At 43.6% G+C, this 288,358-nt stretch overlaps 1 protein-coding gene across 2 annotated transcripts; it reads right to left on the bottom strand.

The window, feature by feature from the left end:
- Positions 1 to 128,311: 128,311 nt before the first annotated feature.
- On the bottom strand, positions 128,312 to 280,400 carry sugt1 (SGT1 homolog, MIS12 kinetochore complex assembly cochaperone). 2 transcript variants are annotated; one of them, XM_078221689.1, is made up of 13 exons: positions 280,268 to 280,400; positions 280,110 to 280,158; positions 254,097 to 254,187; positions 242,393 to 242,462; positions 234,965 to 235,035; positions 228,150 to 228,203; positions 226,941 to 226,966; positions 222,298 to 222,317; positions 201,377 to 201,473; positions 174,324 to 174,431; positions 143,279 to 143,363; positions 131,081 to 131,262; positions 128,312 to 128,652 (listed from the first exon to the last, which is right to left on the bottom strand). In XM_078221689.1, exons 1-13 carry the CDS (start codon positions 280,279 to 280,281, stop codon positions 128,551 to 128,553), a joined length of 969 nt encoding a protein of 322 aa, XP_078077815.1. In that variant the 5' UTR covers positions 280,282 to 280,400; the 3' UTR covers positions 128,312 to 128,550. The 2 variants fall into 2 exon arrangements, with proteins under 2 accessions (XP_078077815.1, XP_078077814.1); XM_078221688.1 differs by having other exon boundaries at positions 222,298 to 222,332; positions 280,268 to 280,398.
- Between the last annotated feature and the right edge of the window lie 7,958 nt (positions 280,401 to 288,358).

Raw genomic sequence — 288,358 nt, 5'->3', positions numbered from 1 at the left:
AACAAGCAAAAAACATTGATTGCTAGGGCTGCTTGCACTTCTCCAGAAGTATCTACTTGACGTTGTTGCCATGGTTTTGTTGGTCATGCGGTTGGGTGTATAGATTCAGATGGTGTTTAATAGATTTTTCACTGAGTGGACAAATTCTACATTTTCTAATGATCTCTTCTATGCAGATATATTTCTGGCCACCAGCCTGCTTCACAGGATAATTGCTTCATCATAACAATACCCTGATGTCCTTCATGAGCAAGATGCAATACACATTGCTGTAGTGCGTTTGGTGTAACCCTTTGAGTTCTGCATGCAATACAGTTCATTGAATCATCGGAAGTTTATGGCACAGAAAGAGGCCACTTTATCCATTGTATCTGTGCCAATTGAAAAATGAGCTATCCAGCTTACACTTTCCAGCATTTTGTTTGTAGCTCTGTAGGTTACAGCATTGAAGTGCATATCCAGGCATCTTTTAAATGAGTCAAGGGTTTCTGCCTTTACTACCTTTTCACCGTGAGTTCCAAACAATTCTCTGGGTAAAAAAAAAAAATTCCTTGCCCAGAATTCGTCAACCTCACCCACGGCTGGGGTTCTCCTGTCCCGCTGTAGTGAATGGAGATTTGGCTGAGCACCAGTTTCTCCATTCTCACTGGCAGCAGTGGCAGGACAGCCGACATAAGAAAATTTTGGCACTTATCTCCCCTCTAATCTTTCTACCAATTACTTTAAATCTATGCTCCCTAGTCAATGACCTTTCTGCTAAGGTAAATAGCCCCATCCTATCCATTCTATCCAGGCCCCTCACAATTTTGTAGATCTCAATCAAATCTCCCCTCAACCTTCTCTGTTCCAAAGAGAACAACCCCAGTCTATCTAAACTCTCCTCATAGCTGCAATTTTCTTGTCTTGGCAACATTCTCGTAATTCCCCTCTGTACTCTCCCGAAAGCAATTATATCCTTTCTGTAATGAGGGGTGGAATTCTACAGCCCTGTCATGGTGGGTAGGACTGTTAAATGCGACGAGCAGTTCAGAAGTCCATTGACCTCGGCAGGACCAGAAAATCCAGCCCATAGAAGGAACCATAAGATTCTACCTGAGGTGACCAGGGCTCAAGCTGTGGCCTAACCAATGACTCTGCACCTCATCTAGTAAATGAAATAATTCCGTATGCCTGTCTAACCACCTTATCAACCTGACCTGCCACCGTCAGGAATCTGTGGACATTCATTCCAAGGTTTATCATTTCCTCTACATTTCTCAGAGTTCTCCCATTAATTGCGTAATCCTTTGCCTTGTTTGGCCTCTCCAAATGTATCACCTCACACTTCTTTGGATTGAAATCCATTTGCCACCTTTCTACCCAACCAATTAGTCCACTGATATCTTCTTGCAATCTACAACCATCCTCGCACTATAAACCACATGACCAATTTTGTGTCATCTACAAACTTCTTGATTATGCCGCCTACACTTACATCCAAATTGTAAATATATGCCACAAAAAAGGGGATCTAGGCTGAGCCTTGCAGAACCCCCTGGAAACAAACTTACAGTTGCAAAAACATCCGTCAACAATTACCCTTTGTTTCCTGCCACTGAGGCAATTTTGTATCCAGCTTCCTACATTCCCCTGGATCTCATGGATGTCAGTTATCAAACAATACATGCTCCTTGCTTATTCTACAGTCAGCACCAGTTCTTCCTCTATTTCATGTGTTCATGGTTTTTAGCACTGACTTATTCTCTGCAGTACACTGCCTGTTATTAATTCCGCCTTCAACTCCTGTCAGGTAACAAGATTCGCAGTCACGTGTGAAATCACCATGATCATGTAGTCTTGAATGTCACAAATCACTTTGCTAATACTGTCTGCAATAATAGTATGCTTAAACAGGTCAGCTACATTGTCGCAGGAACTTGCTAGATACTTGACCTCAAAGTTTTACTAAAGAAGACAATTTGATCATCTGACAATGGATGGTCATCAATGACCACATCCTGACATGCTTAATTATAGGCCAATTCTTCCAATTAGCGTCAGAACTTCTTTGTCCAATGCTGACCAGATTGAAAACCACCCACTTACCTGGATACATATTTTCTGGTCAAACTTCCAGTCCTTGAAGCAGAAGAATTCTGTCAGCTCAGGAATCCATTGAAAGCTACGATCCCTTTTTATGGCCCTCACTGCCATATTCTAATAAGTGTATTGTAAGGGGAAAAATCTAAGGAAAGCACACTTTAAAATAGCTGCCTGGCACATAAAGAGTTAACTGGGAAAGGAACCATAAAACAGACACTGGCTTCCACTTATACAAAGATCACTTCAAATCAAACCCAACAGACAAGCCATTTAAAAATCACAGACAGTGATTTAAAGTAAACAAACACCTCAGGAAGCCAAGCCAAGGATCGAGACATCTTTTAGATAAGGAAAAAACCCGAGACAAAGGGAATAGATTAGTCATAGGAAGAGCGGGAAAATATGAATGCAGGGAAACCGATTAGCACCTGAATGAGCCAAAACCAACCATTGATAGCCACAGACATAGGAAATGTACCCATTCATAAGAACAATACTATGTTAAATGTCTGTATCTGTTTGTATCTGCCTATAACGATGTGATAATGTTCAAATCACCGGTCCATCTATTGTGTAAAAAGTATAAAGATGGACTGTTCCCAACATTTTACTGAGATAAGGTTTGCTACTTACATGTGCCTTGTCTCCCGGAGCTCCGTGGAATAAACTGTGTTTTGGAATCTCGAGATCTGACTACTAGTGGATTTTTCCCACAACAGTATGAAGCTCCCATGCTTTTCAGTGTGTAAGTGAATGAGCGTATGAGTGAATGGGTGAGTGAATGGTGAGTGTGTAAGTGGATATGTAACTGAAGTGAGTAAATGGCTCGTGGGTAAGGTGGAAGGGGCGCAAATGGGTAGGGTGACAGTGAGCAGGTGGGTAAGGTGGCAGGTGGGTGAGTCAGTAGGGTGGCATGAAGTAGTAGTTGGGTGAGTGGGTAAATCGGTAAGTGGGTAGGTGGGTCAGGGAGTAGTTGGTCAAGTCAGGTGAGGGGACTGGTTGGGTGATGGGGACTAGTCATGTCAGGTCAGGGGAGAGTCGGGGAGGTTAGGAGGAATAGTCAGGGATCAGGAGGTCGTCATGGGGTCAGGGTGTCAATTGAGGAGGTGGTGGAAGATCAGCGAGTGATTGGGGGTCAGTTACTGAGGAATTAGACTAAGATTTTTCTCTAACATTTCCTGGGTAACTAGTTAGGTAAATACAACAGAACTGTCTGAAGTCTCTGACACTAATTCAATCAAAAATTTATTCAGAGGGTTCAGGGGAGCAATGAAATTGCTCAACGGAAGTTTAAACTTCCCAGACAAATCTGTGTGTTGGGACTCCTGCAGGGACCCGACATACATCTTGAGTCGTACATCCGGTCTCCAATGATCCAGAGACCAGAAGGTCCAGGAAATGTCTGGATGCTTGGTAATCAGTTCAGAGAGTGAACTTTCTGCCATAGAGATAAATGTATCAATGCTCACAAGTGAGGGTAAAGGCTAGTGTTTCCCATTCTCCAATAGAGTATTTGCATTCAGTTTCCAACAACAGGTGCAACATGCAAATGACTGGTTATTCGCTTCCTTCAATGTACAATGAAAGTACAGCTTCAATCGTATTTCCTGATATGTCTGCTGTAACATACACATATGGTTGAAATGTATAAGGACTGGTAGAGTTGTCACCTTTGCCTTTAATGTATAAAACACTGTTTGCTGTGTAATTGTCCATTCCCATTGAGCATCTTTGTTGTTGCAGGCTTTGATGTCAGTCTTTTAATTGATCACAGCTTTACCCTTTGAGTAACCAGACAAGTAACAGAGTTTTCTTAAAAGGATGTTTTAATACAAGCTATAGCAAAGACCCTGAGAAACAACAGTTCACATCCCTGTAGCTAGCCAGAGTGGCGTTTGCCAAATAAAAAGGCAATTAAAGTTTTCAAAATCAATTACAAGTAATTAACATAAACCAATCACAATCTCTTTACACTTGCTTCGTTATAATAGCCAATCAGCGAGAAAACTTCATAGTACAGCTCGTTTCTGTCTCTGTGGATCACTCCCATTTTCCAGTTACAAATGTCTGATTTATGCCAGATGAAGGGCCTTGGTGTCTGTGAAGGCTCTTATTAGAAGACCTTTGTTTTTCAGCCTGTGTGATTTTTAAACTTGTGTGACTATTAACACTTTCATTTGTGTAACAGCTTTTGGAGAGACTCCATAATCTCTGCATATTTAAGAACAAATTTGTAATAAAAGTTGGTCGCACCAAGAAACGATGGGCCTGATTTTACCAAAACTTCGCGCCTGTTTTCGGGTGCGAAATCGTGGTAAAGTTGGGTGTCGGGCCTATATCGCGATCTGCACCCGATTCCGAGCAGATCGCGGCTTTACCGACAACGGATTCGGGCGCAGGTCTGGTGCGTGCCCGAATCGGGCGGCCCGACGATTTAAATGCATTTGCATGCATCTAAATCAACTTAATGAACCGCGCGCCCAATTCTACCGCCAAATCCCACCTTACCGTCTTCTGGCCCAATCTGCATCCGCGCTGTTACCGACCTGCAAAATAAAAGTCTGAAGTAGCCGCTGCAGCCTCCAAAGAGCGGGGTCAGAGACTGCAACAGCTCTCTGACCCAGGTCATCCTCTGGTCGGGGCGGGAGGGGGGTGGAAGAGGAGAGGAGGTGTGACATCTCATCCCCTGGGGGGGGGGGGGGGGGGGGGGGGGGGGGTGGGAGGGGAGGGGATGTGACCGATCATCCCCTGAGGGTGGGAGGGGGGTGGAGAGGGGGTGTGACATCTCATCCTCTGGTCGGGGGGGGTTCCGCTGCTGGTCTGCGGCCGATCCCTCCTGGCACCATCACTGGTACACTACCAGCTACAGATTACTCTTCCCTGCAGGTGCGAGAGAGCGGGAGAGATGGCTGTGGCTGGTAGTGTGCCAGTGATGGTGCCAGGAGGGATCGGCCGCAGACAGGCTGCGGAACCCCCCCCCGACCAGAGGATGAGATGTCACACCCCCTCCCCTCCCACCAGGGGATGATACGTCACACCCCCTCTCCAACCCCCCCCCCCCCCCCCCCCCACGAGGGCATGATCGGTCCCACACCCTCCCCTCCCACCCCCCCTCCTCGACCAGAGGATGATCGTCAGAGAGCCACTCTCTCCGCTTTCTGCTTTTTTTTTTCGTGCCCGGGCGCGCTGTCAGATTTTTTTCGAACTGCGCATGCGCAGTTCAGAGCTGCGATCGATCTGCCGGTGCTGAGCCCCGCCCACAGTGCGGATCGGGCCGGAGCCGGCAAAACGCGTATGGGCGCGCTGGAAAGAGGATTCCAGGCACGAATCTATTTGACGCCCAGATCCGGCACTTAGACTCAAAATGGTAAAATTCCCCCCGATATCAACTTTTTCATGTTTGACAGGCCAGAATTGTAGAAAAGACTTTGACATTGTCTTGTGTACGTTTTACTCCAGTTGCTGTCACTCTCTTTCCTAAAACGTCAATCTTGGATCCCGAATATGCATTTGCCCTTGTTGATCATCAAGTTATCTTGTGCGAGTCAATTGAGCATCGTTAATAATCACTAATCATGATCCGCTTTGTCCGTTCCATGGACAACAATGTTGTAGAGTAGGTTATGGCATCTCCTCAATGCCTGACAAGACTCAAGAAATTATCTTTTGAATATGCTAGATATTGAACTTAGTCCATTGGGCATTCTGTGGTACTGAAATACACTTTCAAGAGGAACAGAAACTATAAAATGTCAACTTTTCATTGCTGGTGTTATCTGAAGATCGTTCCTTCACGTATCAAGCTTCATGAAGACTGAGGAATCATTAAATTATGTCAATAGTTTGTGGGTCTTAGGAAGTGGATACTTGTCTGGAATTATAACTTTGTTGGCTGCACAAATTCTAAGTTCAGCGTTTTGAATTGTGCAATGACTAGGTTCAAGGTTCATGGAGATTAATCGATTCGCTCGATGATACTATCAGCTTCAAGTCCTTTCATATTCTGTGACATTTCAACACAGGTAGTAAACTACAACCATCTCAAATTTTGTGAAACTGTCTGAATTGATGTTTCGATGTTAGGAACATGATAGTCCTTTTTGATCTCCCCAAATCTGATAAATAAATAAAGATACTGTTGTACATGGACTGTGTTACCAATCACGTTGATGCTTGCTCCACCAGGGCCTTCAAGTTAGAAGCCAAGCTTATCAAACAGGTTGACCCCATGAGGCTGTTGCCTTTGGCTGCGTAGAACATGAACTTGTCTACGTTAATGTTTTTGTAGAGCACTGGAATTGTGATCATTCCCAAACTTGAAAAAAATAATTAATCATAAGCTTGCAGAGTATCTATCGTAGGAGTGAGGGAAAGTTTTGAAAAATAACAATGGTAATTTGTCATTTAATATAGATACTTTCATCCCAACATCGATGAGGAGTGACAGTAAAATGTTCTTAATCTCTATTGTACAATCCCTAAAGTGACCTGGTACTTTACTGTTCATGAATACATTCCTGTCCCTGTCGAACTGTTGAAGTCTTCTTTGTGAAGTGATTCACCTTTGATCATGAGTTGCACTTGTTCCCTTAAGCTGGACATGGGTGTTGTGAATTGATGGCTATCTTACCAATTTGGACACATTGTTGAGGGCATCTGACCATGATGGGAAGAAGAGGATGAGAGAACTTGAGCTGGATGGGCAAACTGTGCCTGTAATCCTATGCCTGAGTGCATTTTTTAAAGACATATTTGAATCTAACGTGAGAGATTCAATTTGACTGCAATGTCATGGCTTGCTTTTATTGTCCATCCCAAATCCCTGAGTGGCTTGTGGTTTGAAGCAGTCTAGCCCTCACTTCCCTAAAAGAGCATTCTGCTGCTGTTTCTAAGCTGGTTAGCCCCCCCAGCTTCAGGGTCCCACCCATCATCCTGAATTTGAATGGCGATCCCATCTCCTGGCCACCTATTGGCTAAGTCAGGGAAAATCACAAGTAAATGAGTAGGGGGCTTCTGACCTGATTTCAATGTGATGACAGGTCCTGATGCCCACTGGAAAATTCAACCCTATATTGTGGCATTAAAATTGATTTGATTTGTTTTGATTTGATTGATTTGACTTGATTCATTATTGTCACATGTATTGGTATACAGTGAAGAGTATTGTTTCCTGCACACTATACGGACAAATCATACCGTACATAGAGAAGGAAACACGAGTGTGCAGAATGTAGTGTTACAGTCATAGCTAGGGCGTAGAGAAAGATCAACCTAATGTGAGGTCGGTACATTCAAAAGTCTGACAGCAGCAGGGCAGAAGCTGTTCTTGAGTCAGTTGGCACGTGTCCTCAGAAGTTTGTATCTTTTTTCCGATGGAAGAAGGTGGAAGAGAATATGTCCGAGGTGCCTGGGGTCCTTGATTATGCTGGTTGCTTTTCTAAGGCAGTGGGAAGTGTAGACAGAGTTAATGGATGGTAGGCTAGTTTGCGTGATTGACTGGGCTTCGTTCATGACCCTTTGTAGTTTATTGCAGTCTTAGGCAGAGCAGGAGCCATACCAAGCTGTGATACAACCAGAAAAGACACTTTCTATGGTGCATCTGTAAAAGTTTGTGAGCGTCGTAGCAGACATGCCAAATTTCCTTAGCCTCTGAGAAAGTAGAGGCATTGGTGGACTTTCTTAACTATAGCATCAGCATGGAGGGACCAGAACATGTTGTTGGGGATCTGGACATGTAAAAACTTGAAGCTCTCGATCATTTTTACTTCATCCTCATTGATGTAGACAGGGACATGTCCTCCACTAGACTTCCTGAAGTCAATGATTATCTCCTTCACTTTGTTGACATCAAGGGAGAGATTATTGTTGCCGCACCAGTTCAGCAGATTCTCTATCTCTTTCCTGTACTCTGTCTCATCATTGTTTGAAACCTGACCCATTACGGTGATGTCATCAGCAAACTTGAAAATCGAGTTGGAGGGGAATTTGGCCACACAGTCATAGGTGGATAAGGAGTATAGTAGGGGGCTGAGGACACAGCTTTGTGGGGCACCGGTGTTGAGGATGATCATGGAGGAGATGTTGTTGCCTACTGATTGTGGCGTTTGGGTTAGGAAGTCTAGGATCAAGTCGCAGAGGGAGGAGCTGAGCCCCAGACCATGGAGTTTGGAGATGCGTTTTGTTGGAATAATGGTGTTGAAGGCTGAGCTGTAATCAATAAATAGGCATCTGACATAGGTGTCCTTGTTATCTAGGTGTTCCAGGGTTGAGTGTAGGGCCACGGAGATGGCATCAGCTGTGGACCTGTTGCGGCAATAGGCAAATTGTAGTGGATCCAGGCAATCTGGGAGGCTGGAATTGATTAATGACATGACTGACCTTTTAAAGCGCTTCATAATGATCAATGTCACTGCCACCGGAAAATAGTCATTGAGGCATGCTGCCTGGCATTTCTTTGGTATTAGGATGATTGTCATCTTCTTGAAGCAGATAGGGATATCAGATTGGTGTAAGGAGAGGTTGAAAATATCTGTGTATACCCCGACCAGTTGGTTCGTGCAGGCTCTGAGTGCTCGTCCGTGTACCTTATCTGGGCCAGTCGTTTTCTGTGGACTGACTTTCAAGAAAGCTCTGATGTCTGCAATGGTGACCTCGGATACAGGTTCGTCCAAGGCTTCTGGGGTGGAGGGCATGCTCTCACTGACCTCTTGCTCAAAGTGTGCATAGAATGTGTTGAACTCATAGAGGAGGTGCGCATTGGTACCAGCGATTTTACATGCCTTCATCTTGTAGCCTGTTATCATAGAATCATAGAAACCCTACAGTGCAGAAAGGGGCCATTTGGCCCATCGAGTCTGCACCGAACACAATCCCACCCAGGCCCTACCCCCATATCCACCCGCTAATCCTTCTAACCTACACATCTCAGGACAATAAGGGGCAATTTTAGCATGGCCAATCAACTTAACCCGCACATCTTTGGACTGTGGGAGGAAACCGGAGCACCCGGAGGAAACCCACGCAGACACGAGGAGAATGTGCAAACTCCACACAGACAGTGACCCAAGCCGGGAATCGAACCCAGGCCCCTGGAGCTGTGAAGCAGCAGTGCTAACCACTGTGCTACTGTGCCGCCCAGACATACCGTTATGTCTGGCGAATGTTGTTCCTCTGTTTAAGAAAGGGAATAGAAATATGACCCTGGTAATTATAGACCGGTTAGTCTTACTTCGGTGGTTGGTAAATTGATGGAAAAGGTCCTTAGGGATGGGATTTACGACCATTTAGAAAGATGCGGATAAATCCGGGATAGTCAGCACGGATTCGTGAAGGGCAAGTCGTGCCTCACAAATTTGATTGAATTTTTTGAGGAGGTAACTAAGTGTGTTGATGAAGGTAAGGCAGTTGATGTCATATACATGGATTTTAGTCAGGCGTTTGATAAGGTCCCCCATGGTCGCCTTATGATGAAAGTGAGGAGGTGTGGGATAGAGGGAAAGTTGGCCGATTGGATAGGTAACTGGCTATCTGATCGAAGACAGAGGGTGGTGGTGGATGGAAAATTTTCGGATTGGAGGCAGGTTGCTAGCGGAGTGCCACAGGGATCAGTGCTTGGTCCTCTGCTCTTTGTGATTTTTATTAATGACTTAGAGGAGGGAGCTGAAGGGTGGATCAGTAAATTTGCTGATGACACCAAGATTGGTGGAGTAGTGGATGAGGTGGAGGGCTGTTGTAGGCTGCAGAGACATAGATAGGATGCAAAGCTGGGCTGAAAAATGGCAAATGGAGTTTAACCCTGATAAATGTGAGGTGATTCATTTTGGTAGGATTAATTTAAATGTGGATTACAGGGTCAAAGGTAGGGTTCTGAAGACTGTGGAGGAACAGAGAGATCTTGGGGTCCATATCCACAGATCTCTAAAGGTTGCCACTCAAGTGGATAGAGCTGTGAAGAAGGCCTATAGTGTGTTAGCTTTTATTTACAGGGGGTTGGAGTTTAAGAGCCGTGGGGTTATGCTGCAACTGTACAGGACCTTGGTGAGACCACATTTGGATTTTTGTGTGCAGTTCTGGTCACCTCACTATAAGAAGGATGTGGAAGCGCTGGAAAGAGTGCAGAGGAGATTTACCAGGATGCTGCCTGGTTTGGAAGGTAGGTCTTATGAGGAAAGGTTGAGGGAGCTAGGGCTGTTCTCTCTGGAGCGGAGGAGGCTGAGGGGAGACTTAATAGAGGTTTATAAAATGATGAAGGGGATAGATAGAGTGAACATTCAAAGACTATTTCCTCGGGTGGATGGAGCTATTACAAGGGGGCATAACTATAGGGTTCGTGGTGGGAGATATAGGAAGGATATCAGAGGTAGGTTCTTTACGCAGAGAGTGGTTGGGGTGTGGAATGGACTGCCTGCAGTGATAGTGGAGTCAGACACTTTAGGAACATTTAAGCGGTTATTGGATAGGCACATGGAGCACACCAGGATGATAGGGAGTGGGATATCTGGATCTTGGTTTCAGATAAAGCTCGGCACAACATCATGGGCCGAAGGGCCTGTTCTGTGCTGTACTGTTCTATGTAAACCTTTCCTTAGTCAGTGGGAGTCCGTGTGCCTAGCCTCGGACTCTAGCTTGTTCCGGTAAAAAGAAGTTCAAGTAAAGTGTTCTGCTTTATTGAGCTCACAAAATTTGATAAGATGAAATTTTACGACTAAACTCATAAAATATAAGAGTATTATTGAATTAACGAGTTGGTCTCCATGCATGGATCTGCAGACAGCTTGCAGCAATTCTTTTTGAAATGAATCCAAAGACTAACAAGAGCAAATAAGTGATGCCTGGTGAAAAACCTATCAAGCGTTTGTTACTGATTTCAGTGACAAGAGCATTCATGGATGCATGAACAGATGGGAAGTGTTGAACTGCAAATCACATTACTTCTGGTGAAATGTGCAGCGCATTAGACGTGATTAACTGTGAAGTTAAGATGAATAAGGTACAGAGTTTGTATTTTCTCGATCCTTTTGCTAAGATGGAATGAGACAGTTGCATGGTTGGGAATAGGGTCTGGCACACACTCATCACAAAGTAACAAATCTGATTTATTTTCTTAGTTACATCCCTTAAATGAACAGCAACAGGGCACAGTATGTTTTGGGGGCACTGTGAAAATGGAACTCTGCACAGACAGAACACCACTTCTTGCGTCTCGACGGCCCATGACTTTTAAGGGGCATTTGGACAAATACATGAGTAGGATGGGAATAGAAGGATCTGGTCTCTGGAAGAGTAAAGGGTTTTAGCTCAGGTGGGTAGCATGGTTGGTGCAGGCTTGGAGGGTCGAAGGGCCTGTTCCTGTGCTGTAATTTTCTTTGTTCTTTGTGCCTCAGTGCTTCCAATTGGTTCAAAGCTGGCAAACATTCCTGTTTGTCTATCTTAACACAAGTAACTCCACCTTTAGCTCATCCCAGGGTCATGTTGTTTGTGCAGTTTTTGTATGAGCACAGAAAGAAGAAACAAATGGTTTTACAAAATGGTTGCTCAACAGAATCTCCTTAATAGCTTTCACTGACCTAAAGTAATCTAAACTGGGTCAAAGCCAAGCTTTGAAACTTTTGGATCTAATTGACACTTCATTATTCCAATTCCAGATGTTTTAGTACAGCGGGGAAAACGGAGTTCTTAAACAAATCGCCACCAACTTTATTTTAAATTCAAAACTCCAAGAGGGATCCATTCTCTGAACAGAGAGGTGCATTGGTGGCACAGGGGAAATGGAACTCCACGCAGATAATTGCTGCACCTCCTGCTCTTCAGTGTCGCAATAGTCTCAGAACTCACTGCCCAAACTAGCAAACATGTCAGCAGCTCAAAGGAGAATAAAACTATCACCACAGAAACGTTGACAAAACAGTAATACTGGAACTGAATCAATGATGGTGAGGTCACAGTGTATGACCCTCGTGCTGGGAGCACACCTCACTGAATCAATGATGTGTGTGTGTATATAGAGCCTTGCTTTCAGCAAGCTCTGGCCTTTCAGAAACCTAATTTTAGCTTCTTCAGTGCTGCACAATGTTTTTGCTCTACCCTTCAGGAAACAGATTATGATTTTGTATGCAGTTTAATATTATGTTTAAAAGCTATGTCTTCTTTTATTTTCACATAGCTGTATCTGCATTATCTCTGCTGTATTACTTGCCACTCTTGTGCACAGCTGCATTTTTGCACAGCTATGCAAATTGATTGTTACTGATAAAATCAGCCCCACACATTTCTAACACCCACTGCGAGTTACTTTAATTGGTTTTTCATGGGTCCATTCTGAAAATTAATCTCCATACTACAGGGTAGATTTTAAACACCCTCATCTAGCATGAACAGTGAGTATATTTAAGGAGGAGTTAGACAGATTTTTAATTGGTAATGGGTTGAAAGGTTATGGGGAGGAGGCAGGAAAATGGGAATGAGGAGCATATCAGCCATGATCGAATAGCAGAGCGGACTCAATGGGCCAAATGACCTCATTTTGCTCCTATATCTTATGAACTTATGAACTTATGAGTTAAGTCATGCTGAGTACACTCAGCAGCTTGAGGCCACACAGTTCCTAACTAAAGCCTTTAAGGTTGAATTTTTCTGGTAAATTGTCAACCGGCTGGAAGACGGGAAGCTGGCAATATGACGGGGAGGGCGTTGGGAGGGGAACTCAACATCTTTCTACCACCATGGCAGATTGGCAGTGGCAGGAACCTTGGCAGTGCATTTTGGCCATGGTGGGAGAGCCTGCCACTGCCTGTGAAGATCTGCTGGGAAAATACCTGGGGAGGCTGCTCAGTAAACACCTGGCACCCTCTCTGTGGGCTGTGGGAGGGGTCTTTTTTATTCAGGCATGCTGTGCCTCACTGAAGAACCATCCCCAGCAGCATAAACCTCCCCCGCAGGAAATATCCTGCCTACCCTCATGTCTAACTCAGGCCTTGGCTGATTGCTCCTGGGGATCCCCAGTCCCACTCACCTCTTCCACACTTGCTCCAGTGTCACTATTCCAAGACCTGCTGCTTTCCCAGCAGTGGCTACTCCTCTCAGTGGCATTGCATTGCAGAGCTGTTGGCCCTTCTGATTGGCTGGCAGCTCTTGGAAGTGAGACATAAGCCACAACTGCTTACGACTAAAGGACCAAGTCACATAAGATAGTGCTGTGGTTTCTAGGGCATGTGGAGTTAGGCCTGTCCCAACTTTCTGGTCAGTGGGGGTGCCACCACCTCTGCATCAAATCCAGGCTAATAACTTTGTTTCTGTCTCCTCAGATGCTGCCTGACCTGTTGGGTATTTCCACCACTTCCTGTTTTAAATCATGGTTGGCCTGTGCCAACACTAATTACCCTTTCCAATCACCTGTACTTGCCAGCGGAGGCCAGTGAGTGGCATTTAGGATTCTGAATCTTGACTTTTTATTATTCTAAAATTGCCTTACAGTGTCAGTGGTATAGTGGTATTGTCACCGGCCTAGTAAACTATAGACCCAGGGCAATGCTCTAAGGAGCTGGGCTCAAATCCCACCATGGCAGATGGCGAAATTTCAATTTAATAAAATCAGGAATTAAAAGTCTAATGATGACCATGAAATCATTGTCAATTGTCATAAAAACCCATCTGTTTCACTAATGTCCTTGAGGGAAGTAAATCTGTTTGCCTGGCCTGGACTACATGTGACTGCAGATGCAGTGCAATGTGGTTGACTCTTAATTGACGATGGGAATGAGCAATAAATGCTGGCCCAGCCTAAGATGCCCACATCCCATTAATGAATTTAAAAAATTGTACACTACTCACTTTTCATTTACGATTACTCGGGGATTCTTACTTTCTCTAACTATTTTATGAAGTATCCATATGTTTGTCTGAGATCATAGAATCAGAGTAGAATCATAGAACCCCTATAGTACAGACGGATTCAGCCCATCAAGTTTGTACCGACCACAATCCCACCCAAGCCCTATTCCCGTAACCCCACACATTTACTCTGATAATCCCCCTGATACTAGGATCAATTTTACTATGGCCAATCCACCTAACCCACACATCTTTGGACTGTGGGAGGAAACCAGAGCACGCAGACGAAGCACATGCAGACATGGGGAGAAAGTGCAAACTCTGCACAGACAGTGACCCGAGGCCAGAATTGAGCCTGGGTATCTGGCACCGTGAGGCAGCAGTGCTAACCACTGTGCCACCGTGCCACCCCCAATAAATAAATAAATAGAAAAAAGGGACTGAAGCAGGGAAGAAGCGAGAAGAACAAAGAACTAAGAAAAGTACAGCACAGGAACAGGCCCTTCAGCCCTCCAAGCCCATGCCGATGATGATGCTCTAACTAAACTGAAAACAAAACCTTTTGCCCTTACTTGGACCCTATTCCCTCTCTATTCATCCAGATGCCTCATAAATGTTTCTGAAGTGCCTGCTTCCACCACCTCCTCTCGCAGCATATTTCAGGCACCCACAACTCCCTGCGTGAAAATCTTCCCCTGCGCATCTCCCTTAAATGTTTCCCCTCTCACTTTGAACCTGTGCTCCCTTGTAATTGATGCTTCCACCCTGGGAAGAAGACTTTGACTTTCCACCCTGTCCATGCCTCCCATAATTTTGTGGACCTCTATCAGATCTCCCCTCAGCCTCCATCTTTCCAGTGAAAACAATTCTAGTTTATTCAACCTCTCCTCATAGCCAGCACCCTCGAGACCAGGCAATATCCTGGTGAACCTGCTTTGCACTCTTTCCAAAGTTTCCACATCCTTCTGGTAGTGTGGCGACCAGGAATAAAAATTCCAGCCTCTGCAACTGATGATTTCCACGTAATTTATTTATTCTATGGGGAATTTTTAACCCGCAGGACATGTGGAAAAAGAGTGGCGGGATTGGAAGGCTAAAACCACCCCAACCCACCTATTTTAAATTATATTGGTGATAATTTGAGGTTGGTGTTGTGTGCCATATTTCCTGGGTCTGGTAATCCCTGTAACAGGAGAGAGTGGAGGTTAGCTGGATTCATTAGTAAAGTTCTTTTCCAGCACTGTATATTTAGCCCACACACACTCCAACCCGCAAGCTAATCTGCATGCCCCCCCGTGATCAAATTCCTCCTGCCTCAATCGAACCCCCCTCTCCCCCTTGTGTTTGACATCCTGTTACCCCCAGCATTTGATCCCCTGATATCAGGGCCGGAATTTTACTGTCCCGCCCGTCACGGCAATCAGAGCGGGTGAGGGGCAGACCATGGAAAGGACCATTGACCTCGGGCGGGATTTTATGGTTTTGGGACAACCAAGGCCATAAAATCCCACCCCAGATCTCCACCAAACTTTTGATCTCCCAATCTACCCTCAGCCTTTGGCCTCTTCCCTCTTTCCAATCACCTGCCAGGATACTATCTCCACTCCCTTAGCCTATGATTTCCCAGCAACATTTACAATCTCTCCCTTCTTCCTCGATGCCCCTCAGGTGTGACCTGGTGCTGCAGGACTTCTTACAGTTAGCTAACCAATCTTTCAACCTGGCTGGCTGGTGGCCAGGGAAAGGAGAAAGGTAATATCAATGACAGCAGGACATGCAGGTTACCAACACTTCCAAGAGTTATGTATGTACCAATCGACTATGGTGCCCAAAGAACCACAAGATAGGCTTGGTAACTTGAACATTGGGAGCTCTTTATTGTAGGTGTGCACTGTTTCACAGTCAGATCTCAGACCACGCAATTGGGTTCCACAGTGGGAGGAACTAATCCCCAGGGGTCACCTGACCCGCTCTCTTAAAGGGGCAGATACGCAACCCAAACCCCAACATACATAATATACATATATTACTCCAGGTTACCCATCCACTACAATGCCAAACCTCTTCTTCCACCATCCCTTTACTCCATCCTTGTGTCCCATTGATATTGGGATCATTGAAAAGTATACACACACACTTTACAATGTACTGCAAATCAGAACATAGTGTAATGTGTTCAAAAACCCAGTCCTCACCATCTCCCATCTCCTTCTTAAACCACTGCTGTTTCCTACTCCAGCTACTCCAAAATTCCCAGGACTTCCTAAAGCATTTTACAGATAATTAAGTATTTTTGAAGTGTTGTTATGTAGGAAACATGGCAGCCAATTGCACAGGGTGAGGCCTCACCCACAGCAGCAAAATGACCAGATAATTTTTTCTTGTGATCTTAGTTAAGAGATAAATATTGACTGAGGCACTGCCCAGAAGCTGCTGATCCGATTTGAATAGGGCCATACAATCTTTTACCACCATCTGAGAGGATAGATAGGCCCTCAGTTTAACATCTCACCCAAAATATGGCATTTCTGACTGTGCAGCACCCTCTCTGTGCTACATCAGATTAACACAGAAGCAGAGAGATAATATTGAAGTGTACAAGACCTTAGTTTGGGAACATTTGAAACATTGGCCCATAACCTCTGGGAAGCCATGGATGCCAATATTGAGTTTTGTGGTGAACCATTGTTGGTTCCCACTAGGTAGTGCTGAGCCATGGTCTGGCCAGTACTATGAGTCTGTATATATGTTACTGTTGGGGTTAGGGTTGGGCTGTTCTACCTGTTAATATAGTTGTTATGGTACACCCCAGTCGGCTCCGCCTCCTGGGAGAGGTATAAAGGTCACTGCTCTGCCTGGTGACCCTTTAGTCTGGGATCGTGTACTGTATATGGTAGCTCTGTTATTGTTGGCAATAAAAGCCTTTATTTCCCGAGTACATCACGCCTCTCGTGTGTTATATCGCGCATCAATTTTATTGCCAACAAATTAATTCTTTTTTTGTAAAAAAAAACGACAAAGAAAACATGGAGCAAATGCTTAAACCCGAACGGCTTACGTTGGACCCACGTGTTTCCAAGATTACCTCTACGCCTCCACAGCGGTCAACAACGACGCCGACAGACTCCGGGTCCTCCACGCGAGGGTAAGCGACGCTGTATACCTAGCGATCCGTGCGGCCACCGACTACACAGGGGCCCTCGAGCTTCTCAAGAAGCGATACAACAAACCGCCGAATGAGATGCATGCTCGATATTTTCTAGCCACTCGACGGCGGCAGCCCGGCGAAACGACGGAACAGTACGCGTGCGAGCTTCAACAGCTAGCCAGAGCCTGCAACTGCAAGGCAGTCTCAGCAGATCAGTACATGAACGACCTCGCTCGAGATGCGTTCGTGGTGGGAATCGGCTCGTCGTACATCCGCCTTCGGCTGTTGGAGCAAGGTAACCTCGATCTCACTAAATCCATAGAGTTAGCTGACGCTCTAGAAACGGCCTCCAAAAGTCTGGCGATGTACCCCGACGACCACGTGGAGACAGCATGGCAGGGGCAGTCACAGACCCCACTTCATTCAGCGGGACCGAAAAACTGCGCGATTGCGTTCCCAGCCTCGGACCTGACGACGGCAGCAGCTCCAGGCGGCCCGCGGTGTTACTTCTGTGGGGGTTGAAACACCCTCGGCAGCGATGTCCAGCTAAAGCGGTGTTGTGCTCCGCCTGCGGCAAGAAGGGGCACTATCCCAAGGTGTGCCGGTCCAAACTTTCATCCAAGACCAGCAGTGCGGCGTGTGACTCCCCGGAGCCGGCCTCCTTGTCTTCTGCATCTTCAAGGTCTTCTGCCACGTGCGATTCCAGGACGTCGCCATTCTGAACGACGGAGTCGCAAGACACGTGCGACCTGCAGGGGCCGCAGGTTTTGGCGCCATCGGCCATGTGCGACCTATGGGGGCAGCCATGTTGGTCGGCACCGTCCGCGAATGACCAGCAGAGGTCCTCATCAACCATCTCAGCTGCCTGCAGTTGCGCCCATGAACCAACGGTGGCGTCGATCGTCCTGGACCAGGCCAAGCCTCACAGACTCGACAAGTCCATGATGGACATACAGGTAAACAAACGCCCGATTTATTGTCTGTTTGACAGCAGGAGCACAGATAGCTTCATTCATCCAGACACCGTGAAGCAGTGTGGTCTCCAGATTCGGACTGTCAAGCAGACAATTTCGATGGCGTCAAGGTCCCGGTCTGTCACCGTGCTAGGGAGTTGCGTGGTCAATCTGACGGTGCAAAACACGGTCTACGAGAACTTCAAGCTCCTTGTGTTACCGCATCTTTGCGCGCCAATACTCCTAGGACTAGATTTTATGGTCCACTTGAAGAGTGTAACCCTGCAGTACGGTGGGCCACTCCCTCCGCTTTCAGTGGGAGACCCGCAGCCTCTAAATTGCCCAACGCGCTCCACATGTAGCCTCTCAACGTTTAGGATTACCACACCCTCCCTATTCCAGAATCTCGTGCCAGGCTGCAAGCCCATCGCAACAAAGAGCAGGCGTTACAGCGCTGAAGATCGGATCTTCATTCGATCTGACGTTCAGCGGCTCCTCAAGGAAGGGATCATCCAACCTAGCGCTAGTCCCTGGAGAGCGTAAGTCGTGGTGGTTAAGAATGGGAACAAACCCCGGATGGTCATAGACTATAGTCAGACCATCAACAGATACACGCAGCTGGATGCGTAACCCCTCCCGCGCATATCTGACATGGTCAACCAGATTGCGCAGTACCGGGTGTTCTCCACCATCGACTTAAAATCTGCTTACCACCAAATCCCCATTCGCCCAGAGGACCGACAATACACGGCCTTTGAGGCGGATGGTCGCCTGCACCATTTTTTAAGGGTTCCTTTTGGTGTCACGAATGGGGTCTCGGTCTTCCAGCGTGCTATGGACCGAATGGTGGACCAGAACGGGCTGCGGGCTACCTTCCCGTACCTGGGTAACATCACCATCTGCGGCCATGACCAGCAGGACCACGATGCCAACCTTTTTAGATTCCTACGCACTGCATCTCACCTGAATCTGACCTGGGAGAAGTGTGTATTTCGCACGCGCCGCCCAGCTATCCTTGGATACGTGGTGGAAAACGGGGTCCTTGGCCCTGAACCAGACCGTATGCGTCCTCTCCTCGAACTTCCCCTGCCCACTAGCGTCAAAGCACTGAGAAGATGCTTAGGCTTCTTCTCATACTACGCACAGTGGGTTCCCAATTACGCGGACAAAGCCCGCCCGCTCATCAAGTCTACCTCTTTTCCCCTAGCAACAGAGGCTCGCTTAGCCTTTGCAAGAATAAAAGCCAACATCGTGAAAGCCACGATGCACGCTATCGACGAGTCCATCCCCTTCCAGGTGGAGAGTGATGCATCTGATTTCGCCCTGGCCGCCACACCTAACCAGGCGGGCAGGACCGTCGCCTTTTTCTCTCGCACCCTCCAAGGCCCTGAAATTCGACACTCGGCGGTGGAAAAGGAGGCCCAGGCCATTGTGGAGGCCGTTCGGCATTGGCGCCATTACTTGGCGGGCAAACGGTTCACTCTGCTCACGGACCAGCGGTCCGTGGCGTTCATGTTCAACAACACGTTACGGGGCAAGATCAAGAATGATAAGATCTTGAGGTGGAGAATCGAACTCTCCACCTACAATTATGATATCATGTATCGTCCAGGGAAGCTCAACGAGCCCTCGGATGCTCTGTCGCGTGGAACATGCGCTAGTATGCAGGAGAATCGATGGCAGGCTCTCCACAATGACTTCTGCCATCCGGGGGTCACTCGGCTCTACCACTTCATAAAAGCCCGGAATCTACCCTACTCGGTGGAGGATGTCAGGTCCATAACTAGAAGCTGCCGGGTATGCGCGGAATGCAAACCACACTTTTACCGACCTGACAGGGCACAACTCGTTAAGGCCACTCGTCCCTTCGAAAGACTGAGTGTGGACTTTAAGGGCCCCCTTCCCTCGACTGATCGGAACGTGTACTTCCTCAATGTGGTTGATGAGTACTCACGATTCCCTTTTGTCATTCCCTGTTCTGATATGACCGCTGCCACGGTTATCAAGGCATTTCATGATCTTTTCACCCTGTTCGGTTACCCCTGTTACATCCACAGCGATAGGGGCTCGTCGTTCATGAGCGATGACTTGAGGCAATACCTGCTCTCATATGGGATTGCCTCTAGTAGAACCACGAGCTACAACCCAAGGGGTAACGGACAGGTCGAACGAGAGAATGCTACAGTCTGGAAGGCTGTCTTACTGGCGTTGAAGTCTAAAGGTCTTAAGAACATAAGAACATAAGAAATAGGAGCAGGCGTAGGCCATCTAGCCCCTCGAGCCTGCCCCGCCATTCAATAAGATCATGGCTGATCTGACGTGGATCAGTACCACTTACCCGCCTGATCCCCATAACCCTTAATTCCCTTACCGCTCAGGAATCCATCCATCCGCGCTTTAAACATATTCAGCGAGGTAGCCTCCACCACCTCAGTGGGCAGAGAATTCCAGAGATTCACCACCCTCTGGGAGAAGAAGTTCCTCCTCAACTCTGTCTTAAACCGACCCCCCCTTTATTTTGAGGCTGTGTCCTCTAGTTTTAACTTCCTTACTAAGTGGAAAGAATCTCTCCGCCTCCACCCTATCCAGCCCCCGCATTATCTTATAAGTCTCCATAAGATCCCCCCTCATCCTTCTAAACTCCAACGAGTACAAACCCAATCTCCTCAGCCTCTCCTCATAATCCAAACCCCTCATCTCCGGTATCAACCTGGTGAATCTTCTCTGCACTCCCTCCAATGCCAATATATCCTTCCTCATATAAGGGGACCAATACTGCACACAGTATTCCAGCTGCGGCCTCACCAATGCCCTGTACAGGTGCATCAAGACATCCCTGCTTTTATATTCTATCCCCCTCGCAATATAGGCCAACATCCCATTTGCCTTCTTGATCACCTGTTGTACCTGCAGACTGGGCTTTTGCGTCTCATGCACAAGGACCCCCAGGTCCCTTTGCACGGTAGCATGTTTTAATTTGTTTCCATTGAGATAGTAATCCCATTTGTTATTATTTCCTCCAAAGTGTATAACCTCGCATTTCTCAACGTTATACTCCATTTGCCATATCCTCGCCCACTCACTCAGCCTGTCCAAATCTCTCTGCAGATCTTCTCCGTCCTCCACACGATTCACTTTTCCACTTATCTTTGTGTCGTCTGCAAACTTCGTTACCCTACACTCCGTCCCCTCCTCCAGATCATCTATATAAATGGTAAACAGTTGCGGCCCGAGTACCGATCCCTGCGGCACGCCACTAGTTACCTTCCTCCAACCGGAAAAACACCCATTTATTCCGACTCTTTGCTTCCTGTCGGATAGCCAGTCCCCAATCCACTTTAACACACTACCCCCAACTCCGTGTGCCCTAATCTTCTTCAGCAGCCTTTTATGGGGCACCTTATCAAACGCCTTTTGGAAATCCAAAAACACCGCATCCACCGGTTCTCCTCCATCAACCGCCCTAGTCACATCTTCATAAAAATCCAACATGTTCGTCAAGCACGACTTTCCCCTCATGAATCCATGCTGCGTCTGATTGATCGAACCATTTCTATCCAGATGCCCTGCTATCTCCTCTTTAATAATGGATTCCAGCATTTTCCCTACTACAGACGTTAAGCTGACCGGCCTATAGTTACCCGCCTTTTGTCTCCTTCCTTTTTTAAACAGCGGCGTAACATTAGCCGTTTTCCAATCAACCGGCACTACCCCAGAATGCAACGAGTTTTGATAAATAATCACTAACGCATCCACTATTACCTCTGACATTTCTTTCAATACCCTGGGATGCATTCCATCCGGACCCGGGGACTTGTCCACCTTCAGTCTTCCAGTCTCCCGTTGGCAAGAGGTACTCCCTGATGCGCTCCACTCCATACGCTCACTCCTGTGTATGGCAACCAACGCTACTCCTCATGAGAGAATGTTTTCATTCCCTAGGAAGTCTTCCTCTGGGACCTCATTACCATCTTGGTTGACGTACTCAGGACCTGTCCTCCTGCGGCGCCATGTTAGGACCCGCAACTCCGACCCTCTGGTTAAACAGGTCCATCTCCTCCACGCCAACCCTCAGTATGCCTACGTGGCATATCCTGACGGGCGAGAGGACACGGCCTCGATTCGAGATCTGGCACCAACAGGGGACTTGGAAACCCCTGTCGCTCCCACACCTACTGTTAGGGACCCCCCAACCATTTTTTCCCCTCCTGACACGGCACGGGCAGTATCGGGACCATCACTTAACCCTCTTACTCCCGTGTACAGCTTGCCTGAGTCCAGGAGATGGTCGCCACTTCAAGGCGTGCCCGAGTTCAGCGGATTGTCACCACCTCGGGGTCTACCGGCCCGTGAGGCACTGGAGGAGTCGCTGGACACCGCCTTGGAGAGAACGTCACCGCGATTGCCTGAACCGGTGTCATCGCCGGTGTTGAGGAGGTCACAACGACGGTGCGGTCCCCCAGACCGTTTGAACTTATAGTCAAACGAACAATTATTCTGTGTTTTGTACCCCGCCAGCCTTTGTTTTCAAAGGAGGGGTGAATGTGGTGAACCATTGTTGGTTCCCACTAGGTAGTGCTGAGCCATGGTCTGGCCAGTACTATGAGTCTGTATATATGTTACTGTTGGGGTTAGGGTTGGGCTGTTCTACCTGTTAATATAGTTGTTATGGTACACCCCAGTCGCCTCCGCCTCCTGGGAGAGGTATAAAGGTCACTGCTCTGCCTGGTGACCCTTTAGTCTGGGATCGTGTACTGTATATGGTAGCTCTGTTATTGTTGGCAATAAAAGCCTTTATTTCCCGAGTACATCACGCCTCTCGTGTGTTATATCGCGCATCAAGTTTAAAAAGTGGTCATTTACCAGCAATCAAAAACTGCGAAAAACTTTCCCATTCCAGCAGCAGGCTTGACCTGCATCAGAACAATCTGCGCAGGCTCGAATGGGGTGCAGTTTGAATGAAGCAATGTCCCCTTGTGTCAAGGGAACTAAGGGAACAGCCATTGAGGTCAGGGATTCAAACGGCAGGTTTTATGGAAGGGAGAGCAAGCAACAGGTTTCACTGCTGTTAGAAAGGGAAGTTGAAGTTTTGTTTACCTTTCTTTATTCTTTCCTTTAAACAAGCAATGCTATTGTTATTGGTTCTTTTCAAGTTAAGTTTAAATTTTATTTTTTATGATTGTAAATGATGGTTATTTAAATATTTATAAGTGAACAAAGGTTTTGTTATTTGTTTTAAATTTATGTAACCACATTTAATCACACTGTATTATTATATAGCTTTACTTGTGTGATATGCTTAAAAGTGTTCAATTTAGAATATGGCAACTGAAAATGCAGTTGGGAAGAAGAGGAGTCAGAACTCCTCGGACCATGATTTGGATACTTTAATACATGATGTTGAGCAAAGCAGAGCCCAAACTTTGGGCCATGGAAAATCGAATCCATCAAGAAAGGTCGAATCCATGGCTAGGAAGCAAGTTTCAGGCATCCTGGGGTGGCACGGTGGCACAGTGCTTAGCATTGCTGCCTCGCAGCCGCCAGGGACCCAGGCTTGATTCCTGGCTTGGGTCACTGTCTGTGTGGAGTTTGCACATTCTCCCCGTGTCTGCGTGGGTTTCTTCCGGGTGCTCCGGTTTCCTCGCACAGCCTCAAAGATGTGCGGGTTAGGTTGATTGGCCATGCTAAATTGCCCCTTAATATCAGGGAAACTAGCTCGAGTAAATGCATGGGGTTATGGGGAAAGGGCCTGGGTGGGATTGTGGTCAGTGCAGACTCGGTGGGCCAAATGGCCTCCTTCTGCACTGTAGGATTCTAAGATTCTATCCTCTCAGCAAATAGTGAAGTGCCTAGGAAGCAGATCAGTGCTGAAAGAAACTTAATGATTTAATGTGTTCAGCCAGGATATGTATATATTTTGATGACAAATTGATGAAACTCAAAAAACTTCCTGCAGCAGTTAAGAAAGGATTTTCATTTGCCTCATCAACGTGCAGTAACATTGGGTATGCTATGAAATAAAATGTACTAACAATGGAAGTTCTTGAAACAGAACAAAAAGTAAGTAACACCATCTCCTCACAAACCTGCAGAAGGGGGTCATAAAATTGACTAGCAATGGAGATTCTTGAAGCAGAACATCCAATGTAAATAACACCATCTCCTTATAGACCTGCAAAAGGGGTCATAAAACCTTGGAGATGGCTCTGACCTGGTCATAAGATTGGACAAGTGCCCACCAGGGCTTTTTGCTTTTAGCTGTCACTGTCCTTCAGGATATGATAGCAAGATTTTTAAAAGACATTTCCATTTTTTTCTGTGGGCAAAACAGGCCCATAATATGCAGGAGCATTCACTGACTGGAGGAGAGCAGGCATACATGAAAGATCTCACTCCACAGGAGGAACATGCTTGGGAACTGCAGACACGTAGTCCGATTCTTCTCTCATGACCTCTGTGCCAATGTTGAAGTCTCAAAAGAACTTCAGTGATCTTAAGAAGCCAAGCTAAAATTGTGATGTACCAACGGTGATGGAAAATGAGTCTGCTTTGGATTCTGCAATACCTGCCAAAGAAACAATTCACATCAGTTTACAGGAGGCTTGCATATGTCAACTAAGGTATTAAACTTTCTGAAAATATTTGAAGTAGCCAAGTTGCATATTTCTCACAGTAATAAATCAGAATCACTGAAGCTTGTAAGGTTCAACATTGCATCAAGGAGATTCTTAAACAACACAGCTAAAAATACATTGCACAATCCAAATGTACATCAGCTGAAGCTTATTACATACACTCCAAACCCACTTTATCCGCTTTATAGTTTCTTAAAGTAACACCCTCATGGCAAACCAAATATTTCTTTCACTTTTTGTGACTCCAAACCCACTTTATATATTAAAGTTCCTTTCATAGAATTAACAGCCTCAAGGCATACCAAAGTTAAACAAAATATTTCTTTCACTTAATGGGCATTTTAAACATTTTCTAAACAGTATTACAAAAGATTAACCCGTCTAAAAAAAATCCTCTCCTATGTCTCCTACCTCTGCTCGCTGATTCTGGAAGAAGAGAAAAATGTGCAAATAATCAGGCGTGAAGATTTACCAAACATCGGGCAAGCAGGGCAAGTTAGCGCTGTCTCATTCATTTGCATTCAGCTGCTTCAGCGCAGCGCTTGCAGGAAAAGACATCAAAAAAACAGGATAGGAGATTTGAACTTGGCGCACCTTCAGTGCACGTATCCGTGCGTTGGGACTTCCGCATAGTCCCGATGTGCATGTGCGGTGTGTGATCTCCGTACGCCAGCATTTCTACCAGAAGTTATCGGCCAATATTATAATATAATTTGGGGAAATATTACATGAAGGATTTTAGGCAGTGAGAAATATGCAATCTAGATTCACAAGGACATTTCCAGGGATTCTTGGTTCACATGTTGAGAAGTTACTGTTCATAACTGGCACTGAGCAAGTTAAGAGGTGACCTGATAGAGATTTTCTAGGTTATCAGGGTCATGAAAGGATAATCATTGATTGATTGTTTCCATTGATCAGCGAGACAGTAACAAAAGGAAACAAATTGAAGGCAATCACAAAAAACTCTCAAAGAGATAAGAGAAATTCTTCACACTGCCACCAGTCATTGTTGAAGCAGAATGTATAAGTTACTCAGTAGGAATGAAATGGTTTCTGGATAAAGTGGAATATTAAAGGGCGTGGGGGCAAGCAGGAGAATGACACTAGGTGAGATGATTCATTGTGGTGAATCAGTCAGGAAGCAGGGTGGGGTATCAGCCTGGTAAGCGGGGGCTTATGTACTCAGAGTTACCTCGGGAGCTGTTTGCAGCCTCAAGGGTGGAAGCCTTTGTATTGTTTAAACCTGTAAATAAACAAGTTGCATTTCCCCTAAACTGGTAAATGACGGGGGCGATTCTCCCATCCCACTGTGTTGATTTTTTAAAGCAGTGGGCCAAGAGACTCTAGTGCTGGCCGATTTACACAATTCTCACTGGGCGTCCAGACCTGAACGCGTCTCCCAGCACCGGATTTCCGGCATCATCAGCTCCACGTCGGAATTCGGTGCAGAGCTGCATTATACATCCAGCCAGTGATTTAACTGTAATTTAAATATAATTAGCAGGCCCAGGTCTGAAGTCTCCGGGCCCACAAGCATCTCCCCCCCCGCCAGGAGTATTTCACTCCAATAGGGTTTGCATCAGCTCCCCACTAACAGGGATCTGGCGGCCCAACCCCACTGGAGTGAAAGGGGGAAATGATGCACCCCAGAGGATTGAACGCCAGGGGTGGGGTGCCCCCTGGACATTGCCACCTTGGCAGTGCCAGCCTGGACCTCCTGGCATTGCCCAAGAGGCAAAGTGCCAATGCCCGGGGGCACCTTGGCACTGCCCACTTGGTATAGGGCAGTGCCAAGGGGTGTGGCCTAATGGGGATGCGGGGCCTGATGGGGACAGGGCCTCTGGGTGCAATTGGTGGGGGTGGGGAGGCCAGCTGCCGCTCTGCAGTCAGGGTTGTGGGGGAGGGAGGGAGGCCAGCGATCAGTGCTGGCCAACAGGGTGGAAGGGGGCAGCCTGCTGGGGGGGAGTGGGGTGGGGTTGGGGCTGCAGGGAGTTGTTGACACTGCTGCGAGTTGCGGTTTGGGACTGCTGGTGGGGGGGTGGGTTGGGATCGGGGTGGGGGTTGAGGGTGGCCCAAACATGTCAGGAAGATCAGTGATCAGGCCACAGGAGGGGGAGTGGTGAGAGGGACGGTGTTGCAGGGGTCATGGGGCTGGCCAGCAATCGGGAGGCCAGCAGACAGGGGCCACCGCACGTACACCAATCTCGGAGCTGATAGATCGGTGCATGCACAGTGACCCACTCAGCGCTATGCTGCCGACCTCTCCAGCGGGGCTAGGCCCCACACACTGATTTTTGGACTGCTTTACGCCAGTGCACTTTGCAGTGCACAGAGTATGGGAGATTCATTTTGAAACTCTTGCTGAAAAAAGATGTGCGGGTTAGGTTGATTGGCCATGCTAAAATTGCCCCTTAGTGTCCTAGGATGCGTGGATTAGCGGGTAAAATATGTCGGGATATGGGGGTAGGGCCTGGGTGGCATTGTGGCCGGTGCAGACTCGATGGGCCGAATGGCCTCTTTCTGTACTGTAGGGTTTCTATGATGATTCTATGATGATTCACCTTGGGTATTATTTCCAAGCGAACAAAATAGGGGAGGAGACCAAGTACAAGACAAATCCCTGAGTGCATGTGGAACCCAAATTTATAATCTGATTTGCAGTCTGACAACCCCAAGCATGCCTGGCTCCAAATCATTCAATGAGCTTGTGGAATTGGTTAAGTCATATTTCCAGCCTAAACCATCAATCATACTTCAGAGATTCAAGTTTAATTCAAAGGGGAGAACCTCAAGCAAAACAATTGTGACTGAAATCACTAAATTGAAACAGATATTAGAGTATTGCAATTTTGGAGCCACCTTGAATGATATGTTAAGGGACAGATTAGTCTGCAGGGTGAATAATGAGGCAAGTCAACCAAGAGACACAAAATACTTATAGATTGGACCAATGATCCAATTTCTGGAGAATGGAAACTATTTGTTACCCGTAAGGATGAATTAAGTTTTCAGGATGGCATCATACCCTGGGGAGCAAGAATAGTCATTCCTGTACCAGGCAGAGAGCCACCTCTGATGGAATTATGTGTTCATCTGGGCATCTCAAAGGTGAAGATGCTTGCCTCAAGTTATGTGTGGTGGCCCAACATCAGGAGCCTAGTCAAGCCCTGCATACAGCACCAATTACAACAAAGGTTGTCTTCTGCAACCCCACTGCACCCTTGTGAATGGCCTGGCTGGCCATGGGTACAAGTCCATATTGATTATGTTGGTCTATTCATGAGCACAGTGTTTCATTATTGATGGTCATTATTGATGCACACTCTAAGTGAATAAATATGTTTGAGGTGCAGTCTCCTACATCGCACGCTGCCATTGAAAGATTATACCAATGGTTTTTTACCCACAGAATACCTAAAGTAATCATGTCTGAAAATGGAACAGTATTCACAAGTGCTGAGTTTCAAAATTTTACCACACTCAATGGTATAAAGCATATTAGAACATCCAGCATCCAATGGACTAGCTGAGCGAGCCATCCAAACTTTTAAGCCTGGCCTAAAGAAGCAGTCAGGAGGAACCCGGGAGATTTGAATCTCATGTTTCCTTCTTGGCTTCTGGACCACTCCACATGCAACAATGCGAGTCCCACCAGCTGAGTTGTTAATGGACCATAGTTTCAGAACAAGACTGAGCCTTGTGTTTCCAAATTTGCCAGGGAGGGTAAAGGCCAGCCAAAGCGGTCAGAAAGCATTCAGGATTCATGTCAGTCAACATGGTCATTTATGTGGATGATGCCAGAGTGTGGTGACTAGGGGATTTTCACAGTTACTTAATTGCAGTGCTAATGTAAGCCTATTTGTGACACTGATAAGTAAATGATCTTTAAAATAAATAAAACAAGCAAGCTTCTGTATAGTTTTAACCTGTATATAAACAAGTTGTTTTTTTCTCTAACTGGTGAATGAGCATCTTCGCACTCATGTAAGCTTAATCACTGATGAAGACTGAATAATCTGATTCTCCACTGCACTGCCCCAAAAGCACCATTATCAAAACAACTAGAAAAAGATTTGAACAAATACAGGGAGCTGGTGGTGTAGTGTTATTATCGCGCGAATAATCCTGAGACCCAGGGTAATGCTCTGTGAACCTGGATTTGAATTTCACCAAGGCAGATGGTGAAATCTGAATTCAATAAAAAAATCCAGAATTAAAAAGTCTAATGATGACAATAAAAGCCCATCTGGTTCACTAATCTTCTTTAAGGAAGGGAATCTGTCATCCTCACCTGGTCTGGTCTACATGAGACTCCTGACCCTCAGCAATGTGGTTGACTCTTAAATGGCCTAGTGAAACAAAGCAAATAGGGACCAAAGCAATAAATGCTCATCCAACCAGCCAATGACACCAATATCCCTCGTATGAATAAGAAAAACAGAAAAAACTTGCATATATTTACATATATAGTGCTTTTCAAGGCCTATAGATGTCGCAAAACATTTTACAGCCAATGAAATATTTTTGAAGTGTAGTCATTGTCGTAATCTGGGAAATCTAGCAGCCAATTTGTGCATAGTAAACACCACAAACAGCAATGCGATAATAACTATTTTGGTGATGTTGATTGAGTGAGAAATATTGCTCAGGGTACGAGAGATAAGTCCCCTGCTCTGCTTCCAAAGGTCCATCTAAGAGGACAGATGTGCCCCTGATTTAACATTTCATCCAAAAGACAACACTCCCTTACTAATTCACTGGAATGTAAGCTTTGATTTATGTCCTTAAGCAGGATTTGAACCCACACCATTCTGCTGTCGAGGCAAGAGTGCGACCAATGGGATCACAGCTGGCACACAACAGAAAATGTAAATCAATTAAATAAAACAAGGAGGTCATTGCTCAACTCCTTTTTTGTCATCTTAATTTTCTGAAATTAATTAGGATTGGTACAGTGTATATACACCATAGAAATATTACCGTGAGTAGACATTAAAAAAACACAGATCAAAAAAATGAAAAGTTCATATTAATTTAGTTAATATTCTGCCTGAAGGTAGTGAATATAAATGTGTGAATAAATTACAAATCATAAAATATTGCTAAATCACATTAAAGTTGCAATGAAACACTGATGATGCCATGCATACAAAGCAATGTGAAGTCACTCTAGCCACTTGCCTGGATGGGTGCAGCTCCATCAACACTCAAGAAGCTTGACACCATCCAAGACAAAGCAGCCCAGTTGATTGGCACCACATCCACAAACATCCACTCCCTCCACCACCGAAGATCAGTAGCAGCAGTGTGTAATATCTACAAGATGCACTGCAGAAATGTACCAAAGATCCTTTGACAGCACCTTCCAAATCCATCTGGAAGGACAAAAGCAGCAGGTACATGGGAACACCACCAGCTGCAAGTTCCCCTCCAAGCTATTCATTATCCTGACTTGGGGAAATATATCACCATTCCTTCGCAGTCGTTATCTGGAATTCCCTCACTAATGGTTTTGTGGGTCAACCCACAGCACCTGGACTGCAGCTTTTTAAGAAGGCAGCTCACCACCATGTTCTCAAGGGCAAGTAGGGATGGGCAATAAATGCTGGACAGCCAGCAATGTGTTTTGTCCCATGAATGAATAAATTAAACCTCCTTAGAGTTCAAGTAGACATAGAGTCATCGAGTCATAGAGGTTTACAGCATGGAAACAGGCCCTTTGGCCCAACTTGTCCATGGCACCCTTTTTTTAAAACCCCTAAGCTAATCCCAATTGCCCGCATTTGGCCCATATCCCTCTATACCCATCGTACCCATGTAACTATCTAAATGCTTTTTAAAAGACAACATTGTACTCGCCTCTACTACTACCTCTGGCAGCTTGTTCCAGACACTCACCACCCTCTGTGTGAAAAAATTGCCCCTCTGGACACTTTTGTATCTCTCCCCTCTCACCTTAAACCTATGCCCTCTAGTTTTAGACTCCCCTACCTTTGGGAAAAGATATTGACTATCAAGCTGATCTAAGCCCCTCATTATTTTATAGACCTCTATAAGATCACCCCTCAGCCTCCTACGCTCCAGAGAAAAAAGTCCCAGTCTATCCAGCCTCTCCTTATAACTCAATCCATCAAGTCCCAGTAGCATCCTAGTAAATCTTTTCTGCACTCTTTCTAGTTTAATAATATCCTTTCTATAATAGGGTGACCAGAATTGCACACAGTATTCCAAGTGTCGCCTTACCAATGTCTTGTACAACTTCAACAAGACGTCCCAACTCCTGCATTCGATGTTTTGACTGATGAAACAAAGCATACCAAATGCCTTCTTCACCACTCTGTCCACCTGTGACTCCACTTTCAAGGAGCTATGAACATGTACCCCTCTTTGTTCTGTAACTCTCCCCAATGCCCTACCATTAACTGAGTAAGTCCTGCCCTGGTTCAATCTACCAAAATGCATCATCTCGCATTCGTTTAAATTAAACTCCATCTGCCATTCGTCAGCCCACTGGCCCAATTGATCAAGATCCCGTTGCAATTGGAGATAACTTTCTTCACTGTCCACTATGCCACCAATCTTATTGTCATCTGCACACTTACTAACCATGCCTCCCATATTCTCATCCAAATCATTAATATAAATGACAAATAACAGTGGACCCAGACTGACCCCTGAGGCACACCGCTGGTCACAGGCTTCCAGTTTGAAAAGCAACTCTCTACAACCACCCTTTAGCTTCTATCAAGAAGCCAATTTTGTGTCCATTTGGATACCTCACCCTGGATCCCGTGAGATTTAACCTTATGGGGCTGGATTTTCTGGACATAGAGGCCTGTACTTTCACTCCCGGCTCAGGTGCGCAGTGTCAGTAAGTTTCCCAACTCTGTAACCCTGGCCCAGAAGAAAGTGATGTGGAGATGCCGGCGTTGGACTGGGGTAAACACAGTAAGAAGTCTAACAACACCAGGTTAAAGTCCAACAGGTTTATTTGGTAGCAAATGCCAGTAGTTTTCGGAGCGCTGCCCCTTCATCAGGTGGAGTGGCATGCAGAGACACAAACTCAATTTACAGAATAATGATTGGAATGCTAATCAAGCTAATCAATGCTAATACAGCTAATCAAGTCTTAAAGGTACAAACAATGTGAGTGGAGAGAGCATTAAGCACAGGTTAAAGAGATGTGTATTGTCTCCAGACAGGACAGCTAGTGAGATTTTGCAAGTCCAGGCAAGTTGTGAGGGTTACAGATAGTGTGACATAAACCCAAGATCCCGATTGAGGCCGTCCTCATGTGTACGGAACTTTAAGACTTGATTAGCTGTATTAGCATTGATTAGTTTGATTAGCTTTCCAATCATTATTCTGTAAATTGAGTTTGTGTCTCTGTCTGCCCTGTTTGTGAGCACATCTCCCGCTCCACCTGATGAAGGGGCAGCGCTCCGAAAGCTAGTGGCATTTGCTACCAAATAAACCTGTTGGACTTTAACCAGAAGAAAGTGGCCAGGAAGATTGGATTTTCAATCTGGAGCAGCAGATACCACTGGGAGCCAGATCAAGTAACCCAGAAACAAATGTGGAGGGTGCTGGGTGAGGAGATGGACTGGGTGGAAGGCCTGCCTCGGCATAACAACACTGTGTACTGTATTGAAGTTTAAAAAACAGAGAAACATAAAACAGCACTCTAGCCCTCATCCGTCAAAACCCCTCACCCACATACTTTCCAAGCCCCACCCATGCCAATCCATACCACCTCATGACTCCTATCCACACCCATGGCCCCTCATATCCTTCATGCTAACCTATGCCCCTCTGCCAACACCATGGACCTTTATATCCCCTTTGCCAACTTAGAGCCAACTCATGTCAATCCATGACCGCAACCACCCCCCCCCCCCCTCCACCCCAGCCCCACCCGACTGCCTACCACCCTTTGTCCTTACACTTACTATGTCAACTCACCCTGTATCCAGCAGATGACAGGACTCAGGCTCAGATTAAATAAGATAAAGTTCCATGTCTCTATTGCAGACATTTATTTTTAAAATACATTTACTGCACTTATATTCCTTCAACTATATTATCCCATGCAATAATAAACATTTCATTCAGTTGCATAATCCCTTATTTCAAAAAATGCATTGGAATTCATTGTCCCACTTTGAAGAGTCCATTAACACTTTGAACCTTCAATCAAACTGTGAAATGGCTGACACCCTAATGTGATAATGGACTGTTGTGAATTCAGCCTGTAGCTCCCATCCAGCAATGCCAATCATAAGGCTTATGTCAACAGATTTTTACTATTTCACTTTATCGTTTTTTTTAACACTCCAGCTGATTTCTTTGCAAAGAGTTATAGAGCAGGAGTTTTAGTGCCTTGATAGCTCGACATTTCCCTTTGACAGTTCACCTTGACACTTTTGACAGTTCCAATGAACTTCATGGTTCCAATATGCACTTATGCACTTTTTACACACATTCATGGCTACTGTTAGTGATCCTCAAAGGTATCTGACCTCTCCCAAAGGGCACCTGACCTCTCCCAAAGGGCACCTGACCTCTCCCAAAGGGCACCTGACCTCTCCCAAAGGGCACCTGACCTCTCCCAAAGGGCACCTGACCTCCCGTAAAAGGTGACCCAGGACCATATCCAAAGGGGTACGTTTCCTGTCCACAAGGCTATCCTGGCTATCCAAAAGAATTCATGAAGTTCAGGCCTGTTTCTATCAGGCCGAACCAACAGGTGGTTTTTTTTGCCACCTTTCACATCTCAACCACACTTGAGTGGAGGCAGCTTTTGATTTCAATGTGCAACTACACTCATGAAATGAGTATACATGAATCCCAAACTGGGTCAATTCCTGTGCTGCAAAAAGAGTAGGTATCTGCTTCAAGGGCGCGACTTCTAGATGTGGGCTCTTCCACCATTTTTGCAATAATGGAGAACGTCTCCATCATTGCAAGAACCAGAGCATTTTTGGCCATCAAAGTCATTTATGAATCCATAACCTAGCTTTCAGAGCAGCATTCCGGTCAATTTTCTAGAAGGTGACCAAGTAGTTGTCTGTCTCCAGGTTATCCATCCAATTGAGAGTGGTGGGCAGATTGAGGAGGATGGAGTGTGTCAGTGCACTGGCATCTTTCCCAGTAAGACAGTGTGCTGCTGCTGAGGTGAAAGCATCAAAAGAGGGCAAAGTGGAATGACTGTGAGGAAAGACTGAGTAACCATCTCTGTACCCTGAGCAATGTCTGTCAGAACAGTCTGCGGGAGCTGCTTTCGTCGTTTCCAGCCTCTGCCTGCAAATACCGCAGGCTTGCTGTTTACACCATTAAACAATCAGATTGCATTTTATTTCTATGTTGCTCCAAACTCCTAACAAGCAGCCACCTTCTCCGAGCAACTGATCTCCTGACACAGCACAGGGCCCATTCAGTCATATCAAAATTGCATTGTCCTTGGAAATGTGTTGCTACTTATCCATTGAACAAGTTGATTTGGGGAGGGTGGGGTGTGACGGGGAACTGACACAATGGACAGAATTATCCATTTCAGAGACTGTGGGCCCTATTTTACCAGTTTGTTTCTAAGTGCTGGGCAGACTTCAAACCTGGAATGTTTCAGATCCGACTTTTAGACCCGTTCACAGACGCCCTCATATGCACTGTGTCTGTAAGAATATCAGCGATTCCGAATTGCGCTGCAGAAGCCTGTGGGCGGAGTTTAATGCACCCAAAACGCTGCTGCTCCAGTTGGCGACTCCAACTGCGCATGCACAACAAAGATTCATAGAGTGCGGCTCCCCTGCCGCATCCCTCCCGGGCCGGATAATGCCTCCCCCTGGCCCCCACAGACATTGCCCCACCCCACAATATTACCAATCCCCTTATTCCCCCACACACCCACCACCTAAACTGACCGTGGCCCCCCTCTCCCCCTTGCCCCACTCATCACAGGCAAAGTGGCAGCAGACCCCCCCCCCCTTCCTCCTCACTGATCACAGGCAGAGTGGCAGCGAAACCCCCTCTCCCCCACCGATCTCAAGCAGAGAGCAGTCGGACCCACCTTCCCCCCCCCACGCCCCCGCCCACCCCCGCCACACCGATCTCAAGCAAAGAGCGTTGGATGCTCGGCACTTACCTCCTCACCAGCTGGCGCGCCTGAATCAGACTTTTGTACAACATGTCTGTCACGCGCCAAATCTGGATGGACGAACGCGGTGTTAAAGGGGGAAGTGCCGGTAAAGTTGGGCGTGAAGCCCATTAAGTCAATTTAATGGGTTGCAAATGCATTTAAATGGCCGTTGCGCCTGTTTCGGGCGCGATCCCAATCGCGGCCATTTCTGGGCTGTGGTAAAGGGAGAACCGGCGCAGAGGTGGGCACGGATCATGTTACTCGCCTCACGCCCGACTTTACCAAGTTTTTGTGCCCGAATACGGTCGCAATGCAATGGTAAAATCAGGCCCTAAGTCTAGTGGCGGGCGGGTTTTGCAGCACATTTCCCACTGGTCGGTGTGACGGGAACTCACACTCGATGTCATGCTCGGGAACTAATTAATAAAGCCTGGGTGAGTAGCTCTCCAAATCCCATGGCAGGGCAGAAACTGATTAGTACCCCCCCCCACTTTATCTAATGGTATGGACGCCATATTCAAATACCTCCTGAACACACACATTTACTCTCTCCACACCAGCTGTCTCGACATGGCTTCGCAAAACAAAAAAGCTGCACCAATGTTCACCAATGACTGCCTTGAGGCTGTGGATCCTGCACATCAAGCCTGTGGAGCCTCTACTCATGGGATGGCTCTCAGAGGCCCACCAGCTTCACCTCACTGGCCTGGTAGGCAATTGTAAGGGAGGTCAGCTTGCAGGCAACTGCCCGAGAAACACCATCCAGTTCCACAAGTGGGTTAATGATCACATCCACTTCATCAAGGTAAGTCAACTTTCAGTTCACTCCAAACTCACACTCTCATAATGGCACCATGCACTGAGAGAGTTACACAGCTCAGGGATCTCACACAATATTAATTGGGGAGACATCACCACTGATGATCTCACGGACATTTCACCAGCATCTCATTTATCATGCTGCACAAACTCCATCCTCAGCCCTGATTGGGGAGGACTCAGCACACACAGCAGGCATTGCATGTTTCCCAAACCCATCTGTTCTCATCAGGTTCCATCTATTCACCTTCATGCTGGTGAAGTTTGTCTACAAAAAGAAGTCCCAGAAAGGGGGAGGAATCACTGATATACAGGAACTCTCGAAATTGGAGAGGAGGAATGCAGGCGAGGAGGGAGATTGCTGTTGTGGGGAAGGTGAGATCAGCCTCTGCAGTAAGCCAGTATGGATGAGAGCTCAATGAGTTGATCACATCCTGACATTCTCAATGAGAGACATTCAATGTTGTATTTAGCCTGTTCATGAACTAAATCTACCTTCGCTCTCCTGCTGGCACCAGCAGGTCCAGGCAGACCAGCAGAGCCAAGCCCACCTCAGAAGAGGATGATGAGGATTCATTTGAAGAATACCCATCACTACATTCACCTGCACCCTCCACCAGCATGGAAACAAACACCCTGGTGGGTCATAGTTCTAGATTATGTTCAGGGTCACACTCCGGGGATATCTCACTGACATGTCTCTACAGCAGTTGGAGGTGGTGTCAGCATTTGGAGAACCTCTGGAGATCAATTACTTGCTGAGTGCGATGATAGGCCTCTAATAATGGCCGCCTCACATACGGGAGATGCATCAACAGATGGCAGAAGATCATGTAGAGTTGCAAGAGGCAGTCAATCGGCTAGAGTGAAAGATGGATGAGTCCATTTGCATGCTGTCTGATGTTGTGTCTCCGACATATGAGCCCTGAGGTCTCCGTGGGAAGGGTGGCAGCTGCCTTGAAGATCTTGGTTGAGCAGATTTTTAGGATTTGTTCTCGCTACAGGCATTGGTGGGATCTATCAATGGCTAGGCAAGAAGGAGTGGCAGGGCACTCGACATCCCTCCAGAAGCTCCTGATATGAGAATAGGTGAAAGAGCAGGTTGTGATGAGGATATTGTGATTCTGCAATGGGTTATAAATGGATTGGGTGACTGGGCGAAAACCTGGCGAATGGAGTTCGATGTGGGGACCTGTGAGGTTATGAACTTTGGTCGGAGGAACCTAAAGACAACACTAATCGACTTTCTTGGCAGCAAATGGGAGACGTGGTTATCCACTGGGACTTGGTTCTGTGGTATGGGGTCATTCAAGGCTGAGGATGATACCGTCTATGGACCCCTGAAGTTGCTGGGACCAGTGAGGACTTCCATGATGGGAGAAGGCAAGTAGAGACGAATTAGTCTTGAAGACACAAACACAGGAGTTCCAATTTTCCAGTCACATCCAGTACAGATGAGGCAGTTTATCTGAACAGAAGTTTTTCTGCTGCTATCTGCCCAATTGTAAAATGTAGACTGCTTGGGTTCAGTTCCACAAGGCAATATTAATCTAGCAGCTTGGGGACATCATGTGACATAATTCCCACTTCTTCTCCTGAGTGTTGGGAAAAGAGTGTATTTTCCCAGGTCTGGAGTCCTGAGGTATTTAATGGAGGAATCAGGGTCCCTTTTGTCCCTTGCAGACATACCGGTCGCGATTCTCCCAAAAGTGCTGAATTGGCAGGAAAATTGTTCTGGATTGCGCCGGTTCTGACAGGTCAGCTTCTCACCCGAATCTCCGCACTTTGTGCAATGCAAAGAGCCCAGTCGTGAATCTCATTAAACACCCGAGGGGGGTGGGAGCAAAGAGCCTGAAATCGGCAGGATGAGCGGGAACCCACGCATGCGCACATCGCTGGGACATCGCGGAAAAGACCTCCCAGCATCCAAATCAGTGCCATCAAAACCCCACACACATCGCTGGCCGCATCGCTGGCTCCCACGACCCCCCCCACACACATCGCTGGCCTCATCGTTGGCCCACACAACCCCACCCCCCATCGCAGGCTCCCACAACCCCCGCACAGAGACATCGCTGGCCTCATCGCTGGCCTCATCACAGACCCGCACAACGCCCCCCCTCATCACTGGCCTCATTGCTGACCCGCTCAATTCCCCCCCCATCACTGGCACGCAAACGCCCCACCCCCCCTCATCGCTGGCCTCATCGCTGATCCGCTCAATCCCCCCCCATCGCTGGCCCCACAACCCCCCCCCCCAACGTTGCTGGCCTCATCACTGGCCTGCCAACCGCCTCCCCCCCCCCCCCAACATTGCAGGCTGCCAGAACCCCTCTCTGCAAATTGCTGGCTCCCACAACTTCCTCCCCAGAGACATTGCTGGCATCAGCGCTGCCTTCCCCCCATCCCCCGTCTCCCGCCACACACAGACATGGCTACCCGCTCACCTCATGCCCCCATGGATCTGGATAATGCAGGTACGCAATCCCTCCATCCCCTGAGCATACTGTTCTCACTGCTGCCCTGCAGAGAACTAGCGTTGTGCTGACATGCACAACCCCAGCTTGTGGTCATTCCCTCTCTTGAATGGGAACCTTGAGTATTGCACCCCCCCCCCCCCCCCCCCCCCCCGCGCCCCCCTGGACACAGCAGCCTATTGAATGGCAGCCAATCAGCACCCCGAGGGATGAATGACACTCAACTGAATGCAACCTTGACCCTTGACTGGCCGCACTCACTGCACCCGCACCCCCCTAATAATGATGAGTATATATAAGCTGCAGGAATGGACACACAGCCAGTCACACTACAAAGATGTCAGCACGAAAACCAGCACCCAGATTTCCAGAGGCCGACCAGGAGCACCTGCTAGATGCTGTGGAGGAGGGGTGTGATCGTCTGTTCCCCGGCCAGGGCCCTAGCCCAAGGGGTGCATCTGCCACGGCATTGTGGGAGGAGGTGGCAGAACTGGTGAATGCCAGGAGCCTGACACCATGCTCTGGCAGGCAGCGCCACAACAAAATGTACGACCTTCTGTAAGCAGCAAGGGTGAGTGAGCATCCCACTTGGAACCGTGCACATGCTTGGCACAGATCTCCAACCCTGCTCAGACACCTGAAGGGCATGCAACAAGTGACCCTTCCCCCAGGAACAGAATCTAACCCCTTCCCCTCACCACTCAACGAGCACCCTTCAGTGGTGACCGCTTTCCCCGAAACTGTCAGCACAACGCCCGAGACACAGGCGTGCATTGCGCACCATGCACTGCCATATATTAATGCTTGCTATCTACCTTATGTTCCCACAGGGAAAGAAAATCCACAACGCACAGGAAACGACACAGACTGGTGGTGGTGTGCCTGACCTGCGGCAGCTGACTAGCATGGAGGAGCGTGCCATGGAGCTGGCAGGGGGTGATGGGCATCCCGAATGGTCGCCTACAGCCAGTTTGGCGTACAGCATGTAAGTGAGCAGAAGCGCACCCTCAACCTTGGTCCTCCTCTAAGTAAGTGTGATGCTGCATGGAATGTTTTGCCTCCCTCCCCCTAATGTCTGTTCTTTTTTCCAGCTCTGGACCCAGAGGAGCCCGACCCTTCGGGTGTTGCCGCCACCCCTGTTGTTCTGGAGCAAACTGCCCACGACCCCCTGGATGACACCTCGGAGGGAGGCAGTGAGGAATCCTCTGAGGGCAGCACCACTAAAGCATCACCAGCATGTACCACACAACCCACCAACACAGAGACGAGCACCACGGTGGATACCTTTAGTGTTGAGGCTTGTGGGTCACGATCTGGTGAGTACATCACAGCTGCTGATGCACGTCGGGTGGAGGTGGGCACATCCGAGGGTTCGGGCACACGGAGGTCTACTGGGGATCAGGATTCAGCTGTTCCCAAGCCAGCTGCTGGGCCTCTGGGTTTGTTCCTCCCAAGGCTGGTGGAGATGCATCAGGAAATCCGGAGAGTTGTGGAAGGGCTGTCAGCAACCATGCTGCGACTGCAAGGCTGTTTAGGGGAGTCCAACAGAGTGCTGTTGCAGGAGGTGGCGACCGCAGTGGAAAGTCTGGCTTAGGGGTCTGTCCTCATGGGTGACAGGGTCCAGGAGACATTACGGGCCACGGGCGAGTGTGTTTCTGGCATCCAGGAGGCACAGCGTTCGATGGCCATGGGTATTGGGGGCTTGTGGGAGACACTGCTCGCCATGGCTGGGACTCTCGCTGGCATTCCAGAGACACAGCAGGCAGTGGCTGTGAGCCATGACTCAGAGGACTACTGCTGAGGGGCTCCAGAGCCTGGCTTGCTCACAAAATGCTGTAGCAGTGGGGCTTTAGAGCTTGGCTGAGCCTCAGAGGGCCAGGGCTGAGGGATCACACATCATGGACAGACGCAGCTAGGCTTCCAGGACTGGCAGAGCTTCTGGAGTTCAGTCCAGCGAGCCTGGCATCCCGTGGAGTGCCCCCGGGGCCTCTGGGCACCCCAAGCGAGAAGGAAGGGCTTGAGCCCATGCCAGGTCCTTCCACCCAGTAGATCCCGGACGTCCCAAAACCTACCGATTTCACCCCCCCCTCCCCTTCCTCACACTGGGGCAACACAGGGCCAGCAAAATGAACAGGGTGGCATTGAAATACTGCCATCGGCAAGTCAGCCAGGGCCCTCCAGGTCCCGACCACCCAGAGGATGTCCGCCAAGGACATCACAGGCCATGGGATGTGCATCACAGCTGGACACCTCCACCTCCGATGTGTATCCTGGGGTAGCACATAGAAGAAGCAGTAGACAGCCCAAAGTTAGAACGTTGTAGTTCACTCGAGGACACAGGTGAAGGTCAGCATTAGTCGGGGTTTGGTAATCATTTATGTTAAGAGCACAATAGACTGTTAATTGTACATCACGACTAATGTGTCGCTGATTCTCTTCCCCACCCTCCCCACTCAACCCCACACAGCTCAGTGTCCCGACTCCCAAACATAGAGGTGCTGTCTGTTGAGCCTTGCAGACTCAGCACATGTTTCAGAATGCCTGCCCTACCTCCCCCAACATCCACCTGACCCTTGGTGCCTCCCCCCCACGCCCACAACCATCCCCCCCCCCCGCCCCACCCCCCACCCTTCTTAGCCAAAAAACATGTGTCCCCAACCCTTACAGCTACGTGGGCCAGGGTGGAAGCGTGCATTCGGAGTACAGATAGGAGTCAGACTTGAATTGCACCAGCGGTAAGATCCCAGTGTGCACAACAGCAAGTCGTCATCATACGCCAGCCTTCAACCAAGACTCGCAACCATTGCCAGCCCAGGAACATTGATAGGGTCGGTTGTTTCTGAGGCAAAGGGTGGTGGGATGACAGGAGCAGGGGAAGGGTGATGTGGTGGTTTGAGGGCCCAGGTTTGTTTGGAGGGGGAATAGCGGCTGCACTTGCTCCTGGGGTGTGGTGGATGTGTTGGTTGCAGCCCCCTCACTGCACAGCACCAGCTGGGTGAAACAGGCTGCAATCAAGGCGTCCCTCGCTGCCCTTCCTTGCCGTCTGCTGTCTCTCCTCCGGCTCTTCATGTGGTAGGGCTCCCTCGCTGTTCCTTCTCCTCCTCCTCCTCCTCCTCCTCCTCCTGCTCCAGCTGGTCTCCCCGCTGCTGGGTGATGTTGTGCAGAGCGCAGCAAACAATCACGATTCGTGAAGCACGCACAGGGTCATACTGGAGGGCCCCTCCAGAGCGGTCCAAGCAGCAGAACCGCATCTTCAACAGGCCGATGCACCGTCCAACGACGGACCGGGTGGCTGCATGAGCCTCGTTGTAGCGGGTCTCCACCTCAGTCTGGGGCCTCCACACAGGCATCATCAGCCATGACCTTAGCGAGTAGCCCTTGTCACTCAGTAGCCATCCTGGAAGCCTGGGTTGGTCTTCAAAGAGCCTAGAGATGTCCGACTGCTTGATCACAAAGCTGTCATGGGCACTCCCCGGGTGGCGTGCAGCGACCTGCATGATTTTGAGCCAATGGTCGCAGACGATTTGAATGTTTAGGGAGTGGAACCCGTTCCGGTTCAAAAAGTGCTGCGGCCCTGCATGGGGGGGCCCACAAGGCGATGTGTGTCCTGTCCACTGCACCCTGCACATTCGGGATCCCGGCGACGGAGGCAAAGCCGAGAGCCCAGGCCTCCTGCTGTGCAAGGCCCACATCGAAATTCATGAACTGCCCTGGCCGGGCATACAGTGCATCTGTGACCTGCTGCACTCATCTGTGCACGGAGGCCTGGGAAATACCAACTAAGTCGCCACTGGGAGCCTGGAATGATCCGGAGGCACAGAAATTGAGGGCTGCCGTCACCTTCACGTCCACAGAGAGCAGGTGGCCACCACTCCCCCGAGGTGCCAAGTGTGAGAGCACCTCACAAATGTGACGCACCGTGGTCTTGGACAGGCACAGCCGGCGACAGCACATCTCCTCCAAGAGGGCCTTGAAGGAATTGTGGGGCCTGTACCTCCTCGGCTTCGGCACCCTCCACCTTCTGTGCACCCTCTCGGGAGCCTGCTCACCCACCTCCTGGCCCTCAGCGGCAGCCCCCTGCCCTCCTTCCTGAGAGTCTGGTGGTGGCTGCTCTTGCGGTGGTCTCTCCATGCCCACCACCTCCTCTGCCGCCTCCTCCTCCTCCGCCCCTGCTGCCACCAGCATGGCCAGCTCCAGATCGAGCAAACCGAGATTCGTCTGCACGGTGAGGTTTGGAAAAAACATAGAATGATGGATTATTCTCATTGGCTGCATAGACCCAGCACCATCCCAATCCCTCACTTGGGACAGCATCCTCACTTGTGGGAGTTGGCAACCCCACACAATCCATGGTGCCGTGCGTGGCCCGATTAGGGCTGTGTGAGATTCCCATCCTGACAAATGCTGGCACAGATTATGCAGGTCGGTGTGCAGCCGTGGGCAATGTGTGCAACTGCAGCATCCGTTACGGGCATGTGTTTCTGGTCCGTGTCACAGGACAGGGACAGACTGCAAAGCAGCACCAGGTGTGTCCCCAGTGACAGCAGATTCCATGCAGTCCATGTCTGAATCTCTGCACCCCGGTCTGGAGCAGCAGCTGCTTCATCTGGTTAGGCCTCAGTCAGCACATGGTACACTCTTCCCCCATCCCGGAACACCAGCACTTAGTAGAATCCCTGACCACACCCCGCGGCAAGACAATGCAACTGCAAAGTGCTGTGGGGGTGAGGGGGAGCCCCTGAGGCTGCTTCCAACAATCAGCCTCAGTGCTGCATGGAGGGGGTGGGAGGTGGGGGGGAGCGGGAGCCCTCAAGGCTGCTTCCCACAGTCAGCCTCAGCGCTGCTTAGAAGGGGCGGGGGGGGAGGCGGGACTCCCTGACGGAACTTCACCCAGGGAGCTGTGAGGAAATGGAAGCTGACGCCCCCCCACCCCCCACCCCACCCTCTCCAGATGTCACTGTCAATGGGCCAAAAAGTGAAGGCAGCAGGAGGAAGGCCACCAGGCATCTCCAGGGCCTGCCTGCAACATCCCCCGTGCTCCACGAGCAGCACTTACCTCCTCACACCAGTTCAAGGCTGCCGCGCCAGGTTGTGACTCTTAAATACCTGTTCTGATTCGCGCCAAAATTACATCACGTCAAAGAGGTGGGAGACGCAGACGTGGGTGGAGATTGCCGTTTGGATCCCGATAATGGCGTGTAAAGATATGTAAACCTACGTTAAACAGCAGCCCACCAATTTTCAGCGGGTTCTCGACACGGCCATTTTTCTCCGGCTGGGAGATGCATGTGAGCCGAAGAAACTGGTGGGGGCCCCGCAAAATGGCCGACATCCGCATCTCCCGGCCGGGCCCTCCAGAAAAGTGGCGGGCGCGGATGGGAGAATCGCGGTCACCATCTCTGGTGGCCAGAGCTCTGCCTTAGAAATGTAACAAGGTGTTCATGCATTTCTTTCGAATTTGATTGTCGACAGTCACAAGGGACGTTAGCAGCTTTTTAAAGATAATGAGGTCCCTGCTGGTTTTCTGAAGGTTAGAAATTCCTCTGATTTGAGTCATGAGTAGTCAGGGTGAAGCCTTGTCCATTTTAAAAATAAAAATAATAATTTTATGGAGTAGCTGGGTATTTTTTCTTCCCTGTCCTCTGGCCAGTTGCCATAACCTAATAAAATAGACAAGATAAAGTCTGCATTGTATTCCTCAAACTTCAGTTGATAGTAATTTTTCTAAAGCTGGAAAAGAGTTGACAGGATGGTCTACGAATAGGAATTTAGTTTAAACCTTTGAGTTCAGTCTTTTACAGTACTTATTTGCCCCAGGATAACAAAGCTCAGATAAACTATTTTTAAGTAAGGACATGTTGTCAGATGATGTCAGCAGTGTGTTAACCTGTATGTTCTAAATTAAGATTCTGTCCCATTCATTAAATATCGTGTTTGTTTTCATATCCAACCTGTTAAATTATTGACAGGTTAGACTGGGAAAGCATATCACGAATGTTGCAGCTTTTGACAAGATTTCACACCTGTGGCTGACTGATGAATAGGATGAGAAATCAAGGGACAGGTGAGAATGTGTGGCACTGGATAGAAAGTTGCCTTCAAAACATAACTAAGGATATGTTTGTGGTGAACCATAGTTGGTTACCACTATGAGTACTGAACCATAGGCACTATGGGTACTTGTAGATATGTTACTGTTGTCACTGTTGGGGTTAGGGTTGGGGTGTTCTACCTGTTGATATTGTTCTGTGGTACACTCCAGTTGGCTCCGCCTACCTGGAGGAGTATAAAGGTCACTGCACTGCCTGGTGACCCTTTAGTCTGGGATTGTATTGTATATAGTATGCTCCATTCTTGTTAGTAATAAAAGTCTTTATTTCCCGGGTACGATCTAGCCTCCCGAGTGATTTAATCGTGCATCAATTTTATTACTAACAATTTTGGTAAAAAAAAACCATGGAGCAAATGTTGAAACCCGATCGGCTTACCTTAGATCCACGTGCAGCGGGAGCGTCGAACACTTTCGACCATTGGTTAAAGTGTTTTCAAGACTACATCGAATCCTCAACAGCCATTCAAAACGACGCCGATAGACTGCGGGTCCTCCACGCAAGGGTAAGCGACACTGTATACTCATCAATCCGCGATGCCCAAGACTACAAAGGGGCCATCGAACTACTTAGGAAACTGTACAACAAACCGCCAAACGAGATCCATGCTCGACACCTTCTAGCCACTCGACGGCGGCAGCCCGGCGAAACGACAGGACAGTACCTGTGCGAACTTCAGCAGCTAGCCAGAACCTGCAACTGCAAGCCAGTGTCGGCGGCCCAGTATACGAACGACTTGATCCGAGATGCGTTCGTGGCGGGAATCGGCTCATCGTATATTCGCCTGTGGCTGCTAGAGCAAGGTAACTTAGACCTAGCTAAGACGGTGGAATTGGCTGACACGATGGAAACGGCCTCCAGAAGTCTAGAAACTTACCCCACCGACCACGTGGGAACATCGTGGCAAGTACAGCCACCGACTCAACTCTACCTAGCGGCTCTGAAAAACTGCGCAATTGTGCTTTCAACCTCGGACCTGACGACGGCGGCAGCTCCAGGAGGCCCGCGGTGCTATTTCTGTGGATTGGCGAAACACCCTCGGCAGCGATGTCCTGCCAGAACAGTATTTTGCTCCGCGTGTGGGAAGAAAGGGCATTATGCCAAAGTCTGCAGGGCTAAACCACCCTCCAAGCATAGCAGCGCGGCGTGTGATTCTCCAGAGCCTGTCTCCTTGTCTCCAGCTTCTTCGCGAACTTCCACCACGTGCGATTCCAGAGCGCCGCTATTCCTGACGATGAAGACGCAAGACACGTGCAACCTGCAGGGGCCGCCACTTTTGGCGCCACCGACCACGTGTGATCCATGGGTGCAGCCATTTTGGTCGGCACCGACCGCAGATGACCAACAGGGGTCATCATCATCATCAACCATCTCAGCTGCCTGCAGTTGCACTCAAGACCCAACGGTGGCGTCAATCAACCTGGACCAGGCCAAGCCTCACAGACTTGACAAGTCCATGATGGGCATACAGGTAAATGGATGCCAAATTCATTGTTTGTTTGACAGCGGGAGCACGGAGAGTTTCATTCACCCTGACACCGTAAAGCGGTGTTGTCTCCGAGTACGGACTGTCAGACAGACAATTTCGATGGCGTCGAGGTCCCGATCTGTTACCGTGCTTGGGAGCTGTGTGGTCAACCTAACGGTGCGGGGCACAGTTTATGAGAACTTCAGGTGCCTCGTGTTACCGCACCTTTGCGCTCCGATACTCCTGGGACTAGACTTTATGGTCCACCTGAGGAGTGTAACCCTGCAGTACGATGGGCCACTCCCTCCACTTTCAGTGGGAGAACAGCAGCCTCCAAATTGCCCAGCGCGCTCCACGTGTAGCCTCTCGACACTCAGAATCACCCCACCATCTTTATTCGAGAATCTCGTGCCAGGCTGCAAGCCCATCGCAACTAAGAGCAGGCGTTACAGCGCTGAGGATCGGATCTTTATTCGATCTGAAGTTCAGCGGCTCCTCAGGGAAGGGATCATTCAACCTAGCACTAGTCCATGGAGAGCACAAGTCGTGGTGGTTAAAACTGGAGACAAACCCTGGATGGTCATAGACTATAGTCAGACCATTAATAGATACACGCAGCTGGACGCGTATCCTCTCCCGCGCATATCTGACATGGTCAACCAGATTGCGCAGTACCGGATGTTCTCCACCATTGACTTGAAGTCAGCTTACCACCAGCTCCCCATTCGCCCAGAGGACCGAAAATATACGGCCTTTGAGGCGGACGTTCGTCTTTACCACTTTTTAAGGGTTCCCTTTGGCGTCACGAATGGGGTCTCGGTCTTCCAGCATGCAATGGACCGAATGGTGGACCAAAACGGGCTGCAGGCTACCTTCCCGTACCTGGACAACGTCACTATCTGCGGCCATGACCAGCAGGACCACGATGCCAATCTCCTTAGATTTTTACGCACTGCGTCTCGCCTGAATCTGACCTACAACAGGGAGAAGTGTGTATTTAGCAAGCGCCGCCTAGCAATTCTCGGATACGTGGTGGAAAACGGGGTCCTTGGCCCTGATCCAGACCGTATGCGCCCCCTCCTTGAACTCCCCCTACCCACTAGTATAAAAGCACTGAGAAGATGCTTAGGTTTCTTTTCATACTATGCACAGTGGGTTCCCAATTATGCGGACAAAGCCCGTCCGCTCATAAAGTCTACCTCTTTTCCCCTAGCAGCAGAGGCGCGCTTAGCCTTTGAAGGGATAAAAGCTGACATCGCGAAAGCCACGATGCACGCTGTCGATGAGTCCATCCCTTTTCAGGTGGAGAGTGATGCATCTGATTTCGCCCTGGCCGCCACACTTAACCAGGCGGGCAGGCCCGTCACCTTTTTCTCTCGCGCCCTCCAAGGCCGTGAAATTCGGCACTCCGCGGTGGAAAAAGAGGCTCAGGCCATTGTGGAAGCCGTCCGGCATTGGCGCCATTACTTGGCGGGAAAACGATTCATCCTGCTCACGGACCAGCGGTCCGTGGCGTTCATGTTCAACAACACGTTACGGGGTAAGATCAAAAATGATAAAATCTTGAGGTGGAGAATCGAACTCTCCACCTACAACTATGATATCATGTACCGTCCGGGGAAGCTCAATGAGCCCTCAGACGCCCTGTCGCGTGGAACATGTGCAAGTGTGTAGGAGGATCGATTACAGGCCCTCCACAATGATCTCTGCCATCCGGGGATCACTCGGCTTTTCCATTTCGTAAAGGCCCGGAATCTACACTACTCGGTGGATGATGTCAGGTCAATAACCCGAAGCTGCCAGGTATGTGCTGAATGCAAACCGCACTTCTACCGACCTGACAGGGCACACCTCATTAAGGCCACTCGCCCTTTTGAAAGACTGAGTGTGGACTTCAAGGGGCCCCTTCCTTCGACAGATCCTCAACGTGATTGACGAGTACTCACGATTCCCTTTTGCCATTCCCTGTTCAGACATGACCGCTGCCACGGTTATCAAAGCATTACGGGATCTTTTCACCCTGTTCGGTTACCCCAGCTATATCCACAGTGATAGGGGCTCGTCATTTATGAGTGACGACTTGAGGCAATACCTGCTCTCAAAAGGGATTGCCTCAAGTAGAACTACGAGTTACAACCCCAGGGGTAACGGGCAGGTTGAAAGAGAAAATGCTACAGTCTGGAAGGCTGTCTTACTGGCGTTGAGGTCTAAGGGTCTTCCAGTCTCCCGTTGGCAAGAGGTACTTTCTGATGCGCTCCATTCCATCCGGTCCCTCCTGTGTACGGCAACCAACGCTACCCCACATGAGAGGATGTTTTCCTTCTCTAGGAAGTCTTCCTCTGGGACCTCATTGCCGTCTTGGTTGATGTACTCAGGACCTGTCCTCCTGCGGCGGCATGTTAGAACCCGCAAGTCCGAACCTTTGGTTGAACAGGTCCATCTCCTCCACGCCAACCCTCAATATGCCTATGTGGCATATCCTGACGGGCGAGAGGACACAGTCTCTATTAGAGATCTGGCACCTGCAGGGGACTTGGAAACCCCAGTCGCTCCCACACCCCTAATTAAGGCCCCCTTGACCTTTATCTCCCTCCTGACATGGCGCGGGCAGCATCGGGACCACCGCTTAATCCTCTTACGCCCGTGTACAGCTTGCCTGAGTCCAGGAGATTGTCGCCACCTCGTGGTCCACCTGTCCATGAGGAACTGGAGGAGTCACTGGACACCGCCTTGGAGAGAGGGTCATCACGGTCACCAGAACCGGCGTTACCGCCAGTGTTGAGGAGGTCGCAGAGACGGTGCGGTCCTCCAATACGACTGAACTTGTGAATCTATGGACAGTTCGTTCTGTTTTTTTGCCCCACCGGCCTTTGTTTTAAAGGAGGGGTGAATGTGGTGAACCATAGTTGGTTACCACTATGAGTACTGAACCATAGATGGTCAGCACTATGGGTACTTGTAGATATGTTACTGTTGTCACTGTTGGGGTTAGGGTTGGGGTGTTCTACCTGTTGATATTGTTCTGTGGTACACTCCAGTTGGCTCCGCCTACCTGGAGGATTTTAAAGGTCACTGCACTGCCTGGTGACCCTTTAGTCTGGCATTGTATTGTATATAGTATGCTCCATTCTTGTTAGTAATAAAAGCCTTTATTTCCCGGGTACGATCCAGCCTCCCGAGTGATTTAATCCCGCATCAATGTTGTCTGGGGTATTTCTAATATCCTGCAGACTCACTCAATCAGCACTGTGTATCATGGATTTTACTCAAACACGTCTGCATATATCCGGCAAAAGGACTACACACACAAATCAATAGTAAATAACCAATTCGCAGCTTTATTACAAACAGTAAAAGACTTAAGTTTTACAACTTCAACAATTCTCTCTCTCTAGCTAATTAATCATTTAGAAATTTGTATACTACCCCGGATCCTCATGATTTTGTCAGTATGTTGGACTCTCAAGTCTGTCTCTCTCTCTCTGGTCTGGAGGCGAGCTACTCTTGTTGCTGTCATATCCTGACATGCTTCTGCGAGAAGCTGGAGAGGTGGGTTCTCTCGAACGCTACTACCATAGGTTTATTATACCTGCCTGGCTACCTTCCAGAATCTTCCAAGGATTTGACCTATTAGTGCTTAGGTGTGATTAGTTTCACATCATTGTTGATGGGTTTCAACGAGTTTCAATGGCGAATCCTTGGTGTTTGTGTGCTACATACCTAGATGTCTAATTTCAGCTTCGAAGATGCATCAAATCTTTTGTTTCACTAATGCATGTCTGTCCCATGTATACAGTGATGATATGTTTCTCAGGAAATGTATAACTGTCCTTTTATGCATGCTAATGTGTCCTGGTGCATCTTTGGTTTTCAATTGTCTAAACTCGAATCTTGCAAAGGGCCTGTCTCCAGGCAGACTGTTTTGGACTGAGGTAATCCCAGCATACCTTGCTTTTAGGCCAATTTCTATGTCAGTTTTTATGTCATCTTGCTGTGCTTGTATTTCTGGCCTGATGTTTGTCTGCAGTCGGTTTCTTTTCAATGATTCTATTTTACTCAAGCAGTCACAGGCTGCTACAGGTAGTCATCAATGTGACAGTCAGGTATATTCTCACAAAGGGGAAAGGTCAGGCAAACAATTCTAGAGCACTCTGGATGTCAAAAGAGATAGAGAATAAGATGAAGAAGATAAAGTGTGCTTTTGACTGATGTCAGTTTGATAACATAATGGAGAGCCATGCTGAATATAGAAAGTTCAGAGGTGAAGTGGAAAAACATGAGAAATGCAAAATGGGAGTATGAAAAGAGATTGGCTGCAAACATAAAAGGGAATCCCAAAGTTTTCAATAGACACATAAATGTAAAAAAGGCAATAATGCAAGGATAGCTGAGGTATTAAATAAATGTTTTGCCACCCAGGCCATGGTGAAAATGGAAGTCATTAAACACTAAGATTTAAAATTTATAAGAAGGAGGTCAAGGATAGACTGTCCATACCTAAAGTTGATAAAATACCAGGTCCAGATGAGATGCATCTAAGGATCTTGAAGGAAGTGAGAGTGGTTATTGTAGAGGAACTTGTCATAATTTTTCAGCCTTCCTTCAACTCAGGGGTGGTGTCAGAGGACTGGAGAATTGCAAATGTTACACCTTTGTTCATGAAAGGATGTAAAGATAAGCCTAGCAGCTACAGGCCAATTAGTTTAACTTTGGTGGAATGGAAACTCCCAGACACAATAATTCGGGACAAAATTAATAGCTACATAGACAAATATGAGCTAATCAAGGGAAGCCAGCAAAAATTTGCTAAGGCAAAGTTGTGTATAACTAACTTGCTGGAGCTTTTTGAAAAGGTAACAAAGGGTTATATGGATGTTTATGTAGATTACATGAACTTTTGAAAGGCGTTTAATGCATTCCTACACAACAGACTTACCAGCAACGTTATTGCTCATGAAATAACAGATCAGTAGTAACATTGATATGAAATTGGTGAGTGACAGGAAACAGTGGTGATGTAATGGATATTTTTCAGCCTGGAGGAAGGTTTGTAGTGAAGTTCCCCAAGGGGGAAAAACTTGCACAGCAAACTCGAGGTAAAATAAAGTAAAAATGATTAGTTTATCTTTACAAACACACACACACCATGCTGCCTGACTGAACTAAAGCCCCCTACCCTTCCAGGGACCATATCCCCTCTATTCCCATCCAATTCATGTATTTGTCAAGATGACCCTTAAAAGTCACTATTGCATCTGCTTCCACTATCTCCCCCGGCAGCAAGTTCCAGGCACCCACCATCCTCTGTGTAAAAAAAAAACTTGCTTCGTGCATCCCCTTTAAACCTTGCTTCTGGCTATCCACTCTGTCCATGCCCCTCATAATCAGGACACCCCTCAACCTAGTGAGAACAAACCAAGTTTCTCCAACCTCTTGGCTAATGCCCTCCATATCAGGGAACATCCTGGTAAATCATTTCTGTACCCTCTCCAAAGCCTCCACATCCTTCTGGTAGTGTGGCGACCAGAATTGAACACTATATTCCAAGTGTGGCCTAAGGTTCTATAAAGCTGCAACATGACTTGCCAATTTTTAAACTCAATGCCCTGGCCGATGAAGGCAAGCATGCCTTTTGCCTTCTTAACTACCTTAGTTAGCTAGTTACTTTATTTATTAGTCACAAGTAAGGCTTACATTCACACTGCAATGAAGTTACTATGAAATTCCCCTAGTGGCCACACTCTGGTGCCTGTTTGGATCAATGCACCTAACCAGCACGTCTTTCAGACTGTGGGAGGAAACCGGAGCACCCGGAGGAAACCCACACAGACACGGGGAGAACTCCACACAGACAGTGACCCAAGCTGGGATTCGAACTCGGGTCCTTGGCGCTGTAAAGCAGCAGTGCTAACCACTGTGCCACCATGCCGCCCTTCTCCACTTTCTCCTTCTCCACCTGCGTTGCCATTTTCAGTGACCTGTGTATTTGTACACCCAGATCCCTCTGCCTTTCAATATACTTAAGGGTTCTGCCATTTACTGTATATTTCCTATCTGTATTTGACCTTCCAAAATGCATTACCTCACATTTGTCCAGATTAAACTCTATCTGCCATCTCTCCGCCCAAGTCTCCAACCGATCCATATCCTGCTGTACATTCTGATGGTCCTCATCGCTATCCGCAATTCCTCCAACCTTTGTGTCATCCACAAACTTACTAATCAAACCAGTTACATTTTCCTCCAAATCATTTATATATATATATATATATTATAAACAGCAAGGGTTCCAGCACTGATCCCTGAGGAACACCACTAGTAAGAAGTTTAACAACACCAGGTTAAAGTCCAACAGGTTTATTTGGTAGCAAAAGCCACACAAGCTTTCGAAGCTCTAAGCCCCTTCTTCAGGTGAGTGGGAATTCTGTTCACAAACAGAGCTTATAAAGACACAGACTCAATTTACATGAATAATGGTTGGAATGCGAATACTTACAACTAATCAAGTCTTTAAGAAACAAAACAATGGGAGTGGAGAGAGCATCAAGACAGGCTAAAAAGATGTGTATTGTCTCCAGACAAGACAGCCAGTGAAACTCTGCAGGTCCACGCAACTGTGGGAGTTACAAATAGTGTGACATTAACCCAATATCCCGGTTGAGGCCGTCCTCGTGTGTGCGGAACTTGGCTATCAGTTTCTGCTCAGCGACTCTGCGCTGTCGTGTGTCGCGAAGGCCGCCTTGGAGAACGCTTACCCGAATATCAGAGGCCGAATGCCCGTGACCGCTGAAGTGCTCCCCAACAGGAAGAGAACAGTCTTGCCTGGTGATTGTCGAGCGGTGCTCATTCATCCGTTGTCGCAGCGTCTGCATAGTTTCCCCAATGTACCATGCCTCGGGACATCCTTTCTTGCACATCTTTTTAGCCTGTCTTGATGCTCTCTCCACTCCCATTGTTTTGTTTCTTAAAGACTTGATTAGTTGTAAGTATTCGCATTCCAACCATTATTCATGTAAATTGAGTCTGTGTCTTTATAAGCTCTGTTTGTGAACAGAATTCTCACTCACCTGAAGAAGGGGCTTAGAGCTTCGAAAGCTTGTGTGGCTTTTGCTACCAAATAAACCTGTTGGACTTTAACCTGGTGTTGTTAAACTTCTTACTGTGTTTACTCCAGTCCAACGCCGGCATCTCCACATCATGAACACCACTAGTCACAGCCCTCCATTCAGAAACGCACCCTTCCACTGCTACCCTCTGTCTTCTATGACCGAGTAAGAAGTCTCACAACACCAGGTTAAAGTCCAACAGGTTTATTTGGTAGCACAAGCCACTAACTTTCGGAGCGCTGCCCCTTCATCAGGTAAGCGGGAGTTCTGTTCACAAACAGGGCATATATAGACACAAACTCAATTTACAAAATAATGGTTGGAATGCGAGTCTTTACAGGTAATCAAGTCTTAAAGGTACAGACAGTGTGAGTGGAGAGAGGGTTAAGCACAGGTTAAAGAGATGTGTATTGTCTCCGGCCAGGACAGTTAGTGAGATTTTGCAAGCCCAGGCAAGTCGTGGGGGTTACAGATAGTGTGACATGAACCCAAGATCCCAGTTGAGGCCGTCCTCATGTGTGCAGAACTTGGCTATCAACATGGCTGACAACTCGCATTCCAACCATTATTTTGTCTTTATATGCCCTGTTTGTGAACAGAACTCCCACTTACCTGATGAAGGGGCAGCGCTCCGAAAGCTAATGGCTTGTGCTACCAAATAAACCTGTTGGACTTTAACCTGGTGCTGTGAGACTCCTTACTGTGTTTACCCCAGTCAAACGCCGGCATCTCCACTTCTATGACCGAGCCAGTTCTGTATCCACCTTGCCAACTCACCTCTGATTCCATGCGACTTCACCTTCTGTACCAGTCTGCCATGAGGGACCTTCTCAAAGACCTTATTGAAGTTCATGTTGACAACATCCACTGCCTTACCCTCATCAATCATCTTCCTCACTTCCTCAAAAAACTCGATCAAATTAGTGAGACACGACCTCCCCTCCAGAAAATCATGTTGCCTCTCACTAAAACGTCCATATATTTCCAATTGGGAGTAAATCCTGTCTCGAAGAATCCTGTCCAATAATTTCCCTACCATTGATGTAAGGCTCACCGGCCTGTAATTACATGAAAGGGGTTTCACAACATTCAGCTTTTTTACTCTCACACAATAAATGGAGAATAAGGAAGAGGGTTCAGGGTACGACCCAATAAAATAAAAAGTAGGGTTTTACATGTGTCCAGAATCATAAATCAATAGATGAATGTTCCTTTAGAGGGGAAGTTGATTGATTGTAAAGTGATCAGTCTTTCCAGAGTGAGACTTCCATGACAGGGAAAGACACATAGGCTGGAATTTTACTGCCCCGTCCAACCCGAGAATCATTGATATGAAATTGTTTTCCTTGGAGAAGAGAAGGCTGAGAGGAGATTTGATAGAGATATTCAAGATCATGAAGTGTCTGGACAGATTAGATGAGGAAAAGTTGCTCCCTTTGTTGAAAGGATTGAGAACAAGAGGACACAGATTTAAAGTAATTGACAAAATAGGAAAAAGTGACATGAAGAAAAAATTCTTTATGTACCAAGTGGTTAAAGTCTGGAATGCACTACCTGAGATCATGATGGATGTAGATTTAATCAAGGTATTCAAAAGGGAATTAGATTGTTACCTGAAAAGGGAGAATCAGAAAGCTTATGTGGAAAAGCTCGGAGAATGGCATTAGATAATTGCTCCTTTGGAGAACAAGTGAAGACACAATGAGCCAAATGGCTTCCTCCTGCACTGCAACAATTCTGGGACTCTTAACGTCTCCAATCGAGAAGCGGCTCTGAGTGAAATGATCCACATGAGACATAGAGCAGAATGTTATGTTCCCTTATGGGTGGGTTTGTAGGCAGGATGTGGGGGGGGAAGAACCATAATATTCCTCGGAAAACCTATCTACTAGCCCCTGTCTCCCCTGAGCGCACCAGAATTTTACAGTAGGATTGGCAATGCCTAGGCCCATGCTTCATTTGAGGCTTTGCGTGGCCAATTGATGATTACTTAAGGACCATCTGCTATGCAGCCTCAATTTTCAGGCTGGTGGGAAGCGTTCAAGCGCAAAGTGAAAGCCTGGAAAGTTAACCTGCTCGCGTTTCAAGCAGGAAGTGGGCAGCGCTGCCACTAACAACCTCATTTCAACTTCGGATAATCCCCTTCCTCCCCACCCAACACCCCAGCGGGTGCTCCCTCCCCCCTCAGCCTCTCCATCAAAATCCTCAACCGCTCCAATAATCCCCTCCTCCCCGACCTCACCTTTTCTTTCTGCCCTGAGACCCCCACTCTTACCTGGTCCTGGACTTTGGGATTTAGCAACTGGGGACTGCTTCTAATTCCAGCCCTGCCCACTGCAGTTTCTGTCACTGCTGGGACTAGAGGGTTGCCAGTCAATTAGATTGGGCAACAAGGTCTCTGAGGCAGGACTTGCTCCCAAGTAAAGGACGGAGGAACAAGTAATGCTTGTTGGAGCGTTAAATGGCTGCCGGGAAGCCAGTATCAGCAGTGATACATTCTCCACCAACTCTTCCCTTGAGTGGCATCCGAAAAATCCTGGCCATAAACCCATTTTCACTAATACCCCAATAACTACTGCAAATCGGTGAAAACCAAACTTGAGGGAAAAGTTGTACACAAGAACATAACAAAAAAGAGCTGAAAACATTCAAAAGCTTACAAAAAATGTGAACTGAATTTAACTTCTTAACCAACGTTTACAAAAAGTGAGATAACACTCTTACAATCAATATTGCGAATAAAATTTGAGCTTATTCCTTTCAGTGACAGGCCGAGGAGAGAGAGAGAGAAAAATGAAGCTAATGATGCCTTTCAAAATATATTTTCAACGTTGTAAGGTAGCCGATGTTCATCTAAGATGGTACTGAAGATATTTTAATCTGTGCAATTATCCACAATGCATGCAATTTACATGAGAATTACAGTTGTGAAAAGTATAACTGCTGTGCACGGCATGTGGTCATGATGCTGTCTGAAATAAATGGATTTTCAAGAGCTTTTCCATTTCAAAAAGTGTTTATCTCCAGAATTTTCCCTTCCCTATATAAAAGGGCAATTCCCTTCAAGATTGTGGGTCTCACAGTATAATACGGCCATCATCTGTAATAGTATGTTCTGTTTCGTTTTCTCCTTCAACACAAACTCACCAAGCATTCAGTAAGGATTGGTAAATCATGTTGTGAGTTCTTTTCTTTGACGATTTTAGTGGTATTTACTCATTCCTGGGGGGTTCTTACTAGTGTGTCTCGTTTGGGCAATTAACACATTCCAACTCTGTCACATAGTCATTGAGGTTTACAGCATGGAAACAGGCCCTTCTGCCCAACTTGTCTATGCTGCCCAGTTTTTGCCACTAAGCTATTCCTATTACTACCCTTGAGGTCCTGCACTTCAGCCTTCTGCCTAACTCTCTGTATTCACACTTCAGGACCTCATCCCTTTTCCTACCTATATCATTGGTACCAATGTGTACAACGATCACCCTCCCCCTTAAAAATGTCCTGCGACTGTGCAGAGACGTCCTTTACTCTGGCACCAGGGAGGCAATACACCATCTTGGAGTTTTGATTGCGGCCACAGAAACATCTGTCTATTTTTGCCTCTAACTAGTGAGTCTCCTATTACTACTGCTCGCTTGCCCTTTGCCCGACCCTGCACTACAGCAGAACTAGGTGTGGTGCCATAGGCCTGGCTGCTGCTGGTATTTTTTCCTGAAAGACTATCCCCCTCAACAGTATCCAAAACAGTATTCCTGTTTGAAAGAGGAATATCCGCAGGAGACTCCTGCACTAACTGCCTGCCTCTCTTGATAGTCACCCATCTACCTGACTGAACCTGTGATGTGACAACCTCCCTGTAACTAGTGTCTATCACAGTCTCTGCCCCCTGTATGCTCCACAGTACGTCCAGCTGCCACTCCAGCCGAACAATACGGTCTGTGAGGAGCTGCAACTGGACGCACCTCTTGCAAGACAAAGTTGTCAGGGAGACTAGATTGCTCCCTGATTTCCCACATCTAGCAGGAGGAGCATACCACAGCCCTAACTGCCATACTGCTCTTTTACAGTTAAAAGGATAAAAGAATCTCAACTCACCTTTCCCTTGCTTGAGGTCCACACAGTGCCTTTCTTTGGTTAGAGGAGGAAGTAGGGAGGGAAACTCTGAAGTAAGGTTTGGGATGTAACTGTCCCATGACAACAGCTCCTCCACAAACCACTATCTGGAAGCAGTGACTGCGTCGATGCAAATCTTCCCCATGACAACCAATCAGTGTCACCGCTCTGCTGCCCTCTGCTGGACATATGACATTATAATCTTGTCTGATATATATGGATTATGGGTACACCCACTTAAAGACATACTGCAACATAGCACACGGCAGAGATTTAGTTCTGCAGCTGATAACTAAAATATCGACCCAGAGAGATGATAGCTGTAACTAATGAAACCAGAGGTAAGCCACAGAGGTAAGCCAATTTTGGATGAAGAATTCTTGCCTGTCAGCTGGAGAATAAAATGGACCACTGAATTATATTATTTCACACTAACTTCATTGCAGTGTTAATGTAAGCCTTACTTGTGACTAATGAATAAACTTTAACTTTACTATTAGAAATGCAGTAAAAAGAAGAAACAACACAGCAGTTCAGTGTAAATGTGATACTGCATTGAAATCAATTCAAATCAATTAAAATCAGTCAAAGAAAAGATAGTTAAGAAGATCCTGTTGACAGAAAATAGAGAGAAAGGAAGAAAGTAAAGGAATTGTAGTTCAGTATCTCCTATGACATTGCTCAAGGTTAACTTGAGGCATGAAACATAATATTCAACATCTTTTACCTGTTGTGCGTTATGCTGCCACTTTGCTTCTGATCAAAGTGCTGATGCTGTTTGAGGGCTTTGTTTGTCCATCAAGATGGGCGTGAGGCCTGGCAGTGCCTAAGGGACAACTTTTAGTGTAAGAACTGAACTGGTTCCGATGCTGCTGCTGCTGAAAAAATATTTCACGTTTCCTGATGCATCTCCTATGTCCAATTCAGAAGTGCCTGTGAGGCATAGATACATCAATTGGTTTTGGGGAAACCCTTGGAAGATATACATGTTCAATTCCTCATGTATATGGTATTCTGCTTTTTCTTTCTCTCCTTGTTCTTTTGCCATTTGCTCTTTTTTTGTCACGTTCTCATTGCTTGTGACACACCTTTCTCCTTTTCTCTCTATTAGCCTTTTCTTGTGTCTCACGCTCCCCCCATTTTCTCTTTTACTCTGTCCCTGTGGCTTTTTATTCTGTTTGTTACTTTCCCTTTTTCTCTTTCTTTGCTTTATCTTTTTCACTGTCTTTTTTTCTCTCTGTGATACCTCTCCAATACTCTCAATCCACCTTTACTTAATGCAACAACCTTTGTCAACCGTACTTTTCTCATGAAGCAACCAACCGCTTCTGGAACAGAAGCAGAGGTGACATGAGAGATAAAACTTTACACAGCAAATAATGATTTGAAATGCGATGCCTGAAGGGCTGATGGAAGGAGAAAGAAACATTCCAGAGGGGATTGGATAAATAGGCAAAGATCTGCGAGAAACACAGAGACAGAATAAAGGGAAGAGTGGGAAGATAGTCTAATTGAATATTTCCCTCAAAAAGCATGATAGATTAAATGGCCTCCTTCTGTATTATATCAATCTATGATCTAGGGTCTCCCATAACTAGTTCTAAAGTAGTGACCAACACCACAGAAGCTGGGCACAGAGTCATAGCACAATGAAAGTTGCAGAGAATAGCAAGCAAGTGGTCAGGTAACAGTTGGCGCCGGCACTATGCACAAAGCTATATTGGGTGGATGGAAGTAATGCCAAAATGTGAAGGTGAACAGTCAAAATCATGTAAGTACAATTGGTTTGGACATACCCATTTTGATTTCACATCAATCCTTTGGACTTTGCCTCCAAGTTGGGTTGACCTTAGTATAGAGGAAGAATAAGGATCAAAAAGGTCATCTATGTGCAGATCCACAAGAGATGGGTGAGATCCTAAATGAATATTTCTCATCAGTATTTACTGTTGAGAAAAGCATGGATGTTAGGGAACTTGGGGAAATAAATAGTGTGTCTTGAGGACTGTACATATTACAGAGAAGGAGGTGCTGGAAGTCTTAAAGCGCATCAAGGTAAATAAATCCCCGGGACCTGGTGAAGTGTATCCCAGGACATTGTGGGAGGCTAAGGATGAAATTGCGGGTCTCCTAGCAGAGATATTTGAATCCTCGATAGTCACAGGTGAGGTGCCTGAAGATTGGAGGGTGGCAAATGTTGTGCCTTTGTTTAAAAAGGGCTACAGGGAAAAGCTTGGGAACTACAAGCCAGTTAGCCTCACAACTGTGGTGGGTAAGTTGTTAGAAGGTATTTTGAGAGACGCAAGGACTGATTAGGGACAGTCAGCATGGCTTTGTGAGACAAAAATCATGTCTCACAAATTTGATTGAGTTTTTTGGAGGGGTAACCAAGAAGGTAGATGAGGGCAATGCAGTTGTTGTTGTCTACATGGATTTTAGCAAGGCCTTTGACAAGGTACTGCATGGCAGGTTGTTGCATAAGGTTAAATCTCACGGGATCCAGGGTGAAGTAGCTAAATGGATGCAAAATTGGCTTGATGACAAAAGACAGAGGATGGTTATAGTGGGTTGTTTTTCAAACTGGAGACCTGTGACCAGCAGTGTGCCTCAGGGATCGGTGCTGGGTCCACTGTTGTTTGTTGTTTATATTAATTATTTGGATGAAAATATAGGAGGCATGGTTAGTAAGTTTGCAGACAACATCAAGATTGGTGGCATAGTAGATAGTGAAGAAGGTTATCTCTGATTGCAATGGGATCTTGATCAATTGGGCCAGTGGGCTGACGAATGGCAGTTGGAGTTTAATTTGGATAAATGCGAGGTGATGCATTTTGGTAGATTGAACTAGGGCAGGACTTACTCAGTTAATGGTAGGGCGTTGGGGAGAGTTACAGAGCAAAGAGACCGAGGGGTACAGGTTCATAGCTCCTTGAAAGTGGAGTCACAGGTGGACAGAGTGGTGAAGAAGGCATTCAGCATGCTTGGTTTCATTGGTCAGAACATTGAATACAGGAGTTGGGACGACTTGTAAAGTTGTACAAGACATTGGTAAGGCCAGACTTGGAATACTGTGTACAGTTCTGGTCTCCTGATTATAGAAAGGATATTATTAAACTAGAAAGAGTGCAGAAGACATTTACTAGGATGCTACCGGGACTTGATGGTTTGAGTTATAAGGAGAGGCTGGATAGACTGGGAGTTTTTTCTCTGGAGCATAGAAGGCTGAGGGGTGATCTTATAGAGGTCTATAAAATAAAGAGGGGCACAGATCAGCTAGATAGTCAATACCCTTTCCCAAAGTTAGGGGAGTCTAAAACTAGAGGGCATAGGTTTAAGGTGAGAGGGGAGAGATACAAAAGGGTTCAGAGGGGCAATTTTTTCATACAGAGGGTGGTGAGTGTCTGGAACAAGGTGCCAAAGATAGTAATAGAGGCGGGTACAATTTTGTCTTTAGACAGTTACATTGGTAAGATGGGTATAGAGGGATATGGGCCAAATGAGAGCAATTGGGACTAGCTTAGGCGTTTAAAAAAAAGGGCGGCATGGACAAGTTGGGCCGAAGGGCCTGTTTCCATGCTGTAAACCTCTATGATGCCATGTATGACTCTAATAGCCCCTGTTACCTGGAGGTTGTACCCAGGGTTGAGGCAATTTAGTTAGGTATAGAAGGAGGGGAAAGATCAAAGGTTACAAGGTGAAATGGATATATTAAGGTTTGTTTATGAATGCTCAAATTGCTCATGTTTGACTGTGTTGATTTTTATGTAAGAGTAAGACATGAAATTAGGTTGTTTGCCACCGATTATTTTGGTAGAAAGTGATTAAAGTCAGAGAGTCATAGATGGGAATTTTACTGTCACCGGAATCGGAGCGAGTGAGGGGCAGACCATGGGAAGGTCTTTTGACCTCAGGCTGCATTTTACGGTTTTGGGATGAGTGATGCCATAAAATCCCACCCATAGAGCCATACAGTGCAGCAAAGGCCCTTCATCCTACCAAGTCTGCACTGATTAAACTACACTACATCTACACTAATCCCAGTTTCCAGCGCATGGCCCATTGCCTTGAGTATTATGATATTACAAGTGCTCATCCATGTATTTTTTAAAGGATGTGAGGTTTCCCGCCTCTACTACACTCCCAGGCTGTGCATTCCAGACTCTCACCACCCTTTGAGTGAAAGACCTTTTCCTCAAATGCCCTCTAAATCTCCTGCCCCTCATTTTCAAATTATGCCCCCTTGTTATTCACACATTATTACAGCTGTAGCCTAACCATCCTGCCAATCTTTGTGTTGTCTGCAAACTTACTTATCATCCCCCCACATTCTCATCTATACCATTTATATATATCACGAACAGTAAGGGACCTAGCACTGACTCCTGTGGACACCACTGGACACCGGCCGCCAGTCACACAAACTGTTAGGACCAAATCATAATATTAGGATCTGATTGGTTTTGGTGACTTGTCTCTGATCTGAGTGATTAGGGTTCATAGAATCATAGAATCCCTACAATGCAGAAAGAGACCATTCAGTACATCGAGTCTGCACCGACTCTCCGACAGAGCATCTTATCCACCCTCTGCCCTATTCCCGTAATCCCACACATCTATTTCACTAATCCCCCCTAACCTGTACATCTTGGGATACTAAGGGGCAATATATCACGGCTAATCCACCTAACCTGTCCATCTTTTGACTGTGGGAGGAAATCGGAGCACCCAGAGGAAAACCACACAGACATGTGGATAACATGCAAACTCTACGCAGACACACACCCAAGGCTGGAATCGAACCCGGGTCTCTGATGCTGTGAGGTAGCAGTGCGAACCACTGTGCCACCATGCTGCCCCTTTTTGGGTATAATGGGCTGATAGGTAAGAATGACATTCAGCTCAGACCGGAAATTCCCGCCTGATGTCAACAGACATTTCTGTTGTCCGCCCCTCACCCACTCCGATTCCATGGCGGGCGGGGCGGTAGAATTTCAGTGTATAACAAACAATGCAAAACTATACTTGTGCAGGTATAATTATTTTTATTTGTAGAATATTTATGAATAATCGAATCAAGTAAATCTGTGATATTAGTATATGAACATTTTAATGCAGGGTAATGATGATGCATGTTTGCACTTATGATTCCCCACCTGACATTTCCCAGTCGTGGCTGCTTTCTGTAGGGAGATGGCATTATAATTGGAGGTCAAGCTCTTTTTCAGAAATTGGAGATGTAAATCAGGCTGTGAATAATGGAGTCATATCATGTGTCACAAACGCTGTGCGGTCTTTTCCTGAAAGTGACTATGTAAGAAAGTTCATTACAGCTCCCTAACAGAATTCTTTTTGTCCTTCTCTTCCACAGACAGCAGATTTCCCAATCAGTTCTCTTGTGTGTTAGTCTAGCTGTGCATTATGACCATCAGTTCAATATCTTGTGCACTGATCACCTGGTTCTGCGGAATTAGTCTCATTTACATAATGTCAACAAGGTGTTAGAAACTTGTCAGAAGAGAGATGGGAAATTGCAGAGAAGCGGCCCTCAAAGGGCTCTTTACAATGGTTAATGGTTAAACTAGAGGTCTGGCCAACATAAGGTGCATAAACATATAATAGAAGCTATTTAATGGATATTTCACCTTTTGAAAGGATATTTAGAAAACCAATACAGCTGACAAAATCCATTGGCTGACACAGTAAACATTAGGAAGGGCACCAAAACTTTGGCCACGCAATGGAGGAGTACAGAGGTACAGAATGAGCCAATCACGAAAAGGGTGACCCTGTTTACCATTGCAGTAAACCTGGAACGAAGGAGCAACAGGGAACTTGAGATTATAGTTGGCACCGTCACAAGAAGTACTAGTTTATTTTTTATTCTTTCATGGGATGTGGGTGTCACTGGCAAGGCCAACATTTGTTGCCCATCCCTAATTTGCCTTCAACTGAGTCATTTCAGGAGACAGTTAAGAATCAACCACTTTGCTGTGGGTCTACAGTCACATGTAGTCCATACTTCAGGTATGGATGGCAGGTCTCCTTCCCTAAAGGGCATTGGTGAGCCATATGGGTTTTTTTGAACGATAGATGATAATTTTAAGTCACCATTACTGTGGCGAGCTTTATATTCCAGATTTCTATTCATTTGAATTTAAATTCCATCAACTGCTGTGGTGGGATTTGAACCCTTGTCCCTGAGCATTGGCCTGGACCTCTGAGTTATGAATCCAGTACCACGACACCATCCCTATTAGATGCTGATGTCCTTGCAGCAACTTGTGCGACTTCATCACTGCCTTGCTAGTGATTCAAAGCACGCGAAAGCACAGCCCTTATGATAGTTCCTACCAGTAAATATGAAGCTATGGATAGGTATCAGTCTGTGGTGTAATCATGACCTGGCTGATGCACCATCAATTTACAAGGAGTCCAGCGAGTGAGTGAAAACAACAGGCCTTTAATCGCAAAGAACTGGAACACACCCTTGTAGCTAGCCTGGCCCAGACTGAGGCAGAGGGGAGGAACCATTACCTTTATACCTCGATCAGGTGGAAAGGGAGGAGTCTCGGGTCAGGCGCAGCAGGGGTGTGTCCAGGCATATAACATGTAATTACAGTGGGTCACCACATTCACCCCCTGTTTAAAAAAAGAGTCCGGCGGGGTTGAGATGGGTGGAACAATATATACAGAGGCACGAAAATATATACAAAAGTCACGGCAGGAGTAAGATGTCGACACCTCACAGGTTCAGCCTGTCGGGCGGTTTGATCCGTTGCTGCGACTGCCGTAGTACTGGTTGAGGTGTTGTTTCAGGTGGCAGGGTGAATCCGCTCGAGTCCGCCGTCGTCCCTTCTGGTCGGGTACTGTGCGGTGACTCCGGGGGCTCAGGCGAGCTGCATACAGGGGACAAAGAAGTAAGCGGACCTGGTGCTACCTGAACAACAGAGGGGTCTAGGGATGGGGGATGGGAGGTCATAGTGGGCTCCGGGGCACCCGCAGGCGCCAGGTCCCGGATAGCGACCGTGTCCTCCCGCCCATCGGGGTACGCCACATAGGCATATTGGGGGTTGGCGTGGAGGAGCTGGACCCTCTCGACCAGGGGGTCCGACTTATGGGGCCGCACATGCCTCCGGAGCAGAACGGGGCCTGGGTACGTCAGCCACAACGGTAGTGAGATCCCCAAGGAGGACTTCCTAGGGAAAGCAAACATCCGTTCATGAGGGGTGGCATTGGTAGCCGTACACAGGAGTGACCTAATTGAGTGCAGTGCATCAGGGAGGACTTCTTGCCAGCGGGTGACTGGAAGACCTTTAGACCGTAGCGCGAGTAAAACGGCCTTCCAGACTGTCGCATTCTCCCTCTCTACCTGTCCATTTCCCCTGGGGTTGTAACTGGTAGTCCTACTCGAGGCTATGCCCTTAGAGAGCAGGTACTGACGCAGCTCATCTCTCGTGAAGGAGGATCCCCGGTCGCTATGGATGTAGCTAGGGAAACCGAACAGGGTGAAGAGGCCGTGCAGGGCCCTGACGACCGTGGCTGAAGTCATAACCGAGCAGGGAATGGTGAAAGGGAATCGGGAGTACTCATCTATAACGTTGAGGAAATAGATGTTGCGGTCAGAAGAAGGAAGGGGCCCTTTGAAATCAATGCTGAGGCGTTCAAAGGGGCGGGTGGCTTTGATGAGGTGTGCCCTGTCCGGCCGATAGAAGTGCGGCTTACACTCCGCGCAGACCGGGCAGTGTCTGGTTATAGACCGGACATCCTCAACAGAATAGGGCAGGTTACGGGCCTTAATAAAATGGTAGAGTCTGGTGACTCCTGGGTGACAGAGGTCATCGTGGAGAGTCTGTAGCTGGTTCACTTGTGCGCTGGCACATGTTCCGCGAGACAGAGCGTCCGGAGGCTCATTGAGCTTCCCAGGCCGGTATAAGATATCATAATTGTAGGTGGTGAGCTCAATCCTCCACCTCAGTATCTTATTGTTCTTAATCTTGCCCCTCTGCGCGTTGTTGAACATAAAAGCCACCGAATGTTGGTCCGTGCGCAAAGTGAACCATCGGCCAGCTAAGTAGTGGCGCCAGTGTCGCACCGCTTCGACGATGGCCTGAGCCTCCTTCTCAACAGAGTGTCGAATTTCCGAGCCTTGGAGGGTTCGTGAAAAGAAGGCACGGGTCTGCCCGCCTGGTTAAGGGTGGCGGCCAGGGCGAAGTCAGACGCATCGCTCTCCACCTGGAAGGGGATTGACTCATCCACAGCGTGCATCGTGGCCTTCGCGATGTCCGCTTTGATGCGGTCGAAGGCCAAGCGGGCCTCTCCCGACAGGGGAAAAAGGGTGGATTTGATAAGCGGACGGGCCTTATCCGCATAATTAGGGACCCGCTGGGCGTAGTATGAGAAGAAGCCCAGGCATCTCCTCAGTGCTTTGAGATTGGTGGGAAGGGGAAGTTCCAGGAGCGGGCGCATGCGGTCAGGATTGGGGCCGATGACCCCGTTCTCCACTACATACCCCAGGATGGCGAGGCGGTGAGTGCGGAAGACACACTCCTCCTTATTGCAGGTTAGGTTAAGGAGAGCGGCCGTGTGAAGGAATTTATTGAGGTTTGCGTCGTGGTTCTGCCGATCATGGCCGCAGATGGTGACGTTAGCCAGGTACGGGAAGGTGGCCTGCAGCCCGTTCTGGTCCACCATTCGGTCCATCTCACGCTGGAAAACCGAGACCCCATTGGTGACACCAAAAGGGACCCTAAGGAAGTGATAGAGGCAGCCATCCGCCTCAAAAGCAGTATATTTGCGGTCCTCCGGGCGGATGAGGAGCTGGTGGTAAGCCGATTTAAGGTCAATAGTGGAGAACACCCGGTATTGCGCAATCTGATTGACCATGTCAGATATGCGCAGAAGGGGATACGCGTCCAGCTACGTGTACCGATTGATGGTCTGACTGTAATCGATGACCATACGGTGTTTCTCCCCAGTTTTGACCACCACAACTTGTGCTCTCCAGGGGCTAGTATGAGCCTCAATGATCCCTTCCTTCAGGAGCCACTGGACCTTGGACCTAATGAAGGTCCTGTCCCCCGCACTGTACCGTCTGCTCTTGGTGGCAATAGGCTTACATTCAGGGGTGAGGTGTTCGAATAGTGAGGGAGGGGTGACTTGAAGGGTCGAGAGGCTGCAAGTGGTGCGCGGTGGGCAGTCTAAGAACTGTGGGTTGCAGACGGAGAGCGGGGGAAGAGGCCCGTTGTACTGTAACGTGACACTCCTGAGATGGGTCAGGAAATCGAGCCCCAGGAGTACAGCAGCGCAGAGGTGTGGCAGCACCAGGAGCTTGAAATTTTCGTACTCGGTCCCCCGAACCGTAAGGATCACCACACAGTGCCCGAGGACATCCACCGAGCGGGACTTTGAGGCCAAGGAAATGGTTTGTTTAACTGGCTGCACAGAAAGGGCATAGCGGCTCACCGTATCGGGGTGGATGAAACTCTCCGTACTCCCGCAGTCGAACAAACAATTTCCCACGTGGCCGTTTACCTGGATGTCCATCATGGATCTGGCGAGTTGATGCGGACGGGATTGATCTAGTTGGACAACTGCCACCGTAGATCCTGGAGGATGGTCGACCGCAGTTGCCGGCGTCCAAAATGGCAGCTCCCTTGTCTCACACGCGGCTGATGGTGTCCAAAATGGCGGCTCCCTCGGGTCGCACGCGGCACTGTTTGGCTTCGAGGACGACTTTGCCCTGCAGACTTTAGCATAGTGGCCCTTCTTCCCGCACCCAGAGCAGAACACTTCCCTAGCCGGGCAGCGTTGTCGGGGGTGCTTCCCCAGGCCGCAAAAATAACACTTCGGACCTGCAACAGCCGCAGCAGTCGAGTCGTTGGTGGGACGCGGTGTGGCGTAAGTCTGCGGCCCTCCTAGATACTGGAGTGGCAGCGGCCGTGGTGCCCACGATGCAACCGTGTGGTCGGGTGCGTATGTCTCGAGGTTACGGGAGGCCACCTCGAAAGATTCAGCGAGCGTCACTGTTTTTGGTAGGTCCAGCCCACCCTGCTCCAGCAGTCGCTGCCGAATGTAGTTGGACGCGATGCCTGTAACATAGGCATGGCAGATTAAGTCCTCCGTGTACTGCACGGCGGATACAGCCTTGAAATTACAGGCCCTGCCGAGTCCTCGTAGTTCGCGGAGAAACTGTGCACTCGATTCTCCCGGCTGTTGTCTTCGAGTAGCCAGAAGGTGTCTGGCGTAGACTTCGTTCGTCCGTTTACTATACTGGCTCTTTAGGAGTTCTAGCGCGTCCCTGTACGTCTCAGCGTCGCGGATGGTGGAATATACCACGTCGCTTACCCGGGCGTGGAGCACATGCAGCTTGTCTGATTTGGACTGGACGATAGTGGAGGCTTCAAGGAAGGCTTCAAAGCACTTCAGCCAGTGTTCGAAGCTGTTGGCAGCTCCCACAGCTTGAGGATCCAGGTCTAATTTATCAGGCTTGCTCCATCCTATGAGTTTCGTTTTTTTTTCTTTGCGATTAAAATTGATGCACCATCAATTTACAAGGACTCCAGCGAGTGAGTGAAAAGAACAGGCTTCTAATCGCAAAGAACTGGAACACACCCTTGTAGCTAGCCTGGCCCAGACTGAGGCAGAGGGGAGGAACCGTTACCATTATACCTCGATCAGGTGGAAAGGGAGGAATCTCGGGTCAGGCGCAGCACGGGTGTGTCCAGGCATATAACAGGTAATTACAGTGGGTCACCATACTGGCTAGCATCCCTCCTCTCTGCCTTCCTTCAAACATGTAGGTAAAGAAGATTCATATGGAGCAGTGTCTTGTGCCAATATTGTGAGTATTCCAAAAAAACAATTTGAATTCCAAAATGCTTGGCTCAAATCCTCCTCAATATTGACATTCTAATAGGGACAAATCAACAAAAGACATTATATTAAAGTGCAAATATGAGTCTTTTCTGGAGACTCTTACGCAAGCCAGTTCTATCATCACAATATAGGAGATCCATTTTATATTGACTGTATTCACTGTTATCTGCTGCAAATTTCAGGAAATTGCCAGGAATTTAGATCTGCATTCGTATTTTTAAACTGTCATGACCCATTTTACTGGAGTCAATAATGGAGAATAAGTTCATTGCCCCGCAGTCATTCTGTTCAAAGCATTATTATATTTGTCAATCGTCGTTATCTCTGAGATCTATTACATTCTTAAATTGTCAGATATTATATAATGCCCAACTCATGCAATAGGCATCAAGCCTATTTCTGAAATTTGTTTTTGCAGACATAAGTTCCTGAATACTTAGTGATGACTAATTACATTTTAGAAATTTAGAGACCTCTGGCATAACCAGCATTTGTTGTCCATTACTAGCTCCCTTTATCGACTGAATAGCCTGCTAGATATCTGTAGAGAGCAGTTCAAAGGTGGCCATCTTGAACCGGGGTCATTTATAACAGGACTGGGCATGGCCAGGACAATAGGATTCCTTCCTTAAGGAGCATTAATTAACCATTTCAGTTTTTGTTGAAGCTGCGTGGTCACTTTTTATTTCCAGATTTGTCTTCCACGGAATTGAAATTCTCAAACTGTTCTATTAGATCTCTGGATTATTAATTCAGGTCTCTGGGTGATGATGCAAATAACATTAGTCTTGTTATTAGTCAAATCAGATAACATAATTTGATTGTTTCTACATATTCTGTTGATTTAGCTTTGATATTTTATAAAATGTATCACTGTTCTTCATACAACCACTAGATGCAATTATACTGCCTTTGATTGTTGGTTCATCAAGTTTTCTGTTCCTGTGTTTTCCATCCAGTTCTTTTATTTGTCTTCACTTTTTCTCCAACCACATCTTCCTTGCTTCAATGCACTGAATGTAACAAAAGAAGACATCAAAGTTAAGCGGATGGAACATAGAGAATGCTTAACCGAATTTTCAAGCAAAAGATAAATATTACAGATGAGTTAACAAGATCAGAAAATCACTACATCAGAAGTTATGCATATTAGAATGCGTAGGCTAAGTAAAAGTTGTGGAGATTATGTCATGAGAGAGATGCTCTGGAATAGTGATGTACGGGAAGTGACTCTCACTCTGCAACACTGATCAATACCTCAGGAACCCTATCCACAGATGTTGGCAGATCTTCATTTACAAAAAAAAATCAAAGGCCAGAGAAGGTGGAGAATGGAGAAGCATCAGTCCCTTGAGCCATGTGTGAAATCCTTGTAAAGAATTTAAAAATAATAAAAAGCAGCTAGAATGGGAACTAGGCACAGAGCACATTGGTCTTTGAAGTGTGAAAATAACATGCAAAGGAATATTTGATTTGAGAAACAGTTTTAGTAAGCAATAAAAATAAAAAGAGAAATATATCTGTGCTTTATTACAAAATGCTTGTACGTTGAAATACAAAAATATCAATAGATGTTCTGGGAAAGCTTGATTGATGAGATATATTAAAAATCATAGGAACAACAAAAGTAATATATATATATATAAAAGTTAGATATATACCTTCAGAAGTAGTACAGCTCATGTCTTTTCAATATAATCAGTAATGGAAATATGCTTCTTCGCTGTATCTCCCTAACAGCACTGGGGATGCACCAACACCACATGGCCTGCTGTGGTTCAAGAAGGCGGCTCACCACCACCTTCTTCAGGGAAATTAGGGAGGACAATGAATGCTGCCTAGCCAGTGATACCCACACTCCACAAAAGAATAAATTTAAAAAACCTTGGGGAATCAGAAAAAGAAGTGGAGGGTTGGGAAATCATGGGAGCGATTCTCCCAGGCTGGAGGTGGGGAGGGGGGGGGGGGGGGGGGCATCCCTCTGTCATCCTGCACTTTGGCATGAGTGATAGAGGGAGGGAAGCCAGCGATTGGGAGCTGGCCATCTTGGTTGAGGGGTGGGGGTGAAGCCTGCTGGGGGGGTTGGTGCTGCAGGGTGGGGTGGGGGGAGGTGTAGGGGGGGGGGGGCACTGATCAGGAGATTGGGGCTGCTGAGGTGGGAGATCGAGGTGGGCCGGGAGGAGGGGGCGGGGCTGGGCCCAGCCATGTCCAGGGGACCAGCGATCGGGCCATGGGTGGGGGGGGGGGTCGCATGGCGGGCATTGTGGGATCATGGGGTTGGCCAGCGATCGAGCTGGCCAGTGATCGGGAGGCTGGCAGACTGCACATGACAGATCGGCGCATGCGCAGTGACCCGCTCAGCACTATGCTGCCAGCCTCTCTAGTGGGAATAGAGTCCGCCCACTGAATTTCAGTGTGATTCACGCTGAGGCACACTGCAGTGCACAGAGTGTGAGAGATTCATTTGCAACTCCTGCTGGAAAAAAAAGCAGGATTTACTTCTGTGAAACCCCACCATCAGCATCTTTGAAATATCTATTGATCAGAAATGTAATTGGATTAATCATATAAATGCTATGGTTACAAAGGCAGATAAGAGGTTAATAATGTTGTGGCAGTAACACACTGCCTGACTTCCCAAAGCCTGTTCACCATAAATAAGGCACAAGTCAGTAGTTTGATGGAATTCACTCCACATGACCAAATGAGTTCAGCTCCAACAACAGTCAAGAAGTTTGGCACATTCCAGGACTAAGCAGTCCACTTGATTGACACCCCTTCACCTTAAGTATTCATTCCCTCCATCACCAACACACTGTGGCAGCAGTGTGCACCATGTACAAAATACACTGCAGCAACCCATCAAGGCTCCTTTGACAGCACTTACTACAGCCTTCAGTTCTCCTCCAAGCCACACACCATCCTGACTTGGAACGATATAATTTTTCCTTCATTGTCACCTACACTTTTGAAACTCCCTCTGTACCAGCAGTGTGGGTATCTGTACCACAACTACTGCAGCAAATTAAGACGACAGCTCACCACCACCTTCTATAACAATTAGGAATGGACAATGGGTGTGTGCCCACTCAGCAACCATGCAATTCTACTGTTGGTTTCCTGAACTCAGGCCATCCCTCTCTATTGTGCTAATACCATCCTTAACTCACCGAGTCACCGTTCACTTTTTCCTCGATTCCTGTTCTTCCTAAATGTCCTGTATCCTTTAATTTTCAGGTCCCATCTATGTTGCCCTGCAGCCATGTCACTGTAACGGCTATCAAATCATACTTATTTATTTTTATGTGCACTCCCAGTTCATCTGTTTTGTTTTGAATGCTTCATGCATTCAGATTCAGAGTCTTTTGTTTTATCCTTTGATTCTTTTTCTAACCTCTAGTCTCCTCTTGGTGATTTACTACTAGATTTGTACTCTCTATCCCTTCTTTCACGGTCTCTTTCTCATTTTCTGCAATAATACCTTTCTCTTTTTTGTCTTGTCTCTGCTTTTTGATGAACAACAGCTTCTCAAATTTGACCCTTTGCCCCCACTACTGAGTTTAAAATTCTCTCTACATCCCTAGTTATGTGGCTCACAGGAACACTGGTCCTAACAACGTTCAGGCGTAGACTGTCCCATTTTTCCCAGAATTTTTGCCAGTGACCCACAAATCAGATCTGGGTGCCCTGGTACATGAATTACAAAATATTAGTGTGCAGGTACAGTTGGTGATCAAGAAGGCCAATGGAATGTTGTTTTTCCTTCCAAAAGGAATGGAATATAAAAGTAGGAAAGGTTTTCTGTTATTGTACAGGGCGTTGATGAGACCATATCTGGAGTACTGTATACACTTTTGGTCTCCTTACTGCAGAAAGAATGTAAGTGCATTTGAAGCAGTCCAGAAAAAATCCACTTGACTTTTATCTGGGATGGAGGGGTTATGAGGAAAGGTTGGACATGTTTGGATGTCTGAAAGGATTGAGTGTGTGGACTTTAAGAAAGAGGTTGTGCTGTAATCTTTGAATGGCATCAAGATAGATAAGTTGCCGGGTCCGGATGGGATGTACCCCAGGTTACTGTGGGAGGCGAGGGAAGAGATTGCAGAGCCTCTGGCGATGATCCTTGCGTCGTCGATGGAGACGGGAGAGGTGCCGGAGGATTGGAGGATTGCGGATGTGGTTCCTATTTTCAAGAAGGGGAATAGGGATAGCCCAGGTAATTACCGACCGGTGAGTCTAACCTCAGTGGTTGGTAAACTGATGGAGAAGATCCTGAGGGACAGGATATATGAGCATTTAGAGAGGTTTAGTATGCTCAAGAATACTCAGCATGGCTTTGTCAAGGGCAGATCGTGCCTTACGAGTCTGGTGGAGTTCTTCGAAAATGTGACTAAACACATTGGCGAAGGGAAGGCGGTAGATGTGGTTTATATGGATTTTAGCAAGGCGTTCGATAAGGTCCCCCATGCAAGGCTTCTAGAAAAAGTGAGAGGGCATGGGATCCAAGGGGCTGCTGCCCGATGGATCCAGAACTGGCTTGCCCAAAGGAAGAAGTTTAACAACACCAGGTTAAAGTCCAACAGGTTTATTTGGTAGCAAAAGCCACAAGCTTTCGGAGCTTGCCCAAAGGAGGCAGAGAGTGGGTATAGATGGGTCTTTTTCTAAATGGAGGTCGGTCACCAGTGGTGTGCCCCAGGGATCTGTTCTGGGACCCTTGCTGTTTGTCATTTTCATAAATGACCTGGATGAGGAAGCGGAGGGATGGGTTGGTAAGTTTGCCGATGACACCAAGGTTGGTGGGGTTGTGGATAGTCTGGAGGGATGTCAGAAGTTACAGAGGGACATAGATAGGATGCAAGACTGGGCGGAGAAGTGGCAGATGGACTTCAACCCAGATAAATGCATAGTGGTCCATTTTGGTAGGTCAAATGGGATGAAGGAGTACAATATAAAGGGAAAGACTCTTAGTACTGTAGAGGATCAGAAGGACCTTGAGGTCCGGGTCCATAGGACTCTGAAATCGGCCCCGCAGGTGGAGGAGGTGGTTAAGAAGGCGTATGGTGTGCTGGCCTTTATCAATCGAGGGATTGAGTTTAGGAGTCCGGGGATAATGATGCAGCTATATAAGACCCTTGTCAGACCCCACTTGGAGTACTGTGCTCAGTTCTGGTCGCCTCACTATAGGAAGGATGTGGAAAAGATTGAAAGGGTGCAGAGGAGATTTACAAGGATGTTGCCTGGATTGAGTGGCATGCCTTATGAGGATAGGCTGAGGGAGCTCGGTCTTTTCTCCTTGGAGAGACGAAGGATGAGAGGAGACCTAATAGAGGGGTATAAGATGTTGAGAGGCATAGATCGGGTGGACTCTCGGAGGCTTTTTCCCAGGGTGGAAATGTCTGCTACGAGAGGACACAGGTTTAAGGTGCTGGGGGGTAGGTACAGGGGAGATGTTAGGGGGAAGTTTTTCACACAGAGGGTGGTGGGCGAGTGGAATCGGCTGCCGTCAGTGGTGGTGGAGGCGAACTCAAGAGGGTCTTTTAAGAGACTCCTGGATTAGTACATGGAGCTTAATAGGATGGAGGGTTATAGGTAGGTCTAGAAGGTAGGGATGTGTTCGGCACAACTTGTGGGCCGAAGGGCCTGTTTGTGCTGTAGTTTTTCTATGTTTCTCCTGTATCTACTGATTTATTGAAAGGCAAGATCCTGAGGGGTCTTGACAAGATGGATGCTGAGAGGATGTTTCCACTTATGGGAGAACCAGGGGACACAGTTTAAAAATAAGGAGCTTCCCATTTTAGATGGAGATGAGGAGAATTCTTTTCCCTCAGCGGGTCATTAGTTTGTGGCATTCTCTTCCTCAGAGTGGAGTGAAGGCTGGATCATTGAGTATTTTTAAGGCTGTGTTAGATATGTTTTTGATTGACAAGACAGTCAAAGGTATAATGGTAAACAGGAAAGTAGAATTGAGGCCACAATCAGCTATGATCTTATCAAATGCAGAGCAGTCTAGAGAGGCCAAATAGCCTACTCATGCTCTAATTCGGGCAGCACAGTGGCACAGTGGTTAGCACTGCTGCCTCACAGTGCCAGGGACCCAGGTTCAATTCTACGATTCTAATTCATATTTTTGTAATTATGTTCGTATATTGAACATATAAAGACATGGTCGAGTTTATAGGGAGTCTTCCCAAAAATAAAATACAATAAACAGGGAAATAAGAATACTGGTCCAAACTGTTGTTTTCCTTTTGGATTATTTATCGGTGCTGATGACATGGAAAACATCAAAAAAGAAAATTAAAAATGGAGCATAGCCTGAAAGGTAAGTTGACCATCAGGTATGGTTATCTTTGGCTAACTGTATATAAGTGACACCATGAATGCACTGTCACATTTGGGAGGAACTTGCAAAGAAAATCAGGCATTAGGATGGTTATTCATGTGTTTAATGGTATCAAGGTTCACTGCACATGCTCACAAACATGAACATATTATACAGCTTCCTCCTTTTTTATAGTAGGTTTTTTGATAACTTCAACAGTGAAATGTAAAGAAACAAATTGTTATGAACATGCACAATTGACAGGATTACAACCAGCTTTATAAGCTGGATTTTCACTCCATCGTGGAGGCAGGAATCGGGTTGAGAATGGCACAGATTTTGTTTTGCCTGCTGCAATATTGAGTTTCCTGTCTTGCCAACTCCATTCCATTTTTGTATGGCCATTTTGTGTGTCAGAAACAGCTTGGATCTCAAATCTGCATCCACATCCGATGACATTAGCATTTCCTTCTCCTCCCACCCCACTCTGCAATTTTCCTCTCTTCATTTGCAGTTTGGAAACTTCCGAAAACATGTCTCCTCCATCAGCTCTGCCAGATTGAAAGGAGTTTGAGAAATATTTTATAAGCCTTTTCTTCCATGTTGGGAAGTCAGCAAAGTAATTCTCTGCCAGTGAGAGGGAAAGAGACAGAGGTAAAAGCAAAATACTGCAGGTGCTGGAATTTGAAACAAAACCAAAATCTCAGAAGGTCTGACAGCCTCTGTGGAGAGAAAATAGAGCCAATGTTAAAAGTCTGGATGACCCTTCATCAAAGCTCTGCAGGGATAAGGGGTATCTCTTCGTGAGCTGGCTGCTCACATCCCCACACTGACAGACAATGAAAGTCGCCTTCATACAGAGACTCTGAGTAAATAGGCCTTTGGGCTGTGCAAGATGCAATTCAGATGTCTGAACCATTCAAGTGGGTTTCTACAGTATGTACATGCCCAGATATCCATTTAATACCACTTGCTGCATGCTCCATGACTTGGCCTCAAGTTGGGTCTGGCACTGGAATTGCACGAGGGTGAGGAAGGCATCTCCTTGGAGGGGGAGCAGCCAGAGAAGGAAGAAGAGGAGGAAGAATTTCAGGAGGAGGAGAAGAGTAAAGAGGAAAGCCCATGAGAGACACCCTGGAGATGAGGTGTATGATCAGGGTGTTGAAGGGATGAGGAACCCAAGCAGGGATTCATTACAGCCCAAGACATGCTCATGGTACGTTGCTTTACATGACACAATCCATTGCAAGAGCTTGACCCAATGAAAGGGAAGGCATTGCGACAGCAGTTGTGTGTGTGAGGAGGGTTTGAGTTGCAGGTAGGAATGGAGCAGCTCAGCTATGCTGTTACGGTGACTTACAGAGTCATGTGAGCTGCTGCATGATGTTTTCTTAAAAGAATCACAGAATTGTTACAGCACAGAAGGAGGCCATTCGGCCCATTCTCCAAGTGAGCAACTCCACCTAGTGCCATTCCCCTGCCTTTTTCCCTGTAACCCTGCACACTCTTTCTTTCCAGACAATACTCCAATTTCCTCTTAAATGCCTTGATCGAACCTGCCCCCACCATACTCCCAGGCAGTACATTCTGGATCTTAACCACTCATTGTGTGAAAAGGTTTTTCCTCATGTCCCATGCTGATAGATGGCGGCATGTTGACACTCTAGACATCTTCGACCATGACATTTGTCTTCCTGGTGTTGGTGGTCAAACCAAATCTTTACAGGCAAGGCAGAGTCTGTCCATTTGCCATTGCAGGTGCTCCTCAGTATGAAATGTTGGTGCAACAGGTTTATTTAGAATCACGGGTTTTCGGAGCGCTGTCCCTTCATCAGGTGAGTCACTGTTGGACTTTAACCTGGTGTTGTAAAAGCAATCCTACACAATCGTTAAAATGCAAGATTTAGTGTGTTCAGTAACTTTTACTGGATTCTTTTGTTTACCAATCCACACACAAAGCTGTCTCGGTCTAACAATGAGCCAAAGTTGCAATGTAATCATTAGCACAATGTATTCACCAACTGTTTCAAACTTAATTGGTAATTTGTAGCTTTCTGCTTTCTCTAGTGGTTTAGGCAGGAATGTTCCTCAACTTGGTGATGATTGTTTTGAAAAGCATCCCTTTTTCCTTGTTGGCAGCAAGAAAGTTTTTAGCATGCCATACTCTGCTGGGCCAATCGCCATTAGCAGAATTAATTTCTTGCACTCCAAGAATTTCCTTATTCTGAGTCTGAGCCTTTTCATTGTTACCTTTGAGTTAAAAAATATGCTTACCTCTGAAAAACATGTCCATTCTTTCAATGTGTAAACTGAATTGTTCTCAAGTTCTCTGATATGTTCCTCGCCTTCTGATATATCCTGTGAGTGCAGCTATATTTTCCCATTTTCAAATTCCACCGTGACTTGCTAAACACATTACTGCGAAGTCTGTAACAGTGATACAGAGTGTAGGTCAGCCTAGGTAGAACAAACTCATCCAAAGCCAGTCTAATCAGTAGTTGAATCAGATGGGTCTCTGCCAGAGTCCATTCGATGACGCATAACCATGGAATGTCAGCAACAGTGAGGCTCTGCACAATCCAGTTGGAATCTCTGCCATCTGAAGGGATAAGTCATTGAAAGCCACCTGATCTTGTTCATCACAGTTCCTACTGCCATTTGCTGCCAATATGTTTATCCTTTGATTCCACCTCATCACCAAGATCTGGGTAAGATGCACTTGCGTAGAAAGACAGATCTTGGAATCATAGAATTATAGAATTTCGACAATGCAGAAGGAGGCCATTCAGCCCATCGAGCCTGCACTGACAACAATGCCACCCAGATCTTATCCCCTTAACCCCACGATTATTCTCCTAATCCCCCTGTCACTAAGGGACAATTTAGCATGGCCAATGTGGTGAACCATAGATGGTTACCACTATGGGTACTGAACCATAGATGGTCAGCACTATGGGTACTTGTACGTATGTTACTGTTGTTACTGTTGGGGTTAGGGTTGGGGTGTTCTACCTGTTGGTATTGTTCTGTGGTACACTCCGGTTGGCTCCGCCTACTTGTAGGAGTATAAAGGTCACTGCACTGCCTGGTGACCCTTTAGTCTGGGATTGTATTGTTATATAGTATGCTCCATTCTTGTTACTAATAAAAGCCTTTATTTCCCGGGTACGATCTAGCCCCCCGAGTGATTTAATCGCACATCAGCCAATCAACCTGACCCACACATCTTCGGATACTAAGAAGCAATTCACATGTTTAATGACATTGTTGCATACTGAACATGTTCACAACGTATGAATATGTCAGAGCAGCATTCTCAAAGGTCAACCCATGGAAAGCAACTGGCCCGGATGGGGTACCTGGATGAGCATTCAGGTCCTGCATGGATCAGCTGGCGGGGGTATTCGCAGACATCTTCCACCTCTCTTTACAACAATCTGAGGTTCCTATCTGCTTCAAGAAGATGACCATCATCCCAGTATCAAAAGAAAGCCAAGCAGTGTGCCTTAATGACTATCATCTGGTGGCTCTGACATCCATCATTATGAAGTGCTTCGAAAGGAACACCTAGATAACAAGGACACCTATGTCAAACTCCTATTTATTGACTGCAACTCAGCCTTCAACACCATTATTCCGATGAAACTCATCTTCAAACTCCACGGCCTGGGCCTGGGCTCCTCCCTCTGCAACTGGATCCTGAACTTCCTAACCCACAGGCCACAATCAGTAAGGATAGGCAACAACACCTCCTCCACAATCATCCTCAACACCAGTGCCCCACAAGGCTGTGTCCTCAGCTCCCTACTATACCCCTTATACACCTATAGGGTGTAGGCGGCACGGTAGCACAGTGGTTAGCACTGCTGCTTCACAGCTCCAGGGCCCCGGGTTTGATTCCCGGCTCGGGTCACTGTCTGTGTGGAGTTTGCACATTCTCCTCGTGTTTGCGTGGGTTTCCTCCGGGTGCTCCGGTTTCCTCCCACAGTCCAAAGATGTGCGGGTTAGGTTGATTGGCCAGGTTAAAATTGCCCCTGAGATGTGTAGGTTAAAGGGATTAGCGGGTAAATATGTGGGGGTAGGGCCTGGGTGGGATTGTGGTCGGTGCAGACTCGATGGGCCGAATGGCCTCCTTCTGCACTGTAGGGTTTCTATGATTTCTATGATATGACTGTGTGGCCAAATTCCCCTAAAAACTTAACTATCAAGTTTGCTGATGACATCACCACAGTGGGTCAGATCTCAAACAATGACGAGACAGAGTATAGGAATGAGATAGAGAATCTGATGAACTGGTGCGATGACAATAATCTCTCCCTCAATGTCAACAAAATGAAGGAGATAGTCATCGACATCCGAAATTCTTCCAGAAAAGTTCTGGCCCTGGACATTAAACCTTTTGAATTATTGAGATTGATCTTTATTATATATTTTACTTATTTATTAGTCACAAGTAGGCTTAAATTCACACTGCAATGTAAATCCCCTACTCGCCACACTCCGGCGCCTGTTCGGGTACACTGAGGGAGAATTTAGCATGGCCAATGCACCTAACCAGCACGTCTTTGGACTGTGGGAGGAAACTAGAGCACCCGGAGGAAATCTACGCAGACACGGGGAGAACATGCAAATTCAACGTAGACTGTGACCCAAACCAGGAATCAAACCTGGGTCCCTGGTGCTGTGAGGCAACAGTGCTAACCACTGCAGTTCTGGAGAGAGAGGACTGGCTCTCTAGTTCCAGTGCATCTCCCTTCATATGGCAGTTTTCAGTCTTCCTCTTGAAGATCCTTCAGGCATTCTTTCTTCTGCTCAGTGCTTTCGAAGAGGCTTGCAATCAAATTGTGAGTTTTTCAATTGTTCCTCTATCCACTAGTCATTGTTGCTTTTACCAGTTGTGCCTGTGGTAGACATTCTTGAAAAGTGGTGAATCCTCACATGCTCCAGCTGAATGACAATGAGCACACTGACACTTTCCTACTATCTTGTTTCCTCAGTCTGTAGCTGCAATTTTAACCAGAGTTGGAAGTAAGGATGCTCCTGATAAAAGCCAAGGATTTTCAGCAAAACTCTCCTTCTTTCCATAAGATTTGCACTCATAATCCACCAATGACTCTGGAGGATTCAGCTTTTCAGCAACAGATACAACTGCAGGGGTGGCACAGTGGCACAGTGTTTAGCACTGCTGCCTCACAGCGCCAGGAACCCGGGTTCATTTCCGGCCTTGGGTCACTGTTTGTGTGGAGTTTGTACATTTTCCCCGTGTCTGTGTGGGTTTCCTCTGGGTACTCCAGTTTCCTCCCATAGTCCAAGGATGTGCGGGTTATGTTGCTTGGCCATAGTAAATTGACCCTAGTGTTAGAGGGATTGGCAGGGTAAATATATGGGGTTAAGGATGGGATTGTGGTCGGTGCAGACTGGATGGGCCAAATGACCTCCTTCTGCAGGGGTTCTATGGATTCATTGAAACTTATCCAGCACAAGTATCATTGTTATAATCCAGGTCAGAAACTCCAAAGTGTTTTATGAAGTCAGCCTAGACCATAGGTTTTGCACTTTGAATTTGGCTAGGGTAAGCATGAGATGTTTCGCTTCAGGTATGATTTAAATGACCCCCTAGGCAACTTTTATAAACAATGTTCATTTAAGAACACAGTCAACACATCGAAAGAAAATTAGCAATTACTTTTACTAATTACAAACAAGAAAAAAACAACCATGATATTGTATAAACCTTAACAACTAAATGCACTCTTCCAATACAACAAACCTCCTTGTAAACATACACCTGCCCAGGTTTAGCACAGAAAATAAGAAGGCTCAAGTGGTTTTGCAGCTCAGCAATATCTGCTGTGAATTAGTCCTTTGGATAGTATTGAAACTCTGACTTCCCAGCCTTGTAACTTCCAGCAAATCTTGAGGTGGAGATAAAGCCACTGCTGGCCTCTAACTTTTATCCAGAAAATCACTTACAGCAAAGTTTTCATTCTATGAAGGCAAGAAAAAACTGCTTCCAACGTAGTAGAATGTCTAATAACAGGGAGAGAGAGAGAGAGACACACACTGTCTTCAGCCAGGAGTCCACACATCTTCTAACTAAACAGCAGCCAAAAACTGAAAATAAAAGAACACTTGTCACCTGACCTGTCAGTCATTCTTCCCCCGAACAATTCAAAAAGGGTGGTAAACTCATAAAACACCAGGACATCACATTAGGCCTAGATTAAAAATAAACAAAACCCCATTTAAGCAGCAATAAAAGGACATCTAAGCAGACAGGTCAGCAACAACGAAAAAGAACAAAGCTGCTTACAAACTGCAGAGAACATGATTTAGAAAATACATTTCTTAAAGGCACAGTAGTGTCATACCATGTGTAATTACAAAGCCTTGTAGGGTTAAATAGAATAACCCTAAAAATGGGCAAATGTGGTGCCCAATTAATTCATGCCCTTTAGTTATTTTGGAGGCAGCCTGTAACTTCATGCTGCCTGTTGTTTTGCATTATTCTGCACGTAGCCAATGCTCCTCACCCTTTTAATTGGCTGCATGCACCAGCAAAGAGCCTGATTTTCTATTTAATACCCTACACCTCTCAAGTGGGAGGTGCATTGTGGCTGCAAGAATTAATGGAAGTCATCCGAAAACGGAATCTATGCTTTGAAACTATGATGCTTTGAGCAGCGCTGAACATGTGAAAGTGCGTACACCAAACATTTCTGATAAGGTTATTGAAGATATAAAAGTTATCCTGTCTTGGTGCAGGAGTTAGAGAAAAAAAGGTTTCTGGTCCCTTCAGAGGGATCAGGGGTGCAAGATAGCTGCCTCCAGATGTATGTTCATAAAGGAATGGGAAGAGGTAGCGGTGGAAGTCAATGGCGGGAATGTTGCTCCTAATACATGGGTACAGTGCAGGAAGAAATTTAATGTTCTGCTGTGAGTTGTCATGGTCAGTGAGATCATCTTCAAATAACATATCCTATCAACTGCGGCTCTAGCCTCATTCACTGACACATTCTCTCTTACAGGAGAAGATGATGCTTAACAGGAGGCAGACACAAAAAACAGGAGTGGACAAGCACACTTGCATGTTTTAAACATCATGGAGGAGACCATGGTGTTGATCACGGGAAGGATTATTGCTGAAACCATGACCATTTATGACACTGGAGGAATCAATGACAAGGATCTTTCCAGTTCTGATCCTAATTGTTTTACCACTTATCCCTCAACTCACAAACTATTGTGTCTCATTAGTTGTTGATGGTGTAAGAACATTCCCAGCACTTTGATCAAATTCTTGTCTCTTCTTTTAGTTTTACACACTCAAAGACGAGAGGTCTCATGGTCAGTGGAGGAGGACGAAGAAAATACTGAAGGAAAAGAGACACCATTTCTTCATTGTACAGGTGCAGCCAGCATCTCAGTGACATTGCGCATATTTTAGAGGCTGGGTTGAGGAGGTCCTTCAAGTGGTGGGACACGAGGCAAGTGTGTGTAGGAGCCAGAGCAACAAGAAAGTATAGTGAGCCACTAACTCACCTCTACAATACATGCAACTGGTTGTGACTGTCAGGTCAAGTGATGGTGTCTCTTCATATGTGCTGTTTTCTCCTCTAATTCTGCTGCAGAGAACTTTGGTGTGTCAGGCTTCAGAAAGAGGCTGAACATCAAATGTTCAACATACTGGAAAGCCTCAGAAAACGTGCATGAAGGAGAATGGAAAGACCCAGCCCCAACTTGACAATCTTATCAAAAGAATTCTAAGTGCCAAATGAGCGTGAAAACAGGAGAGAATTGCACCATTTCCTTGGACGAGTTAAAAATCGAATCTTACCTCACTCTGAGGAAAGAAATGAGGCAAGATCTGTTTCCCACCAGCAGGGGGTGTGGGCAGGACCTAAGCTTACCAAAAGTTGGCAGCTTGCAACCATTGTGCATGTGCAGATCTCTTAGATCTGTCAGGCACCTTCCCCCAGCTACCGCTGGCGTCTGTAGCCGTTTGATCCCCCACCCACCATTGCTGCCCTCCACGGCTGATCCCCCACCCCTGCGCAGACTGATCGCCCCCTCCCTTACTGCAAGGACTGGCCGATCGCCCATTCCGCCCCCCCCCCCCCCCACATGGGCCAAACTATCCCCTTACCCCAACAAGGGCTGATCACCGCCCTCTTTCATAGACCGATACCCCTCCCCCCATGGGCCAGCCGATCACCGGTTGAAGAGTGCCCAATGTTTCAGCTTTCTCACGGTCTTACCAGCTTGCCCCACCCACCCACCAGTGGAGCAAGATGGTAAGATTAGCTCCTTGTCAGCTGCCAAACAAGCGTGTTCTCATTGAGAAATCTTACTCTGTCTTTGGTGAGAATTTGCCGACCAGGACAGTGCAATTGATTGAAGCGTTACATAACAGGGATTCCCAGTGTGGGGCTGCAGTAATGTGATAAAGCTATTCAATCAGCCAATCACATTAAAAGATTCTAATAGACACACAAAGAGAAAACAAAATGCAATAAAGCTAAATTACTTAATTTTTGTTTACATAGGTCAAATTAAAGATTGAGCTATATACAGGGTGAGAGTACGAGCTAAAATACCCTTAAAAATTGAAAAATCCTTTAAAAGTTTTCAAAACCTACTAATTAATCAATTCACAAAGTTCATGGATATAAAATTACTTTTTCAGGGCCAGCTCTGTTGTTTGTCAAATTTGATGAATCATATCACTGTTAAAACCCCAGTTGCATCTGATTGAGTAAGGTGGAACTTTTTATGGGGCTTCTAACAGCAATGTGGGAGTGAGAATTTTGACACTCTCCTTGATTGCAGTGACTGCTGGCTCTGGGGTGGGGTCTGCAGCTCAGCCTGTGTCAGAGCGCAGAATGCAACTTCAGGATTCCCTCACTAATCTGTGGGTGTCTGACATCCTGAGATTACCATCAGTTTCGAAGGGGCAATGACAGCGAACACTAACTTTCCACCATCAACACCCCACCCTCACCACCAACTCTGGCCCTTTGCTACTTTCCTCAAAGCTGGGTTGTCTTCACCTGAAGCCTCAAGCCTGTTGAAGCAACTGCATTACTTAAATACATTGCTCCAAACAAAAGTTTGAAACTGCGTGGCACAGATTTAAGGTAATTGCCAAAGTCATTAGGGGTGAAATGAGAATCTTTATATGTCATTTTATATTCTGGAGTGCACTGCCTAAAAGGGTATTGGGAGCAGATTCAATATCAAATGTCAAAGGGGAATTAGGATAGTACTTGAAGGATAGAGATTTGTAGGGCTTTGGGAAAAAAGTCAGACAAAAAAGATGGTAGTCAGACAAATTGGATAGCTTTGTCAAAGAAGTGACGTAGGCACAATGGGCTGAATGATTGCCTTTGTACTGATTCTGTAAGAAAGACTCATACTCAGTGACTGTGCTGAACATCTAATGCCAGATCTTCAAAGATGTCAAGGATGAGGGAAATCATGCAGTGGCATGTGGCACATTCCAGTAAGTGGGAGTACACTGGGAAGTCTGTCTGTTTGACTGCAGTGCTTTGCCATCACTTATCTAGTAATTAGGGAGGAGACATAGTAGATGATGTGAGTGAGCTACTTTTATGGGAGTGTCAAGAGTGCCTATTAGTATAGATAGTGTGCCAGTGGCTTGTTTAGGGCAAACGATGACTTTAATAATACCAACCATTTCAAACCAACTGTCATTATCTTCCACTGCTCCTATTTGGAACAGAGAATTAAGATATGATTCCTTTGAACATCCCTCCTCCACGTCATAATCATTTTCTGTCTTTTCTCTTCAGTGTCATTCACAACTAATTAATTCTTTATTCAATTTAGTGAGTGATCTCTTACAGGATTTATTTTTCTTGTCTATGTGCATAATCCTGTCTCCCAGGGCTCTCCCATTGGGAAAATTATCTTCCATGAGCAATAATAGCTGTGGCTACAAAACTTCTTCTGAAATATGTATGGCATTGATACCTGGGGCCTGATTTAAATCCTCCTGGATGAAGAATCCTGCTTCGGCCAACATTAAGTAGGTATGGTCATCTTAAGTATATTAACGGCAGGTCTTTTATTAACAATTCATAATTATATAGATATATAGAATAGAGTACAGATATGGAGCTGATTCCAGCTCAGGTCTTTACACATCTCTGTCCATTCTAGACTGACCCTGGCTCTGGGTCATGTCCTTCTTACACCAGTGTGTGGGTGATACTGTACTCAGTGCCACATTAACCCTGTACGTAACAGACCCGACTACTACACAGGGGACAGAATCAGAAGTGCGCTAGGTGTTAAAAATAACACCACCAGTTCCCATGCCCCGATTAGCTATTGATGAACTATTCAGACCTGTTAATAGAGGCCAGCTGGGATTTTTCAGCCTCCAGATTCCCGCAGACACTGGCTGACCCAATGGGAAAACAGGGATGGGGAGCTTTGGAGCAGCACTCTAGACAAGTCTAGAATTCCTCCATGCCTGCCTTGAGTACTGCAGCACCCACAGGCAATCCTGTCAAATTCACCCGCCCTCACCCCACACAGTTGTGGCCTGGCTACAAAAAGTATTTCTAATCTATCAAATTGCCTATGTTTATTCTCCACTCCAGCTTCCTTGGTTCCTCATCTGAATCTTTCATCATAACCATCTATTTCCTTTCTCCCTCAAATACTTATTTTGTTTCTCCCTATACCATTTGCTTCAACCACTCCCTGTTCATTGCTCTCTGGGAAAGTAAGTTTCTTCTGAATTCTCTGTTGGATTTCTTGGTGCCTATCTTATATTGATAACCTCTAGTCAGGGCTCAGGAGAGTGGGTGCAGACGATGCCAGACACCAGGGGCCGGGAGTTGGGGAGGGAACCCAGTTTCAGTATTGTAAATAGAGTTTCCCATTGTTCAGACGGAGCAGCCAGAGCTCAGGCCTGACAAACCAGCTTCATAAAGGGATCTGTTAGGCTGTGAGTTCTGATTTGAAAAAATCCAGCCTGTCAGTGCGAGTGTCAATGTCTCTGAGTTACAGCTGCTTCTGACCTGCGAGCAGATTCACGCTTCTAATTTTATTTTTCAAAAGCCCGCAACAGCAACTGTCAGGAGAGTGTTATTGCCGGAAAAATGGGAGGTTGGAAAGGGGGTTGCAAAAGGATGTTTGGGGAGAGGGTTTGGGGGGACATCGGATGGGGTTTGGGGGGATGTTGTAGGGGGTTTGGAGGGATGGTTAGAGGGAGTTTGGGGGAGACGTCGGAGGAGGATGGATGAGATGAACTGGGCTAGATGGCTTTGTCATCCATAATTATCTTGCGAAGGGAGGGTGGAATCATGGTTAGCATGATGCTTATTTTGTTGCAAATGAAAGTTTACTGTGAGCGGGATTTATGGAGTGAAATGAATGCCAGGACAGGAGTGTGTAATGTGCTCATAGTGAACACGGCACATGATTGTCAAGGGTCTTTCCCATTGGTTTCAAGCTTGTCCTTTTGTCTACTTAGCTTGTTTACCGACATCTTGGTGCTTTTTATGAATTTTTTTGAATTATTGAAACATTGCGATAAAGTTGTGTTTCACAGTAGATATTGAAAAGATATTGTACTGAGAAGCAGCACTCAGCAGAGTCTTCAGATTTACTGATGAAGAAAACACAGCTACAATTGTGAACCGTTCAGTATTTGTCCTCTGGCCTCTTAAAATCTGTCTTGCATGGAGACCTCTCAGCGCTTCAATCAACTGACAGTGGAAATCTATTTTGTTCAATCATTCCACTTTATTTCTTAGGAGACATTGGATCTTTCTACCCTGTGAGATTACTGATAAAATTGAATTCAATTATACCTCCTATATGAAATAACCATATTGAATAATAACTTGCACCCAGGCAGAATAAAGTCTTCCTCTATTTCCAAAATGGAAAAGATCTTATGCAGTTTATCTGGATTGCAAGTATTGAATCTATCCCTTAAATAAAACTTTACTCTCATGGTGTCCATATAAGGCAATGTGCAGAACATGTTACTGAGAGCTGAGACAATCATTGAAATCCGTGTTAGTATCTGCACAGTGTTATAAATAACTAATAGGATAGTTTCCTGTCAAAATAACATATTGCATAGTGCTGTTAAAATTAAATTTGTATTTCCTAGTTTGTTTAATAGTCACAGTGGGATCACCTATTGACTGCACTCAAACTGACACTGCATTATAGCGTTGCTGCTCTGAATGTTGATGATACATGCTGCATAGATAACAGTCAATATTTGTACCCAACAATGGGCATTATCATTTTACTGGGATCTTTCTATGATTGTTTGCTGAATTGATTGGTGAATCTTGAAAGGGAAAAGTACTTGAATAATCAGGGGAATGGTTAAAAATGATTTCCAAGATGGCGTCGGACTGTGGCGACTTCTTGCAAGCTGTGCCCAGCATACCCTCTCAAATTTTTCTCTTACTCTTGTTCTACACTTCTAAAACTTTATTCTAACTCTTTTCATTTAGTTGATCTTTCTCTACATCCTAGCTATGACTGTAACACTACATTCTGCACTCTCTTCTTTTCTCGATATGGTATGCTTTGTCTGCATAGCGCACAAGAAACAACATTCTTCACTGTATACTAATGCATGTGACAATAATAAATCAAATCAAATCAAATAAAGTTGGGGACAAGAATTAGGAGCCCAGAAACAGCAGAAGCACCAGGATTTCCCACCCTGGCCCTGCCTCTCGTTATGTCCTCACTCACAAGAGGAAACATTCTCCCTGTATCCATTCTGTCAAAACTTATCATAATTGAATATGATTATTCAATAGAGCTTCCCTTTTTTGTTAAAAGCACGATCCCATTGTTATCTCATTACTCAATGTCACGTCTACCTATTCCAACTCCCTGGTAAATAATGAAGCAAAATAATTATTTAATATATCTGCCATCATATCGTTACCTGTGGTATTATTATGCTTATCCCTTAATGGTTCTACTCCCATCTTGTTTTATTGATGTGTCTGTAAAATATGTCGTTATTTTATTTCTCATTCCTCTCTGCCTTCCTAATTGTATTTTCCTATCTCTCTTCTAAAATCTGTGTATTCTCTCTTACCCTGTGCTCTATGGACCTAATATTTGCTTTTTTCTTCAAGAACATAAGAACATAAGAAATAGGAGCAGGAGTAGGCCATCTAGCCCCTCGAGCCTGCCCCTCCATTCAATAAGATCATGGCTGATCTGATAGTGGTTTAGTTCCACTTACCCGCCTGCTCCCCATAACTCTTAATTCCCTTATTGATCAGAAATCTATCTACCTGTGACTTAAACATATTTAACGAGGTAGCCTCCACTGCTTCAATGGGCAGAGAATTCCAGAGATTCACTACCCTCTGAGAGAAGAAGTTCCTCCTCAACTCTGTTCTAAACTGACTCCCCCGTATTTTGAGGCTGTGTCCTCTAGTTCTTGTTTCCTTTCTAAGTGTAAAGAATCTCTCTGCCTCTACCCTGTCTAGCCCCTTCATTATCTTATATGTCTCTATAAGATCTCCCCTCAGCCTCATAAACTCCAACGAGTACAGGCCCAATCTACTCAATCTCTCCTCATAAGCTAACCCCCTCATCTCTGGTATCAACCTGGTGAACCTTCTCTGTACTCCCTCCAAGGCCAATATATCCTTCCGCAAATAAGGGGGCCAAAATTGCACACAGTACTCTAGTTGCGGCCTCACCAGTACCTTGTACAATTGCAGCAAGACATCCCTGCTTTTATACTCCATCCCCTTCGCGATAAAGGCCAACATTCCATTCGCCTTCTTGATCACCTGCTGCACCTGCAAACTGAGTTTTTGCGATTCATGCACAAACTCAGTTACCCTCAATTGTTCCATTATATCTTTATCCATCCACAGTGTCCCACTAGTGTTGAGTTGATTCTTTGCATTTAGCAGAATATATTTTCCTGCACTCTGTTAAACGCCATTTTAAATGATTCCCATAGTTGTTCTACATTATTGTTTTAAGTGCTCACTTTAGCACTGGATGCAGCAGTTGACAATAACAATTTTCCATCAGATAATCCATTGGGCAAGTCCAAAACATTCTGGTTGCTTTTCAAGGAAGGTTGACAAGGCCACAGCATGATCATGGTGCTGCTCCTGGTCAGTGAAGATGGAGGCACAATCTGTGGCATAGGAATTCACCATACTGGGGAATCTTGGAACAAGCTGGTGTGATAGGCATCTAAAGAAATCCAGATAGCTCAAGCTGGACTCCTCCAGGTATCTTTCAATCAAGGAACAAGCCTTGGCAGATGCACTTTCTGAGAATTGAACTACAAGATCAGGTGGCCTTACTCTTTCCACTCAAATGCAACAAGTGCACCAGGTTGGAATCGATCTGCTGCTGGTGAAAAGAACTGGAACCTCCACTCCAACAACCTCCCTCCCTCCTCCCCCACCCCCACTGCTGCATATCATCTACTTCCCCATCACTTTGAATCTTCCGCCTGGACTTTTTCAGTTGCCATCCCAAAGAGTGGCTGAGTTCTGGTGAGGATTGATTTCATAATGGGTTGGATTTTTTCTTATTCATTCGTGGGTCATAATCTCATAAAGGTGAACACAATATTAGATAACCAGAAGGACCCACATCTGTGTTATTTAAAGGGATCACAATGCTTTAGGCTTTTTATATATTAGTCTTTTTTTCCAATTCATTCATAGGATATGGTCGTTGCTGGCTGGTCAGCATTTATTGCCCATCCCGAGTTGCCCTTGGTCAGAGAGCTTGTTGAGAGACAACCACATTGCTGTGGCTCTAGAGTCACATGTACACCAGACCAGGTAAGGACGGCAGATTTCCTTCCCTAAAGGACATTAGCAAACCTTATGGGTTTTCCCGACAATCGACAATGGTTTCATGGTCATCAGGAGATATTTTTATATCCCAGATATTTTTTACTGAAGTCAAATTCCACCATCTGCCATGGCGGGATTCAAACCCGAGTCCCCCAAAACATTTGCTGAGTTTCTGGATTAATAGTCAAGCGATAATACCAATAGGCTATCACCTACTCCTGTGTTTGCTGATGACTGAATGGGGATGAGTGACCATAATATGGTAGAATTCTTTGTCAAGCTGGATAGTGAAGTATTTGATTCTGAGACCAGGTCCTGAATCTCAATACAGGTAACTATGGTGGTATGAGGCATAAGTTGGCTATGATGCACTGAGAAACATTACCGAAAGGAAAGACAGTGGACAGGCAATGGTAGGCATTCAAGGAACAAATAGATGAACTCCAAGAGTTGTTTATTTCTATTTGGCATTAGAGTGGTAACGGAATTGTGGCCAAGGTATGGCTTACAAGGGAAATTAGAGATAGTATTAGATTCAAAGAAGAAGCATACAAGTTGGCAAGAAACAATAATAGACCTGAGGATTGGGAGCAGTTCAAAATTCAGCAAAAGCAGACCAAGGGATTGATTAAGAAGGGGAAAATAATGTTTTCTATTAAGCTCATGGGGAACATAAAAACTGACAGTAAAAGTTTCTATAGATATGGAAAGGGAAAAGGATTGACAAAAATTAACATAGGCCCCTTACAGTCAGAAACAGGGGAATTCATAAAGGGGGAACAAGGCTGAGGAACTAAATTCATACTTTGCCTCTGTCACGGCAAACGAAGACATGGATAATGTGTCAGAAGTTCTGAGAAACATAAGTTTTCGTGAGGAGCTGAAGGAAATCAGTATTAGCAGAGAAATCGTTTTGGGGAAATTAATTGGATTGAAGGTGGATAAATCTCCAGGACCTAATGATCTTCATCTCAGAGTACTTAAGGAAGTGGTCTTTGAAATAATACATTGATTAGTGGTCATTCTTTGGATTCTGCATTGGTTCCTGCAGATGGAGGGTACTTAATGTAAGCCTGCTTTTCAAAAAGAGAAGTAGAGAGAAAACAGGGAACTATAGACTAACGAGCCTAACATTGGTAGTAGGGAAGTTGCAAGAGTCCATGAGGCTAAAGAAGGGTCACACCATCGCTCCTGAGGAGAGATTAAGTTGGTTAGGATTATATTCATTGGAGTTTAGAAGAATGAGAGGGGATATCTTGGAAACTTCTAAAATTCTAACAGGATTAGACAGGGTAGATTCAGAAAGAATATTGCCAATGGTGGGAAAGCCCAGAACTAGACGTCATAGTTTGAGGATAAGGAGTAAACCTTTTAGGACTGAGGTCAGGAGAAATTTCTCCACCCAGAGGGTGGTGAATGTATGGAATTCACTACCACAGAAAGTAGTAGAGGCCAAAACGTTGTGTGATTTCAAGAAGGAATTAGATATAGCTCTTGGGGCTAAAATGATCAAGGGATATGGGGGAAGGTGGGATCAGGGTATTGAATTTGATGATTAGCCATGATCATGATGAATGGTGGAGCAGGCTCAAAAGGGCCAAATGACCTACTCCTGCTTCTAGTTTCTATGTATGTTTCTATGATGTTCTTATGCAGACAAGACAGCATAGAATCATAGAATCATAGAATCCCTACAGTACAGAAAGAGGCCATTTGACCCATCGAGTCTGCACCGACCATAATCTCACCCAGGCCCTACCCCCATATCCCTACATATTTACCCACTAATCCCTCTAACCTACGCATCTCAGGACACTAATTTCCTGCCCACCTGGGAGTGGGCAACTTTAGCATGGCCAATCAACCTAACCCGCACATCTTTGGACTGTGGGAGGAAACCGGAGCACCCGGAGGAAACCCACGCAGACACAAGGAGAACGTGCAAACTCCACACAGACAGTGACCCAAGCTGGGAATCGAACCCAGGTCCCTGGAGCTGTGAAGCAGCAGTGCTAACCACTGTGCTACCGCACCGCAAGTGTTAGTTCCTCTGCATCCTCCTCATTCCCCAACAGGCTAATCAATGTGTCCATCATGCTCCAAGACTATAATTTACTTCCTGAGCTCTGACACACAGCAACTGGGCAACAGGAGAAGCATACAACAAATATCACGCTAAGCTGATCACCACAGTGTCTAGCAGCTGCAGAATTGAAACCTATGTAGCTTTTATCCGTCACCAAAGAAGGTGATCATGGTAACTGCCTGACAGTCTTGAGCCATAACGATGTGATAAGCCAGTTGGTGAACAATATCACACAGATGGTAGCCAGCATGTTCTGTCATTGCTCTGCCCTTTAGAACAACCCCCTTGTCAAATTTATCAGCTCTCACCATCTGGTGCCATTCTTCATTTCTCGCTGTCTCTTTAACGAGATCTCCTATGTCCTGGCTGCTCTAGCAGTGCTTTTAATGTTCTTATACAGTGACCTACTTGTATCTGTTTCAAACTCAGCTGTGAATCCTGTCTGCTGTGATTCAATATGAGAGCAGAATCATTCAGCAGAGCAAGATTAATACAACTGGTTAGAGAAACAAGTAGCTAACTGAATATCATGGAAATATGTGTACAATGCCACTTCCAACCAGACTAGGTAATAAACTCATGGATATCATAGATGGCATCCAGGAATATATGGGTTGAATACCTACCCCACTGATGGGACAATTTTTCTCCGATGTGAGTACACCAGCTGTATTAATGGTACTTGCAGCGCAGTCTGTGACTTGGGCCGTTACTCTCCAGATGTTCCTGATGAACTTGTCCCAAGAGATGGCATATGTGAGGAGGTGGTTCACAACTGCTGTAAGTTATCTGAGGCCAAAATGGTTATACCCTTCAGAATCTGATGAAGTAAGGAACTGACTCTAAATGAACACTCAGTATATCAATTATCTCTGAGAGCTGGTCCCATAATTCTCTGCTTTGTCTTTTCAAGATGGTTTCTCTGAGCAAAGCAGCACGATACAGCTTATAATCAGCAGTGTAGTTGAGGGACACTGTTTAAGGCTGGGATAGACAGGTGTTTGGTCTCTCAGGGAAGCATGGGGTATCAGGAGTGGGCAGGAAAGTGGAAGACCAAGACCTACTATAATTTTGTTAAATGGCAGTGTAGGCTCAAAGGGCTTTATGATTAACTGCTGCTATTTCTTATGCTTTGATGTTATAAAAATAAATGACAAGAAACCATGAATACGATCAGCCAATGAGGAGTCAATCCCCTGCCAAATATTCTTTAACCTGTGTTGTGACTTTAACCAGGTGTTGTGAGACTTCTTACTGTGTTTATCCCAGTCCAATGCCGGCATCTCCACATCAAATATTCTTTTAGCAGCTGACTTTGTCCAAGGATTGATTCACTTTTTGCAATAATCTTTATATCCTTCTTCCCAAGATGGGCAGGATGTTTCATTCACAAGATCGTACTGTCCTATCAAAACAAGTATAAGCTACAACTGAGGTGACCAATTTTTTATTCAAAACAGAATATTAGACACTCCCTGAACAATGAGTTTATGTTTAAAATCTCCTTTAGTAACTTTCCATTCCTTGTGGTTGCTGCAAGGTCTTTATTAGTTAATCGTCCCATAATTAATGACCACAGACAATAATAAAAAAGTCTCTTCAGTTTCTGACCCCTTACAAATGGTTGTTTGGAGAATTGAAGAGAGAATCCATCTGCCATTTTGGCTAAAGATGTCTGTCCATTTTCTGCATTTCAAAAGGAGATAACATCAATCAACGTCAGTTTGTGTTCTGTCTCACAGCCTTCAAATACTTAAGACCAGTTAGAGAAAATGAATTAGTAATTTTAAAAAACATTTCAATCTTTGTAACCCAGACATGATGGGCAGAACGTAATGCTGGCTTAAAGAGCAGGGAAAGAGGCTGAATAGGATGTGAAGCAAACTTCCGAGTCACTGATATCGAGAGAGACGCATAGGATTATTTCAATGACAGGTTGGAAGTGGGATGGCAGTGCCAATGGAACATGGGAAGCTAACTGTAATGCATCTGTATGCAGTGAATACTCATTGACTCACAGATTTTTACTTTTAAATGCTACCTTTGCAATTCATTTGGAGGCACATGGGAAACATGGGCCTTAACTTTCACGATCAACTAAAGCTGTTGTGGAGCAGGCGTGACAATTTTTGAGGTGAAGTTGAGTGAGTTAGGACTATCTATCATCACTGGGAGAGTTTGCTGGAAGACAGGAAAGGAGCTTGAGAAGCATCCAGGACAGGGCGAGGATGATCGAGGGAGGGTTGGGAGTGATCAAGGGAAGTAAAGTGTGACCGAGGGAGAGTAAATGGTGATCAAGGAAAGGTCAAGGCTTACTGATGGAAAGTTGAGACTGATTGAGGGAGGGACAACAGTGACTGAAGGATGGTCGAGGGTGATCAGGGGAGAGTCAAGGTTGATAGACGGAAAGTTGAGGGTGGTCGAGGGAAGGCTGAAGGTCATTGATAGTATCACAGACAATGTTAATGCCTGTGAGATGTGTTTCTTACTCTTGAAGTGAGCCAATTTTTCAAAACCCAGCAGCAAGCTTAATGTCTTTAAAATGGAAGAGGTTAATTTATTTTTCACACCCTTGTCCTGGAAATTACTAAAGAAACTATGAATCACTCACTCTGTCAATCACACTATCATAATCGCACACATCAAAACTTGGTACAAACAATACTTTAAAAATGGAATGGATCTCAGGCTCTCTTTCGATGCAGTCCTGTTATTTTATAGCTGCGTTGTCATGTTGTAAAAAGTAAAGACTTTGAAATTGCAGAGCTGTCTCTGCAGTTGCAAGGGCTCCTACAGTCAATCAGCTGAAGATTGGTTTTACAGGTAAGCTTTAAGATAGAAGTAAGTACGGGGAAAAGAGGTTATTGATTTCCCTTTCAAGGAACTGTGGTGTGGCCTTTCTTTAGCCTCATTTATCACAGCAATTCATTGGCTGAGCTTGTTGGTTCCTCTCTCTCTGTGTGGTGAAGTTGTGAGTTGAAGTTTTCTTTGAGTTCTGACCTGGTTTGTATAGGAGAAAAGATGGTCACAGCATCATATGACCCTCTAGAAAAGGCCAAAACATCTTCCAAATAAGACATTGAGATAATTTAAGTTAGCAACAAAGTCTTTCCTCAAATGTGGCTTTATCTTTTGTTCTGGCCAAGATGAAATTTACTTTCTTACAACAAGGCATTGAGAAATGTTGGTATCTGTTGGGTGAACGCACAGTGAGCTGTAATTATATTAACGCTTGTCTCTGGAAAGATAAACACAGTCTGTTCCACAAATCCGTCTGCTAGCTTTGGAGCAATTGAGTTTTTTTTAAATTGTAACTTCCTTGTCTGCATTTGGATGATATTCCTCCCCTCTTGGTGAAAAGTGTGCAATTCCATTTTCATTTTTTATATGTTTTTCCGTGTGAAGCAGAAGATAAAATGAAACATGTATGTTCTGGATTTTTCACACATACAGATGGCTAATCCAATTACAGTTTCCTGTTGCATCCTTTTTTAATATTTCCTAGTCATTTGTTATCCGTGGATATCTTTGAGAGTTCATCAGCCATAGGACTCTTAAGGCAATTAGCATTTGAGCAAAGATTAGAATCAAGGCTGGCTGTTAAAGCAGAATCAGGTGTGACTATGTTGTCTTGGATATGAAGGCCTTTTACAAATTTTGAGTGCTTGGAAAGGTGTTGTGAAGATATTGCTCCTCAGAAATTCCTCTTCTATTGTACTGTGACTAATCTGACTCTCCCAATCTATATGCAGATTAAAGTCTCCCATAATCACAGATGTTCCTTTAACACATGCATCTCTGATTTCCTGTCTAATGCTTTTCCCAACATTGCCATTACAGTTTGGTGGTCTGTATACCACCCCCACCAATGTTCTTTGCCTCTTGTTGTTTCTTAACTTGACCCATACAGATTCCACATCACCTATGCTAACATCTTGCCTCAAAATCGTATCTGGCCATAGTCCAAAAGTTAGAGCCAGACTTATCAGGAGTGAAATTAGGAAGCACTTCTAAACACAGAGGGCGGTGTAAATTTGGAACTCTTTTCCATAAATGGTAATGGTTGCGGGGACATTTGTTAATTTTAAATTAGATTTATAGATGTCATGAACTTCAAGATTGCTTATATCTCAAGCTGCAGCCTGAAAGCAGACAAATGTATAAAAATTAGGAGGATAATCGGCAGCCGGAAGCAATGGGGTTCTTGCTCTGCTTTGAGAATGAAGTTGTGGCTGCAGCAGTTGGTAGATTTTGTTCTCTTTAGTGAATTGAAGACACCTCAAACATTGATCTTGAGATAAGAGAATTGATCCTGAAAATTCCTGGTGGATTTGGCCTCCTGCTGAAAGATCTTTTCCTCTTCCTCCTCCCTCTCTTAATAGGCTGTTCTGCTCTCCGTGGCCTCTTATCATTCTTCTTCATGTTCAATGTATAGAGTTTGCCCTACCAGTTTACCTGTACTGGAAACAACGTCTTTCAACACAATATTTTAAATGACAGCAAAAGACTACAAAGGCATTCCTCTCTATCTAGAGTACTGAAACTTTACCCAAGTACAGAAAAACTCCAAAAAATATGTATAGCTGTATCAGCAGCCAGAATAAATAATCCAGTGTCAGGGGAGGCGATGGCCTAGTAGTTTATCTCTAGACTAGTAAACAAGAAGCTCAGCTTCTTGGGGTCCCATTTCGAATTCCACCTCGGCAGTTGGTGGAATTTTAATTCAATAATAAAAAATAAAAAATCTGGAATTAAGAATTTATTTATGACCATGAAGCTATTGTCGATTGTCACAGAAACCCATCTGATTCACTAATGTCCTTTAGGGAAGGAAGTCTGCCGTCCTTACCTGGCCTGGCCTGGCCTACATGTGACTCCAGAGCCACAGCAATATTGTTGACTCTCAATTGTCCTTTGAACAAGGGCAACAAGGAATGGACAATAAATGCTGACCAGCCAATGACAACCATGTCCCAAGAATGAATGTTTAAAAAATTAATGTATAAAGAGACTAAAGTATTGTGATCCCTTTAAATAACACACCTGTGGGTCCTTCTGGCGATTCAATATTGTGTTCACCTTTATGAGATTATAACAGAGCATTATCTGCAGTGTGGAAGTGCAAAATGGCTCCTAATCCTAATCTGATTCACACATTTGTTGCTGTCAGTTTTTAGGTGTATGCACAAACCCCTTTACCAATATGGTGTCCTGCACATTTTCTTCAGAAGTGTACATGCACATCTTCAACTCCATTTTAAAACCTTAGCTGCTCATGTGGTGTCTTGAAAATAGGCGCCAAGTGGGCCAATTTAATCCTCATCTTGTTTAAGATGCTTTTGGCCAACAGAGAAGGTCAGTGCTGCACAGAATAAGAGAGCTACAACTTTAAAGACCATGCAGCGAGAGAAAATAAATGGCTGTTTTATTATTTCATGATCAAGAAAACTGAATATTGTCTAAATAAATAAATCATTGATTGGTTTAAAGTCTGAGTTTCAGTCTGAGAGGACAAAGCTTATTGATGAGATATGATCCATTCCAGTTGCTTGTGTGCAGAGTAAAGTTTTTTGCTGAGATCCCAGTGGATCAGTATTGTTTACTTGGATAGTGGGCTGAAAAAGATACACTGGGTCATAGGGATGTGAGGTTCATGCACAGGAGCGGCTGGTGAAAATGAATTCAAGACAATATTTAGGGTAAAAATCCAAAAAGGTTACAACCATTTATAAATATATCAGAAGTGATACAGATCAAAACTCCTGCCTTTGCACAGTTTTGCTGCCTGAAGGGAGGGATGGGTTCAACTTTGCTTCATAAAACATTGTATAGCTAGAAGGTAATCAAGCAGAACCAGAAAAACACACTTTCCAAAATATTGTCCAAAATAATATCAGAAATTGCCTCTTGTAACAGAATATCCTTATGTCTCCAAGGCCATCTGGAAACTATAATGAGATCTGGGAAACATTGTGTAGACCACAACATATTTTCTTCCTTGCTGATTAGTTTTTGTACAAAACCAGCTGAAGTATATAGAATTTGACAGTTGTAGACTCTCTCGTATCTTTTCTATTTTGTAACTGTCAGTATCTCCAAACACCTTGTAAATAGAGATGCAGTATTGTCAGAGATCTATTTTATTTGTGTTATATTATTCAAATGTATTCCACTTGTCCTTAAATCTGCATTAAGATCTATAACTTAGGTAGGAGCGAAGGAAGAGTTTTCGCTAACAAGGCATTTTACAAACAGTCATGCAGTTATTAAAGATTTAATTGTGCGGATCAATATCATAAAGGCCCAATTTGTGTAGTCATGTTGTTTAACACAATTCCTTGCATCAGACTTCCTTCTAATTACAGAAATAAAAATATGGGGTGAAGACCAACAGTCAGAGTGAATGATGGCTTTGTTGTAATATTGGCTTACAATCATTATACTGAAACTGTGAGCCTACCAACATTTTGATCTGATTTTTATGGTTCTCTCTGCCTTATGCACCCAATGCAAGATGATGTAACTCTACCATTTTGACTGTCAGGATATCTGAACTGATCTTTAATTTTGTATCGATAACTCCTTTCATTTTATGAGATAACATTACACAAAAATACATGCTTATTTAATCTTATACTTTTTCCTGTCAGAACAATAACATTTTTTACAAGTTCAAACCCTACAGTGCAGAAGGAGGCCACTTGGCCCATTGAGTCTGCACCAACTCTCCAACAGAGCATCTTACCCAGGACCAGCCCCTGCCCTATCTCTGTAACCCTATGCATTTACCCCATTAATTCCCCGTAACCTACACATCTTGGGAACTAAGGGGCAATTTTAGTATGGCAAATGCACATCTTTGGAGTGTGAAAGAAAACAGCACCATCCGAAGGAAACCCACAAAGACATGAGGAGAATGTGCAAACACCACACAGACTGTCATCCAAGGCTGGAATTGGACCTGGCGCTGTGAAGCAACAGTGCTAACCACTGTGCCATCATGCTGCCTTAAAGGACAACTGCCTGGTGGGAATGTCTATGAGGGATTCATAGAATCATAGAAATCTTACAATGCAGAAAGAGGCCATTGGGCCCATCGAGCCTGCACCGACCACAATCCCACCCAGGCCCTGCCCCATATCCCTACATATTTACCCACTAATCCCTCTAACTTACGCATCTCTGGACACCAAGGGGCAATTTTAGCATGGCCAATCAACCTAAGTCACACATCTTTGGACTGTGGGAGGAAACCGGAGCACCCGGAGGAAACCCACGCAGACATGAGGAGAATGTGCAAACACCACACAGACAGTGACCCAAGCAGGGAATCGAACCCAGGTCCCTGGAGCTGTGAAACAGCAGTGCTAACCACTGTGCTACCATGCCGCCCCATGCGCATTCCCCTGCGCATCATTGAGGTAACCTTCCAAATACAGCACTAGGGAGCCAGGAAGCTACGGATTATATTATTTCTTCATAGAATTCCTCCAGTACCTATGATATGTATTTTTATATATATAGTATATACATATATATATTCATTCTTAATACTACATTCCAATTTTTCCAATATGTTTAACCATTATGGCTTCACATTATTTAAACAGCATTATAAAAATTTATTTCCCATTCTACCTGCATAGCAACTCTTAAAAATTCAAGAAAAATTCAGTTTCATACGGTTGAAAGTATTTTGATGGAACCAACCCTCAAATGGTTAGAACAGCATAATCTTTTATATATTTCACACCCAAAAGTAACTGTTCTAAGGCAGTTAACCAAATAGTTAGTAGTGGGGATTTACAAGAGGCTAGATTTGGAAAGTTGCAATTCTCACGGAGGTTTTACAGCTGGAGGTTATGGCACTGTGGATCTGAGCATGAAAATGAGAATTTCAATATGAAGGCTGTGGTGGAGTAAGAACCAATGTAGTGTAAGCATGGATGGGCAAACAGGAGCTGGTGCAAGTTAGGACAAAGATAGCAAAGTTTCAGGTGAGCTCAAATTTATAGATAGCGTAAGATGGGAGACTGGAAAGCATTAGAGTAGTCAAGCCCAGAGGTAACAAAAGAATGGACGAGGGCTTCACCAGCAGATAAACTGAGGCAAGGGCAGAGATGGACAAGGTTACATAGAAGTAGACAGATTTTGAAATGCTAAGGAAATGGGGGGGTGGAATTTTGTCATAACGGTGAGAAAACTGGAGTAATCCATACCAGTCCGTCAGGCATGGTCTGGACCACAATCATCACACTAGTCATTTTTTGGGAGAATGGTGAGTTTTGCGCCGGCCCTGGAGGGGGCAGGGCCTAAACACGCCATTGAGCCCAGCTGCAAAGCAATCAAGTGCCGCTTTGAAAGTGTGTCCCAATCTCACAGTGCACTGAGAGACCCCGCCCCCCCTCCTCCCTGCTCTCCCATGGACATCAGGACCACCCCCTCCCCACTTCATCGGTGACATGCTTCCCCACTCGCCAACATGGATCACCAGCATATCAGGGCCCTCTCAATGGGTCCCCCATCGTAACCTCTGGCATGTCCCCCTTCGTACTTCAGCCCTGTACCACCAGCCCCCCCCCCCCCCACCCCATCACACGATTCCCCTGCATAGCCAGCACTCAGACCCCACTGCCTTGACACTGCCCTGGCACACTGGCACTGCCTAACTGGCACTATCAGGATGCCTGGTTGGCATTGCCTGCTGGACACTGCCCTGTCCCCAGCCACCCAGGGGCTTCATGGCCTCCAATCCTCCTGGCCAACCTGGCATCTGGTCAACCTCCCATTTGCAAAATGCCAACAAAACAGCTGAAAAATGGCCCTTAACAGAGCATTCAAATTTCTCCTTGCCTTCTTACTGTGGGAAGCCTGTCTGAAACTGGTCCCACCACCATTTCCATTCCCCGATGGCAGGACATAGTCTGAGACAACTCTCCACCTGATTCCTGCATCAGGCAGACAGGAAAAATTCCTGTTCTGCCTAAGTTATAGCAGAGAATGGGAGACAACGTCCACGTCAAGACCCCCTAGACATCTATCATCTGCAGGGCTCATAAGTGGGGAATGAAGACTTGGGGTGGAATTTTATGATTGCGTCACGCCCACTTTTATAAAGTGGGTGTGAAGCGATACGCACAATTTTATGCCAGTAGGATTTCCGGCGTTGTCAGCCTGTCACCGGAGATAGGCGAGAGGCTGGTTAATTTATTTAAATCCATTGTGTGTTTAGCAAGCCCGGCGCTCAGTCGTCCGGCTCGCTTGCCTTTATGGTCTCGCCGGGACATGTTCTCCCCAGTGAGGAACATACCTGCTCCCCATCAACGGGGAACAGTCGTGTTGGCCTCGCCAGTGGAACCAGAGGCCATTAAGGCCCCTTGAGGAGGCCGAGGGCAGGGCGGGGTTCCCCCTGGGTAGTGCCAGACTGGCAGTACCACCCTGGCACCTTGGCACTGCCAGCCTTGCACCTGAGCAATGCGCACTGCGCACCTGGGCAATGCCCACCAGGCAGTGCTAGGAGCGGGGCCAGTGGGGGCAGGGCCAATGGAGACGGGGCCAGTGGAGGCAGTGCCAGGGGACAGGAATATTGGGGGCGTGGCCAATAGGAAGGGGCCAGTGGAAGGTGGGGCTAATGGGGGAGGGGACCCGCTGCCACTCTGCATGGATCGATGGGGTAGGGTTGGGTACCCGCTGCCACTCTGCAACGATCGGTGGTGGAAGGGCAGCGGAACCCCGATTGCAGGGGGAGGACAGCGGGGCCACGATCAGTGGGGGAGGGCGGGTCCATGATTGGTCTGGGTGGCATGGGGGGGGGGGGGCGGCGAGGGATGTACCTTGGGCAAAGGGCCCATGCAACTGCAAGGGGGGTACTTGAGGCAGCCTGCATTAGCATGGGCCTGCCTGCTACTGTTAAAGCGCATGTGCAGCATCAGACATCTGCACATGCGCAATACCTCCCTCTACAGGCTGCCGGGGGCATTAAGCCCCGCCCACAGGCTTCCGCAGTGAGCAACGGACTTGCTCAAAGTTTTGCAGCCAGAGCGCGTATGAGGGGGGCCTAATAACGCAACCTAACAACAGATCTGGAACTCGCCCTGTTCCATGCCCGCAGGCACTTAGACAAAAATCGTAAAATCCCACCCATGGTTTAAGTAATAGAGGGTGAAACTGTGTCCAGGAAGAAAGAAAAAATGTGAATGAGGGAAATGTGGAAGATAAGAAAAGAAGCATTGATCATGTTCCTTTCATGCTGTGTTTTTGAACTAATTGCATTGAGCAGAGAAGATTGACTTTATTTAAATTATTGATCCCATCTGAGAAAGTGGATGCCTATTTTTATGTCCCTGACATAAATCTAAAGAAGGCTTTTAGAGTAAGTCTTCATGCTTTCAAAACATTTCTCAAAATATATTGAGAGACCTATATCACTTTTGCACCAAAATAAAGATCTGTTAACTACATTCATAGATTCATAGAACCCTACAGTACAGAAAGAGGCCATTCGGCCCATCGAGTCTGCACCGACCACAATCCCACCCAGGCCCTACTCCCATATACCTACGTATTTTACTCGCTAATCCCTCTAACCTACTCATCTCAGGACACTAAGGGGCAATTTTATCATGGCCAATCAACCTAACCTGCACATCTTTGGACTGTGGGAGGAAACCGGAGCACCCGGAGGAAACCCACGCAGACACGAGGAGAATGTGATATAGCAGAAACATTTATGAATTTGGCACAAATTTTGCAACTGTATCTTATATGACAACAAAAACTGTAGGAAGGGGAATGTTAGAAAGTGTATAGACAAAAATTCTAATTAATAAAAGTTATCAACATTTAATGGAACTGCATGGTTAAAGTTAGTTTAATTCTTAAACTTCGAATTAATTATAAGAATGAATTTTCAAAACACAAAGTTTTTACAAATCCATGTTAAATTATAAAATCATAGAATCCCTACAGTGCAGAAAGAGGCCACTCGACCCATCGAGCCTGTACTGACAACAACACCCAAGCGCTATCCCCTTAACCCCACGTATTTACTCTGCTAGTCTCTCTGACACTAAGGGGCAATTTTAGTATGGTCAATCCACCTACCCTGCACATCTCTATCAAACACAAAATTGAATGCTCATGAAATAAATATGATCAGCTCATTAGATTTTGCCAGGGCTTCGAGAAATCTCATTTTGTAAACTCAGGCTCTTGTTTTATAGCTGACTCTTTGGTTTGCAATGTGAAACAACATATTTGGCATTATTTTTCAATCAATTCCCAATGGCGGCACATTGGTTAGCACTGCTGCTTCGCAGCTCCAGGACCCAAGTTCAATGTGGGCCTTGGGTGACTGTCTGTGTGGTGTTAGCATGTTCTCCCCGTGTCTGAGTGGGTTTCCTCCATCTGCTCTGGTTTCCTCCTGCAGTCCAAAGATGTGCAGGTTAGGTGGAGTCGCCATGGTAAATGCACAGGGTTATGGGGATAGGGTGGAGGGGACTCAGTTCCCAAGTGTAACCCTGAGCTCCCAGTCACCTGTCATCATAATTCTCCATCTTGCTCCCAACATACATCTGATTTGTTCATTCCTTGCCATGAACTCACTGCTTCCTCACTCCAGGCACCATATTTAAACAGTAGCCACACGCAGGATTTGCAATGCATGCATTGTAGACATGGTCCCAAACGTCAAAACGACACAGCCCCCAAACTTTGTGGTGCCTCACTGGAACACTCGCTGGGCACCATGGAGACCCACCACGATGTCTACCAACCTCACCACTCCGGTTTGCAGACAATAGCAGTGAAGGTTAGTACGAATGTAAAGAAGGTCAGCCATCCAGAGCAAAAGGAGGATGAAAGAGCGACTTTGTTCAACTAGACTAAGTCAACCACCTCATGACTCTCAACTCACACAATCACAAGCCCATCAGACATGCATAAGGATCTCACACTGTCAGCTCGAGGGACATCACCAAACACTCTCACACACCTTCACACCTCAGTCTGGGTTCATCACTTCTGAAGCTTGTGTCCTTATCCCTTCCATGGCTCTACTCACCAGCCACACATGCCAGGCATTCTTATCATCTGCCTTGGCAATTATCTTGATCATATCTGCCTTTATGAAAGGGCAAGCTCGCAACAAGTTGCAGGGATAGGTTCAAGGCAGGGATGGAATGCTAAACACAAATTCCTCACTGCCTTCAAGCTGGCCGGAGAGGATGTGGACCGTGCCTGTGGTGATGGTGAAGTCAGCTGTTTGAGGATCTTGCACCAGCTCATCCCTGAGACAACCAGACTATGAGTGCATTGTGCTGTTTTACACTTGTCTGCCATGGACTAATTATCTCCGCTTTCTTTCATAGGCACCTCTGCCAAGTGCTCGAGGCCTCCAATCAGCCAGGTCCTTAGCTCATGCCACAATGACATTTCAGATGAAGCACCTGAGGACAGCATTGTTGGAGACAGCACAGTGCTCACTCACACCATCCAGCACCAGAGAGTCACATGCCTCAAGAGGGACCTAGTTCGACAGCAGCCTCAGGGGTCACAATCTGATCCACAGCAGCCAAGCTGAATGGTTTTCAAAGAACAGTTGGAGACCAGGAATCTGTGAAGCACAAGTCAATTATTGAGGTCCGGACTCGGTCCTAAATCAGTTGTTGGACCTGCAGTGACAATCAGGGAACATCAGGAAGGGATGACAGCTGCTTCCTCTGATTGCAACAGATGACAGAGGAGTCACTCGGTGATAGCGTGGCACCAAGGTCAACATGCATAAGATGGCAGCTGCCATAGAGACCCCAGTCCAGGACATCGGTCCTGCACTACTGCAGGAATAACTCCCCATCGCTGTAGCTATTGGTGGCATCCAATAGTGGCAACACGAGGCGGGTTAGGGGCAGGGCAGCTTGATCTCACTCCAGCTGCCTCTTCTCCTCAATGAGTTAGCCATCAGCTAGACATCCCAGGGCCATTGACTCAGGTGACTCCAGGACTGTCCAGCTGATCCAAATCCCCACTTCCCATAACCCCATCACTTCCAGCTCCACAGACTGAGGGGGTACACCTTCCCCCACAGGAGAGCACACAAAGCAGGACAGGTCTCAGCCCTCCAGTGTACACTGGCTAAAGTCATGACAGACAACAGGGTATAGCAGTCAGCAGGCTTTCTTCACTGTGGATATTGGGGAAGCACCAGATATAGTGGTAGGATTAAGATGTTAAAAAATTAGGAGCATAAGGGTGGTACAGGTGACCACAGGTATATAATGTGCAAATAGGATCACACCCTTTTCACATCTCCTCAGTTGACCACTTCCTTTTTATGATGAATTGTGTTGCTGTCAAACAGATGTGAAACCATGATCCCTCCCCCCACTTATTGGAGATGTTTCTACCTCTTGTCTATACAGTATGCTTCCACATCACCACATTATGTGCTCATTTTTCAAAACATTCTTGATATCAGTGATACCTGGAAACGAATGTTAAGTGTACTTGTAGAATAAACCTTATTCACATGCTTTGCAGGGTTATATCATGCTTATTCTTGGCAGTGTAAGATTGAGGTAGCGCTGTTCTCCAATCTTGTCTGCATTCTTGAAAGGTGAAGGTGCAGTGTATAAGGAGTGATATATTCACACGTACAGAAGGATTATATATTGAGCAACTCCATACGCCCTTTGTCAACGGCAGGGTTCTTATGTTATGATCCCATACTCAGAACTCGTGTGCGATTCTGTTTGCCAACCATGTTTCTGACTTTCCAAGTGTAGATCTGCTAAGATCACCAATAAGTGGGATCACCTCAAGGTGCTGAAGCTCTGTCCCACTGAGCCACATTATTGCCCTGGCGCTCAAACCGACAACCTTGAGCTTTTCTCAAGATGCAGTTGTCCATATTGTGACCACTCGACCCTAATCACAATATTGGGATACAGCGCTGTGCATTGCAGCACCAAACACTCACTGAGGCCAATTGCAAATAGTGATTTTTGGTGATCAATTGAGCCTTTGAACATGCTCTGGAAGGGAACATCGTGCTTGAGACAATGTTGAGGGGAGCAAGTGGATAGGAGCGAGGATGGAATGAAGCTGAGGTTTGCTCTTTTGTTTGGGCCTCATGTTGTCTGAGCCTCATGTTGTCTGAGCATTTTGGAGTTCACCAGAGCCAGAACAGCCATGAGGGCACAATATGTGTGTTAAAGAGGAGGCATTTTAATGTCTGGCACGCAAATGATTGAAAGTCATCATCCTCAGGTGGTCTACATGTGTAGAAAGATGAGGATAAAAGCAGGTCAGCATTCTTAACTGAGTGAGCCGGACGTTAATGTGATGGAGAAGAAGATGACACAAATGACTGAGTCATCTCTGATTAGATGGATACCTGCAGAACATCCTTGGCAGCCTTGGCCCAAGAGTCGCTCTCAGGTTCATTATCCAGGTGACACAGAATCCTGTCCTGTTGCTGGAGTTGGATCTCCTTGAGGAGCTTCGTCAGATTGAAGGCAAAGAGCGACCAGCTTACTGAGGATAGTGGAACAGCTTCTGGCTCTTGGAGGCTGCTGTAGAGACCCTTGAAAAGGCAGCACCTTCTGACATCTGATGCTGGGACTCCTCGTGGTGTTCATGCTGACCCATGATGGAGGGCATTTGGCAAAGAGTGTACTCGCTGCAAATCATCCCCCTCCTCAAGGTTTCTAGTGTCAATGAAGGCCTCATTGGCACACTTGCCTTGTCTGGTCTGTGCTATGGCCTCTTCCCCTGCAGCCTTGAACTCAACATCCGCAACCCCTTCGAGGGCCTCCTCATTGGAGGAGACACGCAGCTCTCAGATTTAAGATAACTGGCTTCAGAATTAAATTTATTTTAATGCAGCATGTTATTATGATCTGGAATGACTGGAAAGGTCGGCAGAAGCAGATTTAATGTTAACTTTCAAAAGGAAATTGGATGAATATTTGAAAAGGAAAATATTGCAGGGAAAGGGACTAATTGGATATTTCTTTGAAAGGCCCAGCACAGGTTCCAAGGGCCAGATGACTTCCTCCTTTGGTGTGCCATTCTACGATTCTAATAGCATCTCAGTTACGATGGGTAGTAGCAGCCCACACAACAATTCTGTCCCCATCCAAACCCACTCAATGCAATTCAATCAAAAATGCTCAGAGAAATATAGCAGTGTCATTTTCAAGGCTATACATGTATGATAAAGGCTTGCTTTTATATAATTCTCTTCACAAACACAAAGCCTCTCATAATGCTTTACAGCCAATGAAGAACTTTTGAAGTGTAATCATTGTTGTGAGGTTGGAAATGCGGCAGCCAGGTTGAGCATAACAAACTTCCACAAACGGCAATGCGATACTGGGCAAATAATCTGCTTTTGTAATATAATTTGAGGGAAAAGCATTGAATTGAGTTGAATTATTGTGAAAGGTATTGGGATACAGTGAAAAGTATTGCTTCTTGCGCGCTATACAGACAGAACACACCGTTCATAGAGTACACATGGGAGAAGGAAAGGAGCGGGTGCAGAATATAGTGGTACAGTTACTGATAGGGTGAAGAGAAAGATCAGCTTAGTATGTGATTAAACCATTCAAAAGTCTGATGGCAGCAGGGAAGAAGCTGTTCTTGAGTCAGGACACCTGGGATAATTCTCTAGCTCCTCTTTGAAATAGTGTCACAGGGTATTTTACATCCAACTGAATAGGCAGGCAGACCCTCAGATTAACATTTCATTTGAAAGACAGCACACCTCTGACAGTGCAATGCTCCTTCAGTACTGCATTGTCCATAAGACATAGGAGCAGAATTAGGCCACTCAGCCCATCGTGTCTGCTCCGCCATTCAATCATGGCTGATTTTTTTCTCATCCCCATTCTCCTGCCTTTTCCCCATAACCTCTGATCTCCTTATCAATCAAGAACCTATCTATCTCTGTCTTAAAGACACTCAATGGCCTGGCCTCCACAGACTTCTGCAGCAAAGAGTTCCACAGATTCACCACTCTCTGGCTGAAGAAATTCCTCCTCACCTCTGTTGTAAAGGATCGTCCCTTTAGCCTGAAGTTGTGCCCTCTGGTTCTAGTTTTTCCTACTAGTGGAAACATCCTCTCCACGTCCACTCTATCCAGGCCTCGCAATATCCTAAAAGTTTCAATAAGATCCCCCCTCATCCTTCTAAACTCCAACAAGTACAGAGTCCTCAATCGTTCCTCATACGACAAGCACTTCATTCCAGGGATCATTCTTGTGAACCTCCTCTGGACCCTTTCCAAGGCCAGCACATCCTTCCTTAGGTATGGGGTCCAAAACTGCTCAAATGGAGTCTGACCAGAGCCTTATACAGCCTCAGAAGTACATCCCTGCTCTTGGATTCTAGCCCTCGTGACATGAATGCTAACATTGCATTTGCCTTCCTAACTGCCGACTGAACCTGCACATTAACCTTAAGAGAATCTTGAACAATGACTCCCAAGTCCCTTTGTGTTTCTGATTTCCTAAGCATTTTCCCATTTAGAAAATAGTCTATGCCTCCATTCCTCCTTCCAAAGTGCATAATCTCACACTTTTCCACATTGTATTGCATCTGCCACTCCTTTGCCCACTCTACTAACCTGACCAAGTCCTTCTGCAGCCCCCCTGCTTCCTCAATACTACCTGCCCCTCTACATATCTTTGTATCATCTGCAAACTTAACAACAGTGCCTTCAGTTCCTTCCTCCAAATCGTTAATGTCGACCTAGTATTGTGCTCAGGTCCTCGGATGCGACTTGAAACTGAAACATTGTGGCTCCTGAATTATCAGCCTTACAGGTACATTGAACATGACATGGCATCTCAAGAGTACTTAAGGAGGTGGCCTAGAAATAGTGGATGCATTGATTTTCATCTTCCAATACTCTATAGATTCTGGAATAGTTCCTACAGATTGGAGGGTATTTATTGTAACCCCATTATTTAAAAAGGGAGGTAAAAAAACCCCCAGCAAATTATAGACCAGTCAGCCTGACATCAGTAGTGGGGACAATTCCATTATCAAAGATTTTTTAGCGAAACACTTGATAATCAGTGGTAGAGTCGGACAGAGTCAGCATAGGTTTATGAAAGGGAAATCATGTTTGGCAAATCTATTGGAATTTTTCGAGGGTATAACGAGTGGACTTGATGAGGGGGAGCCAGTGTACATGATTTATTTGGACTTTCAGAAGGCTTTCAACAAAGTCCTAGATAAGAGATAAGCGTGTAAATTTAAAGTGCATAGGATCAGGGGTAGTGTATTGAGATGAATAGAAAACTGGTTGGCAGACAGGGAATGAAGAGTAGGAATAAACTGGTAGTTTTCCGAATGGCAGGCAGTGAATTGTGGGATATCGTAGGGATCAATGCTGGGACCGCAGCTATTCACTATATGAATGATTTAGATGAGGGAAGTAAATGTAATATCTCCAAATTTACAGGTGACACAAAGCTGGGTGGGAGAGTGAGTTGGGAGGAGGATGCAGAGAGGCTTCAGTGTAATTTGGACAAGCTGAGCAAGTGGGAAAATGCATAGCAGATGTGGTCTAATGTGGATAAATGTGAGGTTATTCACTTTGATGGCAAAAACAGGAAGATAAGATTATTGTCTGAATAGCTAGAAATTGAAAGGGGAAGGTGCAACAAGACCTGGGTGTCCTCCTATACCAGTCGCTGAAGGTAAGGTGTACATGCAGCAGGTGTTAAAGAATGCAAATAGTAGTTTTTTAAGTTTTGAAATTTATTTATTTGTGTTGCAAGTAAGCTTACATGAACACTGCAATGAAGCTACTGTGAAAATCCCCTGGTCGCCACACTCCGGCACCTGTTTGCATATACTGAGGGAGAATTTAGCATGGCCAATGCACCTAACCAGTGCGTCTTTGGACTGTGGGAGGAAACCGGAGTATCCGGAGGAAATCCATGCAGACATGGGGAGAACGTCCAAACTCCATACAGTGACCCAAGCCGGAAATTGAACCTAGGTCCCTGGCGCTGTGAAGCAGCAGTACCAACCACTGTGTCACCATTGTGCCACCATGCCGCCCTTTGTTAGCCTCCATAGCAAGAGGATTGAAGTACAGGAGCAGGGATGTCCTGATTCAATTATACAGGGCCTTGTGAGGCTCCACCTGGAATATTATGTGCAGTTTTGATCTCCTTATCTGAGGAAACATGTTCTTGCTATAGAGGGAGTGAAGAGAAGGTTTACCAGACTGATTCCTGGGATGGTGGAACTGATGTATGAGGAGAGATTGAGTCGGTTAGGATGAGTGAGATCTCATAGAAACCTATAAAATCTTAACAGGACCAGAGTGGATGCAAGATATTCCCGAAGGCGGGGGTCATAGATTCATAGAAGTTTACAACATGGAAACAGGCCCTTCGGCCCAACTTGTCCAAGCCGCCCTTTTTCTTTTAACCACTGAGCTAGTCCCAATTGCCCGCATTTGGCCCATACCCATCTTACCCATGTAACTGCCTAAATGCTTTTTAAAAGATAAGATTGTACCCACCTCTACTACTACCTCTGGCAGCTTGTTCCAGACACTCACCATCCTCTGAGGGAAAAAATTGCTCCTCTGGACTCTTGTATCTCTCTCCTCTCACCTTAAAACTATGCCCTCTAGTTTTAGACGCCCCTACATTTGGGAAAAGATGTTGACTATTGAGTTGATCTATGCCCCTCAATCTTTTGTAGACCTCGATAAGATCATCCCTAAGTCTCCTATGCTCCTGGGAAAAGAGTCCCACTCTATCCAGCCTCTCCTTATAACTCAAACCATCAAGTCCCGGTAGCATCCTAGTAAATCTTTTCTGCACTCTTTCTAGTTTAATAATATCCTTTCTATAATAGGGTGACCAGAACTGTACACCGTATTCCAAGTGTGGCCTAGCCAATGTCTTGTACAACTTCAACAAGTCGTCCCAACTCCTGTATTCAATGTTCTGACCAATGAAACCAGGCATGCCGAATGCCTTCTTCACCACTCTGTCCACCTGTGACTCTACTTTCAAGGAGCTATGAACCTGTACTCCTAGATCTCTTTGCTCTATAACTTTCCCCAACATCCTATCATTAACTGAATAAGTCCTGCCCTGGTTCGACCTACCAAAATGCATCACCTCACATTTATCTAATTTAAACTCCATCTGCCATTCATCAGCCCACTGATCCCGTTGCAATCCTAGATAACATTCTTTACTGTCCACTATACCACCAATCTCGGTGTCATCTGCAAACTTACTAACCGTGCCTCCTATATTCTCATCCAAATCATTAATATAAATGACAAATAACAGTGGACCCAGCACTGACCCCTGAGGCACACGGTTGATCACAGGTCTTCAGTTTGATAAACAACCCTCTACAACCACCTTCTGTCATCAAGCCAATTTTGTATCCATTTGATTACCTCATCCTGGATTCCGTGAGATTTAACCTTATGCAACAACATGGTATGCGGTACCTTATCAAAGGCCTTGCTAAAGTCCATGTAGACAACATCAACTGCACTGCCCTCATCTACCTTCTTGGTTACCCCTCCAAAAAACTCAGTCAAATTTGTGAGACATGATTTTCCACTCACAAAGCCATGCTGTCCCTAAACAGTTCTTGCCTCTCTAAATGCCTGTAGATCCTGTCTAACAATTTACCCACTATAGATGTTAGGCTCTCTGGCCTGTAGTTCCCAGGCTTTTCCCTGCAGCCCTACTTAAACAAAGGCACAACATTTGCCACCCTCCAATCTTCAGACACCTCACCTGTGGCTGTTGATGATTCAAATATCTCTGCTAGAGGATCCACAATTTCCTCCCTAGCCTCCCACAACATCCTAGGATACACTTCGTCAGGTCCCGGGGATTTATCTATCTTGATGCGCTTTAAAACTTCCAGCACCTCCTTCTCTGTAATATGTACATTCCTCAAGACATCACTATTTATTTCCCCAAGTTCCCTCGCATCCATGCTTTTCTCAACAGTAAATACTAATGAGAAATATTCATTTAGGATCGCATCCATCTCTTGTGGATTCACACATAGATGACCTAGTTGATCTTTAAGAAGCCCTACTCTCTCCCTTGTTGCTCTTTTTCCCTTTATGTATTTGTAGAATTTCTTTGGATTTTCCTTTGTCTTATCTGCCAGAGCAATCTCATGTCCCCTTTTTGCCATCCTGATTTCTCTCTTAACTCTACTCCTACACCCTCTATACTCTTCAAGGGATCCACTTGATCCGAGCTGCCTATGCATGTCATGTGCCTCCTTCTTCTTGATCAGGGCCTCAATATCCCGAGTCATCCAGGGTTCCATACTTCTACCAGCCTTGCCCTTCACTCTAAAAGGAATGTCTTACCCTGAACCCTGGTTAACACACTTTTGAAAGTCTTCCACTTACCAGCCGTTCCTATGCTTGCCAACAGACTCCCCCAATCAACTTTTGAAAGTTCATATCTAATGCCATCAAAATTGGCCTTGCCCCAGTTTAGAATTTTAACTTTTGGGCCAGACCTATCGTTCTCCATAGCTATCTTAAAACCAATGTAATTATGGTCACTGGTCCCAAAGTGATCCCTCACTAACACTTCTGTCACCTGCCCTTCCTGATTTCCCAATAGTAGGTAAAGTTTTGCCCCCTCTCCAGTCAGGCTATCCACATACTGAATGAGAAATTCCTCCTGAATACACTCAACAAATTTCTCTCTATCCAAGCCCCTAATACTATGACTGCCCAGTCAATGTTGGGAAAGTTAAAGCCCCCTACTATTACCACCCTATTTTTCTTGGAGCTATCGGTATTCTCCTTACGTATTTGCTCCACAATTTCCTGCTGAGTATTTGGGGGCCTATGGTACATTCCTATCAAAGTGATTTCCCCCTTCTTATTTCTCAGTTCTACCCATATAGACTTAGTGAGCGAACCCTCAGAAATATCCCCTATCAGTACAGGGGGTGTCCAGAACAAGGGGCCATCGTCTATACGAGGTAAACCTTTTAGGACTGAGATGAGGAGAAAATTCTTCACCACAGAGTGGTAAAAGCCTGTGGAATTTGCTACCACAGAAAACAGTTGAGGCCAAAACATTGTATGTTTTTAAGAAGGGGTTAGGTATAACTCTTGGGGCAAAGGGGATCAAAGGATATTGGGGGGAGGGGGAGAAAAGGCAGGATAATTGAGTTGGATGATCAACCATGATCATAATGAATAGCCCAAAGGACCAAATGGTCTACCCTGCTCTTATTTTCTATGTATGTTCACCAACTAGGCTCAAGTGTTCCAGGAACGGGCAGACTGACTTTCTACTTTGGAGTATGATATTCCAGTTCAGGACACTCCTCCTCAAAAGGGTATATTGACCATGGATGGGATGCATGAAGATAAATGGAGTTACAGTACAAATCAACCATTATCTAATTCAATGACGGAACAGGCTAGAGAGGCGGTAAGTCTTGTAGCTATGCCAGTATATGGCAATATATTTGAAACTAGATTATAAAAACAAAATGATCGATCATCTTCTTGGTGTTGGTTCGGATGTATCGGGAGACAGGTAGGAGAATGTATCTGAGATCACTGCACAATTGTTGCTATAATTGCTGACAAAGTAAATTATGAACTATATGATAAAATGCTATCTAAATGCCAGAATTCTTCAGTAAATTATAACTGTTTTCCACAGAGCAGTTAGAGGTCTAAATCATGAGAAGAATTTTTAAATGATGATCTCACATTTAGAGTTTCAGAATAAATTTGCATTGTCGGTATTTAAATTCTATTTATTCCATTCAATACCTGTTGAATCTTGTAAACTTTGTAAAAAATCTATTGCTTTTAAATAAAATTCTCCTCGAATATTCTTAAGCGATTCAATCAAATGACATTACAAATTTCAAGGTAAAAATTAAACAAGAATGCAAATGCTCAAAATTCAGTGGTTTCAGAACGCTCAGTAAAGCTCTCTACTCAAAACGTGAAGCGCAATTCTTTAGCTTTTGACCTATGCATTTGTAACGTTTTCTTCAAAGTTACATTTCCTCAAAATGCAGACAAGCAACCTTTCGAAATAATCTTCTCACCTATTCACTTGATGTAATGAAATCTTATTACTTCCTACCCCAAATTAACTTCATGTGAGATAGTACCTTACCAGAATGGAAAAAATGAAACCGGATTGTTCAATGCAGGCACTTGAACTCATTTTTTTAAAGAAACTTTTGACCTCTAGAATTTTGAAGAAGACAGCAGTCATTACTTGGAAATTATTCCTCAAAATGGTTTGAGATTCTGCCAGGAGTTTCATCTTAATTCATTTCTCACACTTTTTTCAAAGTTCAAAAAGTTAGGGCTAGAATTGAATAATATTAAAGGCAGGCAATCCTTCTGAACAGGTGGTTCCAATAGGATTTTGTATCTAGCAAAATTAAGTACTAGAACAGGTTTTGATTCTCAGAAAGGTTCTATTGAATATTCATAGGCAAGCTGGAATATAAGTAGGTATTTAAGAATTGAGAATAATGATTTAGATAGAATATCACTACATAGAGTTCTAGTGCCTGGTGTCCTCCAGAACCTTAACTTCTCAACTTGCAAAACATTAGGGTTGAGTGAGTCTGATACAGCCAAACATGATAGAATTAGCTAGCCATCAGTAAAAAAAGATTCTTTACATTATTACTGTTATCAACACATTTTATTTTTGAACCAAAGACAAACTGATTCTTCACTTTCTAATAGAAAAGCAGAGATTGAAGTTTATGGAGCCAATTCCTCTTTTGCTCAACTCCTGAAATATTAAGTTAGCTAAGTCAGCTACTCTCTTAACATCCAGATAACCAGGCTTCTTGTTCACCACTACTTCCACCCACCTCCACCCACATCCCAAATCCAATCTCTAATCTATGCATAAATAAAGGTAAATTAATATCTAGATCAACCAGTTGGAAAGAATCCACTCATGTTCAGCTGGATCCATCATCAATCTTGGCAAACTACTTTCGATGTTTACCCACAGTACTAATCAATTGAGCTTATCGTGGCTGGAGCCTCCTCCAAGGCAATGTTAGTCAAAGGCAGCAAGCAAGGTTATCCATCTCATTGCTCACCATCAACCATTGTACATCTACTTTCAGATTTTAAGAAGTAGTTATCTAAAATAGACATCTAACAGTGAAAAAATGTTATGAAATTCTTCATATGCAGAGCAGAAGATTGATGTGAGTAAACTGTCAGGAAATATTGCTTAAATACTGTGATATAGTCAGCCATGATCTTTAAAATAAGAGGATCTTGTTAAATGGTCTGAGCTTTTAATTTAATTAGCACTCGTTGAATGAGAACTTAATCTTTTGACGGCAAATGTCTTGCAATATATTTTAGGTAACAAGTATCTGTGTAATCATACTTTTTGAGTGCCCATTTGCCTCCCGTCTTGTTGCAATTTATATTGATTTCAAAGGATACATGTTGCAAATGCATTTCATACTTTGTGTGGAGTTAATAACATGCTGGCACATTACACTCAATTCTGTTCCTTGTTAACACTTTCTCCTGACACCAACTTGAAGGCATCTTTGCTCATACACTTAGTTGCATCCATCAGCGCATCCGCAGTTCATGGGCTACTAAATTCATGGTCACTAAATGCAGCCTGTTGTGGGAAAAATCCACTTGTAGTCAGACTTCGAGATTCAGAAAATACGATTTATTAAACGGAGCTCCGTGGAGACAAGGCACATGTCTGTAGCAAACCTTCTCTCAATAGTATGTCGGGAGCGGTTCATTTTTATACCCTTTACACAATGGGTAAACCGGTGATTCGAACATTATCACATTGTTTAAGTGAGTATAAGTATTTAACATTTTATGAATGGGTACATTTCCTCATGTTTACAAAAGTACAAACAGGTATAGACATTTAGCATTTTATGAATGGGTACATCTCCTTATGTCTGTATCTATCAATGGCTAGTTTCGTCTCGTTCAGGTGCTAATCGGTTCCCTCGCATTCATATTTCCCGCGTTCCTTTAACGTTAATCTAAGCTCTTTGTTTTGGGGTTTCCTTGTCTTAAAAAGATGTTTTGACCCTTGGCTTGGCTTCCTGAGGTGTTTGTTTGCTATGAGTCACTGTCTGTACTTTGGAAGTGGCTTGTCTGTTAGGTTTTTCTGAACAGCAGGAGCCTGTGACTGCTCTTTTGGCTTTCCCAGTTAACCCTTTATGTGCCAGGCAGCCATTTTAAAGTGTGCTTTCTTGTATTGCCATTTTAAAGTGTGCTCCCTTGTATTTTTCCCCTTACAGTCCCTCCTTTTTGGTCGGATTATAGCTTGAACAATCCCCAGACCAACAATCATACATTCACATATACAGGTCTTCGTTCTTCTCTCCTTCTTTGCTTCTTTTGATGTCTTTATTTCTTCCAGTATCTTCATTTCTTCTGACGTCTTCGGGGATCTTCATTAGGGGTTCTTCTTCGATGTACACACTGGCTCCTGGCACAATTCTTGTCAACATTATCTTAAAACAGACTTTAAGACATCCCACAGTCAGACAACAGACAATTATAATGACAATGAGTATGACCAATCCATGTAACAGGTACGATTCCCAGGATTCTCCCACCAGCCATGCCAGCCAACTACGTCCTCTCCTGGGTCCCTGTCTAAAGTTATCAAGTTGTTTCCTGATGTCATTGATGACCTGTGTAATATTGTAAGACTCATCTGTATTTGGCTTCCCGTTTGATCCCACCACCTGGTAAGTATCAAAGGGGTATGTCCATTTGGCTGAGCTTACGTGAGTTCCATTACATTGCCCGCAAATAAGCTGTCTTCCCGCGGTTATATTTAAACATTTCCATTCGTCACAAATACAAGTAATCTGTCCCTTGTTAATCCGACAATGTTGACGGACACACTGTGTCTGTACACAAGAATCATTCTTAGGGACTAAGGCATAGGCACATCCCCATCCCTGCCCCGTGAAACAAAACGGATAGCTTGCAGTATCTGGGCAAGCTTTTCCTCCCTCCTGTTGGGACCCCTCGCATGTAGGATTTGTGGGGTTTACAAGTCCCACACATCTCCCCTGTAAACCTCTTTTAGATTTGCCAATTTGTCCCTTACAGGGGGTCTCTGATGTATCTTCAGTATATAAGTCATGAGGGGTCCACCCAGGGGTGGCTACAAATAGGACTTCTCTAGATTGGGTTAACGGGTAACATACAGTCCGATTCCCATGTAAATGTATGTGAGCTTTGTAAAACAAATTATCTTCTAGCCCAGTCAGATTTACAGTTGCCACAACGCAAAATAATACAATTACATACGCGATTACATACATATTCGCAACAATTATAAAACTTAACACTACAATTCAATTTTTTACAGTTATTTCATTTATTAACCCGCGCACGCCGGCTCTTGCTTGCAGTCTTTGCCTGTGTTGAGGAAAGCAGTTCTGTTAGTTCATCAATTTAGCTACTTATCTCCTTTGTGTAATTTCAGCTGCGTCCAGTGCTTCCAGACACCTTTCCCTCTTATGTCTATACAGGCACAGGTGTCCCCACTAATTATAATTTCATGTGGCCCATTCCACTTTGGTGCAAACCCTGGTTTGTCGGGTAGTGTTTTTACTAGGACGCGACTTCCCGCTGTTGGGACGTCAGGGAGCATTTCAAGCTCTCTGTGTCTTTTATTTCCTGATTGTCTTTTACCAATTTGCGCATCCCTTTTAGCTGGGTGCTCAGGTCCAGAACGTATCTCTTGATTTTATCTTTTAGTGGACCGACATCGGTCCCACCTGTTATGATGCTTTCTGGTAATTGCATCGCCCGTCCTGTCATTAGTTCATAAGGGGTTAATCCGGTTGTCCGGTTTGTGGTAGCTCTTAATTTCTTTAAAATAGTGGGCAATACTCTGTCCACCTTCTCCCTGATGTTCATATGTCTTTAGCTAGTGCATTATACATTTTAACTATATATCCCCCTTCCATAGCAAGCTTAGTGTGAATTAAATAACACTTTGTACTGGCCTTTTTTTGGCTGCAATTGGACATCCATTCATTTGTATGTAATCTTATCAAAAGACATCGCTTTCCCCATTAAAATCACATGCCATACAGTTCCGATCTTTATAGGATGTACTCTTACATTATCTCTAATTTGATCATTTGTTTGTGTGCAAGCGCTACACCACAGAACTTCACAAAATAATTATGTCTTTATCAATACACAATATAGTATATGAATATATCATACAAAGTTGGTTAAGGCTTTTCAGGATTTGATGTTATTCTTGTGTCTATATGGCAGTGCTATACTGTATAATATCAACAATCAAGCGGCAGTTGTATCATACCACTTTACACATCGTAACCGTGATATCCAAACCCTTTTAATTCAAGCCGTTTCCATTTTTAAACTGAGCTCCAGATCGAAACCCCCGCACTGTAGGAAAAATAACAGGCGCCGAATCAAAATCAAAGCAGGTACAATACATACCAGTTATTTGATTAGGAACATTTTGGTTTCTTAACTGGCTAGATTTTAAGCTTTGCAGTGTTTTTATATTTGGCAAACCTTGAACAATAAATGGCACATGAAATTCCGACGGCAGTACATAATTTTAACCAGTTCAGAATACTAAACTATCTGACGTTCGTAAATCGCGATATTCTGCGATTAATACTGTATTTCACTGACTTGATATACTTTAAACTGACTCATAGACAATATATTTACCTTAGTCTTTTGTTCCTGCTTTTCTACCTTTCCACAAAATAACTTATTTTCTTCTCTTAACTCCTCAACTAACTCTTATAATTTCTACTTCAAGACAAAGGAAAGAGCACATGCTTCTTTCCAAGGTTTAAATTCTTTCTTAACATTAAAACATTAAAGCAAACAACAACAAAGCATCCACGCAACCACTTTGTTTAAACACACACACACACATGGAAGCTTCCAAAAGTCATTCCACAGCACATCCTTTTTCATTCAAACTTATCATTTCAGACTGGTATGAGTGTAAAACATTCAAAGAGAATACAGAACATTGATTAAGACAGTCGCTTTTATTCTTCTTTCTTCCAAACTGTAATTGACTCAAAACAGAAGTAAATTCAAGAAATCCTATCACTTTAATCTTTAACGGTTTTAACACTCTCCCAGCCCCCTGAGGCTAAACCAAGGTGCAATGTACTGCACCCACTGCCTGCAGCAAACACTCCACAGGAACAAAGAGGCTTCTCCGACTCCCTGCTCTCAATCTAATTACAACAACAACCACCTACATTCGACAAGCTACCACATCTCACAAACACACTGAAATATAAAAACTAAGATCTCTCCTATCCATCTCCAGGTATGCCACTAGCCCATTCTACCAATTCATCGTAATCTTGGGACATAATCACTCCCATTTTTAGGATGACCTGGTGAGAACTAGAGAGTCCATCCTTAAAAGCCTGGATGAACGCTCGATCTCCTCGCCCTGGATTCCCTTGTCCTGAGCACTCTTGGTATATTCGGAACAACCGTTCCCCGTACTCAGAGGCTCCTTCTCCCTTTAGCTGTCTTGTGGTGGTAATTCTGCTCCAGTTAGTGGGAGCATTCCCTAAGACCCTCTGAATTTCTTCTTTAAACTGTAAGAAGGGTGCCTGTTGGGCATCTATTTCTGCTGTTAGGGGGATTACATGTGTCCACCGTCACCCATTATAATCCTGTGCTATAGGGTCAACGGGTCCCCCTGCTACCTGCCTCCACTTATCCACTGGACAGGCTGCCCTGACCAGCTGGTGTACGTCTCTTAGGTGTAATTGATGTCCTACCCAGATTGTGTCTAATTCTTCCCAGAATGTAGTGTTCGCGCTTCTAGTTTGTAGTTTGCCCAGGGAAGCCATTATCTGCTGTCTCTCCCCTGGGGTAAAGGGTTTATAATTTGCCTTTGGTCGCGCTGCTGTCCCCCCTCTAGTTATGGGCGCTAAGTTGTGTTCCAGCTGTTCCCATTTTTCTGAGGGTGCGGTTGGTCCTTGCTGGGTAGACTCATAAGAAGGTAGAGGATCAGTTTCTCCTCCCCCTTGCCTTTCTAAAACCTGATTTTGTTTTTCCAATTCCCTCACTTGGGATTCTAATTCTCTAATTCTTTTTTTATCTTCCCGCCATTTCCTCGTAGAGGAAACTATTTGTTCAATTAGACCTGCTAACTGATGTGTTAACATTATTCCTGCTTTCTTCGTTCTGTTTCTTTTTTTCTTTATCTATTCACTTTCTCTGCTGCTCTAAGGTTTGAGAAGTATCCCAGCCATCCTTTTGCATTCTCTTTATTAACTCCTTCCTGTCTGTCATGTAGGTTTCAATCAGGGAACCTGCAGATCCCCTTTTAACTTCACTGTCTGCCATTTTGCAGACTTCACTAACCCCGGCCACGATTATTCTTTAGTAAAGTGTGCTAACTACCGTAGGGACTTCACTACCCCCGGCCACTATTACTACTATTAGCAAAGTGTGCTCTCTACCGTAGGGACTTCACTACCCCCGGCCACTATTGCTATTCTCACACCGTGTTTCACTGCCGTTACAGGGTTTCAAGTTATACTCACGGCTTCCACGATTACCACTTCGGCTCTGTGCTTCTCCACCGGATTCCGGTTTAGGTCAGAGTTGATCAAACTCCTGTTCCGCCCCGCTTTTCACAACATTGACAGTACAGTTCCCAACTTGTCAAACTTTCATGCAATCAGATGGCAACTCTGCGTCCGTTCGCCACTACAGAGTTTGATGTTAAACCGACTTCTGCCCTTTTGTGCTTCACAATCCTTTAGTGCCCTTGGTGTCTCTCACTCACTTCAATTCCTGATCTTTACGTGGCAGATTTCTGCTCTTAATAGCCAGTCTAAGGCAGAGGTTTTGAGACAGGCACTACCTTGTCCTTTTTGTCGATCAGCACAAATCAGTTATTTATTCCTATCAGCAGTTAGTACTTATCACTATAACAAATACTATCACAAATACACAGTACAAATATTTCCCCCTTATAAACCGTATTTTCCGATCCAGTCCGACTGTCACAGATTCCGCGATCTCTACCCCGGTTGCGACCGTGGCCAATCAGTCTCACCAGTAATAGGATCCTAGCCGACTACGCCATTTGTTGTGGGAAAAATCCACTTGTAGTCAGACTTCGAGATTCAGAAAATACGATTTATTAAACGGAGCTCCGTGGAGACAAGGTACATGTCTGTAGCAAACCTTCTCTCAATAGTATGTCGGGAGCGGTTCATTTTTATACCCTTTACACAATGGGTAAACCGGTGATTCGAACATTATCACATTGTTTAAGTGAGTATAAGTATTTAACATTTTATGAATGGGTACATTTCCTCACGTTTACAAAAGTACAAACAGGTATAGACATTTAGCATTTTATGAATGGGTACATCTCCTTATGTCTGTATCTATCAATGGCTAGTTTCGTCTCGTGCAGGTGCTAATCGGTTCCCTCGCATTCATATTTCCCGCGTTCCTTTAACGTTAATCTAAGCTCTTTGTTTTGGGGTTTCCTTATCTTAAAAAGATGTTTTGACCCTTGGCTTGGCTTCCTGAGGTGTTTGTTTGCTATGAGTCACTGTCTGTACTTTGGAAATGGCTTGTCTGTTAGGTTTTTCTGAACAGCAGGAGCCTGTGACTGCTCTTTTGGCTTTCCCAGTTAACCCTTTATGTGCCAGGCAGCCATTTTAAAGTGTGCTTTCTTGTATTGCCATTTTAAAGTGTGCTCCCTTGTATTTTTCCCCTTACACAGCCTTAAACAAAATACTGTAGATGGAAGTTACAAGATGATCAAGTGCACAAACTTTCTAAAGATAGATGCTAAATATTTAAAAATGCAAATCTTAAATTGCAGCCAATGAGAGCAAATGGGACAAAAAAGACCCTGGACCTGCACAAGAGTTCAATGATTGATATATGCTGTGGTTTTATTTTGACATCTTGCTGCTTGATTTCCAACGGATATCAATGCAGATGCACTGGAACATACAGAAAATAACATATTGCTAAAACTGGCTAATTTCAAAGTTAAATATGGAAGAGAAGGTGACGGTCTGTAGGAAAGCCACTGCTGATGGAATATTGAAATTATGGAAAGCTGGTGGCATGCCTACCCTGAGTCACAAGATTCTGGATTCAAGTCCCACTCTAGTGCTGTCATTTTCCAGCCCCTCCCATCAGTGGGATCTTCTGGTCCCATCGAAGACAATGGGCATTTGATTGGCCCACTACATCCACCAGGAGGGAACCCACCAAGGCAAGGCTGGAAAATCTTTGCTGGGGCTTGAGTACAAAATCAAGGTTGAGGGAATACAGCACTCTCATAAGGGCAGTCTTTTGGAGATGTTAAACTGATGTATACTTGGATAAATGTAGAAGATCCCTTGGTACTAGTTGGAAGGAAACAGAAGTCATTCCTGATACCCTATCCAATATTTATACCCGAATCCACACCACAAAAACAAATTATCTGGTCATTATTACTTTGCTGCTTGCGAGAGTTTGCTGTGCATAATTTGGTTGCCTTGTTTCCTACAACAGCAATTATACTTTAGAAGTACTTCATTAACTCTAAAGCACTTTGAGATGTATGATAGTTGTGAAAAAGCACATTGTCGATCTTTTATGACTAACTTTGAGGTCCACAACTACCATGGCCCAGTGAAGTACCCAAAAGAGCAAAAAGCATGCTCTCAGTCTTTGAAGGCCTGCATGAGAAAACGTTCACTCCAAAGATGTGCCTTTTTAACAAAAGAAAAATATATAATTTCTAATGCCATTTTTTCTGGCTGGAGTTTAATCAACTGTAATCCCATTAAGACAATGGAGGGACTACAATACACAACCTCGCATTCCACTCATGTAGGATGAAAAAAAAATAAGATTCTTAAATCCCCTGAGGAATGTGAAAGACTCCATCCATCGCCTGTTAGATTTTGCACGATTACTCATTTAAGGTTTCTGAGATGAGGCATTAAAATTTAATTAGCTGTTCTAAAAAAATATAGCTGACATGTTAATCAAATTCCTCTGGAATATATAGCCAGCTGAACTTAACAGTTTACCAAGCCAGGGAGCTGAGAACGAAGGCTATACTGAAACGCTGCAAAGAGTCATGTTTCTCTCTATGAAGTATTGTGCATGGATGTTGAAAAGTAATCATCCTAAAAGAAATCTATTGCAAACCAAGATCTTTGGGCGATAAAATGTAGAAATCTGCTCCGTAATACACCCAGGAAGACAACTCAACAAAACAACTGCTACATGGAATCACCGCATCAACTCCAGCCAAAGGACAGTTAACTGTATATTTCTTTGATTGCTTGCTTTTTTCACAAACTGTAAAAATCTTTAATCATTGTATTCTATCAACTGTACTAATGAATTTTCCCACCCTAGTTTTCTGAATGTACTAAGGCACATGGTTCTGTTATGAGGATGAATACATTGTAAAAATCATCTAATACAGATTGATATTCATATCTAGTTTTGAAAAGATTAAATTTGTATGGTTAAGGTAATTAAAATGCTGTACTTCAGAAATTGCCACATTAACTCAAATGATGGCAATTCAAAGGGTTCCATGTGTACTTATGAGGTTAGAGTTAGGAGTGTGAAGCTATAAAAATGGCAGGTGACCTCTATTTAGTTGGACTACTGCAGATAATAAGTCAGTAAATTGCCCAACTTCATTGAAAATTTAAATTATTTGAACTTAAAGTTAAAATAATTTAAAAATCTATTAGACATCTCAATTAACCTCTGTTGCCATAGGTATGAGTAATTCAAGTTGGAGCCTTGGTCGGAATTCTGGGACGTTGTCTGTGGCATTTTGCCTGGTTTGTGGGGTTAGTTTGGGGCTGAAAACACCCAATTGGTGAATGCATGCCGAGTGCTGCAGGCAGAGAAAGGAAAGGTCGGCTAAGCTGTAAAGCAGTTGTAAACCAGAAGTAATAGGGTTGTCAGAAATCAAGGGCACTTCCTGAGATGGAGGTACTAAGAACGCAGTGAAGTCCACACTTGAGCCAGAGTATCCAGTTGTGCGGTGGAGGGTTGCTTAGTGGGAGGCTAGTGGAAGGGCCCCAAGAAAGTGCATGGGTGCGATCTTACCTTGTCCCACCCTCTGTTCAGCAAGGAGGTAAGATGACATGTTAAGCAATATTTCAGAAACACACCTGGTTTATGCAAGCTCCCATCTTACCAGCCACATTTTCTGGGCGTGAACAGCTTCATGCCCAAAATGGGTAAGATATCAATTTGCATGCATTTGAATGCATATCAATTTAATTAGCGAGTGTGGCACGCAATCATCCCCCCTCACTGGTCAGACATCACACCGGCGAGAATTACAGTCGCTCTATATGTGAGTTTCAGGCACAGCGGTAATGAAAGCAAGCAAGGAGGTACCGCTGAGCAACCTCCGGGGTGCAAGGGAGTGGGGTTGTCTCAGGTGCAGCGTAGCCTCACGGACTGTCTGTCATTCTCTCTCTCTCAAGGTCTCCCCCCCACCCCACCAGAGCAAAGAGGTTGCCAGCGCTTTAACAGCATTGACTATCGCCACCTCCCAGGTCTCGTTGCCTGGCTAACCCCTGGTTTGTTGCCTGTCCAAGAAAGAAAACATCCTTCCTCTCCTCCACTGTGACCAGCTGCTGCCCCTGCTCTCCCTCCATGAACCTTACAGCAGTGTCATCTCTCAGTGTCATCTTCCTGGCATGACTGTCTGAATCCATCATTAACACTTATATGCAGCTCTCCATTGTTAATGTTATATAGTTGCAGCCACTTTGGGGAAGTCACTTGCCTAGAAGGTCCATGGTGGCGAGAATCGCATTGAGGTTCTTTTATTGCACTAAGTACTGTAAGATCACAACTCATGGTTCGCTAAAAAAACAGGGGCCATTCACTCCCATTTTCTCGCTTGTTCGACACTTAGAATTTTTCTCATAAGATTGCATGCCAAATCTAAGATAGCAGGAACGTTGAGGAGAAACAGTGAATTCCCACGAATGTGCCACTTTGGTTTGGTCTTAGGAAGTGAATAAACCTTCGAAAACCTAATAAATAGCTAAAGACTTTCTGGGGGAAGTCATAAGGAAAAAGGGATGATTCAGCTGAGAATTTTAATCATAAATATGAGAGACTGTGTTTTAATATATTTTTTGATGTAAAGTATAAATATTTACTGAAGACTTTATTTAGTGTCCGTTTTACTTGTTCCTTGTATATAACTATGGTCGGCTTATGATGAAAGTGAGGAGGTGAGGGATAGAGGGAAAGTTGGCCGATTGGATCGGTAACTGGCTATCTGATCGAAGACAGAGGGTGGTGGTGGATGGAAAATTTTCGGATTGGAGGCAGGTTGCTAGCAGAGTGCCACAGGGATCAGTGCTTGGTCCTCTGCTCTTTGTGATTTTTATTAATGACTTAGAGGAGGGTGCTGAGGGTGGATCAGTAAATTTGCTGATGACACCAAGACTGGTGGAATAGTGGATGAGGTGGAGGGCTGTTGTAGGCTGCAAAGAGACAGATAGGATGCAAAGCTGGGCTGAAAAATGGCAAATGGAGTTTAACCCTGATAAATTTGAGGTGATTCATTTTGGTAGGACTAATTTAAATATGGATTACAGGGTCAAAGGTAGGGTTCTGAAGACTGTGGAGGAACAGAGAGATCTTGGGGTCCATATCCACAGATCTCTAAAGGTTGACACTCAAGTGGATAGAGCTGTGAAGAAGGCCTATAGTGTGTTAGCTTTTATTAACAGGGGGTTGGGGTTTAAGAGCCGTGGGGTTATGCTGCAACTGTACAGGACCTTGGTGAGACCACATTTGGAATAGTGTGTGCAGTTCTGGTCACCTCACTATAAGAAGGATGTGGAAGCGCTGGAAAGAGTGCAGAGGAGATTTACCAGGATGCTGCCTGGTTTGGAGGGTAGGTCTTATGAGGAAAGGTTGAGGGAGCTAGGGCTGTTCTCTCTGGAGCAGAGGAGGCCAAGGGGAGACTTAATAGAGGTTTATAAAATGATGAAGGGGATAGAGTGAACGTTCAAAGACTATTTCCTCGGGTGGATGGAGCTATTACAAGGGGACATAACTATAGGGTTCATGGTGGGAGATATAGGAAGGATATCAGAGGTAGGTTCTTTACGCAGAGAGTGGTTGGGGTGTGGAATGGACTGCCTGCAGTGATAGTGGAGTCAGACACTTTAGGAACATTTAAGCGGTTATTGGATAGGCACATGGAGCACACCAGGATGATAGGGAGTGGGATAGCTGGATCTTGGTTTCAGATAAAGCTCGGCACATCGTGGGCCGAAGGGCCTGTTCTGTGCTGTACTGTTCTATAAAATTATTTTGTTTTAAATTGTAGAATCTGGATGTAATTTATTTTAGTTGATTTAGTTTAAGTGGGCAAGGGTCTGGCAGATGGAGTACAATGTTGATAAATGTGAGGTCATCCACTTTGGTAGTAATAAAAGCAAAATGGACTATTATTTAAATGGTAAAAAATTGCAGCATGCTGCTGTGCAGAGGGACCTGGGTGTCCTTGTGCATGAATCGCAAAAAGTTGGTTTGCAGGTAATTATGATATGGAGATGGAATTAAGGTAATTAAGAAGGCAAATGGAATTTTGTCCTTCAATGCTAGAGGGATGGCATTTAAAAACATGGGGGTTATGTTGCCGCTGTATAAAGGTACTGGAGAGGCCACACCTGGAGTACTGTGTACAGTTTTGGTCTCCTTACTTGGGAAAGAATATACTGGCACTGGAGGGGATGCAGAGGAGATTCACTGGGCTGATTTTGGAGTTGAGAGGGTTGGCTTATGAAGAGAGACTGAGTAGACTGGGACTATACTCATTGGAATTCAGAAGAATGGAGTGGGGGGGGGGATCTTATAGAAACATATACAATGATGAAGGGACTAGATAAGATATAAGCAGGGAGGTTGTTTCCACTGGCAAGTGAAACTAGATTTTGAGGCAAAATAAGGGAGAGCAGATTTAGGACTGAGTTGAGGAGGAACTTCTTCACCCAACGGGTTTGAATCTGTAGAATTTCCTGCCCAGTGAAGCAGTTAAGGCTACCTTATTGACTATTTTTAAGACAAAGATAGATGGAGCTTTGAACAGTAAAGGAATTAAGGTTATGGTAAGTGGGCAGCTAAGTGGAGCCAAGTCCATGAAAAGATCAGCCATGATCTTATTGAATGGGGAAGCAGGCTCAAGGGGCCATATGCCTTACTTCTGCTCCGAGCTCTTATGATCATTGGGTATTTGATTGTTTCTTTAAACACTAATTATCTCAAACAAGATTGTAACAATTTTATAAAGTTAATCATATTAAGTTGCTGTGAAATAGAAATACAGTTGATATTCAATTGGGATTATGTATGCAACTAGAGTATTCAAGTTAATTACTATTTCTTTAGTATATTAACATGCACAAAATCTACACTTTAAAAATAAATCAAAATTACTGCCACTATTGCCTGATACAAACCACTGAAAACATTCAAATATAATGCAGCAGTTTCATTTTTTTTCAAAAGGGAAATCTGGAAATTTAAAAAATGATTGCTTCAAAATTGTGTGGACGGGCAGTAGGTTAAATCTTAATTACCCATTTAAAAATGGTTTCTAGGTTATTGGCTACTGCTATTATTTTTGAGGATCAGTGGCTGTTCAATATCTTGCTCAAGTGCCTCTTGTCAAATCTGAGTTTCAATATTGATTGTTAGCTGGCCATGAGTGCTTGGATCCTGCCACCTTGAACAAGATCAACTATTTCAACATTGATCAGAGAATTGAATTTTAAATCTTCCTTGCCTATACTGTTCAGGTGCCCTGTGGATTCTTTAAATTTGAATGACAGAAATCAATCACTGAGAATGCCTTTGTGTAGCAGAATCTTATATACAACATATTTGCAAATATCTCACCCATTCCATTCATCACTGTCAGACAAACCTCAAATAGCCATTATTGACCAGCACTGTGATATTTAAAAAAACAAAACACAAGGAAAACTAATGATGGCTGAAGTATAATGATTACCCATTTTTGTACTGGTGTGTTTCTTTAAAAATCTTACTTGAACTGTAGCCAATTTTTCAAATGGTCACTTACGAGTTTTTGATTCCCTATTTCACTGAATTTTAAATTAGTTAAATACTACATGATTACAGTTCTCTTGTTTCGACTGGAGACAATCTTGGAATATCTGCTGACCTGGCATCACTGTATTGATACTACTGCTACACAACTAAATCTTGTAGTTCAAGGAAAAAAAATGTTTAGACACTGTCACCAAATTAAGAACATGTCAGATAATTAAGAAAAATCGTATACGGCTTGGTCCAGCACCTTCTTAAATTAGGCAAAAAATGCAGTATTTAATAATCATTTTTCTTGTTTCAGAAGGAATTTTTCCAAATTCTCATAACTCCCTTCTGGCTGAGGTTAGGAACCACGTCAATTGGAAATTTTAATTAAGTTACTATGTTACATTATGACTGTTAAAAACAGAACCGACAGATCTTAATCTTGCACATTTAGATGCGTGAACATTTGAAAAAACACAAACACACATATGAAGTAAATAGGCAATGTATTTACATTTCTCCATCAAGCCTCAAAGATGAAACTAAAGCAAAATGAGGAACCAAAGCAAAAAGCTTAATTTAACAAAATCCAACCCTGAATAGGAAAACTGAAACAATTCAATTGCAAGATGAAAAAGTTAGTGCAAGTTTACCCTCTTGACATTTTCATATTATTTACTTAACCAGTTCAGACAAAATTTTACTGTAAATATTGTCAAATATTTCAAATTAATACAAGTGAAGCCAATTGCAATTATATGCCAGTCTGCCTCATGAGAATTAAATCATGGGCGGGATTTTCTGGCTCTTCCTGTCGGCGTGATCTTCTGGTCCTGCCAACTGCAAACCCCCGCCACGGGTTTCCTGGCAGTGTGGGGTGGATTCAATGTGAATCCCATTGACAGCCAACAGCAGGCCACCTCCGAGAAACACGCCGCCGCAGGGCGCAGAGAATGCCACCTCGCCCTTTCCCCCATCCCCATCAATGTTAGATGTAACATGTTTCTATGATATTTTACAAAACTTTGCTTCAATATAACGAGTACAAATGTGTGGGTAAAATCGATGGTTATGCAAGCAGGGATTGATATAAAACTATTCACACACGCAGAAACACCATATATGTATGCATATCAAATTTATTCCATGGATGGAAACTGCTGATAGTTTAACATCAAAAAATGTAAAAGTGAAAAAAAAATGTTGAACTTCCCTTAACATTAATCTCAGACTCAAGAATATATCAAATCCATGCAAAGATCATTCAAGTCTAAGGCATAGTACATAATCAATGTTGAAACAAAAGAAACGCTGCTTTGGAAGTTGAATTAATCATGGCAAACACTGCACTAAGGTTAGACATCAAAGTTTCTTCCACTCCATGTCATCTGGAGGATTCACAGCCACTGTGTTTTTGCCCACTTCGGTCCAATTTGTGCTCAGAACGGTACCTCCAGATTCAGTCTAAAAATACACAGAAAAGTGAATTTTAGCTTTTAGCCTAAGACGACAACAATGTTCATTTGTGTCCTCTTCTAAATTGCTGTTGATGGTTATATCAATTGAATGATGATAGTGCAAAGAAGTGCATCCAGTTGGATTTTCTTTTTTCTACATCAGGTTAATCACAGTCATAAGACAGATCCTCAAAGATTATATCAATCACCATGAATTCATTGTTTGGACTTTTGCACTATGTGTACAGTACATTTAGGTTACAACAATCTGCATTGTCCAAATTTTGCTGCATGGAGAAGTTCCTGGATTGTCTCAGTTTCCAAAGCAAATATCTACAGGAAGTATCCTGGCTACACAGAAACATAGAAAATAGAGGCCATTCGGACCTTCAAGCCTGCTCCGCCATTCATTTTGATCATGGCTGCTCATCACATTCAATATCCTAATCTCCCTTCCCCCAATATCCCTTGATCCATTTAGCCCCAAGAGCTATATCTAATTTCTTTTTGAATCACATAATGTTTTGGCTTCAACTACTTTCTATGGTAGTGAATTCCACAGAATCACTACTCTCTGGGTGAAGAAATTTCTCTTCACCTCAGTCCTACAAGGTTTACCCCTTATCCTCAAACTATGACCTCTAGTTCTGGACTCCCCAACATCAGGAACATTCTTTCCAAACCTACCACGTTAGAATTTTACGTTTCTATGACATCCCCTTTCATTCTTCTAAACTACATTCAGTCAAGTTCAAAGTTATGAGTTTGAGGAATACAGGAACTAGACAAAAGGCAGTTTTGGAAAGTTGAAGGGCAAAAATTAATGCCATTCTGGTGTGAGAAGCAGGGGGAAGGAGGCTAAGGTGCCCCCTGTGGCCAATAACTTAGCAAACATGTTTTCATATTTGGACATTTATTCCAAGTGGGGAAGGTAGCTGCAAGGAGTTGGCTGGTGGCAGATTAGTGGGTGACAAGAGAGTCAAGAGAAAAACAAAGTACAGGAATTCTGTCATAATGGCAGATTAAATAATGAAAAGAGTAGACAATTGTTTTGAAACAATGATCACAATGACCATTATATAACCAGTTTTAGCAAAGAACAAAAAGAGTTTTAAATTCAGGACAAATACATTTAAATGAGGGAAAGCAAATTGCAGTGAATTAGAGAAACCCTGCTTAAAATAGAAATGGAAGAAAAAAATCAAGTAGAATCATACATCAGCAATATTAACACATTGCAAAAACTAGAAACAGTAAAATATAAATACATTATTGGTGCCATTGTTATTTACTATACACTAGAACTTTCTGTGTCTGGAAACTGAGCGGATAATATTGAGCGAAGATCAATTGAGTAAACTGAAGCAAAAATGGCAAATGACACTATTGGACAATGTCTAGTTTTTGTGAATGTATACATATTAAGGCAGATTCTAAAATTAAGTGACCTCTCCAGGAATAACATTTTTTATGGCACACCAGTCAGGACACTACATGTCTGGAATCCATGATATACCATTTATTTAAAAAAGAGTGGTGGCAAGCAAGTGATTTTTTGATGAGAATTCCTCGAGACTGCCTGTGTTTGCCAACTGTACCTGATTGAGCAAATCAGCCTTATTGTTGCCTTGGTGACACAGATCACATCACCAAAAAGAGTATTGACAGAGTCCATTACTTCAAAAATATTTTGCAGGGTCCAATGACTCAAAACCAAGGTAAAAACAAAGTTGCAAACTCCAATAATGTATTTAACAAGTTTTGCTTTACTTCCTGATACATCATACAACATGTAAATTTATTAAATGGCCCAGACCTTTCAGTCTCTAAATGTTCTCTCTCTCTCTGGAGGTACGTCTCAGAAACCCAAATGCAAGTACTCCGCAGGAATTACCTGCAAAGTTTCAACTTCTGTTGGGCATTTATCTTGTATCTGAAATCCTCCAAAACTCTTGAGTTAAAGTCAAGAGACTTTGGATGGTTCCAACTCACTTCAGAATAGTACTCATAAGAAGTTAGGATTAAAAGCAGTTCTAACTTGTATGTAACTATATTACTGACCGCCTCAGCAACCGCACCCCTCAACCCAGCTGTTGCTCCCCCATCCTCTAATGCCCCTGTCTATCTCCTCCAAGACACTATATCCCTTCACCCTCTTACCTCACAAATTTACTTTCTCCCTTGTCAAAATGTCTTTGGGATATTTCAACTTATTATATAGCACCAAATGCTGTAAAAAAAGTGTGGGTTGACTTCCCCGATGCTCCTTCACGATGAAGGACGGAGCCTCGGAGCAACTATGCTCCACATTTCTCAGGGTGTTGTATTTGGAAGTCCTGGCAAGAAATGCGCAAAATAACTAGGAACAAATTGCTCCCAAGATTTGGCCATTGAAATAAAGATTCAAGAAAACAAATGAAGGGTGCAATACTTACAAATGACTTATTCATAGCACGCTTCACTTCATCAGACCCATCAGCATAAATTTTCTGAAATAGTTGGTTTAGAGCTGCATCTCCCTCAGGTTTCTCATCATTCTCCTCCTGCTTAATTTCCATTACTAGTTTATCCCAATTCCTTGTGCAGTGAGAGGAGGATGGATACTGCTGCGACTGCACTAGAATTCCATAAGATCAATTAAAAGGACATAATATAAGAACATTCAGCCACCTGCATAACTTGAACATTGATATCTTCAACAAATATATCCAAAAGAAAAGTCCAACAATGGTTACCTTATTGAAATCTTAGGGAGAAGGCCAGCACTAACTGAAGACTGCCTGGAACTTCAGCAAACTACCTGTCTGGCCTCATCATTTTTGTTACAAATTATGCAGTATGACAAAGAAACCCCAACATTAACATTTTTGGAAAGAAAGTACGTACCTTCATTGTTCCCCTAACCACGAAAACACAAATCAATTTTACATAAATTGCAATCCCTTATCACCCACTTTCTAATGTCAAGACTCTAAAAAAACTTAAAACATGGGCGGCACGATAGCTCAGTGGTTAGCACTGCTGCTTCACAGCTCCAGGGACCTGGGTTCGATTCCCGGCTTGGGTCACTGTCTGTGTGGAGTTTGCACATTCTCCTCGTGTCTGCGTGGGTTTCCTCCGGGTGCTCCGGTTTCCTCCCACAGTCCAAAGATGTGCGGGTTAGGTTGATTGGCCGTGCTAAAATTGCCCCTTAGTGTCTTGAGATGGGTAGGTTAGAGGGATTAGCGGGTAAATATGTAGGGATATGGGGGTCGGTGGTTGTGGTCGGTGTAGACTCGATGGGCTGAATGGCCTCCTTCTACATTGTAGGGTTTCTATGAACATCAGTGTTAACTTTCTTCAATTACTGTATCGTATTATAGCAATTTGAATATTCATCTCCACTTACATTTTGGAATTTCAAAATCATTCTCTTTAAATTCTCTCTTTCGGTTTCCTGTATTCATTTTTAAGGTGGCAAAAACTTTTTGAAATTCTACTAATTGAGTGAAAAAGCTATACTTTCAATTAACCATAACGGAAGATTGACAAACAGTAGGTATATACTCATTGTTAAACAAAATGCATCACCAAACCACAAGAGAAGAAATCAAGTTAGTTGACCTAAATATTTTTAAAAAATTCTTTTATGGGATGCATCTGTTGCGGGCAAGTTCAGCATTTGGTGTCCATTCCTAATTGCCCTCAAGAAGGTGGTTGTGATCCACCTTCTTGAAAACCGCAGTCCACCTGGGGCAGTTAGGAAGGGAGCTCCAGGATTTTGACCCAGCAACAGTGAAAAAAACATCAATATAGTGATGTTAGTGTACCTTGAAGAGATATATTTTTAAAATCATATTCTCCGCAGCTCTCCTTGTTGCTGAGTTGTATGCAGAAGTCCTTTTATTGTTACTTAAATGGGGTTTGTTTATTTTTACTCTAGTATCTTTTATGACTCTGCATTGTTAAGGAGGAAGCGTTTTGGACAGTTCTTTTCCTTCCTAGTGACTTGAAGGCTTCTTTTTTTCTGTTTGGCTGGCAGCAGTTTTAGTTTAGAAGGGACATCAAGCTGAAAAGAAGTGTTCCTCTCTTGCCTTCTCTTCTTCTGTGTGTTTCTCTCTTCTTGCCTTCCTGGAGTAGAGAATCTGCTGCTGTTGGCTTGACCAGAATCTCTCCCTGGTGTTCTGGGAAGCTGTTCCGACTCCCAGCTTGTCTGTATGTGCCTCAAGAGAACTGCAGCATTCATCCAAAGGAGTCAGTCCCAGTATCACGTGAGCATTAGTCTTTGCGTGTTAAACCTGTGGAAAGGGTTTTTTTGTCTAAGGGAGTTTTGTTTGATTGGAACATTTAGATATATTTGTTACGGGTTATACGTTATTGTGATTGTTTTGTTTGTAATTGATAAAAGTTATTGCTAATTTTCTTTCCATACACGTCAACTTTATTCTTAAATAAACTTTGTTTGATAAAAGTTCCCGAGTGGGTCAATTGAATCATACCTGAGGTAAAACATATCATGCTTATCCTGGCCACGTTTAAAGTGCAAAACTTATGATCCAGGCAGGCTTCATAAAACACTGGAGTTTCTGACCTGAATTATAACAATATTTTCAAGCCAGACTGGTGTATGGTTTAGAGTAGAACATGCATGGTGTTCCCATGTGTCTGCTGTCATTTTACTTTTAAGTGATACTGATGGCAGATTGAGAAGGTGCTATTGCAGGAGGCTTGGCGATTTGCTGCAGTGCATCTTGAAGATGGTACACATTGCTGACACTGTATGCCAGTATTTGGGCCTGTGAACGTTGAAGGCGATGGACAGGGTACCGATGAACCTGGCTGATAATTTTTGGATAATGTTGTGCTTCCTGAGTTTTGTTGAAGCTACACTCATTTAGGCAAGCTCCACCCTACTTCTTACTTGTGCCTGTGAGTAGACTTCAGGGATTCAAGTCAGTTACCCAGCACAGAATTTCTAGCCTCTGGTCTGCTCTAGCGGCTACATTATTTATGATTGGTCTAGTTTTATTAATAGTTACCCCAAGAATATTGATAGTGGGGGATTCAGCGATGGTGAAGCCATCGCATGTCAACAGAAGATGGCTAAGTGGTTGCCACTTATCAGATCTTGCTGCATATCGAAATGGATGTCTTCAGTATTTGAGAAGTTGTGAGTGTGACTGAACATTGTGCAATCATCCTTGAACATCCCCACTTCTGGGCTTATGATGGAAGGAAAATCATTGATGAAGCAGGTGGAAGAATGGTCATAGGACATTACCCTAAAAAATCCGTACAACAATGTCCTGGGATGGAGACGATCGACCTTCAACAACTACAACTGTCTTCCTTTGTATTGATAAATTCTTGATTTCTCGAGGAATTAAGGGCTATGGGGAGAGAGCGGGTAAATGGAGTTGAAATCAACCATGATTGAATGGTGGAGTGGACTCGATGGGCCGAATGGCCTTACTTCCGCTCCTATGTCTTATGGTCTTATGGTCTTATTAGGTACAACTCCAATCAGTGGAGCGTTTTGCTAATTTTCCCATTGACTTCCAATTTTGCAATGGCTCCTTGACACCTCATTCTCACCTCATCTCTGAATTCAGTTCTTTGGTCCATGTTTGGACCAGGCTGTAATGAGGTAGGGAGTCAAGTGGCCCTGGAGGAACTCAAGCTAAGCATCGGTGAGCAGCTTCTTGCTGTGTATGTACTGTTTGATAGTACTGCTGTGACAAGAAATCTCGCAGAATTAGAAATTCAAGGGAGTAGGAAGTATGAAGAACTGAATGATATTAGTAAGAAAGTTTTATTTGGGAAATCAATGGAACTGAAGTTGATAAGTCCTTGGAACCTGATATTCTACATTTCAGAGTTTTGAGAGACGTATCTAGGGAGATGGTGGATATATTGGTGTTCTTCCAAAATGCCATAGATTCCGGAATGGTTCCTGCAGATTGGAAGGTAGTAATTTTCACCCCAACATGTAATTAGAGAGGGAGAAAACAGGGAGCTACAGACCTGTTAGCCTTATATCAGTAGTAGGGAAATGCTGGAAGCTGTTTATAAAGAATGTGATAAATGGACACTTGGCTAACTTTAGAAGCAACATACTGCGCAGTGCTTGAAATCTGAAATAAAAACAAGCAATTCTGAAAAATCTCAGCATGTATAGCAGCATCTGTAGAGAAATAGTTAATGTATCGAGTGTGTATGACTCTTCTTCAGAGATGAAGAGGGGTAGAAATGTGATGGATTATAGAGTGTGCGTGCGGGGGATGGGGGATGTGGAGAAGGCAGAGCAGGTTAGAAGGTCAGGGACGGATGGGAGCTCAGGGGAGATTGACAAAGATGCCATGGGCAAATAGACTAAAGAAAGTGCTAATAATGGCATAAAGATAAGGTTGCAGAATATGTTAATAGCAGAAGGGTCAGCATTCCGTGAAAGCAAGACAAATTACAGATGGCCCTGTGAGGGGAGAGGTTGGGAAAAAAAACAGAGGAGAATTCATGGGCTGAAGTTGTTGAACTTAATGTTAAATCCAAAAGGCTTTGTAATGCCTAATCGGAAGATGAAGTGATTGCTTTGAGGAACACCTTAGTTCAGTCCACAAGCATGGCTCCGACTGTACAATTTTAACTTACTAGCTTGCTCCCATGACCACATTCCCGTCTTTGGCCTGCTGCAATGTTCCGGTCAAGCCCAATGCAAACTGGAGGAACAGCATCTCATCATCTGATTGATAAAGGGGAAGTTGGTGGATGTAGTGTACTTGGATTTTCAGAGGGCTGTCGATAAAGTCCCCCACAGGAGTCTGGTTAGCAAAATTAAAGCACATGGGCTCGGAGGAAGTACACTGGCATTGATTAGGTAAATGGGTCACTCTCAAGCTGGCAGGCTGTGAATAGGAGGTACAGCCAGGATCAGTATTTGGGCTCCAGCTGTTTGCAACATACATCAATGATTTGAATGTGGGGACCAAATGTAATGTTTCCAAGTTCATGGATGACCCAAAGCTAGGTGGGAATGTGTTGTGAGGAAGATGCAAAGCAGTTCAAGGGGATTTGGATAAACTTATTAGTGAGTGGGCAAGAACATGGTAGATGGAATATAATGCAAGATTATTCACTTTGGTAGAAGAACACCATTTCTTAAATGGTGCAAGATTAGAAAGTGGAGATGTACAAAAGGGACCTGGGTGTCCTTATTAATAAGTCATCGAAAGCTAACATGCAGGTACAGCAAGCAATTAGGAAGGCTAATAACAGGTTAGCCTTTATCACTAGAGGATTTGCATATAGGAGCAGCAACATCTTGCTTCAATTGTATAGAACCTTGATTATACGGCACCTAGAGTACTGTGTGCAGGTTTGATCTCCTTACCTTAGGAAGGATATTACTGTCAGAGGTAGTACAAAAATAGTTCACCAGACTTTTTTTCTAAGCTGATGGGACTGTCCTAGGAAGAGAAATTGAAAAAACTGACCCTGAATTCTCGAGAGTTTTGAAGAATGAGGCGCAATATCCTGTGCCTTCAGCCATCTTTTGATATAATTGTCTGAAGATTAGCAACTGTGATGTTGGGGATCACAGGATAGACCACTTGTTTGCTCTTTCTGGTTGAAGATATGCTTCAGCCTTGTCTCTTGTTTTCCCTCCCAACATTGAGAATAGTGATATATTTGGAGCTTCCTTCTCCAGTAAGTTCTTTAATTGCCAGTAACTTTTACAACTGGATGCAGTTGGACTGCAGAGCTTTGATCTGACCCCTTGGTTGTGGGATCACTTAGCTCTATCATATGCTGCTTCTATGGTTTAGCATCACAGTCTTGTGGCACCTAATTTTTTGTCAAAGAGCTAGCTGTTAAGAGTATTTCAAAGGTTGCGGGAAATAGAGAATTAGAGAGGTTTACAAAGGAAAGCTTGCAGCTTGGTGGCTAAGGAGCTGAAGGCATAGTGATCAATGGCGTATGTTGAATTGTGATGAGCTGTGCAAGACCCCAGAATTGGAGGCACGCAGAGGTTTGAGGGTCAAAGGCTGCAAGGTGTAATAGAAATGATGATGATGATAAATCTAAGAGCCATTGAAAGGTGGGAGCCAATGTGAAATGGGCTTGGTGAGAGTCGGAATACAGGCAGCAGTTTTGGTTTAACTCAGGTTTACAAAAAGCGCAAGGTGGGAGGCTGATTTCTCAGGAGAGCACTGGAATAGTTGAGTCCAGAGTAACAAATGGATGATGGTTGCAGTAGGTGAGCAGAGGCAAGGCAGAGAGATAGGCAATGTTACATGGGGTGGAAGTAGACAGTTTTAGTCATGGAGGGGCTATAGAGTTGTAACAACAGCATAGGGTAACATAGGACTCCTGTGGTCTGCTCAGCCTCTGGGTAAAAGCGAGGGGATAGAGTTGGTGGCTAGGAAATATAGCTTATGGAAGGGACTGAAAACTATGGCATTGCTTTTCCCAATATTTAGTTGGAGGGCATTTTTGCATTACAACCAACACTGGACATCAGATATACAGCATGACAAATCAGAGACAGTGGAGGGGTCCAGAGCAATGGCGGTGAGGGATTATCTCTCTCATGTAATATACGAGGATTTGAACACACAAAATACATGAAAGAAACAAAGGATGTCTTGATATAAAAGAATGAGGGAATTTTGAGAAAATGCTAGATGCAAAAGTCAAGTTGGAGCATTCGAAGTCACTAATGGCGATGTTTACATCAGTGGTTGGGGGAGGGGGATGTTGTAGTTTGCTTTCGAAAATAAGGAGATATTGTTCCTGAAGCTTATACTGAACTTTGCTGGACCAGTGTACAAAGTTGGGATGAGAAAGAGGAGGGTGAAAGTGGTGCACCAGGTGTTCAGCAAAGCGTTGATCCAATCTGCATTTGGTCTACCCAGTATAGAATAGACTGCACCAAGAACAATGATTACAGCATAAATCAGAGGACATGTAAACTGCTCGTGCAGAAGGACTGCTTGGGGCGTTAAACAATGACAATCATACATACACTGTGCAATGACAATCTCCTGCATTTTAAGAGTCTACGATTTGCATGGAAATTATGGAAAGGCATATACTTGCTAAGCCACTCTGAATCCTTACACTAACTCAGGTTCCATGTAGTATGTGGTAAGGTATGCCTGTGATGGCTGGCTGCCAGGCACAAAATTATCTATTTCATCCTGGGGTCAGTTCAGGTTGCATCTCCAGCTTGTTCTCAGGATCGGAAGTAGATGCTGTTGTACCCAATGATGAGCTTCCCATATCCAGATGGTGCATGGCATGTTCTCCTATATTTATCCCTTGAGCAGATATTATCCAGGCCTAGTTTGATAGCTAAACCTTTATTTATCAGTGCCATTTCCTATTAAAAAATCTTAACTCATGGACAAAAGAAAATGGAATTATTCTAGCCAAACTGTAACCAATTAGTCATTCAAATTGGGACATCCTTGCCCTTCACAAAGTGGCATTCCCTTCACCGGGTAGTCATGTATGGTTGTGAAAGAGTTTCCAATATCTTCAATTTAATGACCTGGTGAAGATACAGGGACAAATTCATTGACATTGAAGTCAATGCATAATTGGACATCTCATACTTTAGGACTCATGAAACCTCCCAGCTTATGTCATAATATTTCTAAGAGACCGGCAATGGTTTGCTATATTTAAAATATCCAATCACGCTGTCTACAAATTTCTGCTCGACTCCCCCATTCAGGCTTCATCCAGGGTGGGCTTAGCAGCTCCACAAATTAGGGGTTCATCTACGGGAGGGGTAATTTATCTTTCCTTGCCAATTTTTTTCAACAATTCTGCTGCTCCATCCATGAATCATTCTCCATTCGTGAACTTTCCTCCATTATAAGGTCAGAAGTGGGGATGTTAACTGATGATTGCAGTGTTCAGTTTATGATGATGAATATGCTATTTGTAACTCCTCAGACACAGAAGCAATCCATGTCAATATACAGCAAGATCTAGGTGGCAAGTAACATTTGCCACAGAAGCACCAGGCAATGACCTTCTCCAACAAGAGAGAATCTAATAATCGCTTAACCTTCATTCAGCAGCATGAGCACTGAATCCTCCACTATCAACATCACCATTTAATTATTCCCGCTGTTTGTTGTTCCACCTAGTTCCAGCTCTTTGGGTCCTTTTTCAGCCTCCAATTTCTAACATGTCTAATCTTTTCCTCACTTCCTCCTTTGTCATGGAGATGTGTCATGGGTGGCATGGTAGCACAGTGGTTAGCACTGCTGCTTCGCAGCTCCAGGGACCTGGGTTCGATTCCCGGCTTGGGTCACTGTCTGTGTGGAGTTTGCACATTCTCCTCGTGTCTGCGTGCGTTTCCTCCGGGTGCTCCGGTTTCCTCCCACAGTCCAAAGATGTGTGGGTTAGGTTGATTGGCTATGCTGAAATTGCCCCTTAGTGATCTGAGATGCGTAGGTTAGAGGGATTAACTGGTAAATATGTAGGGATAAGGGGGTAGGGCCTGGGTGGGATTGTGGTCGGTGCAGACTCGATGGGCCAAATGGCCTCTTTCTGCACTGTAGGGTTTCTACGATCTTTCTATGTTTTTCCACGGCTGTCAATGACAATTACTCAATTTCTGTTTTTTAATCTAATTAACTTTATTTTTTTTTAAAAAAACACTTGCTGGATTTCAAACTTTAAAAATTTGCCTTTATCTGCAATGCACATCAGGTACCTTCCACCAATTATGGGACATTTAGAGTCAGATTTAGATATTCTTTCAAGTACAGCAGCGCTCATCATATCCATAAGGAGTCTGAAAGTCATGCATTCAGTCTCTACTCATACTGTGCCATATCTAATTATTTGATAATAGAAACTACGGATAATAGAATCTGCGGGTAGTCTGATTAGATACTGCACATTTAACACGTACTTTCAAATCATTCCAAACTGGTTTGAAATAACACTGGGTGAGATGAGGTCATTAAGCTTATTTTCTATACAGCAAGTAAGCAGAGAGAGCAAGAATCAGAGAAATTTAATTTAACCTTGCTCGTCAAAAAATGGGGATGGTGGAGAAGAATATAGGTCAAATTACTTGCTATTTTCATGGATTGACTTATTTGTTTTCAGCATACTTTTCTTTCCATCACCATTAAACCTGATATACTGCATTTTTAGCTCCCAAGTCTGCAGCTAGATTGTGTCTCCCCATATCTTCTTCAAACTGACTACATCCTTACTAAAAGGTTCTTCTTTCTTTCCTAAATCCCAGGAAGATGAGTCAGTGTTTGCGACATTTATACATACAGGGATTTGCCAGCAAGCCTACCAACTATCTCCCAGGAATATATTCTTCCAGACTTTTCATCTTGTATTGTGAATATAACTGTCCTGACTACAATATGCGCGATCTCAATTTATTTAACAACCCTGTGCACCCTGGCTAGCATCCTGGAATGAAATAACGGACTCTTGATTTATCAATTTGAAAAAAGTACAAGAGTATAGTATCTTTTATGACCATCAGATGTCCCAAATTTCTTTACAGCCAATTAAGTACTTTTGTAGTTGCAATGTCGGAACACAGCAACGAAGTTGCACATCGCAAACGGCAAGGTAATAATGACCAGATAATCTGTTTTTAAGATGTTGATTAAGGAATAAATATTTGTCAAGTCACGGTAGATAACCTTTAAAATAGTGTCAATGGGTCTTTTACATCCAGCTGATCAATCAGATAGAGCTTCGGTATAACGTCTCATCAGCTTTGATTTTTGAATTCAAACCCTGAAATGGAACTTAAACTCAGAACCGTATGACTCAGGAGAGTCTTCCTAACTGATCCATAGCTGACACTCATGCCTAGAATTCATATGCTCTACCAGTGGGAACAATCCTACCTCTGAGTCACAAGGTTCTAGATTCAAGTCCCATTTTAAAACTTTAGCACCAAAAACAAGGTTGGTCTTGCTGCATTTGGACATGGACTGTCATGAATGGTGTTGTACATTGTGCAGTCATCTGCAAACATCCCCACTTCTGACGGAAGAAAGGTCATTGATGAAGCAGCTGAAGATGGTTGGGCCTAGGACACTACCCTGAGGAATGTCTGCAATGCTGTTCTGGAGCTAAGATGATTGACAGGTATTTGAAGGTCAAGAGGCAGCAGCTGAGAAAAGTTGACTGAAGCTAGTGCCATGCTATTTCATATTCATTGCTATTTTGGATATTACTGCAAAGAATGCGAGAAGAACTCTGGAGCAAAGAAAAATTCTAAACTGCAGTGAATTAGTTTACATTCTTGAGCATATAAAGTGTGAATGTTTTTTGATGTGGAAGACAACAGATTTGCTGCTAGGATATGATAATATTGTGAATATCTAGTTCATTTTTAATGTTTTAAAACATAACATTTAGTTTTAGGAATTAAAGTGTTTAAATGCAAGATTAATGAAATACTTTGGTGAAGGCAGCATTCGGCATGCTTGGTTTCATTGGTCAGAACATCGAATACAGGAATTGGGACATCTTGTTGAAGTTGCACAAGACATTGGTAAGGCCACACTTGGAATACTGTGTACGGTTATGGTCACCCTATTATAAAAAGGATATTATTAAACTAGAAAGAGTGCAGAAAAGATTACGATGGTATCGGGATTTGATGGTTGATCTATAAGGAGAGGCTGGATAGACTGGGATCTTTTTCCCTGGAGCGGAGGAGGCTTTGGGGTGAACTCAGAGGTCTATAAAATAGTGAGAGGCATAGTCAACATCTTTTCCCAAAGGTAGGGGAGTCTAAAACTAGTGGGCATAGGTTTAAGGTGAGAGGGGAGAGATACATAAGGATCCAGAGGGGCAATTTTTTCACACAGAGTGTGGTAAGTGTCTGGAACAAGCTACCAGGGGCAGTAGTAGAGGCGGGTACAATTTTGGCTTTTAAAAAGCAGTTAGACAATTACATGGGTATAGAGGGATATGGGCCAAATGCAGGCAATTGGGACTGGCTTAGTGGTTAAAAACTGGGCAGCATGGACAAGTTGGGCCGAAGCGCCTCTTTCTATGCTGGAAACCTCTAAGCAATTAGTATATGTGAATCAAACATATACTAAGTTTGAGTCAATTACAGTGAACAGAAACCTGTGTTTATCTTATGAGGCTAGCAGTAGAAGTATAAAAACTTAAAACAATGGATGACTTATCGTAGAGCCTATAACAGAACCTAAGTATGTAGTTCCCAGATGAAAATAAGTTAAACGCAATTGACCAACAAGGGAATCCCTTGGTAGGGACAGAAGGTTTAGAGAAAGGGTCATAAAACTATATAGGTTGTTCACATGGTTACTGAATCAAAGAATTGTGCTGAAGGTGAAATAATTAGTTTATATTTCTGTTTGAGCACATCCCAAAGTAAGCCATGTTGCAACAGAGATGGCTGTAGGGGTTAAAGATTCCTTTGCCTAATTTAGCTGGGTGTTTCTCATATAAGGTATTTTGGATTGGTGTAGGCTGCAGCTCACTGAGTTGGGGGAGCCAAATTGGATATTAGTCAGGCTTGCACTAAAGCAGATAAATTATTCACTTTCTTGTTTACCATGAGGAATGTGGGTGGAGCTTGAACTCTATTTGGAATTTGAGAGTGGGAAAACTGGAAGATATGTTTAGCCAGAAGTCACAATGGTCTTCAAAATGAAAGTGAGTTAGTGTTGTGGCAGAAAGCAGTTAGCTTGGAGAATGCAGCAAAGCTCAAGTTTGAGCTGAGAACTTTGCAGTTGAGGTTCTGAACTGAATTTGGAGGATTGCTTAACAACAGTAAATGAAAGAACCCCCATGAAATTTCGCACCCTGGAGTACAGCTGGAACACTGAGGAGAATTAAAGTGAATTCCAGAGGACTATGATATACCTGTGGTTGGTTCCAGGAAAAGTGAACAAACCTTCAAGATTTTTATTATGTATGAGAGAAGCGAAAAGGAGAACTAAATTTAGAGCATATAAAGCTTTATAAGCTTTAGTGTTGAGTTAGTGGTGCCTACTTTCTCTTCATATACAATAGAGTTTGTTCTTGCTTAATCACAGTGTTCAAGTTGCAATGTTTCTTTAAATGTTAACATTCTCCAGCAGGATTGGAACAATAAAAAGAAAGTCAATGAGGCATCATAAACATAATTGCAAGAGAAGAGGATGGAGGGGAGTACTTTATTGTACAAGTTATGTATATGTTAAAAAAAAGTGTCCTCATGTAATCTCCGTTGCGGCATAACAACATCCTAATTATACAAGGAGATTGAATGGATAAGAAACCATTGGTCTTCTGGATAATAAATTAGATAATGAAAAATGGAAAAAGATGTGCAGATTATTCGAGCTGATTTTCACTGCAACTCTATGTAAATTTAAATGTTTATTGATTAAAGACAAAGGTTAAGTTGTAATTTTCCATCTACTGCTTCCAAATGGTATCCAAATAAAAAGGTAATTGTTAATTATAAAGTTTTCACATTAGGAAGAATTGAAATAGGTTATTGGATGAACATTACTGGCATTTGCCTATTCTTAGGAAAAACACTGGAAATACATTAATCTGAATTTCTCTCTCAGCCGAAACAATCACTTGTTTACAGAATATGGTGTATAACTACTGTGGCAAATTCTTACCTGGTACAAAGTGCTTTGCATCTGGAAGGGCGCCTTCCAGCTTTTCCCATCGAATGGCTTCAGTTTTCTTTAGTTTCATTTCAATCTACAAAAGAAACATTTTTTTTAAAAAAACAAGAAATACAGTTTGATGCATTAATTTTTACCTTTGGATTGGTGTTTCTTACTTTGTAACGGAGGTATAGACTCCATTTATAGAATAATTCTCTATTGTGCATTGGGGACGTTCAGCAGCAGGCAGTTGCCTACAAGAAATTTCCAACAGTTGACCTTCCTTTCCACCATTATACAAATCATAAGCTCATAAGAAATAGGAGGAGAAGCCATTTGACCCATTGAGCCTACTCCTCCATTTATTAAGATCATAGCTCATCGGATTAAGGCCTTCACTCCACTTTCCTGCCTGGGCCCCTTAACGCTCAACTTCCTTGTTGATCAAAAATTTGTCCAACTCAGACTTGCTCAGCTGTAGCAACATTTTCCTCCTTTTATACATGATCCTCTTTCAATAAATGTCAACATTTCATTTGCTTTGCTAATCACTTGTTACATCTACACCCTATTTTTTTGCGATTCACATACCAAGGTGCTCAGTTCTCTCTGTGGAATTTGATAGCCTCTCTCTATTTAAATATTATATTGATTTTCCATTCTTCCCGCCAAAGTGGAGGGGTTCATATTTTCCCCACTTATATTTCATCTACCATTAACCTATGTATCCTTTTGTAGACTCTCCACCTCCTCTTGACAACTTATTTTCCTATCTATCTTTGTGGCACCAGGAAATTTAGCTACCAAATATTTGGTCCCTTCACCCAAGTCATTGATATAGATTGGAATTAGTTGAGACCTCAGCACTGATCACTGTGGCACCACCCTACTTCCAGTTCGCCAATGCAAAAATAACCCATTTATGCCTATGCTCAGTTTCCTGCTAGCTAATCAATCCTCTATCCATGCAAACATATTAACCCCTACACCATGAGCTCTCATATTGTGAAGTAACCTTTGATGTGGCACCTTGTCAAATGCCTTTTGAAAATCCAAGGACACAACATGTATAGGATATCCCCTTTATCCACATTGCTTGTTATTTTCTAAACACGTACATTAGTCAAGCATGACTGATATTATTTTCTACATGCCCTACTATGCACTCCTCAATAATGCACTCTAGTAATCAGCCTTTCCAGAATCTAGGAAATTTTGGAAGATTACAACCAATACACCCACTATCTTTGCAGCCACTTCATTTAAAACGCTAAGATGCAGGGCATTAGGTCGAGGGGACTTGCCAACGTTTAGTTCTTATAATTTCCCAGTACCATTTTCCCAGTGATTATTTTAAATTCCTCTCTCCCTTTCACCTGTTGATTTTAAACTATTCTTGGTATATTCTACAGTGAAGTCAGATAGAAAATAACTGTTTAGTGCTTCTGTATCTCCTTGCTTCCCAATGTTAAATACCCAGTTTCATCTTCTAAGCCAAGGGATCAACATTCACTTTTTACGCTTTTCCTTTTTAAATACTTGTAGAAACGCTTACATCTGTTTCATATTTTGAGCCATCTTTCCCTCATTTTAATTCTTCTCAATTTAAGTACTCCTTTGCTGGTTTCCAAACTCTGCCCAATTTTGTAATCTACTAACCTCCGCAGCATTATATACTTGTTTTTCCCCCCCAATTTAATCCTACCCTTTCTTCCTTAGTTAGCCAGACATATACTTCTCATAGATTTTCATTTGTCTCAGAGCAACACACGCAATGCGCACACGCACACTAAAATCAACACGACTACTTCCTAAATTTAGAAAAAAGCTGGACAAAGATTTTTAAAAACCTGAAACTATATTTGCCTGTAATCCTTAGCAAAGGAGAACTTCCTGGCAATATTGGAGAAGCCAAAACCTCATCTCTGAAGTGATGTCAATGACCACTATGGTTACAGAGACCAAATTCAAGGAAATTATACAAAGGCCATCTGTTTCATAAGCTAGGCCTGGCCAATGGAGTCTGCTAAGGACCCTGCACCTTTCCTTTCAAATTCTTAATAGTTGAAACATTAACAATCTCAAGAAACCAAATAAAAAAACCAAAGACAAAGTGGACAGATGCAAATCATATGGCCTCCTAGCTGAAAGAACATTTAACATCGACTTGCTACACTGCCATTTCCATCTAGCAAGCAGCAGCTCAGTAAAAGGTATCAGTTCAGGTTTGAACACCTGGCTCGCATTTACATTGATTCTGCTGGAACTTCCATACCAGCACCTTCAAAACTAATTCATCTGTGACTATCCCATCATGGAAGCCACCTCCAGTTGAAATGAGTTATTCAGCACTTGCCAACCACTGTGAAAGGAGACACCATTGGACTTGATTCTGGACTCATGTGAAACAATAAGTCCGAGGCCCAAGTAAAAAAAATTTTGAATTATTAGCTCAAGTAAATAAGGGAAATTTGGGAAACAGTTCTGTATGTAAAACTTAAGTTTCAACCAAGGAACAGAACATCAAGTAATCATTCTTCAATCTCTACATAGCAGACATAAACTGAAAAAAAGATGGTGATGGTGGATTTGAGGGGACAAATATTTTCAGGTCAGTTTAAGCACTGCTGTGCCCAAGTTGCTCTGCTCCTTAGACTGAAAATACAGGATGATAATCTATAGCGTTGTTTCAATTTACAAATTAATGTTTGCTTAAGCAGCAGCCACTGCTTGAATAGATTTTTCACTGGTGGACTCAATACTGGCAGGAATTAATGCGAGTCACACAATATTGCTCAACTCTCACTGGTTAAGGCTTTGTCACCTGGATTGATGAAAATGCACATCTACAGTATAATACTCAATATTAGTAACTGAAGTTCAAGGTGCCATTTGAAATTTTGGTGTCATAATTCGGGTACCACAATTTTAAGATAAAAGTTTACATTATGGAACATATATCGGAATTCCTAACATATCCTGTTATACAATATTCCAAATAAGGAAAATTAATTTCTAAGTTTTGTCTGGCTCTTAAGAATTTGCAGTTCTCAATCAGCAACAGATTTTCCTTTTAACTGATTACAAAATTACACATGGTCTAGTAGCTTTTTCCACCTTTGCAGGGACATGCTTACTAGTCACATAGCTAAATCCTTGTGCTGTTCTTACATTTCACAGAATCTGGGGGCAATTTTACCAGATCATCCCACTGGTTGATCGGCGTGGCGAGCAAGATCGGGCGAGAGGTGAAAAATCGGGTGCGCACTGTTTTTTTTGCCTCTCAAGATGTCACCGGCGTAATGTCCATGGGTTGGGAGGGAGGAAGGGTCATGACAGGAGATTTCCCAGTGTGAAATCGAGCACCTGCACAGTGGCGCCCCTAGAGCTCAGCAGCTGGCTTCTCAGCAAGAATAGGCTCTGCCCCGCCCTCTACTGGCAAGAATCACACCTGGGATTCTTTCCCCTAAAAACTGTACAATTTTGACTGGGAGTTCGCCCTAAATATTCGGCGTGATTCTCTCCCATTTTCACGCTCGTTTGGCACTTAGTATTTCTTTGGTAAGATCGCCCTCTCTATCTTTTGGACAGTAATCTTGCCCAATGGATTTGCTAGCAGCCGAACTGCATACTGAAACCATATGGTGTAAACAATTTCTCTCCCAAGCATGACTTCTTTTTAGGACAGTACTCTTGTTCTGGAGGAGTTCAAGAAATGAAACCTAAACTTAAATTATAAGACCACCAATAACTTTGGCTTCTGTGGTCATCAAGAAAGAACCCCCCAACCCCCCCCCCATTGAATGTCAGTACCAAGTAATCAAAGTCTGATACTAAAACAAGTAAACAGGTCACTGCTGAAGTTAATACTAATGATAAGGAACACATTTCACTATTTACTGCTACCAATCTCAAAGTTCTATGCAAAAGACTTTCAACTGCACTGATGCCTCACACCACACAATTCAAAGTATGTGGCACCAATGGTGACTCACCACTGGTACGTGAAAGTAGAGAAACAGATCGCTGCTGTATGAATAATGCAATTGTTGTACACATCTTCAAGGGCTTTCAGCACTGGGACATGATACCTGCATTTTGATTCCAATTGTAGAATAACAAAAGAATGTCATTGCGTGGGACTAAGCATTCTGGTGTCAGTCTGATAATGCAATGCCAAGGTTAACACTACTAATTACCATAAGGTTCGCTGCAGTTATTTTATTGGCAATGCATTCTTTTGAATTCATCTCAATCTTACAGGCCAGACCTTTGGAGTAAGTGATCAACTTGTAGAGCAAAATACAAACAAACACAGTTCTGTCCCCTAATGAAATGTTTTAAGGGAGGCACTGAAAAAAAATGAACGAATAAAAATCAATTACCACTTTTAGAACAATTCTTGTAAACCTGTGCTTGAATCAGGTAAAATAGGCATCTTCTGTAAAAGACTGAAGGAGTCATTCAACAATTTTGACCTCAGAAGAAATTTCTGCTTTCGGCTAACATTTAGTGGCACATGAACAATGCATTCATTTGTCCTTCCATGGAATGTGGGTGAATCTCACTTTAAAAAAAGACTGCACACAAAAGTTACAAACTACAGTCAATGCACCATCATTTCACTCTGCTTGAATACCCTGCAAGATTAAGAGCATCAAACTTGTGTCATGGGCCTGATCAGACTTGGTATGGCGAGATAGAAATTGGTAAACATTTTGCCTGTTTCAGGGTGAAATAGGCACAACGATATCACTATCACTGCAATATCCTGCACCTAATCTATATATGAAAAATCAAATGGAACATAGACCATGCAAGCACCAACTGTTTTTTAAAACCACTACAGCTTAAACAACAGTAAAGCATGCATGGTCCTCCAACACATTTTACCAACACCCACTTCCCCGGGCTTACATCGGCAATACAGCAGGCCTCACTTTGATTCCTGATATTGGGGAGCTGCCTCGATTATTAAGATGAGGCTGAATGTCCAATATCCGAAGAGATTCTAGTGCCAGTTCCTAGGAACATAGGAACAGAGGTAGGCCATTCAGCCCGTCGAGTCTGCTCCACCATTCAATACAATCATGGTTGATCAGACATTTCAATGTCTTTTACCCACAATGTCCCAATAAGCCTTTATGTTATTGTTAATCAAAAATATATCGCTACCGTAAACATATTCAATGAGTAAACTTTGACGGCCCTCTGGAGTAGATTCGCAACCCTTCGAGTAAAGAAATTTGTCCTCTCAGTCTTTAGTAGCTTCCACCTTATTCTGAAATTGCGTCCCTTCATTTTAGACTCCCCAACGAGGGAAGTATCTCACCTGCATCCACTCTGTCTATTCCTTTAAGAATTTTGTAGGTTTCAATGAGATCACCTTTCATTCTTTGAAACTCTAGAGAATACAGGCGCATTTTGCCTAATCTGTCTTCAGAAGACAGTCCTGCCATCCCCCGAACAATCTGGTGAATCTTTGTTGCACTCCCTCTATGGCAGTAATATCCTTTGAGATAATTGGACCAAAACTGCACATAGTGCTCCAGATGCAGTGTAACGACGCTTCTATACAATTGAAGCAAGACTTCACTACTCCTGTACACAAATCCTCATGCAAGAAAGGCTAACATTCGATTAGCCTTCCTAATAACTTGCTGCACCAGCATGTTGGTCTTCAGTGGCTTATGAACAAGGACACCCAGATCCCTTTGTACATCTACACGTTCTAATTTCTTACCATTCAGGAAATACTTGCACATCTGTTGCTTCTACCAAAGTGGATTACCTCAATTGTTTTCCACATTACATTTCATCCGCCATGTTTGTGCCACTCAGCAAGTCTGACCAAATCCCTCTGCAGCCGCATTACATCTTCCTCATAACACACATTCCTGCCTAGCTTTATCATCTGCAAACTTGGAAATATTACATTTGGCCCCACATCCAATCATTGATATATATTAACATCTGGGGCCCAAGCACTGATCTTTGTGGTATCCCACAATCCACACCCTGCCAACGTAAGAATCACCCATTTACTCCTACACTCTATTTTCTGCCTGTTAGTCAATCTTGAATTCAAGTCAGTACATTGCCTCATATCCCATGTGCATTGATTTGGCTAATCAACCTATCAATAGTCTTCTGAAAATCCAAATATACTACATCCATCGAATCCCTATCAAATTTATTAGTAACATCCTCAAAAACTCCAAGTTAGTCAAACATGATTTCCTCTTCATAAATCCATGCTATGCCCAATCAGATCATAATTATCAAGCGTCCATTTATTACATCCTTCATAATAGATTCTAGCATTTTCTCTACATGTGATGTCAGACCAACAGGTCTACAGTTCCCTGTTTTCTCTCCCCACCCCTCTTAAATAGTGGGGTGACATTTACCACCTTCCAATTTTCAGGAATCATTCCAGAATCTATAGAATTTTGGAAGGTGATCATCAATGCATCCGCTATCTCTATCGCTACCACTTTCAACACTGTAGGATGCATAATATCAGGTCCAGGGGACTTAACAGTTTTCAGTTCCATTAGTTGCTCCAAATCAACCTTCCTACTTTTACTAATTTCCTTCAACCCATTCGCCCCAATGCCTTGGATCTCTACATCTGGGAGATTTCCTGCATCTTCCTTAGTGAAAACAGACAAAATAATTATTTCGCATCTCTGCCATTTCTCTACTCTCCATTTTGAATTCTCCTGACTTGCCTGCGATTGTCTTAGTCAAACACATCCTTTTTAAATAGCTACAGCAGCTTTACGTCCGTTTTTATGTTTTTTGCTAGATTGCATTCATATTTGATGTTCCCGTTATTTAAAAATCAATTTCTCAGCTTTCCTTTGCAGTACTTTAAAAACCTCCCAATCCTCAGGTTTACTACTATTCCTGAGATCTTTATAAGCCTTTTCTTTTAATCTTAAACAATCCTTAACTGTCAGCCATGGCTGACTGGCTTCTTTTGCGTTTTTGCACCTGGGTTACTGTTTGGATTTTAACCCAACTTTCTCTGCAGGTTTTAGCACATAGTTTTGAAAAACCTCCTTCAGAAAATAGCTTTGATGATGGATATTTCATATCACATGATAACAGCATCACATGATAATTAGCAAATACCGCTGCTTTTGAAATGATAATGCAGATTGATAAAAATTATTTTCATGCAGTTATGTTAATTCATAGTGTCTTGAAAGGCTGCGCTCGCCACAGCTACTTCATGCTTACAAATTAAGGGTGCGAATTTTCCACAAAGAAAAACAAAATTGAGTTCATAATTCATGAGCATGTGCATGCAGTGTACCTAATTGGTGCCAAGTGTATTCTGGGATACAAATATCACTGCTTAAGAAGTAAATTACAAGAGTGAAGGAGAATATTTGCAGAGCATGGAAACATTTTTGTTTTTGAAATCTTGATTTTCATTTACAATAAAGGTACTGACTAGTACCGGTTTTTCTCAAGAGAATTAGTAGCCTTAGTGGAAGGAAAATAATTACTTTGTTATAATTAGATCACTGAATTGTTAAACTGATCATCGCCATAAATAAATGGTCTAAATAAAGCCGTATGAATGGATTTAGGTATGAATGCATCTGCTTCCCCAAGATTTATGGATTTTAAAAATTAAAATTCTGGCTCGGAGGACAGTCTCCCCACCAATCATAAATCAGCTGTACCTTTTCATGAGACCTCACACAACTGTCATGAAGTCATTATTGTATAATTGTAACAAAATTACCAATAAATCAGCATTTTTGCTCAAAATACAGAGTACATCTCCAGTATTGTACATATTAATTTTAAGAGATTCTGTTTCCATTGCACTCTGTTTCTGTTTCAAAGACTGGGCTTATTGGGTTACTTGAACTCGAGTTTCTTTAGCTCAGCCTGTTCTGGATGAAGTTACTCTACAAACTCACTTTTTTTTGAATTACCCTTCGGAATCAAACCAAAGGTGCTTAAGAATCTGGTGTGCAGCTTTTGTGCCTTTGACTTAATCGGGAGATGGGTGGGAACAGTTGGTCAAATAGGCCCTCCACCTGATTATACGGCCTCTCTGGTTGTTCCCTGGAGAAATTAAATTCTGCCCCACAGATGAGAATAGAGTTGATGATGCCAGTGAGTCGTGGGATAAGCCAGGATGATCTTGGAATCGTGAGCAGTTTTGTCTACTAAATATTCTATGCATGTCAAATGTCCATCCTGGCTTTGAAATATATTGTCATAAACAAAAAGGACTGTTGAGAGATTTTGAATAATCAACCAACTGAAATTGGAGCAGTTACCAAAGATGTTCCAATTTATCTGTGACCTAAGTGGAACAGTTCAGGGAGAGGCACGAGATATACTTTTTGCTTTTACAATTAAATTACCAGCTAATACATGCTGCACTTTTGCTCCGACTCATGGGTGATTTCTATTCTATGACAAAGTTAAATACTCCCTATTCATCAAAATTTGGGAGATTGGGATTCCAGGAGAGGGGTTAAGAAGCTTGAGACTGGGATGGGGCGTCAAGGAAATTGGAATTCTGGAAGGAGGATATTTGGAACTTTGGATTAGAAATGGAGAGATCGGGGCTCAGGTGTGAATATTGAAGATTGAGACTCTAGATTCAGGAGATCGAGTCAGGACTGGACTGGAGAGAGGAGTGGGAGGGTGATACTTGGCTCCTCATTTGGTATCGTGCGAAGTCTGCAGCCAGAGCCTTAGTTTCAACCCGTAGCAAGGGGAACACCTGGATCATAGAATCATAGAAACCTTAGTGCAGAAAGAGGCCATTCGGCCCATCGAGTCTGCACTGACCACAATCCCACCCAGACCCTACTCCAACCTGCACCTGTGGATTCAAATTCCACACAGACAGTGACCCAAGCCGGGAATCGAACCCAGGTCTCTGGAGCTGTGAAGCAGCAGTGCTAACCACTGTGCTACCATGCCGCCCATGGGATGATGGGAAGACTGACTATCCTGTTGGTGTGGACTGTTTTAATGTGATTGAGTAAAAGAACTTTCCTTTATGTTGTACAATTTATAATAGTAACATAACATGGCAATCAACGTGTGCAAAGAATGCTCCTACAAACAGCAATGAGATAATGATCAGCTAATCTATGTAATAGAGAAAAGCAGAATTTCAGATACAATACGACGACTCTTCAGTCTCTTGATAATCCAGATCTTTTAGTTTTTGTTTCAGATTTCCTGTATCTGCAGCATTTTGCTTTTAGTATAAATGGTCTAACAATTTTGGTTGAGAGATAAATATTGCCGGGAACACAGGAGAGCTCCCCAGTGCACTGCTCCCTCAACAGTGCACTGAAATGTTGGTTGAAATGTGTGAAGTCTCTGGAGTAGAATTTGAATCCACAGGTGCAGGTTTCATCTTGGAGGCAGGATTTTCACCGTTAAAGACATGGAAGCCTAAGAGGATGCAGGTAAATGCCTGATTGACATTTAATCTCGTCAGGGCTCCAGGAAATAGGAAGGTTGTCACTGCTTACTGTGGCCATTAAGTTCTGCACACCAAGTGTGAAGAACTCCACGTTTTCTTTGTCAGCAACATTGAGGCCATCAATTTAACTGCCTCTGCCATATCCCTCCCCAGATCAAAAAGCAAAACATCCCTAAAAGTTTCCCGTGTCTTAGCACTAAACAATCAATTTTCTCCAATTTCTTTCCTATTGTTTCTCATGGTTTCAATAAGGTCATCACATCAGAGACCCACCTCTGCTGCCTTAACCTTATTCCCAATAACCACTCAACTTCCCTCATTTACCACATCAACTACAGTGCCGCCCACGAGCACTGCTACTTCACAGCTCCAGAGACCTGGGTTCGATTCCCGGCTTGGATCACTGTCTGTGTGGAGTTTGCACATTCTCCTCGTGTCTGCGTGGGTTTCCTTCGGGTGCTCCAGTTTCCTCCCATAGTCCAAAGATGTGCGGGTTAGGTTGATTGGCCATGCTAAAAATTGCCCCTTAGAGTCCTGGGATGCGTAGGTTAGAGGGATTAGCTGATAAATATGTAGGGATATGGGGGTAGGGCCTGGGTGGGATTGTAGTCGGTGCAGACTCGATGGGCCAAAATGCCCTCTTTCTGCACTGTGGGGTTTCTATGATTCTATGAACTGATTTGGTTAATAGTTCTGCCTCTTCAGGTACCACATACTTCTCCTTGAAATCTGTTGTCATTATCCCCTTAAAAAAAAACTCATTATCTTACTTTCCTTGCAAACTACCACTTCACCTCTAATCCTCATCGCCCTCAAGTTCATGCCCATCTTTCTCACAATTTCAAGTTTGAACCACTCCAATCAGATCCCTTGCCATTGCACTGAAATGACCCTAACCAAAAATCTCAAATGACATCGTATTTGGCCATTTAAACTCTTCTTCCTCACTATTCTCTTTCTGTTGGCAACCTTTGACAGGCTTGACCACACCATCCTTCTTCAATTGCTCTCCTCCCTTGTCCTGCTGGGTGAAACTGTCCTCACCTGTTCAATTTCCATCTAGTCAGTCATAAACGGAGAATGATCTGCATTGGCCTCCCAGTCGCATCCATACCCCTCCCTGAAGAATCTATTCTAGGCCTCACCCATTTCACTTCCACATGCTTCCCAGATAGCTGCATCATCTAAAAACATGTCAAGTCCACATACACACATCAACACTCAGCTCTACCCCACCATCATCTCGCAACTCTCCACTGGTTGGACACACAGCTTGTCTGACATACTGTGCTTTGAGAGTAGAAATTTCCTCCAGATACATATCAGGAAGGCTAAAGCCATTGTCTTTCCTAGTCACCAATGTCATATACCGTCTGGCTACTGTCTGTTCACAACCATGACATTTTGTGTGGCCCAAAGATACAATTTCCAATGACCTATCTGCTACATCCCCAGAACCCCACTTAATTCCACTTTCGAATCAACCAACATCCCATCTGACACTGTCACAGCTCATCTGCTGCTTAAACCCTCATCCATGCCTTTGTTATCAGTAGGTTTGATTATTCCATTGCTTTCCAGGATTGCTTCCCATTTTCATCATGGCTATAAACTTGAGCTCATCTAAAACTTTGCAACCATAGGTTGCACACGCCAAGTCCCATTTTACCTGTGCTTGCTAGTCCATAACGCAGCCTGGTCCAGCAAGGCCTCCAAGCTTTCGTCCATCCTTCCTAATATCTCATGTGGTTTAGTGTCAAATTTTATTTGCTGAGGTACCTTGGCATGTTTTACTATGATAAAGATGCATTATAAATGCAAGTAGTTTTTGTAATGGTTTTCCCAAGTATCTGCTGCCTCTGTCCCAAGTGGTGTAGTCTGAGATGGGAAAATGTTGTAAAAAATGTCATAGTGAGATGCTGCACTGTAGTCTACAGCTGGTACAACACTGCAGCCATGGTACATTGGTGCGATGAGGAACAGATGTTTAGGCTAATTGATGAAGTGGTAATCAAGTTTATCCTGGATGGCGTCAAGCTTGAGTGATGTTCCAGCTTATCCATCTGGGCAAGTTCTGGATCTGTGCCCCATAGATGATGTATGGGCTTTAGGGAATCAGCAGGTGAGCACCTGCTGCAGAAAGCCAAGCCTTTGACCTGCTCCAGCAGTTAGGATGTTGTTGCTGCAGAATAAGGTGACTGTAACATTACTGAATGTCAAGGGAAAGCCTCTGAGTGCTCTCTCGTTGGACTTGAACTTAAATAGCAAGAAACATTTATTCCACACATCAGCTCAAGCTTGGATGCTGCTCTGGTTTTGCTGCTTACAAACAGTGATTCATTATTTGAATAATGATAAAGCTGAACATTGTGCTGTCCACAAACAGTCTCACCTTTGGTCTTACAATGAAGGAACAATGGTACCTGGGCAATTTTCCACATCACTGGGTAGATGCCAGTTTTGTGAAGACTGGAACAGTCTAGCTTGAGACTGGGAAAGGGAGGAATCAGAGATGAATAATGTGAAGGGGAAGGAGGAATGGAAACTTGAAGAATAGCGATGAAATGGAAGTTCGTCAGGCTACTTAGGGGATGGAGATGCAGGGAATACTGGATGGCCATGGTACAGAATGGATAGGGCCAGGAAAGTTCTAAGTGGCAGAGGGTGTCAGAAGTGTTGCAGATGCAAGTTAGAAGAAAATGGATAAGGGAAGATAAATAATTCAAGAAAACCCCACATACAATAGAATGCTTGCTTAACGTTGACAAACTTAAGATTACGTCATTAAAGTAATGTTAGCATGTCAATTTAATGTCAGTTTCAACTTATCATTTATCAGACTTCCTGCTCTGTGGCCAACCAGCGCAATAAAATCTTTCCCCCAGCATGAGTGTGAAAGACTGAGTTCCAGTGAGACCAATTGGCTCAGTGTGACAAGCATCTGGGGTCAATTGATGAAATTTGTAGCTGTTTTGAGTAGCATCTGCTACATGGTTTGAATGTGGGATGTCTGACCAGTTTGGATTACATGGGCTGTGTACTTACTGCGAACATTAGAGTACAAGAAATATTTTGTAACTCGTGTTATCCTTATGAATCTGCATATATCTGTAAAGATATAGCGCAGTGAAACAGTAGTGTAAAAAAGTTAATTTTTTCTAATAAGTGTTTTATTCTTTTCTTAAAAGTTGATCAGCTGACTCCTGTGACGGTTTAGTAGCTGTCCTCTGCATATCTAAATTAAAAATAGAAGATGAAAAGATGACAAGCCAGGTTCCATCCTGGGATCCTGCTTGTCCAGTAGTCACATTGGCTGGGATTATAACACACTTTAATTCTCTGTTGCGCTCCACTCTAGACTTTAGACTCCTACGCTTGTTCGAATGAAGTATAACGTACTTCATATGGAACAGCACCCATATATTTTAATTAAGCATTTACCCACCTTCCAGACTCAACATTGAGTTCAACAATCTCAGGTCATAACAACCGCTCCCATTTTTTTGTGGTAGTGGGTCCCTTTGTTCTTCCTTCCCCATCTCTTTTCCCTACAGTTGTTGTTACATCTCTGCCATTTTCCAATTTAAATCAAAGATCACAGACCTGAAACTTAAGTGGTGTATTCATCACAGATGCTGTTTAACCCGTGTATTTCTCGCATTTTGTGTTTATATTTCAGATTTTGCGCATCAAGGATTAATGCTTTTGAGAAAAAAAATGAATAAAATATTTTCTTTCCAAAACTGCAGGTGCAGATAACATAATAAGGTAAATAACTTTTACATACCGAGACACCAATATTCAAATCCTGTTCTGTGCTGTGTTATTTTATTTTGGCTGAAGTGACAGCATGGATGCTACAATTGTCCATAGTACGAGAGCTTAGGCTGACACAAAACCAACAATGATGGAAAAGCAATTGGAAAATGCATATTTGGGATTCTGTAAGAGAATGTGGTCAGGCTCCCAATGACGCCCTGCATCGATCAAGTGACTGGTCACCACCTGGTTTAGGTTTGTGTGTGAAGCATGGCTATATGAACAAGGTACTGGAGGATTATTGGCTTCCGCAGAATCATACTCAATTAGAGGCAGGAAAGAGACTAAAAAATGAAAAAAGGGAAAGGTTCTGTACCCTTTAATTACTACTACTATGGAGGAGAAATATGTCGAAAGCATGGGGAGAGGGAGTTGAAATCAAAGAAAGGATGCGAGAACACTGAAATTTACCTAGATAGAAGCAAATTACTGTGGATGTTGGAATCTGAAACAAAAGCAGAACATTATTGGAAAATCTCAGCAGGTCTGACAGCATCTGTGGAGCGAAAACAGAGCTAAAGTTCTGAATCTGAATGATCCTTCATCAGAACTGAAGGCAGTAGAAAACAGGGTGATATTTATACTGTTAGAGTGAGGGGGGGGGGGAGGATTGACAAAGATGTCATAGACAAAAGGAAAGTAAATGGTGATGATCATGGCTAAGGGTGCTGATAGCAATCCACTAAAAGATCAGAAGGTGTAAATGGCAGAGCAAAGGTAAACAGAGTGTCAAAGGACAACCTGAGACATGTAACACATGGCCCTGGTGAAGTGAGGTTGGGGCGACCGTATTGGGTTGAAAAGGATGGAAAGCAAAATTAAAAAGTGGTGGAAAAATGAAATGATGGAAGAAATGAAGCGTGCGCACACACAAAAATAAGATAAAATGAAATTAATTTCCCTGCCTCATCCTAATATAAATATCACCGTATTTTCAATTGTCTTCAGTTCTGATGAAGGGTCATCCAGACTCGAAACATTAGCTCTATTCTCTCTCCACAGATCTGCTGAAATTTTCTAGCATTTTCTGTTTTGATCAAAATTTACTGTGTATTTCAACTTGAACTTGCGAAATAATGTATCACCAGACAAGGGAAAACTACACATTTTACAGACAGGAGGGCAATTAATTTAAGCAGCCCTAATTTCTCCTTTCATTACCTGCCCGTAAACAGAAAAGTGTCATTTGACTTTTTGATTTTCCCAAACCCTTAAATTTGGAGTGTTCCAATCCTCTACGAAAAACTTGCACAGTAAACTTGAGATAAGAAAACAATAAAAGGGGTTGGTTTAATTCACACACATACAACATGCAGAAAGGGGATTTGCAACATTTGCCCCCTTTTCGCACTTGTACAATAAAAAAAGGAGTCAGGGAGAGAAAGGGGAGTAAGGGAGAGAAAGGGGTACAGGGCCAAGACACAATAAAATACAAGTTATGGTTTTATGCGAGTCCAGAATCAAAAGTCTAATGGAAAATTTCTTCGGAGGGTAGGTTTCTTAATTGTTGCAGGGTGATCTGTCTTTCCAGAAGTGAGATTAGCACGAGGGGTGAAGGTGTAAGGAACTGAATTAGGCTTGAAGGCCCTTGTTTCAAAGTTCCAGGAGCTCACAGTGTAGATGAATTGTACCTGGACAGAGCTCCTTCTGTTGCTACCAGTTCGATGTTAAGATGGTAGACAGCGACAGGCTGTTTGCCTGGATTTACTGTTCTCTTCAGAGGTCAAACTGAAAACTGACTATAAGATCCTAAACATAACTAATTCAAGGAATTCAGATAGTTCAATTCTTGGTCATGTGACAATATGATTATGGGTTGAATCATTCAGCTAACAAGGTCCCTGTTTGAAACCCATTTGGATCAGGTAATGGACAGGCCATTAACACCACATTGGCTATTGGGAGTCACAAACGTCAGCCTTTGTCCATAACTAGCCAGGACAGACATCTTGTCTGCGAAACCATTGTGTTGGCTTGGCTGGAATGTTTATGCATACAAGTAGTGTTACATCCCAGGAGTTGAGAGAAGGTAGTCTTTTTTCACTTTCAAACTGCTTAGAAACTTTCAGAAACCAGCATGCAATCAGCAGGAGCCATTTTATCAGCCCAGCAATTGCCATTTTGAAAAAGAGAAAAAATAATTTTATAAAGTAGACAGGCTGTCAGAGATGTATATTTATTTTGTTGCTTCCCATCACAATCAGGGCACACATTAAAACTAAAACAAAGAAAAATTGAATTGCATTCAATTTCCAATTTCTCTACTAGTCTTGGTATAAATGTATTTTATATTGTGTGCATGCATACTTAAATGTTGCTACTTGTACTTGCCAGCCTAACCTAGGGAACCATTTAGACCTTTGAACAGACCACCTTTGTGTAAGTTGGCTTTGGACATACAAACGGCAGGAAAAGCTGCTGCATTACATTACATTTCAATCTAATGCACCATCTGCCAACAACCTCGAGTTTTAACTCTGCAGCTAATAATTTGCAAAGCAGTACAAATGTCAATAATCGTTCATTTTTCTTACCTATAATCAATTTTTCCTTTAACTATTTAAACTGCTGCAAATCTTGATTAAACAAGAGCATATTGGGAGGCCATGGCCTAGTGGTCTTATTGCTAGATTATTAATCCAAAAACTCAGCAAATGTTCTGGAGACTTGGGTTCGAATCCCGCCACGGCAGATGGTGGAATTTGAATTCAGCAAAAAAAAATCTTGAATTAGAATCTACCCATGACCATGAAACCATTGTCGATTGTCAGAAAAAGCCACCTGGTTCACTAATGTCCTTTAGGGAAGGAAATCTGCCGTCCTTACCTGGTCTGGTCTACATGTGATTCCAGAGCCACAGCAATGTGGTTGACTCTCAAATGCCCTCGGGCAACTAGGGATGGGCAATAAATGCTGGTCAGCCAACGATGCCCATGTCCCACAATGAATTTTAAAAAGTCTGACAGGGTGATATCTCCCTTTGCAATCACATAATTAGGTATTTTTCTTGATGACTAATGAATTGCAGTAAGCAAAAATTGTAAACTTCAACTTATCTTTATCTCATCTTAATTCTATTTTGGAACACAGAAGAAATCTCAAAAACCTTTAGATAGAGTTAAAGCTTAAACATTTTAAAAGGATGTTTCACGCTGGATTAGCTAGTTAAGTGTTTTGCCAACCGGCCACAAATTTGAACTCAAATTCTTGCTCTGGTGAAGCTTAAATAGCACTCATCTGTGTGCATAATTTCCCCCCACTTGAGAAAATCAATTTCGAAAGGGCAAATGTTCTCAGTGTATACAAAAGCAAAAAACAGAAATCTGAAACAAAACCAGAAGATGCTGGAAATACTTCACAGGTCAGGAAGCATCGTGGGAAAGGAAACAGAGTTAAACTTTCAGGTTGATGAACTATTATCAGGTGGAAAAGGTTAATGGTGTACAATGAAGGCCTGCCGTTCCCGAGGTTACATTCCCATGACCAAGACCACAAGAAATTGCAAAGCGTCGGTTGTAAGTGAAGCCTAGTCCATCACGCAAACCAGCCTCCTATCCATTGACTTGGTCTACACTTCCTGCTGCCTCGGAAAAGCAGTCAACATAACCAAGGACCCCACACACCCCAGACATACCACCTTCTTCTGTCGGGAAAAAGATACAAAAGTCTGAGGTCACGTATCAGCTGATTCAAGAACAGCTTCTTCCCTGCTGCCATCAGACTTTTGAATGGACCTACCATATATTGAGTTGATCTTTCTCTAGACCCTAGCTATGACTGTAACACTACATTCTGCACCCTCTCCTTTCCTTCTCTGTGAACAGTATGCTTTGTCTGTATGATGTGCAAGAAACAATACTTTTCACTGCATACCAATACACATGACAATAATAAATTAAATCAAAGCCGAACAAATGGTGAAATCGCGAACAAATGAGCTTTATAAAGGGAGTCAATTGGATATGTTTTAAATAAATGAGCTTTTAAATAAATGAGCGAACAAATGAGCTTTATAAAGGGAGTCAATTGGATATGTTTTAAATAAATTCAAAGTAACGACTAGAGAAATTGTTTAATAAAACAAGCAAACAGGAAAAATGTAAAGCTTTTCAAATTTACAGTACTTGAGAGTGGAGGTGGACTGTGATCAGGAATTAAATCACAGCAACAAGGAACACCCATGTGCAAACAACAGCAGATGACACAAGTGCAATGTGTACTTTCTACAGCAGGAAATTCGTCATATCACCATCCTTTTTTAAAAAACATTATTTGTTTTTAAGGGTGATTTCCATTTTTAAAACTGCGGATAAGTGAACATTTGGGCCCACGTGGGTGAGCTTGTGCACAAAGACTTTTGTGCAGATCAATTAATTCACAGAGGTGCAAGACATAAGACAGTATATGTTCTCCTCGTGTCTGCGTGGGTTTCCTCCGGGTGCTCCGGTTTCCTCCCACAGTCCAAAGATGTGCAGGTTAGGTTGATTGGCCATGCTAAAATTGCCCCTTAGTGTCCTGAGGTGCGTAGGTTAGAGGGATTAGCGGGTAAATGTGTAGGGATATGGGAGTAGGGCCTGGGTGGGATTGTGTTCGCTGCAGACTTGATGGGCCGAATGGCCTGTTTCTGCACTGTAGGGTTTCTATGACAATGGATAACAGGTAATAGGCATTAAGCAAGTAAGGGGAAGGGAAAGAACAAAAAAAAATGTCTGTAATACGCTAGAATGCAGATGCACTCTTTTTTTTTTGTTCTTGCCACCTCCAACTACCACCAACTTTCCTTGTCTCTATACTTTCCTTTCACTGATCATTTCTAATATTTTCTATTTGTTGCTTCATATTTGTACTGGTGCTAGCATCGATATCATACATTTACTGTACTTCAATATTTTGATTGATTATTTTTGCTTTGAGCCCACACAAACACGGAATAATATATGCAGTCATATCGGTCAATTACAGCAAAAAATATACCCGATTATTGTTATTAATATTATTTTGATGCTGCTCAGAATAGAGAGTTTTCTTCCGCGTATAAAAGATTTATATTTATGAGCATAGACTACATCTAATGGTTCCTCAAATTAGAAACTTAAAATTGTCAATAGTGCTCTCATTGTTCTCTCTTAGTTTGCAATAACCTGCTCAATGACGTTTAGTTTGGGTTCCACCATGGCCACTCACATCCTGACCTCTTTACAGCTTTGGTCCAAACATAGACAAACTAGCTGAGGTCCAGAGGTGAGAAAAGAATAAATGTTCTCATTATCAAGGCAGCATTTGATTGTCGGCAGCATCAAGGAGCCTTAGGAGTAAACTGGAGTAAATAGGAATTTGGGGAAAAACTGTTATAATTTGGGGCTGTTGTTGTGCTGTCACTTAGAGTCTAGTCATGCATATAGTTAGTGATGTCATTGGCTACTTCATGGGCTTTTGTCTAATCTAAATCAAACCTCTGTACGGTCAACAGTTTATCAATAATCGCGTGTTGTTGTTTTCACCCAACATTACGTGCTATCACTTTATGTTCTTTTATCCAACAAGTGTAGTATATAACGGTAAAGAAATACTGGCAATGAGGAGCGGATAAAACTCTTTTCGAGTAAAAGGAGGAAAAGATCAGAGCTGCACTTACCAACAGGAAACTTCAAGACTATCAATGTGGGACAAAATCAGCAGAATGTCAGCCGAGTGCACCTGGCATTGGATTGGTAAGGTTAGTAGACAGAAAAGAGAAAGTCCATACCAAAAATTAAAAACGGCAACCACAGGTACATTTAGATGAGGCACAGAGGTAGAGTGAAACAGATATAAAGATTCTGTACATTGCACTAAATCCAAGAAAAGCTGCTGCAGTTGGCTCATATTACGATCTGAAAAATAAACTAAACCATTGAGATTGAGGGAAGCTTCTGAAGGAGCTTTGCTGAGCAGGTCTCAGTACCCTTGTAAAATGACAGGAAAATTTTATGCCACTAGGCAATTCGAGGAAGAACCCGAGAATTGGAAGTCCTATGCAGAAAGATTTCAGTATTACATTCGAGCAAACAAGATTCCTGAGGATATATTAGTTTCTACGTTCCTCAGCACCATTGGCTGGCATACTGGGAGCCATGTCTGCGTGGTTTCCTCCAGGTGCTCCGGTTTCCTCCCACAGTCCAAAGACGTGCGGGTTAGATGGATCAGCCATGCTAAATTGCCCCTTAGTGTCTCGGGATGTGTAGGTTAGAGGGATTAGTGGGGTAAATGTGTGGGGTTGTGAGGATAGGGCCTGGGGTGTGATTGTTGTCAGTGCAGACTCGATGGATCGAATGGCTGCCTTCTGCACTGTCGGGATTCTATGATTTTAACAATAGCTTGTAATAAAAGCTGATTTTAAAACTCCGAAATTCTTGTCTGGTCACTTGAAGGGAACAAAATCTGTAAGCAGTCGGACAGTTTTGCCCTGCGACAAGCTGGAAGGAGTGAAAAGTGAGGAGAGGATGGGAATCCTGGAACAATTTATCTCCTGTCTCCACAAAGCCTGTCCACTATTTATAAGGCACGTTAGGGGGATAAAGGAACACTCCCTAATTGCTTAAGCGAGTACAGCTCCAACAATATTCAAGAGGCCTGAAAACATCCAATAAAAAGCTGGCTGCTTGATCATCGCCCCATCCACCACCTTGAACATTCACACTCTCCACCACCAGTAGTGTGCATCATATACTGTATAAGATGCACTGTGGCAACTCCCTTCCTAAAAGGACTGCGGGTGTACCGACCTAAGATGGATTGCAGCAGTAAAAGGCAGCAGCTCACCACCACCTTATCAAGGGCAATTAGCCTAGCCAATGATGCTCATCTCATGAACAAAAAAAAATCTTGAGTGTTATAGTACTGAATATACAGTGCCTTATCTTACCAACCGAAAGATCCTGAGGAGAGACTCTCCACTGTTGCTGAAGCTGCCACTATATATAGCTTTAAACAATGTACACAAGGTATTTTCAACAATGAGAAAAATATACTGGAGTGCTTTCCTACCCTACATAATTTACACGATTATATTAAAAATGACTGTTTAAATACCAGTTATTTTTCTACACCTTTTCAGAACACAGGATTGTTTCATAACTGTGAAAATACTATAGTGAATTGACAAGTTATTTTGGTAGAAGAAATCATTTTCATTGTGAATTCATCATTTAAAAACTTATGGCAAAAACATCTTTACTTTTGACAGAATTATATCTACCCTTGTAGTAACAAAAGAAAAATATTACATTTCACAATGACATGCATACATTTTTACAAGTTGACAAGTTATAAGGATGTCATTTTTCACACTTCAAAACTGCAAAACTTTGGACAGGATTTTCTATGCACCCCACCACAAAGGTGGCTCGAAATTGGCAGGGTCCCTCTGGTATGAACAGCCGGAAGATTTCAGCCATTATGTCTAAAATGCAACTGATTAGGCTGACAGTTTTAACACATGTATTTTAAAATGAAAGTCAAATTTGACTTTCTTGAGAACATTAAAAACTACTTCAGCAAAAAAAAAACTTAGTGTTCATTCTGTTGGCAGAATTCAACAATTACTGAAGAATTTGAACTCGGCTAATGGTACCATTTACAATAATTATCAAGCAGCATGTTTAATTAGGGGCTTTGTAATAAATTTCACAACTGACCTATTTCTTTAACCTGAATATCTCTGACATTCACCGCATGGAATATAGCCTTTATTAACTGCAGGGGATTTTAATGCTAAAATGTCACATACATAATCATAACTAAATGAATAAAAACAAAGTATTTAATACTGTGAACATCCATACAATTTCACACACTACTTAATGATCAACTTTTTAAAAAAATGATGCAAGCTGCTTATACATTAAGAGCTTTAGCGTTTCATTTTATAGCGTTTGATTAAACTATAGTAGCGAAAAGAAAACCCAATCTATTCAATCATAATGATACCAATAGACAGGATAGGTATGATGCATGCCTAGCAATTTCAAAAGCAGTAGAATTGACATTTCCCTTGGTGGTTCATGCCTGCTGAACTCGACCTGAAATCCCATCTACACATGCAAATACGGTTTCAAAGTTACAACATCTGATCAACAGAGCCTTCCAAGGAATGCATGTCTTATTACAAGTACAAATGCCACAAAACTATTTATGCATTTATCAAATCTAGTGTGAAGGACGCTGCATATCTGAATTGTCAGTGAAGGCAAGGGATGGAGAAAATACTTCTCTTGTAGGATCTTTTTCATCCTTCATTCAAAAACATCCTTCATAAAAAAGTACAAACAAGCTCAAATCACCAAATGGTGAAAATAAAAAAAAACAATTCTTTAGAATTAAGATAAAAGATAAAAGCCCATTTCCATTTATTTTATTTCATTTTGTTTCATCTCATTCATCATCCTTCTTTCTCACTTCCATTTTTCCATCTCTCCATTCCAGCTCTCCTCCTCGTCCCCTTCAAGGAAACTGCCATAATCCCCACCCCAGGCAGTCCCTAATACCATCAGTACCTCTGTTCTGCCATTCATACATTCTGATCACTTGGACAGTTTTAACATCTTCTCAGCCTTCTCTATCCTCATTTACATTCCCTTTGTCCCATTCCAAGTTAGCAACAAAGTCTCTGATACTATAACTTCATGGTACGAAGAAAGAGTTTCCACTGAACACACAAACCTCTAACCATCATCCCACCATCACAGTGATCTTACATTTTCTTCATACTATAAGCTATGTCAGGATAACATGCTTACCTTTGAAATTATTTTGTGCCTACATTTGCTAAAATGCAAATACTGTGTTGAAGAGTAAATTTAACAAGTGCAAAGATTTCTCTCCTGCCACATCTAGTTGGGATGTGGAGATGCCGGCGTTGGACTGGGGTGAACACAGTAAGAGTTTTAACAACACCAGGTTAAAGTCCAACAGGTTTATTTGGTAGCAAATACCATTATTTATTTGGTAGCAAATACCATCTAGTTGGGAACAGGGCTGGGGAAAAGAGGGTGCAGACAATGCCAAACTAATAGGCCCTGGGCTTGGTGTTGCAGTAAGAAGTCTCACAACACCAGGTTAAAGTCCAACAGGTTTATTTGGCAGCACAAGGTTTCGGAGTCTTGCTCCTTCTTCAGGTGAGTGAGGAGTTGTGTTCACAAACAGGGCATATACAGACACAAACTCAATTTACAAGATAATGGTTGGAATGTGAGTCTTTACAGGTAATCAAGTCTTAAAGGTACAGACAATGTGAGTGGAGAGAGGGTTAAGCACAGGTTAAAGCAATGTGTATTGTCTCCAGCCAGGTCAGTTAGAGAGATTTTGCAAGCCCAGGCAAGTCGTGGGGGTTACAGATAGTGTGACATGAACCCAAGATTCCGGTTGAGGCCGCTCTCATGTGTGCGGAACTTGGCTATCAGTTTCTGCTCAGCGATTCTGCGTTGTCATGAAGGCCGCCTTGGAGAACGCTTACCCGAAGATCAGAGGCTGAATGTCCGTGACTGCTGAAGTGTTCCCCGACTGGAAGGGAACACTCCTGCCTGGTGATTGTCGAGCGGTGTTCATTCATCCGTTGTCGTAGCGTCTGCATGGTCTCCCTTTCCTGCAGCGTATCAGGTAGACAACATTGGCCGAGTCGCAAGAGTATGTACCATGTACCTGGTGGATGGTGTTCTCACGTGAGATGATGGCATCCGTGTTGATGATCCAGCACGTCTTGCAGAGGTTGCTGTGGCAGGGTTGTGTGGTGTCGTTGTCACTTTTCTCCTGAAGGCTGGGTAGTTTGCTGCGGACAGCCTTCAGGAGAACAGTGACCACGACACCATGGTACATTGGGGAGACCATGCAGACGCTACAACAACGGATGAATGAACACTGCTCGACAATCACCAGGCAGGAGTGTTCCCTTCCAGTCGGGGAACACTTCAGCAGTCACGGGCATTCAGCCTCTGATCTTCGGGTAAGCATTCTCCAAGGCGGCCTTCACGACACACAACAACGCAGAATCGCTGAGCAGAAACTGATAGCCAAGTTCCGCATACATGAGGACGGCCTCAACCAAGATCTTGGGTTCATGTCACACTACGTGTAACCCCCACGACTTACCTGGGCTTGCAAAATCTCACTCACTGGCTGGAGACAATATACACCTCTTTAACTTGTGCATGGCCCTCTATCCACTCACATTGTCTGTACCTTTAAGGCTTGATTACCTGTAAAGACTCGCATTCCAACCATTATCTTGTAAATTGAGTTTGTGTCTGTATATGCCCTGTTTGTGAACAGAACTCCTCACTCACCTGAAGGAGCGAGACTCCGAAAGCTTGTGCTGCCAAATAAACCTGTTGGACTTTAATCTGGTGCTGTGAGACCTTTTACTGTGCTTACCCTAGTCCAACGCCGGCATCTCCACATCTTGTTGCTGCAAACAGCATTCAAACTGAGCTTCAGACCTGAAAGACCAGCAGTTTTTAAAAAAATTGGAATCATCAGCTTAAAGTTTTGATCATCTTAAGCCAGTCTTTCAGGTCAGTTTCACAGAGTTACTTCCGATCTTTGTGAAATTGGAACGGTATTAAGGAAATTAAGACTAAACAGAGGTTGGAAGCCAAAACTTCTTGTTGAAGTTATACAAAAGCAAACGGGGCTATTAGAGTTCTATGCAAATTGATGAGTCCAATGGTGCAGCAAAGGTAATCTGAAGGTGACAAATCTGGAAACTGAGAATGAGCAAATACACAGCTGCTGCAGATATTTCTGTACCCTGAAGATAACATTGGTGGATCTATGCCAATCAAAGCGTATCAGGGATTTTACAGACATGTGCCATTTTTGGTGATGTCCATACCATGGAACTTGGGTTGGTTGTATGCTGTTGTCAGCTGGGAATCAGGCTACATCCTAGATGAGGAGCTGAAACTCTTTGCAAGCAAGAGTTTTGAAAGATTGATTGTGATTGTGCTTGATGGCCTATATGCCGAGTAGACTGTTGAGCCAATTTGCAAGATCGGTCTTATTTGCACCTGTCATTTAATATGCAATTTATTCTTTATAATCAACTCCAATTTGCCTTTGAGTTCATGTTCAACAAATGGTCATTCTGGGTTTTAGTGTATTGGAGAGTACCTAAGGTGGTATTTAGAGTTTGCGTTACCAATTTTATTTTAATCTGTGGAAACGTGTGGCTTCATTTTTTTCAGTAAATTCAATTTTTTAAAAAAAGGTTCCTGGTCTCTATCAAGATTATAACACAACCCTGATTGACCATGAACGGCATAAGGATGGTGTTGAAATTGCCACGCCACAAAAATGAGAGTAAACTATTAAGCAATATAAAGACAGACAGTAATAAATTCTTTAAATGTATAAAAAGGAAGAGAGAGGCCAAAGTGAACATAGGCCCCTTTGAGAATGAGACTGGGGAAATAATAATCAGCAATCAGGAAATGGCAGAGGAATTAATTAAATATTTGGTGTCAACCTTGATGGCAGAAGACATAAATAGCATTTCAAAAGTACTAATAAGGTGGGGACGAATGGAAATAAATACAATAACCATCACTAGAAAAAGTATTGGAGAAACTAATGGGGACAAAGGCCAATAAGTCCCTGGACTTGATGAGTTAGTTTCATCTTTGGATATTAAAGGAAGCAGTTATTGAGCTAGTGGATGCACTGGTAGTAATTTTCCAAGAATCCTTAAGTTTTGGATGAGTCCCAGAGAATTGGAAAACTGCCAACGTAACATTCTTACTCAAAAGGGGAGGGAGACAGAAACAGGTCAGTTAGCTTTACATCTGTTTTTGGGAAAATGTTAGTGTCCATGATAAAGGATGTAATAAAAGTTTTAAAGTTTATTTATTAGTCACATGAAAGCTTACATCAACACTGCAATGAGGTTACTGTGAAAATCCCCTAGTCGCCACACTCGAGCGCCTGTTCGGGTACACTGACAGAGAATTTAGCATGGCCGATGCACCTAACCAGCACGCCTTTCGGACTGTGGGAGGAAACCGGAGCACCCGGAGGAAACCCAAGCAAACATGGGGAGAATGTGCAAACTCCACACAGATAGTGATCCAAGCCAGGAATCGAACCCGAGTTCCTGGCACTGTGAGGCAGCAGTGCTAGCCACTGTGCCATAGCAGAGCATTTAGAAATACATAACATAATCAAGCAGAGTTAACATGGCTTCATGAAGGGAAAATCATGCCTGACAAATTTATTAAAATTTTATGAGGTGGTAGTGAGAAGGCTAGATAAAGGGGAACTAATAGGTGCAAAATACTTGAATTTCCAAAAATAGTAAGGTACCACACAAAAGGCGTGGTGTTGAAGGTGGCATATTACCATTGATAGAGGATCAGCAAACTGATGGAAGACAGAGTTGGGATAAGAGGGTCATCTGCAGGATGGCAACCTGTAACTGATGAAGTGCCCTAAGGATCAGTGCTGAGGCCACAATTATTTAGATACATAAATGACTTGGATTAGGGAAGTGAATGTATTATTGCCAAGTTTCCAAGTGGTGACAGTGACACAAAGTGTCTAGAGAAGGATACAGACAGGTTGAGTGAGTGGGCAAAAACATGGCAGATGGAATATATAGTGGAGGTAGCCACAGCCAAGTGACCAGTGGAATGCCCAAGGCTCTGTTTCAAAGTCAGTTACAAGGGCAACACAAAGGCCCTAAACAAACTATTGCACTGGGAGTCACCAGCTGTGGAAAGAGGGAAATGGCAACAATTTGTGTGGGTTGGCATGCAGATGACCAGTGGCTAACAGAAACTTGGCAACAGGCAGTGAAGTTGAAAACAACAACCCACAATGTCACTTTGCAGCTTCATATGCTTCACTTGTAGTAGAACCTGTCTCTCAAGGATTGGTTTCAGTCATCAGTAAAGGTGCAAGGAATGAAGATTCCCATCCAAATGGATTGCTTGCAGCATGTCCATCACCTCTCGTTAATGGAAGGATGCCAACAAAATCAAAGACATGGTTCAAATAAGACTAGGGATGAACTTTTAATATTCCTGGTTAACAAGTATTTAAGAATGATAGAGACAAGGGGATGTGGCAGGATTGATAAGGAAGTTGATACTGTTTTAAATAGAACAGATGGAGTTGATGGTTTTAGAATTCGGTACTAGGTTTAAGTTGAAGGACAGTGAAGAGTTGCTGGCTGGAATTCTCCCAAAGAAATTCTGTACCGAATTCGTGTGAAAACTGGAGTAATTCACGCTATTTTTTCCAGTGGGAGCTCAGAGAACAATCTCCCACACTCTGTGCACTGCAGAGGCCACCAGCTTGAATATCATTAAGTTTCAGGGGGCGGGGTCTATTCCACTGCTGGCCTCCCAATTGCTAGCTAGCCTTGTGACCCACACAACGCTGGCCCTTTGGATGGCTCCCTGACCATTCTGGGGCCAGCTCCCTCCCCTTTCCTGGCTTTCCACGATCTCCAGATCCCCCCACCCCTTCACCCCACGGTGCCAACCCCTCCCAGCCGGCTGACCCATGCCTGATAGACAGTACCAAGGTGCTCTCAGGGCATTGGCACTGTCCTTTGCGCAGTGCCAGGAGGCACAGGCTGACACTGCCAGCTTGGCAAAGCACAGAGGACACCATTCCCCCACCGCCCAACCTTCTGGGGTGCTCCAATTGCCCCCTTCCCCCCACCTCATTCCAGCGGGGTTGGGCCACTCTAAATGCGACTGGAGTGAACCACTCTGGCAGTGGGGTGGGGGGGAAAGAGATGCTTCAGTCCCGGGCCCACTAATCACATTTAAAACATATTCAAATAAGTGTTTAAATGATTTCTGCGCCTACCAGCTGGTTTCAGGCGCGGAGCAGACGCCGCCGGAAATCCGGCACTGGGAGACGCTATCGGGGCGAATCCCGCGCATCGTCCACCACAAGATTCTCCCAGCCCGCTGCGCTAATTTTTTAGCATGGTAGGATGGAAGAATCATGGCCATTACATTGATGGTATAAACACACCTGCAAATAATGAGACGACGGATAAGCAAATCTGTTGACAAATTTCAAAGGTGTGTAACAAGTAAAGCAGTAGTATGAAAATGACTAGAATTTGATTAAAATAAATAAGAAAACAGTGGTCAGGAAGTAGATACAAGAGAGTGCTCTGAGTTGGTATGATTTGAAATTAATCTCAATTATCAGCCTGCTCTCAATCATCAAAGCAGCCAATAGAGTTGGCAGAAGTGTTATCAAGCAGCATTTACTCTCAAATAACCCACTCACCCCTGTTCATTTTTGATTCTGCCAGGACTAGTCAGCTCCAGACCATATTCCAGCCTTAGTCTAAAGATACACAAAACAGCTGAATTTTTGGTGAGGTAAGAGTGACTATCCTACCATCATGGCAGCAATTGACTGAGATAGCAATATGAAGCCCAGATAAAACTCAAGTCAATGATGAGGAGTGGAAATTTCTTCAGTGGCTAGAGTCATAGCTGCACAAAAGACAATAGCTGCAGTTGTTGGAAGACAACTATCTTAGCCCTCAGATATCATTGAGGGACCGCCTCTCAGCAGGTACCAGTGCATGTAGCAAAATCGGGACAACATCCAGAGTTGGGTTGATAAGTGGCAAGTAACATTTACACCACACAAGTACTAGGCAATGAACATCAACACATGAGTTTAATCATGTACATTTGATGTAATCACCACCATCAACTTTGTGGAGTTTATACGTTCTCCTCATGTCTCCTTGGGTTTCCTTTGGATGCTCCGGTTTCCTCCCACAGTCCAAAGATGTGCAGGTTGGATGGATTGTGCATGCTAAATTGCCCCTTACGGGTTGGGTGGATTGGCGCAGCGTTATGAGGATGGTGCCTAGGGACGGGCCTAGTTGGGATGCACTTTTGGAGAGTGGGTGCAGGCTCAATTGACCAAATTACCTCTTTCTGCACTGTAGAGATTCTATGATTTGTGGGAGAGATCACTGATTAAAATCCAACTAGACCAGCTAGATAAACATCAAGACAGCTGCAGCAAGTAGCAAGTCAGAAGTTTGTCATTCTGTGATGAATCACTCATCTCCAGACTTCTAAAACTTTTTCTACTGCCTTCACCAACAAGTCAGTGTGATGGAATACACTTCCACCTGCCTAGATGGGTGCAGTCACATCTGCACTAACTGCGACAAAGCAGGCTGATTTATCATTAGTGCTTCCATTACCTGAAGTAACCACTTCCTTCACTACAAGCGTATATGGATTGCAGTGTGTATTACCCATAGGGTGTATGACAAAAACTCACCTAGCCTTCTTTTAGCAGTACCTTTCAAACCCATGACTCCACTACCTTGGACAAGGACAGCAGTTCCATGCTAACAATATTACCTCCAAATTCACTTTCCATCACATGGAAATATGATGCTATTTCTTCATTGTTGCTGGCTCATAGTCCTGTAACTTTCTATCTAATAGCATTGTGAGAACACCTTCACAACATGGACTGCTGTAGTCCAAGAAATTTGACCATTTTCTCAAGGGCAACTAAGTATCGACAATAAATATTGGCACTGCCTGTGACGCCCATTAACAGAGTGAAATTTTTAAAAAGTACTTCATTGATTATGAGCCATTAGGGATGTCCTGAGGTTGTGAAAGTCACTATATAAATGCATGTCTAGCTTTTTTAAAAAACAGTTAACCTAAGATATAGCCACAGTAAAAACTGAAATCTCAAATGCTATTTGCCAGCTGTACATCACCATAAACAGGAGCAGTGCAATTTTTAATTCAGAAATTAAGAGGTCAATGCACACAGGTTGTAAAGCACAAATTGTCTACTTCCATTCATGTGGATGGTTCAGACACAATCAGCCCTCTACATTGATGGTGTCATATGGCTTTATTGGTTAGAATATGCACCAATTAAGGTTCTGACTGAAGCAAAAGAATCAATTTCTTTGGAAGCAAGAGAGAGATTTTTAGAAAGCATCTTGATATTAAGACTGATTAAATACTAATTACTCTTCACTACTGCAAAGAATCAACGTGTCTATAGTACTGAGAAAAAATCTCAAGAATAATGCCTCAAATTCACTGGGAGGTGGCTTTGAGAATACTCCCCAAAATTACATTTTCCTTCTGTGACCATAATTTCACATATTTAGTCTGATCTATCTTTGCAACTGGAGATCGAAATTTGTTGGGAAAGCACTGTCTAAATAAATTCAAGTTTCACAACTCTCTGTCAGCATTCAGAAAACAAAATGATTTTACTGATACTGAACTTGGCACACAACTATGTGAATTGCAACTCCACGGGTAGCTTTGATGCCAGATGCAGACACAGAAACTACAGTGACATACTAAACACTATGTAAATCTCAAGGTTGATTAAAGGCTGACAGGAGGACTCAGTACTAGTAGCTATAACCATGAGAATTGCATGTGTTGAAGTTTCTTAGCGCAGTCAAGGGGTTACATTAATCAACATCATAGAGGTTACTGCAGCCAGTCAGTCCACTGAGCAACCTGTCTGACCAATTTGTTGCATCGTTAAACATCCTGAACTAATATTTACTGAAAAATGTTCTGAGTCAGGGCACGAGAGGCAGCTGGGTGCGAGAAGGAGCGAACAACAAGTATCTGAGACTTGCAGCAGCACAAATAAAATGATTAATATTTTCAATCAAAAGGACCAGTTCAATGGCTGTCACAGTCAGCAGGTTGGTTATCCGAGCAGTTCAGAATTTTTCAAGCAGTCAAATTGAATAATTCAATTAAATTTATCGATAATTTTTGAGAGACGGGCCAAGGGAAAGAAAACCCATTTCAAACCCAGCTGATTGTTTTCCTGACCCATATGCCCATTATGTTTTCACATTCTGATGTAAAAAGAACACAAGAACATAAGAAATAGGAGCAGGAGTAGGCCATCTAGCCCCTCGAGCCTGCCCCGCCATTCAATAAGATCATGACTGATCTGATAGTGGTTTAGTTCCACTTACCCGCCCGCTCCCCATGAACTTTATAAGAGTGTTCATATGTGACAGTTAGAACAAGTAGTTGCTGGGGAGCAACTGGAGAGCAAGCTGTTCCCTTAAAAAAGTTGTACCTCTTGGGTGCAAGACATCTCACGCCCAGTATCTGCATTAGATTTCAGTAGAGTCTGGCAGAAACACAAGGCCCCTGCAGCTCATGCTCAAAAAGCAACATATCAGTTTTTTGGCCTCAAAGTTACCTTGCTTTGAAAAAGTTCCTACTAAAAGAGAGCTCAACACCAATTATCACAGGGCTCAACACATTGATGATGGAAGGTTAACAGCGTAATATTCTGTCAATTACCCACTGGTGATGTGGTATTTTAACTAATGGTATGTGAAATAGGAGGAATATTAAACCACCATACTGACTGTAAGCACACTAAACTTAAGCATATTCTCTATTGAAATCATAACTGACTTGGTAGTACAATGAATATTTAGACTACTTTAGATATAGAAACAATTTTTTTTCAGCTTCAGATTACCATTTCAATCCTCAAAGTTGCTCTTAATAAGCACTGACTGTATTGGTAATACTAATCCACAAGCAAGACAAATTGTACTTATGCCTCAGCTGAAAACAGAAAAAAGTCCATACATAATATTTAACAGGATAATAGGAATTACCAATTTATAGGGACATTCTGATGGTCTGACAAAATTCTACACGCTATTCAGAACTTAAAATTAATTCAATTCCTGTTGAGGCATACCTTTGTTCCCAGAACTTTGACTGCACAATACTGAGTCGCTATGGGATGGAGAAGGTTGAGTTTCAAACTGTAATGATTTTCTGCTGAAAGCTTCACTGATGCATTCACCTATAAAAATAAATGACAAATCATTCATTCATTTTGTGACTCAAATTGATCCTGTTTTCTTCCCCTTTGGCAACAATCTGCAGAAAATGTGCAACATGTATGCAAGCATGCTAATTCTTAAACATGGTTATTCTTAAATGTACAGATCTATAATCCTAGCCCCAACCATCTTTACCTGCTTGACAATGACTTCTCCTCCATCAAAACGTCAAAAGTGAGGATGCTCAATGATGATTGTGCAATGTTCAGCATCAATTGCAACTTAGCTACTGAGCACATGCAGCAAGACCAGGACAATATTCAGATTGGGCCGATCAGTGGCAAGTAACATCCACACAAGTGCCAGGCAATGACCATCTCCAATTAGAGAGAATCTAATCATCTCCCCATGACATTCAATGGCAATGCCATCACTGAATCCCGCACTATCAATATCCTGGGGGTTACCACCAGCCTGAAACTGAACCGTGGGCCTGCAGAAGGGGTGCTCTTCCAGAGTCTGAATGGAGTTTAAAACTTATTCTCTAGTGTTGTTGCTTCTTAATTGACAGGTTTTACTGAGTGGAATAATTACCTTGCTCAGTTGAAAGTTAAAATGTCACTTGGATCGGAAAGAAACAAAGGATCCTCAATTTGTATTGATCAGACTCCTGGCTGAGTCAAGGAGGCATCTCAGATGCCATTAAAAATAGCCAATTAAAAGTAGTGGACGGTAGAAATTGAATGTGAACAGGAGTATGTTTTTGAAATGACTAACTGTAGCCAGCCAGGTGCTGCTGTATGGTATGAATTAAAATTGCCTATGATGCAGCATAGTTCAAATGCAAGTAGTAGAGAAATTTGGAAGCTAAAATGGTCGTCAATGTTAAATTTTTTGAACTCATGCCAGAATGCAAGTCAACATGAATTTTCAAATTAATTAAAATCTAATGAATCAAATAATTCTGCTAATTAATTTGGTTATGACCCAAAAATGCAAAAAAAAAATTACTTATGCTGTAGATCAAATGCAGTGTAAATACAACTACTGTGAAACAAAATTTAAAGGAAATAAAGGTTATGGGGAATTACTAACTTGATAAATTTAGATTGATAGTACAGCCAGCCTTGCTGGGTTTTCAATATAACTGTCACAGCAACATAAAATTCAAACTATCACTTGGATGCTGGCAAAACAAGCTTTCTACAGTAAGAGTAATTCAGTGCAATCAGGATAACGACTGGTTCAACATCACTATAAGCAGATATCAGTCTCAAAATAACATCTGAAGTTGAATGATCTAGCTTGATTGTATCTCTAAAGGTGAGAAAATTCTAACTGACACTGGAGTAAGTCCAAACTTGTTGCACTCCTGAAGGGCAACATAAAGTGAAACAACTTTAAACAAATCAGATTTCCTTATTAAAAACAATATTGAAGCTGTAATTAGGTTCTGTATAGCATTGTTATCTGAAAGAAACATTATTCTTGAAGTTCAAATATGTTAAATTGCTAAATTTCTATATTGATTAACAAAATAACTTTTAACTTAAATGGACCTTATTTTACTTCGATATCTGCAGTAACCTGGTTCATGCAAGAAGGTTGCATAGATCATAGAGATCCTACAGTGCAGAAGGAGGCAATTCAGCCCATTGAGATTGCACCGACTCTCCAAACAAGTATCTCACCCAGACTCTCACCATCCTACCATATTCCCATAGCCCTGCATATCTACCATGGCTAATCCACCTAACTCAAACTATGTTTGAGGTGAGTGACGCCGTCAGTGTCCCTGCTGATTACACCTGTGGGAAGTGCACCCATCTGCAGCTCCTCCAAAACCGTGTTAGGGAACTGGAGCTGGAGTTGGGTGAACTTAGGATCATTAGGGAGGCAGAGGTGGCCATAGACAGAAGCTTCATGGATATAGTTACTCCAGGAAAGAAAAATAGATGGGTGACAGTGAGAGGGGCTGGGAGGAAGCAGTCAGTGCAGGGATCCCCTGTGGTCGGTCCCCTTAGCAACAAGTATTCCGCTTTGGATGCAGTTGAGGGAGACGACATACCAGTGGTGAGCCGCAGTGAGCAGATCTCCAGCACTGAGTCCATCCCCGTGGCTCGGGAGGGTAAGGGGGAGAGCGGGAGGGCAATAGTTATTGGGGACTTGATAGTTAGAGGGATAGATAGGAGGTTCTGTGGCAGCAAAAGAGACCCACGGATGGTATGTTGCCTACCGGATGCCAGGGTCCGTGACGTCTCGGACCGTGTTTTCCGGATTCTTAAGGGGGAGGGGGAACAGTCACAAGTGGTACATTGGTACCAACGACATAGGTAAGAGAAGGGACGGGGATTTAAAACAGGAATTTAGGGAGCTGGGCTGGAAGCTGAGAGCCAAGACAAAACATGTTGTCATCTCTGGTACATTGCCGGCGCCACATGATAGCAAGTTGAGGAACAGGGAGAGAGTGCAGTTAAACATGTGGTTGCAGGGTTGGTTTCAGCTACGTGGATAATTGGAACACATTCTGGGGAAGGTGGGATCTGTACAAAAAGGACAGGTTGCACCTGAACCAGAGGGGCAGCAATATCCTGGGAGGGAAATTTGCTACGGCTCTTCAGGGGGGGTTTAAACTAATTTGTCAGGGGGGTGGGAAAAGGAGTTGTAGTCCGGAAGTCAGTGTTGAGGGTAGTGAGGTATCAAGGTCAAGGGTGTGTACCAGTAGACAGGAAGGTGGGTTGAAGTGTGTCTACTTCTATGCAAGGAGCATCTGGAACAAGGTAGATGAACTTGGGACGTGGATTGGTACTTGGGACTACAATGTCGTGGCCATTACAGAGACATGGGTAGAACAAGGACAGGGATGGTTGTTCCGGGGTATAGATGTTTCAGTAAGTGTAGGGAAGCTGGTAAAAGAGGTGGAGGAGTAGCATTGTTAATCAAGGATAGTTTAACGGCTGCGGAAAGGCACTTCGAGGGGGATCTGCATACTGAGGTAATATGGGCTGAAGTTAGAAGTAGGAAAGGAGCGGTCACGTTGTTAGGAGTTTACTATAGGCCCCCAAATAGTAATAGAGATGTGGAGGAAGAAATTGCTAAGCAGATTATGGATATGTGTGGGGGTCACAGGATAGTTGTCATGGGAGACTTTAACTTTCCAGATATTGATTGGAACCTTTGTAGGTCGAATAGTTCGGATGAGGCAGTTTTTGTGCAGTGTGTGCAGGAGGGTTTCCTGACACAATATGTGGATAGGCCGACAAGAGGTGGGGCCACATTTGATTTGGTACTGGGAAATGAACCGGGTCAAGTGTTAGATTTGCTTGTGGGAGAGCACTTTGGGGACAGTGACCACAATTCGGTGTCTTTTGTTATTGCAATGGAGAGAGATAGGGCCATACGGCAGGGCAATGTTTATAATTGGGGGAGAGGTAATTGTGATGCGATTAGGCAAGAATTAGGGGGCATAAGATGGGAACAGAAACTGTCAGGGAAAGGCACTAATGAAAAGTGGAACTTTTTCAAGGAACAAATACTGGGTGTCCTTGATAGGTATGTCCCTGTCAGGCAGGGAGGAAATGGCCGAGTGAGGGAACCATGGTTCACAAAAGAGGTGGAATGTCTTATAAAAAGGAAGAGGGAAGCTTATGTAGGGATGAGGAAACAAGGTTCAGATGGCTCGATTGAGGGTTACAAGTTAGCAAGGAATGAGCTGAAAAAGGGGCTTAGGAGAGCTAGGAGGGGGCATGAGAAGTCCTTGGCGGGTCGGATCAAGGAAAACCCCAAAGCTTTTTACTCTTATGTGAGGAATAAAAGAATGACCAGGGTGAGGTCAGGGCCCGGGTCAAGGACAGTAGAGGGAACTTGTGTATGGAGTCAGTAGAGATAGGAGAGGTGATGAATGAATACTTTTCTTCAGTGTTCACCAAGGAGAGGGGCCATGTTTTTGAGGAAGAGAAGGTGTTACAGGCTAATAGGCTGGAGGAAGTAGATGTTCGGAGGGAGGATGCACTAGCAGTTTTGAATAAACTGAAGGTCGATAAGTCCCCTGGGCCTGATGAAATATATCCGAGGATTCTTTGGGAGGCAAGGGATGAGATTGCAGAGCCTTTGGCTTTGATCTTTGGGTCCTCACTGTCCACGGGGATGGTGCCAGAGGACTGGAGAGTGGCGAATATTGTTCCTCTGTTTAAGAAAGGGAATAGAAATGACCCTGGTAATTATAGACCGGTTAGTCTTACTTCGGTGGTTGGTAAGTGGATGGAAAAGGTCTTTAGGGATGGGATTTACGACCATTTAGAAAGATGCGGATTAATCCGGGATAGTCAGCACGGATTCGTGAAGGGCAAGTCGTGCCTCACAAATTTGATTGAATTTTTTGAGGAGGTAACTAAGTGTATTGATGATGTTGTTGATGTCATATACATGGATTTTAGTAAGGCGTTTGATAAGGTCCCCCATGGTCGGCTTATGATGAAAGTAAGGAGATGTGGGATAGAGGGAAAGTTGGCCGATTGGATAGGTAACTGGCTATCTGATCGAAGACAGAGGGTGGTGGTGGATGGAAAATTTCCAGACTGGAGGCAGGCTGCTAGCAGAGTGCCACAGGGATCAGTGCTTGGTCCTCTGCTATTTGAGATTTCTATTAATGACTTTGAGGAGGGAGCTGAAGGGTGGATCAGTAAATTTGCTGATGACACCAAGATTGGTGGAGTAGTGGATGAGGTGGAGGGCTGTTGTAGACTGCAAAGAGACATAGATAGGATGCAAAGCTGGGCTGAAAAATGGCAAATGGAGTTTAACCCTGATAAATGTGAGGTGATTCATTTTGGTAGGATAAATTTAAACGTGGATTACAGGGTCAAAGGTAGGGTTCTGAAGACTGGAGGAACAGAGAGATCTTGGGGTCCATATCCACAGATCTCTGAAGGTTGCCACTCAAGTGGATAGAGCTGTGAAGAAGGCTTATTGTGTGTTAGCTTTTATTAACAGGGGGTTGGAGTTTAAGAGCCGTGGGGTTATGCTGCAACTGTACAGGACCTTGCTGAGACCACATTTGGAATATTGTGCGCCGTTCTGGTCACCTCACTATAAGAAGGATGTGGAAGCGCTGGAAAGAGTGCAAAGGAGGTTTACCAGGATGCTGCCTGGCTTGGAGGGTAGGTCTTATGAGGAAAGGTTGAGGGAGATAGGGCTGTTCTCTCTGGAGCGGAGGAGGTTGAGGGGAGACTTAATAGAGGTTTATAAAATGATGAAGGGGATAGATAGAGTGAACGTTCAAAGACTATTTCCTCGGGTGGATAGAGCTATTACAAGGGGGCATAACTATAGGGTTCATGGTGGGAGATATAGGAAGGATGTCCGAGGTAGGTTCTTTACTCAGAGAGTGGTTGGGGTGTGGAATGGACTGCCTGCAGTGATAGAACCATAGAAAATTACAGCTCAGAAACAGGCCTTTTGGCCCTTCTTGTCTGTGCCGAACCATTTTTTGCCTAGTCCCACTGACCTGCACTTGGTCCATATCCCTCCACACCCCTCTCATCCATGAACCCATCCAAGTTTATCTTAAATGTTAAAAGTGACCCCGCATTTACCACTTTATCCGGCAGCGCATTCCACACTCCCACTACTCTCTGCGTGAAGAAGCCCCCCCCTAATATTCCCTTTAAACTTTTCTCCTTTCACCCTTAACCCATGCCCTCTGGTTTTTTTCTCCCCTAGCCTCAGCGGAAAAAGCCTGCTTGCATTCACTCTATCTATACCCATCAAAATCTTATACACCTCTATCAAATTTCCCCTCAATCTTCTACGCTCCAGGGAATAAAGCCCCAACCTATTCAATCTCACTCTGTAACTCAGCTTCTCAAGTCCCGGCAACATCCTTATGAACCTTCTCTGAACTCTTTCAACCTTATTTACATCCTTCCTGTAACTAGGTGACCAAAACTGTACACAATACTCCAAATTCGGCCTCACCAATGCCTTATACAACCTTACCATAACACTCCTACTTTTATACTCGATACTCCGATTTATAAAGGCCAATGTACCAAAGGCACTCTTTACGACCCTATCCACCTGTGACGTCATTTTTAGGGAATTCTGTACCTGTATTCCCAGATCCTTCTGTTCAACTGCACTCTTCAGAGTCCTACCATTTACCCTGTACGTTCTCCTTTGGTTTGTCCTTCCAATGTGCAATATCTCACACTTGTCTGCGTTAAATTCCATTTGCCATTTTTTAGCCCATTTTTCTAGTTGGTCCAAATCCCTCTGCAAGCTTTGAAAACCTTCCTCACTGTCCACTACACCTCCAATCTTTGTATCATCAGCAAACTTGCTGATCCAATTTACCACATTATCATCCAGATCATTGATATAGATGACAAACAACAATGGACCCAACACCGATCCCTGCGGCACACCACTAGTCACAGGCCTCCACTCAGAGAAGCAATCCTCCACAGCCACTCTCTGGCTTCTTCCATTGAGCCAGTGTCTAATCCAATTTACTACCTCCCCATGTATACCTGGCGACTGAACCTTCCTAACTAACCTCCCATGAGGGACCTTGTCAAAGGCCTTGCTGAAATCCAGGTAGACAACATCCACCGCCTTCCCTTCATCCACTTTCTTGGTAACCTCCTCGAAAAACTCCAATAGATTGGTCAAACATGACCTACCATGCACAAAGCCATGCTGACTCTTCCTAATAAGTCCCTGTCTATCCAAATATTTGTAGATCCTATCCCTTATCACACCTTCCAATAACTTGCCCACCACCGACCTCAAACTTACTGGCCTATAATTTCCCGGATTTCTTTTGGAACCTTTTTTAAACAACGGAACAACATGAGCCACCCTCCAATCATCCGGCACCTCCCCCGTGAATACGGATAGTGGAGTCAGACACTTTAGGAACATTTAAGCAGTTATTGGATAGGCACACGGAGCACACCAGGATGATAGGGAGTGGGATAGCTTGATCTTGGTTTCAGATAAAGCTTGGCACAACATCGTGGGCCGAAGGGCCTGTTCTGTGCTGTACTGTTCTATGTTCTACACATCTTGAGACACTAAGGGCAATTTAGCATGGCCTATCCACTTAACCTGTCCATCTTTGGACTGTGGGAGGAAACCAGAGCACCCAGAGGAAACCCACGCTGACATGGGGGGAGTGTGCAAACTCCATACAGGCAGCTCCATACAGGCAGTCACCCAAGGCCAGAATTGAACCGAGGTTCCTGTCACTGTAAGGTAGCAGTGCCAACCACTATGCCACCCTGTTTGATGTATCTTCACTGTTTGTTTCCACGAGTGCGTTAGGAAACGCTGCAGACCACACCTAGTCATGGAGTTAGAAGGGGGTCACAGACCCAAGTCTTGTGATAGTTAAGAAGAAATTCTAAAATTTAAAAAATTTAAGAAAATTGCAAATGAGCACATCTATCAATTTTCAAGATGAGAAATGAAACAGCTTTAACAACTTACATTAAAAAAAATGAGGATTTGCTGCTTCTTACAAACATTGAGGTGTTAGTGTTTCCTGTTCCGTGACCTGTAAACTTCGACCTGTTTGCCACTTGTCGTTGGAACTGCAGTAAAACTGATCTTAGCCCACTTTAATAACAGCAACCTCCCCTACATTATGTCTGATGTCTGTGTGGAGTTTGCATGTTCTCCCCGTGTCTGTGTGGGTTTCCTCTGGGTGCTCCGGTTTCCTCCCACAGTCCAAAGATGTGCGGGTTAGGTGCATTGGTCATGCTAAATTGCCCCTTAGTGTCCCAGGATGCATAGTTAGAAGGATTAGCGAGGTAAATATGTGGGGTTACAGGGATGGGGCCTGGGTGGGATTGTGCTCAGTGCAAACTAGATGGGCCAAATGACCTCCTTCTGCACTGTAGGGATTCTGTGATGATTAACATAATAAATCAAGATGTTTCAAAGAAGCATTATAAAACAAAATATGACACTGAGCTACGAGTAAGATATCAGAGAAGGTGACCGAAAGCTTGGTCAAAGAGGTAGGTGTTAATGAGCGTCTTAAAGAGAGAGAGAAATAAAGAGGCAGAAAGCTTTAGGAAGTGAATTCTAGGCAAACTGAAGACATAGTCACCAATGGTGGAGCAATTAATATCAGGAATGCTCAAGAGGTCAAAATTGGAAGAGCAGAGATATAGAACAGAATCCCTACAGTGCAGGAGGCGGCCATTCGGCCCATCGAGTCTGCACTGACTCTCCAGCAGAGCATCTTACCCAGCCCCTATCCCCATCACTTGACATATTTACCCCCTAATTCCCCTATACATCTTGGGAAACTAAGGGACAACTTAGCATGGCCAATCAACTTAACCTGCACATCTTTAAACGTTCATAATAATGGATGTCAGAGCCACCGGACGTTAGTCATTAAGGCACAATGCTTGGCTTTTCTTTGGTGCTTAGAAAGCTAGTCAAAGACACCTATGTCAGACTCCAATTTATTGACTACAGCTCAGCCTTCAACACCATTATTCCTATGAAACTCATCTCCAAACTCCGTGGCCTGGGCTCCTCCCTCTGTGACTAGATCCTGAACTTCCTAACCCACAGACCCCAATCAATAAGGATAGGCAACAACACCTCCTCCACGATCATCCTCAACTCCGGTGCCCCACAAGGCTGTGTTCTCGGCCCCCTACTATTCTCCTTAAACATCTATGACTGTGTGGCCAAATTTCACCCCAACTTGACTTTCAAGTTTGCTGATGACACCACCGTAGTGGGTCAGATCTCAAACAATGACAAGACAGAGTACAAGAATGAGATAGAGAATCTGGTGAACTGGTGCAGCGACAATAATCTATCTCTCAATGTCATCGACTTCAGGAAGTGTAGAGGAGAACATGTCCCTGTCTACGTCAGCGGGGATGAACTAGAAAGGGTCGAGAGCTTCAAGTTTTCAGGTGTCTAGATCACCAACAACCTGTCCGGTCCCCCCATGCCGATACTATAGTTACGAAAGCCCACCAACGCCTCTACTTTCTCAGAAGACTAAGGAAATTTGGCATATCAGTTACGACTCTCACCAACGTTTACAGTGCACTATAAAAAGCATTCTTTCTGGTTGTATCACAGTTTGGCATGGCTTCTGCTCTGTCCAAGACCGCAGGAAACTACAAAAGGTAGTGAATGTAGCTCAATCCATCACGCAAACCAGCCTCCCATCCACTGACTCTGTCTACACTTCCCACTGCCTCGGCAAAGCAGCCAGCATAATTAAGGGCCCCACACACCCGACATCTCGCTTCCACCTTCTTCCGGCGGGAAAAAGATACAAACGTCTGAGGTCACGTACCAACCGACTCAAGAACAGCTTCTTCCCTGCTGCCATCAAACTTTTGAATGGACCTACCTTGCTTTAAGTTGATCTTTATCTACTACCTAGCTATGATTGTAACACTACATTCTGCACTCTCTCGTTTCCTTCTCTATGAACGGTATGCTTTGTCTGTATAGCGTGCAAGAAACAATACTTTTAACTGTATGCTAATATATGCGACAATAATAAATCAAATCAAAATCAAAGGTTGTGAGGCTGGAGGAGATTACAGAAACATGAAGGAACAAGATCATGAAACAAATCATACAATAGAATTTTTAACTACTTTTTCATGGTCAACAGTTTCTGATCACTGAAGTAACTAGTTGTGATTAGGTACTCAAGCTTCAGTGCATCGTTGTAGCAATAGTCAGGGATATTACAGGCTAAATTTGTTTTTACTATATGCAATTATGTTCTTTTTGAAAAAAGAAACTGGAGAGAAAATCCAAATACACTATTTTGTCATTCTACTGTGACCAAATGCCAAATAGACATAACGGTTGGTGATGTTATGTTTCCCATAACAGGAGCCAAATCCAGCCCATCAGGTTGAGAACCAGGAATTCTAACCACTAGACCATAAAAAGAAAATTAGTGAAGAATTTCTTTCCACAGGTGCTGCCTGATTTACTGCATTTTCCAATATCGTGTGTTTTAATCTTGATAATTTATTTTATTGGCCCCCCCGCGAATATAATAACTTATGGTAGCATAGATAACTGAAAATTACTAGCCTTTGGAATAAATCAACTTCACCTATCAACTTCTGCAAAGATGAGCTCAAATATAGCATGACTAGACCAAACAATAGTCAAAACTTACCAAAGAATTTAAAACATTGAGGCTGATAATTCAATATTCACTGAAAAGTGCACCAGCACCACAACAAATTGAGCTGATAGTGAGAGTGTAATATTTAAAAATGATAGAGGAAATTGTTCAAGCAGAGAGTCACATATTCTTTCATCTTTGGCGGGTGAAATTCAAGTTCAGTCCAGATTGATCAAATTAATGAAGCTTTCTCTTGTTATAGCTTGTAAGGGTTAAACGTCATCACAGTTTGAACTTTGATGGACTTTAAAGTGGAACTGACCATAATGGCAATAAATCAATAGAATTTCCTTGAAGAGGGTTAATGATGCTTGCCATAAAAGGGGAAATGCAAATTGTCAGCATTCCAGATCAATGTACTACGTTAGATATAAAACTTTATGGCATCTCAATGTTGCGAAGGTGAGTCCAATCAATTTGAGTGAGTGAGTGACAAAGAGAGAGAGAGAGAGAGAATGAGAGAATCACTGGCTCTCATAGCTTCACCTATGCCTTAGAGAAAGCACTATCTAGATAGCAAAGGTACCAAAGAAGAAATCAACAGAGAATTCCCAGAATATTCCAGAAGACATAAAACCTGGTTGTAATTTAGTTCTATTTTGTTACTTAGTGGGAATTGTATTTATTTAAACAGCATACCATTAGAATCTTGTTTTATTCAGGAATAGTTAATAGTTAGAAGGGATTTATTCATTTTATTAATAGTTTAGTTAATTTATTCACTATTAGTTAAATAAATTGTTACGTGTTGATTTTAGAGACAGTGTCAGGGATTTATTTTTATTTAACCATTGGACGTTTCTGAAGAGCAGGTCGCACCACTTCAGACACATTTTTTACAGATAAGGTGAGGTACTCCTCTTTGGGCTATTTTGGTGTTAGTTCTCAGAGGGGAGATCAACCTCTTCTTTATCAACAACAGTACAGTAGCTTGCAAAGCAAATGTTCCATCACCCAGACATAAATCAATGTCCACAAAAAGGTTTGTTGAGTATTACAAGTTAGATTATTCTTGTATAGATCATAGAAACGCTACAGTGCCAAAGGGAGCCATTTGACCTATCGAGTCTGCACCGACAACAAACCCACCTAGGCCTTTTCCCCGTAACCCCACATGGTTACCCCATTATTCCCTCTAACCTATGCATCCCGGAACACTAAAGGGCAATTTAGCATGGCCAATGCACTTAACCTGCACATCTTTGGACTGTGGGAGGAAACCGGAGCACCCGGAGGAAACCCATGCAGACACAGGGAGAACATACAAACTCTACACAGACAGTGACCCAAGCAGGGAATCGAACCCAGGTCCCTGGAGTTGTGAGGCAGCAGTGCTAACCACTGTGCCGCCCCATCTTATTACTGACATATTCGGAGAAAAATGACTCTCTTATGTAGCACCTAGTTTTGGATTCTCACGTGTTATGTATGTCTACTTTATTGAAAATCTTCATAATTTTAAAGAACTCTTATCAGGTCAACTCTCCATTTCCTATTGTCTAAAGAATTACATAGAATCTGCATAACTTGTTCAGTCCAGGGCATAACAGCCAATTATTTTAAACTGAATTGTCAATTTAGAAAATGAAACACAGAAACCAGTGAAGGGGTATCGGAGTGGTTGAATCTGTTCAGTGAACTTAAATTATCAAAAGGTAACCAATATAATTGAAATGTTGTAGGAAGAGTGAAAATAACTCTTTGTAGCCTGAAAAGATTAAAGTTGGTGTTTATGAATGCTGCTGCAGAAGACTATGTAGTATTAGATTGTGAAAGCTTTCTACCCAAGAGTTGATCATTTACATCATAACTAAATAAATCTTCACTCATTCATGAACTAGTAATGTTTCCAAAGTGTTTTCAAGTTAAATACAAGGCTTGATGAATGCTCTACCACTTCCTAAGATTAAAATACGATCCTAACGGAGATAACCTGGTACCTGAACATAATTATCTAGAGTTTGCTGTGTGTTTCTTTTGGTGAATTACCAAAAGCTTACACCTCTAAGTTATGGGGACTATGATTCATCCAAAGCGTGCAAAGACAATTAATATCTTAACTCACTGATTGCCTTTATCTGCTGACCCTACTTGGCTCCTCCTCGCTTTATGTCTTAAGCTAGATCCTCATCCTTATGTTCATATTCTTTCATGTCCTTTCCCAATTAGCAACTTCCCCTGTCCTATAACCCACCAGGCACTTGGCATTAATCCGATTCAGGTCTCCACTGCACTCCCTGCTTCCTTTACCTCATCATCAGCCACGCCTTCGGCTATCTAGGTCCTAAACTCTAGAACTTTCTTCCTAAACCTCTTGATTTTGTCTAACAATGGTCCTCTGAAGTGCCTTAGGACTAATAATATTAAAGACACTATGACGAGGCAGAGGGACTTGAGGAGGAATTCAGAGCTTAGGGCTGAGATGACTAAATTTCCAATCCTTACTGGTGTGGGAGAGTGAGGGATGCACACAAGGCCAAAGTTGAAGGACAGAATGTTCAAGGGGTTTCTAAGGACACTGGAGAATTATAGGATAGGGCAGGATGAGACCATGAATGGAGTTGAACAAGAGAATGAGATTTTTGATTTAGAAGCATTGGGGAACTGGACACCAATGTAGATGAGTCATCACAGGTGTGATGGATGAGGAGGACTTGGATACAATAAATGCCAGAGCTTCGGATGATCTGACACTTTTGAACGATGTAGGACAGGAGCCTGGAATAGAAATATAGAATCCCTACAGTACAGAAAGAGGCCATTAGGTCCATCAAGCCTGTACCAACAACAATCCCACTCAGGCCTTATCCCTGTATCTCCATATATTTATCCTGCTAATCTCCCTGACACTAAGGGGTAATTGAACATGGCCAATCAACCTAACCTGCACATATTTGGACTGTTGGAGGAAAACAGAGCACCTGGAGGAAACCCAGGCAGGCACATAGCTATGGGTTGCACAGAGATGAGAATCGTGGAAGACAAAAGGTCTGAAAATTAGTGCCTGAAGATAAAAAGATTGGAAAATTTGCTGTGACAAGTCATGTACACATCATAGTGCAAAACGACAAATTCACTGCAGCACAAGGGGCTAGAAAATTATAGTACTTTTTATGATTTGTGGTGAAATGCAAATGTTTCTGGGCCACTTTATCAAGCTCAGATTCTATTGGTGGGGTAAACAACTATTCATCACATCCCAGAGGGAGATACCTTGTCAGGTAAGCAAAATAATGGTGCATACGTCTTAGGTCAGAGATTTTTATCTTGACAATTTAAGCATTACAAATTGTGCACTGCAAATAACCTACACACAACTCATTGAAACAAGAGGAAACATATCACAGCCCCCATTGAGTCATCTGAGAGTATATCTTGTCTGTATTGAGAGTAAAGCTATTTTTATTACAAGACATAATTTTCACCTGTATATTTGCCGGTCATTAAAATACAATTTCTGATCTCAGAATCACAAAATTCTTCTGGCAAAAAAGGAAGCCATTTGACCCATCGTGTCTGCACTGGCTCTCCACACAAGCACTGTGACTAAGTGCCAGTGAACAGTTTTGGTCTCCTTAGTCAAAGAAAGATATACTGGCATTGGAGGCAATCCAGAGAAGGTTCACTAGGTTGATTTTGGAGCATGGAGGGAATTTCTTATGAGGAGAATTTAAGTAGGCTGGCCTGTACTCATAAGAGTTTAGAAGAATGAGAGGCGACCTCAATGAGACATATAGTGGGTTTCACAGGGTAGATACTGAGAGGTCATTTCCCTTTTGATTTGATTTATTGTCACATGTATCAACATACAGTGAAAAGTATTGTTTCTATACAGACAAAGCATACTGTTCAGAGAAGAAAACGAGAGAATGCAGAATGTAGTGTTACAGTCATAGCTAGGGTGTAGAGAAAGATCAACTTAATGCCAGCTAAGTCCATTCAAAGGTCTGACAGCAGCAGGGAAGAAGCTATTCTTGAGTTGGTTGCTATGTGACCTCAGACTTTTGTATCTTTTTCCTGATGGAAAAAGGTGGAAGAGAGAATGTCCGGGGTGCATAGGATCCTTAATTATGCTGGCTGCTTTGCCGAGGCAGCGGGAAGTGTAGACAGAGTCAATGGATGGGAAGCTGGTTTGCGTGATGGATTGGGCTACATTTCACGACTTTTGTCATTCCTTGCGGTCTTGGGCACAGCAGGAGCCATACCAAGCTGTGATACAACCAGAAAGAATGCTTTCTATGGTGCATCTGTAAACGTTGGTGAGAGAAGTAGCTGACATGCCAAATTTCCTTAGTCTTCTGAGAAAGAGTCTAGGACCAGAGTGCATAATATCGGAGTAAGGGGGTCGCTCATTTAAGACAGAGATGAGAAGGAACTTCCCCTCTCAGAGGGTAATGAATCCATGGAATTCTTTACCACAGAGAGCTGTAGAGGCAAGGTCATAAAATTCCTGTAGTGCAGGAGGAGGCCATTCGGCCGATAGAGTCTGCACCAACTCTCCAACAGAGCATTTTACCCAGGTCCTATCCCTATAGCCCCATGCATTTACGCCGCTAATCCACCTAACCTGCACACCTTTGGACACCAAGGGGCAACTTAGCATGGCCAATCCACCTAACCTACACATTTTTGGACTGTGGAAGGAAACCGGAACACCCGGGGAAACCCTGACAGACACGGGGAAAACGTGCAAACTCCACACAGTCACTCATGGCCAGAATCAAACCTGGATCCCTGGCGCTGTGAGGCAGGAGGTTAAGTATGTTCAAAGTGGAGGTAGACAGATTGTTAATCAGTAAGGGAATCAAGAGTTATCGGGACAAGTCGGCAAATGGAGTTGAGGATTATATCAGATTAGTAATGATCTAATTGAATGACAGAGCAAACTCAATGGGCCAAATGGCCTAATTCTGTTCCTACATCTTGTGGCCGTATGCCTTGCCCCTGCTTTCCCCCCCCCCCCCCCACATCCTTGCACAAAACAATCTAATTCCCTCTTGAATGCCTCAATTAAACCGGCTTCCACTACCTTTCTAGGCACTGCATTCCAGTCAAACTGCTCAAAAATGTTTTCTCAATGTATAGTTTCTCATGAGGGCAAATTATTTAAAAACAAGTTCAGGTTTAAAGAGAAATCAGAATTGTATCAACTGCATTCTGTGCAATAGTAACCAGGTGGTCTGCTCTGAATACCTGTAGAATCAATTTGATGTCTGTTAAATGAAAGGGCTTGAGTTTTTGCAGATTATTTGAAATAGCAGGGAAGCTGAGAATCGACTGTGAAAGCTTTCATGCTTCCCATCTGCCTCTGTTGTTAAGTACAATGATTTCAACACACAGTCAACTCTCAGCTTTCCTCCCAATAAATATCTATAAAAACACAATCCCTCTTGCTTTAAGTCCTTGCAGTAAAGTAGGGGACGAAGAACAAATGCATGGATGTGTGTGGACAAGGCGGTGGGAATTATCTGACTGCAGTACTGTGCTTTTGTAAGCGTGCCATGCATTGCTGCACTTGGAACATTCCCCAGGGACACAGCATACAAAATAGGGGCAGTAGACCACAGGGCCCCTCGAATCTACTCTGCCATTCAATATCATCTGATCTTCTGCTTGAACTTCACTTTCCCACCACTTCTTCCCCCCCCCCCACCCCCATATATCTTGATTCTCTGACAGACCAAAAATCTGTCTATCTCAGTCTTAAACATATTCAATGATGGAATATTCACAACTATCTGAAATAGAGAATTCCAAAGATTCACAATCCTCTGAATGAGGATGATTATCCTCACCTCAATACGAAATGATCAGTCCCTTCTCCTGCGTTAACTTTAGATTTCTTAATCAGAGGAATCAACCTCTCAGAATCTAGCCTGTCAATGCCTTCAGAATCTTGTTTGTTTTAATGAAATCATTTTTCATTCCTTCAAACCCCAGAGAATACATGCCCAATTTACTCAGTCTCTCATCCCCAGAATCAATCTAGTGAACCTTTGCTGCATCACTTCTAATGCAAGTATATCTTTCCTTAGATTATGGAGACCAAGACACAAGACCAAGACCCTGTAATCATGTTGTGGTCTCAAAGTCCTGTACAACTGAATCAAGACTTCTTCATGCTTGTACGCCAATCCCATTCAATAAAGGCTAACATGCTATTTGCCTTCCTAATTGTTTGCTATACCTGCATGCTAACTTTGTGCTCATTGTATCAATACACCCAAGTCCTTCTGAACATCAACGCTTAAACCTTAAAAAAAATATTCCCTTTTCTTACACCTACGACCAAAGTGAATAATCGCACACTTCTCCACATAATACCGCATCTGCCACTTTGTTGCCTGTCTATGTCCTTCTCAGAGATTACAGGGTTTTGAGACAGTTCTAGCATAAACTCCCTGTTCAGATGCACTAGGCCACAACAAAATATTCCAAATGCCTTCTTGACCACATGATCTACCTGCCCTGCTACCTTCAGGGAGTCATGATGTGGAGATGCCGGCGTTGGACTGGGGTAAACGCAGTAAGAGTTTTCACAACACCAGGTTAAAGGTTAAACTTTAACCTGGTGTTGTTAAAACTCTTACTACCTTCAGGGAGTTACAGACAAATTCCAAGCTCCCTTTATTGCTTTGCACTTTCCTGAATCCTACCATTTATTATGTATGTCCTTGTCTTGTCTCGCCAATTGCACTACCTCATACTTTTTTGAGTTAATTCCATTTGCCCGTAGCTATGAATGGGCCATTGTCCATTCACAACTACGGGTAAAGCTCGAGAAGACAGGAGGTCGGCAAATGTTGTGTCGTTATTTAAGAAAGGCAGCAGGGCAAAGCCAGGGAACTACAGACCAGTGAGCCTAACGTCAGTGGTGGGTAAGTTGTTGGAGGGGATTCTGACAGCCAGAATCTACATGCATTTGGATAGACAAGGACTGATTAGGAATAGTTAGCAGGGCTTTGTGCATGAGAAATCGTGTCTTACAAATTTGATAGTGTGTTTTGAAGGGGTGACCAAGAAAATAGATGAGGCCAGTGCAGTAGACATTGTCTACATGGTCTTTAGCAAAGCCAAGATACCACATGGTAGACTGGTCAGTAAGGTTAGGTCACATGGGATCCAGGGTGAACTAGCCAACTGGATACAAAATTAGCTTGCCAGTAGGAGACAGTGGGTGATGGTATAGGGTTGTTTATCAGACTGGAGGCCTGTGGCCAGCAGTGTGCCACAGGGATTGGTCCACTGTTGTTTGCCATTTATATAAACAATTTGGATGGGAATATAGGAGACATGGTCAGAACATTGAGTACAGAAGTTGGGACGTTATGTTACAACTGTATAAGACATTGATAAGACCACATTTCTGATCACCCTGCTATAGGTAGGATGATATTAAACTGGAAAGGGTGCAAATAAGATTTACAAGGATGTTACTGGGACTGAACGGTTTGAATTATAAGGAGAGGCTGGCTAGGCTGGGATTTTTTTTCCCTGGAGCATAGGAGGATGAGGGGGTGACCTTATAGAAGCTTATAAAATCAAGAGGGACATAGATAAGGTGAATAGCCAAGGTCTTTTCCCCAGGGTAGGGGAGTCCAAAACTAGAGGACATAGGTTTATGGTGAGAAGGATAAGATTTAAAAGGGACATGAGGGGCAACGTTTTTCACACAAGGGTAGTGCATATATGGAATGAACTGCCAGAGGAAGTGGTAGAAGCGGGTACAATTACAACATTTAAAATACATTTGGATAGGTACATGGATGCGAAAGGTTTAGGAGGAATATGGGCCAAATGCAGGCAAATGGGACTAGTTCAGTTTAGGAAACCTAGTCGGCATGGATGAGTTGGGCCAAAGGGCCAGTTTCTTTATGACTATGACCAGTCAGTTTAACTCCAGTGGCAGAGTAGCTTCCAGCAACAATTATTCAGGATAGAATTAGTAGTCACATGGAAAACTGTGGGTTGATTAGGAAGAGCCAACATGGATTTCTAAAGGGGAAATGGTGTTAAACTAACTTGCAATTGTTTTTCGAAGAGGTAACAGAAAGAGTTGATGAACGTAATGCTGTTGATGTTGTGTATATGGACTTTCAAAGGCATTCAATATCGTGCCACACAACAGACCTGAGAAAAGTTCGGACTCATGGAATAAAAGGGACAGAAGTCACGTGAATGCAAAATTGGCTGAGAAATAGGAAAAGGAGAATAATGGCCAATGTACATTTTTGGGGCTGGAGAAAGCTTTGCAGTGGACTTTCCCCAAAGGTCAGTATTGCGCCCCTTGCTTTCACTAATTTATATATTAACATTCTAGATCTTGGTGTGCGGGGGATAATTTCAAAGTTGGAAGCATGGTAAACAGAGGAGGACCACAAGACATTGATAAATTGGTGTTGTGGGCAGATAATGTTCAATGTGGAGGAGTGTGAAGTGATGCATTTTAGGAGGAGGAGTATGGACTGTATGAAATAAGGGGTATAATTCTTAAGAAATGCAGGAGCAGAGGAACCTGAGTGTATATGTGCATTGATCATTGAAAGTGGCAGGACAGGTAGAGAGAAGTTAATAAAGCATAAAGTATCTTGGGCTTTATTAATAGGGACAAGGATGTTATGCTGAACTTATACTGGACATTAGTTCAACCTCAGCTGGAGTACTGTGTATAGTTCTGGGAACCACACTACAGGAAAGAAGTGAATGCAATGGAAAGAGTGCAGAAGTGATTTACAAGAATGGTTCCAGGAATGAGAATCTTTAGTTATGGGGATAGATTGGAGAGGTTGTTCTTGGAGAGAAGACAGCTGAGAGAAAATCTGACAGAAGTGTTCAAAATCATGAGGAGGCTGGAAAGAGTAGATAGCAAGAAACTGTTTCCGCTCACAAAAAAATGAGGGGCACATACTTAAAGTGAATTGCAAAAGAAGCAAATGTGATGAGAGAAAATAGAAAATAGGAGCAGGAGTAAGTAAGCTAGTTGACCCTTCGAACCTGCTCTACCATTCATTGTGATCATGGCTGATCATGCTGCTGAAAAGCCTCATAGCACTTTCCCCTCATATCCTTCAATCCCTTTTGCCCCAAGAGTATATACAACTCCTTCTTGAAAACATACAATGTTTGGCCTCAACTGCTTTCTGTGGTAGCGAATTCAACATGCTTACCACTCTGAAGTTTCTCCTCATCTCAGTCCAAAAAGGTTTACCCTGTACCCTTAGACTGTGACTAGTTCTGGACTCTCCACCATTGGAGCATCCTTCCTGCAACTACCTTGTCCTGTTAGAATTTTAGTCCCCTCATTCTTCTGAACTCCAATGAATATAATCCTAACCGACTCAATCTTTCCTTATACTTCACTCCCGCCATTCTAGGTTACAGTCTGGTAAGGCTCTATAGCAAGAACATCCTTCCTCAGAAAAGGAGACCTAAACTGCACACAATATTCCAGGTGTGGCCTCAACAAGGCCCTGCATAATTGCAGCAAGACATCTCTGTTCCTGTACTCAATTCCACTCGCTATGAAGGCCAACATACCATTTGTCTTCTTTACCACCTGCTGCACCTGCATGCTTACCTTCGACTGATGTATGACGACAACCATTTCTCGTTGCACATTCCCCTCTTAATGTATAGCCATTTGGATAACAATTTGTCTTCGTGTTTTTGCTACCAAAGTAGATAACCTCACAATTAATCACATTATACTGCATCTATCATTCATTTGCCCACTTAGCTTGTCCAAATTACACTGAAGCATCTCTGCATCCTCCTCACAGCTCACCCTTCCAGCTAGCTTTGTGTCATCTGCAAATTTGGAGATATTATTTTTAATTCTCTCATCTAAATCTTGAATAGATATTGTGAATAGCTGGGGTTCTGGCACTGATGCCTGCCGTACCTCTCTAGCCACTGTCTGCCTTTCTGAAAAAGACCCATTTATTCCTACTTTTTCGAGAGAGAACACTTTTTCACACATCGAATGGTTCGGGTCTGGAATGCATTGCCTAGCAGCGTGGTGGAAGCAGGTTCGATTGAGGCATTAGGTGATTACTTGAATAGAAACAATGTGCAAGGGTACGGGGAAAGGTTAGGAGTGTGGCACTAAGTCATAATGCTCATTTGAAGAGTCGGTGCAGATACAAACCGCCTCTTTCTGCACTGTAATACTTCTGTGATTCTTGGTTTTTCTAAAGTCACTGATATGCAACACATTTCATTTTAAAAGGTTCAATACCAGACTTAAAAGTCTCACTCACTCTGACCTCAGTCCTCACCATGTGTGGGAATTTTCTGTGGATGAGCATTGAACCGTTGAAAAGCCTACACAAATAAGCTTCAGCCCAAATGTCAAGGTACTGTTGGTTGAGTCCAGTTGGGAAATATAATTTGATCCCTTCTGCCTACTCATCGCGGGATTCAAAAAGTAGTCTGTTTTTCAGTTGGAGTACAAGGGAAAAGCAAGCTTGTGCTGCATTCATCCATTCTATTTCCAACTGTGATTTGAGTAGAGGGAGAGAGATTTCCATTGCTCTTCATCATCAAACTAATATTTCAAAAGGTGGTTTATGATTTCAATCCGAGTAACCAGTAGTGGAAACTTCCTAGTTTTCCCTGCAATGCAGACTGAAGCCCATTAAAGAATCTTGTTAGGGTGGTATAGGCACCACTGAATGACAGGCTAATTACATTTTAAATGCAGATGGGCAGGTCATATACAGGCTTCACCAGCATGCAGCAAGGGGAAAGGGACAGTGATGATCTGTAGCAAGCGGCAATGCAGTGCTCGACATGTTCCCTGTCTCATCCTCAACCCAGGGGAAGCAACTTTACCTTGAAACATGCTGCTACTAGCCAGTGACCAATTACTACCTTTGGGTGGCCAGAAAGGGATAGTGTCTTCGCTGTGCACAAGGTGTGGCTCTCTGGAGCTGTACTTGTACTCAAAGCAGCAGATGGACAACTCAGCAGCAATGATGGACCCATCAATAGCTTGGAACAGTTGCAACAGGAGGTGCCAACAGCAGGTCAACATTATCAGCACCGCCAGTAAGGTGGCCCAAGCTGTGAATGCAAATAACAGCCGTGTCCAGGCTAGAGTCAAGCTGAATAGCGGCTCCCAGCTTTGTTCCTGGCCTCATTAGCTGAAATTCTTCTCCCTCAGCTTTGACTGCGTTGCTATTGGTGGCAGCCAAGAGGCAGGAAAATAAGGTCAGAATTCCACAATGCAAAAGTTGGAATTCAATCAAATAGTGAAAATTTCTTATGCTTGGTTTCAGTAGCAGGCAGGCAAAAGACGCAATGATTTTTGTCTTCATTATGGAGGGGATATGGAGTTTGAAGCTGATTTGCTCAAAATATAAGATATTAAAGGAGAACAGATAGCTAGCTATCTCTCAAGTCAGGGCACATGAGCAAAAAGATAAAAATTAGAGACAGGCCTTTCAGGATTTAAACGAGGAAATATCACGAAGGGTGGTGAAGTTTGGATCTCTCCTCTGCTAACAACAGTTGATGATGCTTGGTTAATTATAAATTTTAATTTAAGATTGGTAGGATTTTTGTTATCCAAAGCTATAACGGATATGAAGACATGGTAGGTATTGAGTTAAGTTGCAGATAAACCATGATCTCACTGAATAGCAGAAAATGCTCTCGGGACTAAAGGAGCTCCAATAAGCTTAGTTTGGAGTAAAATTGCTTTTATGTTACAAACATTGAGTTTATAACACTTATGTTTAAGGACAGTCTCTTTAATTTAGGGTAAAATAGAGGAACAAAGGGGCCGTGTGTCTGTTCTGAGTGGGAAGGGCCAAGTTGCTATACTGAAAGAATGCAGTACGTTCACACCTGTAGGCAATGGCATGGATATCTGTGATCACTGTTATTTCCCAAGTCTCAGGGGATGTTAAGAATGTCAGGATTTATAAACAATTATACTTTAATTCCAAGATAGAATGAGATTGGGGCTTAGTACCAGTTTGGATAAAAGGGCTACAATGATTCGCATCGTCATGGATATGGGTTTTTGAAGGGAAGGATGAAATTCACCCAACCCGCCTATGGCAGGTTTGGTGGTGGGGAATCAGCCAGAAGTCGTCGGAATCCTGCCAATGTAAAATTACACTGCACTTCTTCCAATGGCAGGTTAATGACGGTTTGGTTATTCCGCTGGCAGGTGGCATGAATGCAATTTGCATCTCATGAAAACAGCTGTTTGCCAGTATCCCATCAGGCCTTCCAATCTTGCATCATGCCAGAGGGAAATCATATCAGCATCAAATCCGATTGCTAAAGTGTGATGTGTGTGTTCGATAGCTCTCAGTTGGCAAGAAATTTTGAGATGAGTGCAACAAATTCTGCAATGGCGCTGCACTGTTCCTGATGTGCTGTACACTACTCTGCTGGAGCAAACCAGTTCCTGGCCTCTATCCCATGCGAGTTGGTCTTCAGTGGCGCCACGGTGGCACAGTAGTTAAATAATACTGCCTCACAGCACTGGGTAGGTTAGGGGGATTATCAGGATAAATGAGTGGGGTTCTGGAGAAAGGGCAGGGGATGGGCCTGAGTAAGGTGCTGTCAGAGAGTTGGTGCAGACTCGATGGGCTGAATGGCCTGCTTCTATGCTGTAGGGATGCTATGATTCATGGGCCCACCCTCCTGTCACCGTCTCGGTTCAGTACTGCATCTGGGGTTGGGGAGTGCAGAGGTCTCCTTCCCTTGTTGCCACATGCCGGTGTCTATCTGTTTAGCAATGTGTTGTGGGGCTAATGCAGCCACCACACCAATGGCCCAGGTTTGACCAGCAGTGGAGTACGAGGGAGACAGGGGTGATGTTTGGGGCAGTGGAGTTCGTGGCCTGACAAGAGGGGCAACGTGGAAGGAAAGGGTGATAGGGCGACGGCTCACAATGGCAGGCAGGCAGAGGGGCAAGGAAGTGATGAAGAAGGCGAACACTGGAAGACAGAGGGAAGACCTAGGGGAGGGAAGTTGGACCCTAACAAGCCTGCATGAGAAACTCACAAACAAGGAGGTCAAAGGGCTACCACATTGCTTACTGGAAGATGAAGACTCTACAAGCAGTGGGTAGAGGTCCAAGTGGGGCATGAGCACCTCACGCTTGATGGGCTCAGGAGAATGTGGCAGAATTGAGGAACACACTTCTTGAGGCTGCCAGCCTTGTTCCTCTGGCTTGCTGACATCTTGCACAGTCTGGTGAAGACAGGTGGGACGAAGGGAGTGATGCAGGTGTACTGGATTGGTATTTAAATATGGTGCCAGGATAAACCAACCCCTGTTACCTCAGGGCGAACGGATGAATCAGCTGCCAGGAAAGCCAGAAGGAAACTCGCCTGTGCATAATTAATGAGGTTCCAAATGCAAAATCTAGTGGGACCGGTGCTGCTGGAGCTGCCTGCCACTGCATTTAGTCTTGAAATGGAAATTTTTTGCCCGAAAGCCAAGAGAAAGCCATTACAATATCAGATATTTCTTTTAAAGAAAGATATTCCTGAACCTCAGACATTTCAGTCTGTAAGAAGCAAAGAAAAAGAGAGTGTAAATGAGAGCTGAGACAGAGGCATCCAGTGTTTGCCAAACAGAATACAATGGGAGCTCACACACAGATTGAAGGGACAAAGCTCATGAGGATTTAAACAAGGCTGGGAGATTTGCCAAGCTTTGGTCCGAAGCAGGAATCTTCAGAGTAACCTTCATCTTGAAAGTTAGAGATTGAAAGTTACCTAGCTGGAAAAAGGAAAAGGACACATGCTCTTGGGAACTAAGAATCACTTCGGACTGGTTCCCAGAGAATGGTGTGTCCACTTAAGAGATAGTGTAATGTAGAACCCTAATTTTGGATTTTGAGACATATGAACAAATAAATTGGGGAATGGGTATAGAAAGAGTTCTCTCCTGCAGTTTAATGTTTAATCAATATTGTTTTTAGTTTGCTTGTTACAGTCAACAGGTTAAAGCTTAAATTTTTGCTATTTTTCCAATCACCCAAAATTCAAATTTATTTTCAAAAGTTAGCGATCTCTATGGAGATCTTAACAGTAGGCTTGGCATCCTGACATCTTCATCATTAAAGCATGGTCAAAGGGGGATGGAACTGTGGTATGGGTAGAGAGTTTATGGTGGACACTGAAGACATTCAAGGAAATTGTGATTAATGCAGAACTGGATGTCAGGTAAGTGAGAACAAGTGCTTGAAGTTCCTCAACACATCTTTTACAATGTGTGCATACCAGCTGTCTTTGCATATTCCCATTGCATATGTGCAATGAGTCCTTTACAACCAAACTTTTCAAGAGTAAACTCACACTACATGGACTTCAATGGTTAAAGGAGGATGCTCACCAGAACCTTCTCAAAGGCTATTGGAATGGGGAATAAATGCTAGTGTTCACATCCCATTAATGAATTTTTAAAAAAATCATAAATGAGGTTTAGAATCGTGCCATTTCAACTTTCAGAGTAAACTCTTGAGTTCTGATCAAAATCAAGATGCATCCCTCAGTCACTCACTGATTGCAAAGATCCTTTTCATTTTAATATGCATATATTATTCTATATTAGATATATGGGAGAAAGGGATACAAAAGAGTTGGGTTGTCAACCCTCCAGGATTGGTCTGGAGTCTCCAGAAATTGATGTGTGACCTCCAGGATATTAATACGAACAACCCTGGAGATGAAAAAAACAAGGGGATTAAGTTCCTTTCTTTAATTTCCTTTGAATACTTTTTATTAGTTATAAAAGTATAGGATGTGGAAAAAAAGCTGGTTCACTGGCAGCCGTAAATCACTCAATTGGGTAGCAGTCTTTTGGCTTTCCAATTGGCATGGAAATGCAGTGTGCAGTGAAGTTGGATGCCTAATAGTGGGAGCAGGGAAGTTGATGGCAGAAGATCACATGAGCAAGTCTCCAATAATGCACCTCAACACAGTTGGCAACCCTGAAAAATGAGGCAAAGAATAAAGCAACAGCGCAGGAATGAACAACCGAGCACAGAAAAACTGGAAGTCAGTAGAAAAAAAACAGGACAAACAACTGAAGTAGTTTATCTTGTGTGCTGTACCAAAACTCCACTCACGCTCAGATTTAAGGAATAACTTTTCTCTTGCAGTTTCAAAATTAGGAGTAATAATCAGCAATACTTAGAATTGATGCAAGTTACAGTTGTAAGCTGAAACACTGACAAGTACTCAATGCAGTTCATTACAAATATTTCACAAAATAACACATTAGTTTCATAACAGCTGCAAAGCTGATTGTCATGAGAAAGGAAAATCTCTCAAATGTATGAACGGTGGTTTTGAGATCAAGATAAATTATTGGACAGGGCACAGGATCCATTAATCTGCATCGATCAAAAATTTCTTCTAAGGGCTTAGTGCAGGAACTTTGGGCCTTATTTTACCAGTTTGATTCTAAGTGCTGGGCGGACTTGAAACTGCGAGCGTTTCAGATCCGACTTTTAGACCCATTCTCAGGCACCCCCATACATACTGCCTGCAAAAATATCAACGAGTCTGAAAAGCGCTGCATAAGCCTGTGGGCGGGGCTTAATGTGCCCGAAGCTCCGATCGCGCATGATAGAATGCTGCTCCCCTGCACATCCCTCCTGGGCTGGATAATGCCCCCCTTCAGCCCCCACAGACATTGCCCCACCCCCAGAACATTACTGACTCTCTTATCCCCCCACACCCCCGTCACCCAGTCCAGTTACGGGGCCCTCCCCCCTTACACCCCACCGATCTCAGGCAGAGTGGCAGCGGACTTCTCTTCCCCGCCACTGATCACAGGCACAGTGGCAGCAGACCCCCTTTCACCTCCACTGATCTCAGAGTGGCAGCAGACGCTCCCCCCCCAAAAAAAACCAATCTCAAGCAGAGAGCCGTCAGACGCTCGGCACTTACCTCCTCACTAACTGGAGTGCCCGAATCGGACTTGTATGGAGCATGTCTGTTTCATGCCGAATCTGGATGGGCAAACGTGGTGGTAAAGCGGGAAATGCCAGTAAAGTTGGGCGTGCAGCTTATTAAGTCAATTTAAATGCATGCAAATGCATTTAAATGGCCGTCACATCCATTTCGGGCACGGTCCCGATCATGGCCATTTTCGGGTCTTGGTAAAGGGGGAACCGGCACGGAGTCGCTTCTCGCCCAACTCTACCAAGTTTTCGCGCCCAAAAACAGGCGCAACACAATGATAAAATCGGGCCCTTTGTGTCAAATGGAAAATAAATCTAATTTTATTGACTTTTCTTTATTAAAAAAACACCACCACTCACTTTGAGCAGGGAGAACACAACTTCGAGATAATTACTAAACGTGCTTTATTTCGTTTTCATTTTCCTTCTTGATCATTATGTAATAAATTCTAATTAGTTTTATGTTCTATTTGCATTAACAGATTTAATCAAAACCAAGCACAGGCATCTGTCAAAAGCAAATCCACAAACAGTTTAGAAAACTGCTGCACTGTTGTTTCAACATTAATTACAATTTCTATGTTAATGACTCTAGATGTAAAAATCACAACAAAATTTCTTTTCAAAACTAGTTTCTTACATAATACTGTATTTAAAATGTCCAATAAACAAAAACAACATTAAGGATAAGATTCTGAGAATGTTGTGACAATATATCCGAAATACTTTCACAATGACACCATCACTTAAAATTAACAAGTCACATTCTTAAAAAATATTTACTGATCCTGAACATAGCAAGTTCCAATAAGTAGAGCACTTTTGACACTTACATTTCTTTCTGCAAACTCGACCTTCACATCATCCTTGCTTGCATTCTTGATCATTATTGTGACAATAACATGAGAATCTGTCTGATACCAATCATGTCTAAAATAAAAAGAATGTTTAAATTGATGTTTTAAAAAAGCAAGTTATTTAACAGGCAAAGGAGATGAAAGTAGCTAGTTAATTTCTATTCTCTGCCAATGATAGAAGCACATCAGTAATCACGGGATGACAGGTTAATAGTACATATTGATTTAACTGGTATGGTAAATTAGTTAAATGTTTTTCGGTGAACACCACGGTAACCGCAGTTAATCATATTTTCATTCAGTGTGTAACAAGAATTTAAAGCACAATTCATTTAAATTTGCTTCTATGCTACAACTTCTGATTGTTGACAAAGTTTCAACTGTTCACATTTCTGACGGAATGCCCACGCAAATGCAATAACTCAGTTTAAGTCAAACAATCTCAATTTTATTAAAAACTACTCCATGTGCAGGAGATTTAAAAGAAATAAAATACTTTAAATAACAACTGCTGAAATACAGCCTACAAGCTGTTAAGCAACAGACCAATGTTGATGATGAAACTACATTTACCTTTTGCGATCAACAAGAATTTGCAGATGTGCATCACTGAGTGAATGCCTGCATTCAGGACACGCAGTTATTTCTATTTGAATAGGAGCTTTGCAGAGATTCATTGAAGTGGAATATAAACCAATTTGTAATCTATACTAATCTCTCATTTATCAGAAACTGTTCCCTAATTTGTCATTAGATATACCAAACATAAAAGCCTGGTTATCAACAACTTTTCCTTCTCCTGTATAAAGGGGTTGAATTACCTCTACAAAGTAACAACAAATTAGTTTTAAAATTGCAGTTTTTATAGAGACTTAAAAATTTTGAATTTACAAAACTAAATAGTATTTTCTTTTTTATTGGTTAAAGGAAAATATAATGAATATAGCAGGAACAGAGGGTTACAATATTTGTTGAAATCAGGCATACACATTACAGCACATAACTGACCACCAGGTACATAAAGTATAACATTAAAGATTAGCTTTAGCTTATTCACTTGAATGTATTACACAATGTTTCATAGTCAATGAATGCTATTCATTATTTGTTTACAGATACAAAAAGCAATGGAGTCACCCAACCCTCTCTAATTTTTTTCCTTATTCATTCATGGGATGTGGGTATTGCTCGTTGGCAATGTTAGCATTCATTGCCTATTCTTAATTGGTCTTGTATGCCTACTTGTGACACTAGTAAATAAACTTTAAATATACCATGTTGAACAGATGAAGCAGAGTGCAGTTAGGTCCTGTGTTGTAGGTTCACCAGGTTGGCATCTTGATTTGGGTTTGACTAGTGCTGCTCCTGCCAAGCTCCACTATAACTGTCAGCAAACCAGGACTTGCCTCCTGGTTTGATAGTAATGGTACGTGATCAATATGCTGCTCCTTGGGATTACCGATTGTGCTGGGTGTTGAAGTTTCCCACTCAGGATATATTCTGTGCCCTTGCTACTTTCAATGTTTTGCCAATTGTTGTTCAACATGGATAAGTACAGGTTCATCAGCTAAGGAAGGGCAACAGGTGGCAATCAGCCTACATGGAAGGCTTATTTCTCTACGTTTGGTTTGATGCCTTGAGGCTTCATGTGGTCTGGTGTCAATGATCAGAACTTTCAGGGTTCTCCCTCCTGAGTGTATACAAGTGTGAAGCCACTGTTTGGTCTGTCCTGCTGGTTAAGCCAAGTCATACCTAGGGATTGTAATGGAGAAAATACCTTGCTGGTCTTGCAGCATCTGTAGAGACAGAAAGTTAACAATTCTGGTCAACGTCCCTCTATAACCCTGAGGAAGGATCTTCGACTTGAAACATTTTTGGTTCCTCTCTCCACAGATGCTGCCCTATCTGAATGTTCCATCATTTTCTGCTTCTTTCAGATTTTCAGCACCCACAACATTTTGCTCGTGTCGTAATGGTGATGGTGGTGGTTGGAAAGCACAATCATGCTTGCAGAATATCATATTGTTGTGTGACAGCTCTCCCAATTAAATGCTTATTATACATCTAATGAACAACTTTATCACTCCTAAAAACACCATTTGAAAAGCTGTAATCTTTTTAGAAAGCAAGGTTGCAACATTAAGACTGATGCAACAAACACACTGACGTTTTACAACAGGCAAGTATGTCGCAACAAATTGGACTGATGGGTTTTACAAAAACTTACACTTTATGCACAGAACATTAAATTAAATAAAGGCTACATATGTTTACATATGTAAGAGGGTTCAAGATGAACAAAAGAATTATTGAAAGCATACCATAACATTTTTGAGACAACCTACGTTGCATCCCAACACGAGCAGGACTCTTGCAAGCTCCAGAAGCATTGATTAGGATCCGTTTCGAAGTCTTAAAAGGTCAATAAACACTAGCAAAATACAACTAACAGTCCGTGGCACAGCAATTTTGTCTAGAATCACAGGAGAATATCTTGTACACAAAGATAAATTTCAGGGCTGTGCCAGTCTTGCCTTTTATACTTCAATTTTACTCATGAGGCAGAAACTCAAGTTTACATAATGGTGTGATTCTGAAGCAATAAACTGACAGATAAAACATTTGGAAGTTATTTACAATTCTAACTAGGGTCACTCACTTTTCAGTTTGCATCCACCATTTTAACTTAATGACCATTGCTGATGCATTCTCATCTCTAAATCATATTTTCTTTTGATTTCATGCCATAGAACTAGTCATTTTTAAAATTCACGTGGTTTATTTTTTCTGCCCTGAATGTCCCCCAAATTTAGAAAAAGGTAGCGGTCAGGAGTGCATTTTACATGGAAAATATTCCACCACTTTTTGAAAACTTCGCACTAATCAAACTCATTTCTTATTTGTATTTTTTTGGATTAGTCCTCCAAACAACAATGCACCTTCTTTACTCTGATCAAAGATAGCTGTTGATATTTGGAGGTTCAGTAAAGGTAAAGGCAGTGGGAAATTGCCATTCTCAGTTGTCAATTTGAGCTGTGTTCCAAGATTATCCTTTAAGGGAATGATGATTGCACAATTAGAACTGTCCTGGGGATACACAATGCTGTCTCAAGGTTTAAGTGCTCATCCTAGCACAAACAGGTGAATAGAAAAGGCAATGGATAACTTACAAGCAGTTAACATTGTTGAAGAAAGACTGAATTTCACTTCCTAAAGTTGAAAAGCTTGTATATGAAACATCTGGATACTATGGCAATCTAACTGCCATCCTAGCCGACTCACCATGCTCCCTCAAATTTTTCCATTTGATTAATCACTCCCCTTCACTTTATTTACTCCTACAAGCTCCTTGCTATCCACAAGCTCATCATGGATGATAGTACTGACATCCTCTTGCCTTGGACTGAAACTTGGCTCCATGGATGTTCCTTCCAAAAACTTCCTACCTGGCTACACATTGCATCATCTGCTCTGCCAAAAACAAAATCACACTGTCATCATAGACATTTCCACCTTATAGTTTGGTTTCTTTCCCACTGTCACAACTTCTCTTGCTAAAGCAGTTTGGTCTTTTCAATGTCTCACCTAAAGACCTCGTCGTCTGCTTTCCAACCACACATTTCCCAAAATAATTTTCCTATTTTTATCCTTCAGCTTCTACACTGATTACTTCTGCAACTCAATTTTGATCTTTATTGCAGCTCGTTTTGTATAATCTCTTCTGGATTCACCAATTTCCCATTCTCTCTGAACCTCAAAAGTCTCATTCATATTCACAGGTATCACTTAGCTGGTCATCTATATATGCCTTCGGATGACAGTGGCTTCCATTACTGATGAGGCTATTTCTGATCACTTCCTTATATTCTTCAGCACCAACAGCACCACCTTTCTGCATTGACCCAGGAAAAAAATCTCCAACTCAATCAACTGACAGCCTCAAATTTACAGCTTCTTTGGGTCTCCATGTATCAAACCTCTTCTACATATTAATTTGCATCTTCTCTATTTCCAGAATTGATGCCCTCTTACCAAGAAAATCCAATGCCAACTTCCATTCCTGATTTTCACAGGAGACCAAGTTGACAACATCATCATGATAGTTTTCAACTGTTCATTTCTATGGAACTCCCTTTACTGAGGGCCCAGTCAATGTCCTCCCACTAATATCTCTGCTATTCACAACCTGTTGGCTGCAATCCCTTTAAGATTGCTTTATAGTCTGTCATGCATACGTCTTAAAGAGCACACTGGTTGTTTGTGGTCTTTCTGTTCCCGACATAGTACATTCCAGTTGACTGGACAACCGTGCAACTCAGAGGGAAATTTGGTTCCAGTCTTTGCTATTTAACGGAATTCCAGATCATTTCTAGCAATTCTCTTCCTACCCCTGCATTATGACATCCATAGTCCACAAAGGTTCAGCCTCAGCCACAATGTCAAATACTACAGAAACTGGAAATCAGAAACAAAATGGTGGAACTTCTCAGGTGGTCAGGCAACAGATGAGAGAAACAGTTAATATTTGCGGTCAATGACCTTTCTAAACTGGAAAAGTTAGTGATGCAATCATTTAAACCTCTTCCTCATCCACATTCAGCCTGTTGGCAACACTATCTCAATAAGTGGTCACTGTCAAATATTTTGATAACATCCACTTTTGCCTATTACCTCTCAAAATTTTTACCACCTCTGTGCTGTCAATTGACATAGATGAGCCATAACTTATTCTAGTTGCATATTGGAAGTAGCCATTAGCTTCAATCCAAGCCACAAACTCTGAACTTACATTTACCCCTCTGCCACTGTCTGAATCTTAACCAAAGCAACTTCAGCATCTGCCTGACCTTGTATCATTCCCATCAAAACGGCTTAAAGGCTTCACTTATGTAACAGATTCAGCCTCCACTCTTACGTCAGCCCATCTACTGCTAAAACTCTTGTTTGCAGGCCTATAGGGAACTACATACAGGCCAGTGAGTCTCATGTCAGTGTAGGGAAATTATTAGAGAAAACTCAGAAGGAGAGCACGTATCTCCAATTGGAGAGGCAAGGCTTGATCAGCGGTAGTCAGCATGGTTTCGCTAAAGGGAGGACGTGCCTAACAAATTTGATTGAATTTTTTGAGGTGGTGACCAGGTGTGTAGATGAGAGTAGTACAGTTGATGTAGTCCATATGGATTTCAGCAAAGCCTTTGATGATGTCCCACATGGAAGACTTATAAAGAAGGCAAATGCACATGGAATACAGGGTAATTTAATAAAGTGGATTCAAAATTGGCTCAGTTGTAGGAGACGGAGGGTGATGACAGAAGGCTGCTTTAGGGACTGGAAGCCAATGTCCAGTGATGTACCACAGGGATCTATGCTGGGTCCCCTATTATTTGTCATTTACATACACATGGATGACTATGTGGGGGGTAGGATTAGCAAGCTTGCAGATTGCACAAAGACTGGCCAGGTGGTTACCAGTGAGGCTGTGTCTTGAGCTATAAGATATACACGGGATGGTCAAATGGGCAGATAAGTGACAGGTGCAATTTAACCCTGAAAAGTGTGAACTACGCGGAAGGAGTAATTTGACAAGAAGTATTCAATGATGTCATGACACCAGGACGTTCTGTGGAACAAAGGTGGCGTGTTTGCTCATAGATCTCTGAAGATGGAAGGGCATGTTTGTAGGCTGATGAAAAAGGCATATGGGACACTTGTCTTTATTAATCAAGGCATAGATTACAAAGTAAGAAGTTTAACAACACCAGGTTAAAGTCCAACAGGTTTATTTGGTAGCAAAAGCCACACAAGCTTTCGAGGCTCTGAGCCCCTTCTTCAGGTGAGTGGGAATTCTGTTCACAAACAGAACTTATAAAGACACAGACTCAATTTACATGAATAATGGTTGGAATGCGAATACTTACAACTAATCCAGTCTTTAAGAAACAAAACAATGGGAGTGGAGAGAGCATCAAGACAGGCTAAAAAGATGTGTATTGTCTCCAGACAAGACAGCCAGTGAAACTCTGCAGGTCCACGCAACTGTGGGAGTTACAAATAGTGTGACATAAACCCAATATCCCGGTTGAGGCCGTCCTTGTGTGTGCGGAACTTGGCTATCAGTTTCTGCTCAGCGACTCTGCGCTGTCGTGTGTCGCGAAGGCCGCCTTGGAGAACGCTTACCCGAATATCAGAGGCCGAATGCCCGTGACCGCTGAAGTGCTCCCCAACAGGAAGAGAACAGTCTTGCCTGGTGATTGTCGAGCGGTGTTCATTCATCCGTTGTCGCAGCGTCTGCATAGTTTCCCCAATGTACCATGCCTCGGCAAGACTGTTCTCTTCCTGTTGGGGAGCACTTCAGCGGTCACGGGCATTCGGCCTCTGATATTCGGGTAAGCGTTCTCCAAGGCGGCCTTCGCGACACACGACAGCGCAGAGTCGCTGAGCAGAAACTGATAGCCAAGTTCCGCACACACAAGGACGGCCTCAACCGGGATATTGGGTTTATGTCACACTATTTGTAACTCCCACAGTTGCGTGGACCTGCAGAGTTTCACTGGCTGTCTTGTCTGGAGACAATACACATCTTTTTAGCCTGTCTTGATGCTCTCTCCACTCCCATTGTTTTGTTTCTTAAAGACTGGATTAGTTGTAAGTATTCGCATTCCAACCATTATTCATGTAAATTGAGTCTGTGTCTTTATAAGTTCTGTTTGTGAACAGAATTCCCACTCACCTGAAGAAGGGGCTCAGAGCCTCGAAAGCTTGTGTGGCTTTTGCTACCAAATAAACCTGTTGGACTTTAACCTGGTGTTGTTAAACTTCTTACTGTGTTTACCCCAGTCCAACACCGGCATCTCCACATCATAGATTACAAAAGCAGGGAAGTCATGTTGAAGTTATACAGAACTTTGGTGAGGTCACAGCCAGAGTAGTGTATGCAGTTCTGGTCGCCACATTGTAGGAAGGATGTCATTGCACTGGAGGGGGTGCAGAGGAGATTCACCAGGTTGCTGCTTGGAATGGATTATTTAAGTTATGAAGAGAGGTTGGATAGGCTTGGGTTATTTTCATTGAAGCAAAGAAGACTGGGGCGACCTCATCGAGAATGTACAAGATTATGGAGGGGCATACTTAGAGTGGTAAAGGAACAGCTGATCCCCTTAGTTGAAGGGTGAGTCACGCGGGGACACAAGTTCAAGGTGAAGGGCAGGAAGTTTAGTGGGGATGTGAGGGAAAACCTTTTTACCCAGACGGTGGTGACGATCTAGAATGCACTACCTGGGAGGGTGGTAAAGGTGGATTCCCGAGATCCTTTATAAAGTACCTCGATGAGCACTTGGCATGTCATAACATTCAAGGCTATGGGCCAAATGCTGGTATGTGGGATTAGATAGATCAACTGTCTCTTATGTGTCAGTGCAGACTCTATGGTCCAAAGGGTCTCCTCTAAAATGCGTGATTCTGTGATTTTTGGTGATTGTAAGTTAACAGTTTAATCAGACTGCCAAGTAGAATCATAGAATCCCTACAGTACAGAAGGAGACCATTCGGCCCATTGAGTCTGTATCGACTACAATCCCACCCAGGCCCTATTTCCGTAATCCCACACATTTACCCTGATAATCCCCCTGACACGAGGGTCAATTTATCATGGTCAATCAACCTGACCCACACATCTTTGAACTGTGGGAGGAAACTGGAGCACCCAGAGGAAATCCACGCAGACACGGGGAGAACATGCAAACTCCACACAGACAGTGATCCAAGATTGGATTTGAAACCGGATCCCTGGCGCTGTGAGGCAGCAGTGCTAACCACTGTGCCACCCTAATAGGGCAAGTAGGATAAACATCCAATCCCAAAGATTGAAGACCTGTGTGCAAAGCTAGCCGGGGGTCAATCTTATTCAAAGCTGGAGATGAGTCTCCATATCAGCAACTCGAATTAAACAATGCTTCCCGAGGTTTTGTCACGATAAATACACAAAAAGGGTTGTTCCAATACATGTACCTGTCTTTTGATGTGTCATCGGCATGTGCAATTTTTCAGAGGGCGATGGACAATCTGCTGCGAGTTGCCTCACATCCTTTAAAAAGTATCTGGATGAGCACTTGGCAAGTCATAACATTCAAGGCTATGGGACAGTGCTGTTAAGTGGGATTAGGTGGGAGGTCAGGTGTTTCTCACATGTCGGTGCAGACTCGATGGGCCGAAGGGCTTCTTGTGCACTGCATAATTCGATGAGACTCGACTGCGCCAAGAATATTTTGGGCAGCTTTTCAACAGCCGCCCTCCATAAACTTCAGTTCATTTAGAGCTCTGCTATTCACCTTCCCTCCTGGCCCACACTTACTCATCACTTCTGCTCTCACTGATCTACAATGGCTCCTGGCCACCCTAGCCTCAAATTCATAAGTCTCATCTTTATGCTTAAATCCTTCCATAATCTCAACCCACCTCAAGTTCCTAGAATACTACAACATCCTAGAGACTTTGCTCTTGACCCCTGTGCCACACACAAAAGCCCTCCACTTTCCAATGTTGTCATGCCTTCAGCAACTTAAGCCAGAATCTAGAATTTACTGCCTAATGCCTCCCAACTTTTCATCTTTATCACCTACTTCGGATCTTAGTTAAAATCCAGCTCTTTCAGTAAGCTTTCAGTCACCTCTCCCAGTCGCTCCTCTAGCTCAGTGCTGATATTATCTTATTCCTGTGTATGATTGCTTGGGATGTTTTGTTACAAACACAATATAAATGCCAGTTGTTATATTAGAAATGCCTTCAACAGATTAGTGAAGCAGCCAATTCTTAAACAAAATCATCCAAAAACATGGACAATTTGGACCCATCAGCCTTTGAACAACTGCCCGAATTAGGTCTGTACACAAGCACAAACGATATTCGGCATAAACTCTTGAGACAATGTTACTACTGATTTAATCTCTGCACTAGTGATAGTAGCTCAAGCTAGCTGAGATCTTTTTTAAAATTACAAATCACCCAAGGGGTTAGCTGCAGTACAATTCCTCACTATCTTTCAACAGCAAGTCAAACAGATCAGGTAACAAGGATTAACTACATCAGCACAACTAACTTCAAGCAGCATAGGATATGAAATTACAATTTTGTGCACAAGAAAAAAAATAAAATCTGACAGGAGAGAATACAGCAATAAATAATTCTATTTTACTATAAATATTTCTGTTCTGAGAATACAGTAAATCATATAACTTGTAAATAGAAAGTAAATAGTAATGTAAGCTACTTGACAATAATCTGTGTGTCCGATGAAAACAAGTTACTCATTTGGTTTATATTTTTCTTTTTAAATAAAGCAAGCCAAGGTTTTTCAATTATTTATTTTTCAATCACACGCAATTTAATTGGTTACAATGCCCAACTGCAAACATAAATTCTATTAGTTCTATTAAAGGGAAGAGAGAGTATCTACAACCTTTCCCACAAGAAATGTAAACAATCATTTCACAACAATTGGGTTCGTTTCTAAAACTCCCTGTTAGAAGGTACAACACAAATATTAACACCATAGGTTAGTACCAAACACTAAGTGGATTGAAGAGAAACAGCTCCATCAACAGGCAGGAGACAGCAATCCAAACACTGCAGAATTATGATTTAATTCTTTCAACCCTTTAAACACTGAAATGTTTTTGTTTGGGAATAAGACTTTCTGCAAGATTTTACTTTAATAGGAAACTCTATGCATCATACAATGAATTAAAACATTAATCTGAGGGCCACACTGTGGCACAGTGGTTAGCACTGCTGTCTCACAGCGCCAGGGACCTGGGTTCAATTCCCGGCTTGGGTCACTGTCTGTGGAGTCTGCACATTCTCCCCGTGTCTGCATGGGTTTCCTCCAGTTTCTTCCCACAGTCTGAAAAACGTGCTGGTTAGGTGCACTGGCCAAGCGAAATTCTCCCTCAGTGTGCCCAAACAGGCGCCGGAGTGTGGCGACTTAGGGGTTTTCACAGTAACTTCATTGCAGTGTTAATGTAAGCCTATTTGTGACACTATTAAATAAATCTCTAGGACCTAAATTGCCCAATTTCCTCCAGTCATTTTAAATCTCCAGAGTAAGGCATCAGTTAAATAAACTTCTGGAACCGAGCTGAGTTTTGAAACTACAAAGTATTGCAATCACAATGATAGATAAATAGATAAGCAGCCATTTAAGCAAAATAAGGTTCTGGTGCTGAATCAGTAACTTTTCTTCAAAACAAATTAGTCACTTATTACTGCCAGATATCTAAGCAGATGGGCATCCGCTCACTCAGCTGGAACAGTCAAATACAAATTTAATACAATTTCATTTTGTAGCTCTGCGAGGGATGATTTCCTATTTATTGCTTGTATTGAATTGTAAAAATGTGCATAAAGAGCATAATGATTTTGCTCAAAATAGCATACTTCAGAAAAGAATTGGAACAGATTTACAGATGACCCTGTAATTGTAAATATATTGTGAAAATGTATGTAGATATGTCATAACATTAAAAAAGAGCACAACACCAAAATTAAAATGCAGATATCAGTTAGAAAAAAAACAAGTTGCATTGATATGGCAACATCTAAAGAAAAACCCCATAAAATATTTTGTAGAGTATTTAAGGAAATGGGCATCAAGCCATTATGGAATACAGGAGAATGAAAGCATGGTTTGATAGATGAACTTTGAGCAGTTTTTTTAAAGAAGAGAAGTGGAGATAGACTGGGAGTTTCAAGAATAGGACCAAAACAGCTAAAGTGCTTTGCTAGCAAGGGTGGAGCAAGGGTAAACCAGTCGGTGGAAGAAATAATTTAGAAGAGGTTAACGAGCTCAAGATCATTTATTGGCATAGCCATGGAACTAGACGACAAAAACAGGGCACTGGAGAATGATGGCATCATTAACCATATAAAATCTGCAGTCCAAAGAGGGAAGGATAATTTATGATTAGTTGCAAAGGGTGTTCATTCATGATTTTGACAACAACTGCTTAATGCTACATAAAGGGTCAAGATCATCTAGAAAAGGTCAAATAGCAGGTTTTAGGAAAGACATTCCAGGACTTCAGAGAAAGAGAGTAGTTTGGAACTGGGGTAGTAACTGAAGTAGGACAATGGTTCAAAAGCTTTTATTTGTGCTCTAACTTGCATCATTTGAATTTGAGGGATCAGAAGTGGGTGCTTGCTTTAGAAAAACAATGACTGGTTTAATAGAAGTGAACATAACAATGAAGAAAAGGGAGCAATTAAACAAAGAGCAGAGAAATATCAAGACATATCATGGCCAAAGAAAATTTGATTGCACGAGGGAGTAAATTTTTGAATGAGTGAGATGGTGAGAAATATAGGTGTGATGGAAGACGAGAGGTAAAGGAAATGATCAAGGGTGGCTTTACCTGGGGTGTTCGAGCAAGCAAGAGCACGAAAATTGAGGCAAAAGGTGATAATGCAATAAGTACTGAAAACATAACTGGGGAAATATTGCTGATTTTGATCTAGATAGTTATCCCCAGGAAGATCTTCAGTTCAATCCACAATTTCAGTAAGGCAACTGTTATCGAGTGGAAGGTGATGTACTTCAATTAGGCAACTTAAATCCAAAAAATTATTTCAGGGACGTCACAAACAAAAAGAAATAGGGGAATGATTGATCAGCCAGGAACAAACAGAAAAGGGGTGCTTTTGAAGATAATTTTAAATCATTGGTGGCAGTGTGTCATGGTCATAAAAGGCCCAGTACTCCAGATGAAGCTTAACTAAGGTCTTATACAAGTTAAACTGCATTAGTTATTGCTAGCTACTAGGATGCAGTCCTTCTGGACTTGGGGACTTGTTAGCCTTTAAGTATAACAATTTTCCCAGCACCTTTGCCTTAGTGATGATGATTGTTATTCCTGCCTCCCATTCACCTCTTGATTTTCAAGTATCTTTGGGAAGTTTTCTAAGTCTTCTACAATGAAGACAGACACAAAATATCTGTTCAACTCCTCTACCATATCCTTGTTTTCCATCATCAATTCTCCAGAATCACTTTCTAGAGGACGAACACTACCTTTTAGTTAGTCTTTTCCTACTTTAAATACTGGTAGATATTCTATGTTTTTACATCATTAGCTAGCTTTCTGGTACTGTAGTATCTTCTGTTATTTTTTCAGTCATTATTTACTGGTTTTTAAAATCCGACATATTTCTGATTGTGATAGCCCCCAAGACCTGCCTGGGGGAATCACTGTTTGACCTTCCTGTACGACTTATGGAATATGAATTCCCTGGGGATTGGTAATTACCTTACCTGGTGGAGTTCATGTATCGAACCCTTTAGCCCCCGCGTGAGTCCATTATTGTATTGCCCCATTTGGGACCTGTTTGTATTCACTACAGGCTTGTGGTTTTGCTTTACTTTATTTTCTGCAATAAGGCACTGTTCCTTTATAGCTGACTCCTAGAGTTATTATACTGCCTTATCACTAAATTGTGCAGATTTGTAGTATTTCTTTTAATTTGATACAATCCTTAATTTCTTTATTCAGCCACAGAGTGTGCATCATTCTCAGTCTATTTTTTCTTACGGGGTAGAAGTTTGCTGAGTGTTAATAACCATCTCCAAAGTCTGCAACTGCATCTCTACTCTCTTACCATTTAACAAATCAATTTAACTAGCTTTACTTTTATACCCTTCTATAATTACTTTTACTTAGGTTTAAAACACTGGTTTTCGACCAACACTTTACCCCTTCAAACTAAGCATGAAATTCTACAATGTTATTATCGCTGTCACCCAAAGTCTTCTTTATCATTGATTAACATCATCTCATTGCTCATTACCAGGCCCAGACTAGCTTACTCCCTAGTTGGCTCCAAGGTATGCTGCTCTAAAAATTGTCTCGCATATATTTCATGAGCCAATTTTTCAGTCTTCCTTTGCCAATCTGGTTCATTCAATCTACATGTAGATTAAAGTCACCTGTGGTTATTACAATACTTTTCTTATACACTCCTCTATTTATTCCTGTATTTTCAGTCCAACCATATAACTACAGTTAGGGGAGCTATAAAACTACTCCCACAAGTGACATTTACTATTTCTTATCTCTACCCAAACTGATTCAACATCTCATTCTTTTGAGTCAAGGTAATCTCGGACTCCTGTACTAATGGCATCCTTAATTAAGAGCAATCCCACCAAATTTTCCTAGTTACCCATCTTTTTGAAATTACAATTTTTTTGTTTTATTCACTTACTGGATGTGGGCATTGCTGGCAAAGCCAGAATTTTTTTGCCCATCCCTAACTGCCCTTGAGAAAAGTTAGTGGTGAGCTGCCTTCTTCATAATTAGGAACAGGAGTAGGCAATATAGTTGATCTCAACATGGCCTCAACTCCACTTTACTGCCTGTTCACCATACCCCTTCAAATTTTAACTAATTAAAAATCTGTCCACCTCTTCCTTAAATTTATTCAAAGTCCCAGCATTCACTACACTCTGGGGTAGTGAATTCCACAGACTCACGACCCTCAGAGAAGTAATTTCTCCTCATCTCTATTTTAAATCTGCCACCCCTTATCCTAAAATGACGACCATTTGTTACAGATTTCCCTACAAGAGGAAACATCCTCTCTACGTCTACTTTGTCAATCCCCCGCATCATCTTATACACCTCAATTAGATCTCCTCTCATCCTTTTGAACTCCAGGGAGAATAGGCCTAAACTGCCCAATCTCTCTTCATAAGAGAAATCCCTCATCCCTGGAATCAATCTAGTGAAATTTCTCTGACCCACCTCCAACGCAACTAATCCGTCCTCAAGAGGATAAAAACTGTACACAATATTCTAAGCATGGTCTCACTAATGCTTTCTATAATAGCAGTAACACTTCACTAGTTTTATATTCTGTTCCTTTAGCAATAATTGCCAAGATTTCATTTGCCTTCCTTATTAACTTCTCGAACCACAGCAGTCCTTGTGGAGCAGGTACACCCACGGTGATGTTAGAGAGAGAAGTTCCAGGATTTTGACCCAGTGATAGTGAAGGGATGGCGATATATCTCCAAGTCAGGATGTTAAATGGCTTGGAGGGGCACTCCCAGGTGGTGGCGTTCCCATGTGCTTGCCGGCCTTGTCCTTCTAGATGGTACTGGGTTTGGAAGGTGCTGCTCGATAAGCCTTATTGAGATCCTGCGGTGCACTTTGTAGATGGTGCACACTGCTGCCACTATTCACTGATGGATGAGAGAGGGAGCGAATATTTGTGGAAGGGGTGCCTTCAACATTTGCCCTTGTGTTGGCGGAGCTGCACTTATCCAGGCAAGTGGAGTGTGCACCATCACACTCCTGACTTGGGCCTTGTAGCTGGTGGACAAGCTTTGGGGAGTCAGGAGGGTAGTTACTCACCACAGGATTCCTAGTCTCTGACCTGCTGTGGTAGCCATAGTATTTATATGGCTAGTCCAGTTCAGTTTCTGGTCAATGGTAACCCCAGGATGTTGACAGCGAGGGTTTCCATGATGGTAATGCCAGTGAACATTCAGGGGCAACGTTTAGATTTGGCAACACAGTGACTAGCACTGCTGCCTCACAGCGCCAGGGAACAGGGTTAGATTATTGGCTTGGGTCACTGTCTGAGCGGAATCTGCACATTCTTCTTGAGTCTGCATGGCTTTCCTCCGGGTGCTCCGGTTTCCTCCCACAGTCCGAAATTCACGCTAGTTAGGTGCATTGGCCATGCTAAATCCTCCCTCAGTATACCTAACAGGTGACAGGGGATTTTCACAATAATTTCATTGCAGTGTTAATGTAAGCCAACTTATGACACAAACAAACAAACAAACAGATTCTCTCTTGTTGAAGGTGGTTGTTGTCTGGCACTTATGTGGCACGAATGTTACTAGCTAGATGTCAGCCTAAGCCTGGATTTGTCTGGGTCTTGCTGCATTTCGACGTGGACTGTTTTAGTATCCAAGGTGTCATGAATGGTGCTGAACATTGTCTAGTCATCAGCAAACATCCCCACTTCTGACCTTATGATGGAAAGAAGATCATTGATGATGCAGCTGAAGATGGTTGAGCCTAGGACACTACTTTCAGGAACTCCTGCAGTGATGTCCTGGGGCTGAGGTGATTGGCCTTGAACAAACACATCTATCTTCCTTTGTGCTAGGTATGAGTCCAATCAGTGGTGAGTTATCCCCCGATTCTCATCAAACTTCAGTTATGTTAGGGCTCCTTGATGCCACATTCGGACAAATGCTGACTTATGTCAAGGACAGCCACTCTCACCTCACCTCAGGAATTCAGCTTTTTCGTCCATGTTTGAACCAAGGCTGTAATGAGATCAGGAGCTGAGTGACCCAGGCAGAACCCAAACTGAGTGCCAATGCGGAGAATATTGCTAAGCAAGTGCTGCTTGATAGCACTGTTGATGACTCTTGCCCTGATGACCGAGAGTAAACTAATGGGGCGGCAACTGGCTGGATTGGATATGTCCTGCTTCCCACATTACTGGGTAGATGCCAGTGTTGTACCATTCAATATTTAGGTCCCAGCCTTGGTCACCCTGCAATCACGTCTCCGTGATGGCTGTCAGGTCATACATACTTATTTCTCTGTGCTAACAATTCATTTACTCCATTATGAATGCTGCATACTGATACAGAACTTTTAATTCTGTCTATTTTTTTTTTTGCAATCTCTTGACATAGCTTCTGGTGCATTCTTAAGTTTGCACTTTCTGGGCCCGATTTAACCATCGCGTGGCCAGCGCACAGTTAAGTCGGGCATGCGGCAAGTAGCACGGTCCGCGCCGGTTCCCCCTTTACCAAGATACGAAAATGGCCACGATCGGGACCGTGCCCAAAACGGGCGTGACGGCCATTTAAATGCATTTGCATGCATTTAAATTGACTTGATGGGCTGCACGCCCAACTTCCCCCTTTACCACCGCGTTTGCCCATCCAGAATCGGCGCGAAACAGACATGCTCCACAAAAGTCCAATTCCGGCACTCCAGTTAGATAGGTGCCTAGCTCCCCACGGTCCACTGCCACTCTGCCTGAGATCAGTGGGGGTACCACTCTGCCTGACATCGGTGAAGGGGGGGGGGGGGGGGGGGGGGCGCGGTGATTGGTCTGAGTGGTGGGGGATAAGGGGGTCAGTAATGTTGTGGGGCTGGGGCAATGTCTGTGGGGCCAGGGGGAGGCATTGTCCGGCCCGGGAGAGATGTGCTCGGAGAGCAGCATTCTATCATTTTTTTTCCTGCACACGTGCAGTTGGAGGCACCAATTGGAGCTTCAGGGTTCCGGGTGCGTTAAGCCCCACCCACAACAATTCGGAATCGCTGATATTTTTGCATGCACAGTGCAGATGGAGGCGCCTGAGAACGGGTCTAAAAGTCGAATTTGAAACACTCCCAATTTCAAGTCCATCCAGCACTTAGAAACAAAATGGTAAAATAGGACCCTCTGTTTCTTCCTGCCACATTCCAGTTATCATTGCCAAAATCACTACCCTGCTCTCTTACCTCATTGTTTCCCTTCGATTTACTACATCACCTCTCACATGATCCTTTCCCCACCCCCCACCAATATTTTTTTTAAAGCCCTCTCTACCAGCCTAGTTATACAACTCACCAGAACACTATTTCCAGCATGGTTCAGGTGAAAGTCCAAAACAGTACAGCTCCCACATTCGCCAGACTAATGGAAACATATTTCTCCCAAACCCGTTTTTGAGCTACGCATTCATTTCTAATCTTTTTTACCCTATACCTATTTGATCGTGGCTCAGTTAATAATCGAGAGATGATAACATTTGAGGTTCTGCTCACAATCTCTGAGCAGAACCTCGTTCCTAGACCCACATCCTTTGAACCAACATGGACCATAGGTTTCTTCCACAAGTTTATCTCCAGCCTCAAGCAGATATCCTGAACTCTTGAAATAGGCAGGCAGCACAGCCGTCTGGACTCTGACAATCCCCCTGACTATAGTGCCCCCTACTATTCCTATTATCCATTCCCACTTGAATGGTTTCCTGTACTATGATCAGTTTGCTCATTCATCCTGCAGCTCCCACTTTCGTCACCGCCAGCCAAAACAGCCTCAAACTTATTGGACAACTGCAAGAGCTGAGGCTCCTCCACTTCTTCCTGCTCAATCTCCTTACTTGTAGTCTCACCCTCCTGTCTTTGACCACTGACAAAATCTGAAGGCCTGAACCCAAGGGATGACACTAGGGCAGCACAGTGGTTAGCATTGCTGCCTCTCAACGCCAGGGACCCGGGTTCAATTCCGGTCTCAGGCGACTGTGTGTGGAGTTTACGCATTCTCCCCATGTCTGCATGGGTTTCCTCCAGGTGCTCCCGTTTCTTCCACGGTCCAAAGATGTGTGGGTTAGGTTGATTGGCCATGATAAATCATCCCTCAATGTCAGAGGAATTAGTAGGGTAAATATGTGGGGTTATGGGGATAGGGCCTGGGTGGGATTGTTGTCAGTGCAGGCTTGATGGGCCAAATGGCCTCCGTCTGCACTGCAGATTCTATGAAGACTGCCTCCTGGAATAAAATGTCCAGGTAACTTTCCCCCTCCCTGATTCATCACAGTGTCAGTGACATTACACTGGGGATACAAAGAAAATAGCAAGAGAAAGAAAAAGGAATAAGAGAAAAAAAACTTAAGCAGGATATCAAGAGTAACAGTAAAAGTTTTTTACAAGTCGAGAAAGAGTGGGTAAGAGTAATGTGTGCCCCTTAAAGACAAACATGGGTGATATCACAATTGAAAATAAGCCCATGACAGATTTGCTAAATGATTACATTGTATTTGTCTTCAAAGTACAGGTTCTAATGCCTCGATATTAAAAATAATTTTCATTCTCGTTTTCAAATCTCTTGAAGTCTTGCCTCACCACATCTTTGTGACCAACTCCAGCATCTACTTACTTCTTCGATTCTCTAGTTTCCCAATTTCCAACACCGCCATTGGCAGCATGGCCTTATGCTCGGAAATTCCCTCTATACTGCTCCTTTAAGATGTTCATTATAGTTAAAGTTTATTTATTAGTCACAAGTAAGGCTTACATTAACACTGCAATGAAGTTACTGTAAAATTCCCCCAGTCACCACAGTTCGGCGCCTGTTCAGGTCAATGCACCTAACCAGCACGTCTTTCAGAATGTGGGAGGAAACTGGAGCACCCAGAGGAAACCCATGCAGACACGGGGAGAATGTGCAAACTCCTCACAGACATAAACCAAGTTGGGAATCGAACCCGGGTCCCTGGCGCTGTGAAGCAGCAGTGCTAACCACTGTGCTACCATATACCTACTTCCCTGATCAAATTTAATATGCTATAAAAATGCAGATTGCTGTCTTTGTAAGAAAATCTTGCAAATCATAGACTAACATCTATTATGCAAAAGTTATTAAAATCTGCCTTTAAAGATGAAGTGACTGACCCCTTGGACAAATATGAACTTATCAGGAAACTGGCATGGATCTGCAATGTCTGAAATAGAGGAGCTGAAACCCTTTCTGAAGACGGCAAAGGTGGAGAATTTTTATGACTCCATGATCACTGACGTCTAGATGGGTTGCTGAGAAATCCGTGAGATATGCCTTGGTTATGTCTGAGATTTAATGTTTATGATGTGTTAGGCCACAGTTTGCCTCTTAATTCATATTTATTTCATGTTAGTTCTGGATGTTAAAGCATAAGATGGATATAAAATATATTTAATATATATTTATTGACATTTCAATGATAAAATATTCTGTTTGATTAAAACCATAGAACTTTGTGGCTTTTTTCTATTAATAAGTGCCAGGGATTTTGAATTTCACTGACATTACAAAAAAAGTTACTGATCCCTAACTGAATTGCAACAAAATTTATTTCCTTATCTCAATACTTGCTTAAAAGTTGTTCAACTCTTAACTTTTTCTAGATTCAACAAAATGTTAACTTGTTCTTTTTCCACAGATACCTTGAGACCTGGTGAGTAATTCCAGCATTTTCTGCTTTTAATTCATTTCTGGGGGAGGAGGCATGGGGGGCTGCTGCTGCAATACAAACGAGTGGCAGTTGCACTATAGTTGAAGCTCTGGTTAGACCAGTTTGGGTATGGCACCTGAGGGAGGCTAGTTTTATCTTGCAGGAGATGCAGATTCAACATAATAATACCATAGCTAAATGGGTTAAATTGTGAGGACAGGTTATAAAAGACACTATGCTTGCATAGAAGGTTAACAAGATAGTGGATTAGGTTGATTGGCCATGCCAGTTGATTGGCTAGTATCCCTTTGTGTCAAGGGTACTAGCAAGGTAAATATATGGGGTTATGGGGATAGAGCCTGGATGAGATTGAGATTGTTGTCAGAGCAAGCTTGATGGGCTGAATAGCCTGCTTCTGCCCCCCCCCCCCCCCACTGATCTCAGAGTGGCAGTGGTAGGAATTCAATGATTCTAAATGATGTGTCTAAACTAATTAATGGATTGGAAAAGGTAATTGATTGGGGAGTCAAAAACAATGAGCATAAAATTAGAGTTGTTTACCCTGTCCTCCTGTACAACCTCGGTTCCTGAACAAAGTAGCACCACAACTTAATTAACACAATCTCAAATGTATAAAATTAACATCTTTATTACACCTCTTTTGCAATCATTATACAAATTGTAATATATCCATTCTATAACATGCTATATTGTTGAAAAATGTTTACCCTTAAAATATGCAGTAACTGCCAAAACCAAAAGAGAGAAAAATCAGGATAATTTAATAGATGCACTCTTGTCAACAAGATTTTCCACTAACCGAACAAGGAAAATAAATCTCAACACAAATTTTCTACACAACAAATTAAAATCTCAATTTAGTGCAAATTAATCTCAAATGGTCATGAAAGGGACTACTCATCCAAGAAACTGACAGGTGTTCCCCTGATGCTTTACTGTTGACTAGGTGTGCCATAGAGGCCAAACAATTATCATAGTTTAACTTTGCATAGCCCGGAGATAAAGTTTGTTATATGTCAACCAGAGAGCAGAAGTACTGTTCAAATTGGTCCCAAGGTGCTTATTTAGGGAGAGGAAAAGGTCAGTTCTCCTGATCAACACCGAATGACTTCTGCTGGAAATACAATGTATGCATATCAGATAGTGAGCACTCTGGCTTTGCTACACTATTTCCTGTAGTTGAATAGCCTGCTGACTTTAAAAATATATATATATTAGTGTCACAAGTAGGCTTACATAAACACTGATTTGAAGTTACTGTGAAAATCCCCAAGTTGCCACACTCTGGCACCTGTTCGGGTACACTGAAGGAGAATTTAGCAAGGCCAATGCACCCAACCAGCACACCTTTCGGACTGTGGGAGGAAACCGGAGCACCCAGAGGACACCCATGCAGACTCCGCAGACAGTGACCCAAGCCAGGAATTGAACCCAGGTCCCTGGCACTGTGTGACAGCAGTGCTAACCACTGCGGCACCGTGCCGCCCCATGGACAGTCAAGGATCGCACACAAATAAAGGACTTGAACAAAAAACCAAAAGATGCCCAAGTGCTTCAGTGCAATCCCACAGCTAAAGATGACAACTCCAGAACAAGCCAGGAATGCACAGCAAACAAATCAGTAACAAGTTAAATAATTCATCACAGAACATTAAATAATGCACTATCATCATTCAAAATTAGATCTAACCAAAAAATTGAGGAAGCATAATTGTTTGACTGCTACCGCACCTTAATTTCAACAAATCATTTAATCTTACCATTTAAGGCACACCATTGCTCATCAGTACCATATATTAATCAATTATTTATTCAATGGTAGTCTTATTTCAGCAAACAACTAAAATAGTTCAATGTAGTTTTATATTGGTAAACTTACTTTATTTTTGGTGTGACCTCCTGTTGTGTATGGTTGTTTTCAGGTGCCAAGGAATGTTGCAATGGAGAGAAAAAAAATGATTGTCACATATTATGCCAAAAGTCATAAAATATAAAACAATATACTTTGCAAAGATAATAGTTCTACTCCAGCTATTTTCTCCTTAGTCATGCTATTATCTCTTAGGAGAAAATAGCATAGCTGAGTCAGGAAAGAAAGCTACTCTGAAACATTTACCAATGTTATGCTAAGGCTGGATAAGAGATAGTGATTACATCATGTTTGATGTACATCAGTTAATATAGTAATTTGCAAAAAAAAATTCAAGCAGAAAACAAAAATCTTGAAAGTAGGAAAAGAAATTCTAAAATCTAAACTTTGAATCAAGAAAGCTAGCTTTTGCAGAAAGGGTATCTTTAAATTCACAGCACCAGAGTGGGTTAAGTTGAAGAGCAGAGAGAATGGATCTTAAAAATTAAAAAAATAATTTGCTGCACCAATACATGGGGTCCTTTTATAGAAGTATTAATGGTGCTAATAGGTATTGCTGACTTTGAAAATGGTACTGTGGGTCTAGCCTGTTGTTCAGCTTCGTTGGAACATTAATCAGGCTCGACTCACTGAAGCATTAGATAGAACAACTGCTTTCAAATTTAATGCACTAAGAAAAAATAAATATTGTGATGTTTCAGAATCAGGTTCAGCATCCCACAGTAGCTTAAAGTTTATTCATTGGTGTCAGAAGTTGGCTTACATTGCAGTGTTAATGAAGTTACTCTGAAAATCCCCTAGTTGCCACACTCTGGCACTTGTTCGGGTACACTGAGGGAGGACTTAGCATGGCCAATGCACCTCACCAACGTGTTTTTCAGATTGTGGGTAGAAACTGGAGCAGCTGGAGGAAACCCACGCAGACATGGGGAGAACGTGCAGATTCTGCACAGACAGTGACCCAAGCCGGGAATCGATCCTAGGTCCCTGGCACTATGAGGCAGCAGTGCTAACCACTGTGCCACAATATGCAGTGATACAAGCTTGAGAGATTTTTCTGCAGATGGTTATAGATAACCTTTGATGTGGGAAAGAACAATAGTTCCTCAGTATTGCATAATACATACCTTTTAACTATTCAGAATTAAGACATTTAAACTGTTTAAAGCAATTAAATTATAAAATGATAAATGTTACTGAAATAGTCTAACTGGGCTAGGGGTGAAGTGCAAGAAACACCAAGGAAGAGCTGGTGATACAATTATATCACTAGATTGGATTCACTTATGAAAGTCAAAAATCAAGATAGGAAGTGAGAGCCTGAGTTGAGACAACTGGAAACCATAAGTATGTTTAAAGTTTATCTTCAAAGTTTAATTATGATAGGAGGGCAAATTCAGCTTACAAGTCCAGCTTCCATGATCATTTCAATGGCTATGACATGTGTGGATATGGTATATTGGATTTAAAAAATGCTCCAATTAAGCAGCTTGTTCAAAATTATAAATGTGGTTGGACGGAAGTAAAGAAAATAGAGCTAGAATAAGTAGATGTTTTGCAGATTGGTCCATTCACTTCGGTCTGCTTTGGATCGTCCATAGATACACGATTTGCATATTAGTAAAACAGGAATATCAAAATTTTCCAATATAAAGTTGGGGATATGACAGTATTGATAGGATAACCTCATTGTAAGTAAATTACATTACCCCCAGTGTTGATATTCCACAGGGACCGCTCTCTCCGGAACACCCTGGTCCACTCCTCCATCACACCCAACCCACAGCACCTTCCCATGCAATCGTAGAAGGTGTAACACCTGCCCCTCTACCTCCTCCCTGCTCACGGTCCCAGGTCCTAAACACCCCTTTCAGGTGAAGCAGCGTTTCACATGCACCTCTTTAACCTGTCTACTGCATTCGCTGCTCACAATGCTACTCTACGTCGGAGTGACCAAACGTAGACTGGGTACCGCTGGGGACCCAGACTTTCCTGTCGCTTGCCACTTCAACACACCACCCTGCTTTCCGGGCCACATATCCGTCCTTGGCCTTTTGCAATGATTTAGCGGAACCCCAACACAAACTGGAGGAACAGCACCTCATCTGGGTGTCCATGTGCATCTGGGTGTCCATGTGCATAGATCCCTGAAAGTTGGCACCCAGGTTGATAGGGTTGTTAAGAAGGCGTACGGTGTGTTAGCTTTTATTGGTAGAGGGATTGAGTTTTGGAGCCATGAGGTCATGCTGCAACTGTACAAAACTCTGGTGTGGCCGCATTTGGAGTATTGCGTACAGTTCTGGTCGCCGTATTATAGGAAAGATGTGGACGTGTTGGAAAGGGTGCAGAGGAGATTTACCAGAATGTTGCCTGGTATGGTGGGAAAATCGTATGAGGAAAGGCTGAGGGGCTTGAGGTTGTTTTCGTTAGAGAAGGAGGTTAAGAGGTGACTTTAATACAAGATGATCAGAGGATTAGATAGGGTGGATAGTGAGAGCCTTTTTCCTCGGATGGTGTTGGCTAACATGAGGGGACATAGCTTTAAATTGAGGGGTGAGAGATATAGGACAGATGTTAGAGGTAGGTTCTTTACTCAGAGAGTAGTAAGGGCGTGGAATGCCCTGCCTGCAGCAGTGGTGGACTCGTCAACACTAAGAGCATTCAAATGGTTATTGGATAAGCATATGGATGATATTGGAATAGTGTAGATTAGAGGGGCTTTAGATTGGTTCCACTGGTCGGCGCAACATCGAGGGCCGAAGGGCCTGTACTGCGCTGTAATGTTCTATGTTCTATCTTCCAATTGGGCACTTTATAGCCTTCCGGACTGAACATCGAGTTCAACAACTTCAGAGGATGAACTCTCTCCTCCACCTTCACCCCATTTCCATTTATTTTATTTCATTTCACTTCATCTCATTTATCCATTTTATCATCCTTCTTTTTCACTTCTATTTTTCAATTTCTCCATTCCAGCTCTCCTTCTTGCCCCCTCCCCCCCACTTTAGTACAACTGCCACATTCACATTCCTCAGGCAGTCCTTTAACAATCCGTACCCGTGTTCTGCCATTTGCACATTCTAATCACTTAAGGGACACTTTTAGCACCTTCTCAGCCTTCTGTATCCTCATTTACATTCATTTTGTTCAATTTCACACCCCTTCTCCCCCAACTGTATAAATCTCTACTGATTCTCTTTGCTTTCAGCTCTGACAAAAGGTCATCTAGACTCAAAATGTTGGCTCTATTTTCTCCCCACCTATGCTGTCAGACCTGCTGAGATTTTCCAGCATTTTCTGTTTTTGTTTCAGATTCGAGCAACTGCAGTATTTCGCTTTTATCTTAGTAACAGGGACATGTTGTCAAATTAGACTGATTAGCATTTTAAAATTAAACAAGATTGCCTGAGTCTACTTCCTAAAAGTAACTTGGTTGATGAATAACACTTTTCACAATAACTACAAGATTGATTCTCAATATGCTCAGATGGCATTGTTTAAGGAAGATTGTCTTTTTTTTCCTTGCAATGGACAAGTATTGCAACATCTTATGTTTTAAGGCTAATTACACTAACTTCTCACTAAAGAAAAGCTTTGTGCATCTTGTGAACTTTTTTAATGCAGTGAAGGATTCCATAATTTTGCTTTTTGCTGGATTAGAGGTCATCCACCTTTACACTTTCCCTTCCAGTGCACAATTTTAAATATCTTACTCTTTTTGACTGACAAATCAATAAATAATGGACTGTGCAGAATCCATCTCACTAACTTTGGAAAATTCCAGTTTGGATACATCTTCATTTACATCCTTTGTAGCCACTGCTTTCAAATCTTAGAAACATAAACAATCGGAGCTGGAGGAGGCCATTTGCTCTTTTGAGCTGGCTCCGCCTTTCAATAGGATCATGGCTGATCCTTTAACTCAGCAACATACTCCTGTGCTCTCCCCATAACCCTTGACACCAAAAGCAGCATCCATGCAGGGAGAAAAATATATTTCATCAAGCTTGGGCTCCTCTGCTTGCCTGCACAATCCTCCAGATGCACAGCTCTGCTGCTCTAACATACCCCGTCACCAGGGAATGTCAAACTCTGGCTCTGTTGCTCTACCCCCCTCGATTGCTCCATGAAATCTCATGGCTTCAGCAAGTGATCAGCAGCATTTCAGTGGGATGAGTGACAGCTCCCCTGGACTTGTTAATGGCAGAAATTTTTCAGACTTTTCAAGAATCTCTCTTCCTGACTTTGTCCAAAGGGAAGTGGAGATCAGAATTCCATTATTCAAGTTGTAATTTCACCAAATGGCAGAAATTTCAAATCCCTGAACTGTTTTTCTCTCTCTTCACAGATGCAATCCAAGTACTTCCGTTTCATCTTAGATTTCCAGCATCTGCAGTAGATTGTTTCTGTGAATTATGTGGACATGGATAGAGGGAAAAAACAGAATTTATAGAGGAACATTGCAACATCTTGAGACAAGGGCATTCCAGCAAAGATTGCATAGATGAATCAATATCCTACATCTGAAAAGAGCTAGGAATTTAATTGTGCCAAAAAAATACTCAAAGTTTTTTTCAAATTGTTAATTTAAAGTAAAACTTAAAATGTCAATTTTTGGAAATAAAAATCCATGTTAAACTATTCAAGTGTACCTCTTCAGCATTTCCATCTTGTTGGCCTGTTGGTGAAATAAAAGTAGGAATATCTGTTAGTCCCCACTTGCTACAAAATTTAGAATAATAATTACATTAACACCAAGTTAATGTGCAACCAAGTTGTAGAAATCCAAAAAGAAAATGCATTTTTAATTCATTGCAATTTTACTGGAAAATGAAACTAAATACAAGACAATACCAAATACCTGAAATGTATCTGGATCAGCATCGATGCTATAGCAAGTTAAAAAATTCAAATTATCTCTCATATCTGTCTTAGCCAACAATACTTCAATATTAGTTTGCACAGCTAAATATGTGAAACAAATCATTCTATTATCTGGAGAAGTTAAATGGTTTGAAATGATGTGCTACAAAGCTGATCAGCAAACCATTTCCTGCACTTCATTTTTCCTTTAATTTCCAGCCTCAGGCTCTTGAATTTTTATCACTATTGTTAGTACTGAAATATTCAGTTGTTTAGTCACCAAGACGCACTGCCTTGAGAAAAATAGTTTTCCACATACATGAGTGTTGTGATAAACTGCCATATTATTTTCAAGATGTTATAGAAAGAGATATCTGCACTTTTTTAAAAAATTGAATCAAGGGACTAGTGCTTTATGAAGCACTTGTTACTGCCCTGATATCATGGCATTCCAATCCAGTATCATGAATGATTAATGCTCTATACAGCACATTATGACCACTTGAACCACGGGAGATCCAAGCACACAATTATCATCAGTTTTAAAAGCACAACAAAACAGCTGTAAGGAACAGCCACAACACACTGTTGGCAGATGACCTTTTATAAGATTTAGGGCGAGAAAAGCATTCAGCGAAAGTAAATCAAGTTTTACTATTTTTATACATCTGCTACTTTAAGTTACCAATGGTACATGCCATCAGCGACTGAGCCCCTAACCACATGGATTACATTTGCAGCCAATACAGATTATGTTGTCATGCTAATAAACTTAAAACATTTTTGAACCGACAAACACTTGTAGAATGGTGTCAGAGTAATTGATCAAATGTGGTACTGTACCAAATCAGTCACCTGAGTTTAAAAAAATTGCTCAAAAAGTGGACCACCATTATTTCTTGACATATTTAGACATTTAGGTGTAAAAACAGAAGGATGATTCGCAGTGTAGTCAGTCTGCTCTTGGTTGGGACAGATTACAAGTAAATTAAACTTACAATCCAGGTTTTCTTTGCAAGTTTTGATCCAAGTGCTAAAGCTAGCATTTTCATCTGCAAAATAGAAGAGATTAGTACACTGCTCCCAAAAACGATTTGAATATTTCGTAGAATATCACATTAAAAATGTAAGATTTTAAACAACACTTCCTGAATTAAAACCCAATGCTAGCAGAATGAAAACATTTTTAACCAAACATGTCTCAGAGCTTGTCAATTTTAGCAGTCTTCATTTAATCCCAAATTGCAAAGTCCACAAGACTAAAATTAGCATAGCAGGCAGCCCAATAAAGAATTATTTTTTTTAAGCAGTCAATGGGTGCTAGGGTGGTGACAAGCAAGGCAAATAGAGCACACATTAACATTGCATAAAGCATAGATAATATCAAACTAAGTAGCAGAGAGAGAACTAAGCCACTGAGCCTTGCACACTAAATTATCACAATAATATTTCTGTCAACAAGGCTAACATATGAAGAATTAACTCTTGGACGATAGAAGCTCATTTGTGAACCATTACAAAATCATAAAATAATGATCAAAGCCATTTAGCTCATCCTAATTCAAGCTTTTGGTAACTTTGCAGTACAAAATCAAAATAATTTTATGTTTTTTTACTTTCACTACCCTCTCAGAAGTCTATTTCACGTATGACCATTCTTGTTCTGTATTTAAAATTTAAAGTTCTCTTGATTCATACCAGGGAGCCTTGTGCACTATCACTAATTAATCTAAAGGGCTGTTTTCTGAATTTCTCTCTATAGGATTATGTTATTCACTGACCTCTGAAAACCTCACTAACATGTTGCGGGCGATTCTCCCATTGCGACCTGCAAATTTTCTGGCGGGTCCAGTCGGGGGAAATCACATATCGGCCATTTTGAGGGATTCGCGCATGCGTTCCCGACGCATGCGTGTCTCCCAGAGCCGAGGAACAGGTGCAGTCGGGACCATGCTGGAAACCGGCAGGAAGAGAGGCAAGTGATTTTAATCGGTTTTAAATATATTTTAAATGTGGTTTGAATGTCATTATCGGGCCCAGCACGGAACTTGTCAGGCCCGATAGCAGCTCCCACCCTGCCAGGAGTACTTCATTCCGGCGAGGTTTAAAGTAGTTCCCCACATTCGGGGAACTAGCGGGAGGCCCTGCTGGAGTGAGGGGGGGGGGGAGGGGGGGGGGGGGAGGAGGTGGGGGGGGGAACGACAATCAGGGATCCCAGGGGGTGGGGTGGGGGGGGCGATGTCCCCTGGGCATGGACACCCTGGCAATGCCAGCCTGTGTGCTCCTTGGGCACTGCCCAAGGGGCAAATTGTCCACGCCAAGGGGCACTTTGGCACTGCCCACCAGGCATGGGGCAGTACCAAGGAGGGGGGGGGGGGGGGGGGGCAGGTAAGGTGGTCCCAGCCTGGCCAGTAACTGAGCCGGCCAGCAAACAAGGAGACTGATGGTTCGGGGCCACTGCGCACGCGCAGAGCACCCCCCCACCCCCCTGTTTTTTAATCCAACATTGTAACCTCTGCAGTGCACAAAGTGGACAGATTCGGGTCTGAAGTTGCACTGAAAAAACAGTCATGATCTAGACCAGTTTTCTCACCAATTCAGTATTTTGGGAGAATCACCCCTGTTATTTTTCACTCTATGTTAATACATGTGACAATAATAAATCATAAAATTTCTCATCTTTCATCATTCAGCACTCAAACTTTGTTTTTCCAGTTCTTTTAATTTGCGTTCATGAAGCTTGGCGTTGAGAGACTACGCACAGCATCCATGCTATAAAATCTATTTACCATGGTTTGGAACTGGAATTTTTCACATGGGTTTACAGCTTTTGCCTCAATGGATTAAATAAGATAAATGAGGGAATCTGACATGCCTAATAAATTTTCTTAAGGAAGCAGAAGAGAAGACACTGCCATGCACCTTTAAACATAGTGATGTGCCTTGGCATGTTTTCTGAGACTCATCTGTAAAGCCCAGGAACAAAAGATAAAAAGAATGTCCGAGAACTGGAGTTTTAAGAAATGGACAAAAGAATTAGAAGAAAATACAGTGTTAGTCTCTTTGTCCAATGATGGGGTGAAGGGAAGGCTGAATTGAAATAAGCTGAGGCTGAGGAACAAAGTGGAGGCATTGCGATGAAATTAATTGTTGAGAAGGGTTTTGGCAGCACAGCATGGCAGGAAGGACCAATGCAGGGACTTAAAGACAAGGACAAAAAGACTTTAAACCTGGAGTGAGTTAGCCATGAAGCATTATGGATGGACACTATGGGACAAAAGACATGCAAACTTCAGCAGAAATTAAAGTCTTCAGGGCAGCAGTGAGCAAACAAAGCTGCAGTGAATCCAAAAATGACATATAGAAATAAGGGTTTAAATGGATAATGAGCCTACATGAGGTGAAGAAAGACCAATTTACTGAAGTAGTAGTATTTGGTCTGTAATGGAAAGGATGTGATCTGAAATTGTTTAGTTGCAAATAAAACTCTGAAGTTACAAAAAGGCTAGCTCACCCTGAGACACAACCTGGAGAAGGCTTGTGGTAAAGGTCAAAATCTATTGCCGAGGTGGAGGAAATTGAGACCTACCCAAACCTGAAAGTCAAACAATCACTATGACAATACAGAAATTTGACAAGGAGTTGGCAGGTGATCTACAAAGGCAGGTTGAAACAATGTATATGTGGAAGCTCACCCCATGGCAGTGGATGATTAGCCAAAGTCAAACTACAGAAGGTGGCCAGAGAGGATGTTTAAGAAACACTGGAGGCAGTCACATAAGGTAGGAGGTCACTATTGCTAGAGATATAATGGCTATGTTTAGAAAGACAACAGCAAAACTGCACAAGCACAGTCCCACAGAAATGGACAACAAAAGCACTAGAGGATGATGTGATCCACTGTTCCAAAGAACAGAAGAGTTAATCTATCACAAGCAGAGAGGATGTCATAAGGCATTCACGACTTTGTTTGACTGTTCTGATAGTGTGGAAAAGAGCAAAGCAGGATTACAGGAAACAATTAGCATTGAAAGGGATGGTACAGAGTTTGGAGAAACCGACAAATTATAGAACCTTAGTGAAGGATTGCAATTCTTGTGGATTCACAAAGGATTTGACTAATTCCTCTTAAGAAATCGGTTGAAAAAGTAAGGATCCAATCAAAATTAATGTACGGCAAGATGGCAGAAAGTAAAGATTGTAGCAAACCTCAGACTGCAGGGTGCTACAGGGATTGGTATGAGGATAACTTTATTTGGACAAATCTAAAATTTACCTGCCAATGTCATACTCGGAGAAGCAGTGGTCAAAAAATAATACAAGAGTCTTTGCAGCTCTGAGATTGCACCAGTTGTGCGGAAAATACAGTTTATGCAGAAAAATGCGAAGCAATACAATTGGGAAATAAGTTAAGGTGCTAAACTTTCTGTTTAGAATAGAATCTCAGAATTCCTATAGTACAGAAGGAGGCCATTTGGCCCTTCGAGCCTACACCGACCATAATCCCACCCTATCCCGTAACCCCATATATTTATCCTGCTAATCCCCCAAAACTAGTGTGAATTTAGCATGGCCAATCAACCTAATCTGCACATCTTTGGACTGTGGGAGGAAACCAGAGCACCCAGAGGAAACCCACGCAGACACAGGGAGAATGTGCAAACTCCACTCAGAGAGTTACCCAAGCCAGGAATCGAACCTGGGTCCCTGACGCTGTGAAGCAGCAGTGCTAGCTACTGTGCTACCATGCTGCCCCCAATTCTTACATAAACAAAGAAAACCTTGAAAAACATATCTGAGTAACAGTAGAGTGTAAGAAAACTTGGCCAGTATAGGTGAAATTAAAGTTGAAGGCATGCTAAGACTTCATGACGCACTAGTACAGGAGTTCCCATACTGGGGTCTGCGGGACATCTCTCTCACGCCCAGTGCTTGGACCCCAGCTACTTACAATATATATTAATAATTTGGATGAAGAAACAACTGTCATATTTCCAAGTTTGCCGACGACATCAAATTTAGTGGGAATATGAGTGGTGAGGAGGATGTTAAGAGGCTTCAAGGCAATTTAGACAAGTTGAGTGAGTGGATAAATACATGGCAGATGCAGTACAACGTGAATAAGTGTGAAGTTATCCAGTACGGTAGGAAAAACAGAATGGCAGAGTATTATTTAAATAGTGATTGGGAAATGTTGATGTACCAAGGGACCTGGGTGTCCTTATACACCAATCCCCGAAAGTAAGCATGCAGATGCAGCAAGCAGTTAAGAAGGCAAGTGGTTTCTTGGCTTTCCTTGCAAGATTTGAGCACAAGAGCCTGATAAGTTCTTTTGCGCTCAGACTGAAATCAGCCCTAGCAGCTCGTGCATCTCTTACTGATTGATGCAGCATCAGAAACACAAATGTAGGTTAGTTCAGCCCCTCGAGCCTGCTCCACCATTTAGTATGATCATGGCAGATTTTTTGTTTTAATGCCATACTCCCATATTCTCCCCATACCTCGATGTCTTTTTTCTCAAATAGATTCATGGCTTGGCCTCCACAGCCTCATCACCCTGAATGAAGATGCTTCTTTTCATCTCAGTCCTAAATGGCCTACCTGTATCCTGAGACTGCGACCCCTTGTTCTAGAACCCCCAGCCAGGGGAATCATCCCTGCGTTCGGGCTGTCCAGCTCTGTCAGAATTTTATATGTCTTAATGAGATCATTCTCATTGTTCTACATTCCAGTGAATACAGGCCCAGTCGACCCAAACTCTCCTCATACAGCAATCCTACCAGAATCAGTTTGGTAAATCTTCACTGCACATCCTCTATGGCAAATATATCCCTTCTTCAGTAAGGTGACCAAAACTGCACCGTATTCTAGGTATGGTCTCACCAAGGCCCTAGCAACTGGAGGTGAGGTTAATAAAACATATAAAAACAAAAGCAAAATATATAATTTAATAAAATAATTAAATATCCATCATTATGAAGTGCTTCGAAAGGCTAGTCATGGCACGAATCAATTTCAGCCTCCCGGACTACCTGGATCCACTACAGTTTGTCTATCATTGCAACAGGTCCACAGCAAGCGCCATCTTCCTGGCCCTGCACTCAACCCTGGAACACCTAGATAACAAGGATACCTATGTCAGACTCCTATTTATTGACTACAACTCAGCCTTCAACACTCATCTCCAAACTCCGTGACCTGGGCCTTGGCACCTCCCTCTGCGACTGGATCCTGAACTTCCTAACTCACAAACCACAATCAGTAAAAATAGGCAACAACACCTCCTCCATGATCATCCTCAACACCGGTGCCCCAGAAGACTGGGTTGTCAGCCCCCTACTATACTCCTTATACACCTATGATTGTGTAGCCAAATTCAATTTTCAAGTTTGCTGACGACACCACCATAATGGGTCGGATCTCAAACAATGACAAGACAGAGTACAGGAACGAGATAGAGAATCTGGTGAACTGGTGCAGCAACAATAATCTCTCCCTCAATGTCAACAAAACGAAGGAGATTGTCATCGATTTCAAGCGTAAAGGAGAACATGTCCCTGTCCACATCAATAGGGACGAAGTAGAAAAGGTCGAGAACTTCAAGTTTTTAGGTGTCCAGATCACCAACAACCTGTCCTGGTCCCCCCCATGCCGACACTATAGTCAAGAAAGCCCACCAACGCCTCTACTTTCTCAGAAGACTAAGGAAATTAGGCATGTCAGCTACGACTCTCACCAACTTTTACAGATGCACCATAGAAAGCATTCTTTCTCGTTGTATCACAGCTTGTTATGGCTCCTGCTCTGCCCAAGACCGCAAGGAACTACAAAAGGTCATGAATGTAGCTCAATCCATCATGCAAACTAGCCTCCCATCCATTGACTCTGTCTACACTTCCCACTGCCTCGGCAGTAGTAGGGACAGTATAGTCTTCGCTGCACTCTCTCTATGGCAAATATACCCTTTCTTCAGTGGTGCCCTTAACAGCTTCCTTCAAATGGTATACAAAAAAAATCAAAGGAATTGATAAGCTTGTCTAAAATATTCAAACAGAATAGGAATGCAATTGGTTGTTCAAGTGGAAATAACAATGGTACTGACTCGGCAGGCTGCATATACTGTTTCTGTGCTATATGCATAATTCTATTAAAGCTTTGATTTGATCATGATGGCTGAAATTCAAAAAGGATAGTCTGATACATCCCTTTTGGAAACAGCCCATGTAATTACAAAATTCACAAAGTTTAATTTAAAGATATTTTTAAAGTTTTAGAAATGGAGGGGTTTCTCAGTTTCAGCCACACTCTACCACATTCCAGAAGCCAGACTTTTGCAATTCTCCACCCAAGTGACCTTTCTTCCTGTGGAAGCCTGAATATGAATATTGTCAAGATATATGACCTTCATGGCACCACTGCCCAAGCTCAATTCCATCCTCACTACTCAGGCTAAGTTATGAACACACTTAGTAGACACTGCTGCACAATGTTGCAAAATAGGAAACAGCTACATTTTCCATAAGGCAATGGATTCTGTATACCATTTCTGACCAAACACATTAATTGGGGATAGATGGACAAAACTAATAGTTCAAACAGAATTAACTGGCATCATAAGCACATCCTCTGTTGACCAAATAAAACTAATAAGCTTATCATGAAAGAATGTATAAAGGATAAACAATTTAAGAGTAATTATTCTGCAGTTACTTGCAAAACAAATCAAATACAACAATGAGGGAGTAATTACTGAAATATCCTAAAGTTAAAAAGCAGTGAAATGATTTTCTAACCCAACAATTTATACACCTACCATCTAGTTCCTGTCCTCTTGTAAAGGACTCCATTGATGACTGATACTTTTTTAAGTGATACTCTGCAATTCTAAATGAAGAGAAACAATATATGAAAAGTGCAACTTTTGAAGAAAAAAATCATCTGCTCCAACTAATTACTATAACTATTGCTGAAACTTTACTGGTTTAATTAGCAATTATTCTAAAACAAATGCACAGCTAGGAAATACAAAGAGCTCCTGTCAAAATTTTACTTCTTGTTTAACACTAAATTTCTGTTATGGTGGAAAAAAGTGCCAAAACTGAATTAAATGTCGCATTGTCTGTCAGAAATTGAAAGAATAGCAAAACATACAGATCACAAACTATTACTAAAGTAGCTCTACTCAGGAAAAAAAAGCCCTCAAATAATCAAAACATTTTCAAACAATATTTCCCTTTCCACTTGTATATTAATTATTCACTCATGGCAATGACAAAATACAATAAATTGGTTAAACTATCATGTAATATTTTATAAGTAACTTTTTCAAGTTCTTTCAGTATACCCAGTGGGATATTGATTACGAATGAGTAAGCCCTATAGCTGAGCGGGTCTTTCCAAGAATAAAGCTTTTAAAAAGGTTATAATTGCAGCTGTATTTAGTTCATCCCCCAGTATGCCCCTACCTATATGAAAATGGAAGGCTGGTTGGCATTGTTGGAAGAATACTTTTTCTTGCAAATCAATTGCAGCAACTGGAATAGCCTTCTGTGGCTAAATGTCAACAGCATTAGGAGTTAAATGGTGCTGGAATTAAACTATCAGGAGGCAGGTTCAATTAAGGCATTCAAAAGGAAATTACGTGTGTTATCTGAAAAGGAAGAGTGTGCAGGGTTACAGGGAGAAGGCAGTGTAGTGGCACTTGGTAAATTGCTCCTAGAGAATGCAAGTGTAGACACAACTGGCCAAATGGTCTCCTTTTGTGCTGCAATAATTCTGTAATTCTGAGAGATTCAAACCTTGCAACTTTGACATTGAGAACATGCTCCCTAGGTCAGACAGTTCATCTGATGAAGCCAGTGTCAGTCATTAAAAAAAGATGTGGGCTGCTAATTGAATCCACGACCTGCATAAATGCTGACGTGGTCAAAATCTTAGGAAAAGGGTGCGCAGAATACAGTCCTCAAAGGCCAGGCAACATAATCCTATTGGGTTTATATTTCTTATTTTCAGGTTTTTCTTATTAGAATCTCAAGAGGTTGGAGGTTTAGAAAAAGTTATTCTGGTAGTATTGTCATTTGGTAGGTAAATCCCAGCTGGTATCCCAAAATACGTTAGCATCAATAACTTAAAACACAATGAAAATATGGATATAAAGCTTACCCCAGGCTTCGGACATTCAGTTATACACAGTAAAGTACTTCATAAAATGATCAGAACTTGTGCAGCAGTCAATTTAAGCATCTAAACAAAATTCTTTCAAGACTACTGGAAATTTAGTTCTTGGTGCCAAAAATAAATCTTGTATCTGGTGTCACAGACTGCAGACAAAGTTAAGACCCAGCTGAAGTACTGAGTGCACAAAATATTGAGGGATGAAAAACTATAATATTGTACAGTACTGATATAATCCAGCATTAGTGAAGCTTTCTAAAGAGCTGTCATGAAAAACAGCTTCTATGATTTGCAATAGCCAGGACTTCCCAATATATATTGTGGAAAAGTCCTGATGGGATCTAGATTGCTGAGGAAACGGAGGACGAAGAGAGAGACTACAATGCAGATATTTCTTTCAATTCATTTACAGGATGTGGACGTCAGTGGCGAGGCCAACATCCCTAGTTCCCTTCAGGAGGTGATGATGAGCTGGTAGTGGTGCCACAGAACTGGAGAACTATAAATGTTATATCGTTGTTCAAAGTATTAGAGAAATAAATCAGTACCATTAGCCTAACATTGGTGGTGGGGTAATTTCTAGGGCTATAAACCAGGGCGACATTAATTGTCACTTGGAAAAATAGTCTTCAGTAAATGACAACCAGCATGGATTTATTAAAGGCAAATCACACCTAGCTAACTTGAAAATATTTTTTTTTAAACTGAATTGATGAACAAAAGCAGTGGATGTTGGGTATATGGATTTTCAGACGACATTTGTGAAAGTGCTACATATAAATTTGTTAGTAAATTTGAAACCCATAGGATTGAAGAGGGAGGGATAACATTGATGTGAAATACGTTAAATGTAGTGACAGTTATTTTGTCAGACTGGAGGGACTTATATAGTCATGTCCTCTGAGAGATTGAAATTAGGAACGCTTCTTTTCATATATTTTAAAACGACACAAAACTTGGAAACGTAGTAAAAAAAAAGTGATGACAGCATTAGAATTCAGAAAAGCAACCTGATGAAAAGAGTACACACATAATATACGTAGTTTAATGGAGAAGTGAAATTATACATTCTGTAAGAAAATGAAGCCACAATATAAATAAACGGTACAACTTTAAAGATGGTACAGAGACTGGGGAGGGGGCTATTTGATGATGACAAGTTAATATATCTGTTATAAAACATATAGGATCCATGGCTTTATAAATTGAGAGGGATGGCACAAAAGAAAGTAAGTCATTCTGAACTTCAACAAATCACTGTTGTAGCCTCAGCAGAATTAATGTGTCCAATTCTGGGTGCCATACTTTAGGAAGGATATCAATTTAAAAATGCAAAGGAGATTTACTACAATATTCCCAAGGATGAAGGACGTCAGATATACGAAGTCTTGAGAAGCTGGTAGTATTCTCTATAGAGCATGGGAGGCCAGCATTTAAATAGAGATGTTTAACAATGAGGGATTTTGAGAGAGCAGATGGGAGAAATTGTTTGGATTGGTATACGGGTCAGTAACAAGAGAACACAGATTTAAGATAACTGGTAAAACATCCATAAAATTGGTAGCCTTTTTTGAATGAGTTATGATGATCTGGAATACACTGCCTGAAAGAGTGATAGCTGATTCAAGTTCAACTTTCATAAAGGGATTGAATACATACATGAAAACATAAAATCTGTATGGCTGCAGTGAAAGAACAGGTGAGAGTGTAATTGGAAAGCTCTTTCAAAAAGCTGGTACAGACATGATGTGTCAAGTAGTTATCTTCTGTGCTACATGATTCTTCATCAGTCAGTTGAAGAGAGCTCAAATAAGCCACTTTATAGGTAAAATAGAACGAAAGAAAGGCTGTTCCATCAAATCCCAGAAGTTGATAGTCATGCCCAGTAGACATGTTATATTTTCAACAGTCAACACTTTTAAAAATTAGAAACAAACAAGCTGTTAAGATGGCTGCCACAAATCATGTGGCTTTTGGCATTTAGTCTATTGACAACATCAAGTCTCCAGTGAATACCTAATTAAATATGGACACAAGTGAGAGTGCCTAGCAGCCATCTGTGGAATTCACACAGCCCATTGTTTAAAGGTGGACCAACGCCTAAAGACTATGGAGTTTCCAGACCACCTCTCCTGTTTCGCACTGCACAGAAAAGGGGAAAAAAAACAATTGAAACTCAATGGCCACAATCAACTTCCATTGCATCATGATGGCCTTCCCCATCCAAAACTAGACTGGGTGGACGTCAGATGTGTTAATGCAATGTGTATGTGATCGTAATTGGTTTCAGGGATTACATCGCTATTTTTTTCATAGAATTCATAAAATCCCTACAGTGCAGATGGAGGCCATTCGGCCCATCGAGTCTGCGCCGACCACAATCCCACTGAGGCCCTCATATTTACCCTGTTAATCCCCTTGATACTAAGGTTAATTTAGCATGGCCAATCAACCTAACCTGCACATCTTTGGACTGTGGGAGGAAACCCACGTGGACAAGGGGAGCATATGCAAACTCCACACAGAGTGACCAGAGGCCGGAATTGAACCCGGGTCCCTGGTACTGTGAGACAGCAGTGCTAGCCACTGTGCCACCCTAAAAGATTACCCAAAGATTCAACAACTTGTCTGGGCCAAGTAATAAAGCAGCCAAAATATTTAACCTGTTCCAGTTTCAAAGTTCACTTGAAAACCAACCCCTTAGATATTCAACTGCAAGAAATCTCACAACCTGTGAACCAGTTGCTTTAGGCCAGAAGTGATAAACCAGAGACTGAATTAACTGCAATCTGTAAAAGTTTATTGTCTGTACCTGTATGCAGTGTGTGTGTGTGTTTGTGTATGCATATGCAACTTTGCATTAGTTTGGGGTAAGTGTTTGTGAGCATTATTAACCATCTTTATTTTAAACTCATGAAAGCTTTCAACTGAATTATTTAATTGGAATACTCAAAGAGCAGGAAAAGACTTATCCTGGACATATCCTCCTCCTGAAACTTGGAAACTTGTTACTCATCTGTGTATTTTTAAAGTCAAACAGACTTAATAGCATTCCTCTATAATAGTCAAAAAGAGTGGACAGCAAGAACTATTTCTTGAAACTATCAGTTATTTAAGCAGTTTAAATTCCTGAGGGAAGATGACAATGAGGCATTCTGGAGATTTGAGAGTTAGTTACATTTGCATGGTAGCTTGTTAAGTTCCCAATAGGGACTGTTAACATTTAAAGCAAAATCAGAACACCAAGTAATGAACTGACAGAACTATACTGCAAGATTTCATGTTTTTAAACAGAAAAAAACTTTACAGTATACAAAATGTTAAACAAAGCAAGCACCACTATAACAATACTGTAGTTTATAAATACCAATGCGACAAACTCAGTTCTGCCTGTTACTCTCCCTAAGAGATCATTTATTTCATAGAATCTTGAAGCTTCACTCACTTCTTTAAGGACTAACCCAAATGTATGCCACAATCCTCTGAAATTGACTTTAATTTTAGCTTTCCAGCTATGAAATTTCATGGGTTTTTCTATTAGCTTTTGGTGAAGTAAGTGATCCTCAAATTTCTCTGGAGACCTCAGAGCATTGGACTTCTCAGCTCAAACTTAGGCTTCACTATATTCTCCAAGTTAACTGCCTTTCACTGAGGACCACCGTAGGTTTCATAGAAACATAGAAAAACTACAGCACAAAACAGGCCCTTCGGTCCCACAAGTTGTGCCGAACATATCCCGACCTTTTAGGCCGACCTATAACCCTCCATCCTATTAAGTCCCATGTACTCATCCAGGAGTCTCTTAAAAGTCCCTATTGAGTTTGCCTCCACCACCACTGATGGTAGCCGATTCCACTCGCCCTCCACCCTCTGGAAAACTTCCCCCTAACATTTCCCCTGTACCTATACCCCAGCACCTTAAACCTGTGTCCTCTCGTAGCAGCCATTCCCACACTGGGGAAAAGCCTCTGAGAGTCCACCCGATCTATGCCTCTCAACATCTTATATACCTCTATTAGGTCTCCTCTCATCCTACATCTCTCCAAGGAGAAAAGACCGAGCTCCCTCAGCCTATCCTCATAAGGGATGCCACTCAATCCAGTCAACATCCTTGTAAATTGCCTCTGCACCCTTTCAATCTTTTCCACCTCCTTCCTGTAATGAGGCGACCAGAACTGAGCACAGTACTCCAAGTGGGGTCTGACAAGGGTCTTATATAGCTGCATCATTATCCCCGGACTCCTAAACTCAATCCCTCGATTGATATAGGCCAGCACACCATACACCTTCTTAACCACCTCCTCCACCTGCAGGGCCGATTTTAGAGTCCTATGGACCTGGACTCCAAGGTCCTTCTGATCCTCTACAGTACTAAGCGTCTTTCCCTTTATATTGTACTCCTTCATCCCATTTGACCTGCCAAAATGGACCACTACGCATTTATCTGGGTTGAAGTCCATCTGTCATTGTTTCTTTCTCTAACTTCAAGCAAAGTCAATCTTTCAGCTTCTTTCCCCTGACAAAATTCTAAATTGAGCTTGAGCCTCACCCACAATCCAAATGATGAACAACAAAATTAGTATTTTCGCTGCTTACCATGTAGGTCTGACTAACATTCATCTCCTTTTGATCTCTCAACTCACTGAGCAGCAGCCTGCACCAAACCAAAACGACAACGATCTTCTGTGAGGAACACTTGGCTAAATTAAGCAAAGAAACTTTCTAACCCCCACAGCCCATCTATATGGCATATTTTGGGATGTTCCCAACATGCAAACCAATTATTTTATATTCAACATATGAATAGTTTGCATTACTATTCAAACAGAGTTTTATATCCCTTTCTCCAGACCTTTGTCCTTATCAAAGAACCCTCTTGTTGACTAACAGCCATTAACTTATATTCATATGGGAACTACATACTTCAGTAAAGTAATTAAATTATGTAAGTTGAGCTTCTGGCTCTATCATAAACTCAACGATAGGTCATCCTCTCCCTCTAATTTTGCAAGATAAACATGTTATCTTTCAATTGTAATTAACTCCATGATTATTTGATTTGTACTCACAATAGGGTTATCAATTTTTCAATCAGATGTTTCCATTTAATGCTAATTTCTAAATCAAAAAGTTATAATATAAAACATATGAATTATGAAATTGGGTTATCAACACTTAATACAAGCAACCAAAGTCTTGTGAAATTGTTTCGTTGCTTCATGAATCATGAAAGGTTTGTGCCCTTATAGTTCTCCTTGAATTATTCACAGTACTTTTCCTCTCTCGCAGTATCTTGTAAATAAAGTGAAACCAAATTGTTTCAACTCCACCTAGGATGCCTGCAAATTCTTCAAAATTTTAGAAACGTATACAACAAAATATGTCAAATTGAAAGGAGAGTCTCTTTGACATATTAGATCATTTACATTTTAAAAGCTTGATGACTGCAAAGTAAAAGGCCACATTTAATCATTTGACGTCAACCTCTCTCAAATTATGTTGTCTGGGCATTGTTATATCCAACTGCACTGCAAGTAGTTGTATTGCCATCATGCCTCACCAATCTTCCTTCTACTCCTTAGATCATAACTCCATTAACTGTCTATAATGTATCTAAATGATTAAAATACATCAATAACTATTCTTAAAATAAAAAAATCAGTTCATAAGGATTGTAGCAAAGCAATAGATCATATAAGATAGACAATAATGACAAGCAATATGTGCTTGTAGCATAGCTCCGATACCATGCACTTTCCTAACAAATTTTAGCTTTTTGCTAAGCTCACTATTTTAAATTCTTTCCATAGCTGTTTCTTCAGATTCGTATGGCATGTTTGACAATTTCTCTCAAGCAAACATTCACAATCTACCCTTTGATCAATTTGCTGACATACAAATCTTACGTACACGAGAAAGTTGATCTCAAACATGAAAGCATTGCTGTTTCATTGGTGATTTAAAATTTAATAAAAATACAGTTCATATGTTAGCAGCACACTGTACCGGAATACAGAGCAGGTGGTAAAAGAAATAAATTCAATACACACACAATAAACATACTCACCCTTTTCTAAGATATGCCAAAGCATAGTTTGGTTTCAACTTGAGCGCTGTGTTGGCATCCTTGACAACCTCTATAAAACAAGATGGCAATTTTTAATCAAGTTAAAGCAATTTTTCCATTTTAGAATCTAACTTCATCCTACAAACGAGCAGTTTCACTAGTATGCAACTTAGAAACTACAGAAAAGAGGTGGCGCTTAACTGAGAAATTGCATTCTAATTTAAGTAGTGCTTTTGTATGTTTCATATTCATTTTATTCTGACAGCAGTCCTTTCAAAATTCATATATAATAAAATCATTGAGTCCCTACGGTGCAGGAGGCCGCCATTCGGCCTATCAGGTCAGCACTGACCACAATCCAACCCAGGCCCTATCCCCAAGCATTTACCCTAGTGAGTCCCCCTGACACTAAGTGGCAATTTAGCATGACCAATCCACCTAACCTGCACATTTTTGGACTGTGGGAGGAAACTGGAACATCCGGAGGAAACCCACACAGACACAGGGAGAATGTGCAAACTCCACAGACAGTAACCCAAACCAGGAATCGAACCTGGGTCTCTGGCACCGAGGCAGCAGTGCTAACCATTGTGCCACCCTATCAAAAAAGAGTTATGAGGCTAACTTAACAGAATTAAAACTGGGCGGTCACTGATAGTATTGGCAGATTTTCAGTTTTCCAATTACAAAATGGTATATTTGTTCAACTCTCACCCAGGGTTCAATTCTTTGGGAACACGTTTTTCAAAACATTTTTTGGCTACCGGTATCACTTTGAAAGTACCCAAGAATGAGCCATTTCACAAAAGGGACTTTTTTCCCTAACACAACACTTGATAGATTAGGGAGCTTGTCTACAGAGGCCCTATGGGTGGAGCTGAGAAACAGGAAAGGTATGACCACATTAATGGGGTTGTATTATAGACCACTCAATAGTCAGCGAGAATTGGAGGAGCAAATCAGCAGAGAGATAGCTGACAACTGCAAGAAACACAAAGTTGTGATAGTAGGGGATTTTAATTTTCCACATATAGATTGGGACTCGCATACTGTTAAAGGTTTAGATGGGGTAGAGTTTGTCAAATGTGTCCAGGAGGATTTTCTACATCAGTATATAGAGGTGCCAACTAGAGAGGATGCGATATTGGATCTCCTATTGGAGAATGAGTTAGGGCAGGTGATGGATGTGAGTGTGACGGAACACTTTGGATCCAGTGATCATAATGCCATTAGTTTCAACCTGATCATGGATAAGGATAGATCTGGTCCTCGGGTTGAAGTTCTGAACTGGAAAAAGGCCACATTTGATGAAATGAGAAGGGATCTGGGAAGTGTGGATTGGCACAGGCTGTTCTCTGGTAAGGATGTAAATGGAAAGTGGGAGGCCTTCAAAGGAGAAATTGAGAGTGCAGAGTTTGTATGTTCCTGTCAGGATTAAAGGCAAAGTAAATAGGAATAAGGAACCTTGGTTCTCGAGGGAGATTGTAACACTGATTAAGAGGAAGAGAGAGTTGTATGAAATGTACAGGCAGCAAGGAACAGATCAGATGCTCGAGGAGTATAAAAAGTGCAAGAAGCTACTTAAGAGGGAAATCAGGAGGGCTAAAAGACATGACGTTGCTTTGGCAGACAGAGTGAAGGAAAATCCAAAGAGCTTCTATAGGTATGTTAGGAGCAAAAGGATAGTGAGGGATAAAATTGGTCCTCTTGGAAGACCAGAGTGGTAGACTGTGTATGGAACCAAAAGAGACGGGGGAGATACTAAATGGTTTTTTTGCATCCGTATTTACTGAGGAAACGGGCATGGAGTCTACGGAAATAGGGCAAACAGGTAGGGAGGTCGTGGAGCCTTTACAGATTAAAGGGGAGGAGGCGCTTGCTGTCTTGAGGCAAATCAGAGTGGATAAATCCCCAGGACCGGACAGGGTATTCCCACGGACCTTGAGGGAAGCTAGTGTTGAACTTGCAGGGGCCCTGGCAGACATATTTAAAATGTCAGTATTCACGGGGGAGGTGCCGGATGATTGGAGGGTGGCTCATGTTGTTCCGTTGTTTAAAAAAGGTTCCAAAAGAAATCTGGGAAATTATAGGCCAGTAAATTTGACGTCAGTAGTGGGCACGTTATTGGAAGGTGTGATAAGGGATAGGATCTACAAATATTTGGATAGACAGGGACTTATTAGGGAGAGTCAACATGACTTTGTGCATGATAGGTCATGTTTGACCAATCTATTAGAGTTTTTCGAGGAGGTTACCAGGAAAGTGGATGAAGGGAAGGCGGTGGATGTTGTCTAGCCTGGATTTCAGCAAGGCCTTTGACAAGGTCCTGCATGAGAGATTAGTTAGGAAGGTTCAGTCGCTGGGTATACATGGGGAGGTAGTAAATTGGATAAGACACTGGCTCAATGGAAGAAGCCAGAGAGTGGTTGTGGAGGATTGCTTCTCTGAGTGGAAGCCTGTGACTAGTGGTGTGCCGCAGGGATTGATGTTGGGTCCATTTTTGTTTGTCATCTATATCAATGATCCGGATGATCATGTGGTAAATTGGATCAGCAAGTTTGCTGATGATACAAAGATTGGAGGTGTAGTGGACAGTGAGGAAGGTTTTCACAGCTTGCAGAGGGATTTGGACCAACTAGAAAAATGGGCTGAAAAATGGCAAATGGAATTTAACGCAGACAAGTGTGAGATATTGCACTTTGGAAGGACAAACCAAAGAAGAACGTACAGGGTAAATGGTAGGACTCTGAAGAGTGCAGTTGAACAGAGGGATCTGGGAATACAGGTACAGAATTCCCTAAAAGTGACGTCACAGGTGGATAGGGTCGTAAAGAGTGCCTTTGGTACATTGGCCTTTATAAATCGGAGTATCGAGTATAAAAGTAGGAGTGTTATGGTAAGGTTATATAAGGCATTGGTGAGGCCGAATTTAGAGTATTGTGTACAGTTTTGGTCACCTAGTTACAGGAAGGATGTAAATAAGGTTGAAAGAGTTCAGAGAAGGTTCACAAGGATGTTGCCGGGATTTGAGAAGCAGAGTTACAGAGAGAGATTGAATAGGTTGGGACTTTATTCCCTGGCACGTAGAAGAATAAGGGGAGATTTGATAGAGGTGTATAAGATTTTGATGGGTATAGAGAGTGAATGCAAGCAGGCTTTTTCTACTGAGGCTAGGGGAGAAAAAAACCAGATGGCATGGGTTAAGGGTGAAAGGAGAAAAGTTTAAAGGGAATATTAGGGGGGGCTTCTTCACACAGAGTGGTGGGAGTGTGGAATGAGCTGCCAGATAAAGTGGTAAATGCGGGGTCACTTTTAACATTTAAGAAAAACTTGGATGGGTTCATGGATGAGAGGGGTGTGGAGGGATATGGTCCAAGTGCAGGTCAGTGGGACTAGGCACAGACAAGAATGGCCAAAAGGCCTGTTTCTGAGCTGTAATTTTCCATGGTTGAAGAGCACTCAAGTATCTGTAGCGGGACACTGGCATAGGGCGATTAACAAATTCCTTGGGTCATTCTGGAAAGCGGTCAGAGCAGCCAAGCCGGTGGTAGTTTTCTGCCTGGCAGTGTGAAACACTTGCAAAATATAAAAAATATCTCAAGACTTTTTAATTGTCTTTATTATGATAAGTTACTGCTTGAAATGGGGCTGGTTCATTGTGACAATATCAAAAACAACTCAAAAGTTGCCCAATGTGCAGCTCAATCTACTTACAGAGCAAAGACTCCAAAGGGATTAACAGGAACTGTATAATTTTAAATTACAATTCTAAACAAAGCACATAGTGCTCACAAGGAGAGAGATGAACTGCATGGGTCATCATCCTGACAGGTATCCCAAAGCTCTTCATCCTGGTTTTGATACAATCAAGATTTTACTGAGTAAGATCAGTCGGGTTATTCGATCTTTTGCAACATTTCCCACAAAAGGACAAGACAAATAGGCAAATGACACAATAGTAGCTATTGGTAATTGCATATAATTTAAGCTGCCTAATGCCAATTTTAAACTAGAAAGACAGGGAAAGATGAAGCAATGTAGGAGTTCTTAGGGTAATAAAGAGTCCCAGAATCACCAAGTACTGGGCAAAACCAAACAGAAAAACCAGATCTTCTGGCTGAACAAAGTAACTAGATAACCAATCAACCACCCACTCAGAGGGTACAGGACATCCTGAAGGGAAACCATCAGTGGCGTACAACCATTAGGAACAGCCTGGAGAAATGGTCTTGGAGAGAAAACGGTCAGGCTATGAAAAAAATTGAACCAGTAACAGATTATATCTTGCTGGAGATAGTCATTGCCTGGTACTTGTGTGACTGTTACTTTCCACGTATCAATCCAAGCATAAATGCTGCCCAGGTCTTACTACATGTGGGCAGACTGCTTCAGTAGGAGTCATGAATGGTGATGATCACTGCACAATCACTGTATGGAAGTGGAGATGCTGGGTACATCAGGAGGTAAAGCGGGATCTTCCACTCGGCACTTCTCGCTAAAACAGCTGCTTCAGCCTTGTCTTGTGTACTGATGTACTTGGCTCCCCCATTTTCCAAAAATGGGACGTTTATGGAATCTCTTCTTTCAGTTAGTTGTTTAATTGTCCATCACCATTTGTAATTGGATGTGCAGGACTGCATAGTTTCAATCTGATCCATTGATTGAGAGTTTCTAACTAGTGCATGCTTTCCATTGTCCAGCAAAAATACAAGCTGCTGTTATAGCACCACATGGTTGGCAAGGCAAGTAGTGCCTGGTGCTGTCCCTGGTGTGCTTTTCTGCACTCACTGAACCAGGGTTGATGCACTGGGTTGACAGTAAATGTGGAGTGAAGGACATGCCAGGTTAGATAGTGGTTGAATACAATTCTTCTGCTGATGGTCCACAGCAGCTTATGGATGTGCAGTTTTGAGCTACTGGATCAGATCTGAATCTATCCCATTTAGCACGGTGCAGGTGTCACAGACATGTTGGAGAGTATCCTCAGAGTTCAGCCAGGATTTTGTTTCCACAAGGACTCTGCATTGGTCCTTCCTATCAATGCTGTCATGAACAGATGTATCTGCAACAGGTAGATTGGCAAGCAAAGTCAGGTAGATTTTTCCCTCTTATTAGTTTACTCATCAATTACCACAGGTCCACTCTGGCAGATATGTTCTACAGGACAGTCAGCTCTGTCGCTAATGGTTTTACCAAACCACTTTTGGTGATAGGCATTGAAGTCTCACAGTACATTCTTTGCCCTTGCCTCCCTCAGTCCTCTTTTTAAGTGGCATTTAACATGCAAGAGTATTGATTCATCATGCAAGGGTGATAAACAGCAGTCCTTGATATAAAAAAAGGAAGAGCTGGAAAAACTCCTGTTCAGCAGCAACAATGGAGAGAGAAACAGAGTTAACATTTTGAGTCCAACATGACTTGTTAGAATACAGAGATTTCCTTGCTCACGTTTGCCCTGACATCATGAGACTTGGTGGGTTTCGGAGTCAGACATTCACGACTCCCAGGGCTACTTCCTCCCAATAGTATGCTTATTGTTAAGGTCCCAGCTAATGTTACTATTGGACAGTCAGGTCCGAGAAATGAACCCTGGCTCGAAAAACTGCAACTTTCATTTTTTGTTTTGAGACATAGATGAACAGAGTTGCATGATTATCAATTAACTGTTAACAAAATAAAAACATTTATTCAACAAGAAAAGACAAACTCCTTGGAGAGACGAAGGATGAGAGGTGACCTGATAGAGCTGTACAAGATGTTGAGAGGTATAGATTGGGTGGATTCTCGGAGGCTTTTTCCCAGGGCTGAAATGGCTGCTACGAGAGGACACAGGTTTAAGATGCTGGGGAGTAGGTACAGAGGAGATGTCAAGGATAAGTTTTTCACTCAGAGAGTGGTGGGTGAGTGGAATCGGCTGCCGTCAGTGGTGGTGGAGGCAAACTCGATAGGGTCTTTTAAGAGACTTCTGGATAAGTGCATGGAACTTAATAGGATTGAGGGTTATAGGTAAACCTATATATAAGCCTAGGTAGGTAGGGACATGACCGGCGCAACTTGTGGGCCGAAGGGCCTGTTTGTGCTGTATTTTTTCTATGTTCTATACGAAAATACAAATATCCTGCATCCCACCTATATTTTCACAGATGTACACAGATTTTTAAGGATAACACAGGTTACAGAAAATGTTTTGTACTATAATCTTTGCAGTGAGTACACAGTCTCTGTAAACCAATAGGCCTACTGTGGGCAGGCACACCCCACTCAGAAACCAGGTGGCAGATGTCACCCAATACAACTTCTCTGGATTTCTAATTATTCTCCCCATCCCCCAGGTGTGTATCACATTGTGAGCCAACTGGTCTCAGTGGAACTCTGGCTTCCACACAAGTGATACAAACTTTTCGAAAAGACATACCTCAGAATCTTCTCCCAAACAATGTTTTCTCTCAGGTGTCTGCACTAAGGATCCACGTTGAGGATTTCCATCTCCCCTTCCGGTATTCCTCTGTCTTGGATTGTCACATACATTCAAGCTGCCATACCATCTCTCAAGTATCCCACCATTCCAACAGAACACCAGTGCTTCACAGGCTGTACGAAGGGCATCACTAACCTTAGGATTACATCAGATATCTGGCTTCTTACTAGCCAACTTCACCAGATTTTCACTTTTCAGTCTGTCTTTAACTGGGAGCCTTTCCCTGCCTCATCCATTAATTCCAGTACTCCTTATCCCTTAGACTTCAGTCTTCCTGAGACTTCTTTTTCATTCCCCTGTTTCTAAAACTCTGCTCTTCAGTTTTCAACTTGCTTGATTTTACATTCTCCACTGTTCTGCCTCTTTTGGCAGTTTCTGTGAGATCTGCTTCCTCTCCGGTACCTGGTTCCAATTGCTTCTGGGTCCAGCTTAAAAGTAAACTCAGAAGTTCTTTCCCAAACTTCTTTCCCAGAACTCAGGTCTGGGAAAGAAGTTATGCCTTAAAAATTACCACCATATTACCATTTCCTTATAGGTTCCCTCTAGGTGCTTGAAGAAATGCAAAACTGCCCATGTGACTGTATAACAGCTAATTTTAGGTTAGGAAATTCTTACTGAGATGAAGCATAGAGGCACAATAGAATGGTGATGCATAAATAAGTAGTACATGTTAAAAGTGACAACTCAATACTTTAATTAGTTCCTGGACATGAAATGGGTCAAGTGAATAAAATGCCAATAGGGGATCTTTTAAGAGAGAGTTATGACAATGTGCTTTTTAAAGATACAATTTTTAATTATTCTTTTTCTGGCTAGATTGTAAAAAACCTGAAACTCTAAGACACTATGACAAAACTGCTCAGACTACTGAGATGCACAATTTTACATTCCATCAAGTGCAATGAGAGAAAAGACACTTGGCCCCCTGGGGAGCATGAAAGTCCCCCATCCTCATTGGGATTCACATTATTGAGACTTTTCAAACATTTCTGATGGAAAACATTAAAATGCAATTACCTGTTCTGAAACAATAGCTGCAGCTGACAGGAACTAATAGAATTTCACTGTAATATGTAACCAGCAAGGTACTTAAAGACTCTTTGCCAAACAGGAGCAACCAAAAGACAATGCTATACTGAACACAGGCTGTTGAAGCTGTGTGCTGTCTCTGTCTGTCTGACTCAAAAATGCTGCCCAGTTTGCAAAGTAACAATCCCAAGAAGAAAAATCTATTCAAAACCAACATCTTTTTGGAAAAAAATCATGGAAATCTGCTCCATACAACTATACCCAGGAAGACAACCGAGCTAAAGGGCCACAAAGTGGAATCAAGACCAGCCAAGGAACAACTACACGAATATGCCTTTGTTGTACTTTTCAAGAACTAGAAAAATAATCCTAAAAGTCTTTTACTCTACTATCTGTATTGGTGTGTGCGGACACACACAAATGCATGTGATATACAAATGATGCTTGCAACGTACCTTGTATTTTTTGTTTGGAAAATAGTTTTAACAAACTTATCTTGTTCTTGTTTAACCTACAAAAATCTGTCTGACTAATTATTTACAACTTTAGTGAGACTCTTACAGAATTGGCAAAACAATTTCACTCTAAGCTCACAGCAAACTATGTTACAATTAAACCTGAAGTGGGAGAATAAGCGAATCATTTCACCCCTCTCATGGTCATCACACAATTGATCATAGTATCACAAGATTTAGATTAGCTATGGAAAGGACAAGGAGCAATCCAGAGTGTAAGTGTGGAGAGGACCAATTACAGTGGGGTGGAGTGGATGGAGGAGATTGAAGACTGGGGGAACGGAATTGGAAACTGACATCAAAGATTGACAAGCACAATTGTAACAGAACTTGGGCTGACTTTGAAGAGAGAAATGGTTTGGATACAGTTGAGATACATTCCAATGAGGAGCAAGGATAGGACAAATGAAGTCAGAGTTCAGCGGATGGCAAAAGAGATACCAAGATGAAGCAAAATAAAGGGTATTATACACCGAACATCTGTCATAAGCACAAGTGAAAACCAAGTTAAATATAGAAATAAAAACAGAGAATAGAAAAAAGATAGAGAAAATGTCTGCTTTCCAGCTGATCCTCCTACTGAAAGTGACAAAAGGCAAGACTTAAAATCATTTTGTAATAAGAAAACTTTTTAGATTACTCCCTCCTAAAGTTAATGTTAAGGGGCCATGGGAGGATGGCTTGGCTTGGACTTCGTGTGAGGGGACCATGTAGTTGGTGAATTTATTTGAGATTGCCTCTTCCTAATACATGCATAAATAAAACTAGAAAAGCTTTGTTTACATCTGATTTCTGTGTTTGCACCTATTTTGGGCAAAACGAGGTTCCCTGGCTCAAAATTTGGGAGACCCTACCCTATAGGGGATTATAAATCTCATTTAAAATCACAGTTGATCTAGCATCAATTGACTTTTGCACCTTTGAATGTAGAAGTGTTTTCTCATTCCACTCCTAAAATATATCAGCAGCAACTAGGACTTCCCCATCGACAGAGATCTTTAAGACCCACAACAGCTCACTACATATCTCTACGATGCCCCCTCTGGACATAAACTGAATATCTCCAACTTCATAACACCGATGAAACCTGGAGGAAAGCATTACCCTCACAAATAAGTACATTGCTCCAATCCAGCATCTCAACAGTCAAGCTTCAATCTCCTCCAGAGCACGTGGGCAAATACAGACTGGGCAGGATTGATGTGGCTATCTGATGTACAACTGGCACCTCAAAATCTCTCCTGGCTACAACAATGGAAACCCTGACCAAACCATGGGACATGTAATAGCATCTTGCTCCAGACTCAAGTTTAGAGGCAATATTCTGTAGTAACACCTACTCTCCAGCAGGGCACTGGACTGGTATGGGAATTTTACAACACAACAATGATGATAGCTTCTGCTCCTAAAGCTATAAACAGGAAAAAACTTCTAAAATGTCGAAAATGCTCCGCTTTTTGGATTATGTCACCTATTCCGAGACTCTCCTACTCGAGGAACTCACCAAGCCTTTTTAGATAGCACTTTCTAAACCCATGACCACGACCATCTCGAAGGCCAAGTCAGTTACTGCCCTGACTTGGAAATGTATTGCTGTTCCTTCAATGTCACTGGATAAAAATCCTGGAACTCCCTCCCTAACTGCACTGTGGGTGTACCTACATCACACGGACTGCAGCAGTTCACCACCACTTTCTCAAAGACAAGTGGTGACAGGCAATAAATGCTGGCCTAGCCATCCGTTGATTTTTTTTTAAAATGCCACTTTATTAAATGTTTTTTGGAAGTCCATATAAGCATCAGCTGCACTACCTTCTTCAGCCCAAACCATGATTATATCAAGGAACTCAATTAAATATTTTGTATGACAATTTGCTTTTAATAAGTCCATGGCTGTCATTTTTAACACACATTCAAACAAGTAACAATTTTCGCCAGGGTTATGAAGCTTGCTACCACTGGCATTAAGTTGATCAGTTGTTTTTATTGCACACAGAGAAAGGCAAGGACAAATTTCCTCCGTTTGCACTGAGGAATGTAAAAGGAAAAGAGGCAGAATCCCATGATGTCCAGTTTCTTCCAACTTTACATTACTCTAGATTTCGGGGCTTTGGCAGAAAGGGATGCCTGGTCCAATAATAAGTAAGAAGTCTCACAACACCAGGTTAAGTCCAACAGGTTTATTTGGTAGCAAATACCATAAGCTTTCGGAGCACAGCTCCTTCGTCAGATGGAGTGGAAATGTGCTCTCAAACAGTGCAAACAGACAAAATCAAGTTGCAGAATACTGATTAGAATGCGAATCCTACAGCCAGCCAGGTCTTAAAGGTACAGACAATGTGGGTGGAGGGAACATTAAACACAGGTTAAAGAGCTGTGTATTGTCTCCAGACAGAACAGCTAGTGAGATTCTGCAAGCCCAGGAGGCAAGCTGTGGGGGTTACTGATAATGTGACATAAATCCAACATCCCGGTTTAGGCCGTCCTCATGTGTGCAGAACTTGGCTATCAGTTTCTGTTCAGCGACTCTGCGCTGTCGTGTGTCGTGAAGGCCGCCTTGGAGAACGCTTACCCGAAGACCCAAGGCTGAATGCCCATGACTGCTGAAGTGCTCCCCACAGGAAGAGAACAGTCTTGCCTGGTGATTGTCGAGCGGTGTTCATTCATCCGTTGTCGTAGCGTCTGCATGGTTTCCCCAATGTACCATGCCTCGGGACATCCTTTCCTGCAGCGTATCAGGTAGACAATGTTGGCCGAGTTGCAAGAGTAGGTACCGTGTACCTGGTAGATGGTGTTCTCACGTGAGATGATGGCATCCGTGTCGATGATCCGGCACGTCTTGCAGAGGTTGCTGTGGCAGGGTTGTGTGGTGTCGTGGTCACTGTTCTCCTGAAGGCTGGGTAGTTTGCTGCGGACAATGGTCTGTTTGAGGTTGCGTGGTTGTTTGAAGGCAAGAAGTGGGGGTGTGGGGATGGCCTTGGCGAGATGTTCGTCTTCATCAATGACATGTTGAAGGCTCCGGAGGAGATGCCGTAGCTTCTCCGCTCCGGGGAAGTACTGGACGACGAAGGGTACTCTGTCCACCGTGTCCCGTGTTTGTCTTCTGAGGAGGTCGGTGCGGTTTTTCGCTGTGGTGCGTCGGAACTGTTGATCGATGAGTCGAGCGCCATAACCTGTGTTTAATGTTCCCTCCACCCACATTGTCCGTACCTTTAAGACCTGGCTGGCTGTAGGATTCGCATTCTAATCAGTATTCTGCAACTTGATTTTGTCTGTTTGCGAGCACATTTCCACTCCATCTGACGAAGGAGCTGTGCTCCGAAAGCTTATGGTATTTGCTACCAAATAAACCTGTTGGACTTTAACCTGGTGTTGTGAGACTTCTTACTGTGTTCACCCCAGTCCAACGCCAGCATCTCCACACCAATAATAAGTGGCAATGCCCAAAGGTACCCATGTCATTGGAGCAGGATTCCTTGAGTCAGTCTATTGATTTGACCAGCAAGAGGAAATAGTCCTTAAACCCCAAATTCACTAAACTCACTAACAGAACAGCAAAAGGAGGTCAGGCTGCAAACACGTAGAACCCTATAACTAGTCCAATCTGCTTTTTGTTCCTAAAGACCATATCTGTCTGTCAGCATTCTAAAATTAGGACGACTCATCATATTGTTAAACTTACCTTTATAATTCTGAAGCAATATATGTGCATGGGCTCTTTGGCAGTAATATTCTGCTTTATCAGAATCTTGTTCTACTGCTGCAGTCAGCTCCTGCAAAAACAAAACTGCAGTTCATAAACACTGTAACTTAGCAACCCCACTGAAACAAAACTACCAAGGACTCAAGTTCTAAAATAAAACATTTGGCTAATAAACAAAAACATTCTCACTTACACTTTCATTTACATCTTAGATTTCAGAAAAACATTAATAATGGGCCATGTTATTTCTGGTAAGGCACATAGATAACCCTTATTTTCCTTTTACCAAGATAACATTATACACAGCCTAATGAATTTGTCATTACAGTCACATGGTATACATGCATACATGAGCTAAGTAGGAACTGCACACAAAACATCCAAGTTTCCAAGAATACTTTGTGTTCAAAGATATGAAACATCTGCTTTCCAAAATGTAAATCATGGAGCATTTTGTTTAAATTATATACTTCAATTTTCATATCCTTCATCACATTTTACAATCATATGACTATATTTTCACAGAAAAAATTGGAAAGTTACTTTGTGTTTTTAAGCAAAACAGATTCTCATGTTTTTCAAAAAAAAGATAGTTAGATGAAAGATGGTTAATATTTTTCATGGAGTTTTCACCAATGAACAATACCAGGTCAAATTACACTCATTGCAATGGGAGGTTTTTTGATCCCCATCTTTGTGGGTGGATGAAAGTCACGCAGGAGAGACTTTTGATACAGAAAATCTACAGGCATTTCTTTAAACCACCTTCAAAGAATTTAGAGTACACAGAAGTACAATCAAGTAAAATAAATGTCAAATAAATAATTGCTGATATCGACAGTAGGAGATGCGAATAGATACCTGTCAAAGAAGTGGGTTTTTAGGAAGAGAATTTTAAAGAAGCAGAAAGAATTCTGTAGATGTGGACTTTAGAGCTAAAAGCACAACTGCAAACGGTGGGTCAAAGGAAAGAGTAAACAAGAGGAATGAAAGCTTGACTGTGTTTATAGGGCTAAAGATTCTGTAGTGAGAAGCGAGCAAAGATGCGCAGGAATTTAAATACAAGGATGAGATTTCGCAATGTGGTACATTGGAAGACCAGAATTAAATGTCAGTCGATGAGTACATGGGCTCTGGGTGAGGAAAACAGTGTGGGATAGAATAAAGACAGGAGTCCTAAATAAGCTGAAATTTAGGGAGCATGGAAAATGAGGCCACTAGGAGAACGTTGGTATGGGATGGTTCATCAACAAAGGGTCCAAGGTTGAACGAATGTAGGTGATATTACAGGAGGTAGCAGTAAATAGACTTTGAGGGGTTTAGCACAGGGGGTCAGAAGCTCAGGATCATGTAGAAATCACACTGAGTAGTATGGTTCTGCCTGAGACAATGTTCAGGAGGAGAATATGGCATCACGCAGGTCAAAGCTAAGTTTCCAATAGATGTTCTAAGCTTTGTACCTTTCCCATCTTACAAACTTAAATTCTGCTATCTTAGCAATAAAACATGAAGCCCATCCCATCTGTATAGTTTCCCAGAACTTGGCCCAGTGCCCTAAAAATCTGAAATGTCTGTCTAGCCTCATTTTGATATGTTAAACTGCTGCTTCCCAATAAATCTGGGATCATCAGCAGATTAATAGCCTAAATAACATGTGTATTAATCCAACACCTAACTCACTTCCTTTGGAAGAATTTTGTGCTATTCTTTCCTGTTACTGACCTGAAATGGAAACATGACTTCAAGGTTGCACACGCTTCCTTTCCTGATTTTTTTTTTTTACCCATTACAGATGGGAAACAGATTCAAAAAGCGGGCGGCACGGTGGCACAGTGGTTAGCACTGCTGCCTCACCTGGGTTCAATTCCAGCCTAGGGTCACTGGCTGTGTGAAATTGGCACATTCTCCCACTGTCCACGTGGATTTCCTCTGGGTGCTCCGGTTTCTTCCCACACTCCAAAGATGTGCGTGTTAGGTTGATTGGCCACACTAAATTGATATTGATCCTAGTGTCAGGGGATTAACAGGGTAAGTATGTGGGGTTATGGGAATAGGGTCTGGGTGGGATTGTGGTCAGTGCAGACTTGATGGCCTGAATGGCCTCCTTCTGCACAGTGGGGATTCTATGTAATTCTAAAAGGTGTCTATGCAGAGGGATCTGGGAGTCCTTGTGCACGAGTCTCAGAAAATGGGTATGCGGGTGCAGAATGTTATAAGAAAGCCAAATGGAATCTTAGCACTTATTGCAAAGGGCCTAGAGTATAAAAGTAAAGAAGTGTTGTTACAATTGGTGGGACCACACTTGGAGTTGTGTGTTCAGTTACGTTCAACTTCTTTGAGGAAGGATGTGGTGACAGAAGAGGTTCACTAGATCGATTCCAGGTTTGATGGAGCTGTCATATGAGGAGCTTGGGCTTGTACTTGCTGGAGCGGAGAAGAATGAAGGGGGGATTTGATTGAGGTATATAAAATACTCAACGGGATTGATAAAGCAAATGTTAACCAAACGTTCCCACTTCTAGAACAGTTTAGGACAAGAGGTCATAGTTGTAGACTAAGAGAGGGGAGGTTCAAGACAGATAAGGAGAAGCTACTTCACACAGAGGATTGTGAATCAATGGAACTCTCTGTCCCAGAGTGCAGTGGATGCAGAACCAATCAATGGATTCAAGAAGGAGATAGATAAATATTTGATTAAAAGCGGGATAAAGGGCAATGGGGAAAAAGCAGGGAAGTGGATGAGATGGAGATCAGCCATGATCATATAACATGGCAGAACAGGCTCAAAGGGCTGAATTGCCTACTCTCGCTCCTAATTCCTATGTTCCTATACCAGTCCCTTAGGATAGCAGGACAGGTGGATATAGTGGTCAAGAAGGCAGATGGTATACTTTCCTTTATTGGCCAAGGCAGAGAGTTTAAGAGCAGGGAGGTTATGCTGGAATCCATATTATAGGAGCAATGTCATAGCATTGGAAAGGGTGCACAGGAGATTTACAGGATGTTGCCTGGGCTGGGGATTTTTAATTCCATAGATATTGGATATACTGGGGTTGTTTTCCTTGGAGCAAAGGAGACTGAGGGGGAGGCATGACAGATGTACAAAATTATGAGGGGCATAGATAAAGTAGACAGGAAGAAACTTCCCCCTTGGTGGAGGGATCAATGATGAGGGTGCATAGATTTATGGTAAGGGGCAGGAGGTTTAGAGGGGATGAGAGGGGAAACTTTTTCATCTGGGGTGTGGGAGTCTGGAGATCCCTGCCTGAAAGGGTGATGGAGGCAGACACCCTTGTAACATTTAAAGTAGTATTTAGATGTGTACATGCGATGCCACAGCATACAAGGCAATGGACCAAGTGTTGGAAAATGGCTTGATAATAGTTAGGTGGTTTAGGCATGATGAAATGAAGGGCCTTTTCCTGTTCTGTATACCTCTGTGACTATTACTTAGTATATGTAAAGAATTATGGTACTGATCCAAACTGGATCCCTGGAACAGTGGAGGCCAGAACAGGTCCAATGTCCTATGAAATGGCCAAAGAGAAAAGGTGAGGGTAGACCTGGACCATTTGAGAAGAAGAGAATCGCTCAGAGAACTGGTGGAGCAGTCCGCCAATTCTGTCAATGACATTGCTATGGATGAAATACTGCAGCAAGCTACCTAGAGGAACAGCTAAGTATTGGTCCAATGGGAATTGGAAAAGCTATCTATCTACATTGACATACCTTCACAACTCGAGAGTCAATGCATTGAGGTTCAAACCGAAGTTACCTCCACTGTTGGAGCATCTACTAGCGAGTTACAACACTCCCAAAGAATCAGGAAGTCTTCGTTTTGTGTTTGAGATCCATTTGCTGTATCATATTGTAAATAGTTCAATTGTTATGGAAATGTACTAATCAAGAACTTAAAGATGGAAGGGGTGTGTTAGCATGTTTCTTTAAGAGGTGAGTTTTCGGAGGGTCGCAAGACCATAAGACATAGGAGCAGAATTAGGCCACTCGGCCCATCAAGTCTGCTCCGCCATTCAATCATGGCTGATTTTTCTCATCCCCATTCTCCTACCTTTTCCCCATAACCCCTGATCCCTTATTCATCAAGAACCTATCTGTGTCTTAAAGACACTCAATATCCTGGCCTCCACAGCCTTCTGCGGCAAAGAGTTCCACAGATTCACCACTCTCTGGCTGAAGCAACTCCTCCTCATCTCTGTTTTAAAGGATTGTCCCTTTAGCATGAGGTTGTGCCCTCTGGTTCTAGTTTTTCCTACTAGTGGAAATATCCACTCCACATTCACTCTATCCAGGCCTTGCAGTATCCTGTAAGTTTCAATAAGATCCCTCCTCATCCTTCCAACGAGTACAGACCCCCAGTCCTTAACCGTTCCTTATACGACAGGCTCTTCATCCAAGGGATGATTCTTGTGAACCTCCTCTGGACCCTTTCCAAGGCCAGCACATCCTTCCTTAGATACGGGGCCCAAAACTGCTCACAATACTCCAAATGGGGTCTGACCAGAGTCTTATACAGCCTCAGAAGTATCGCCCTGCACTTGTATTTTAGCCCTCTCGACATGAATGCTAACATTGTATTTGCCTTCCTAACTGCGACTGAACCTGCACATTAACCTAAAGAGAATCTTGAATAAGGACTCCCAAGTCCCTTTGTGTTTCTGATTTCCTAAGCATTTCCCCATTTGGAAAATAGTCGATGCCTCCATTCCTTCTTCCAAAGTGCATAACCTCACACTTTTCCACATTATATTCCATCTGTCATTTCTTTGCCCACTTTCCTAACCTGTCCAGGGCGGCACGGTAGCACAGTGGTTAGCACTGCTGCTTCACAGCTCCAGGGTCCCGGGTTCGATTCCCGGCTCGGGTCACTGTCTGTGTGGAGTTTGCACAGGGCGGCACGGTAGCACAATGGTTAGCACTGCTGCTTCACAGCTCCAGGGTCCCGGGTTCGATTCCCGGCTCAGGTCACTGTCTGTGTGGAGTTTGCACATTCTCCTCGTGTCTGCGTGGGTTTCCTCCGGGTGCTCCGGTTTCCTCCCACAGTCCAAAGATGTGCGGGTTAGGTTGATTGGCCAGGTTAAAAATTGCCCCTTAGAGTCTTGGGATGCATAGGTTAGAGGGATTAGCGGGTAAATATGTGGTGGGATTGTGGTCGGTGCAGACTCGATGGGCCGAATGGCCTCCTTCAGCACTGTAGGGTTTCTATGTTTCTATATAAGTCCCTCTGCAGCCCCCCTGCTTCCTCATTACCACTTGTCCCTCTACATATCTTTGCATCATCTGCAAACTTAGCAACAGTGCCTTCAGTTCCTTCTTCCAAATTAATGTATATCGTGAAAAGTTGTAGTCCCAGCACCGACCCCTGAGGCACACCACTAGTCACTGGCTGCCATCCTGAAAAAGATCCCTTTATCCCCACTCTCTGCCTTCTGCCAGTCAGCCAATCCTCTATCCATGCCAGGATCTTACCATTAACACCATGGGCTCTTAAGTTATTTAACAGTCTCCTATGTGGCACCTTGTCAAAGGCCTTTTGGAAATCTAAATAAATCACATCCACTGGTTCTCCTTTATCCAACTTCCTTGTTACCTCCTCAAAGATCTCTAACAGGTTTGTCAGACATGGCCTCCCCTTGATGAAGCCGTGCTGACACACTCCTATTTTATCATGCACTTTAGAGCACTCCACGATCTCATTTTTAATAATGGACTCTAAAATCTTGCCGATGACTGAAGTCAGGCTAACCGGCCTATAATTTCCTGTTTGCTGCCTCCCTCCCTCCTTAAACAACGGTGTTACATTAGCTACTTTCCAGTCCTCTGGGACACTCCCTGGCTCCAGTGATTCCTGAAAGATCACCACCAATGCCTCCACAATTTCCTCAGCTATCTCCTTTAGAACCCTGGGATGTATTCCATCCGGTCCAGGTGACTTATCCACTTTGTTTCCCCAGAACTTCCTCCTTAGCGATGGCCACTACACCCACCTGTGCCCCCGATTCTCCTGGAGCTCTAGCAGCCCACTGGCGTCTTTCACCGTGAAGACTGATGCAAAGTAACTTCAGTTCCTCTGTCATTTCTGGGTTTCCAATTATTACTTCTCCAGCCTCATTTTCCAGTGGTCCAATATCTATTTTTGCCTCTCTCTTACCTTTTATACATTAAAAACTCTTCCCATCTTCTTTTATATTACTAGGTAGCTCATATTTCACCTTCTCCCCCTTATTGCTTTTTTAATTGTCCTCTGCTCATTTTTAAAGGCATCCCAATCCTCTGGCTTCCCACTAATCCTCGCCACTTGTATGCTTTTTCTTTTATGCTGTCCTTGACTTCCCTCGTCAACCATGGATGCCTCGTCCACCCCTCAGCATGTTTCCTCCTCCTTGGAATAAATTTCTGTTGTGTCTCCCGAATAACCCCCCAAAACTCCTGCCATTGCTGTTCCACAATCTGCCCTGTTCGGCTCCCTTTCCAATCAACTCTGGTCAGCTCCTCCCTCATGTCTTTGTAGTTACCTTTATTTAATTGTAATACCGTTACATCTAATTCCAGCTTCTCCCTCTGAAACTGCAGGGTAAATTATATCATATTGTGGTCACTGCTCCCTAAGGGTTCCTTCACCTTAAGTTCTCTAATCAAGTCTGCCTCATTACACATCACCAAATCATGTGGCCCGTTCGGCCAATTGGGCTGCAGCGTGTGACTCCTGGGCTGAACGCAGGTCTTCCCTGCAGTTAGGATTCTGGAGTCAAAGAGTACGGTAGCCTTGATATCACTCTCTGTAAATAGCTATTTACCTCTGGTGACCAGATGGCAACAGTGACAATGAGAATCAAGCATGCTGGGAATTTTAACACGTTGTGTTAAACACAGATGCAGGTCAGGGAAGACTACGGCAAGTCATGACCTGTCTGTGAGATGTGACCTGACATCTCCAGTGTTGACCAAATAAGGATGACCGTTTGGATTGATGCTAGACATGCCGGAGCCATTATTACCCATAAATGATGAGACAAAGTAATTTACGGGCAGCTTGGTATAAACATTTGGGTTGTTGACAAGCAATTCCACTGGCTATAATCGAACTTTGTGATCGGTTTCTGGTGGCATCAGTGGCTGAGTGCCAGAGAACTTTCTGAAAGAATGTGCAATGTTTAGGATAAAAGATGGGCTTTTAGTATTTTTTCGACAGGGGTAACTTGAGAATCAGATTCGCAATGTGTGCACTGGGAGGTAGATTCATAGTAAGAGTTTTAACAACACCAGGTTAAAGTCCAACAGGTTTATTTGGTAGCAAATACCATTAGCTTTCGGAGCGCTGCTCCTTCGTCAGATGGAGTGGAAATGTGCTCTCAAACAGGGCACAGAGACACAAAAATCAAGTTTCAGAATACTGATTGGAATGCGAATCCCTACAGCCAGCCAGATCTTAAAGATACAGACAATGTGGGTGGAGGGAGCATTAAGCACAGGTTAAAGAGATGTGTATTGTCTCCAGACAGGACAGCCTGCAAGTCCAGGAGGCAAGCTGTGGGGGTTACTGATAATGTGACATAAATCCAACATCCCGGTTTAGGCCGTCCTCATGTGTGTGGAACTTGGCTATCAGTTTCTGCTCAGCGACTCTGTGCTGTCATGTGTCATGAAGGCCGCCTTGGAGAACGCTTACCTGAAGATCAGAGGCTGAATGCCCGTGACTGCTGAAGTGCTCCCCCACAGGAAGAGAACAGTCTTTCCTGGTGATTGTTGAGCGGTGTTCATTCATCTGTTGTCGTAGCGTCTGCATGGTTTCCCCAATGTACCATGCCTCGGGACGAAGGGTACTCTGTCCGCCGTGTCCATCTTCTGAGGTCGTCGGTGCGGTTTTTCGCTGTGGCGCGTCGGGACACGGTGGACAGAGTACCCTTCGTCGTCCAGTACTTCCCCGGAGCGGAGAAGCTATGGCATCTCCTCCGGAGCCTTCAACATGTCATTGATGAAGACGAACATCTCGCCAAGGCCATCCCCACACCCCCACTTCTTGCCTTCAAACAACCACGCAACCTCAAACAGACCATTGTCCGCAGCAAACTACCCAGCCTTCAGGAGAACAGTGACCACGACACCACACAACCCTGCCACAGCAACCTCTGCAAGACGTGCCGGACCATCGACACGGATGCCATCATCTCACGTGAGAACACCATCTACCAGGTACACGGTACATACTCTTGCAACTCGGCCAACGTCGTCTACCTGATACGCTGCAGGAAAGGATGTCCCGAGGCATGGTACATTGGGGAAACCATGCAGACGCTACGACAACGGATGAATGAACACCGCTCAACAATCACCAGGAAAGACTGTTCTCTTCCTGTGGGGGAGCACTTCAGCAGTCACGGGCATTCAGCCTCTGATCTTCTGGTAAGCGTTCTCCAAGGCGGCCTTCATGACACACGACAGCACAGAGTCGCTGAGCAGAAGCTGATAGCCAAGTTCCGCACACATGAGGACGGCCTAAACCGGGATGTTGGATTTATGTCACATTATCAGTAACCCCTACACCTTGCCTCCTGGACTTGCAGGCTGTCCTGTCTGGAGACAGTACACATCTCTTTAACCTGTGCTTAATGCTCCCTCCACCCACATTGTCTGTATCTTTAAGACCTGGCTGGCTGTAGGGATTCGCATTCCAATCAGTATTCTGTAACTTGATTTTTGTGTCTCTGTGCCCTGTTTGAGAGCACATTTCCACTCCATCTGATGAAGGAGCAGCGCTCCGAAAGCTAATGGTATTTGCTACCAAATAAACCTATTGGACTTTAACCTGGTGTTGTTAAAACTCTTACTGTGTTCACCCCAGTCCAACGCCGGCATCTCCACATCATGACTACCAGGTAGATTCATACCAGAGAACAAGCCTGGCCAGTTCACTCAAGCAGCTGGTATTTGTTTCGGTCAAAACGTAAAGTTAAAGAATTAAAGTTGGAGTTAAAAGGGTTCAAGTTAAATGAGTTGAAGTGTTGCAACTAATATAAGTTTATGTTGAGTGTTGGCACTCAGAGTATTAAATAAAGAGAAAAGGTTTTGTTCCAGCGAAAGCCGAGTCGACTCTGGCCTTTGGTTTGTCACACAAGGGGAAAATAGCTGGCAAAAGGTTTAAGTTTTGCAGCCGGATAACACCTCTAATAAACCGTTCATTCATTAATCTATTTGGTGGCCGCCTGTCTTTGAAGATACTACAATCCCTTAACCAATTTCACTAAAACTAAAATTTGACTTGGCCATATCATACTGCTGTTGTAGGCCCTTACTGTGCACACACTAGTCATCACATTTCCCCACAACAGAGATCATTCTTTGAAAGCAATTAATTGGCTGTAAATATTTTGGGACGTTGAGCATATGAGATGCGTAATAAAAATGCAAAATCGTTGCTCAATGTAAAACTGCATGGGACTCTTGTTGTAGGTACCGGAAAGTGGGAAACCTGTATTATAATACATACTTTTGAAAATCATGAAATATTACAATATCTAAATAAAATCTCTTTCTTTAGAATGGGGGTGAAATTTCTTATAGGTGGGCAAAGACATTGATTCAAAATAATTGGCAAAAGAACCACAGGTAACTACAAAGAAATGCACTGCAGGAGTGGCGGAAGCAGATTCAATAATAACTTTCAAAAGAAATCTTAAAAAAAAACAGCAATGGGAAGAGTAAAGGAATTTGAGAGTCAATAGCATTACCTTAACACCCTGGAAGTCATCACTGACACAGTACCAGCAGAATAAATGCCATGGCTATGAGGGCAGACCATTGGCAGGGTATCATCCAGTGAGCTTACCACTTGATGCAAAGCCATGCCAACACCTATATATGATGTGGAGATGCCGGCGTTGGACTGGGGTAAGCACAGTAAGAAGTCTCACAACACCAGGTTAAAGTCCAACAGGTTTATTTGACCTGTTGGACTGTAACCTGGTGTTGTGAGACTTCTTACAACACCTATATATGTCAGCATTGTGGGAAAATTCTCCATATTCGTAGAAGAGTGCAGCTCTAACAACAATCAAGTTCAACATCGTCCTGGACAAAGCAGCCCGCTTGATTGGCACAATATCTATGATCAAACACTCACTTCTTTAACCACAAGCACACCATGTCTACAACCGTCTACAAAATGCACCAATATAAACAACTTTTCCTTATACAGCACCTCTATCATAGAATGTTTACTCCACAGGAAGCCATTCAACCTACCATATCTGTGCTGACTCACTGCCAGAGCAACTCTGAGTCTCACTCCCCTGCTTTTTCCCAGTAGCCCTGACAATTGCGTCTTCAGGTAATTATCCACTTCCCTTACAAAGCCATAACTGTATCCAACTGCACCACATTTTCAAACAGTACATTCCAGATGCTAACCATTCATTGCTCAAAATGGTTTGCCTCCTGTTGCCTCAGGTTCTTCTGCCATTGACCCTGAACTGATGTACTCTGGTTCCCAATCCTTCCAACAATGGGAAAAGTTTCTCTCTATCTACTCTTAATTTTGAACACTTCAATCTAACTTCCTCTTAAACATCCCTTCTCTAAGGAAAAGACCCCAGCTTTTCCAATTTAGCCATGTAACAATTTCATCATCCCTGGTTCCACTCTCCAGAATCATTTCTGCACCCTAATACTTTCACACCCTTTCTGAAAGGTGGTGTCCAAAATTTGACAATACTCAAAACTGAGGTTCATTATAACCTGCTTCTTCTTGTATTCTGTAACTAATTGTAAAGCCCAGGAACCCATATGCTGTATTAATCACTTTCTCAACGGGCTCTGCCAATTTCAACGATTGGTTAAACCCCCAGGTCCCTTTGCTCCTTCAACTCTTTACATTGCCTTCAACCATCCATACCAAAATGTATCACTTCACGCTTCTATACATTAAATTTCACCTGCCATGTATTTAATTGTTTCACCAAAATGTCTACATTCTTTTGAAGGTTATCACTATCCTCCTTACAGTTCCAAAATTTCCAAGTTTGCTGTCATCCAAAAATTTTGAAATTGGCCACAGCACACCAAGTCAAGGTCTTAAATGTAGATCAAGAAAAGGAGCGATCTTAATGGATCCCCACACTACACCTCCCTCGTCCAAAAAAACATTTTTTAAAAAATGGTGTGCCACCTTCTTGAACCAATCCATATGTTGCAAATGCATCCAAAGTGCTGTTAGGAAAGGAGTTCCAGGATTACGACGCAGCAAGAGTGAAGGAACAGCAATACAGTTCCAAGTTAGGATGGTGTGTGGACTGGAAGGGAACTTGAAGGTAGTAGTATTCCCATGCATCTGCTACCTTGTAATTCTCAATGGTGGAGGTTGGGGGTTTGGAAGATGCTGCTTTGGTGAATTGCTGCTGTGCATCTTGTAGATGGTACACACTACTGGTGCAAGGACTGAATGTTGAAGCTGGTGGATGCACTGCCAATCAAGTGGGTTGTTTTGACCTGGATGGTGTTGAGCTTCTCAAGTGTTGCTTCAGCTGCATTCATCCAGGCAATGAAGAATATTCCATCACACTCCACACTTGTGCCTTGTAGATGGTGAATTACCCGCCACAGGATTCCCAGCCACAACCTGCTCCTGCAGCCACAGTATCTAAATGGCTGGAAAAGTTATTTTTGGTCCATGGGAACCCCCAGAATTTTGATGGTTGGGGACTCAGTGATGGCAATGACATTGAATATCGAGGAGAGGTAGTTAGATTCTCTCTGCAAATGATCATTGCCTAGCACTTGTGTAGCACAAATGTTACTTGTCATTTAGCAGTCCAGTTGTCCAGGTCTTGCTATGTGTCCTGCTGCAGTATCTGATCAGTGGAAAATGGTATTGGACAATGCACAATTCCATGTTAGACCATGATTTTAGGGAGGGTCATTATGAACTAGCTGAAGTACTTTAGCACAGTTGTACATAGCCTTGGTGAGATCACATCTGGAATACTGTGTAGATTAAATCTCCTTATTTGAAAAAAAATGTAATTGCATTAGCAATACACAGAGAAGATTCACTCAACTCATTCCTGGCATGAAGAGCTTAGGTTATGAAGAAAGGTTGAACAGGTTAAGACCTAGAACCATTTGAGAAAAACGAGAGGTGATCTTATTGAAACTTACAATCCTGAGGGGATTTGACAGAGGAAATATGAGGAGAATATTTCGACGTATTGAGGGGAGAACTAGGGGACAAAGTTGAAGAATAAGCAGTTTCATTTTAATACTACAATGAGGAGGTGGAGGCTGGGTCATTGAATTTATTCAAGGCAGAGTTGGACAGGTTTTTGACAAGGGAGTCAAGAGTTATGGGTAGTGGGGGCAGACAGGAAAGTGCAATTAAGACCACAAACAGATCAGCTACACAGTCTTGTTAATGGTGGAGAAGGCTTAAAGTGCCAAATGGCTTACTTCTGATCCTAAGTCCTATTATTTTTTGGTTAGATGACACTACCCTGAGGAAATTTTGCAGTGTTGTCCTGGGACTGAGGTGGTTGGCCTTCAACAACCACAATCATCTTCCTTTGAGCTCGATGTGACTCCAATCAGTGGTGAATTTTCTCTCCAATTATCATTGACTTCAGTTTTGCTAAACTCCTCAAATGCTGCCTTGATGTCAAGAGCAGTCACCTTCATCTCACCTCTGAAGTTCAGCTCTTTTGTCAACGTTTAGACCAAGGTTGTAATTAAGTCAGGATCTGATCGGCACTCATGGAACACAAACTATGCATCAGTGCCCAGATTATTGCTAAGTAATGCTTGAGAGCACTGTTGACAATATATTCCAAATGTGCAGGTTAGGTTGATTGACTATGGTAAATTGTCCCTTAGTGTCCCAAGATGTATAGGTTAGGGGAATTAGGTAAATGTATGGGGTAATGGGTCCTGGGTAAAATGTTCTATTGGAGAGTTGATGTAGACTTGATGGGCCAAATGGCCTTCTGCACTGTAAGGATATGATTCCATCACTTTGCTGAGTACACTGATGGGACAGTAATTAGCTGGGTTGGATTTGGAGTGTTGTAGCTGTTCTGGAACAGCTTGACTCGGGGCAAGGTTAGTTGTGGGGCACAAGTCAACAGTAATAATGTCGGAATATTGCCAGGGCGCATCATCTTGGAACTATCAGTGGCTTCAGCCGTTTTTTGAAACCATGGGGAATTAATTAAATTGGCTGAAGACTAGCATGCGAGATGTCTGGGACCTCAGGAGGAGGCCAAGAAGTTAAAGATGGTTGCAAATGTGCCTCCTCCCCGTTATTTGTTTAATCGTCCACCACCATTCATAACGGGATGTGACAGCACTGCAAAATTTTGATCTGATTCGTTGCTTGTGGGATCGATTAGCTGTCTTTTGCATGACAGACAACAGAAGCAGAATGCTAAGTAGTCCTGAGTTATAGCTTCACCAGGCTGACACCAAATTTTTAGCTATGCCTGGTGCTGCTCTTGGCATGCTATCCTGCATTCTTCTTTGAAACAGGGTTAAACGCCAAGTTTGATGGTGCTAGTGGAGTGACGGATATGCTGGGTCAAAGAAAGATTATAGCTGAGTACAATTCTGCTTCTGCTCAAGGCCTACAGCACTTCATGGATGCCAAGTTGTGTCTTGCTGGACCTGTTCGAAATCTATCCATTTAGCACATGGTGATAGTGCCACATAACACAGTCAAGGATATACTCAGGATGAAGGCAAGACTAATCTCCATAAAGGATTGTGCAGTGGTCATCCCAATCAATACTGTCATGGATGATGCACTGGTGGCAGGAAGATCAAAGAGGACAATATCAAGAAGTTTTTTCTTCTTGTTGGGTTCCTCACTACTTGCTGCAGACTCAGTCTCACAGTTATATCCTCTTAGGACCTGGCCAGCACAGTCATTACTAGTCCATTGACATTACCACTATGTCACTGCCAACTCACTAATCTGTTTCCTGTAACTTAGCCAACTTCATATCTATGCTGCCATTGTCCCTTGGATGTGGGTGCCAGAGGCAATGCCAATATGTATTTCCCATTCCTAACTGCCCTTTAATTAAGTGGCTTGCTAGGCTATTAAAGACAGCAGATAAGAGTCAACCACATTGCTGTATGTCTACTCACGTATAGGCCAGACCAGGTAAGGATGGCAGATTTCTTTCCCTAAAGGGAGCCTGATGGGTTTTTATGACAATCTATGATAAATTTCCCGGCACCATCACCAAGGTTGCTTTTAATTTTTGAGTTTTTTTCATTACAATTCAATTCATAGCATCATAGAATTGCTACAGTGCAGCAGGTCATTCAGCCCATCGAGCCTACACCAACTCTCTGACAACAACCCCATCCAGGCCCTATCTCTGTAGCCCCATATATTTTTACGCCACTAATCTCCCTAACCTACACATCTTTGGATACTAAGCGGCAATTTATTATGGCCAATCAACCTAACCTCTACATCTTTGGACTGTGGGAAGAAATCAGAGCACCCAGAGGAAACCCACACAGACATGGGGAGAACATGCAAACTCCACCCAAGGCTCGATTTAAACCCAGGTCCCTGGCACTGAGAGGCAGCAGTGCTAACTATTGTACCACTGCGCCACCCAGCATCATCAAGATGGAGAATGACATAGTTGACTCTGAGATTAGAGTCCTGAATCTTAATAAAGGAAACTTCTATGATATGAGACAAGAGTTGACCATGATAGATTAGGAAACGTTACTTAGAGATGGTGGATAGGTACGGCAAACATTCAAAGAGTGCATGGCTGAACGACAATTGTTAATTCCCGTCCGATGCAAAAGGAAAATTGGAAAGGTGGCCAAACCATGGCTTACAAGGGAAATAAGAGACAGTATTAGATTAAAGGGAGAGACACACAAACTGGCCAAGAAATACAACAGACCTGAGGATTGGGAGCAATTTATAATTCAGCAAAGGAGGACCAAGGGACTGAATAAGGAGGGGAAAGTAGAGTATGAGAATAAGCTTGCGGGGAACATAAAAATTGACTGGAAATGTTTCTACAGGTATGTGGCGAGAAAAAGATTGGTGAAGCCAAATGTAGGCCCCTTACAGTGACAAACGGGAGTTTATAATGGAGAAAAAATGGCTGACCAACTGAATACATATTTTGGTTCTGTCCTCACAAACGAGGACACAAATAAGATACCAGAAATGTTGGGGAACATAGGGTTTAGTGAGAGGGGGGAGCTGAAGGAGATCAGCATGAATAGAGAAAGAGTGCTGGGGAAACTGGTGGGATTGAAGGCCGATAAATCCACAGGGCCTAATAATCTACATTCCAGGGTACTTAAGGAAGCGGTCTGAGAAATAGTTGAAGCATTGGTGGTCATGTTCCAAGATTCTATAGACTCTGGAACGGTTCCTACAGATTGGAGGGTAGCTAATATAACCCCACTATTTAAAAAGGTAGGGAGAGAAAACAGGGAATTATAGGCCAGTAAGTCTGACGTCGGTAGTGGGAAAAATTCTAGAATCTATTTTCAAAGATTTTATAGAAAAATGCTTGGAAAACAATGACAGGTTTGGACAGAGTCAGCATTGGTTTATGAAAAGGAAATCATACTTGACAAATCTACTGGAATTCTTCGAGGATGTAACTAAAGTTTTTTGATTTTATTTATTATAAAGTGAATAGTATTGTTTCTTGCATACTAGACAAAGCATACCGTACAGAGACGGAGATGGCAGAATGTAGTTTTACAGTCATAGCTAGGGTGTAGATAAAGATCAACTTAATGTGAGGTAGGTCCAGGTGGAAGAGAGTATGCCCAGGGTGTATGAGGTCCTTAATTACGCTGGCTGCTTTTCCGAGGCAGCGGGAAGTGTAGACAGTGTCAATGGTGGGAAGCTGGTTTGAGTGATGGATTGGGCTTTGTTCCCGACCCTTTGTAGTTTTTTGCGGTCTTGAATAGCGCAGGATACAATCAGAAAGAATGCTTTCTACGGTGTATCTGTAAAAGTTGGAGAGAGTCATAACGGGCATGCCAAATTTCCCAAGTCTTCTGGAGAAAGTAGAGGCATTGGTGGGCTTTCTTAACTATAGCATCCGCGTGGAGGGACCAGGACAAGTTGTTGATGATCTTTTCAGCTAAAAACTTGAAGCTCTCGATCATTTCTACTTTGTTCCTATAGATGCAGACAGGGACATGTCCTCCGTTACGCTTCTTGAAGTTGATGACTTATCTCCTTCGTTTTGTAGACATTGAGGGAGAACAGTAGCACAGTGGTTAGCACTGCTGCTTCACAGCTCCAGGGACCTGGGTTCGATTCCCGGCTCGGGTCACTGTCTGTGTAGAGTTTGCACATTCTCCTCGTGTCTGCGTGGGTTTCCTCCGGGTGCTCCGGTTTCCTCCCACAGTCCAAAGATGTGTGGGTTAGGTTGATTGGCCATGATAAAATTGCCCCTTAGTTTCCTGAGATGCGTAGGTTAGAGGGATTAATGGATAAAATATGTAGGGATATGGGGGTAGGGCCTGGGTGGGATTGTGGTCGGTGCAGACTCGATGGGCCGAATGGCCTCTTTCTGTACTGTAGGGTTTCTATGATTCTATGATAATTAATGTCATCGCACCAGAGTCTCTATCTCTTTCCTGTACTCCGTCTCGTCATTGTTTGAGATCCGACCCACTACAGTGGTGTCATCAGCAAACTTGCAAATCGAGTTAGAGGAGAATTTGGCCACACAGTTGTAGATGTATAAAGAGTATATATAGTAAGAGGCGGAGGACACAGCCTTGTGGGGCACCAGTGTTGAAGATGATCATGGAGGACTGGGTGTTCCAGGGTTGAGTGCAGGGTCAGGGAGATGGCGTCTGCTGTGGACTTGTTGCGGCAGTAGGCGAATGGTAATGGATCCAGGCAATCTGGGAGGCCCAAATTGATTTTAGCCATGGCCAACCTTTCAAAGTACTTCATAATGATGGATGTCAGAGCCACCGGATGATAGTCATTAAGGCGCACTGCCTGGCCTTTCTTTGGTACCAGGATGATGGTTGTCTTCTTGAAGCAGATAGGCACTTCAGATTGGTGTAGAGGTTGAAGATGTCTGCGAATACTCCCGCCAGCTTGTCCATACAGGATCTGAGTGCTCGTCCGGTACCCCGTCCGGGCCAATCACTTCCCGGGGTGAGGATGTGCTCACGCTGACCTCCTGCTCAAAATGGGCATACAATGCATTAAGCTCATCAGGGAGGGGTGCGTTGGTGCTGGCGATGAATTGATGAAGGGGAGCTGACGGATGTGATTTATTTGGACCTTCAGAAGACTTTTGACAGAATCCCATATAAGAGCGTGTAAAATTAAAGCACATGGAACTGGGAGTTGTGTATTGAGATGGATAGAAAACTGGTTGGCAGACAGTGACTAGTGGGGTACCGCAGGGATCAGTGCTGAGACTTTAGCTGTTCACTATTTTTATTAAATGATTTAGATAAGGGAATTAAATGTAATATCTCCAAATCTACTGATGACAAAGCTGAGATGGAGGGTAAGCTGTAAGAAGAATGCAGAAACTCTTCAGTGTAATTTGCACAAGTTGAGCGAGTAGGCAAATGAATGGCAGATGTAGTATAATTTGGACAAACATAGAAAATAGAAGCGGAGTAGGCTTTGAGAGCCTGGTCCGCCATTCATTTTGATCATGGCTGATCAAATTCAATAGCCTGATGCCGCCTTCCCCTATACCCTTTGATCCCTTCAGCCCCAAGAGATATATCTTATTTCTTCTCGAGTTCACACACCGTTTTGGCCTCAACTACTTTCTGTGGCACTGAATTCCACAGATTCAGTACTCTCTGGGTGAAGAAATTTCTCTTCACCTCAATCCTAAAAGGTTTACCCCTCATCCTTAAACTCTAGTTCTGGACTTTCCCATCATTGGGAACATTCTTTCTGAATTTACCCTTTCAAATCCTGTTAGAAGTTCCTACGAGATACCCTCTCACTCTTCTGAACTCTAATGAATATAATCCTAACCGACTTAGTCTCTCCTCATTTAACAGACCTGCCATCCCAGTAATTTGCCTGGTAAACCTTTTCTGCATTCCCTCTATAAGCTAGGACATCCTTCCTCAGATAATGACACCAAAACTGCACACAATACTCCAGGTGTGGCCTCACTAACACCCTATACAACTGTAGTAAATCCATCCTCTCCATCAGATTTTCCTGGTCAAGCTGGCACCAAGAGTCAAAATCACTGCTGCCAAAAAATGTGAGGTGAACCATTTTAGAAGCAAAACAGGAAGGCAGATTACAATCTGAATGGCCATAACATGGGAGAGAGGAACGTTCAACAAGACCTGGGTGCCCTCGTACACCAGTCCCTGAAGGGAAGCACGCAGGTGCAACAGGCAGTAAAAAAGGGCAAATGATTTGTTGGCGTTCATAGTGAGAGGATTTGGGTACAGGAGCAGGGATATCTTGACCCAATTACACAGAGCCTGGTGAGGACATAGCTGGAATATTGCATCCAATTTTGGTCTCCTTATCTGAGGGAGGATGTTCTCACTCTAAGAATGCAAAGAAGTTTAACCAGACTAATTCCTGGGATGGCACGACTGACATGAGGAAAGATCGAGTTGGTTAGAATTGTATTTGCTGGAGTTCAGAAGAATGACGGGGGATCACGTAGAAACCTACAAAATTCTTACATGTCTAGACAGGGTTGATGCAGGAAAAATATTCTTGATTGTAGGGGTGTCCAGAACCAGGGGTCACAATCTAAGGATACGGGGTAAATCTTTTAGGACGAAGATGAGGAGAAATCTTTTCACCTAGAGAGTGATCAGCTTGTGGAATTCACTACCACAGAAAGTAGTTGAGGCCAAAACATTGTATATTTTCAAAAAGCAGTTAGATATAGCACCGTGTGTTCCCCACCCGGAAACCATGGATGAACAGGGATAGCCATTGCTTGCTGAAGTCCAGGTCTGATGCGTTCAAGTCAGGCGACACTGACCGGTACAAGAAAGCCAGATACGATCTAAGGAGATCCATCAAAGATGCCAAAAGACATTACCGGACCAAGCTAGAGTCCCAGGCTAGCCACACCAACCCCCGTCGACTATGGCAAGGTCTGCAAGACATAACAGGCTACAAGATGAAGGCATGTAAAATCGCCGGCTCCAATGCACCCCTCCCTGATGAGCTCAATGCAATCTACGCCCGTTTTGAGCAAGAGGTCAACGAGAGCATGCCCTCCACCCTGGATGAACCTGTGTCTGGGGTCACCATTGCAGATGTCAGAGCAGCTTTTTGAAGGTCAACCCACGGAAAGCAACTGGCCCAGATGGGGTACCCGGACGTGTACTCAGATCCTGCGTGGATCAGCTGGCGGAGGTATTCACAGACATCTTCAACCTCTCTTTACAACAATCTGAAGTCCCTATCTACTTCAAGATGACGACCATCATCCTGATACCCAAGAAAAATCAAGCAGCGTGCTTTAATGATTATCGGCCGGTGGTTCTGACATCCATCATTATGAAGTGCTTCGAAAGGTTAGTCATGGCACGAATCAATTCCTGCCTCCCGGACTACCTGGATCCACTACAGTTTGCCTACCACCACAACAGGTCCACAGCAGACGCCATTTCCCTGGCCCTGCACTCAACCCTGGAACAACTAGATAACAAGGACACCTATATCAGACTCCTATTTATTGACTACAGCTCAGCCTTCAACACTATTATTCCCACAAAATTCATCTCCAAGCTCTGTGGCCTAGGCCTCGGCACCTCCCTCTGCGACAGGATCCTGAACTTCCTAACTCACAGACCACAATCAGTAAGGATAGGCAACAACACCTCCTCCACGATCATCTTCAATCACCGGTGCCCCACAAGGCTCTGTTCTCAGCCTACTATACTCCTTATACAACTACGACTGTGCGGCCAAATTCCCCACCAATTCGATTTTCAAGTTTGCTGACAACACCACCGTAGTGGGTCGGATCTCAAACAATGACGAGACAGAGTACAGAAATGAGATAGAGAATCTGGTGAACTGGTGCGGCAACAATAATCTCTCCCTCAATGACAACAAAATGAAGGAGATTGTCATCAACTTCAGGAAGTGTAAAGGAGAGCATGCCCCTGTCTACATCAATGGGGACGAAGTGGAAAGGGTCGAGAGCTTCAAGTTTTTAGGTGCCCAGATCAATAACAACCTGTCCTGGTCCCCCCCCATGCCCACACTATAGTTAAGAAAGCCCACCAACACCTCTACTTTCTCAGAAGAAATTTGGTATGTCAGCTACGATTCTCACCAACTTTTACAGATGCACCATATAAAAAACATTCTTTCTGGTTGTATCACAGCTTGGTATGGCTCCTACTCTGCCCAAAACCACAAGGATCTACAAAAGGTCATGAACGTAGCCCAATCCATCACACAAACCAGCCTCCCATCCATTGACTCTGTCCACACTTCCCACTGCCTCGGCAAAGCAGCCAGCATAATTAAGGACCCCAGCACCCCGAACATTCTCTCTTCCACCTTCGGGAAAAAGATACAAAAGTCTGAGGTCACATACCAACCGACTCAAAACAGTTTCTTCCCTGCTGCTGTCAGATTTTTGAATGGACTTAGCTTGCATTAAATTGATCTTTCTCTACACCCTAGCTATGACTGTAACACTTACATTCTCTCGTTTCCTTCTCTATGAATGGTATGTTTTGTCTCTATAGTGCGCAAGAAACAATACTTTTCTCTATGTTAATACATGTGACAATAATAAATCGAATCAAATTACGGCAAAGGGAATCAAAGGACATGGGGAGGGGGAAGGCAGGATCAAACTATTGAGTTGGAAGATCAGCTATGATCCTAATGAATGGTTGAACAAACTCAAACGGCCGAATGGCCTCCTCCTGCTTTCTATGTTTCATTGCCCCTCATAATTTTATACACGAGTCATGTCTCCAATCAATATCCTCAGAAGGAAAACCAACCCAGTCTGCCCAATCTCTCTTCATAACTAAAATCTCCAGCCAGGCAATTCTGGTAAATCATCTCTGCACCTTTTCTAGTGCTATCACATTCCTTGGTCAAGGCTGTCCTGAGGAGGAGTTCATAGAATGTATCTGCATCAGTTTCAACAGTATGTAATGGAACCTATGAGGAAGCAAGCTATCCTAGATCTGCTCCTGTGTAATGAGATAGGAATAATTAATGATCTCATAGTTGGAGATCCTCTTGAAAGGAGCAATCACAATATGGTGGAATTTAAAATGCAGCTGGAGGGTGAGAATGTAAAATCCAATACCAGTGCCTTGTGCTTAAACAAAGGAGACTACAATGGGATGAGGGAGGAGTTGGCTAAGGTAGATTGGGAGCAAAAACATTATGGTGGGACAATTGAGGAACAGTGGAGGACTTTTAAAGCGATCTTTCACAGTGCTCAGCAAAAGTATATACCAGTGAAAAGGAAGGACTGTAGGAAAAGGATAATCAGCTATGGATATCTAAGGCCATAAAGGAGGCTATCAAATTGAAAGAAAATGCCTACAAAGTGGCAAAGATTAGTGGGAAACTAGAGGATTGGAAAATCTTTAAAGATCAACAGAAAGCCACGAAAAAAGCTATAAAGAAAAGATAGATTATGAGAGTAAACTAGTTCAGAATATAAAAACAGATAATAAGTTTCACCAAATATATGAAATGAAAAAGAGTGGCTAAGGTCCTTTAGAGAGTGATTTAGGAGATTTAATAAGAAATGAAGAAATGGCCAATGCATTAATCAGGTATTTCATGTCGGCCTTCACAGCGGAAGACACAAATAACATGCCAAAAATTGAAGACAGGGAGGCTATGGCAGGTGAGGACCTAGAAAAGATAATCATCACTAAAGAGGTAGTGCCAGGCAAGCTAATGGCTAAAAGTAGACAAGTCTCTTGACCCTGATGGAATGCATCCCAGGGTACTAAAAGAGATGGCGGGGGAAATAACAAAAGCACTCATGATAATTTATCAAAATTCGCTGGACTCTGGGGCGGATCCGGCAGATTGTAGAACAGCAAATGTGATGCCACTATTTAAAAAAGGAGGTAGACATAAGGTGGGTATAGGCCGGTGAGCTTAACTTCAGTAGTGGGGAAAATGCTTGAATCTATCATCAAGAAATAGCGAGATGTCTGGATGGACACTGCCCCATTAGACACACACAGCATAGATTCATGAAAGGCAGGTCGTGCTTAACTAATTTACTGGAATTCTTTGAGGACATTATGAGTGGGGTGGACAATAGGGAACCAATGGATGTAGTGTATTTGGATTTCCAGAATGCATTCGACAAGGTGTTGCACAAAAGACTGCTGCATAAGATAAAGGTGTACGGCGTTATGAGTAATGTATTAGCATGGATAGAGGATTGGTTAACTAACAGAAAGCAAAGACCGGGGATAAATGGGTGTTTTTCTGGTGTGCTTCAGGGATCAATGTTGGGACCACAATTGTTTACAATTTACGGAGGTGTTTTGGAGTTGAGGACAAAGTGTAGCATGTCACAAGTTCGCAGGTGACACCAAGATGCATGGTGCAGCAAAGTGTGTAGAGGACACAGTCTGCAGAGGGATACAGATAGTTTGAGTGAGTGGGCAAGGGTCTGGCAGATGGAGTACAATGTTGGTAAATATGAGGTCATCCATTTTGGTAGTAATAAAAGCAAAATGGACTATTATTTAAATGGTAAAAAATTGCAGCATGCTGCTGTGCAGAGGGACCTGGGTGTCCTTGTGCATGAATCGCAAAAGGTTGGTTTGGAGGTGTAGTAAGTAATTAAAGCAAATGGAATTTTGCCCTTCACTGCTAGAGGGATGGAGTTTAAAAACATGGAGGTTATGTTATAACTGTATAAGGTATTGGAGAGGCCACACCTGGAGTACTGTGTACAGTTTTGGTCTCCTTACTCGAGAAAGGATATACTGGCACTGGAGGGGGTGCAAAGGAAATTCACGAGGTTGCTTCCAGAGTTGAGAGGGTTGGCTTATGAGGACAAATTGAGTAGACTAGGACTATGGAAAAATGAAGGGGAATCTTATAGAAACATATAAAATTATGAAGGGAATAAATAAGGTAGAAGCAGGGAGGTTGTTTCCACTGGCGGGTGAAACTGAACTATGGGGCATCGCCTCAAAATAAGGGGGAGCAGCTTTAGGACTGAGTTGAGGAGGAACTTCTTCACCCAAAGGGTTGTGAATCTGTGGAATTTCCTGTCCAGTGAAGCAGTTGAGGCTGCCTCGTTGAATGTTTTTAAAGGCATGGATAGATAAATTTTTGAACAGTAAAGGAATTAAGAGTTCTGGTGAGTAGGCGTGTAAGTGAAGCTGAGCCCACGAAAAGATCAGCCATGATTCTCATTGAATGGCAGAGCAGGCTCAAGGCACCAGATTGCCTATGCCTGCTTTTAGTTCTTATGTTCTTATAATGTGGATTCCACAACAGCGCACAATACCATAGCTGTGGCCTAACCAACGTTTTATGAAGTTCCAGCATAACCTCCCTGCTCTTAAATTCTATGTTAAAGTCCAACAGGTTTATTTAGCAGGAAAAGCCACTAGCTTTCGGAGTGCTGCCCCTTCGTCAGGTGAGTGGGAGTTCCATTCAAAAACAAGGCATATAAAGACACAAACTGTTTGTGAATAGAACTCCCACTCACCTGATGAAGGGGCAACGCTCCGAAAGATAGTGGCTTTTGCTACCAAATAAACCTGTTGGACTTTAACCTGGTGTTGTGAGACTTCTTACTCTGTTTACCCCAGTCCAACGCCGGCATCTCCACATCTTAAATTCTATGCCTTGGCTAATAAAGGCAAGTATACCATATGCCTTCTTGACCACTTTATTCACCTGTCCTGCTACCTTAAGAGATTGGTATACATGCACACCAAGGTCCCTCTGATCCTCAGTGCTTCCCAGAGTCCTGCCGTTCATCATGTATTCCCCTGCCTTGTTTGTCTGACCCAAGTGCATCACCTCACACTTGTCCAGTTTGAATTCCCTTTGTCGTCTGTATCTTCCTGTTGGAAAGACATCACCATTCCTTTACTTACATAAAAGGTCTGACGAACGGTCATCCTGATTCAAAATGTTGGCTCTATTCCCTATCCACGGATGCCATCAGACCTGCTGAGATGTTCCAACATTTTCTGTTTTGTTTCAGATTCCAACATCCGCAGTACTTTGCCTTTATCTTACCATTCGTTCACTGTTGCTGGAACAAAATCCAACAACTCCCTTACCAGTAGAACTGTGGATGTATTTACAGAGTAAGAAGTCTAACAACACCAGGTTAATGTCCAACAGGTTTATTTGGTAGCAAAAGCTACTAGCTTTCGGAACAGGCTGTTCCTTCATCAGGTGGATAGGAGTTCTGATCACAAACAGGGCACAAAGACACAAACTCAATTTACATGAATAATGATTGGAATGTGAGTCTTTACAGCTAATCAAGTCTTAAAGGTACAGACAATGTGAGTGGAGGGAGCATTAAGCACAGGTTAAAGAGATGTGTATTGTCTCCAGACAGGACACCTAGTGAGATTTTGCACATCCAGGCAGGTTGTGGGGGTTCCAGATAGTGTGGCATGAACCCAGTATCCCGGTTGAGGCCGTCCTCATGCGTGCGGAACCTGGCTATCAGTCTCTGCTCAGCGACTCTGTACTGTGTGTCGTGAAGGCCGCCTTGGAGATCAGAGGCTGAATGCCCGTGACCCGGAGATCAGAGGCTGAATGCCCGTGACCGCTGAAGTGCTCCCCAACAGGAAGAGAACAGTCTTGCCTGGTGATTGGCGAGTGGTGTTCATTCATCCGTTGTCGTAGCGTCTGCATGGTTTCCCCAATGTACCATGCCTCGGGACATCCTTTCCTGCAGCGTAACAGGTAGACAACATTGGCCGAGTTGCAAGAGTATGTACCGTGTACCTGGTGGATGGTGTTCTCGCGTGAGATGATGGCATCCGTGCCGATGATCCGGCACATCTTGCCGAGGTTGCTGTGGCAGAGTTGTGTGGTGCTGTCGTCACTGTTCTCCTGAAGGCTGGGTAGTTTGCTGCGGACAATGATCTGTTTGAAGTTGTGCAGTTGTTTGAAGACAAGAAGTGGGGGTGTGGGGATGGCCTTGGCGAGATGTTAGTCTTCATCAATGTTGAAGGCTCCGGAGAAGATGTCGTAGTTTCTCCGCTCCGGGGAAATACTGGACGACGAAGGGTACTCTGTCAACTGGGATCTTGGGTTCATGTCAAACTATCTGTAACCCTGACAACTTGCCTGGATGTGCAAAATCTCACTAGCTGTCCTGTCGGGAGACAATACACATCTCTTTAACCTGTGCTTAATGCTCCCTCCACTCACAGTCTGTGCCTTTAAGACTTGATTAGCTGTAAAGACTCACATTCCAATCATTATCCATGTAAATTGAGTTTGTGTCTTTGTGCCCTGTTTGTGATCAGAACTCCCAACCATCCGAAAGCTAGTGGCTTTTGCTACCAAATAAACCTGTTGGACTTTAACCTGGTGTTGTTCGACTTCTTACTGTGCTTACCCCAGTCCAACGCTGGCATCCCCACCACACGATGTACTTACAGCACATGAATAACACTGGTTCAAAAAGGCATGGATAACACTGGTTCAAAAAGGTGGCACCAGCACCTTTACAAGGACAATTAGGGATGGGGAAAAAACACTGGGCTTGTCAGCAACACTCTCACGACCATGAACGATAAGGGAAAAAAACAGATAAGTACATCAAACAATTGCTTGTATTACAAGTTTATATCTGAAATGTGTACTTTAATCCCCGCCTTGTAACCACGCTGCACCCGAGCTCGGTCTGGCCTCTCCCGCAAGTTCAAGGCCCGGGCGAAGTGGCTGGGTCGCCAATCAACTTTGGAAACCTAACGGGCCGCGCATTTAAAGGGGGAAAGGCTTTGACTCACCTCCAGAGCTTTCTCCGGACATTCTGCTATGAACTGGTCTGTAAAGACTCTGTCAAAACAAAACAGATCAACAAATGGGGAGGGGCAGTTATTAGCAGCACTGCCTGCTAGGCCCGCACTTAAAACGCCATCGCTGCAGCCACGCCGGCCAGACTTACCGCTCCGTCGCCATCTCCCTGTTCCTCCTGTCAGCGCCGCCGATTTGAAGAAAGTTCTGGAAGAAGGAGCCAGGATCACCGCCGCCAAACAGTCACCGTGAGGGCGCAAGAGAGAAGCAACGCGCTTGCGCAGTGAGAGAGAGGGAGCCTGGGCGCACAGCCAGCGCGGCGGCCATTTGTGTAAAGATCCGTTTGCCTGGGAAGATGGAGAGCTCCTAAAGGAAGTGCGATTTCATCATTGTTTCTCTTTAAAAGAGAGCCGCTGAGTTAGATTCATAGAATCAGTATTTAGGTAGCGCCTTACACTTCAGCCATTAAATAACAGCTTAAACCAGCAGATTTCAAATGCCAAAAAGGCATGTTGAAAACAACAACTTGAATTTATTTTTCGCTTTTAACGTAGCCCCAACTACCCCAAAGCGTTTGGCAAGATCATGGACAGTAACTCCTCACTTAACATTGTATTTGTGTTCCTGAAAAGTGCAGCTGCTTAAGTGAAGCAAGATTGCAACCAAGGTTCTCGCAGGAAACAAAATGAAACATTGTGGCCTGTGTTATAATTCTATGTATTGCTAAATTACTATATTCGTGTGGTGAACCATCGTTGGTTCCCACTGGATAGTGCTGAGCCAGGGGCTGGCCAGTACTACAAGGATGTACATATGTTACTGTTGGGTTGTGCTATTGTTGCTGTTGGGGGTTAGGGTGGGGTTGTTACACCTTTGTACTGTAGTGTTGTGGCACATCCCAGTCAGGCTCCGCCTCCTGGGAGAGGTATAAGAGTCCCTGCTCTGGCCGGGACCCCTTCAGTCTAGGATAGTGTATATAAGTTCTGGTAGCTTCGTTAACAGTAAATAAAAGCCTTTCATTTACTGAGCTTCAAGCCTCGTGTCTGAATAGCGCATCAATTCGTAAATGAATATTTTTTCTTAAATAACGCTGAAAGATAAAAGAATGATTCTGACTCTAAAGGGAGGGTGGTATTCAGGAAAACAACGAGCACCAGAGCAAATTGTCGGAGTTGATGTAAAGTCCCTGCGTCTTGGCGGGCCTCATCTTAAGATCTGTAAAGTAAGTGGCTAAGGTTGGTTCATTGGTTTTAATTTTTCAAAATTCTGGGAAATGTCCATTAGTCTGGATAAATAACATATGTGAGTTCTTCATTCAAAAAGGGAGGGAGACAGAAGGCAGGAAAATACAGGCCTGTTAGCTTAACATCTGTAAGAAGTCTCACAACACCAGGTTAAAGTCCAACATGTTTATTTGGTGCCACAAGCTTTGAGAGCACTGCTCCTTCACATCATTTGCCCCTTCTCCACAATCAAGCTTAACATCTGCCATAGGGAAAATATTAAAAGCTATTATTAAAGACCTTACAGATGGGCACTTAGAGAAATTCAAAGTAATCAGGCAGAGTCAACATGGTTTTTTGAGAAGGAAATATTGTTTAACCAATTTATTAGCGTTATTTGAAGAAGTAACATGCTGTTGGTAAAGGGGAACCGGTGGATCTAAGTGTTGGTCTAAGATTAGTGTTTAAACCAGAATAAAGGTAATTGTATCAGGGTATAAAAGCAGAGTTAGCTAAATTGAACTGGGAAACCAGGTTAAAAGGTAGGGCAGTAGAGATTCAGTGACAGACTTTTAAGGATTTTGTTAATAACTCTCAGCAAAGATTTATCCCAGTAAGAAATGGCTCTTTCAGAAGGATGCATAATCCATGGCTGAATAAAGTTAAGGGTTGTATCAAATTGAACCGCCGATCCTGGGGGTGGGATCGGGGGGGAGTCAGGACTAGTTGGCGGCTCCGTGCTGCCCACCGCACGCCCTGCGGCGGGGGACTCGGAGTCGAAGGGCGACGGCCCCGAGGAGGTAAGCTGCTCGGTGGTGGGCACGGGGATCGTTTCAGGGTCCACCTGTAGCGAGGCGGGGGACTCCCTCGTGCCCCACACCGAGTCGCCCCTCATCCCCTCTGGGGAACTCAGGGCTTTCATCGAGGACCATTCTGGTCGCCCTGACAGCGTCCGACTGGCCCTCGACCGTTGGTCGGACCTGGCGCTGCTCGTCCGGTCCACGCGGGCCTGCTCCCAGGCCGCGTCGGACCTGACTGAAAGAGAGCGGCGTCGGGTACGGGAGTTCCTCGACGGGCTCGAGGGGGAGCGGACTGGCGCGTCTTGCGCCAGCGCCCCCCACGCACTTAGATAAGTGGTGACGGTGGCACAATGCTACTGACATGAAGGTAATTATAGCCAGCCTCAACGGCAGCAGCGAGCCACTCCGCAGGTTCCAGAACTTCTCGGTCCTCCGCGACGGGAAGTATGCGGTGTGCTTCCTGCAAGAAACCCGTACCATTCCGGGAGACGAAGCCCGATGGCTCCTGGAGTGGCGAGGGGGGGTCTACATGAGCCACCTCACTCTCGCTTCTAGCGGGGTGGCTATCTTGTTGGCCCCGACTTTTCAGCCGGAGATCTTGGGGGTCAAGGAGCCGGTGCCAGGCCGGTTGCTGCACTTGACGGTCCGTGTGGGGGGCGTGGTCATTCACTTGCTGAACGTCTACGCCCCGGGCGCCGGACCGCAGCAAACGACTTTCTACGAGAAAGTGTCCGCTCACCTCGACACCATCGCTGGGGGCGAATGCATCATCCTCGGGGGGGATTTCAACTGCACCCTCGAGGCACGGGACCGCGCCAGCTTCTGGCAGCGCACCCCGGCGATGGTGAAGTTGCGGGACCTGCTCGGGACCCACGACTTGGTGGACGCCTGGAGACATCTCCATCCTGGCTCCAGAGCTTTCAGTTTCGTGAAGCCTGGAGGCGGAGCGTCCAGAATCGACCGCCTTTACATTTCGAGGGCGCACGTGTCCGGCGTGCCGTCGGCCTCCATACAGCAGGTGCCGTGCACGGACCACCACCTGGTGTGGGCGGAGTTTGCTCCGTCTCGCGTCCGGGGGGGGTCCGCGTACTGGCACTTCAACAACACGCTGCTGGAGGACGAGCGCTTCCTGGACTCGTTCCGTCGATTCTGGGCCGGCTGGAGAAGGAAGCGGGGAGGCTTCCCCTCCTTGAGGCTATGGTGGGACGTGGGCAAGACTCACGTCCGGACCTTCTGTCAGGAGTACGCGAGGGGGTCGACGAGGAGGCGGAAATCCAGGCTCGAGGAGTTGGAGAAGGAGCTCTTCGACCTGGAGGCACGTCTCAGTCAGCCCGACGCGGACCCGGCCCTGCGGCTAGAGTACAGGGAGAAGAAGGGCGCACTGCGGGACCTGCAACTGGTCGGGTCCCGCGGCGCGTACGTGAGGTCGCGGCTCCAGTTCCAGGTGGACCTGGAACCCGGCTCCCCCTTCTTCTACTCGCTGGAAAAAGGGCGGGCTAACCGTCAGCAGCTCCTTACGCTGCTGGCCGACGACGGTTCCCCCGTCTCGGATCCGGAGGGCATCCGGGCCATCGCCCGGGATTATTACACCTCCCTCTTCTCTCCGGATCCGTCCAGCGAGGATGCCCGCAGACTTCTGTGGGAGGACCTTCCGCAAGTCAGCCCGGAGGGCGTCGGCAGGCTCGAGGCCCCCATCGCCGTGGCCGAGCTGGCCGGCGCCCTCAATGGCCTCGGTCAGGGCAAGGCCCTGGGGCTGGACGGGCTGACGGTAGAGTTCTTCAGGGCGTTCTGGGACGTCCTGGGGGGCGACTACGCGGGGGTCCTGGAGGAGAGCAACGCCACCGGGGAGATGCCCCTTTCGTGGCGCAGGGCCGTCATTGCCCTGCTGCCAAAGAAGGGGGATCTCCGGTGCCTTAAAAACTGGCGCCCGGTCTCCCTCCTCAGCACGGATTATAAAATCTTTGCCAGGGCTTTGGCTTCACGCCTTGGGTCCGTGCTGGACCACATGATCCACCCCGACCAGTCCTACACGGTCCCGGGCCGATCGATTCACGATAACCTCCATCTGGTCCGGGACCTGATCCACCATTCCCAGAGGGCTGGTCTGTCGAGCGCCTTCTTGTCCTTAGATCAGGAGAAGGCGTTCGACAGGGTGGAGCACGAGTATTTGCTCGGGACTCTGCGGGCATTCGGGTTCGGGATGCAGTTTGTCGCCCGGATCCGATTACTCTACTCTGCCGCAGAGTGTCTGATTAGGGTTAACGGGTCCCTGACGGCGCCCCTTCGCTTTGGGAGAGGAGTACGGCAGGGCTGCCCCTTGTCCGGCCAACTTTATTCTGTATGCATGGAGCCGTTCCTGCGCCTCTTGCGGAGGAGGTTGTCGGGTTTGACTCTGCGCGGCCCGGACGTAGGGGTGGTCCTGTCTGCTTACGCCGACGACGTGCTCCTCGTGTTCACGGACCCGGCTGACCTGCGGAGGATGCGAGAATGCCAGGCGGTGTACTCTGCCGCGTCCTCCGCCAGGATCAACTGGGCCAAGTGCTCCGGACTCCTGGTCGGTCCGTGGGAGACGGACCCCCTTCCGGAGGAGCTCAGGCCTTTCACCTGGAGCAGGACCAACCTCCTCTACCTGGGGGTCCATCTCTGCCCAGCCGAGGAATCCTGGCCGGCGAACTGGCGGGAGTTGGAGGCCAAAGTCTCCGCCCGTCTGGGTCGCTGGACAGGACTGCTCCGAGTGCTGTCCTACAGGGCGCGAGTTCTCGTCATAAACCAGCTGGTCGCCTCCATGCTGTGGTACCGGCTGGTCACTTTGACCCCTCCCCCTGGCTTTGTCACCGATATGCAGAAAGCCCTCGTGCGGTTTTTCTGGGACAACCGACTGCACTGGGTCGCTGCCGAGGTGCTGCATCTCCCGCTTGAGGAGGGCGGACAAGGTCTGGTGTGCCTCCGCACGCAGCTAGCGACCTTCCGCCTCCAGACCCTGCAGCGATACCTTTACGTCGAGCCTACTCCACGATGGCGTGCGATGGCGACGTATTTTTTCCGCCACTTGCACGGCCTCAATTACGACGTGCAGCTCCTGCACATCAACCTGGGGCGTATTCCCACCTCTCTGCGGGAGTTGCCCGTCTTTTACCAGGACCTGCTCACGGTCTGGAACACGGTCGCCTCGCGACGCAGCTCTCCCCCGTCAGGAGTAGCGGCTCTCGTGCGAGAGCCGCTGCTCAGGAATCCGCACCTCCAGCCTTACGACTTCAGGTGGCTGGCGGAGAGGAGGGCCGTGGACGGCGGGGTGACCAGGATCGGGGACGTGCTGGATGGCGGAGGAGCGGGCTGGATGAGCCCCGACGTGCTGGCTGAGCGCGCGGGGGTGACCGTCCGGCGCGCGGCCAAAGCCATCCAAGACCTTAGGACGGTCGTGCTCGGCCCCGAGTGCGCACGCGGTCTAGAGGCGGCGCAGGCGTGCGGTGGGATCCCGCCCGAGCGTTCCCCTGCTCGGACGGAATTCCACATTGGCCCAAAGCCTAGACCTCCCCCCCCGGGTCAGGTGCCCCACTGCGTGTGCCGCCTCGCGGAAATGCCCTCCGTGCCCTTTTCCACCGCGCGGAGGCGTTTCCTGTACGGGCTGCTGCTGCACACCTTTCACTACCGCGTCCTCGCCCGTCGCCCGGATACACCTTGGCGGGCCTTGTTGCCGCCGGGCGGCGGAGGTCCCCAGTGGAGGTCCCTCTACGGAGGGATCTCCCCCAATTATCTCGGGGACCTGGGGTGGAGGGTGCTGCACGCAGCAGTGCCGTGCAACCGTAGGTTTTTCCGGTACACGGGCTCCCGAGACTGCCCTTTCTGTGGCCTCGTGGAGTCCGTGGACCATGTCTACGTTCTGTGTTTTAGGCTGCACACCCTTTTTGGTTTCCTCAAACACCTTTTACTGATGTTTTGTTTGCACTTCAGTCCCACGCTCCTGATCTACGGGCACCTGGTGCGGAGAGGGGCGGGTCGGGATGCCGACCTCCTCGTGAACCTGCTCCTGGGCCTGGCGAGACGCGCCATCAATAGGTCCAGGCAGCGGGCGATCGACGGGGCCGTCCATCCCGACTGTCTGCCCCTCTACCGCGGCTACATTCGCGGCCAGGTGTCTCTGGAGAGGGAGCATGCGGTGTCCACGGGCGCGGTTGACGCCTTCCGCGACCGCTGGGCGCCGCAGGGGCTGGGGTGTATTATCGACCCCGATAATCACCTTTTGGTTTGACGTTTTAAGTTTCCTTTCGACTTTGATTTTGGTTCGGGCTGTTCCCCCCTTCCTTTTGGGGAGCCGCCCCTTTTACTTTGTCCCTAAGTTAATTTGAGTTCGTTTACTTGATTGGTGCCGAAAGAGCTATCAAATTGAAAGAAAAGGATTGAAAAATAATAGATGGAGAAAGTAAGTACAAGAGAAAACTACCTAGTAATATAAAAAAGATAGTAAGAGTGCCTACCAATATTTTAAGTAGTAAAAAAGTAACAAAAACAGAGAAAGCTGGAAAAACCCAGTTGGTTTGACAGGGAGAGAAAGCAGAGTTAAAGTTGAGGCCGCATGACATTTCTTCAGGTGTTTTTGTTTGTGAACTAAAGCTAGTGTTGGTCCTCTAGAAAATGAATCTGGAGAATTGATCATGGAAAACAAGAAAGAGCAGAGGAGTTGAACATGTATTTTGTGTTTGTCTTCATTGTAGAAGACTTAGAAAACTTCCTTAAAATCTTGAAAATCAAGAGGTGAATGCAAAACAGGATCGTAAAGCAATCATCATCACTAGGAAAGATGTTGGGGAAAATTGTTATACCTAAAGACTGACAAGTCTCCAGGACCACATGGACTGTATCCTCGGATTGCAAAACAAGTGGCTGCAGAGATAGTTGATAGTGGAACTTGTCAAGACACTGGTTAGACCTCATCGCGAGTACTGTGTCATAGATAGAAGATTGGCTAATTAACAGGAAACAGAGTGGGTATAAATGGGTCTTTTTCTGGTTGATAAGATATAACAAGTGGTGTGCCACAGAGATCAGGACTGAAACCTTAACGTTTTACAATATATAGAACAGTACAGCACAGTACAGGCCCTTCGGCCCGCGATGTTGCGCCGAGCTTTGTCCGAAACCAAGATCAAGCTATCCCACTCCCTATCATTCTGGTGTGCTCCATGTGCCTATTCAATAACCGCTTAAAAGTGCCTAAAGTGTCTGACTCCACTATCACAGTCGGCAGTCCATTCATGATTTGGATGAAGGGACCAAAAGAATGGTTGCTAAATTTTCTGATGACGCAAAGATAGGTAGGAAAGTAAGATGTGTAGAGGATTAAGGAGTCTACAAAGAGATATAGAAAGTATCTAAATGGAGTATAATGTGGGCAGATGCGAAGCTTTCCATTTTGGCAGGAAAAATAAAAAAGTAGCATGTTATCTAAATGGTGACAGACTGCAGAGCTCTGAGATGCAGAGGGATATGGGTGTTCTAGTGCATAAATCGCAAAAGGCAAGTGGGCAGATACAGAAAGTAATTAGGAAAGCTAATAGAATGTCATTGTTACTCTTCTGAAACAGTCCTTCTGGACCGCGGATGACTTTCCTCCACTCCAGGGTTGTAGGTTCTGAGGTGACAAAGTCCAATGCTGGATCCACACACTGCCATAGATGAGGCAAGTAGTGTTTGATGAGGCGGGTAAGTGGGGTGCTCGGATTTTGGTACACCCCTTCTGCTCTTTGTGCTTGGCCTCCATCTGGGCCTTTCAGAGAGGTTCAAAACAGCTGGCACCTACACGGATACTCTTCTCCAACAAGATTCACATAAATTATGCAGATGTTGCATTTTTTCAGGGAGACTCGGAGGACATCCCAGAAACATCTCTGCCCTCCTGGTAACCACTTGCTGTGACAAAGCTCGGAGTGCAGAGCTTATTTTGGGATTCTTGTGTCAGACATGTGGATAATGTAGCTGAGTAACCATAACCACTGCCTCGATACTGGGGATGTTGGTCTGAGAGAAAACACTGACATTGGGACATCTATGTTGCCTTGATTTTGCGGAGGCATTGCTGGTAATATTTCTCCAGGGATTTAAGATTTCTGTTGTCTATGTCTCTGAGTCTTACAGGAAGGCAGGTAGCATTGCAGCCATGTAGACCATGAGCTTAATGCCAGATTTAAGGTCTTTGTCATCAAACATTCCTTTCCTCAGGCA

The sequence above is a fragment of the Mustelus asterias genome, chromosome 10, assembly GCF_964213995.1.
Source record: "Mustelus asterias chromosome 10, sMusAst1.hap1.1, whole genome shotgun sequence".
NCBI lineage: Eukaryota > Metazoa > Chordata > Chondrichthyes > Carcharhiniformes > Triakidae > Mustelus > Mustelus asterias.
The sequence above is the reverse complement of the archived record's forward strand: the minus strand, read 5'-3'. Positions and strand labels throughout refer to the sequence as shown.

Bases quoted from the DNA above. Each gene is read 5' to 3' on its own strand.
- sugt1 (XM_078221688.1), bottom strand. The intron at 254,188-280,109 runs GTGAGTCAAAGC...TTGTTTTTGCAG, and splicing joins GTCCGGAGAAAGCTCTGGAG to GAGCTGACTGCAGCAGTAGA. The intron at 228,204-234,964 runs GTAGGTGTATAA...TCTATTTTGCAG, and splicing joins AAGAGGACAGGAACTAGATG to ATGAAAATGCTAGCTTTAGC.